General features: G+C 40.1%; 3 protein-coding genes across 3 annotated transcripts; 1 reads left to right on the top strand and 2 right to left on the bottom strand.

The window, feature by feature from the left end:
* The first annotated feature begins 2,782 nt into the window (after positions 1–2,782).
* On the top strand, positions 2,783–29,489 carry RNF20 (ring finger protein 20). The gene is made up of 20 exons (XM_052644702.1): positions 2,783–2,880; positions 3,950–4,104; positions 9,332–9,499; positions 9,619–9,766; positions 9,919–10,101; positions 12,910–13,028; positions 17,551–17,697; positions 17,877–17,954; positions 18,385–18,504; positions 19,629–19,808; positions 20,704–20,839; positions 21,158–21,279; positions 21,404–21,774; positions 23,001–23,118; positions 23,700–23,849; positions 26,164–26,376; positions 26,931–27,056; positions 27,215–27,355; positions 28,055–28,156; positions 28,437–29,489. The coding sequence occupies exons 2-20, from the start codon at positions 3,976–3,978 to the stop codon at positions 28,611–28,613; spliced, it is 2,928 nt and encodes a 975-aa protein (XP_052500662.1). The 5' UTR covers positions 2,783–2,880; positions 3,950–3,975; the 3' UTR covers positions 28,614–29,489.
* Positions 29,490–38,378: 8,889 nt separating this feature from the next.
* On the bottom strand, positions 38,379–236,713 carry GRIN3A (glutamate ionotropic receptor NMDA type subunit 3A). The gene is made up of 9 exons (XM_052644556.1): positions 236,015–236,713; positions 177,110–177,714; positions 157,258–158,305; positions 109,423–109,568; positions 101,166–101,281; positions 83,322–83,473; positions 47,564–47,728; positions 45,282–45,358; positions 38,379–38,718 (listed from the first exon to the last, which is right to left on the bottom strand). The coding sequence occupies exons 1-9, from the start codon at positions 236,711–236,713 to the stop codon at positions 38,379–38,381; spliced, it is 3,348 nt and encodes a 1,115-aa protein (XP_052500516.1).
* Positions 62,609–63,121, bottom strand: PPP3R2 (protein phosphatase 3 regulatory subunit B, beta). Its single transcript, XM_052645191.1, has one exon. The coding sequence runs from the start codon at positions 63,119–63,121 to the stop codon at positions 62,609–62,611; it is 513 nt and encodes a 170-aa protein (XP_052501151.1).
* Positions 236,714–274,374: the final 37,661 nt, after the last annotated feature.

A 274,374-nucleotide genomic window follows, 5' to 3' on the forward strand; every position in this document is an offset into this window, starting at 1 on the left:
CCGCCTCTTTGAATCAGGACAGGCTATTGGGAAGGTGTCAGATGACTGGAGCTCTTGAGAAAGATAGATCTCACCAATAGCTGGAGAATCTGGTTATCTACATGGTAAGAATTAAAAGGTTCTATAAAGGTCTTCTGTCTGCTCAATATCTTCTCCAGCACTCTGAAGTGTGGGTGGAATAGGGGTGTCTTGAGTTGACCTGGCACCATTTCCCTGTTAAAAAAAAAAGAATTAGAGGCCCAAAGTGGAGTTACTTGTGCTAAAAGGAAGACTTAATACTTGACCTTATGGCAGTCACAATCCTCTCCGAGAAGGTAATTCTAACTGGTCAGTGTGAATTTTGCGGTCAGCACCAATGAGGTAAACCTTTCCATCCTTGAAAGGAAGATGAAGTAAACTGGCACAAAGATCCCTTCATCCACTATGGACAGGCTACCTAAGTTTGAAATAATCTTTGTCTTTGACTTCCTGATCTTACCTTTAAAAATCTCTTTCTATAGCCTTTTGGAGCTCCCCTCTACTTGCTAAACAGGATGCTGCCCAATTCATGAATTACTCAATAAAGCTAATTAGATATTTTAACATTTACTCAGTTGGAGCAACATCCCTGAGATTCTTCTAGTTTTCCCATCTCTGTGTTGATTTCATTATCAAGCCTGGTAACAAGAAAGCTCCAACAGTTTCAGGCCTCACAATAAATTCAGAAGATAAGTAAACTGCTTCAGTCCTATTATTCCAAGCAATTCAGCCCAATTAAACTATCCACTGTTAAGAGTAGAACTTTGGGTTTGGGAATGGGACTTACTATTTGAATTAAGACAATCCTTGAAGAGGGAAGTGAAGTCAGCTTCCTTCCAGACATATGGAATGAAGGGGTCTAACTGGATATAAATAATCATATGAATAAAATCCTGGTTGTGTTCTATTCAGGTGAGAGAGGGGAAGTGGATGCTGAGTAGGCAACCAACAACATTCTCTTAGACCAGGAACTGATTTAGCACAATACAACACACACTGATAACACTCAAATGAAATTCAACTATTGTCAGGCAATCAGTAACCAACAGTGGGGATCACAGCAGACAGGAATAAAATAACCACTCAGCTCTAGGCAATGTGGCCATGCAAAAATATAAACCTAGTGTTGCCAGACCTTCAACATTTTCAAGAGAAGTTGGTAATCTCTCTATCTATATATTTTTTGGCCATGCCATGTGACATATGGGAACTTAGTCCCCTGATTAGGGATCGAACACCATATAGCCTGCATTGGAAGCATGGAGTCTTAACCACTGGTCCGCCAGAGAAGTCCTAAAATATCTTAAAAGGCAGTCAATAATGTCCAAAATAAACAAAGCATACTTGTCGGCCAAGTACAGCCTGTGACTTTCAACTTTACAAACTTTGGGCTAGAATCAGTGCATGCCATTCAGTGGTTCTGTGCATGCAAGATTTGCCAAGAGCAAAGAAGTCAAAGGAAGGAGGTCAGAGAGAGTCATTTCATACAATGCTTTCCCTGACAGGTCCCCAAACATGGTTCTCAGGCTTCTGCTTCACCCGAAGAGTTCATTTGGAGCCAGTTGCCTCTACCGCTGGGCAAAGTGTTCTAGTATCAGGAAACATGAACGCTTGTTTCCCACTGTTTACATTCTGACTTTACTGGGTAGTTTTTTATACCTCTGTGAGGCATACAGCTTTTCATCAATAAATTAGTTTGATTACCTTCCTATCATTAAAACACATTCAGTTTAATTGAGTGGAAAATAGCAGTTTGTTATTAACTAAAAAATCAATGCTTAGTTAGCTTAAAATAGACGAGTGTTAAGATCAGAATCAACTTATTGATTTGTTTATCTATTCCCTGGTCAATTTCTTGTTGAAAAGATACACAAAGGTAGTAACTGTCCATCCCGTTTGCACATCAGAATCCAGTGGGGGTGGGGGAGGGTTGGGAAATGTGTTTTTTTTTTTTTTATAAAATGTGGATGCCCAGGCCCTACACAAGAGGGACCCCAAACTCCCCAAGTGATTTTAATGTGTAGACAGAGCTGTCATACATTTCCCTGTAATAGCCACAACCTTCTAAACTCACCGAATCTCTTGGGTTTTCTCCAGAACTTTTCATTTCAGCAAAAAGGGGCTCACAGTAATTTTTCCGAGGTGTCTGAAACTTAGTCCTTTCCCCTGGAGATTGACGGCGCCATTATCCAATCGCCAGTCTGAGCAGAACCAATAATAGGTAACAGAACAATAGGCACTGTAAACAAAAGGTACTCAGTTAAAAAAAAAAAGGAGGGGGGACGCTTAAGGGCTTCCCTGGTGGCTCAGCTGGTAAAGAATCCGCCTGCAGTGCGGGAGACTAACTGGTTCGATGTCCTGGAGAAGGGAACGGCTACCCACTCCAGTATTTTGGCCTGGAGAATTCCATGGACTGTATAGTTCATGGGGTCACAAAGGGTCGAACACGACTGAGCAATTTTCACTATTCATAGTAAAAAAAAAAAATAAAGAAAGAAAAACAGGTCGCAGTAGCAATGGTTAACAAACAGGAAAAAAATCTGGGACGTTTCCTCTGACGTCAGCGAGGCCTCTACAAAGCGGCCGCCGGGTACCCAAGAGCTGCTAGACCGCACTTACTTCCGGAAGCGGGGCGCCCTCGATGCGTGTCACTTCCGCCCGGTTGAGTCTTGTCCTTCTCGCTGTCAGATTGAAGCTACTTCCTCCTTTCTTTCCCTTCTTCCTCCCCTTGGCCCCGCCTCCCGGAAGCTTCGCTGGATCTTCACTTGCGGGTTAGGGGTGAGAGGTGGGAGGGCTACGCGGACCTTGGTGAATAACTGCCCCGCGTTCCACTCCCGGGCGGCGCAAGTTGGAAGAACTCAGGTTAGATCTCGGCCAAGGGCGGGACGGGACTCAGCGGGCAACGGGTATCCCCACCCTCTTCCGCTCCAAGGCCTCCCTCTCCCAGGCCTGTAATTGGCCTCTCCGAAGGCTGGGGTCCTTGGCCCCTCTGGAGTCGGATTGAGGCCATTGTCCTCCTCCTCTCTCTCCAGGCGAGGTCCCACTCAGGTTGCTGCCACCGATACCCTTCTCCTGGAGCTTCAGTTGGAAGCGGAGTTGAGTGTCGTCTCGGTGATGGCAGGGCTGATACCTTCAGTAGCAAAGTGCTTTAGCATCTATTCCGCTTCTTTTGAGCTCCGAAACCTTGGGAGGCGAGTAGGGCAGAGACAGTATGTGGTCACTTGCATTGTGCATATCAAGAATTCCTTTCCAAGGCAGCACGGCTCTCTAAGAGTTAGTACTGGGATTCACACCCAGATCTAGCTTCTCTAGGGTGACACAAATTCGTGGGGAGAGCGTTTAGAAATAGGGAAACTGCAAATATAAAAAGGAGAGTTAGCATTGCTGAGTGCATGCTTCGTGTTCGGCCTTATGCTAAAGTCTTTCTGTACTTATTCATTCCTTATGAGGAGCATAGGAAACATATACTGTTGTTATTTCTGCTTTAGGAAATTGAGGCTCAGAGATGATATATGGCTTGTTCAGTATTAATAAAGTAGACATCTCCCAGGTCTCTTCCAGCTCTCTGATTCTCCCAACACTGTATAATTAACTGATTTTCTATATTTCTAAATTAAACTATATTTTCAGATGTTGGCATTTCAGGAAATGAGATGCCTGAAAATTTTCTAAGTTTCTTCATCCTTTGCCTGTTATCTTGTATTTTAGTAGCATCCTATTTAGAACTTTGTAGTTCTGTAAATTCAGCTGCGACTCTTACTTCACAATTTACTTTTCTCTTTCCAAGAGGAACCTGAGGATCATGTTGCTAAGTGTGAAATTAATGGACCCGGGTTAAAGGATTGACAGGAAAAGTTGCTAGTTTTTACATCATAGATCGACTCTAGTTGCTCTCCTTGCCTATCTTACCTAAGATTTTTTTTCTCTCCAGGAAAACAGCTATCATCTTGTGCCACGATGTCAGGAATTGGAAATAAAAGAGCAGCTGGAGAGCCTGGCACATCTGTGCCTCCAGAGAAGAAGACAGCTGTTGAAGATTCAGGGACCACAGTGGAAACAATTAAACTTGGGGGTGTCTCTTCAACGGTATGTGGAAATAATGCTATGAGAGTGTGCTTTTCTTCTTTCAGTTGCAACCTAGAAGTAATAATTATGGAAGCCTTTTGGAGTAAGGGAAGTTGATTTGAAAAGAAGAGGGAGATAAAACAGCCAAAAGTAGATGAAATGATGTGTTGCTCATTTCTGAAAAAGAAATATAATGACATTTGATCTTTGTTTTTAAAAGTATATTCATATTCTTTGAAGAGTCTGGTGCCAGATTCAGCATTGATTGTAGTTATTTAGCAGTGGGAAGCTATACACTGATTTTTCATTCATTGGGAACTAAGGGGCCAGGTACTAAGAGGCAGTGTAGCAAAATCAATCATTGAGAGAGTGCCTTCTTATTTCCTTGTCTGTAAAATGTAATCATAGTATCTACCTCATTGGGGTTTTGAGAGGAGGAAATGAAAGGGTTCCTGTTAAGGAACGTTACTTTTTAACATGGTAAGTACTCAGTATATGTGCTCTATTAATAGTTTTTATTGGGCCAGATATTGTGTCTATAATGGTGAGTGAAATAGATATCTTCCTTATTGTTATGGAGTTGTCAATTTTTTTAGACAGTTATACACCAAAAACTTATAGCAATGTTATATGTCCATTAGACACCATAATAAACTCACTGTAATAGGTAAGGAGTCTGTATTTTGGAACTTAATCATAGGGATATGGTGTAAAAATGCTTTACATTTGTATAGCCTACAAAACCATATCTACTTTTTGAAATTGAGGATCAGAGAGTAATAGGAACATTCAGAGTAAATTATTGATGAAGCATTGTTTCTGGGTTTGCTGTCTGGGATTCATCAGCCTCCTGTTGCCACCAGGTGATTTTGTCTTGGCACTGTCTCACATCATGCATCCGAGGGACATTTTTTCATTCAATAAACATAAATATTTGTTGAGCATCTGTTATTTGCCAGACACTGTGCTTTACACTAAGGACAGCTCCTGGACTTCAGTTTGTAGGTTGGCACTGAGAAAAGAACAGACTGTTATGATAGAGTGAAAAATGGGCTCTTCCCAGAGATAACTACATATGCTAAGGGATGCACAAAACACGCATCCCAATTAGGACTTTATCCAGAAGGCAGTAAGGAGCCACTGGAAGGTTTTAAGCAGGGAAGTAACATGCTCTGACTTAGGTTTTGAAAACAGATTATAAGGGAGCTAAGTTTATAAGAAGGAGTTCAGTTAACAAAATTGTTCCCTCATTCCTTGTCTTTCTCCTCCCTCCTATTCTTCCTCTCTAAGGGTGGGGAGCTGGGGCAGATATCCACTGATCCTGCCCCAGCTGGTTGACAGTTGCCCTTGAAGGCAATAACTTCTCTTCTGCACTTCAAGGTTTCTGTGGTAAACCAGCTGAGATTGTGGAACAAAAAACTTGGAGACTGCATGGTTTGCTTCAAGTGGGAACACTGGTGGTGTGACTGGAGCTGTCCACCAGAGCTGTGCTGAAGTCTGGCATAGGATGAAAAAGTGTCTGCTGTATGTAGAAGACTGTTGCAATAATCTTGATGAAGGATCACAGTGGCTCAGGCCATTGTGAAGATAGTGTCAACATGATTTGTTCGTGGATTGGATGAAGGGTATGAAAGAAAGGAGGCAAGATGAGCCCAGGATTTTAGAAGTATGGAGTTTTCACAAGCTGAGCTAGGGAGGTATATGAAAGGAGCAGATTTTGGGGAGCTGTGGGGGAGCAGTCATAAGTTTGATATTGGACTATAAGTCTGAAGTATTTATTAGACCTATGAGTGAACAGGTAGTTGGATGAGGTGATCTGCAGCCTGTGGAGAGGTCTCGGCTAAAGCTGAACATTTCTGAAGCATTGTAGATGGAATTTAAATCCATGAGACTATAGGCTCTCCTGTAAGGGACAAGCATAGGTAAAGAAGTCTGAGAACCGGGCCCTGGAGCAGCAACACTTCATGTCAAGGAGATGAGAAGAGGCTGACCAAAGAGGGGCCGCTGAGGTAGGAGGAGAAGAGGGAGGGCGGGATCCCAGAGGCCAAAGGAAGAAAGAGTTTCAAGAAGGAGTTGATCAGGGGCTCCTGATGGGTTGAGAAAGGGGAGGACTGAGACTTTAGATTTAGTAATAGAAATTACACTGGAGACTCGACAAGAACTGCATTGGTGGAATGGTGGCAACGGCAGCCTGATTACAGTGAGCTTAAGAGAATGTGTGAGGGGAAGAATTAGGGGAAAGAGGTAGAGATGTTGCTTTGGAGGAGTGTTGATGTAAAGAACCAAGAAAATGGGACCTCAGCCCGAGGGAAATTGGGGGTTGAGGGAAGTTTTTGTTTTTTGTGTTTTTAAAGTAGGAAATATGGCATTTTTATTTATTGGTGAAATGATTTGATAGGATAAATTTGATCCTGGAGGAGAGCATGGCTGCCTATTCCAGTATTCCTGCCTGGAGAATCCCCATGGACAGACGAGCCTGGTGGGCTACAGTCCATGGAGTCACAAAGAGTCGAACACAACTGAGCAACTAAGCATAAACTTGATGATGTAGGAGAGAGAGAAAGCAGTTACTGGTTCTGTTCTCTCTCTTCAACAGAAGAGAGAATGTAATATAACGCACAAGGCAGGGATGGGGCCTTAACTAGGAGAGGAACACAAGGGATGTGGGTTCAAATATAAGTAGGTCAGTAGTTGGGCTTGTGGGTAATAGATGTGGACATGCTTTTCTGATTGCTTCTGTTTTTTTTCAGTGAAATCAGAAGCAAGACTCATCTGAGAGTGAGGATGGGGGAGAAAGTTTTGGAGGTGTGAAGAGACAGGAGAAGGTACGAAGTAGTCATCTTGAAGAGAGAATGGACTAGAGAGATGGGGTAGAGTTGCTGGACAGCACTGAGAACCCACTTGAGTTTAAACTAAGGCCAGTCAGCATGGTGCTTTATTTATTTATTTATTTTGTTAGTCACATTCAGCTTCATGGATATAGGTGGAGAATTGGACACTACCGAGTTTGGGGTTTTTAGCAGGCACATATAGAATAAGGGAGGAGAAGGTTATAAAACAGTGTGACTAGTCACGGAATTTAAGTTTGATTAAGAAGGAAGCAAGGGAGTAAGAGGAGTGAAGGACATAGGTTTAGGATGAAGGTGTAGGACCATTGGAGTGTAGATCCTGGAGTTGCTGAAGAGTGGATGGAGTCAGAAACCTAGAGAGAGTGAGCTACAAAATTGTGGAGAATGAGGTGTTGGAAATTGAGTTTATAGAGAACATCCAAGTATAGCTAAGTCTAAGACTAAGACTAATTAGGAGTTTGGTGGCCGAGGGAGCTAAAGGACAAGATCTTTGGAGGAGATGAAGTCAGGTTACAGGATCTGAGATTCAAGAAAGATCATCTATATGGGAATTGAAATTAGTAAGAAGTACAGCATGAGTAGGATTGGAGAGAGTGATGACATGTCAGGTGCTAAATCTTCAGGAAATGTGGAGAAGTGACGTGGGCATTTGTAGATGAGTGCAGCAAGGCAGGGTGGTGGGTGGTCCAGACCACTGGCATGATCTGCAAAGCTAGGAGGTTTTAGGGAGCAAATAGATAGCGGCTTAGAAGTGGCAGTGGAGAATAAGGAGGACACCTGCCTGTTTCCAGGCCCAGGGCTTCAAAGGGTGTGGGAGAGAAACAACCACCACTGGAAAAGCCTGTAGGGAAACAATGTTCTCATCCAGGTTTCAGGTGGAGTAAGAAGGGGAAGGTGATATTCAGAAAAGTTAAAGATGTCATTTATTAATAGTATTCATAAGCTGGTACAGTTGGGAAACTGTTGACTATTTTGGTGTATCAAGAATGTTTAATCAAATAGAAAATTAAAGGGAAACGTGAAATTGGTGCTCTAATAAATGATTCTTACTTTAAAATAGTCATTAATTTCTAGTAAAGTAAAAGCATAATCTTTTCAACATGCTGTTTTTTTGCCTGAGGTTCTTCCTACCTACTCGCTACCCCCCCGAACCCCTATCAGTTTCTCCTCAGAGAGAGGTTAAAGGTCCTGAGAGGGGTACACTGTTATTGATCGAGTGACATTTTTGCAGAAACAAAAGAGAGCCTGATCCTGAGCACAAGTTGAGGTTTTAGAGTATGGGCATAGGTTGGCAAACTGTGTGAATGGATCTAGGAGATGGGGAATTGAAGAACTTTCCATCTGATGGCTTCTATTTTCTCTTTAAAATAGGAAGCAAAGTCACCTGCTTAGTGTGATTTGAGAGCAGATAGGGTTTCGTAGTTTGACTTTGCTTCGATGTAGAATAGGAGCTAGTTCACTTGTTAAAGAAAGAAACATTTTTGGACAAATGATGAAATCTGTTCAGGTTAGAACTCACTTTATAAAGGTGCCAGTCTCTCTAGTTAAATGACCTTATCTAGAAGTCTCATCATACTGGGTGTAGGAATGGAGGAGTCCAATACGTGGATTGATTCAGACTGGGGTTTGTGTGCAGAAATAGAACAAAAAGATTAAAGGTCGAGAACTTGAGGAGCCCAGTAAGCTGGAGTGTGAAGGAATATACAATAGGGTATAGTCAAGGTATGGAAGATAGTGGAGACAGAGGAGAAAGGAGAAAACTCAATATTTTGGAGTCCAGATGAAGCCTAATATGTTAGGATAAGGTCATGAGGTATCCAGGAAGATATCAGGGAATGGAAGATTCAGGGAATGGGAAGTTGGAATTAAAGATTTCAGATGTGGCACAGTTCCAGATATGACAGAAGTCTAGGCTATGGCTTTTGAAATGTCTGGCACAGTGATGGAGGTAGTCATTGAAGTTAAGGAATTCAAAATGCTAACAGTCTAGATGCTAGAGGATTAGATGGCTCGTGCACTTGTGGACATGTCCAAATGTATATTGAAGTCACTAGATGTAGTGACAGGGACTGGGATACAGAAGAACTTGGTTGGCAAAGTCTTGGATGAATGAAGAGCAGTCCTTAGGAGACAGATGACTGATTGGGGTAGAGGGTGACCTGGCTGGATGGTGGAGCCTCCCAGTAGCAGTATTCTGTATGTGTACATGTGACTAGCACAGTGAGCTGAGGTCAAGATTCTAGTGTATTTGTGTATGTCATTTTTTCCTCCAATCGTAACAGACATGTATTTATTTCTTCTGCTGTTACTTCTTATCCACTTATTAGCCCTTGTTGAGTTTAACAGCTGATATGTTTAATTTCTTTATGGAGATTAATAAGATTGGTTTCCTGGGGCAGGAGGAGTTAGACATTCGAACACTGCAAACCAAAAATCGCAAACTGGCAGAAATGCTGGATCAACGGCAGGCCATCGAAGATGAACTCCGTGAACATATTGAAAAACTGGAACGAAGACAGGCCACTGATGATGCCTCACTATTGATTGTCAACCGGTACTGGAGTCAGGTAGTAGCTTGTTAATTTACTCCGGTTTTGGTTTGAGCATTGTAGTTCTCCTTAGCCTTCTCTTTATTTCCAAAGTTGCTTCCTTTTGTATCTTCATAACTGTACCCCCTCTGCTCTAGTTTGATGAAAACATCCGTATCATCCTTAAGCGTTATGATCTGGAGCAAGGTTTGGGAGACCTACTCACAGAGAGAAAAGCCCTTGTTGTGCCCGAGCCAGAACCAGACTCTGATAGCAATCAAGAACGGAAAGATGACCGGGAGAGAGGTGAGTGTTCGTGACAAGTTTACCGCTGCATGCTTTCCGGGTGTTTGAAGTAGGGCTTCGCTTTGAGGCTCTCCATCTGAGGGGAAAAAGTAGATTTTGATATTTGCAGTTTTATAATTTTAGGGGCTTCTTTTTTCCCCCTGTGTCCTCAGGGGAAGGGCAAGAGCCAGCTTTCTCTTTCCTTGCTACTTTGGCCAGCAGTTCCAGTGAAGAGATGGAATCTCAGCTGCAGGAGCGCGTGGAGTCCTCCCGCCGAGCGGTGTCCCAGATTGTGACCGTCTATGATAAACTGCAAGAAAAGGTGGAGCTCTTATCACGGAAGCTGAACAGTGGAGGTGAGGCAAAACCCGAGAGATGGGGAGCAGAGGGGGAGGAAGAGGAACTCACTTTTGTGTGTGAGTTTGTAGTTTTCAAACTTACACATTATTATTATTTTCAAACTTATATCTTTACTTTTAATTAAACGTCTTAAAGTCAGTTTTAATCTGTTCTTGTTTTTTTTGTTTTTCTTTTACCTCTTGTTATTTTCAAACAAAGTTGGCTCAGGTTTTAGAATTGTTAGATCTCAATGTTTAAAAAGGTAAAACAAGATACATGAATGGAAAAATGTCTATTTGAAATAAAACTTCTATTTTATGTTACTATTCAGGGTTAATACAGAAACTTACATTTGTATAATGTAGTTAAGTACTTGTGTAGCTAGGTTACATCTTATTAAATGTCCTTTAAATAATAATCATGGTCTAGTTGTAATATTTTAATTTCTCTGATTATCATTAAGATGTTTAACCTTTCATTTCTGAGAGAGATATTTCAAATATAATGGAGGTTGAATCACTGGCTGGGAAAAATAAGAATTTTCTTACTCTGTAATTTTGTTTTTAAAGATACTTAGGCCAAGTTAATCAATAGAATTAGAAGGAGAGGCATATTAAGGACTTGGTAAAATTTTGTGGTCAAAAGTTTTTGTTTTTCTAATAGTGTGTGTGTTTCTGTATTTTATTATTTATAACGGATACTTGTTTTAAGATATGCAAATCAGAAGTCACAAAAGTCCTCCCATCTTACTTTTCCAGAGATAGCCGTTGTAAATAGTATTCTTTGTGTCCTCCCAGACTTTTGTGCTCATATGTTATATCTACCTTGTGTGTTCCCAGCTATGCCTCTTGGTGCCTCACTCTTTGTTTCTCCATTTTCTTGCCCTGTTTCTGGTGTCTAGTTGGAGCTTATATAATGGTGAATGAATGGCTATAAATCTTCCCTGTCATCTAATGTAAGCTGAGTTGTATGTTACTTCTTTCTCCCTTAGCTCTACTTGAATAGTTAGGAGGTATTATTTAACAATATGCACGTGGATATCAGACAGAATGACATATGCAGAGACTGTGTCACTGATAAACTTGATTTTATAAATGAATATCAAGAAAGGAATTACTTTGTTTAAAAAGGAACTGAAAAGAGTAGTGGATTAAATGGTACTTTAAAATTATGCCTTTTGATGGCATGCATTTTAAGGTAGAAGTCAAGGTAAAAAGTAAAAACATTCAGTACAAGTTACAAACTGCTAAGCTGCTATTATTTATAACATGAAAGATGGTTGCCATTGATTAGCTGAATGTTCTAATAGACGAAGATGCGTGAAGTGTGAATTGTAGCATCAACTCTAACTTTTGGCCGTTCATTTTTCCCTCATGTTTATTTGGCGCTTGATTCAATAGAATTACATTTATCAGCTTGTTTATTAAGTCCCTAAATGTTTATTGAGCTCTTATTATATTCTGGGCCCTGTTCTCAATATCTTAGGATATTAAGAGGACTAAAATTCAGCCCCAAGTTCTTACCTTAGGTTTTGAATCAGAATCACTCTTGAGAGTTTTTGGCACATACTGTTTTTTGGCCCTGCCCATGTGTATTCTTATTTAGTAGGTATAGGACGAGTCCTAGGTAAGTATCTAATTTTAAAGGTTCTCCAGGTGATGGTGACAGGTAATCTTGGTTGAAAACCATGAAAACCACCACATGACTGACCTGTGTAACATTTCTAAGAGTGATGCCAGTTTTATTTCCTGATAACTGTCTCTAGGGTCAGTATATCACCTGAGAGTATCAGGTCAGTATCACCTGAGAGGATTTCAGCTATAGTATTTATGACTCTAATTTTAAACATACTAATTTGGTATGTTAAGTTCTATAGGTGTACTTCCTTCTTTGTAAATAACACTATACATTTCAATTCTTGAGTCTCCAGAGTACATCTAGCATAGTATTCCAGAATATGATAAGTAATCCTATGTTCTTGTCTTTATTCTTCATGATTTTATAGATGCCCATTTGAACAGTGAAATTGCTGCTCTCTGCTGTGCCCTTCCCTTCTCTGCCAATAGGGAGAGGCTTCATGTCTCTATTAGTGAATACTAGGAATTTGTGATCGGAGAAGGCGATGGCACCCCACTCCAGTACTCTTGCCTGGAAAATCCCATGGACTGAGGAGCCTGGTAGGCTGCAGTCCATGGGGTCGCTAAGAGTGGGACACGACTGCGCGACTTCACTTTCACTTTTCACTTTCATGCATTGGAGAAGGAAATGGCAACCCACTCCAGTGTTCTTGCCTGGAGAATCCCAGGGACGGTGGGCTGCTGTCTGTGAGGTCGCACAGAGTTGGACATGACTGAAGCGACTTAGCAGCAGCAGCAGCAGGAATTTGTGATAGCCTTAGAAAACAGAATTTTACTACTATTAAGTCTGAGACTGATTAGAGATACTCTGTCTTGTCTACAAGTCTAAAATGCAGTTTTTGGGGGTGACCGTTCCTTATCTGAATAAAGTTATAGGACCCCCTCCATTTTTTTTCACAAGGCATTTTGGTTTCATAGAAAGGGATGGGCGTTATGTGACCTTGCCTCTGTCTACCTCTGCAGAAGCACAAGGTTGACTGATTTTCTTAAGCAAGGGCTTTAATAAGGACTAAGCCCTCTAAGCAAGCCTGGGTACTTAATCTGTCATGGGAAGATCTTAAAAGCCAGCTATTTCTTGAAGTTTCCAGGAAAGTGAAGTGAGCTCGCACGTGAATACTTTGTCGGGATAGACAGTTGTAAAATGTGACACCTTAGCTGCTAAACTAAAGTACAGTTCTTCTCCCTCAGACAATCTGATGGTGGAGGAAGCAGTGCAGGAGCTGAATTCCTTCCTTGCACAAGAGAACACGAGGCTCCAAGAACTGACAGACCTCCTTCAGGAGAAGCATTGCACCATGTCTCAGGAGGTACCTGACCAGAAAGCAGGTGGCGGTTTCCAGTGGGCTGTGCCAGGCGTTGACTCAGAGTACTGAGTGCTTTAAAGGTCACCTTACTCTGGAAAGCCTGCTTTGATATTTTGAAGGGCAGGTTAAAGCAACCAGCTCTGAGAAATCAAAACCCGAGGAAAGGTTTAAGGGAAGGAAGGAATCGAATGTTTCTCCTTGACTTTGTTTAAATAGACATTATAGGATTTTAGTTTTTAGGAAGAATTGCCATCATGAAGTTTTGCAAAACAACACAGCAAACCCTCAAATATTAAATTAGTCCAAAACCCATGTACAATGTTACTGAGGAATGGGTTGGTGGAAATTTATCTGAGAAAGAAAGAGTAAGAAATACTGTATTTATGATGATCTGTGAACTTGAGAAATGTGGGTTTTTAGTCCAAACTTGGACACACATAGTGCCATAAGCAAACTGTGTCAAGATTTGGGTGTTTATTTATGTAAAATGACTGAGACAAAGTGGTGATAAGCCTTGTTTTGAAATTTGACCTACCTTAGTTGGGCCACCCAACTCTTATGCTTATAAATTAATAGTTACCATGTATTTAGTGCCTGGCACTTAGGTAGTTTATGAGTGTTATCTCCCATGGTCAAATAGCTCTCATCTTATGGCTAAGGAAACACTTTCAGAGAAATCGGTGACTGGTCTGAGAGCATACAGCCAGAAAGTGATTGGACTGTGATTCAGATGTCGGTCTGTTTAACTTTAAAGCCCATGTTCTTCATTATACCCTGTTTCTGAAACTCCAGTGCCAAGGTACACGATGGGCTGGTTGCATGGGAATTACCTGGGAAGTTTAATCATACTTCTCATCAGCCTTCAAAGGGGTTGTAGTATCAGTTCAGTTCAGTCACTCAGTCGTGTCCGACTCTTTGTGACCCCATGAATCGCAGCATGCCGGGCCTCCCTGTCCATCACCAACTCCCGGAGTTCACTCAGACTCACATCCATCGAGTCAGTGATGCCATCCAGCCATCTCATTTTCTGTCATCCCCTTCTCCTGCCCCCAGTCCTTCCCAGCATCAGAGTCTTTTCCAATGAGTCAACTCTTCGCATGAGGTGGCCAAAGTACTGGAGCTTCAGCTTTAGCATCTTTCCTTCCAAAGAAATCCCAGGGTTGATCTCCTTCAGAATGGACTGGTTGGATCTCCTTGGAGTCCAAGGAACTCTCAAGAGTCTTCTCCAACACCACAGTTCAAAAGCGTCAATTCTTTGGAGCTCAGCCTTCTTCACAGTCCAACTCTCACATCCATACATGACCACAGGAAAAACCATAGCCTTGACTAGACGGACCTTTGTTGGCAAAGTAATGTCTCTGCTTTTCAAAATGCTGTCTAGATTGGTCATAACTTTTCTTCCAAGGAGTAAGCGTCTTTTAATTTCATGGCTGCAGTCACCATCTGCAGTGATTTTGGAGCCCAAAAAAATAAAGTCTGACACTGTTTCCACTGTTTCCCCATCTTATTTCCCATGAAGTGATGAGACCAGATGCCATGATCTTAGTTTTCTGAATGTTGAGCTTTAAGCCAACTTTTTGACTCTCCATTTTCCCTTTCATCAAGAGGCTTTTTGGTTCCTCTTCACTTTCTGCCATAAGGGTGGTGTCATCTGCATATCTGAGGTTATTGATATTTCTCCCAGCAATCTTGATTCCAGCTTGTGTTTCTTCCAACCAGCGTTTCTCATGATGGACTCTGCATAGAAGTTAAATAAACAGGGTGACAATATACAACCTTGACATACTCCTTTTCCTATTTGGAAACAGTCTGTTGTTCCATGTCCAGTTCTAACTGTTGCTTCCTGACCTGCATACAGATTTCTCAAGAGGCAGGTCAGGTGGTCTGGTATTCCCATTTCTTGAAGAATTTTCCACATTTTGTTGTGATCCACACAGTCACAGGCTTTGGCATAGTCAATAAAGCAGAAATAGATGTTTTTCTGGAACTCTCTTGCTTTTTCAATGATCCAGCGGATGTTGGCAATTTGATCTCTGGTTCCTCTGCCTTTTCTAAAACCAGCTTGAACATCAGGAAGTTCACAGTTCACATATTGCTGAAGCCTGGCTTGGAGAATTTTGAGCATTACTTTACTAGCCTGTGAGATGAGTACAATTGTGGGGTAGTTTGAGCATTCTTTGGCATTGCCTTTCTTTGGGATTGGAATGAAAACTGACCTTTTCCAGTCCTGTGGCCACTGCTGAGTTTTCCAAATTTGCTGGCATATTGAGTGCAGCACTTTCACAGCATCATCTTTCAGGATTTGAAATAGCTCCACTGGAATTCCATCACCTCTGCTAGCTTTGTTCGTAGTGATGCTTTCTAAGGCCCACTTGACTTCACATTCCAGGATGTCTGGCTCTAGGTGAGTGATCACACCATCATGATCATCTTGGTCGTGAAGCTCTTTTTTGTACAGTTCTTCTGTGTATTCTTGCCACCTCTTCTTAATATCTTCTGCTTCCGTTAGGTCCATACCATTTCTGTCCTTTATCAAGCCCATCTTTGCTTGAAATGTTCCCTTGGTATCTCTGATTTTCTTGAAGAGATCTCCAGTCTCTCCCATTCTGTTGTTTGCCTCTATTTCTTTGCATTGATCACTGAGGAAGGCTGTCTTATCTCTTCTTGCTATTCTTTGGAACTCTGCATTCAGATGCTTACATCTTTTCTTTTCTCCTTTGCTTTTCGCTTCTCTTCTTTTCACAGCTATTTGTAAGGCCTCCTCAGACAGCCATTTTACTTTTTTGCATTTCTTTTCCATGGGGATGGTCTTGATCCCTGTCTCCTGTACAATGTCACGAACCTCAGTCCATAGTTCATCAGACACTCTATCTATCAGATCTAGGGCCTCAAATCTATTTCTCATTTCCACTGTATAATCATAAGGGATTTGATTTAGGTCATACCTGAATGGTCTAGTGGTTTTCCCTACTTTCTTCAGTTTAAGTCTGAATTTGGCAATAAGGAGTTCATGATCTGAGCCACAGTCAGCTCCTGGTCTTGTTTTTGTTGAGTGTACAGAGCTTCTCCATCTTTTGCTGCAAAGAATATAATCCATATGATTTTGGTGTTGACCATCTGATGATGTCCATGTGAGAGTCTTCTCTTGTGTTGTTGAAAGAGGGTGTTTGCTATGACCAGTCTATTTTCTTGGCAAAACTCTATTAGTCTTTGCCCTCCTTCATTCCATATTCCAAGGCCAAATTTGCCTGTTACTCCAGGTGTTTCTTGACTTCCTACTTTTGCATTCCAGTCCCCTATAATGAAAAGGACATCTTTTTTGGGTGTGAGTTCTAAAAGGTCTTGGTTGTAGTATAGTGGTGCTTATAAAGAAACTGGATTGTAGTAAAAAAAAAACAATAGTATAACTTTCATGTTTTAAGGTATAAACTAGGTGCTTCCAAGATGAGAAGGTCTTCTTCCTTGACCAGCCCTTCCCTAACCTTAGCGATACTAAGCTGGAGAGGCACAGTGCTTTGCTCAGCTGACCTCTTGTCCATGATGGCTCTCATGGCTGGCTGTTGATACAGCCTGTCAGCTAAGAGCTCTCCTCAGTCGTCCACTGGAGTGTTGCCTCCCCATCATGGCTGTTTCAGGGTAGTTGGACTTCTTATGTGGCAGTTGGCTTCTCCTTAGAGGAAGAGAATTAGTGTTTCCAGAATACCAGGTGGAATCTGCATGGCCTTTCAGACATCTTGAAGTTATGTAGCATCATTTCCACTGGGTCACCAAAATTGACCCAGATTCAACAAGTGGGGACGTTGACCTCACCTGCTGTTGGGAGGACCGTCAAAGAATTTTGGAGCCATATTTTAAAACTAACACAAGGATATGCGTAGATTGATGTGAAAGGTATGAGTTTGGTGTTGAGAGTATTAAACAGCACTAGCTATGTATAGCTCCTAAGTAAGCAGAGAACAACATAAAGTTTTGTATCTTTATAGCATCTAATTCTAGATTGCCCTGGGGTCAGCTTGAAAAAGGGAATGGAAGTTTTCCTTTCATTCTCTTTGGATTGTCATTTGAGGGAATGTGGGGAGGGAAGGTTGAAGGTAAAGATAACTGTCTTTTCTAAATAAATCTTTGAGTTTTTATATCCTAAAATATTTTTCTGGTAAAATGAAGGATGTTCTCTTTTACCTCTTAAAAAACACATATTTTCTGATGGGCTTGTGGTCTGTATAGGGAAATGGTGCTTCTCAGAGGTATAAAAATTACTAAATATTAGGTAGTCTTTTCCTTGTGAGAGTTCTTAGAGACTTCTATAGTTTTCTTGATTGTGACTAATCCAGAACTGTTGAAAGAACCTGTGATTTCAGTTTTATCCTCCTATGTTGGAAAGAAAGGGAAGTATCTCTTACTTAAATGTTTTCTATAATGATACAGTAAACGGTTAATTCTGTGGGATTTGGGATTTAAGGCATTCCTTTTCTAACTTGGTCTTATTTTCGGTATATTTTTCTGAACACCTTTCTTGGGGATGCAGTTTTCCAAGTTGCAGAGTAAAGTGGAGACAGCTGAGTCACGAGTGTCTGTCCTGGAGTCCATGATCGATGACCTGCAGTGGGATATTGACAAAATTCGAAAGCGGGAACAGCGACTTAACCGACACTTAGCAGAAGTCTTAGAACGGGCAAGTGCTGTTTTATTCATAGTTTGAAGACTGGAATCATTTTAAGGAGTCTACTCAGAAGGGATGGGCTTGGATAATATCAATAGTACTTGAGGACAAACAGGCTTGTTTGAAAGTACTTTGCTTATCAGACTAAAATTCTAGGGTCTCTCACTAAAGAATCTTTGTCTTCTCCATAGGTAAATTCAAAAGGTTATAAAGTGTATGGTGCAGGGAGCAGTCTCTATGGTGGCACAATCACAATCAACGCCCGGAAGGTAAAATCAGCGATGCCCTCAGAATGTGTTTTTTTGACCTGGTGTCAGGTATTGCCTTAGGCTTTCCTGCTGTCGCAGTGGTGGGCAATCCGCCTGCAATGCAGGAGATGTGGGTTTGATCCCCGGGTAGGGAAGATTCCCTGGAGAAGGAAGTGGCAACCCACTCCAGCATTCTTGCTTGGGAAATCCCTTGGACAGAGGAACCTAGCAAGCTATACTATAGTCCAAAGGGGTTGAAAAAGTCAGACACTACTTAGCATCTCAACAACAGCAGCAGCAGGTGTTGTTAGGTACTTAGGAGTGTGTTCACAAGTAACAGTGTGGGTTTTTACTAGAAGAGTGGATCAGTGGAGATGGAAGCTTAGGAATGGGAGTGGTTTAGAAATTCCTTTTCTTTAGTCTCATTTTGCTATTTCCTCCTTTTCTCCAGTTTGAGGAAATGAATGCGGAGCTTGAGGAGAACAAAGAGTTGGCTCAGAACCGTCACTGTGAGCTGGAGAAACTTCGGCAAGACTTCGAGGAGGTCACTTCACAAAATGAAAAACTGAAGGTAGGAGACACAGCTCTGAGGGGCAGTAAAATAAAACTTCTTGCTGATAACCTCACATTTATGAAGTGTAACATAGAGCATCATAATTTATGAGGGAAGAGAAAAATAGAAGTTTTGTTGCTGTATCTGTCTATTCAATTATTTAGTTACTTAATATTTATATCCTGCCTTGTTCTGAAAAGGATTTAAAGCAGCCTTCAAAGGTACATTGACTAAATCAAAGTGCTCTAATGTAGGACCTTGGAGAAAAATGAGGAGTAGGGTAAACTAGGGTGATGATCCAAAATGGATTTTTTAAATGGGGCTTGTATACAAGACATATGCAAGAAGCTTATATGTACTTTCTTCTGGCCACTCCCATGTCAGTTCTGCCAGATTGTACCACAGGATTCAGCCCTGCAGTTTCTAACTACCAAAACAGAGAAGGAATTGTGGTCAGTGATTCTGACCACAGGATCAGATGGTCAGTTGATTTTCACACCTGCCCATTAGAATTTTCTCCCATGGTTCTTGGGTGGAAGAAAATGGATTCCTAAAGTCTTCCCACCACTCTTTCAGTCGCAACCACTTGTCTTTTATAATTCGATACGTTTCTAAGTAGATATATGCATAAAGATGTTTGAACTGAAAAAATGAAAAACAGAACACAAACAGCCCGAGTTGAATCTGTCAAAGTGTTAGAATAATTTAACAGTTGCTTAGAAGAAGCATAAGTATTTTTGATACAATATCAAAAGTATTTTTCTCTGTGACTGTCTACAAAGAGAACAGATTAGAGACCAGTGTCCTCAACTATCTTCTTAAAACAGATATCCTGACAAATTTCATAGTGCTCTTCCCTGTCCCTAGATCTGACTGATTTCTTCTAGTGTCCTTGGACACATAGTGTACACCATGTATCAATTAGGACAGTCCTCAGGTGGAAGAATGCAGGCACCAGGTACTACCTCTTGGAGGATCTAAATTGATTTGGGGTGGATTCTATGTAACCAGAGGAATAGGTAGATGTATTTCACAAAGTTTGCCTCAGATGCACAGGACATCAGAGGGTTTAAGAGTTTTGTTTCCCTGGCTAGCATCCTAGATTCTGCTTCTGACTTTTCTTTCCTTCGGGCACTCCTAAGGTGGAATTACGGAGTGCAGTGGAGGAAGTGGTCAAGGAGACTCCAGAATATCGCTGCATGCAGTCACAGTTCTCCGTGCTGTACAATGAGAGTCTACAGTTGAAAGCACACTTGGATGAGGCTCGGACCCTGCTTCATGGCACCAGGGGAACCCACCAACGTCAGGTTGAGCTCATTGAGGTAACAGCCTAGCTTTTCCTTCTGTGTATAAGCTTTCTCCCTCATAAATTTTATAATTTTACTCTTTTTTGCTCAGTTAATTTTTTATTCATTCAGCAAACATTTATAGAGTGGCTGTAGGTCTTTACTCTGGTAGATGGTGGCTATCCTGCCGTCAGGGATCATACAGTCACGTGGGGAGAGTAGTATCCAGTAGAATGCAGTGTGGTGCAATAGAGCATGTCCAAAACAGGAGTGATAAAGGAGTGATAAAGGAGTGACAGCAGTGATAAAGGAGCATCTGATTAGACTGTGGACCTGCCCTGATTCCACTTGCCAAAGTGGAGTGTGAATCTTAAGGATAAATACAAGCTTACTGGTAGATAGAAAAAGGAGAAAGGTTTTAAAAAAATAGTTTAGTGTGGCTGAAGTCTTATGTGCGTGGGGGAGAACCGTGTATAGAAGCTGCATGGCTATGTAAATAATTTTTCTTTAAGGCAGAAACTTTCATTTATGTGTTCACTTCTGCATTTTCCTTAGCCTTTAAGTTTATGTTTCTGGTAGTTGGTCATTTACTATATGTCTGCCAAATGAATTTAATATATCTTACTTGACTATTGATATACTGTTTAATTCTTTAGTTCTCTAACTAAATTGTAATACTGTCAAAGTTAGGAGCCATTTCCTGTATTTCTTGAGTCTCCTGCCAGTTCTCAAATCAGTATTGTGCAGCTCTCTGGTACTCACTAAGTGTTGATTGAATGTATTGATTAAATTGGAATGAATCCCTCTTTTCTTGATATTTTCTTTTTTTCTTCTTAGACCCTTACAGGTCAAATTTAGGAAACGTAGTCCTAGAACATGGTGACATTGCTTCATTTTGATAAGAATGTTTGGTTTCTTTTTCTGTGTGTAGCGAGATGAAGTTAGTCTTCATAAGAAGCTGAGGACGGAAGTGATCCAGCTGGAAGATACACTGGCCCAGGTCCGCAAGGAGTATGAGATGCTGAGGATAGAATTCGAGCAGACCCTTGCTGCCAATGAACAAGCAGGTACCGTTACTCTGGCTCCACCCTGCGGCTCTGCTGCACGTGCCTTCCTTGAAAGACAGCGTGGTCACCAGGATTTTTAGTACTAACTGGAGCTCAGGAGTCCTAAAGAACTTGAATTCTGCATTCATTTTGGTGTTCAGACTGGGTGCTTGTGTTTTAACTCAAGTTGGTCAGCTTTGTTTCCATATTCTGAGAACGAATCTTCCTTTTGACAATTCTTCCTGTTTCTTGGAAGTCCCTCGTGTGTTCTGCACTTTCTTTCCTCGTGCCTTTGTCCTTGTCCCAGTTCTCCCTAACTTTGCTGTTGCTGTATTTAAGGCCCCATAAACCGGGAGATGCGCCACCTCATCAGTAGCCTCCAGAATCACAACCACCAGCTGAAAGGGGAGGTCCTAAGGTATAAGCGGAAACTGAGAGAAGCCCAGTCTGACCTGAACAAGGTAGTAATCAGGAGGAGCAGGATAAGTATTATTTACAGCTAAGTCTGCAAAGCTGTCTTGGGGTGAGGAGAACAGTGTGGTCACCATAAGTGTGTGTGCTGCTTTCCTTCCTCTGCCCTCCCAGACTCGGCTGCGCAGTGGCAGTGCCCTCCTGCAGTCTCAGTCCAGTACTGAGGACCCTAAGGACGAGCCTGCAGAGCCAAAACAGGATCCTGAGGACTTAGCCGCCCAGTCTGCTGCATCGAAGGCATCTCAGGAGGAGGTCAACGAAATTAAGTCCAAACGCGATGAGGAAGAGCGAGAACGGGAAAGGAGGGAGAAAGAGAGGGAGCGAGAAAGAGAGCGGGAGAAGGAGAAGGAGCGAGAACGAGAGAAGCAGAAACTAAAAGAGTCAGAAAAAGAGAGAGAGTCTGCTAAGGATAAAGAGAAAGGGAAACATGATGACGGAAGGAAAAAGGAAGCGGAAATTATCAAACAATTGAAGATTGAACTCAAGTAAGAGCAATGTTTTTAGAGTAACTGTTTCTGACTCTGAAGTGAAGGTTAGGACGTTGTACTTGAATGATGGCATGGCTTATTCAATAATTGTAATATTTTCATTGTAACCAAGTGTACAGTTAATGTGATCTCAGTTCTTGATCAAGTGGACAACTTCAATGGCCTGCATGGCTGTTGTATAGTCCGGTTCAGTGATCAGGTCTCAGTAAACCCTGTTGTTGCAGCCTTATTCCTCATGAATCAAATTAAGGAAAAGGATGTCACAATTGAGATAATACTCATGAGAATTGTTGGACATTAACTACTGCTGTTTACTAGATTTGGGCAAGTTGTTGGCATTCATTATAATTTAAATTATAATAGGTGGAATATGTATGGCTATAACTTGAACAGTATTGATCTCTTTGCCTGATGGTGAAGTAATTTGTGTATATATCAGATCATTTAAAGAGGTTTCTAGGAAGTTTACTGCTGCAGTCAGTGAAACAGTAAGACAGACCTTTGAGTCAAGAAACACTGCCATAACCTCACATATCACCCCCCACTTCCTCCTGCACAACCAGGAACTTTGCTGGTAGAACTGGTTCCTTCTTGCTCTGCATTGGTCATAGTTGAGTCTTTATTGATGTTTGGATTGGAGGGGCTACTGTCCTCAAAACGTTCAAAAAGGACTGTTAAGAGGTTTGAAAGTTTAGTAAGATAAAGTTTTAGTCTTTAACTGATGATTAATCACTCAACTGTCAAATCTAGGATTAGTGGTATATTTTAAACTGAATTTTCTCCTTTTTTTCTTTTTTCCTCTTGCTGTCTTTGAGGCAGAGTTGTTGTTTTTGTTGTTTTTCTCAAGTATGGTATCAGAATCATCTGAGTGATTTACTTAAAGTACATTCTTGGACCGCATCCCAGACTGCAGAACCTCAGTTTCTAAGAGTGGGTCCCCAGAACTTTGCCTGTTTAAGAAGTGCCACAAGTGCTTATCTTATAACTTTATGGTGGTGAATTCGGTCTGAAGAGAGAAATGATTCCTTTATACAACTTACTTTTCTATACTTTGAGTGTGTCCAGAAGTCTCTTAATAGTCTTTGCAAAAGTTTTATCTTTTAGATGTGTTGTATAAAGTGTAAAATAGAACTGTTTAAGATAATTCGCTCAATTCAAAATTCCCTTGATCTGATGCCCTTTGTTTTCTCATTATACCATTCCTCTCCACCACCTCATCCTAGGAAAGCACAGGAGAGCCAAAAGGAGATGAAACTGTTGCTGGATATGTACCGCTCTGCCCCAAAGGAGCAGAGAGACAAGGTTCAGCTGATGGCAGCAGAGAAGAAGTCTAAGGCAGAGGTAACCTGGTCTGACATTAACTGTCATTCTGATCGAAATCTTCATTTGTGGGATTTTCCTTTACACTTCTGAAGGTTGTAGTTTCTTTATCTTTAAAGTTAGTGTTTAAAACTTAGCAGCATTTTCTTCCCTTTAGAAGACCATCTAAAATAGAGATTTCCAGATTTTCCATCAGACAATTATGGGGAATAGGAGTAGCCTTTTCAAACTTTTTGCTCCCCTATTTGCCATATGAATCATGGTAATACTGACTTTCTTCTTCTGATTACTTTTGGAAAGAATGCCTTATGCTTTTAAAATTTGGGAGCCTAGAAAAAAAGGGTGAAATTACTATTTTAAAGGAAAGAACATCTGCAGTTTTCCAGAATGCTGCTTATAGAAGCATGTGATATTGGAATGGAGTGGTAATAAAGCAGGGCTGAGATGTAGCGCACTGATGTATCATTTGCCTCCTTTCACAGTTCTGTAAAGGTTCTTTTGGTGTTTATGGGCCCTCTATCTGTGCACAGATTTAATTGATTTTTGAAATTGTGTGACAGCTTTTTTGTTTTTCTTTTTGTGTGATTCCTTTCCTCCTATAGTTGGAAGATTTAAGACAAAGACTCAAGGATCTGGAGGATAAGGAGAAAAAAGAGAATAAGAAAATGGCTGATGAAGATGCCTTAAGGAAGATCCGGGCAGTAGAGGAGCAGATAGAATACCTCCAGAAGAAGCTGGCCATGGCCAAGCAGGTGGGCGTACTTTCTTTATTTAATGAGCTTTTTAAAGTAAGTTTTGCTTTTTAAGTAAGTAATTGACAGTGAAATTGATCCTGTCATTCCAGTTTGGTTTTTTTTTTTTGGTTAATATTTTTTTCCTCTTATGTATTTGCTTGTTTGTTTTTACATTGAAGTCTTTCATCATTCAGTTACTTTGTTTGGTGTATTTGAGAAGAAGGAAATTTACTCTTATTATCACATGGATAGCCAGTTGTTCAGAAACTGTTTATTGAGGAATCTGTCCTTTTTTTGCTGGAATCAGGGGATATAATGAATATATAAAATTTTATACACATTATGGTTATGTGAAACTAAGAAATACATGTTCCCCCAATAGTTTACAAATAAATGACTCATATGTTAACTGTGGTAGTTTCTGAGTCACAGCACTGTAGAGACTTGTCCCCTTCTCAAAGGAACATATATTTCTTTATTTTTAAGTCCCAATGAATTTACTAACATACCAAAAATGGTTAGAAAAATCATATATCTGCATAAATAGACAGAAGTACACATAGGTGTTTAATATGTGTGAAAAAGTTTTAACTCAACAGAATAAAGGAAGATAATTAAATGTGGTAGGGCAAAAACATAATGGAAAACATATTGGAAAGACAGTGGACATATATTTCAACACTACGTTATTCTAAGATAACTCTCAAATGGAACATATATGTATGTTATATAAATGTATATATATAAACATATATATATGTTATATATTGTGCTAAAGAAATCTATAAAAGAGCCAGAAGAAAACAGATAAGTTTTTTTTTTTTAATTTGACGTGGAGAAGACCTTTTTAACTATTAATAAAAGCTTAAAAAAATGAAAGAGTGATAATTTTGACTTATGGAAAAAAATCACAGAAAACTTATGCTTGGCGGCAAAGCCAAAGGATAAATGACAAACAGGAAAAATATTTCTAACTCTTCACAAAAAGGCTTATCTTTTTAATATACAAAAAATTTCCCCAAAAATGATAGGGAAGGAAACTCAAAAACCCAATAGAATAGGCATAGGATATGATCGGGGCTTCCCTGGTGGCTCAGCAGTAAAGTACCTGCCTGGTAATGCTGGAGATGTGGGGTTGATCCCTGGGTTGGGAAGATTCCCTGCAGAAGGAAATGGCCACCTACTCCAGTATTCTTGCCTGGGAAATCCTGTCGACAGAGGAGCCTGATGCTTATAGTCAGACACAACTTAGCAACTAAACAATAACAACAACAAAGATATGAATAATTCACAGAAAAATAAATGGCTCGTAAATGTATGAAAAGATGCTCATAATTTATAATAAGATAAATGTAGACTAAAACTGTTTTTGTATACTGTTCTGCATCTATCAGATTGTTATGAAACTTAGATGTTTTCAGTATGTTGGAAAGTTTGTAGATTACAGTTAGTATTGTAATTGTGGAAAAGTATGAGAAAATATGAGATTGTATGGTGGAAATTTTCTTACCCAACTCCTACTTGATCAGTTTGCTAGGTAACAGTTTGTATAATTTTTGTCTGCCTCAGCTCCCTTCAGATACAGATGAACTAGTGAGTATCAGGCTAATAATCAGTGCCAGCGGTTTCAGATAACAAGGCTTCTGCTGTATTCCTCAGTTCAGTTCAGTTGCTCAGTTGTGTCCGACTGTGACCCCATGAGCTGCAGCACGCCAGGCCTCCCTGTCCATCACCAACTCCTGCAGTTTACCGAAACTCATGTCCATTGAGTCTGTCATGCCATCCACCCATCTTATCCTCTGTTGTCCCCTTCTCCTCCTGCCCCCAATCTTTCCTAGCATCAGGGTCATTTCAAATGAGTCAGCTTTTCACATCAGTTGGCCAAAGTATTGGAGTTTCAGCTTCAGCATTAGTCCTTCCAGTGCACACCCAGGACTGATCTCCTTTAGGATGGACTGGTTGGATCTCCTTGCAGTCCAAGGGACTCTCAAGAGTCTTCTCCAACACCAAAGCTCAAAAGCATCAATTCTTTTGCGCTCAGCTTTCTTTATAGTCCAACTCTCACCATCCGTACATGACTACTTGAAAAACCATAGCCTTGACTAGACGGACCTTTGTTGACAAAGTAATGTCTCTGCTTTTTAGTATGCTGTCTAGGTTGGTCTGTATTCCTAGGGCTAATCTAGTGACTAAGAACTAAGCTTCTTAAAAACTGTCTCTCCCTGTCACTTGATTATTTCCAGATTAATACTCAGCACGTTTAATTTCCTGTGTGCACGTCTTTGGAGTTAGAAGATTTTATTAAAATGAAGGTTCTTCTTTCTTATTTTAGGAAGAAGAAGCTCTCCTCTCTGAGATGGACGTCACAGGCCAGGCCTTTGAAGATATGCAGGAGCAAAATATCCGTTTGATGCAGCAGCTGAGGGAGAAGGATGATGCAAACTTCAAGCTCATGTCAGAGCGTATCAAGTCCAATCAGATCCATAAGCTGCTGAAAGAAGAGAAGGAGGAGCTGGCAGACCAAGTTTTGACTCTGAAGACTCAGGTAACTAGAATGAATAAAGGTTTCCAGAATCCTGTTGAAATAGAGCATTTTTTACGTGAAAATACATGTAAAAGTATGATTATTGTGGCACTTTTTATATAGTAGGAAAAAAAACCCTAAAAACTAATGTATATGATTAGGGTATTGGTAAATAAATTATACATTCATACAGCGGAGTACAAAGAGCTGTTTAAACAAATGTGAATCTGCCAATATAGAAAATTGTCTAAAATATATCACTAAGGGATTCATTTGTTTATGCATTTTGTGTTAAAAATGTGTATGTCTTTTGTGCGTGTGCCATGTATCTTAAAAACTTCTGGACAGCTGCATGAAAAATGGTAAGAGTGGCTATGTGATTACCTCTGACTGTTAGGATGAGAAATTGCCTTAGTCTTGTATGTAATTCAAAGGGTTCATGGATAGAATTAGTATTAGCTCGAGATTTCTAAAGAGTTTCTTTTATGGACCTGTGGATTAACAGAGCTTGGTCAGTTTTTTTTTTTCTCTCTCTCTTTCCCGTTTGTGTTAAAATGCTCCTTTCTTTTTCTGAGGTTGATGCCCAGTTACAGGTAGTGAGGAAACTGGAGGAGAAGGAGCACCTGTTGCAGAGCAACATCGGCACAGGGGAGAAGGAGCTGGGCCTTAGGACCCAGGCGTTGGAGATGAATAAACGCAAGGTACGATGGGTTACTCTGGGGTCTAATGTGATGGTTAGTCTTCGGACAAACAAATAAGTATGACACTGGTGAAATTGCAGGTTCACTTTATTCCTTGGGCTTGGGTTCATATTTTTTCTCACTCTAATAAGAGGATGTTACTTATACATCCCGCATAGGCAATGGAGGCAGCCCAGCTTGCAGATGACCTCAAAGCACAGTTGGAGATGGCTCAGAAGAAGCTACATGATTTTCAGGATGAGATTGTAGAGAACAGTGTCACCAAAGAAAAAGATATGTTCAATTTCAAACGGGCCCAGGTCAGTTGTTTTTCCTTCCCTTTTTGCCTTTTCGGGGTTTTCTGGACTCTGAAGAGACTTGTTTTTAAGAGTCACTGATCTGTTGTATGTAATTTCCTACTTAACTCCTTGAGTGACAAGACAGAGTCTGTTTTCTTCACTGAAAATTATCCCTAAAGCCTATCATGGTGCCTACCATGTAATGGGTGTGGAATCAGTACTTATTTTTTTAAATGAATGAGTTAGTGAAATCGTAAAGAATTATCAGTAAAAAAATTTAGAGTATTTTAAAGTTCTACAATTTTTCTGTTTTTTGCATATCTACTGTTTCTTAGGATGTCTTAGCTGTAAATCTGTAAATTTCAATCCAGTCTATCTTCTGCTTAAAATTAATTGCCTTCAAATAAAGTGGCCTATCAAGTTTTCATCATTTTCCTTTTTAAAAAAATTTAATCACTCTAAACTCTTTGACTGGATTTTCACAGAACTGAATTGAATACACTTAGATACAACTGAAGTTTGGTGATATGATTATGGTTGCTTGCTCTGAAACTAAAGAAAATAGTTTGTCATTTGTAATTCTCTACATTCTTAGAAGATAATTAGACATGAAAGGACAGAAAGTCCTTTCTTTCTACAGCAGAAGTTCAAGTTGGAGCCTTTAATTTTTCTCACAAATGGCAGGTCTGAGGGAGTAACAGTTATGCTCTCCCATCACAGGAAGACATCTCTAGACTTCGAAGGAAGCTGGAGACCACGAAGAAACCAGACAATGTACCCAAATGTGATGAGATTCTGATGGAGGAGATTAAGGACTACAAGGTTAGAAAAACTGCTTCAGTGATGTGTGTGTCTCTGTGTGTGTCTGTGTCTGTGTGTGTCTGTGTGTGTGTGTGTAGGCCTACTAACAAATTAGGAGAATAAATACTGACCTTCTTTACGTGAAAGTAACCAGACAACGGTTTATCTTGGTAGTGGGGTGGGGGGTGGTGCTATTATTATCTTAGTGCTCTGTGGAGTTTCTTACTGTTTGCTTCTTCATGAGCCATTTGGGTCATAAACCTTTATGGTTGCTCTGACTCAGATTCCTTTTTTTTCCTAGGCACGCCTGACCTGTCCATGTTGCAACATGCGTAAAAAGGATGCTGTCCTTACCAAGTGTTTTCACGTTTTCTGCTTTGAGTGTGTGAAGACCCGCTATGATACCCGCCAGCGCAAATGTCCCAAGTGTAACGCTGCCTTTGGTGCCAACGATTTCCATCGCATCTACATAGGTTGATCCAAGCCAGGAGAAGAAGAGGGGCAGGCTCCACAGGCACTTAGTCATTAACCACCGAGCTGCTACCTCCCCTCGCCTTGACTGTCATCCACAGGGCAGTGCTTCTGTCAACTCCCTTTCCTTCACAGACTGTGTCCAGGTTCTCCTCGCTAATACTTCGATGACTTTGGCTGGGGGAAAGGATTGGTAATGCCAGTCTTGGGTTTTAGAATGAATTAGAAACAAACAACTTTTGTCTTCCCCACCTGCTTTATTTCCTATTTTTAGACTTTTCAACCTCTTCTTCAGGCTCCCTGTGTAACCTTGGATTGTCCATTCCTCCTGAAGAAGTCAAATTGGTGTTTTTGACACCGAGAAAGAAACAAGGAAGAGTGGAGACGTGTGGCTGCTTGCAGTGGGTGGTGATCTTTTAGAAATAAGCTATCTGCAGGTCTGAGCAGTACTCGATCTGGACAGTAAACTTCTTGTAAACTTAGATTATAAAATGGTATCATCATGCTCCTTATTCCTGTTTGAAGCCTTAATGAAATTTATGTCCAGGATGAGTCAGCCCATCTCCTAGCTGAGTTCACTAGCTGAGTAATTTGTTAAGATCAGCTGGCTTCCTTGTTACAGTTATTTAAGTTTTGGATGTTCTGCTCATCAGTGTCTTTAAATTTCTTGAGGCCAGAATGATTTCAAATACTATAGCCCCCTTTCACCTTATAATGAAATCAAGATGGGAGAGGCTGGGGCACAGAGCCCCAGAAGAGATCCAGTGGGTATTCTGGGAACTTGATGCAGAGAGGCCTTGGTGAGCTATGAATTACTCTCATCTGCCTCTCCGCAGGGGTGGTTGTGACTCCTGTTTTCAGAAGATTCTATGTAATATTTCCGTAGGACTTTATACTCCTGCACAAGCTTCAATTAAAGCAGGATTCAGTTTGCTTTTGTGTTCATGTTTTCCTTTGAAATTTTTATATTTGTCATTATTAGTTGATTTTATACCTGCTGTTTTAGAATTAAATTCTTTAGAACAGAAATAATCAACTGAGATTAAAAGACTAGCTGTGTTTAAACTATTTAGTTCTCTGATTAATTGAAGTACTTTTCTCCCGGTTGTTTTATTGGGATTGTTCTGGGGAAGGGTTATGCCTAAAAGATGGTTTATTTGACTATTTAGTTCTCTTCCATAGTTTGTTATGGGAGTAGGAGATTATGATTTGTTTGCCGGAAGGTATCAGGCTGCCTGGCACTTTAGTTTGAGAGTTCTTGAATGACAAGTTTTATGGTAATCAGCAAACCAGAGGTTTTTTTATGTCTCTGGTAAGGGGCTATGTAAAACGGATCCCTTCTCGATCACCACATGTCCTAGAAGATGGGTAAGGGCAAATTCCATGTCCTTTTGGGTCACTACCTGTAATCAACAGGACTTGTGATTAGTTCCAGACTCATGTGGAATGGGTTAAGAAGTGAGCCTGAGGAATTTTACAGCGTCGTCAAAGAGGTCATGGAGCCCCTCAATCTCCCCACGCCCCTCCCGTACACACACACAGAGCCAGAAGGAGGTCCAGCCCTGCTCATGGATACACGGTGCATTTGCATTCATTAATAGGGCACTTTCCCCTTGCTGTTATCTTATAGAGCAAGTGGGAGCATAAGTTTGTTGGAAGGAGAGCAAGATGACTTACTTGGGCAGCTAGCAGTTTGGGTTTGGATATTAACTGTTTATAACTCTTAGCTAGGAAAGCCAGCTGCCCAGCATCCAGGCACCACAGAGCCTATGGAATGTTGTGGAAGAAACTGCTGGTTTCATGGGAAGCCGGATTTAGGGGAAGTTCCTCTAGCTGGAAAGAGCAGGGAGCCCCTCGTCCCAACTAGCTTGATGTCCAGGCAACACAGGAGGAGCTCTTAATGTCAGTTTCAGATAATGATCCGAAACTGGTGATTTGGGGCATTCTGGCTTCTCATTGGGAAAGAAGTCATTGAATGGGCTTCAGGAATACCCACAGATTGTATACCAAATTCTGTTTGTGTTGTGTCTGCCTTTTTCACAGCTTTTTTCAGATCCTTAAAGGATCATAGTCTCTTAAAGGAATTTTGAAACTTAACAAATCCCCAAAAGGCTAAGAATCACTGCTCTATAAGAGTTTTTTATGTCATGACTATAGATGTTAATATCAAAGATTATAGCATAAGTTTGAGAGACCCTCTTTAAAAAAAAACAAAACACATTTCAGGTCTTCTAGAGATGATCTTTTATTCTTTTTTCCTTCAGTTTTTCAACCTTGGAAATTGTCTTGGCAGTTTGGACCAAAATCAGGGTTGATGTGCTCTAGGGCATATGACTGCAAGTCTTGGGAGGGTCCTACCTTCTTACCTCCTCTGAGGATCTTTTTCAAAGGTGTTTGGCTGTTTCTGCTACCGATTGCATTCTTACATGAATTTCCACTGGGATTCCTTGGTTTGTTTGTATTGTCTGGCCAGATCCACAGGCATCTTTGCATGCCACTCGAGTGGTGAGTCTGATTTGATACCACAGGGATTCATGGAAAGATTCCAGACAATCCACAAGTGACCACTGACTTCTTTTAGACCTACTGGGATGGAGATGATGGAAGGAAGCTATCCGCTGCTCTTGTCTATTTCTATAGTCATTGGTGGTGTGGAATGTCTGAATACTCACCCTTAAGATTTTCCCTGAGGACTGTTAATTGATAACCCAAGTATGGATGGCTCTGTTGAAAAGTTCAGACTAGTTCTTATCACAAAGGCAATCTCACTGACATAAGACAGCTACACTGAGAGTATGTAGAAAACTGGTGCGTTGTGTATATGTTGGACTGGGTTTATATGGTAGGAAACCTCTGGCATGGAAATCACTTAAATTTTTCTAGATCTCTAGTTGTTTCACCACAAGAAAGCATTAAGCTTTACTTTCTGGGGATTTCTGCCCAAGTTGGGTCTACTTCTAACATTAGGTATTAATGTCTTATGTATAACATATTTCAGAGTTACTAAAGTTAGGACATGGAAAGGACAGTGTTTTAATAATCATTCCCAATATCCAGCAGAGGACCTGGCACATAACACTCAGTAAAGATTTGCATGATTAAGTTAATTCAGCTCCATGTTTCTGATAACAAATCTCCAGAAGTCTGTTTTATTGGCCTAATGAGTGGATTCAAACATTCCCTTTTTCCATCCGCTTAATAGAAACAACCTCTCCTCATATATTGAAGCAATACTTCAAATCTGAATTACCCTAAAACACATGACTGCATTTTAAATTTCATTTGTGGTAATAACAAAAGGAATTATAGTGAATTCTGATACCTCTGTTGGAGGCAACCCATGATAGCATTCTCTTACTGTAGATTAGCCCTTTTTGAGGGAAATTTTAGACAAAATTAGAACCATAGCATATTCATATTCGTGTAACAGTGATTTGCTCTGAGGGTTCCAGAATGCTGAAATCTATGGAGTGTAATGATCTGAAAGCTGGGGTATGGGAGCTGAAAGGGGACCTCAAACCATGTTCTTAGTTTAGAGATGAGGAAACAGGTCCCATTCTGCTACTCAATTGAGTAGCAGAATCAAAATGTGACAATCAGACTTCCATCCACTTTTTTTTTTTTACCCTAAGTGGAAACCTGTACTACTAGAGTATTTGTGATCAAGGAGATAATAAGTGAAAATACTTTCTGTGTCTTTTTGAAGTCTTTCTGAAGACTTATATAAAGCCAGTGTATTTACCCTTGATAGTTCTAATTTGAATAGGGTCTCTTTGCCACACCCTATTCCCTGGTTCAGTGAGTTCTCATAGCATTTTGTTCTGGAGTAGATTTGAACCAGAAGGATCTTAGATTTCTCCTCGCTCACCTAACCCATTTATGCATTTGTGGAGTGCTTATTGTGATTCCAGGCACTATACCTAATATGACTTGGGTGAGTATGAACCTGCTGCTTAGCAAGTTACTTTAGGTCTCCCTACTTCAGATTTCTTCATCTATAAAACAAATTCAACTTAGCACAGTGATCTTGCCCCTGCTTTTCTCTTTCTGGGCCTGTAGCTTGCCACCTACATTGTGCTTTATGTTTCTGTCTTATTTAACTACTTGATGTTGTTAAATACCTTGATTGTCATAGTTTCCCAGCTCCACAACCGCACATGCTGTTTTTGTTTTTTAACCTGGGATGACTATTACTCTCCACTCAATTTTTCCACTGCACACATGACATGTAGACACATATGGAAAGGTGTTTTCTTTGTTCCCATAGTACCTAATGTGCATTTCACTTTTTTGGCCATGATGGTCAACTTGTGGGATCTTAGTTCCCTGACCAGGGATTGAACCTGGGCCATCAGCAGAGAGAGCACAGAGCCCTAATCACTGGACCACAAGGGAAGTCCCCCAATACGTATTTATTTATCAGTACACACCAGTTGTTTTCCCAGTTTGTGTCTCCCCACCAGACTGAGCTCCTTGGCATCTGAATCTGCTTTCTATCTTTCTGTCTCCAACAGCCAGCCCAGTGCCTGGCTCAGAACAAGCATCCTAAAAAGGAATGAATGAATGATATAAAACAGACTTGAGTAAGTTGGTTGAACTAGGTTATAGTAGGTCTATATTTTTTATAAGATTTGATTTATGTAGCTCAGTTGGTAAAAAAAAAAAAATCCACCTGCAATGCAGGAGACCCAGGTTCGATCCCTGGGTTGGGAGGATCCCCCGGAGAAGGAAATGGCAACCCATTCCAGTATTCTTGTCTGAGAAATCTCATGGACAGGAACCTGGCAGGCTACAGTCCATGGGATTGCAAAGAGTTGGACATGACTTAGTGATTAAAACACAAAAGATAGTGTGTGAAGAATGCATCTACCTAGTTAGCAGACACATGATGGCAAGTTTGCCAGCAGCAAATTGCAAAATACCTGAAACTGCAGGATTGCTGAGTGATCTGGAACTGAATTTGTACCAGTTCTTCGTTGGACTAGAAAAACAAAAAGAAATCCCTGAAACAGTATTTCTGTGAGACTCAAGGGCTGTTGTGTTGAGTTCACTGGACCATAGCAGGTACAGTTACCACAGTAGCTTTCTGTGGAGCTGGGAGTCAGGCTGACGCATGGGCAGGTGGCTGTATGGCTGAAAGACTGTTAGAAGGCGAGGAAGTTGCAGGTGATAGTCAATATTCTGACACTATAGTATGATTGCCCTAGAATTGCTCTGCCTGCATATGAATCTCGCCCTACTTTTATTAGCTGTGGCAACTCACAGAATTCCCTCTTCGTCTTTCCACTTATAGACTAGAAGTCTAGTTTACCTACTCTAGAGTACCAATCTCTTGAGGTTTTAATGAAGATTAAATGAGATCAGTTTCTAAAATAGGTGCTCAATAAATGTCAACTATTATATCAATTTACGGGTTGTGAAAAGGGCAAATGAGAAGGTCTCTGAGGTTAGAGACCATGTCCATCTTACAATTGTGTCTCCAGCACTTGGCACATAAATATAAGTTGTTTAGCAAATGTTTGTTGAATTAGTAAATGAGAGTGGTCAGGCAGTTTTTCAGAGCTCTCTTAGTATGGTGGCTTTCTCTAGGATGTGACTCTCTGACAAAGCTGTTTCAGTTTAACTTCATGGTACCAGGGCTCTGAGTTTGCACAGTATGTTTTGTGCCACTTGGAACTACACCAGAGACAGAGGAGTCACAGCATCACTGGGTCTCCTGTTAGGAAAGGGGCTGGTACCACATCAACATTTGAGTCCCCAGAGACAATGCCAGCAGGACATCTGGAAGTGAAGTTTCTATCTGAACATTTATTCCACAGTCATAGAAACTGAAGACGGAAAAGTCCTGAGGACATCTAGTCCATCCATGTGATTGTACAAGAAAAGTGGCTGGAGCAAAACAGCCAATTCACTTCATGCTCACAAGACAGCATTTCTGTCCTTCCTGGAGTGGAGCGATTGCACACACATTAAAGTGAAGACACAAAGCAAACACTCTTTACAAACCTTAAGAAAATACTTATAGGTACGTTATTTTCAGAAAACAAGAACTAAAAGCATAGGGGCATCCTGGATTAGATGGACATGGGTGGGTGAAGAATAAGTGCTGCAGAATGAAGTGGTTTTGATGACTAGAAAGCTGTCCCTTCTGAGGACTGGATGAATTTTCTGGTTTGCCTATCAAAAATATGAGTGGGGAGGAAGAGAGGCTCTGTCATTTTTTTCCCCCTTCAGTCTTTATCCATATCAAGGAAGGGCTCACTAGCCACAAGGCTTTAACAGACCCAGCATCAGCACTGAGAAGTCTGTTGCCCAGATGGCATAGCTCTGTCCTGCTTGGCAGCTGCTCCACTTACCACTTATCTGGTGGGCATGGAAGCAGCAACTCCCAAATAAGGTTTATGCAACAAGATCCGTGGATAATGGAGAGTCGCCCCCAGACTTCACCCGATTGTGTCCCTGGCTGCCTCACTTGTCTGGCCCAGACATTTCTTCCAATATGTCTTCAATTGTTAAAGGCATCCTCCTGCTCCTCCACCTTGGGCATCCAAACTCTAGAGCCCTTGTTTTCATTATTTACATGAACCAGTAGCCCCGTCTGTCCCAACTCACCCAGTCCTATTCATTATAAGCTTCGTGGGCCAGGAATTCACCCTTGTAAACAGGGTCGGGTGTGTGACAGTGGGCCTGTCATGTTCCTGGTTTCCCAACAGCAGACCTTGGAAAAAGTAGATCTGACCTCATGAAACATTACCCACAGTAGGAGGCAAGTTAGAATTCCCTGCCTCTTTCTTCTTCACCAGAAAACTACCCTCCACCTGAAAACTTCTGATCTTTGTGTTTCTTGAGCCTGAGGGCAGCTGAGAGAACAGAGGTGGAGCAGAACAAGGAAGGATTTCAGAGGACCCACCGTTTCATGAAATCTTTTTACAAAATACAACACACTTTCACAAATTGCAAAACACTGTTCAATTACTACTGATAAAAATAATCATTGCTACTTAACATGAAGACTGCTTCATTTCACCACAAGCAACTATTCTTTGTTTTTCTTTGTCCAGAACATGGAGGCAATTCAAGCAATGCTGACAACAGTAAGCCTGCTTTCAGCCCCTGCAGCTTCTGGCTGCATCCTGGCTGCAGTTTTGGCCACATAGTTCATCAGGAGATATTTGAGAAGCCATGCCCTGGTCATCTACTTTGTGGATGGGCAGGGTGGTCTGGCATGTTATCACCACTGCTCAGAATGCCTCAGGAGAGAAGCTTAAGGTAAACCTGATATACAAAAATCCAAACTTACAAAACAGATACATTAAGGGATAATTAATTGCATTACAAAAGGATTCTTTACAAAAGAATTCACCTCTGGGTTCCTTTAAGTAGCCAGCTTCTCAAGTAGTCAGAATCTGAGCTGAGTTATAAAAGTGTCCACGTACAACATTAGGAGCATGGCTGTTACATGAGTTGAGGTACACCTGTACGTCAGCCTTCTGGGCTTCGTAGAGGTTAGCAGTGCAGAGCATGGTGGTAGAGTCTTGAGAGCATCCTTAGCTGTTGCAGGTGGGATTGGATGGCTAAGGGCATAGTCTTTCAAAGGCAGCTGCAAACCTGTTTCTGGGTCTGGGGTGAGAACATGGGAGGATGCGCATTTCAAAACAGAGTTGTCCTTTCTGTTTCCAGGGCTCACTGTCCCCTCATTGTTGAATGGTTTCATCTGTGTGGTTGATGAAGTCTAACATTAGAAGAACCCTCCCTCATCAGACTCTCTAAGCTTATATCCACCCCAGGGGTTTCTCAGACAACTAAATAATTGCTTAAGAGTTATCTTACTTGCAGCTTGAAGTGTTCTCTTTCTCTGGGGGCACTGGGCAGCTCTTGGTGGGAATTCAGGGATTGCATCCAAAAGTAGGGGAAGAAATTTTGCATTTAAGGAGGTTTTGCAATGATCTGCAACTTACAGAACATAGTGCTTGGCACAGTGCTAAGTCATTGTAGGCTTCAAATTGATTGGGATGGAGCAAAGATGATAAGCAACTGAGAAAATAAAGCAAATAATTGATAGACAAGGAAGTCTAGTCTGACACGGTGCCCTGGGGTGAGAATGGCTGTATAGACAGTGAATCAGCAGGTGTGTGCTGAAGACTTTTGAGAAAAGCCCATAAAAGTTTCTTTTCAATTCTCATGCTTGGAACAGCCAAACTTCTAGAACAGTGTTTCTTGAAGAGTCATTTTTAGACCACTTGTCAGTTACGTGGGGGTGCCAGTAACAGGAGGTTTCTGAGCCCACATCCACCCCCTTTCCCACCCCATCCTTTGGGGATGAGCCCTGGCAGTCAGCACCCTGATGAGGTGCTAGGGGGTTGAGGATTGTTCTACAGTGTCCATACTCCTTTCCTGTTCTGTATGTCCAAGCCTTTGTACACTGGGAAAGGGATGCCTAGGCACAGGGGAAACGGCTTACTCATAATCAACCATTAGATAGGGTTTGGGAGAGAATCAGAGGGACCAATGCCTGTTCACAGTTTGTTACAGATGAGGGGGTATGAGGCTGCAAGACTGACTTGGTAGGGATCCATACAGATATGAAAAGCACAGGGCACATTCCTGAATGCTTAAGCTTGTGATGTACACAGGCTTGAGGTACTCTGGGAGTCCTACAGCTAAGACATAGGTGACTGCTGATCTGAGAACAGCCTCATACATAGTTTGCAAAACATCTCCATTAACCCACAGTACCAGCTCACATGTCCTGTGCAGGCAGTTAGCAGGAATATCCCAGTCTCATCCTAAGGTCACATCCTTGCATTGCTTTTCTCTCTCATTTTGCTTTATAAAAGGCACACACTATAGTGTAGATGCTTAGTTAGAAGTAAAGCCCTATTCATTCCTTAGCAAACTTTCTTTTTTGTTGTTCAAAAAGCATGGTGTACATTTTAATGCCTCTTCTGTCCGTCCTCTTCCTGCTCACTGCATCTCTGTCCCCTTTCACAGTGGCATGTAAACATGTTCCTACCCAATGTTAGGATGGTGTCAGAGATCCAGGACCCTTTTAAAACCATGGCTCTTGCCTAATCCAATCAGTCATCAGCCTGCTGTGTGATATGAGTGAGTTCAGCCGACTTTTCTAAGTACCCACCTCCCCATCCCAAGTGTCTCTTCCCTGGCTCCCTATTCAGACTGTGGGGACACATCTAGACTGGGGAGCTGTAGCAAAAGTCACAGCCCGGAATAACCCTGCTCTATACTAAGATTTGGAGAAGGGAAAGGCTACCCACTCCAGTATTCTGGCCTAGAGAATTCCATGGACTGTATAGTCCATGGGGTTGCAAAGAGTTGGACACGACTGAACGGCTTTCACTTTCATATACTAAGATTAAAACCAACAACCCAAGAAGACACAGATATGGTTAACACTTTTATCTCTTATAGTTGATAGTGCACAGAAAGGGCTAAAAACCAGAATTAGTAATGTGGCACCTGGTGAAAAGGTTAACAGGAGCTGGGGTTGTCTGGTTTTTCACAGATCCCTCACATGGCGTTACTCCTGACTAAGATTCCTGCTCTGAAAAACACACCTACCCAGGAGACCTAGGAATGAGCTTGAGAAGACTGGCCACTGCTTTGCAGGTTGGAGGAGAGCACACTTGACCTCTAAGAAGACCCAAACCTCAGCGTCCCCCCACCTTGGTCAGTAGTTACAAAAGAGCATTACAAAGTGTCTCAAGGGCTCAGAGGAAGGCCAGGAAGTGAGAGAGGGGAGCAGCGTGGCCACTCAGAGCTCACAAGTTCGATTTGTCCTTTGATACTCTTCCAGCTCCGTTTTCCTGCTCACAGCCAGCTGCAGCTCCTGGCGTATCACCTGAATCTGCCTCTCCAGCTCTGAGAGCTCTTGCATCACTGAGTTCCGAGCCCCGCTGTGGGAGTCTGCTTTCCCATTGGTGGTCAGCGAGGCAGGGAGCTCTCTTCTCCTTGGCGGGAGAGGAATGTCCTGGTGGATCCGGATGCCCAGCTGGTTTGGTCCACCCTCATCATTAAAGATGTACTTTCGTCGATTGTCATGACTCAGATTGGAAGTATTCCACACGGTGAGGTGACGGGGCCCCACACTAGACCTAGGAAACCAAGAGACACTTTAGATGAACTTCTTTAGATTTACTTTAGCTCTGCCCATCTTTCAGCCACTTCCTTGTGAATAATACAGAGCTGGATATGCAGATAGAGCTGGAGTCACAAAGCCTTTGACAGACTACCTGCTGGAGCATCAAGGGGACAAAAGGAGTCCTTTTCAACTGAAGTTCAGCTTCTCAACAAGTCTCATGCTGCCCTGATGCTGGAATGGGTGTATCACCTGGGGGGCTGACAAACCAGGGTATGGCACGTTCTTTTATGAAGAACCTTAGATGCTTTTCTATTCTTTTCCTGCCAGTGAAGCTCAGAAAGCCACACTGCATTGCAACAGTCTATGACTATAAAGATGATGCTTTGGTAGATGTGAAATTCTGTTTATTCAGCTGTTGGACTCTAAGCATGGTCCTGCTAGTCGACACTCTAATATGATTCATCCTTAGTCCCATAGGACAACCCTGATGTTTACTACTTGAGTTTAAGGAGAATAAAAGCATACAAGCTGCAGGTTTCAGCAAAAAGTGTCCCATTATAGAGATGACATTGTGAGCTGAGAATGACAGCTGAGATTTGAAGCTTAATAAAAAAAAAAAAAATATATATATATATATATCCAAGAAATCCTCAAATTCTTGCTGGGATAATGAAAGTCAAAGAGAAATACATTTGCAGTCCTCTTTCAGGCTCCTCTTAAACCAACTACCACCACCCCTGAGATGGCTGTAGACAGCAAAAGAGCTATTGATGGCTAGGTTCAGGAGGAAGGGGCCTGGTTTCTGAAATACACTGACAGCCAGATGGAGTGAGAAGAGTTTCTTGTTACAAGAACAGATTAGAGCCTTAAGCACATGACTGCTGATTTCTTCCAGCCTTGTTGAAGGAGGCGAAGGAGGAGGATTATGATCACTTTTGCAATCTACCACAGGGCAAAATAAAACAGAAACACTGTATTAAGTCCTTGTGTGTGTGTTCTCATCCATTGTAACTGAATCAAGACTTTATTCCTGGGCTCTTACTAATGAGAAGGAGAAGGGGAGGACCTGCAGTGGAAGGGGAAAAGGGAGAGATCAACGTTGATTCAGTTACATGGACAAGAACAAAAACACAAGGACTTACCAGGGCGATCCTGTTTCATTTTGCCCTGTGGAAGATCGTGAAATTAGTCATAATCCTTTGTTCTTCCTTTCATCCATATCCCTCTGTAATGTAACTTCACAGCTCATCCTTATCAAGGAGGGTTCAAGGGGAAAGTCTGTTTTCTCTTCCCCTTGAATTTGGCCTGGTCTTATAGCTTGTCCTGGCCAATAGAAAGTGGCAGAAGTGGCAGGTGGCGGTTCTAAGCTTTGCAAACTTCCACTGCCTCTCTCAGAACCCTGCTGCTCCAGTGGAACCAGTCCAGACTGGTCTGCTGGGTGAAAACAGACCATCAGAGAGAGTCCCCAGACTCCCTGGTTGACGAGCTGAGGCCACCCTAGACCAGCCAGCTCTGTTTCTCCCTCCTTCCCTCCAAGCTGGCTGTAGGCAAAGGAGCAAGTGTGGCCACGATTAGCCAAGTTTGGCCCAGACTGCACAGACTGCACAGCTGACCCACAGATTCATAAGCAACTCATTGTTGTTTAAACCATTATAAATTGAGATAATTTCTCTCACAGCAAAAATTGGTGATACATGCCCCCAGCCATTAAAACACACAAACACCTTCTAAGTCAATCTGTAGTTCTTTAATATTTCTCATGTTTTACGTCTCATATATATAGACAGGGGGCACCGTAACACAGTTTTCCCGTGTCCTGGGCTGGGTACAATTTTTATAATGAGCCCACTTACAGCTCCATTGACTTTATACCAGGTCAGAGGAATGGTTATAATTTTCCTCCTAGCCTTACGTTTCCCTTTCTTTCTTCAATTTTTTTTTTCCTATTGAATTTGAATAATTTCAAAACAATCTTGTTTGTGGTATGTGTTATTGTATATATGGTTTATGATTTGTATCTTGAGGTGAGAGGAAAGAGAAAAGAGGAGGTATATTGGAAATCCAGTAGAGTGAAGGACAGACCAAAATTTACAGAAAATCATATGCTGAATAAACTAAGGACTGTGTGTGTCTCTCTCTCTTTCTTTCTCTCTCTCTCTCTCTATATATATATATAGTCTTTTGCAGTATCTACCTTTTTCTTCTGCTTTAAGTAAAAAAGGAGCAATATCTATTCATGCCATGGCCCGCAAATTTCTCCAGGCCTTTCCTCAAACCCATGTGCTAGTCATTCATTCATTTATCTATTACTGTATTTACTCAATCAATGTGGAACATAGAGGAGGAATGTAAAGTTGTACCAGATAAAGATATTTGCACAGATACTCTTGCAGAAAAAAAAGAGAGAGAGAAAGTTTTTGAGCCAAGAGACCTAACTCTAGGATCATGGGATGATTCATAGTGGGGAAAAACCTAGGAGTTATGGATCAACATATTTTCCTAGAATGTCAGGCAACCTCAGAAATCAAGGAAATAGAAATAGCCAGTCTGGTTTTCTCCAGAGCTTTGTGTATATATCTGGGAACATAATATAGAGTAATAAGCAAAAACTGGCCTCCATGATAGGTGATAGGTGGAAGCATCATTAGTGCTCTGATTACTGACACGTGGCTCTGAGCCATTTATGAATGCAAGGTGGTAGATACTGAATGCCAGGTGTGGTGTCTAACTAGAAATGAATGTGTTATATTGTTAGCCTCTACAGTGTTTCAATTGTAGTCTGTAAGCTTTCCTGAGCGTTAGAGTGTAAAGTGACTAGTGAGTTGAGTGAATTTAACACTAAAAAGTTTTCACTGGGCAATTTTATACCTTTGAGGTTCAATGGTCCACTAGACCATTCAGAAGAGACGTGACTTCAGTGGGCCCCCAAACACTCACTGCGTTTGAAAGGTTACAAGTGGGTGTTTGGTTGTAGGGAGGTGGCATAGGAAATAAGGGCCCAATAAACCATAAGGGTGTATTATCTTAGCTCCTTCTCAAAATAAGGGATTTCAGAAGGGAATCTGCCAAAAAAAAAAAAATGGATACGTTGAGTGAAAGACACATTTGGTTCTGAATTTAGGTAAGAGAGATGTGACTAGGAGTCATATCACAGTTGGAAATGGGATCACGAGTAGCTTCCTGTTTCTATTAGGCCAGAGAACAAATGCTTTGTTATTGTGAGATGGTGTCTTTGCTGCTATGTCTTCTTGTGTTCCTCTCTGGTTAAACATTTATGTTAAAAATAATTATAAAAAAAATATACACAGCACGTAGAAAAAATATATACATCACACGACATAGAACAGCTATGACCTGATTAGCCTACAGTTTGTTGCTGACAGGGCCACAATGTGATACAGGAAGACCACAGACCATGCTGGGGGGAGCGTGTGCTCACTGCCTGGAAAGAGAGGCCGTAGAGATAGCTGAAACGATTCTGACAAGCTCGATGCAAATTGCAGAGACGGGGACTCCAGCAGCCCCTGAGGTGATACAGATAATGAAAGAGAATCATGTTTTCCACTCCCTTTTCCTTGTCCATTGCAAATGAGAAGCGTGAGTGTCAGATTTCAAAATTACCCAGAAAGCTAAGGTAATCCTCAGCTTGGAGCTGAAGATCTGCTGTAGATGACAAAGAGTTGCTTGGAGGTAATGCTGTGAACAGAGCCTGTGGACATAAGAAAAGACCAAGAGGCTGCCTTAGGCAGCAAGAAACAGAGGCCAGCCAGGTACCAGACCCAAATACTTCTGACATCTCTAACCACCATGAATAAGGCAACAGTTTTCCACAGGCTGGATGTGGGGAAGGTGTAGAGTTTCAATTTCCACATGTCAATTATGCATTTAATGCCTGTTACTTCCTATTAATGAGATGCTCTTTTCTAGGGAGCTTGCAGTAACAGTGCCAGGAAATGGATTAAGCAGAACATGTCTGTTGTATATTTCGAATATTCCTGGGAGTGCTGGAAAGGAGTCGGGAGTGGAAACATGCCAAAGGGGCAATATTGCATGAAATTAATTGCCTATGGTACTTATGAATTTAGCCTTATGTGTATTTGGTACACAGTAAAATAGCTAAAGTAGCTTTTTTTGGGGGGGCTTTAGATGTATTATTTAATTTTTAGAGTCTCTAGAAAGTAGGTACTCTCTCTCATTTTCACAGATGAGGAAGTTGGGGTACAGAGAGGTTAAATAAATGACTTGCCCAGGACCACACATATTATTAAGTGTAGGAGTCAGGATTTGGAGCCGGATACTAGACCCTAGGGGGCTTCCCGGGTGGCGCTAGTGGTAAAGAACCCACTTGCCAATGCAGGAGACGTAAGAGACTCAGGTTCGATCCCTGGGTCGGGAAGGTTCCCTGGAGGAGGGCATGGCAACCCACTCCAGTATTTTTGCCTGGAGAATCCCATGGACAGAGAAACCTGGTGGCCTACAGTTCTAGGGCACACAGAGTCAGACATGACTGGAAGACTTAGCATGCATGCACACTTGTGCCTAGAGATTACGCTGGCACTTTTCCCACAACATCTATTGCCTCTACTGCATTTCAGTGTCCATCTATGTACAGATGTATATATATTTTTGGTCTGTTCTATTTCTAGAGGAAAGCAATAGAATGGGAAAGACTAGAGATCTCTTTGAGAAAATTAGAGATACCAAGGGAGCATTTCATGCAAAGATGGGCACAATAAAGGACAGAAATGGTATGGACCTAACAGAAGCAGAAGATATTGAGAAGAGGTGGTAAGAATACACAGAAGAACTATACAAAAAAGATCTTCATGACCCATATAAGCACGATGGTGCAATCACTCACCTAGAGCCAGACATCCTGGAATGTGAAGTCAAGTGGGTCTTAGGAAGCATCACTATGAACAAAGCTAGTGGAGGTGATGGAATTCCAGTTGAGCTATTTCAAATCCTAAAAGATGATGCTGTGAAAGTGCTGCACTCAATATGCCAGTAAATTTGGAAAACTCAGCAGTGGCCACAGGACTGGAAAAGGTCAGTTTTCATTCCAATCCCAAAGAAAGGCAATGCCAAAGAATGCTCAAGCTACTGCACAATTGCACTCATCTCACATGCTAGCAAAGTAATGCTCAAAATTCTCCAAGCCAGGCTTCAGCAATACGTGAACTGTGAACTTCCAGATGTTCAAGCTGGATTTAGAAAAGGCAGAAGAACCAGAGATTAAATTGCGAAAATCCATTGGATCATCACAAAGCAAGAGAGTTCCAGAAAAACATATATTTCTGCTTTATTGACTGTGCCAAAGCCTTTGACTGTGTGGATTACAACAAACTGTGGAAAATTCTGAAAGATGGGAATACCAGATCACCTGACCTGCCTCCTGAGAAATCTGTATGCAGGTCAAGAAATGACAGTTAGTACTGGATATGGAACAACAAACTGGTTCCAAATCGGGAAAGGAGTAGGTCAAAGCTGTTTATTGCCACCCTGCTTATTTAACTTATATGCAGAGTACATCATGAGAAATGCTGGATCGGATGAAGCACAAGCTGGAATCAAGACTGCTGGGAGAAATATCTATAACCTCAGATATGCAGATGACACCACCCTTATGGCAGAAAGAGAAGAAAAATTAAAGAGCCTCTTGAAAGTGAAAGAGGAGAGTGAAAAAGTTGGCTTCAAGCTCAATGTTCAGAAAACTAAGATAATGGCATCTGGTCCCATCACTTCATGGCAAATAATGGAAACAGTGACAGACTTTATTTTGGGGGGGCTCCAAAATCACTGCTGATGGTGACTGCAGCCATGAAATTAAAAGACGCTTGCTCCTTGGAAGAAAAGTTATGACCAACCTAGACAGCATATTAAAAAGCAGAGACATTACTTTGCCAACAAAGGCTCATCTAGTCAAGGCTATGGTTTTTCCAGTAGTCATGTATGGATATGAGAGCTGGACTATAAAGAAAGCTGAGCACTGAAGAGCTGATGCTCTTGAACTGTGGTATTGGAGAAGAAGCTTAAGAGTCTCTTGGACAGCAAGGAGAGCCAACTAGTCAATCCTAAAGGAAATCAGTCCTGAATATTCACTGGAAGAACTGATGCTGAAGCTGAAACTCCAATACTTTGGCCACCTGATGTGAAGAACTGACTCATTGGAAAAGACCCTGATCCTGGGAAAGATTGAAGTTGGGAGGAGAAGGGGATGACAGAGGATGAAATGGTTGGATGGCATCACCAACTCAATGGACATGAGTCTGAGTAAACTCTGGGAGTTGGTGATGGACAGGAAGGCCTGGCGTGCTGCAGTCCATGGGGTTGCAAAGAGTTGGCCAAGACTGAGCGACTGAACTGAACTGAACTGAACTGATTTCTATTTGAAACAATATATTTTTTACTTCAAACAACAATTTTTTAGAAACAACATATATGTTGTTTCTCAACAACTTAGTCCTGATTTGATTTGAATTATTGTACATAATTTCCCTCTTGAGCATGGAGTCTTAGTTGCATCTTTATGCTTTTAACAAACATAAATGATACCTGGAACTGGCCTCTTCTTACCTCCTTTCCACACGTTTAGTCTTGAAACGCTGTTGCTTTTCCTCTACAAATGATGTGTTTAGTGCTCTGTGTAATCTCTGATGGAAAGAACAGATTCACACATAGAGATCGTTAGAAACACAGAACTAGGGCACAAAGCACCCCCTGAGATTTAATCTCTTTGCTACTAACCTTGGCTTTTTTAAACCAATTACCATTGATGGCAGAAAAAAAGATCAATATTCAGTCCCAAATCTCAAGAGAAAATGAATTCTAAGATAGTATTTTACCTGGAAGAAAATAATTTGATGGGAAACTTAGAAATACTCTGAGTTGTAAAAAGGTCTGTGATATAAAGAAAAGTTGGGACTTCCCTGGTGTGTCAGTGCCTATGACTCCTCACTTCCAATGCAGGGGATCTGGGTTCGATCCCTGGTCAGGGAACTAGATCCTGTATGCTGCAACTAAGAGATCACATACTGCCACTTAAGATTCAGTGCAGCCAAATAAATAAATAAAAGAAGAGTTATCATAACTGGGCTTCCCTGGTGGCTCAGACGGTAAAGAATCTTCCTGCAATGAGGGAGACCTGGGTTCGATCCCTGGGTCAGGAAGATTCCCCGAAGAAGGGAATGGCTACCCACTCCACTATTCTTGCCTGGAGAGTCCCAAGAACAGAGGAGCCTGGTGGGATCGCAAAGTGACTAATACACTATCATAACTAACATGTGGCAAAGGACTTAGAACAACTGCTAAAGGTCAGTCAAAACAAAGAAGGTGATAACTCCTTAGAATTAAACTAATCATGCTAATTTATAATGGAGAGGATCAACTGTCTGCAGAGTCTTCCTTAGGAGACCAAATACGTCCTAGGATCAAAGTAGAAGAACAGGGTTCACATGTAACCAAACCATTAACAGTGACCTATATAGAAAAAAAGTGCTGTGTTAAAGAAGAGAGCAGCATAACAGATGCAGGGGGCAGAGGTGGCAGAACTGGCAGCCTCACTGCTGGGAGGCAGCGGGGAGCCTGTCTGGGAGGTCGGGTTGGCTGCTCCGGCCTTGCCCCTCCCTGCATTCAGGGGGAATCTGCTGTCTTTGCTAGAGCCCCTTCATCAGTTCTTCCCCAGAAGCTCGGCTGGTAAAGAATCCGCCTGCAAAACAGGAGACCCCGGTTCAATTCCTGAGTTAGGAAGATCCACTGGAGAAGGGATAGGCTACCCAATCCAGTATTCTTAGGCTTCCCTGGTGGCTCAGCTGGAACAAAATTAGCCTGCAATGCATGAGACCTGGGTTCCATCCCTGGGTTGGGAAGATCCCCTAGAGAAGGCAAAGGCTACCCATTCTAGTGTTCTGGCCTGTAGAATTCCATGGACTGTATAGTCTATGGGGTCACAAAGAGTTGGACACGCCTGAGTGACTTTCACTTTCACTTCATCAGTAAGAAGCCTTCTGAGTATGTTTCAGCTCTCAATGCCTGTTTCCATCAGGTGAGATGTACAAAGGAGTGAGCTTGAATGACTGTCTGCCTGACAGTTTTAGTTCTTCCTGTTGGTGAGTGCATAGGTGTCTGGATAACACGAAGGAACTTTGATCTAGAGCTTGGCCATGACATCAGTGGACTTCTAAGCTCTGGACCATTGAAATGCAGCAAGAGCAGGGACCCGAGCATTCATCTGAAGGGAAACAGGAGACTTCAAGATCATTTAATGGGTTTCAGTTTTGGCAAGAAAGACTAAAGGAAACAAATCTTTCACACCATCTCTTCAGACTGTCACTAAGTGAAATCATCTTAAAAACATGTCATTGCAATCTCAAAACCACGTGCATCTAAACACTTCCTATGTTTTCCTGTGACAAGCTAAGAGAAATAATGGGTATTGTTACTAAGGCATTTACAGTCTATTTAGCCTATTCTATTAGATCCTACTGGACACAGTTTGAAAATGGATTTAACAGTTTTATTTTAAAAAGCCAATATTTCCAAAATGCTGGAAATTATATTTCTTGCAACTAACTACTTACAAGAAAACATTTAAACAACAACAACAAGGCTGTTGCTTCCACTCTGAGCAACAGTGGAGGGTTATATGGAAGGAAAGGGCATTATGGGACAGCTTAATTTAAGGGGCAAGTGCATTAATGGGATAGAGAGAGTTCCATCTTGTATACTAAGAGTGTCTACACCACCTGGTTCTCTTGATAACCTGTCATTTGTCACTCTGACTTGAGGTCCTGGATTCTCCCATTATTGGGAATTCTGATGCTTAAGAATACTAGAGGGAGATGCCTGGTGGCACTCACCTGACTGGTGTGGAGCCAGTATTGTAGCCTAGATTTGTTCCTGATGCGTGGCAGCACCAGCCTGTACACCATGTGCTCACCAATGGTGGTCAGGATGGACAGACCAAATCCGATGCACAGCAGCATGAAGAGTCCAGAGAAGTGTTTGATGCCCATCTGCAACGTCTGTGGCAGAACAGGAAAGGAAAGGTCATGAATGGGGGGCTGCACCTGGTCCCATGCCTGTCCACTCTGAGATACACATCGTTTTTTGCTGGACCCAAGGAAAGCTGGAGACCGTTTCTCTGTGCGCTCTGCAGATGTCACTATACTACACCGTGAAGGGGATCCAGGACCGAGGGCTGCTGCAGGGCACAATTCCTGGGGGTGCTACTCACATACAGTGCTATTGTTTGGTTCCTGGAGTCATGAAGAGGCCCTGTGTCTAGACCACGCTATGGTGTCAAAAGGGACACTGAGAGATAGAGAGTGAAAATTAAAACAATTTAGTATATTAAAACATCGAGAAGTTATCAAGGAAAGAATCTCTCCCAGGGACAGAGAGTGAGTTAGATTTAAGGGGAAAAGATGATGAGCGCAATAAAAATTTTCATTTAGATCTGACAGGGAACATGGATAGGATATCATCTAGTTCAATGTCCTCATTTTAAAGATGAGGAACTTGGGACCAGAAAAGTGAAGGAAGTTGAGCCAGGTCACAAAATTAGACAGCCACAGAGGAGAAAAAGAAGGGATCTACTTGTTGATTGCTTACTATTTTTTCTTTTTTGTGTGCTTAGATAGCTATTATAACTACAATTTATAGTTGCAGAAACTGAAGTTCTTGCAGTTTTTAAGTGACAAAGCTGGCCTATAAGTCAATGTTTGTTTAGCTCCAAAGTTCAGGTTCTTTTTACTCTACAACAAGAGAGCAACAGCAACTATAAAAAAAATCACTTTAACACCTGTGACCGGCTAATGGCTTTACAGGCGGTCTCTACAAAATATGCATTCAGTCACTGACATCGATGACCAATCAATCCAGGAGAAAGACATTTGATTCGTTGAGTGCCTACTATGTGCCAGGTAGTCTCCCAAGTACCAGGGGTGGAGATAGGAGGGTTATGTCCCTACCTTCAATCAGCTCAAGTCTAGGGAGAAAGCAAACATTTATACCGCATGATACATTGATTCACACTTCCCAGGTTTTGCAGAGAAGCTGGCTCATGAGATAAGACTTAAAGTGAGACAGGTAGAATGTGGAGGCTGGGTGGGAAAGTAGCACTCCAAGCTGAGGGCAGCAGAAACAAAGAATGTGACAGAGACACGAACCTCCAGCACACTGATCTGTGAGCTTGTGAGACAGATGGCTGTGCTCAGAGGTGGGGTGCAGAGGCCCTGCATCCTGAGGGAGGAACAGGCCAGCCCTAGGCAAGGCTAGATTAAGAACCGTACCCAAGATCATACAAGCCAATGCTAAGGACCCCAAGCATCATCCCTTTGCTGGAGGCTTTTGGTCATTATCATCATTGATAATTATTTAGCATTTAACACGTGGAAGGCGCAGTTCTGAGCACTTTATCAATATAGCAACTTGCTTAATTTTCCCAACGACCTATGAGGGAGGTACTGTCTCCATTTTGCAAGTGAGGAAACTTAGGAATGAGAATTAAATGACTCATCCAAGGTCACATAGCTAGTAAAGGTCCGGGGGGTTCACACCCAGGCAGGCAGGCTAACTCCAGAGCCTACACTCTTAACCACATCATTTAACTGATATGAGTGATCCACCTATCCCCTTGAAGGAGTTTTCCTTTCTTTCATTCTCCTCTCCTCTACCCCCAGTCCTGGAGAAGCAGGCAGTCAGGATGGCTCAGGCATGGCTAGACTCCTGGTACTCCAGGAAGTTTATGTGGGGGAGCAGGCTCAGAGGCAGAGCTTGGAGATTTCAAGCTTTGGGGGAGGCTGGGCCATGGAATCTCTTTTCCTCAATGATACTACTTTTGGCAATGGCTCTGGACCAAAGATGTGTGTTAGGATCCCTGGAGAAGGAAAGACTAAGGGTGAGCAGGGGCACAGAGCATGCCCCAGGTCCCCGAGACTGGGGCACCTGAGAGTGAAAGAAGCCCAGCCTGAAGGAACAAGGAATGCTAGTGTAGGAAAGGTGAGCAGTTTATCAGGCCCTGAGGGGTACTCAGTTACTAGGGCTTTTCCTGGGACATCTCTGTACATGTGATGACCAACCTGACCTCCAGAAAGTATATACAAATGTGTCTGAAAATAGCCCTTAGCCTGGACCTGTAGTAATGTGTACAGGATACAGCTATTATAGAAGGATTCAATGAGTTACTACTGCTGTGGATGAAGAACACACTGGGCAAATTCACTTGGGACTTAAACAGCATTGAACACTCAGCAAAAGACTAAACAGACTGGTGCGGCTTTTTATAAAGTGCTGCCAAGATGAAGAAGAAAAATGTAACTTACAGTGAATCATCCTGCTTTTAAACCCTGGTGTTCCCCTCTGTTATCTTGTGCATAACAATAATTAGTCCCATTTTCCTCTTATTATCTCAATAACAAAGAGGCTGTATTCAGTTTATTTTACACACTTCTTTCTTTAAATTTCCATTGTTTACACCCACATACTAATAGAATTATAGAAGTAGTTGCTGTTTTTTTTTTTTAAATTAGACATCTGTGTGCCAGACACCATACATGCATATTATGATCTGATAATAGTATTATAAGTTAAATAGAACTGGACATGGCACAACAGACTGGTTCCAAATAGGAAAAGGAGTACGTCAAGGCTGTATATTGTCACCTGGCTTATTTAATTTATGTGCAGAGTACATCATGAGAAACGCTGGGCTGGAAGAAGCACAAGCTGGAATCAAGGTTGCCGGGAGAAATATCAATAACCTCAGATATGCAGATGACACCACCCTTATGGCAGAAAGTGAAGAGGAACTCAAAAGCCTCTTGATGAAAGTGAAAGAGGAGAGTGAAAAAGTTGGCTTAAAGCTCAACATTCAGAGAACGAAGATCATGGCATCTGGTCCCATCACTTCATGGCAAATAGATGGGGAAACTGTGGAAACAGTGTCAGACTTTATTTTTTTGGCCTCCAAAATCACTGCAGATGGTGATTGCAGCAATGAAATTAAAAGATGCTTACTCCTTGGAAGAAAATTATGACCAACCTAGATAGCATATTTAAAAGCAGAAATATTACTTTGCCAACAAAGGTCCGACTAGTCAAGACTATGGTTTTTCCAGTAGTCATGCATGGATGTGAGAGTTGGACTGTGAAGAAAGCTGAGCACTGACGAATTGATGCTTTTGAACTGTAGTGTTGGAGAAGACTCTTGAGCATCCCTTGGACTGCAAGGAGATCCAACCAGTCTATTCTAAAGGAGATCAGTCCTGGGTGTTCTTGGAAGGACTGATGCTGAAGCTGAAACTCCAGTACTTTGGCCACCTCATGTGAAGAGTTGACTCATTGGAAAAGACTTTGATGCTGGGAGGAACTGGGGGCAGGAAGAGAAGGGGACGACAGAGGATGAGATGGCTGGATGGCATCACTGACTCGATGGACATGAATTTGGGTAAACTCCGGGAGTTGGTGATGGACAGGGAGGCCTGGCATGCTGCGATTCATGAGGTCACAAAGAGTCAGACACGACTGAGTGACTGAACTGAACTGAACTGAAGTTAAGTATTATTATCCCCATTTCACATTCAAGGAAACTGAGGTTCATTAACTACTATACCCAATGTCATACAAGCTAAAAAATAGGAGGCCAGGCTATGGATCCAGGATTGTATGATGCTAAAGCCTGAACTACCATAAAGCAAATACCCTTCAGAGGCATCTCTTGCTGTCTATTCCCTGTTACGACTTGCAAAAAATTTTATTCAAAACTCACCCTCTGGATTGCAAATCCCCTATAATCTGCCTTTGGGCACCAGTGAAAAATGCTTGAAGTGTGTCTGAGTCTGACTGATAAAATGTACTGCTGCTGTTGTAATTCAGCTGTTCTTCTCCTAGGACCACACTGCTTCAATGTGCTATGCATTCAATATATGCATTTGTCCCACATTAACAAGTGAAATCTTTTTGTCTGATAGAGTGGAACTTGCTCAACTTGACATTTATCATTGGTCAGAGGAAGAAGAAGAGGAGCAATGAATATTCAATGTCAAATCTTTAAATTTAAGTGATGCAGACAAAATAATGATTACTGTTGCAAGTGACATGGATAGAAGCATCATATTCAGAAATGCAATTACAGCCCGGTCTCACGTTGTCAAGAGCTGTATAAGTGAAAGGAAAGAAATGTGAGTGGAATTTTTTTTCTTTATCCCATTGCTTCATCTGCAGCTTCATTTGATAGCTCACAGCCACACACTTCTGGAGTCTCAAGAGCCAAGGAGAGAAGAGTGTCTCAGGATTTAGCCATGGGCAAATGTCAGGCATTTATGGCTTCACTCAGTCCTTCACAGGCTCGTTCCAGCCCATCCAGTCTCTCTCAGTTACCTCCTTAATCAATAAGTATCTACTCAAAAAATCGCCTTCCTTGCTTATTTTATTTTGCTAAATGTTATTTATAGTATTATATTTCCTTAACATTTTATTTTATTGTTCATTTACATTAACATATTCATTGCATTGTGGAGGGCAAGCATACTCTGTATTACGCACGCATGAATACCCACTGATTAAGCATTAAAGAACTGGTGTTTTAAATGGTTCCTATTATGTAGAAATCATTGGTGGATTGTCATATATAGCAATTCATGCATTGTACATTAGATATTAAACGCTAACAAATGTCTAGGTATGTTTTAAAGAAATTTAGGGAAACTGGTTGGGCTTTTTGGAAAAGGTGGGAATGTTTTATTTATTTGTTTTGTCTCATACAAGATAATGGAAAAGACTCTCACCATCTGGAAATCTACCAGCCAACGTATTTCTAGGTACAGACTAGATTCAGATAAAGGGTGATGCCTGTACTATCAAAGATTCTGAGTGGTCTCTGTTTAGATCATTAGTGCTTCCGGTGACATAAAGAGGCCAAGACCACCAATTCTGTTGCTGCTAAACCCTCCTCTGCCTCTTGCTCGGTTGTGGGCCCTTGAAACATCTGACAGATGGTTAGATGACTGACCAGGTTCTGAAAACTCCAGCAAGAAATGCAGATAAACTATTTGAGTCATCATTTGCCTCAGATGTTACTGGTTAAATCCTATAATCTAAGCCTCCCTAGCCCCCAGTCCATGTCTTCCAGCATACAGCAGCTACCCAATTTCTCTGGTCCTTTAAAGAGTCTGTACTCATTGTTTTTAATTCCTCTCCTCCCATTCTCTTTTGGACCCACTCCAATCAGGCTTTCAATCCCTGGCTTAGGATCCTGTCAAAACCAGCAATGGCCATCAAATCCAAGAGTCAGTTTTCAACTTATTCATGTATCAGCTTGGAAACTTATTTCATCCTCTTTGATGTATTTTCTTCACTGTTTTGGGGAATCCTTTCTCCTTGTTCTATGTCAGTCTTGTCTGCTGGTTCCTCCCCATCCTTCTGACCTTAAACATTAGCATAACTTCAGTTCTTTAGTTACATTCACTTTCTTATCCAGACCATGTCTTTAAATACCATCTATTTACCAATGACTTCCAAATTTATATCATTCCCAACTCCTGACTCAGCCTATCTACTTGGATATCTAATAGAATCTCAAAATGACACATCAAAATAAACTTCTAATTTTCCTTCTGAAATCTTCTCTTCACACAGTCTGTCCCTTCTTAATAAATCTCCATCCTTGCAATTTCTCAGGCCAAATAGCATAGATTCCTCCCTTTCTCTAGCATCCTGTACTTAGCATGTCTGCAAATATGGTGGATGCTGTCTGCAAAGTATGTCCAGAATCTGATGACTTCTTACCACTTCCAGCAACCAGCCTGGTCCAAGTCACCATCATCTCTCACCTAGACTACAGAAATAGCTTCCAAATTGTTCCCTGGTCCCTTCAGTCTGTCTTCTGTAAGGCAGCCAGGATAAGTCAAAATATGTTACTCCTGTGCTCAGTGCTCAGTGATGATGTTTGGCCTCAACCAGAGTACCTGTCAGAGCCCTTACAAAGGCCCACAGGACCTAACATGACTTGGTTGCACACCTCTTGCTTCATATTCTTCTTCTCACACTTGTTCACTCTGCTCAGCAGCTTGGGCTTCCTCACTTCTCTTAAAACCATCCAGCTGTTCCTGCTTGAGGCTCTTCATTTTCTATTCTCTCTGCCTTGTAAATTCTTCCACCAGGAATCAGCAACGGTCCTTCACTTGCTCTCTGTGGGTCTCTGCTCAAACATTACTTATCACTGAACTCTACTTTAACTACTGTGGTTAAAAAGGCAATCTTTCTATGGCTGAAAAATATTGCATTGTATGTACACACCACATTTAGCTTATCCATTCATCTGCTTATAATCAGTAGATTAGAGTTCATCAGGAGCTGGGGCTAGAGGAAAATGGGGAGTTATGCTCAGCAGTTACAGAGTTTCTCTTTGGGATGATGAAATAAATTTTGGAAACATGTACTGGTGATGATTGCACAACAGTGTAAATTTAATTAATGCCATTGAACTGTACACTTAAAAATGGTTAAAATGGCAAATTGTTTTTACCATGATTTAAACAATTAAAAAGTAAAAAAAAAAAAAAAAAAAAGGCAAATCCTACCCTCTCCCTCTTATCCTGTGAAAGTCGTTCATTTGTGTCTGATGCTTTGCGACCCCATGGACTGTATAGTCCATGGAATTCTCCAGGGCAGAATACTGGAGTGGGTAGACCATCCCTCTCCAGCAGATCTTCCCAACCCAGGAGTCGATCTGGGGTCTCCTGCATTACAAGTGGATTCTTTACTGGCTGAGCTATCAGAGAAGCTGGACTCTTCTTCTCATGGACTCAATCTCTTCCCCTTATCTTGTTTTATTTTGCCCCTGACACAACACATATTTACTATTTCCCTCCTCAAGGAGAATGTAAGCTCCAAGAAACCAAGAATTTTGCTCATTTGTCCAGTGCATATCCTGATTGCCTAGAACACTGCCTAACACTTATTAGGTTCTCAAAAAGTGTTTTTTGGAATGAGTGGATGAAAGCATGTGAAACCTAGAATCTTTATATAATATAAACTGATGTATATATTTCTACCCCCCAAAACTCTTATAGATCTCAAGAGATTTTTGGAATAATTCTGTGATGGAGAAAGAGATTGATATTCTTAATTGATAGATGAGAAAGAGGCTCAGAGAACTTGGAAAACTTGCCATCCTGACTTTCTAATGCCACTGTTCATCAATCTGGGGGCCTATTATGGGAATTGGGAGGAAAAGCATATTAACAATTAATAAAGTAAAAAATTGGAGATTTTTTACACTAATATTACAACTGGCTTCTGCAGGAAATGTGTTGGCTTTATTTGCTTAGGATCCTTTCCTTGGGGAATGGCCCTCCCCTACTTCACCGGGTTTTGGTGTGTCTACCAATCACAGACTCCCCACTCCTTGCTAACAGGAGGCCAAGCACAGGACCCAAGGTAAGCTAGTTTACATCTCAAGCAGAGGCACTTGGCTTGGAAAGTAGTGGAAGCCATCATTTCCAGTGTCTTCAGCATCATAAAGTTCCTCTAGCTCTGAGGTGTCAATATAACTTCTTTTGAGAGAGACTTTATTTCTCTTGCAGAACGCTGAGATGGATGGGTGAGCCCATTCTAGGAAAATTTCTCTGACAGGGTACAGCTCTGCCTTTCTTTGCATGTCTCTAGAGGCTTGGTATACAGTAAGTGCTAATAAACGTTTAATAAAGGAAGTACATACCTGAAAAATAACTTAGTTACAGTTACTCTCAAGGATTCCCGTACTTAATAAGTACTTTCCCCCAGAGCACTAGGGCTAAAAGAACCAGGAGAAATCATTTTCTTTTTCAGTGATCTGGTGTGTTAAAACTTTGTATATACAAATTTGCTCTCTGAGTCTGTAAAGTCAAATCCTGGTTTGAGAATAATTTTTTAAAATTCAATTAGAGAGCTGAAATAGGGAAAGAACAACATTTTAGTGAGAGGTAAAGCTCCAGTACTTTGCCTACCTGATGAGAAGAGCTGACTCATTGGAAAAAACCCTGATGCTGGGAAAGATTGGGGGCAAAAGAAGGAGGATGAAGTGGTTGGATGACATCCCTGACTCAATGGATGTGAGTCTGAGCAAACTCCAGAAGATGGTGAAGGATAGGGAAGCCCGGCGTGCTGCAGTCCATGGGGTCGCAAAGAGCTGGACATGACTTAGTGACTGAATAACAACAACAAAGAAAAAAAGAAAGGCAGGTTGTGGAGCCTATAAAATATGGCTAACTCCTAAATTCTTGGAAGCAGGATGGGGAGGAAGCAAATGCTGTTTCTAATTTTGAAGACCTGATTTCCTTTTCGTTTTTTTTTTTTTTTTTTTGCCATCCTGATATTTTGCCCAGAAGAGCAGTAGCTCAATAAAATTTGGCAGACTAATTGTGTCTATACATACAGCCCTTTATCCAGGCAGGAGGGGGGACAGAAGACGGAGGCCTGCATCTGCATGAGGTGAGGGCTCCAGAGGCAACAAGCAGAGCTACCAGGGGAAAGAGTTTCCCTGGGTGAAGACAATGGGGCAAGACAGGGCGATGTAATAATTGGGGATTTCTAAAAAACTTGTAACAACAATCATGAAAAGGTAGAAAGAAGGTATTCACTCATACAATCTGCAACTTTCTCATCAATGAAGACAGATTGAAAGATCACTTAACACGAAACAAAACAGGAGATGATTTGCAAAATCCAGGGAGATGCTGCCTGAGTGAAGTTATTAATAACAGTGCTCACACATATGGATGAGAAAATAATCTAGATGGACAGTAAAATCAGGGTCTGCAGGAACTTCTCACTGTGTCCCTTGTCCTGGGGGATGTGGCACTTCTAGCCCTCTAACCTGGAATCTGCTTAATGACTCCTCAGCATGGCACTGCCCAGGTTGCTGAGGACACGTCCCCTTTCTGTCCTTGGTACTCCCAGACCTCTGGCCCTTTCTAGGTTTGGGCAACCATCTTTTACCCTTGGACCTGGTGCTCAGTGTGCTAAATTAGCTCCACTGTGCAGTCTTTTGAAAAGTCTTAATGTTAATAAAACAACTCAGAAAAATATTTCCAAAAATTAAATTTGAGGCAATCAACATTATCATTTTCCTATATAAACAATTATCTTCAGTTCTTCATTGTCTCTTCTAAACTATGACCATATGCATATATATTTTCCAGAGCTATAAACTCTGTTATATGTTAATAATTATGCTTTTTAAAAAGCTTAATCTGAAAATGTATTGATTTATAGTTATTTATTAACTTTAATGGCTTTATATTAGCAACTATTATTTTATCATAATTCACTTTATTCCCAAACTGTCAAATATTTAATATTGCTTCTTATGTATACATGTATACAAATATTGCTGCAATAAAAACACCTTTTGCATAGAGCACTTTAAAAATAATTTTTGATTCTTTCTTTGAGATATATATTGCAATGGATGGGATTACCAGGTTAGATGATGGAACTGTTCTGATGCCTTGTGTTGTATGAAATAGTTCTTAAGAGTGTGAAAACCATTCCCAGTGATTCCCAAGATGCCCTGGTGCACAGGATGTTAACATCCTTGCCAACTCTGTTTTACAACTAAGCATTTTTTTTCCTATTTTGTTTATTCCAGTTTGTATGTGTTCAATTTTTGAGGTTATTTTTCGAAGTTTGTTTTTTTCCTATCTCCATGTGTATACATTCTATATTTATATCATTTGCTCAATTATACATTTCAGAAAAAGTGAGAATTTTTACTGAAGAAAACTAATAAGCCCTTTCCTAATACATTACATATGTTTCTTCATTTAAAATTTTCCTGTTAGCTTTGTTTTGTTAGATTTTATTATACAGATGTTTGAACTCTATATGACTCCATTTGTTTTGATTATTGGAAACTCTATTGTTCAGTTAGAAACAGTTGTTAGAAAATAGTCATTGGGAAGTTTTATGCCCAATTGCTTTATTTTTAAAAAATCATTTATTTTTCAGCTGTGCTAGGTCTTCGTTGCTGGGTGAGGGCTTTCTCTAGTTGCAGTGAGCGGGGGCTGTTCTTCGTTGGGGAGCTCCAGCTTCTTCCTGAAGTGGTTTCTGGTGAGGGAGTACAGGCTCTGGGAGTGCACGCTTCAGCAGTTGCTGGGAGCACAGGCTCAGTAGTTGAGGAGCACTGGCTCAGTCACCCCACAGCATGTGGAAACTCCCTGCACCAGAAATCAAACCCGTGTTTCCTGCATTGGCAGGTGGATTCTTAACAACTGGACCACCAGGCAAGTCCCCAATTGCTTTGTTTTTGAAAAATAATGAAGATTTCATCCATCTCGCCTTTTTTTTTTTTTTTTTAACTAAGAGTGGACTTTCTCTTCACTGAGACAATTTCAGCTCCACGCTGCAGAAGTACCTTAGCCAGTAAAAGGCCACACCCATTCTGGGGTGGGCTGCATTCCTTTATGCTGATTTTGATTTCTACTTAAAATCCTATTAAAAAAATATTGGTAACATACACATACACACAAATATACACAAAACCTTGTGAGAACAAACACCATGCAAAATAACAAAATTTACTTGTGGGTCAGCTTTAGTCTAAGAACTGCCAGGCTGTATCTTTACTCTACACAGCTTTTACTACTCTGGTGTCCTTTCAGTGTTGTGGTTTTTCATTATGACTCAGCGGATGCTTTAAAGCGGACACATAGTTTGTTGCTGTTCACACAATCACCAGCCAGTGGGACAGCTATAGCAGCCAATACAAAAGGAGAGGCATCCAGTTCTGATTCTGTCTAGCGACCTCTTTTTAAAAATGTTTTTGGCTGTGCTGTGTGGCATGCGGGATCTTAGTTCACTGACCAGGGATAGAAATGTTCCCTGCACTGGAAGTGTGGAGTCTTAACCACTGGACTATCAGGAAAGTCCCAACCTGACTCCTTTTTCACCATGCCACCTTGTCTTACAAACAGCCAAGCCTCCTCCTTTTCAAAGCATGGGAAATAGATAAAACACAATAGCCAGATTCACGACACACTTTAAATCCTAACAGAGAAAATCAATAGCATAAGTGAAGAATGGGATTTGTAATAATAATAAAAAAAAATTCCTGAAGATTTTTCCTTGAAGATTCCTTTACAGCAATATAGAGAATAAATCAACTATGTTAAGGACATATTTTGCCCCCTACATTTCAAAAAAAATTGTCTAGTTGATTTGGGGATTGCAACATATGGTAGAGAGCAGACACAATCCATTAATATAGGATTCACAACAACATATTGTTACTGATGTTTGCAGCATCAAAGCATATTGGTTGCTGTTACTAGTTTAATCTAAATGCTGTCACTGATTTCTCAAGATGAGATGAAGGTGGAAGATGATCTAAGATTGTCTTGCCTAATATTTTTAATTTTTTGCAATGCATAGGACCAAGGAGGTAAGAGCTCCTTTCTCCTTAATAAACAATTATCTTTTTGTAAAAATTGAAGCTTGGTTTGATTACCTTAGCGAGGCTTTTAGGAATAATTTGATGCAGGTAAATACAGAAGCCTCAAAAATAGGAGGCAGTGCAGGGAGCTCACCATTTGTGGTCAGAGAGCATGGTTCAAGTCCTTGCTTTGCCACTTACCAGCTGGATACCTTGGGGTAGCTTCTAGATCGCTCTATAGCATCATCTGTAAAACTGAGATGAAGGCACCCACCCCACAGTGTTGTTACAATGATTAAATGGTATAACAAATGTAATAGGGCCTAGAACAGCTGTTCAATAAGCATCAACTACTATTATCACTCCAAGGAACTGTACAGAATGAGATTTGTTGGCAACTTGGCAATTAGCAGAGAAGAATCAAAGCATTCTAATATGGAAGTAAATGTGATCTTTTTTCCCAAATATTCATATAATCAGATCTTTCCAGTTGCTGAGGCTAGAAACAGGTGCACAGTTTAAGGTCACTGCCACAGAGCCTTGGGTAACTATAGGGTTGTTCAAAAAGTTCCTTCTGGTTTTTCCTAAGACATTAGTGGGAAAAACCCAAACAAACATTTTGGCCAACCCAATACATTAGGTAGACTGATTGAGCAATTAGCTTGTGAATTCCAGCCACTCCAGAAGCTGAAATGTTTTTTCCTCTTGTTAAATTTGAATATGTAATCCAACATGTTTCAAACCCTAGGTCCTAATTTTAAACTGTATTTTAGTGTGCACGTTGCAGAACATACAAATAGTGTCTCTCTTTCAGAAGTCCTCTTGGCTGGCATTACACAAGCTCACTTTTCTCATGAAAGGTTTCTTCCACAAAGTCAAATAGGTTGGGCTAGAATGAGTCCTCCTTTCTCTTTTAAATTCTCAGTCAAGAAGTCTGTTGCTAGGGACTTCCCTGGTGGTCCAGTGGTTAAGAATCTGCCTTGCAATGTAAGGGACACAGGTTTGATCCCTGGTCAGGGAACTAAGATCCCACATACCACGGAAGAAACTAAGCTGTCATGCCCCAACTAAGACCTGATAAAGTCAACTAAATAAATGAAAGTTAAAGAAGAAGAAGAAGATGCAGCCTGTAGGGTGCAGAGGACCTTGACATTGTTTCCTTTCTGGATTAGGAATACACAAATGTCCTGCTAATCTGAGAGCAGGTGTGGCTAAGTACCAAGTAAGGGTTCAGAAGGAACCCAGAGGCCTCCTTTTCCCTTATATTCTGATTGAGTAAAAGAGGACGAAAGGACATGGAGAGTGAACGTGTTGTGCACTAGCACTTAACATGTTTTATCTTTTGGAATTCTCAGAGTAACCTGGGGATGGAGCCTCATTTTAACCAGGAGAAATGACAGAGAGAGGCTAAGAAAGAGCTCGGGCTTGCACAGCTGGTAACAAGTGACTGTGATAAAAACCCAGTTGTAACTGAATCCAAACTCAGGTGTGTCTGAATCTTTGCACTGTCACCCTGAAATTGGCGTAGGACTCGTATAACTACAGGATCGGGAACATTTACTGATTGTTAATACATTTATTTTTAGGACTACACAGGAATTTAAGTGGCAGGCACATCTATTCTTTGTGGCTCATAAGTAATTTATAAAATAAAAAGTATGGCATAGTGCCAATAATGAAATTTGGGGGTTTATTTGTCCTACTTTTGGTGGAAGCAAGACTAGCTACCAGCCTTTTCAAAATATAAGGATAATAAATCTAGAAATGGATCTTCCTTGTCCTGAAAAAAGAAAATCACCTAGGGTTTGTACCTTGGCTAAGTGCATGTAGGGAGAGTATGTCTTATTGTCCTGCGAACTGGCAGTAGTAAGCGGGACATAGAGAGCTGGTAAAATCTAGGGTACGAGAACAGTGTACTTACTCTGGCTCTCCCAAACAAGCACAACAAAAACAACTACAACTTTTTGCTCTTTTCCATGAGTTCTTACTACTCCCACAATGGCTGGTCTGAAGCTATTGACATGACATCACTGGACATGGAACTGGGGAGGGAAGTGCACACTTTTGTTCTCAGTCAGTAAGAACAGCTCCAGCACATCTTGGCTGCAGGTTTATTAGGGTGTGAGGGACACTGGGCTGACTGTTACATTAGAGACAAGGCTTCCCCCAATGAGAGAACTCTCAACTTCCCTGCCAGGTCCAGGTCAGACTTAAAAAAAAAAGTTTTGTCTGTGTAGACAGCATCCACTCCTGCTGCAGAGGTGTACCTGTTCATCTCTGCATCTTTTGAATGCCAGGAGCAATACCACCTCCACACCCTGGGGAGAGTCCACTGCAGCTGGAATTACCACCACTTCTGCCTGTGGGAAGGACTCTGAGTGTGGCCCATTCTCTCCCATTGGGTACTGCAGGTGAGAGAGCTTCCCAGGAAGGGCTTCCCTGGTGGCTCAACAGTAAAGAATCTGCCTGCAATACAAGAGACCCAGGAGATGTGGGTTCAATCCCTCACTCAGGAAGATCCCCTGGAATAGGACATGGCAACCCACTCCAGTATTCTTGCCTGGAGAATCCCATGGATGGAGGAGCCTGGTGGGCTACAGTCTATAGGGTGTCAAAGGGACGGACAGGACTGAAGCAACTGAGCACGCATGCATGCGTGAGCTTCCCAGGCAGTTCTCTGTCCTGTTTGTGTGGAAGCCCCATTAACTGAACTTAATACTGGGGCGGGCAGTCAAGCCTGAAAAGCCACCTCCTCTGAGACTGATAGACTGGGGATTTTGTCTTAGCCTTTCTTACAAGGCCTCTGAATTTCTGCCCGAACAGAAACTGTAAAGGAACTGGAGCAATGAGACAGGAGGAACCCAGCTGGATTCCTAGCCCATAGGACTTGCTCCAGGATTTCTGGATGTACTGTGAGGAGTGGTCTGAGGCTTTCAAAAGGGAAAGATGGGCTTTTGTTGCCCAGAGAGAGGTGATTAAAAGATGCTCAGCCAAGAGAAATAGATTCATCCCTCTTGCTACAATAAGTAATTAATTATCTGTTAAAAGATGCTTGAACACCACAAGTAAATGAAAATAGTTCACCTAGCACCTTTTGGGAATTTTTCCCCCGTATATAAAACCATGAGAAGTAAAGGAGAAGATGTATATTTTCTTATTTTTGTACTTTAAAAGTTCTCTCCATTCTTTGTAGTTTGGTTTCTGAATCAAAACAAAGAAAAAAAAATACATTCATAAAAGCTGTTTCCTTTTCTTTTCCCTCCATGCTCCTTCATCATATTCTCCCCAACTCAAGGCATTAGCCTGAATCATTGAGAGCAGAAGAGTTAGTAACACTGAGGTAGGTGGTCAAGAGGCTGGAAGATCTTGCTTCAGTAAGAGAGACACTTTCCAGCAGGTCAGAGATGGCAGTTACTGGGCCTCTTGGGCAGATCTTTAAAGAGATAGAGAAGAAAGAAAAAGTTGTTGTTGAGTGGCGACCTTATAAAACTCACACAATGGTCACCAAGTGCTTGTGGACCTCCAGGCTTCTGACCACAGCACTGAATTCCTGGAAGGAGATTTTCCCGTCCCCGTCTTTGTCCAGGAGGATGATGGTTTTGTCCACCAGCTGCTGTAACTGCCAGTCTTTCAGATTGTCCCCCACCATCATCTTCAGCACCTGGAAGAGCTCCCCGTTGGAAATGTAGCCGTCTTTGTCCATGTCGTAGATGCTGAAAGCAAACCTCAGCTTCTGCTCCTCTCCTCCCCGGACGCTGAACTGGGAGGTCCCCAGGATGAATTCCTGGAAGTCCACCTGTCCGTCGCCGTCGGTGTCGAAGACGTCGATCACCCGCTGCACCAGCGGGTTCTTCTGCAGCTCCGGTATGGACGTGAACTCTTTGACGCTCAGAGCGCTGGAACCGTCCAAGTCCAGCTTCTTAAACCGCTTGCGCAGCCTTTTAATTTCATCTTCGTCAAAGTGCGAGCATATCTCCTCCGGGTAACTGGCCTCATTTCCCATTCTGGAGCCAGTCTGTTGCTCATAGGGTCGGCGGAGGGAGCAGGGGCGGTGAGCGCACACGCGGCTAAAGAGAGACCGTTGTGCCCGCAGGTGGAGGGCCAGGTGGAGCAGGCTCGCGGGGACATCTCTTCCCCCCGCGCCTGCCCCCATCCCCTTCGCACCCCCCCCCCCTCCCCCTGCTTCGGGCAACCAGTTGAGAAAATAGGAGGTGCTGGGAGCCAGGTGGAGGAGTGGGTGAGAGAAGAGGAGAGAAGAAGGAAGAGAAGAGGAGGAGAAGAAGGGGTGGGAGAGGGAAGCTTGCAGGGGGTAAGATAGGAAAAGTAGGCGAGAGGGGAGCTGGGGGAGAAGTCCCCTTTCTGAATCCTTCTTTCAGCACCTTAACCTTTATCTCTCTTGCTATTTTTAAAATCTTCTCACGTCTTTACTTTTCCTTCTTCTCTTGGAAAGTGAACTCCAAGGGGGTGGGGCCGCCTCTGTATTAATCGCTTCAGTATCCCCAGCACAGTGCCTGAAATGCGGTAAGTGTTTAACATATGTTGAATGACTGCGTGAACTGCAAGCAGGGGCTCCTGATGCTTATTTGCAGACCTCCTCTAAGGACTAAATGAGATAATACATCAAAGCGTTGGTGTCATATATGCATCAACAGTTGATCCTTGAACAACATGGGTTTCAACCATGTGGGTCCACTTATATGCAGATATTTTTCGATAGTAAATACTACAGTACTGCTGGGTTGGCGTTGGTTGAATACTCTGACACAGAACCATGGATACTGAGAAAGGAGACCCAGGGCTGACTATAAAATTGAAGATTTTCCACTGAACAGATGGTTGGCACCCCTAAACCCCCTGGCACTGTTCAAGGCTCAAGTGTTTTTTTTTTTTTTTTTTTAATTCTCTGGGAGGGAAAGCCAGGATTGACATCTTTCTGATGCAGTGACCACTGACCTTTTTTAGAACATTGGGTTCAGGGTCTTTGTAAGAGACTGTCCAGATATCGCACTAAATTTCTCATATGGATCATCTACAGGCAGTAACATATTCCTGAGGAATACACACAATGCTGAATTCAGGGCACTTTTCGGGAAGATACAGGTCCCAAGACCTTAGGTCCCAAGACCTCTGTCAGCTTATTATTTCAAATACATCATCTCAAACCCACTCCTTACTTTTTGCTGGGCTAGTGCCTGATGACTGTCCTGAAGATCACTTTGGGGAATGGCTGCAATGTACCCTGAAGAAGCTTTTGCTGTGTTTTCAGAGTATAAGAGGCCCTTAGGCTGTCTCACTCTCTCCCACCTTGCTTCAGCTGGATTTGTTCCTATTTTGTTGATGATGAATCTCACCGCCATTCCCCAGATTCCTTCTTCCTTTAGGAACACATCAGTTCCTCCAAGTGCATACAAAGTATTAATACATTTGGTTCAAGAACATTCATTTTAAAGGGACTTGGGAGACTCCTAGGACCCTAAATCAAACTGGAAGAGGCAAACACTCCCTCATTTTAAAAAAGGTTGGCACCTTTTTTGTGCTTTAGTTCAGCCAAAATATCAGCCTGAAGGTAGTCATGCTGAAACTGGCGCAACACAGCCATGGAATACCTTACCATTGGGTCTACACAGTTTAAAAGAAAAGGAGGGACTTCTCTGGTGGTCCAGTGGCTAAGACTCCATGCTCCCAAAGCAGGGGGCCAAGGCTGGATCCCAACCTGGCGTGCTGCAGTCAATGAGTGCCAACAGTCAGACATGACTTAGTGACTGATCTACAGTAACAACTCTGCCCAGGAGCGTTCATCTAGCGCTCAGTCTGGGTCCTCCTTCCAGTGCCCAGGCCTGGCTAAAGAGTCAGGTCTCAGCTGGCAGTGCCCACAGGGCCAGGTCCCCAGACCCTGCCTCCTCACTGAGGGAGCTAGATCCTACATGCTGTAACTAAAGATCCTGCATGATGCAAGGAAGATTGAAGATCCTGCCTGCCCCAACTATGACCCAGTGCGGCCAAATAAATAAAATAATAGTAATAAGAAAGAAAAGTAAAGGTCTAGAGGCTAAAATATTTGATGACTGAATTATTATCTGGACTGAATTAACTAGATCTGAAAGAAGCATGGTCGAGTGGAAGGAATTTAGAGTAGTGTGTTAGGGGTGGGGCAGGCACACAGCTGGGTGTTAGCGTGAGATCACGACCTTCAGCGCAGGACCTTTAACCAGAGACCATTAGCGCCTCAGCGGTGGTGGTGGGAGATCCAGCCTGGCCAATAGTCAGCTGGACCGAGGTCCTTGTGCCTGTGAGCGTGGTGAGAGGCAGATTGTGGCCTTCTCCCACGGGCACTCCAGGCCTTCTGGTGTCAGGCCGGCAAGTGAGCTGGGGGCCCGGGGACAGGCAGGCTGAGCACTGTGCCCTGCAGAGCTCTTGCTATGGCTGCCCACTGGGTGGGTCCAGGCCTTGAAGTGGTGGTGAACCTCTGCTCCACCCCCTGCGACCTAATGGCAGCAGCAGTCATCCTGGCTCACAGTGCTTGAGACCAGTCCTCGTCTGGGGAGTCTGAGCAGCCTGAGGCCTGGCTGGGTCCTGGGTGCCTGGCTCCCTCAGTGATGACAGCTGGGCAGGGTCTGGGGACCTGGCCCTGAGAGCACCACCAGGTGAGACCTGCCTCTTCAGCGGGGCCTGGGCACTGGAGGGAGGACCTGGACTGCGTGAATCAAATGCTTCTGGGCAGCGTTGTTGTTCCATCACCAAACTGTGCTCCACTCTTTGTGACCCCATGGACTAAGCATGCCAGGCTGGGCAGGGTCCTGGTCTGAAAATGGACTTAGCCAAAGGGCTGGACCCTGAAGGATGAAAGTCAAGCCTTGGGATCTTGAACAAGTAAAATAAGGGGTAACAATGTTACTTTGCCTGCAGCATTTAAGTGTTCAAAGCCACAAGCAGGCAAGGAGACAGAATTGAATGCTTCCCCTGCCCTTTCTTGTCAGAACAGAGAGTAACATGTGCTTTTGTGGAAGTTTACAGGAACATCGTGACCTGAAGAACAAAGGATCTGACCCCAAGAAGTTTGCAACAACTAATCACGTCCCTCCTTCACTTTTCCTATGAGAGGGCTTTGCTGTAAACTTTCAGGGAGTTTGGGGGTTTTTAGGCATGAGTCACCTGTCTCCTTGCATGGTCTTGCAGTTACCCTTTCTCTGCTCCAAACTCTGAACTTTTGGTATTGTTTGGCCTCACTCTGCATGGGGCACACAGACTTGTGTTTGGTAAAACAGGACAATTGAATCTTAACTGTCCACTTAATAGCTGTAAGTAGCTTGGACGAGTTGTTTAATGTCAGTTTTCCCAATCATAAAATGAAGCTAATAATGTATTTCATACAGTTGTATGAGGATTAAAGCTGTTACTAGCCAATAAGATAAATAATCATTATTATTACTAATTTTGTTATTGTTTACTCTGCTGGTGGAGATGAAGGCTTAAAGAAAGAATACTTGGAAGCCTGAGCACTTAAGTGTATGTATGTCCATTTGATGAACACTCCTTGTATACCGTGTACAATATGCCACTTGCTACTCTCAGTATTTTGCCAGGATTAACTTCAGATGTTCCAGGGCAGTGTTCTTTGGTGGCTGATGGCAAATTTTCCATTGCAGGCAAGCCGTGATGAATCTCACTCATACTTCTACGGAGTCCTCACAACTTTTTCCTGAGTAATGTTCTGACGGTCATTCTTTAGGAAGGAGTCATTAGCGTGGAAACTCTTAAGTATCTTCCTCTATGTGGTGTATTTTTAGGAGGTAGTGAGGTGCGGTGGTGAGAGCATAGGAATTAAATAGACCAGGTTCCAGTCCCTGCTCTGCCTCATTAGCTGTGAGCTATTAGAGGAGCTGTTATTGTCCTAGCCTCACTGTCCTCATCTGTAAAGTGGTGATAATCGTCATCGGCTTTATCTACTCTCTGTGGCTCAGATGGCAAAGAATCTGCTCACAATGCTGGAGACCTGGGTTCGATCCCTGGGTTGGGAAGATCCCCTGGAGAAGAGAAAGGCTATCCACTTCAGTATTCTGGCCTGGAGAATTCCATGGACTGTATAGTTCATGGAGTCACAAAGATTTGGACATGACTGAACGACTTTCACGTTCACATTCACTTATCTATTTTAAGAGTGAGAAGAGGGAATGCATATAGAAATGTTATGTAGAAGGAGAAATATTGTCCCCAGAGTTAACTAATTTAATGGTCAAACAGACAATACCAGGAAGATGGTACCACTTTATTGAAATAATTCAGTGAGCAGTTGGAACTGCTTTACTGCCTTGTAGAGGAGATAATGTGATGTTGGATCTGAAATTTTAGTCAATGTAAAGTTGAGTTTCCCATTGTTCCACATTTCATAAACTCTGTGGTTCAGCATTATTATGCGACTTAGTGTTATTGTTTCAGTATTCTCCAGCCATTATTCTTAGTCATTTTGATGAAAAATGCTATTTGTCACTCTCTTTATCACTGCGAAGGGATGTGGCTTGCTGGACATTCACTACAGTGAGCATGTTAAAAGGATTGACTGGTTGTTCTGGAAGAAATTAGGATCCTGACACCATTTCCATTTTCAATAAGCCATTTTCTTGTCCTCAACAGTTTTCAAAAAAAGAAAAAAGGACTGTGAAGGGTTATGTGCAAATATAGCTGACGTTGGAAAATAGAAACAGAAGTAATGAGAATTGAGAATCAGGTAAAACTTCATCTTCCAAGTTAGTCAGGAGAACAGGCTTCATGAGTAATTCACATAGTTACTCTGCAAGCTTTACAGGTGGAAGCCCTCATGTTTCTGTGATTTCACTGGTCAGCATTTTTAACATCTATTTGTATTGAGGTGGCCACCATGTAGAATGTGGAACAATATAGCTCTAAGTTTAAAACCTTTCATGAAGGACTTTCATGGTGGTCAAGTGGTTAAGACTTTGTCTTCCAATGCAGGGGGTGTGAGTTCAGTCCCTGGTTGGGGAACTAAGATTCCTCATGACCAGAAAAAAAAAACAAACAACAAAACAGATTACAGACAACAGAAATAATGTTGTAACAAATTCAATAAAGACTTTAAAAATGGTCCCCATTAAAAAAAAAAAAACTTAAAAAAATGTTAAAACCTTTCATGAGCATCAGAGTTCTCACCTGCAACTTATAAATAATATAGTGGTGGTGTTATTATAGGTCTAAGTGGGATAACATCTACCTTTTTTAAAAGCACCACAAATAGCACATCAGAACACATTAAGGATTCAAAAGGACCCTGAGCCCCTAATTTTGTACCCTGTCTCCTTATTCTTCCCTTTCCTACTCCTTTATTTGCTTCCTCAAAGCAGAATTTTGATGCTGGATTTATCAGTTTTATCATTCTTTGATGTGACAAACCTTGTTTGAAGTTTAAATCCATTTAATAAATGTTGCAGTAACATGGATGGACCTGGAGGGTGTGTTATGCTAAGTGAAATAAGTCAGAGAAAGACAAATACTGTATGTTTTCACTTATATGTGGAATCTGAAAAATAAGACGAATGAATATTATAATACAGAAATCAACTCACAGAGAACAAACTAGTGGTTCTGACTGAGGAAAGTTGTGGTGGGAGGCACACGAGAGGGGGTGGGTGATTAAGAGGTATGAAGGACTGGGTATAAAATGAATAAGATATAAGGATGTAATGTATAGCACAGGGAAAATATGACCAATATTCTATAATATCTTTATATGGAGTATAAGCTATAAAAATAGTGAATCCCTATGTTGTAAACCTGAAAGTAATATCATAAGTCAACTCTGTGCTTGCTTAGTTGTTCAGTTGTGTCTGACTCTTTGCGACCCCATGGGCTGTAGCCCACCAGGCTACTCCACCCATGGGGATTCTCCAGGAAAGAATACTGGAGTGGGTTGCCATGCCCTCCTCCAGGGGATCTTCCCAACCTGGGATCAAATCCAGGTCTCCTACACTGAAGGCAGATTCTTTACCATCTGAGCCACCAGGGAAGCCCAAGAATACTGGAGTGGGTAGCCTATCCCTTCTCCAGATCTTCCCGACCCAGGAATCGAACTGGGTCTCCTGCACTGCAGGTGGATTCTTTACCAGCTGAGCTACCAACTCTACTTCAAAAAAAAAAAAATATCCATTTAATACATATATGTTGAGCACCTACTATGTGCCAGGAGATGGCGTTTTCTGTGAACAAGAAACAGTCCCCTGAGAAATCTACTCTTTAGTAAGTGTTTCGGCTTTAAGGATGTAGCACTATTTGCTCAGCCTTTTATGTTCATCATGTATAGTCAAAAGGATCAAGAGTACTATGTTGATTTTCTTCTGTAATTCTGGGATGGTATTTAAAATGAGCTTTGGAATATATGGCTTTTTAATCATAATTTTGCTATTTAACAACTGTGTGATCTTGGGTTGAGTTCCTTGTCTGAAGCACTGTTTGCTCATCTGTAAAACAAGGATACAATTGCTAACTTATAGCATCATTTTCAGGATTAAATGAGATAGAATGCATAAAGTATTAGACTCTGTGCCTAGCATATAGTAGATACAAATATGGTAGATATTATAATTATTGCCTACTGATACTAGCTTGGAAAACTCTAATTCTAATAGACTATTTGCATATATAGACATGCAGATACACTCAGCTACTCCTTTGTTTTCTGCACAAATATTTATTGAGCTTCTGAAATATGAAAGGCACACGGTAGTGACCTAAGGCAAATACTTTCCCACCTGTCTCTGTCCTTATGGAGATTACTATTCATAGGGAAGATGCCTATTAACCAAATTATCATGCCCATAAATGTACAGGTGAACCCGTGGTGAGCATCACAGATGAGAGGTCACACAATAGGAACTTGATTTAGTCAGAAAGATGAACAAAACCCCTGTTGTAGAAGTGATGATTGAGCTGAAATCTCAGGGAGAAGTTAACTGGATATTTGAGCAGGGATATGTATTCCAGGAAGAAAGACCTCTGGGTGCAGACTGGGGCAGAGGAGCACATCAGGTAAGACAAACTTAAAGGCCACTTTGGCCAGAGCAGGGAGGTCAAGGGAGAGCATGGCATTAGATGAAGTGAACAGATGGTCTGACCATGCCCTAGACGTTGAAGAAAGGGCAATATTTATTCAATCATTCCTTTACAGGGCATCATTTATCCAGTTATGTTTTGACATATACAACATTGGGGGCATGTAGAGATGGTCCCTACTCATAAAATCTACTGATTACTGAGTGAATTGAAGCATTAAAGACTGTGATTACTTACAGCACAAGATGGAAAAAGAAAGATATCATCCGAGAGGTAAGGGCCAAAAGCTGTAAGAATTCAGAGAACTGAGAAATTGTTGAGACCTTCCTAGAATTCTTGCTGGAAACGAATGAGATTCCCCCATCCGCCCCAAGAAGTACTGTTTGATTCTGATGAAAACAAGGGGGACGAAATCCATGATCACAGAAGTGGGAAAGGGAGCAGTGACAGATACCAGTGACTAGTTTAATGTGGCTGAAATACTTGAGCGAAATAACGGAAGGTGAGCTGGAAGGAACCAGATCAAGAAGAGTTTTGAATGTTTGGCTGAAGACATTTGGTTTTTATATGACAGGGAAAGCCAGATGAGTGACCGAATCAGAATCATAATCTAAAAAGATCAACCTGGCGTTGTGAAGGGTGAGCTGAACAGGGGGAGAGCCTGACACTTGGGTGAGCAGCCAGCAAACAATGAAAACTATGCCTGTTTGCCTGGAGTATGAGAGCTGAGCAAGGATGAAAGAGGCGCAAGAGGAGAAAGGTGAAGTGTGTTCATTTGCTGGGCTTCCCTGACAAGTACCACAAACTGGGTGGTGTTTTCAAAAGAAATGTATTATCTCCCGGTTCTGAAAACTAGACATTTGAAATCAGGATGTCAGCAGGACCACATTCCTTCAAACCTGTAAGATCCTTCCTTGTTTATTCCTAGCTCCTGACAGTTTGCTGGCCAGCTCTGCTGTTCTCTGGCCTCAAGCCGCCATAAATCCACCCTCTGCCTTCGTGGTCACGTGTTCTCCCCGTGTCTCAGTCTCTGCAAGCTAGTTGTCTCCATACAGGGACGGCAGTCATGTTGGATTAGGGACCCTCTCCACTGCAGTATGACTGTTTAATCTCCTCTTCAATGACCATATTTCCAAACCAGGCCCTCTTCTGAGGTATCAGGGGGAGGACTTCAACCTATCTTTGCTAGTGGATTGTGGAGGGGGGGGGGGCGCACAATGCAACGCATAAAACTAGGCTTGAAGTCTTACTGGATAGAAAGACAGAGGGGGCAGGCAAAGATGAAACTCCAAATGTGACTGCACTGACTTCCCTGGCTGACCTGCCCTGTGCTTGGATGTCGCAGGAAGCTACCTTTACTGTGTGATGAGATGAGGATCCTGTAAGGGCTCCAGGGCTCCTTGCCCCGCACCCCTGACAGTGCTGGCTTCTCATCCAACTCCCACAGCTATGGGAGGAAGTGTTTTCAGAGGAAATGTTGGGGCAAGTTTTCACATTACTGCTGCTGCTGCTGCTGCTAAGTCGCTTCAGTCGTGTTCGACTCTGTGCGACCCCATAGACGGCAGCCCACCAGGCTCCCCTGTCCCTGGGATTCTCCAGGCAAGAACACTGGAGTGGGTTGCCATTTCCTTCTCCAATGCTGGAAAGTGAAAAGTAAAAGTGAAGTTGCTCAGTTGTGTCCGACTCTTCGCGGCCTCATGGACTGCAGCCTACCAGGCTCCCCTGTCCATGGGATTTTCCAGGCAAGAGTACTGGAGTGGGGTGCCATTGCCTTCACATTACGAGACTTGGTTAATACTGTCTGAGAAATAAAAAGCATGGTTTTCTGATATTTTGTAAAACTTTATACTATAACCACTAGATGGCAATCTTCACACATTTTCACGTTTTTTCTTTTTTTCCCCCAGAAGCAGGAAACTTCAGAACCTGGAGGCAACTATTTAGCACTTGGAATAATTACGGAGGAGTCCTGTTTCATGTGATTCCCCCACAGATTTAAGTGTATGGAAATCTGAAAAAGTGAAAGGAAGACTGTCTCTCATAATAGTCCTAATCAGCTTGAGCACTATTCACACCTTTTAGTCACACAGTAAATAACATTTATAAATATTCATGAGCTCGTTGAATTCAACCAGAGGGAAAACAAGGACTATTAACAGTAGGCGGTGATATAACTGATGCCCAAGCATCTCTGGTATATCAAAGAGGAGACTCTTATGCCGTGTTATCCGGTTACTTGCTCATTAGTAAGGGTTGGGTGCGGGGTGGGAACTTGCTGGAATGTTTTCACTGTATCAGAATTCAAGCTTCTGTCATTTATATTAACCAGAGAGCCATAGAGAAGCAGCTCTAGCTTTGTGAAAACAAGCTGCAGAAACAAAACTAGAGAAGTGTAGATCTCCAGGCTGTGTACCCAGCAACCCGACTTGGAATGCTGTTTAAAGAAAATAGTTATTGTTTCTTTAAAGATTTGTTTTACGTCGAGGCTAATGGTTTGTGTAAGCCATCTTCATGTTTTCTCACTGAAATCTAGAAGCTGAGTTGGACAAAAGGCATAACATAAAATTGTAGGTGCTCATTAATAAGGCATACTGCAAAACAGAAAATTCCAGAATCTTATATTTCTCAAGTTTTCCCCCAAAGTCTTCAGTTCTATAATATGTAAGCATTATATGAAAGAACATTTATGTTGGAATTATAAGATGCTTCTGCTTTTTTGGAGATGGGTCCAAAAAATAAGCATGTACTTATTATTTATTAAGTATTTTTTTCTTCTGTGTGCATAGTCTGTACTCAGGCAAGGAGGAGGAAACATTTGTTCAGCTAGGTGAATTTGTTCTGGTAAGAGAAGGTGAGGCCTTTCTGAGGCTGGCCTCCCTTTCTTCATGTACAATTCCACCACATTATAAAAGGACACACGTACAGCTTTGTGTTTCCTTAGGTTTTCAGAAAGCGCTACCTGGATAGGTTCCATCTGACCTTATGCTTGGCTTAAATATTAAGCTTAATTACTTAGGCTATTTCAAGGGAAGCACTCAGCTGTCAAGGTGGTTCTTGACTTACACAGGTTTTCAATTTAAAGCAATCTACAGTCATTAACTCTCCCTGCCTCACCATAACTTTCATCAGGTTGAAAAGCAGACAGTGACATTTTAAATTGGAAAAGGAAGGGGCAGGGATGAGAGAGGTGCAGGAGGCTGTTGCGATGTGACCTAGTTGTTAACAGCAAAAGAGACTGAGTTAAAACTCACTGCTCCTCCACTCCTGTACTATTCCGTTTGGGTCTTTAAAGATAAACTGCAAAGAAAATTGACAGGCACTGAAGCTCCTTGATGTGACTTTTGTGATCTCTTTGGCTTTCAACGTATAAATGACTAACCCATTCCTCATCCCCACAAAAAATTAAGAGGGAAGAATGGGTCTGCTATGAGAAAGCTCCACTTTCTCAGTGAACAAATATTACTAGGTTTCACACTAGATGCTTGTTTTGGTGGTCAGGGATGGAGAGCCCATCAGTTCATCGTCCTCCTCAGGGTCTCAGGAGCCAGATCTTCAGCTAGTTAGGTTAGGATTCCTCTAAATGTGCCTGCCTGAGAACCACAGCATTCTCAAAGCAGGACATGCTGCATGGCTCAATCTTAAGGGCAATAAACAGGCTTCAGAGAAATTAAGTGATGTGCTGAAAGTCACTCAGTTGGTTCATGAGAGAGTCAGGACAACTACCATCCTGACTACCATATGATATGATAACTACCATCCATTCAGTACGTACCACATGTCAGACAGTTTTATGAACATTATCTCTGTTCCTTACACCAAGCCAAATCATTAAATCTTCTCTCCAGTTAGTAGAGGAGGAAACTCAGAGAGGTTAAGCAATTTGTGTTCATGATGTCTTGATGTACATTTTACATGGGGATATTTTGACACAGAGGTTGTTTTTATATTTGCACCTCTACAGTGCTCTTAAACCATTTACACTTCAGCTTAAAATATCACCTAATAATGAGCTTCACAAACATCCTCACTCCACCCCTGCTCATCCTTACTGGATGAGGTTCAGGATTGGGGGTTGCCAATGATGGATAAGATCAAGAATGAATTAAAGGTTGGGTTGGGGTTAGGAGCCAGGAATGGGGTGAGGGCAAGGATTGAGTAAATTCAGGGATGGGGTGAGGGTCAAATTGAAGGTGAGATCATGGATGGAATGGGGCAAAGTTTCCTAATGTGCACTTTCTTTAATATTAATTTTTCAAAAAACCACTGAAAAGTGTAATTTACTTTTAGACTGTCTCAAAATTTATTTTTCCTTTTCCCTACTTTCCATGATTGAGGTTTCTGGATTTCTGAAGTAGAGCTCCCTTCACTGCAATGTTCCACCTCGTGCTTAGCATGTTACTTGTTTCCCTAAACCTCCAACAACAATACAAGGAGACCCATGGATTCAGAGGCAGAAAGCCTTGTAAAACCCCAACAAGCTATGGCTTCAACTGAGGCTCACAGAGATTCAGTAACTTCCCCAAGGATGTGAAATTATCTCCTCAGAGTAATGAGAGAGCAAGGGTGGTCTGCCTCCTAAGACCGAGGTCATTCCAGTCCCGGTTGCCCTACCTCCTCCTCTGTAATCCATGCAAGGAACAATCTCCCTCCCTGCAGGCTAGACCTTGGTCTGCACATTCTAGGTGGTCAGGCTGCGGTGCTTTCTTTTAGCTGGCCCCTTCCCCACCTTCACTTGCCATGAGTGGCTGTTCTAGACAGTTTTTACCTCCCAGACCCACTCTCCACCTCTCCCCATCCCAGTCTGTGTCATGAGGAGGCTTATGGACTACAGTGACTGGTTTCCTTGGCTTAAGACAGTGGTAGAAGAGGCTGGGGTTGGGGGAGTGGAGAGGAGACTAAGGTCAGGTATTTACTTCCTGGCCCTCTCTCAGCCAGGTCACTGTGGCATGTATATGCCCCTAACCAAAGGCTCCAGCTCCTATTTTAATACCCTCCCCTGAAGTGAAAGGCAAAGGAAAAAAGGAAAAATATACACATCTGAATGCAGAATTCCAAAGAATAAAAAGGAGAGATAAGAAAGTCTTCTTAAGTGAACAATGCAAAAATGTAGTTGAAAACAACAGAATGGGAAAGACTAGAGATCTCTTCAAGAAAATCAGAGATATCAGTGGAACATTTCATGCAAAGATGGGCACAATAAAGGACACAAATGGTATGGACCTAACAGAAGCAGAAGATATATTAAGAAGAGGTGGCAAGAATACACAGAAGAACTATACAAAAAAGATCTTAGTGACCTGGATAGCCATGATGGTGTGATCAGTCACCTAGAGCCATACATCCTGAAAGTCTGGAGTGTGAAGTCAAGTAGACCTTAGGAAGCATCACTACAAACAAAGCTAGTGTAGGTGATGGAATTCTAACTAAACTATTTCAAATCCTAAAAGACAGTGCTGTGAAAGTGCTGCACTCAATATGCCAGCAAATTTGGAAAACTCAGCAGTGGCCACAGGACTGGAAAAGATCAGTTTTCATTCCAATCCCAAAGAAAGGCAATGCCAAATAATGTTCAGACTACTTCACAGTTGCACTCATTTCACTAACAAGGTCATGCTCAAAATCTTTCAAACTAGGCTTCAACACTACATGATCCAAGAACTTCCAGATGTACAAGCTGGTTATAGAAAAGGCAGAGGAACCAAAGATCAAATTGCCAACATCTGTTGGATCATCAAAAAAGCAACAGAGTTCCATAAAAACATCTACTTCTGCTTCATTGACTATGCTAAAGACTTTGACTGTGTAGATCACAACAAACTATGGAAAATTCTTAAAGAGATGGGAATACCAGACCGTCTTACCTGCCTGCCTTCTGAGAAACCTGTATGCAGGTCAAAACGCAATAGTTAGAACCAGACGTGGAACAACAGACTGGTTCCAAATTGGGAAAGGAGTATGTCAAAGCTATATATTTTCATCCTGCTTACTTACCTTATATGCTGAATATATCATGTGAAATGCTGGGCTGGATGAATCACAAGCTGGAATCAAGATTGTCAGGAGAAATATCAATAACCTCAGCTGTGCAGATGACACCACCCTTATGGCAGAAATCAAAGAGGAAGTAAAGATCCTCTTGATGAAGGTGAAAGAGGAGAGTTAAAAAGCTGGCTTAAAACTCAACACTCAATAAATGAAGATCATTGCATCCAGTCTCATCCCGTCATGGCAAATAGACAGGGAAACAATGGAAACAGTGAACGACTTTTGTTTTTTCCTTGAGCTCCAAAATCAGTGTGGATGGTGACTATAGGCATGAAATTAAAAGATGCTTACTCTTTGGAAGAAAAGCTATGACAAACCTAGACAGCATATAAAAAACAGAGACATTACTTTTCTGACAAAGGTCCATATAGTCAAAGCTATGGTTTGTCCAGTAGCCATGTACGGCTGTAAAGAAGATTGAGCACTGAAGAACTTGTGCCTTTGACCTGTGCTGTTGGAGAGGACTCTTGAGAATCCCTTGGACTGCAAGGAGATCAAACCAGTCAATCCTAAAGGAAGTCAGTCCTGAATATTCATTGGAAGGAGTGATGCTGAAGCTTGAAGCACAAATACTTTGGCCACCTGATATGAAGAACTGACTCATTGGAAAAGACCCTGTTGCTGGGAAAGACTGAAGACAGGAGGAGAAGGGGATGGCAGAGGATGAGATAGTTGGATGGCATCACCGACTCAATGGACATGAGCTTGAGCAAGCTCCGGGAGATGATGAAGGACAGGGAAACCTAACGTGCTACAGTCCATGGGGTTGCAAAGGGTCAGACATAACTGGGTGACTGGACAACAAAGGCAGTAGTGGAAGATGCCAAGGCAGAAGGAGACTAAGGTCAGGTATTTACTTCCTTGCCCTCTCTCAACCAGGTCACCATGGCATGTTTACATCCCTAACCAAAGGCTCCAGCTCCTATTTGAATGCCTTTTCCTGTGCCTCCCTGGGTTCTAGGAGTGGTTCTCTCCGTGTTTCCCTTTGAGCTAAGGTGTGCTTCCTTAGCGTAGGTAATGTCTCCTTCACTTTACCTGCCCTGAGATAGTGCAATATTTCTGTTGCTCCCTTAGATCACACCTCTGTAAAGAGTTTCTTGAAAATTCTCCTCAGGCTGTTTGAGTGTGCTATCCATTCTCTGCCCAAACTGTCTCCTCTTTCTTTTTAACTATAACCAGGTGGTTAAAAGGCATATTATTCAACCCAATATTTAAAGGAGACTTATATAAAAGGAGGTACCATCATAAATCTTAATAATGTCTTGAAAGGTTTTGGGAGTTTGCTAAGCTGTGACCTGCTACTGTCCTTTTCCTCGTTTGTAAATAACAGATTTCATAAATCCTGGAACCCTTAAATTCAGTGGCTCAAAAAAAATTTACATTTTTGGGGGGCTGAGTCAGAGTAAAATGAAGGAAATTTTATACTTCCATACTTTTTTCCTGTGGAATTGATTGACAATGAGTCTACTGTGGGCAGAGGCACAGCTGTGCTAGGAGGACCATGAAGGAACATCTGAGGTCAATTTAAAATTCTTCTCTGAAAATTGCTGGAGTTTGGTCTGCAGAATTGAACCTGCAATTTTCTAGGTGACTCTGGGGAGCAGATAAAGCCCTAGAATTAAAAACAAAAAACAAAAAACAACAATTTATTCTCCAGAGAGATTGCCGCTAGACAGCTCTAGGATTGCCAAGAGATAAAGGGTGAATAGATCAAGGTTCTCACAGGGGATCAAGTATTAATGTCCAACTGTGAGAAATAGGTGGAAGAGAGCACGCTAGGAGACCATATATTGCTAGTATTCATTTGCCAAATGAGGATTTTTTTTTCAGAGTGAAATTGTTTAATGACTTTGTGGTAACAGACGTGGACTAGGACTGTACCTGGAAAATGGGAGGTCAGAGGAATGTCCTTCTTAAGAGCACCTGTTGGGAGAGGTCCTCTCCAGAACATTCCTGCTTCTGCTGTGCTGTGCTCTGCACCCCTCCCCCTGGGGGAGTGAAGGAAGAGGGATGTGTTCATTAAACCAGGAGTCCCCAACCTCTGGGATTTAGTGCCTGATGATCTGAGGTGGAGCTGATGTAATAATAATAGGAATAAAGTGCACAATAAATGTAATGCCCTTGAATCATCCCCAAACCATCCCCCTACCCAGGGCCATGGAAAAATTGTCTCCCATGAAATAGGTCCCTGGTGCCAAAAAGGTTGGGAACCGCCGCATTAAACTACTACTTTATCAACTCCTTACAAAAAGTTACTGAAGAGATGAAGAAGCTGAGACTGAGGTGGGTTCGTGATTTTTCCAAGGCAGATAGATGGTACAGGCAGGCTTCAAATATGGTCTGTCTGATTTCCAATCCAGTCCTACTTTCTTCACACTAATAGCCCAGACTGTATGATATTTGAGGCAAAAGGGATGGCGAGGAAAGTGCTAACAAGCATGCTTCCTTCTTCCGACCTTTTCTAGAGAAAGCGAACCCCTTCCCCACCTCAAAACAGCAGGTGGAGACCCAAGGATTGAGTGAAAGAATATACAGCAGGCAGAGGGCCTTCACAGAGGAGACCAAGCTCAGCCAATGAGCTGAACATGGATTTCATTGAATTACACTGTACCTTTAGGTTCTGTGAGGGTGACATCCTGAAATTCTGTCCTAGGTTCTTCAAGACAAACATGCCAGTCAGTGCCCAGGGATATGCTCTGCTGTTTAAATGCACACAGGTGAGCATCCCTGCACAGCAGTGTGTTACTGAACAGACCAGAATAGGCCTTACTTCAGACCACCATCTTGAGAAAGAAGTGCTCCCTGTGTGTCCTTAACATTCCCCGAGGCTGGAGGTGGCCCCCCTAACTCTACACCCACATGGATGTTATCAGAATCTTCCTTTATTTCTGTCTCTGAAGTTCCAATTAAGGGTACACTTCTCTTCCATTCTCCTCATTCCTACCCCTCATCTACTTCAAATTCAGCTGACCTGGAAAGCCCGCCCAGGGTTGTCTTAATAACCATAACTTGATCCTGACATCAGCCTCTTATCCAATTGCTTCCAGCTCACTACATCTAGAGTTTCCCAAATGCCTCTCCCCTGAATTTGTTCCATTAAAAAACCATGGTTGAAAATTGATGTGGTATATTTTGCATGCATCATCTGAACAGGTCATGGCTTTTCTGATTTTTTGTTTTTCAAAACCTGTCTTCTTTTTTGCCCACACTTAATTTTGGTTTTGTTTGAAATTTCTGATAAATCCATAAAGCCCTGGAACAGTTATGATGAAATCTCATCATCCTTAAGGATGTAAGTTACTTTGTGGTTATCACATTTGGGTATAGGCTCACTATTTTACATGCGTTGTCTGCCCTAATTTTCACCACAGTCCTATGAAGTAGACATTTTCACCCCAATTTGCAAAAGCTGAGGCTAGGAATGGACAAGTAACATGTTTAATATCACTTAGATGGTAGTTTTCAAACCTAGAACTGTCTCCAAAGCCCATGCTTTCAACCATTATGCGTTATGGTAAATATATTAAGCATTCTCATCTCCGGATGACATTAAGAAAGACCATGATCACTATATCAAAGCTGGGAGGGTACTTGCAGATGATTATATCCAAATACCTCATTGTACTGATGACTAGAAGCAGGTAGGATTGGGAGAAGGTGTAAAACAGGTGGTTGGTTGTCTACTTAGCATCCATTCTCCTGAATCATTCTTCCTAAGGGAACCCTGCTTTCATTTAGGTCTTCTCTATGGGACTATGTATTGCCAGGGAAGCTGCCCCCTTACTAGTCCTAAGGGATGAGTCATGGCTGGCTAATCTATCATGGTAATCTCATTCTCCTCACCATTGATTGCTTAAACATGGACAGATGACACAATTTTTGGCCAATGAATTTGAAGAAATCTACTGGAGAGTTTCTGGGAAGGTTTCCCCACTTCTAGAAAGAGCTATAGGAATCTAAAGATATCTATGAATCCCAGGAAATGCTCCTGATGGAAGGAGAGGAAGTATTAATACTTCTATTAACTATGCCAAGTTTTTTTCCCTAGGTCTTTCCATAAATGTTCTCTTATTCTCGAAACAAAATGACAAGTTATGTTTTATTGACTTCCCTGGTGGCTCAGACGGTAAAGCGTCTGCCTACAATGTGGGGGACCCAGGTTCAATCCCTGAGTCAGAAAGATCTGCTGGAGAAGGAAATGACTACCCACTCCAGTATTCTTGCCTGGAAAATCCCATGGACAGAGGAACCTGGTAGGCTACAGTTCATGGGCTCGCAAGAGCCAAACATGACTTAGGGACTTGACTTTCACTTCACTTTCATATCCATTCATGAATGAAGAAACTCAGGCCTAGGAATAGTTAAGTCACTCAGTGATTAATTGGTAGAGCCAGTATGCAAGTCCTAAAGTGTATGGCTTCAAATCTATTACGTTTTGTGTTAGATATTTTACACTGGAATTAGATTTATGTTAGTGCTTATGAGTCTATGTATGTTTCCCTCTATGTGTCCAAGTGGAGTTAGGTTCTGAGTCTGAAGAGCCCTGTACCCTGAGAGGCTCGTCCTGGGAGCCAGATTGTCCATCCAGATGATGTCTTGGTCTCATGGTCCTCTGAAATGGCACAACCTAGAGATGTGCTTGTGATCAGAGAGGTGCAAATCATTCCATGTTGCTGGCTTTGGGGACATGATGGGGAGGCTCCCTTCATCTTATCTAATGTCTTGCTGTCAGCTTTGATCACTTGGAGATTTTGGCTTGAATTAGCCCTGGTCACAGCAAGTGGTAGGAAATGCCAAATGATTGTTGCTTTACATAATTTAAGTGATCAGCTTGTTTATTTTCTTGGTTGAATTAATTCAGCTGACCAAACCAAGTTTTATTTCTTTTAGCTTTTTCTAAAGTGAAAATGACAGGGAGGCCTGGCATGCTGCAATTCATGGGGTTGCAAAGAGTCAGACATGACTGAGTGACTGAACTGAACTGAACTGAAAGTGAAAATATCTCCAAATAAATATAAAAATTCTTGCCTTACAGGGTTGTAGTGAGAACCAATGAGTTAACGTCCCAAATACAGTTTTTGTCACATGGTAAGAAACAGAGCATGCTAGTTTTCTAATTCCTTAGTTTCCTGCTTCCTTCCTTTAAATCTTTACTCAGTGACTGTCTTCTCAATAAGCTGCTGCTGCTGCTAAGTCGCTTCAGTAATGTCCGACCCTGTGCGACCCCATAGATGGCAGCCCACCAGGCTCCCCCATCCCTGGGATTCTCCAGGCAAAAACACTGGAGTGGGTTGCCATTTCCTTCTCCAGTGCATGAAAGTGAAAAGTGAAAGTGAAGTCACTCAGTTGTGTCTGACTCTTAGCGACCCCATGGACTGCAGCCTACCAGGCTCCTCCGTCCATGGGATTTTCCAGGCAAGAGTGCTGGAGTGGGGTGCCATTGCCTTCTCCGTCTCAATAAGCTATGCGATCATAAAGAGAGATAGAAGAGGGCAGCAGAGGATGAGATAGATAGCATCACTGACTCAATGGACATAAATTTGAGCAAACTCCGGGAAATAATAAAGGACAGAGAAGCCTAGTGTGCTGCAGTCCATGGGGTCACAAACAGTCAGACACAACTTAGTGGCTGAACAACAACAATGATTCGGATTGCATCAGGGATTGTGGGAAGGCTCTGAAGAAGGGGGATTTCAGCTGAGAGTTTATAATGAGAAGGCACTTAGCAGGGTTAATGTTGGGAGGGTGGGGGGAGGAATAGTAATTAGGAAGAAGGATGCAACAGCATGTGCTAACACCTTAAGGCAGGAAAGCCACTGATGTATCTCCATCTGAAATGACCATCTTGGTGGGGCTGTAATGAGCCAGAAGGAAAGTGGCATGAATGAGGCTGAGGAAATAGGCAGGGTCAAGTCTCTCAGGGCATTGCAGGGCATGTTCAGCATTTCAGATGGTTCCTTAATTAACACGGAAGCCACTGCAGGCTTAAGTAGGAACGGATCTGCCTTGTGGAAAACACACTGGAGAAAGGCAGGCATGAAAACAGAGAGACTAGTGAGGAGACTTTTGCAGTGGTCCAGGTGAGGTGTCAAACAGGAAGGTAGATACATGGTTCTAGAGCTCAGAAGAAGAGTTGTTGTTTAAATACAAATTCGAGAGTTGTTGGTGAAGAGAGGCTCTTGGGAGTCATTATTATCAGCTTTAGATTTTTTTTAAATGTCAGGCTGACCTTGTACTGTTTTATTTGCCTTCTCTTTTAAATACTGGAGTCTGGCTCTTATTACGCTCTTTTAGTCTCCTATCTTAATTATCCAATCTCTGACTCACTTTGCAGTTTTCTTTCTAATTATATCATAAAGGCAGAGTGTTATGATAGAAAGATGTATTTTCTGGTTATTTGTGTGCCTTGGGCAAATCACTTAGGATCTCTGCATATTAGCTTCCTATACATGAAAAAAGTGAGTTGATTGTTTTCAGTTGAAAAATATCTAGGATTATCTGAGAATTACCTGGTTATATCTGTTTCTCTAAGGAGGATCCATCACTGGACCCCTGGAAAATTAGATCTTGAGGATATTTTGCGATCCACATCATGACCAGCAATTAACAGTTAAACAAAACACTGTTAATGTCAGTCTCAGATACTATTACTGTAATGCAGAATAGCATTTCTTCTGCATTTGTGGATATAATATGTAGGGAAAAGATAGAAATTCAGACATTTACTCATCAAAGTAGCATCACAGTAAAATCCAAGACAAATTTGTTTTACTGAAAATTCCTATTAGATAGTCATTCTTCACGTGAAATTAGGAGTAATCTAAATATCATGGTCCCTGGAAAAGGAAATGACAGCCCACCTAGTATTCTTGCCTGGGAAATCCCATGGACACAGGAACCTGGTGGGCTATGGTCCATAGAGTTGCAAAGAGTTGTACACAACTTAGCGACTAAACAGCAGCTGCAAATATCATGGTGAATCCTAGAAGATGTAATAGCCTAGATTATTGGCCACTGACACATATGACAGCATTTTCTAATATTCTTCAAGGTAAAGCTATACAAAGCATCAACATTATCAGCAGTTTCCCCCTTACCTCAGTGACAGCAAAACTTCTCTTGCCACAGGGAACCACCTTATACCACTTGTCATGGAGCACATCCATAAACCCGTGTGATTTGTATTGACTGATTAGCTCGGATATATTGGAGGTAAAAGGAGAGTTGGGAGGGAGACCAATGCCGTACCCTAGAAGAAAATACAATCTCAGATGAGTGTTTCACTTAAGAATTTCCTGAGTTGTTGCCACCACACCTGATATTGCTGTCAGACCTGGTAACAAGGACATAGTAAGCTTTCACCATCTTTCCCTCAAAGGACTCAGAAATGTCCTAGGTATGATTACCTTAGATCTGCTACTTCTCTGAGTAAAAGAGATGAGTCCAGAAAGGAGAGAAATGATTTGTGTACTGTGTAGCAGGGGCACATTGTATTCCAAGGCTTTCTGCCCTCCCCTTCAAGGTATTTTTCAGAAGCCATCTTTCAGGTCTTTACTAGGGCTAGGATTCCCTATTTACTTCTCCCAGAAACCCTCATCTGGACCTTAAATACACAAAATTAGTTAAATAACAATTCCTGGTCTATGAAATACTCTCATCATTGGTCATGCATAACCCTCTTTTACTTTTATTTTTAATAATAGAATGAGGCCTTGTGAATGTACAGTATAGCATAAGTACTAAAATATCAACAAAAACTTGTCAAAAAAAGGAGTCTGGTAAAAACAAGTGTTGAAGCAAATGAAGATCAGTAAGATCACTTATTCATTGCTTGTGGGAATGCAAACTGATGTACTCACTTTGGAAAGTTGTTTGCTTTCGCTTTATATAGCTGAAGATTTATATGCTTTAAGACAAACAACTGTAAGTACATTCCTAAAGAACTCCTCCACAACTAGACCAGGAGATATGTTTAAGGATGTTCTTAGAGGCATTTTTTATAACAGCAAAAATTGGAAATAACCTAAATGTTAACAAGAGAATGGGTAAATAAATGTGAAATATTTATACAATGAAATGTTGTATAGTGTGAAACATATGAATGGTATGGAATAATATGGATGACTCTTAGCAACACTAAGTAAAAAGATCAGTCTCAGAAGATTGCAGCATGAATCCATTGTGTAAATGCAAAGACATTAAAAACAAACCAGTATACTTTTAGGAATTCATATATATGTGATAGAAGTATATTTAGAAAAAATCAAGAAAATGATAAACCAAATATCTGGGACAACAGTTATTCAAGGCAAGAGAGTCAGGGGAAAGGATGAAGGAGGAGCTTGAAGAAGATGTAATTTGTTGTCAGAGTTAATTAATTGGCTTTGACTCTGTATCTTCACTTGGTCTGGGTCTTTACTTGGTTTCCAAACTGTTAGTTCACTGTTAATCTCATTGACAAGCCATGTGAAAGAGCTAATTACCTACATTTTGTCTTTAGCTATTGGATTGTATAGTCAAAAAAAGATGTATTGCTGTCAAGATGATTGAGGGAGACAAACTGAAAATATAGCTAGCTCTCTTTTTCACATGCAAAGACAAAAGACTGTCAAGAATATAGATATGTACAGCAGAAACTAACACATTGTAAAGCAGTGATACTCCAATAAAAATTAATAAAATAATTTAAAAATGAAGGCAAAGAAACCAAGAGACAAAAAACATATGCACATAACTTTATATAAATAGATAGTCGGCAAGGACCTACTGTTTAGCATAGGGAACTCTACTCAATACTCTGTAATAACCTAGATGGGAAAAGAATCTGAAAAATAATAGATATATTTATCCATATAACTAAATCACTTTGCTATATACTTGAAATTAACACAACATTGTAAATCAACTATAATATAAAATAAAATTTTTTAAATGTTAAAGACATCCAAAGATACTTCATGGAAACAAATGTTTGCTATGATGTTTCCATCTTACAATTTATTTCCAAAGACATTAGTTTTTGTTCTTTTTTAAAATTGTAGATACACAAGCCCTTTTTAAAAATTGATTTATTTTTCATTGAAGGATAATTGCTTTACAGAATTTTGTTGTTTTCTGTCAAAACTCAACATGAATCAGCCATAGGTATACATATATCCCCTCCCTTTTGAAACTCCGTCCCATATCCCTCCCCATCCCACCCCTCAATGCTGATACAGAGCCCCTGTTTGAGTTTCCTAAGTCATACAACAAATTCCTGTTGGCTATCTATTTTACATATGGTAATATAAGCTCCCATGCTACTCTTTCCATACATCTCGCTCTCTCCTCCCCTCTCCCCATGTCCATAAGTCTATTCTCTATGTCTGTTTCTCTATTGCTTCCCTGTAAATAAATTATTCAGTACCATTTTTCTAGATTCTGTATATATGTGTTAGAATAAAATGTTTATCTTTCTCTTTCTGACTTACTTCACTCTCTATAATAGGTTCTAGGTTCACCCACCTCACCAGAACTGATGCAAATGCATTCTTTTTCATCGCTGAGTAATATTCCATTGTGTATATGTACCACAACTTCTTTATCCATTCATCTGTCCTTGGATATCTAGGATGCTTCAGTGTTCTAGCTATTGTAAATAGTGCTGCAGTGAACAATGAGATACTTGTGTCTCTTTCAATTTTGGTGTCCTCAGGGTATATGCCTAGGAGTGGGATTGTTGGGTCATATGATGGTTTTGAGGAAGCTCCTCACCGTCTTAGTTTTTTGAGAAATCTCCATACCGTCTTCCACAGTGGCTGTCAGTTCAGTTCAGTTCAGTTGCTCAGTCGTGTCTGACTCTTTGCGACCCCATGAATTGCAGCACGCCAGGCCTCCCTGTCCATCACCAACTCCCCGAGTTCACTCAGACTCATGTCCATTGAGTCAGTGATGCCATCCAGCCATCTCATCCTCTGTCGTCCCGTTCTCCTCCTGCCCCCAATCCCTCCCAGCATCAGAGTCTTTTCCAATGAGTCAACTCTTCGCATGAGGTGGCCAAAGTACTGGAGTTTCAGCTTTAGCATCATTCCTTCCAAAGAAATCCCAGGGTTGATCTCCTTCAGAATGGACTGGTTGGATCTCCTTGCAGTCCATGGGACTCTCAAGAGTCTACTCCAACACCACAGTTCAAAAGCATCAGTTCTTCAGTGCTCAGCTTTCTTCACAGTCCAACTCTCACATCCATACATGACCACAGGAAAAACCATAGCCTTGACTAGACGGACCTTAGTTGGCAAAGTAATGTCTCTGCTTTTGAATATACTATCTAGGTTGGTCATAACTTTTCTTCCAAGGAGTAAGCGTCTTTTAATTTCATGGCTGCAGTCACCATCTGCAGTGATTCTGGAGCCCCCAAAATAAAGTCTGACATTGTTTCCACTGTTTCTCCTTCTATTTCCCATGAAGTGATGGGACTGGATGCCATGATCTTCATTTTCTGAATGTTGAGCTTTAGGCCAACTTTTTCACTCTCCACTTTCATTAAGAGGCTTTTTAGCTCCTCTTCACTTTCTGCCATAAGGGTGGTGTCATCTGCATATCTGAGGTTATTAATATTTCTCCTGGCAATCGTGATTCCAGCTTGTGTTTCTTCCAGTCCATCGTTTCTCATGATGTACTCTGCATAGAAGTTAAATAAGCAGGGTGACAATATACAGCCTTGACGTACTCCTTGTCCTATTTGGAACCAGTCTGTTGTTCCATGTCCAGTTCTAACTGCTGCTTCCTGACCGGCATATAGGTTTCTCAAGAGACAGGTCAGGTGGTCTGTTATTCCCATCCCTTTCAGAATTTTCCACAGTTTACTGTGATCCACACAGTCAAAGGCTTTGGCATAGTGGCTGTATCAGTTTACATTCCCACCAATAGTGCAAGAGTGTTCCCTTTTCTCCACACCCTCTCTAGCATTTATTGTTTGTAGACTTTTTGATGAGGGCCATTCTGACTTGTGTGAGGTGATATCTCATTGTAGTTTTGATTTGCATTTCTCCAATAATGAGTGATGTTGAACAACTTTTCATGTGTTTGTTAGCTAACTGTATGTCTTCTTTGGAGAAATGTCTGTTTAGGTCTTTCCCCAGTTTTTGACTGGGTAGTTTGTTTTTCTGGTATTGAGTTCTATGAGCTGCTTGTATATTTTGGAAATTAATCCTTTGTCAGTCATTTCATTTGGTATTATTTTCCCTCATTCTGAGGGTTGTCTTTTCACCTTGCTTATAGTTTCCTTTGCTGTGAAAAACTTTTAAGTTTAATCAGGTCCCACTTATTTACTTTTGTTTTTATTTCCATTATTCTACGATGAGAATCATAGAGGATCTTGCTTCAATTTATGTCATCGAGTGTTCTGCCTATGTTTTCCTCTAAGAGTTTTATAATCCATTTTGAGTTTATCTTTGAGTATGGCATTCTAATTTCATTCTTTTACATGTATCTGTCCAGTTTTCCCAGCACCATTTATGGAAGAGGCTGTCTTTGCCCCATTGTATATTCTTGCCTCCTTTGTCAAAATTAAGATACCCATAGGTGCATGGGTGTATTTCTGGGCTTTCTATCTTGTTCCATTGGTTTATATTTCTGTTTTTGTGCCAGTGCCATATTGTCTTGATGACTGTAGCTTTGTACTATAATCTGAAGTCAGGAAGGTTGATTCCTCCAGCTCCATTCTACTTTCTCAAGACTTTCTTGGCTATTTGGGGTCTTTTGTGTTTCCATATGAATTGTGAATTTTTTGTTCTAGTTCTGTGAAAAATGCCTTGGTAATTTGATAGGGATTGCATTAAATCTGCAGATTACCTTTTGTACTACAGTCATTTTCACAATATTGATTCTTCCTACCCAGGAACATGGCATATCTCTTTATCTGTTTATGTCATCTTTGATTTCTTTCATCAGTGTCTTATAATTTTCTGTGTACAGTTCTTTTGTCTCCTTAGGTAAGTTTACTCCTAGATATTTAATTATTTTTGTTTCAATGGTGAATGGGATTGATTTCTTAATTTCTCTTTCTGATTATTCATTGTTAGTACATAGAAATGCAAGTGATTTCTGTGTATTGATTTTGTATCCTGCAACTTTGCTAAATTCACTGATTAGCTCTAGTAATTTTCTGACAGTATCCTTAGGGTTTTCTATGAATACCAGATCACCTGACCTGCCTCTTGAGAAACCTGTATGCAGGTCAGGAAGCAGCAGTTAGAACTGGACATGGAACAACAGACTGGTTCCAAATAGGAAAAGGAGTACGTCAAGGCTGTATATTGTCACCCTGCTTACTTAACTTATATGCAGAGTACATCATGAGAAACACTGGGCTGGAGGAAGCGCAAGCTGGAATCAAGATTGCCAGAAGAAATATCAATAACCTCAGATATGCAGATGACACCACCCTTATGGCAGAAAGTGAGGAGGAACTAAAAAGCCTCTTGATGAAAGTGAAAGAGGAGAGTGAAAAAGTTGGCCTAAAGCTCAACATTCAGAAAATGAAGATCATGGCATCTGGTCCCATCACTTCATGGGAAATAGATGGGGAAACAGTGGAAACAGTGGCTGACTTTATTTTTTGGGGGGGAGGGGAGTTTCAGAATCACTGCAAATGGTGATTGCAGCCATGAAATTAAAAGACGCTTACTCCTTGGAAGGAAAGTTATGACCAACCTAGACAGCATATTAAAAAGCAGAGACATTACTTTGCCAACAAAGGTCCGTCTAGTCAAGGCTATGGTTTTTCCAGTGGTCGTTTATGGATGTGAGAGTTGGACTGTGAAGAAAGCTGAGTGCTGAAGAATTGATGCTTTTGAACTGTGGTGTTGGAGAAGACTTGAGAGTCCCATGGACTGCAAAGAGATCCAACCAGTCCATCCTAAAGTAGATCAGTCCTGGGTGTTCATTGTAAGGACTGATGTTGAAGCTGAAACTCCAATACTTTGGCCACCTGATGCGAAGAGCTGACTCATTTGAAAAGACCCTGATGCTAGGAAAGATTGAGGGCAGGAGGGGAAGGGGATGACAGAGGATGAAATGGCTGGATGGCATCACCGACTCAATGGATATGGGTATGGGTAGACTCCAGCAATTGGTGACAGACAGGGAGGCCTGGCATGCTGTGGTTCATGGGGTCGCAAAGAGCCGGACACGACTGAGCGACTGAACTGAACTGAACTGATGTACAGTATTATGTCATCTGCAGACAGTGAGAGCTTTACTTCTTTTCTGATCTGGATTCGTTTTATTTCTTTTTCTTCTCTGATTGCTGAATCTAGGACTTCCAGAACTGTGTTGAATAATAGTGGTGAAAGGGGGCAATCTTGCCTTGTTCCTGATCTTAGGGGGAATGTTTTCAGTTTTTCACCATTGAGAATAATGTTTTTTGTTCAGTTCAGTTAAGTCACTCAGTCATGTCCGACTCTGCAACTCCATGAATCGCAGTACGCCAGGCCTCCCTGTCCATCACCAACTCCTGGAGTTCAGTCTAACTCATGTCCATCGAGTCAATGATGCCATCCAGCCATCTCATCCTCTGTTGTCCTCTTCTCCTCTTGCCCCCAATTCCTCCCAGCATCAGGGTCTTTTCCAATGAGTCAACTCTTTGCATGAGGTAGCCAAAGTATTGGAGTTTCAGCTTCATATATGGCCTTTACTATGTTTAGTTAGGTTCCTTCTAGGCACAGTTTTTGAAGAGTTTTAGTAATAAATGGGTACTGAATTTTTTCAAAGGCTCTTTCTGCATCTATTGAGATGATCAAATGATTTTTATCTTTCAGTTTGTTAATATGGTGTATCACATTGATTGATTTGTGTATATATTGAAGAATCCTGGCATTCCTGGAATAAATCCAACTTGATCGTGGTGTATGAGCTTTTTGATGTGTTGCTGAATTCTGTTTGCTAAAATTTTTTGAGTATTTTTGCATCTATTGGCCTGTAGTTTCCTTTTTTGTGTTGTTTTTGTCTGGTTTTGGTATCAGGGTAATGGTGGCCTCATAGAATGAACTTGGAAGTGTTCCTTCCTCTGCAAGTTTTTGAAAGAGTTTTAGAAGGATAGGCATTAGCTCTTCTCTAAACATTTGATAGGAGAAGGCAATGGCACCCCACTCCAGCACTCTTGCCTGGAAAATCCCATGGATGGAGGAACCTGGTAGGCTGAAGTCCATGGTGTTGTGAAGAGTCAGACACGACTGAGTGACTTCACTTTCACTTTTCACTTTCACGCATTGGAGGAGGAAATGGCAACCCACTCCAGTGTTCTTTCCTGGAGAATCCCAGGGATGGGGGAGCTTGGTGGGCTGCCATCTATGGGGTTGCAAGGAGTCAGACAACTGAAGTGAGTTAGCAGCAGCAGCAGCAAATGTTTGTTAGACTTCTCCTGTGAAGCCATCTTCTCCTGGGCTTTTGTTTTTTGGGGGATTTTTGATCACAGCTTCCATTTCAGTGCTTGTAATAATTTCTATTGCTTCCTGGTTCAGTCGTGGAAGATTGAACTTTCCTAAGAATCTCTCCATTTCTTCCAGGTTATCTATTTTATTGCCATATAGTTGTTCATAATCTCTCTTATAATCCTTTGTATTTGTGCATTGTCTGTTGGAATCTCTCCTTTTTCATTTCTAATTTTGTTGATTTGATTCTTCTCTCTTATCTTCTTAATGAGTCTTGCTAAAGGTTTGTCAATTTTGTTAATCTTCTCAAAGAACCATCTTCTAGTTTTATTAATCTTTACTATTGTTTCTTTCATTTCTTTTTCATTTATTTCTGCTCGGATCTTTATGATTTCTTTCCTTCTACTAATTTTTTTGTTTGGTTTTTAAATTTTGTTCTTCTTTTTCCAGTTGTTTTAGGTGTAAAGTTAGGTTGTCTATTCAATGTTTTTCTTGTTTCTTGAGGTGGGATTGTATTGCTATAAACTCCTCTCTTAGAACTGCTTTTGCTGCTTCCCATAGGTTTTGAGTTGTGGTGTTTTCATTGTCATTTGTTTCTAGAAATGTTTCGATTTCCCTTTTGATTTTTTCAGTAACCTGTTGGTTATTTAGAAACAGATTGCTTCATCTCCATGTGTTCGTGTTTCTTACAGTTTTTTCTTGTAATTGATATCTAGTCTCATAGCATTGTGGTTGGAGAAGATGATGCTTGATACAATTTCAATTTTCTTAAATTTACTGAGGTTTCTTTTGTGACCCAAGATATGATCTATCCTGGAGAATGTTCCATGTGCACTTGAGAAGAAGGTATATTCTTCTGCTTTTGGATGGAATGTCTTGAAGTTATCAATGAGATCCATCTCATCTAATGTATCATTTAAGACTTGATTTCCTTATTAATTTTGTATTATGATGATCTGTCCATTGGTGTGAGTGAGGTGTTTAAGTCTCCTACCATTATTGTGTTACTGTCAATTTCTCCTTTTATGTCTGTTAGTGTTTGTCTTATGTATTGAAGTGCTTCTATGTTGGGTGCATAGATATTTCCAATTGTTATGTCTTCCTCTTGGATTGATCCCTTGATCATTATGTAGTATCCTTCCTTATCTCTTGTAATTTCACTAATTTTAAGGTCTATTTTGTCTGATACGAGGATTGCTACTCCAGCTTTCTTTTGCTTCCCATTTACATGGAATATATTTTTCCATCCTCTCACTTTCAGTCCCTATGTGTCTTGAGGTCTTAAGTGGGTTTCTTGTAGACAGCATATATATGGGTCTTGTTTTGTATCCATTCAGCCAGTCTGTGTCTTTTCATTGGAGCATTTAATCCATTTACATTTAAAGTAATTATTGATTATATATATATATATATATATATATATATATATATATATATATATGTTCCTTTTGCCATTTTCTTAATTTTTTGGGGTTGATTTTGTAGATCTTTTTTCTTCTCTTGTATTTCTTGACTATATAAGTCCCTTTAACATTTGCTGTAAAGCTGGTTTGATAGTACTGAATTCTCTTAACGTTTGCTTCTCTGAAAAGCTTTTTATTTCTCCATCAATTTTGAATGAGATCCTTGCTGGTTACAGTAATCTTGGTTGTAGATTTTTCTCTTTCAGTACTTTAAATATATCCTGCCTTTCCTTTCTGGCCTGCAGAGTTTCTGCTGAAAGATCAGCTATTAAGCATATGGGGTTTCCCTTGTATATTACTTGTTGCTTCTCCCTTGCTGCTTTTAGTATTCTTTGTGTTTCGTCTTTGTTAGTTTGATTAGTGTGTCTTGGAGTGCTTCTTCTTGGGTTTATCCTGTATGGGACTCTTTGTGCCTCTTGGACTTGATTGACTATTTCCTTTTCCATATTGGGGAAATTTTCAACTATAATCTCGTCAAAAATTTTCTTATACCCTTTATTTTTCTCTTCTTCTTCTGGGACCTCTATAATTCAAATGTTGATGCTTTTGATATTGTCCCAGAGGTCTCTGGGACTGTCCTTGGTTCTTTTCATTCTTTTACTTTATTCTGCTCTTCAGAAGTTATTTCCACCATTTTATCTTCTAGCTCACTGATTCGTTCTGCTTCAGATATTCTGCTATTGATTCCTTCTAGAGTATTTTTAATTTCAGTAATTGTGTTGTTTGTCTCTGTAAGTTTATTCTTTAATTCTTCTAAGTCTATGTTAATTGATTCTTATATTTTCTCCATTTTGTTTTCAAGGTTTTTGATAATCTTTACTATCATTTTTATGAATTCTTTTTCAGGTAGTTTGCCTATTTCCTGTTCATTTATTTGGACTTTGTGTTTCTAGTTTGTTTCTTCATTTGTGTAGTATTTCTCTGCCTTTTCATTATTTTTTTTTTCTTTTAACTTATTGTGTTTGAGGTCTCCTTTTCCCAGGCTTCAAGAAAAGTTGAATTCTTTCCTTGAAGAAGGTCAAATTCTTTCTTCCTTTTGGTTTCTGCCCTCCTGAGATTGGTCCAGTGTTTTGTGTAAGCTTCATCTAGGGTGAGATTTGTGCTGAGATTTTGTTTGTTTGTTTTTCCTCTGATGGGCAAGCTGAGTGAGGTGGTAATCCTGTCTGATGTTGACTGGCTTTGTATTTTTGTTTTGTTTGTTGTTTAGATGAGGAGTCCTGCACAAAGTGTTACTGGTGGTTGGGTGATGTTGGATCTTGTATTCAAGTGGTTTCCTTTGTGTGAGCTCTCCCTATTTGATACTCTCTAGGGCAACCCACTCTAGTACTCTTGCCTGGAAAATCCCATAGGTGGAGGATCCTGGTAGGCTGCAGTCCATGGGGTCGTGAAGAGTTGGACATGACTGAGCGACTTCACTTTTACTTTTCACTTTCATGCATTGGAGGAGGAAATGGCAACCCACTCCAGTGTTCTTGCCTAGAGAATCCCAGGGACAGCGGAGCCTTGTGGGCTGCTGTCTATGGGGTTTCACAGAGTCGGACATGATTGAAATGACTTAGCAGCAGTAGCAGTAGCAGCAGGGTTAGTTCTCTGGTAGTCTAGGGTCTTGGAATCAGTGCTCCCACTCTAAAGGCTCAGGGCTTGATTTCTGTTGCTCCTGGTAACAGTGTTAGGCTTTTTAGGGACCACCTAGGAAGGCAGCAGTCAAACAGGGGTGGTCTTCCTGGGGTGAGGAGTCCGTCTCCAGCTCAGGACAGGGCAGTGACTTGGGTCTCTGGGCACATTGTGTCACTTCACTCGGGAAAACTTTGGTGCAGCTTTTCTGGTCACAGCTCAGGTTTTGTGATCTTAGCACACGAGAGTCCAGAGCTTCTCTTTCTGGGCTCTGGTCATGTAATTCACTGCAGGAAAGTCAAGGCCATGTGTTCACTAGTCCATCTCCTCCTCTGATTACACCAGTCCTTTTTAAAAAAATATATGAGGCTTGAGATTTGTGTATAACTAATAAAAGAGAAGAAATAAATAATACAGAAAAAAGTTTGCATTTTAAAGAGCTGTTTGCTTTTTCCCCTTGGTAGATTTGTTTGTTCCTTAACAATGGAGAGTCAAGGAAATGATGACAATGTCAAGAGCATGATTAGAATTTTCCATTCAAAGAGCTATTTTGAGTGCCTATTTTGTGCATAGTAGTTCTGGTTTGAAAGGCAAGACTGACAATAAAAGACTTTACCCGGGCAGTCTGTCCTTCAGCTGATGTTATCATAAAACAACAATTAAAAAAAAAAAAGTAATGGGTAACTATAAGGAAGTAACAAAGTTTCTTTAGAAATGTTTATTATAATGAATGCTATTGACAATTCAGTTGCACATTCATTCACTACCTATTTACATGTCAGGCACAATACTAGTCATGTGTATAATAATATTCACTGACATTCACACATTTATTCATTCACTCATTCATCCATTCAATGAATATTTACTGAGTGAATAGGCACTGTGTTAAGTGGTTGGGATTTAGCAGTAAGTAAGGTAAATATAGTCCCTGCTGTCATGGCACATATCCTCTTAGGGAGGCAGATACTAAACAATGTACTGCATAATGATTATTTCATTACAACTGAGACATCTAAGGTTGTACCAGCTTGTGGGAGAAGGACGGAGACTTATACAAACAAGTAAGGACTTGGAACTATCTGGTGAGTGTGGTCAGATTAGGCCAGGTTTGCTGAATAATTTGTATTTTTTCCTCCTGAGGCAATAACTTAAATAACAACAATTTCTAATACTATAGAGGGCTAACTATTTGCCAAGTACTGCTCAGTAATGGAAGGGCTTCCCTGGTGGCTCAGACAGTAGTGTCTGCCTGCAATGCGGGAGACCTGCGTTCGATTCCTGGGTTGGGAAGATCCCCTTACATGCCTTACTCCAGTTTATAGATCACACAATAGTTTAAGACTGCATACTAGATTGTGGCATACAGGTCAGTTAAATCCTTCTGGGGCTCTAATAATGAGAACCTGAACATACTGAGCCCTACTGTGTGCCAGATACCACCCATGTAGGATATGTATTACTTAGTTCAGGTCAGTTGCTCAGTCGTGTCTGACTCTGCAACCCCATGGACTGCAGCAATCCAGGCTTCCTTGTCCATCACCAACTTCTGGAGCTTGCTCAAACTCATGTCCATTGAGTCAGTGATGCCATCCAACAATCTCGCCCTCTGTTGTCCCTTTCTCCTCCTGCCCTCAATCTTTCCCAGCATCAGGGTCTTTTCCAATGAGTCAGTTCTTCACATCAGGTGGCCAAAGTATTGGAGTTTCAGCTTCAGCATCAGTCCTTCCAATGAATATTCAGGGCTGTTTTCCTTTAAGATTGACTGGTTGGATCCCCCTGTAGTCCAGGGTACTCTTAAGAGTCTTCTGCAACACCACCACAGTTCAAAAGCATCAATTCTTTGGTGCTCAGCTTTCTTTATAGTCCAACTCACTTATCCATACATGACTACTGGAAAAACCATAGCTTTGACTAGATGGACCTTGTTGGCAAAGTAATGTCTCTGCTTTTTAATATGCTATCTATGTTGGCCATAGCTTTTCTTCCAAGGAGCAGAGACTTAAAGACTGAGTAAATAAATGGCCTAATGTCACAAAGATCACAGTTGGCAAAGCTAGCATTTGAAATTGGGTCTGCTTGAGTATAAAAAGCAGTGCTTCTTCCAATGTATCCATTATAGCATGAGACCAAGGCAAAGGAATATTTGACATATTCCTCCCCTTCAAAGAGCCTCTATCACTACAATCCTATTGCTATAATATCCCCAAGCCAGGCAATACAGTAAAAACATACAATCATCTAACTGGTGGTTTGTTTGTTCTTCTTCCTCTAGTTGTTTTAGATATAAGGTTAGATTGTTTAATGAGATTTTTCTTGAGGTAAGAGTGTATTGCTATAAACTTTCATCTTAGAACTACTTTTGTTGTATCCCATAGGTTTTGGACCATTGTGCTTTTGCTTTGTTTTAATTTTTTTTAACTTCCTCTTTGATTTCTTCAGTGTGAACTGGTGGCTTGAATTCAGCAGATACAAATATATATATTTTTCATGGGCAGATTTTGTTGTAAACTTTTCATAAATTGTGTAAATACAGCATAAGTACAGCCCCAACTGGTATATGATTGTACATAAATGAGAAAATTAACTAGCAAGGATCCTTCCTGATTATATTGCTTCTCCTAAAAATCCTCTTAAAGTCAGTAATTCCAGTCCAAGTTGATGTAATCATTGCAGAATTGTTTTTGTTTTTCACTCGATCACCATTTTTTGGACACCTATTCATCACTTTCACAAGTAGAGGCTGAATGCTATTCTGTCTCAGACACTCAGCCAAGTGCTATAGAGTTTGCAGTGTAGCAGTGTTGGTTGCTCAGTTATGTCCAACTCTTTGCAACCCCATGGATACAAAGAAAGTTTCAAATTTTTTTAACTTTAAGAAATCTTTAAGAAGAATCTTTATGAAAGTTGAAAAATCTAAAATTAATAGTTATGATATACATTTACATATTTTAAGAATAGAATTTTGGCATTACAACAGAAGTATAAAAATTACCTTAAGGGAAAATGTTATGTTGAAATTGCAGAGGCATTTAGAAAAAATTGCTACATAGGAAATAATTAATATTCAATCACTCTACTTCATCATGTTAAGGTTAATATGTAATTGAGTGCTAAAAATAGATTACCATTCTTTTAAAATTTTAATTTTAATACATATATTAAGCATTAATATTTTAATAATTATTGGCATTAATAACAATTATTATTAGCTAATTAAAACTATGCATATGAAATATAGGGAAAAACAGGAAAAATAGTTATGTGGCAATTAGAAGAGGTATGTGTTAAAAGACATAAAAATCAATTTTATTCAGAAACATAAAATAGTAAAACCTTGAAGATTTTATTTCTGTCCTCTTTGTCAGCTGTTTTTCAAATTTGATTGTGTTCATTGGTCAAATAATTCTTATCTTTAAATTGCTGACTCAACTTAGCAGCCTGAATTGCTTTCATTATCATTAGAAATTTGGCTTTGCAATAAAGATGAGGCTGACTATTTTGTGGTTGATGGATGAAGCAAAATGGAATCCTTCAACCCTAGAGATGAAGGCTTCAGGCACCCTGGAAATTGGATACAGCTTAATAGCCCAAGAGAACAATTTTCAGAATAGAATTCTGATATTTTCCCCATGGATAAATCAGCTTTACTAAGCTAAGAGTGGTAGAAATGTATTTGGGCTAGCAAGTGTATAGTTAGAAATTCGTAGACTACAAAAATCTTCCTGAAATGTGGTTGGAAAATAGATATTTTGAAAATAAGATCTTAGTGTTAAAAACACCTCTGGAAGAAAGATCAATTCAGTTTTACAGTCTGTCCTAGGAATACAATAATTAGCTACTCCAGGGCAATGGCTGAGCATATTTTGGAATAGTTCTAAACTTAAAGGAGACTTTAAAAATGGGTTTCCCTTATCCTCAGCACATCAAAGTGGAGACAGAGTGTGTGGAAGAAGCTAAGATATATGAAGGCGATCTATCTCTGGATAATTTTATAGTAAATTGGTCTCAATCTTTTAATTCAATATATTGAATAGTAGCCTAGTGGCTCCGATGGAAAAGAATCTACCTGCAATACAGGAGAACTGGGTTTGATCCCTGGGTCAGGAAAATCCTTTGGAGAAGGAAATTGCAACCCACTCTAGTATTCTTGCCTTGAAAATGCTATGGATGAGAAGCCTGGTGGTCTACAGTCCAAGGGGTCACAAGGAGTCGGACACTAGTGAGCCATTAACACTCTCACTGTCACTTTCACTATGTGCTTGAACATGCTTTACATGTATTATTTTACTTAATCATCACAGCAACTCTGTCCTAGATGTACTATTCACAAACCCATTATGCAGATGAGGAAGCTGAAGAACAGATTGTGACTTGCCCAACTAACACAGTTATTTGGGAACAGCAACTCTATTCTAACCTAAGCACTCAAGACCCCAGAGCTAGTGCTTCAAGTGCTGTACTAAATAATTAGTGGAAAGCAAGTAAAAGAACAAACTCAAAAACAAGCAAAGGTCTTTGGCAGAAAGGTCACAAATCATTACTGTGCAGTTCCATTACTCTTTCTTCTCATTTGACCTTTACTGTCGGTTTACTCCAATGCATAAATTTGGGACATGTATTCAATTATCTCAACACTTTCTTTTTTCAGAGCACACAATATATCTTTGTGTCCCTGGTATACAGTTTTTAATAAGACCAGAGACTTTCCACATGTTCTTGAATTTTTAATAATTTTGGTTTGCTGCACTGAAGACTCACGGAATGGTTTCAAAGTCAATGTGGACTGTTGTCTCTCATTTGCCGCGCATTGACCTTTAGGTGTTAAATAAATGCAGAATGGTGAAGTTGGGAAGGGTATTTAGTAGTCACGCTGAGTTGATATAATGCCATTACTACCAAGAGTGATGGCATAACTGACTCAATGGGCATGAGTTTGAGTAAACTCTGGGAGTTGGTGATGGACAGGGAGGCTTGGCGTGCTGCAGTCTCTGGGGTCACAAAGAGTTGGACATGACTGAGTGACTGAAGTGAACAGAGAGTGAATGTACCTTCAGCATGAAGGAATCAATGGATTCCATCTTCCCTCCTAAGTTCCCAAAATCATTTAAACACTTTGGAAAGTATATGCAGACTTTTCAGGATACTTTTGATTACCTACATAAGGAAGTGATTAGGTACTTAGTCTAATACAACCTAATGAGTTATATAATAGGGTAATAAATCATTTATTACATAACTGTTATATGCCTTGCATTGTACTAGATCCTGTGAGAGAATACAGACATATGGGACATTCCTGTAAGCTAAATAGGTAAAAATTGTTCATAAATGGCTTTTGTGATATTTTATGCCTATAAAGTCTAGCTAGTTAATAATAAAGTACACATTTTCATAAATTCAAAAAAACTAAATGTTGTTAATGAAAAGCATATAATATTTTTTTTGTATTTTCTCCAGCATTATGAAAATATAATTTTTAAAAATAATTTCATGAAGAGAGAAATATTCCATTAAAAGCTATTAGATTCACTTTTTCTTTAAAGCCACAGTCAAGAGTTTTATTAGTATCTCTATCACATTGTTTTCTGTAACTTATAAGTATCCTTACTTTGTGTTTTACCAAGTTCTGCTTTTAGATTGTAAACTTGTTCACAGAGGCTGTATTGAATTAAAATTTCTGATTTGCACATCACCCAGAAAAAAAAGCAGTGGCTTTTTAAAGAATAAACCAACAATGATGAGAATATTCTATGTTTTCCAGTCTATGGTCTTTCTGCTGTCTTGCAGAGAGAGTGTTTCCCTGTGCCATTTTGTATTTATTCCCTTGGAAAACAATGTGGTGTCTGGAGATGATGGAGACTGTAAGACACCAAGTCTCATGAGCACAGATGGAAATGTAAACAGGAAACCAGTGGGGAATTGATTGTGTGGCATCTGGCACTGGGGTCTAGCAGAGGCAAACAAGCCATTTCACCACTGCCTTTTGACAAGATAGACTTGCCCCCTGAAAACAAAGGTGGAAGACAAGGGTCCCTCATTTTTTTTACCCACTACAAATGATTAATTGTTAACAGCTGCTAATGGCAAAAGGGACTTCAATTACCCAGTGTATCTAGGAGAGAAAAAGGAAATAATATCCTTTCCATTTACTCAGATGCCACACAAATGGGAAATTTTCCACTGTTACATCGAAATGTGGTTATATAATCAATGTTCTTTTGGTTTTCTAGTTTTTCTTTGGTTTCTCTTTTTGTGCCCTGCTACACAATTATGTTTCTGTCACTGTTGTCTCAACAGAAGACCCCTATTGCTAAATGTCTCTCTTCCTGTGTTCTATTCCAGGCTAAGGTGGAGGTCACTTTGCCTGGCGAGGGGATTGATTTTTCTTAGGAGAAGGTTCAAAGAAACAGCATCAGCTGTTACATTCTCACAAAAATGAAGATGAAAAAAAAACCTGCTGATGTGTTTAGGAGAGACAGAGACCAATTGTAGTTGGGCAACTGGAATCTGAATAGTCTTGATATGCTAGTTAACATACAAGAAAGTATAATTTCCTGGAAATAGGACTTGAGCATCCCTATGGGATTATTTCTAGCCAAAATGCTTTCTGACAAGTGAGTATGGCTGTTCTGGGAGCCAGTGTGTACTGTCAGAGGAGGGAAGCTGGGAAATGGAGATGTGAAATTTGCTGGTTCCAACTACCTGCTCCATATATCAACCGTTGTCCACAATGAAAGGAGCTACTGACAACGCAATCTTTCTTTGGTCCTGAAGTTTGATTGATTGGCTGACCAAGTTGAAAGCAAAAATTTGCTGCCAGTGGGGAGAACGACAAACCTGAGGTCCCAAACAAAGTTTTGTTTAGGACACCTAGAGGTTACTAAATTACAGAGGTTGATTTTTTCTACTTATTTTTCACCTAGTGGAAACATTTATTTAAGGACTATGAGATTTATATTCTAATTTCAGTATTATCATCTAATTGTGTGATTATGAAAAAATAATATATTGTCTCTGAACTTTCTTGTGGATAAAACTGAGCAGCTTGGATTAAATCAACACTGGGGTCCTTCTAGTTGTAACACGATCATTCTAGTTTTAGTATCAGATTCATTATAGGATTTGGCCATGAGAAAATACCGATTAAATTAAAACTGGGCTCCCTGTTTACTACACTGTGTCAACACTCCCAGATATCTGAAGCAACACCGTTTGCATAACAATGATATTTTGGTTGTTGTTTTTCTAACAATTGGATAAAAGTATGTTGGTGGAATAGGTAGAAAATAAATACCTAACTTCAGCAACTTAATAGCTGAGTGCTTAAGGGCTGAAAATGAAAACAAGGGATGAATAGCTCTTTGCCTCTGACACTGGCATTTGTGACTTGCTAGATTGGCAAACTGAGCACATCCCGAGTAGAAGTGCATCAAGAATGATTGATTAATACCTTCTATGGCAAATGGCTTCCCCACAGTTAGAAGTTTGCAGTCAGCATCTACTGACACTTCATAATCCAGGAGGGCTTTGTCCATGATGAAGGCATCTAGTTTCTCTGGATCATTCCTATGTTTAAGACCAAAAGAAGAAAAGCAGAAAATAATTTATTAATAGACAAGAAACACTAAGCCTGACAGCTAGCTTTTGTTTGCTGCTGCTGCTAAGTCACTTCAGTCATGTCTGACTCTGCGACCCCATAGATGGCAGCCCACCAGTCTCCCCCGTCCCTGGGATTCTCCAGGCAAGAACACTGGAGTGGGTTGCCATTTCCTTCTCCAATGCGTGAAAGTGAAAAGTGAAGTGCAGTCTCTCAGTCGTGTCCGACTCTTCACGACCCCATGGACCGCAGCCCACCAGGCTCCTCCGTCCATGGGATTTTCCAGGCAAGAGTACTGGAGTAGGGTGCCATTTGTTTAGGTAGCAGAAATCTGGACAGTAGGGGTAGTCCAAGCTGGGCAGCTGCTGGCCCTGCTTTGGTGACATCTCACTGACCTGCAGAGAACAGACCAGGGGAAACAGACACTCTTAACAGAGAGCATGACACCTTTCCAGGGGTTAAATTGACCAACAAAACCAGAGCGACTCTGAATTGAGTGCAAAGATAAATGGTCAAGGTTCATTTTCCATACATTAACTGAATGACCTTTTTTTTTTTGGTTGTGCTACATGTAGGATCTCAGTTCCCCAAACAGGGATCAAACTCTCCCTGTAGCGGAAGTGCAGAGTCTTAACCACTGGACCACCGAATGAAGTCCTCCAAATGACTTCTTCGTGTAGGCATTATATTTATTGTTCTCCATACCCTATATAATCACCCTGAAGAGGGAGGCGGGCTTCCCTGGTGGCTCAGATGGTAAAGAATCTGCCTGTAATGCAGGAGACCCAGGTTCGATCCCTGAGTTGGGAAGGTCCCCTGGAGAAGGAAATGACAACCCACTCCAGTATTCTTGCCTGGGAAATCCCATGTCCATGGGGTTGCAAAGAGTTGGACATGACTGAACGACTATCACTTTCATTTTCACTTGAAGAGGGTGGTAGTTTCCTATTTTAACAAATGAAGGAATTGAAGGTTCAGAGAGTTGAAATAAGTTGATCTAGTTCACAAGCCAGTAAGTGTTGGAGCTAGGCGATCTCATTAATCAGTATGTGAAAATTCTTCATTCTTTCCGTCATGATCACTATCATATTCTCCAGAGATCAGGCATTATTTCACACTCGGGAGTACATAATAAAGAAGTGCAAATAAGAGGTCCAGCACTCTAGGGGAAAAAAGAGTTGAGGTCTCTTTAAAGTCTATAGCTGGTGTTTAATAAATGGAATAGGAAGCATATGTAAATCAGGTCTTTGTGGTCTGATTTATTAATATAACTCCAGAGACTCATGTTTCACTCCCATCCCAGGAGACAGTTCAGGCAAAAATCATTTAAAGGCAAGTATTTCTGGACTGGATCAGTGAATTGGCTGGGCTCAAGATAGCAACAGACACTTTGTGCATCCTTCTTGTATTCTCTCCCATTTTTTAACATAGGCACAGAAATGGTCCCCAGGAAGGTGGTCAGTACCAGTTGAGTTCCACTTAGAAGGGAGGCAAGGGATAATGAGTTTCTCAGGGAACTGTTTAAGGTGTATGCAAATGACTCTTTGTTTTCAGCTGTCTCAAAATTTTTTGGAAAGGTAGTGAGTGAGTGAGTGAAGTCGCTCAGTTGTGTCCGATTCTTTGCGACCCCATGGACTGTAGCCTACCAAGCTCCTCTGTCCATGGGATTTTCCAGGCAATAGTACTGGGGTGGATTGCCATTTCCTTCCCCAGGGTTTCTTCCCAACCCAGGGAATGAACCCAGGTCTCCCACATTGTAGACAGGCGCTTTACCATCAGAGCCACAGAACAATTAATAAAGTCTTTTTGACCCCCCGGGTGGTCCAATGAACTTGGTAAAGAGAACAACTCTTCTCTGTTCCATCTGGGTCCAGTCTTTCCTCTCTTAGAACCAAAAATGAGGCCATTGGAATTCAGTACAGAGGAGTAGATTCTAAACTCAGAGGAGAATATGGGGCCATCAAAATTCTAAAAGAGAAGGACACCACTAAACACCTCAAAGATTCATCACTGAGCAGCAAGTACCTTTATGATGGGTTTGTCTGAGTCACACACTGACATATATTAAGTAGGTCAGCTTCCCTTCTTGGTGGCAATGACTATCGCTTCATCTTTATACTCTTCCAGAAAGTGAAATAGTCACTTCAAAATAAATAATCTAAAAAAAAATCTGAAAAAATGAATAATCTTTCTGGGGTATTGTATTTGAGTTACAATGAGGCCTATGTTACAGTTCAGTCACCCACGGACTGCAGCATGCCAGGCTTCCCTGTCCATCACCAACTCCAGGAGTTTACTCAGACTCATGTCCATTGAGTCGGTAATGCCATCTAACCATCTCATCCTCTGTCATCCCCTTCTCCTCCTGCCTTCAATCTTTCCCAGCATCAGGGTGTTTTCCAATGAGTCAGTTCTTTGCATCATGTGGCCAAAGTATTGGAGTTTCAGCTTCAGCATCAGTCCTTCTAATGAATATTCAGGACTGATTTCCTTTAGGATGGACTGGTTGGATCTCCTTGCTGTCCAAAGGACTCTCAAGAATCTTCTCCAACACCACAGTGCAAAAGCATCAATTCTTTGGTGCTCAGCTTTCTTTATAGTCCAACTCTCATATCCATACATGACTAATGGAAAACCGTAGCTTTGACTAGATGGACCTTTGTAGGCAAAGTAGTCTTTGCTTTTTAACATGCTGTCTAGGTCTATGTTGGTCATAACTTTTCTTCCAAGGAGCAAGCGTCTTTTAATTTCATGGCCGCAGGGACCATCTGCAGCGACTTTGGAGCCCAGAGAAGTAGTCTGCTACTGTTTCCATTGTTTCCCCATCTATTGGCCATGAAGTGATGGGACTAGATGCTGTGATTTTAGTTTTCTGAATGTCGAGTTTTAAGCCACTTTTTCACTCTCCTTTTTCACTTTCATCAAGAGACTCTTTAGTTCTTTTTCACTTTCTGCCATAAGAGTGGTGTCATCTGCGTATCTGAGGTTATTGATTTTTCTCATAGCAATCTTGATTCCAGCTTGTGCTTCATCCAGCCCAGCATTTCTCATGATGTACTCTGCATAGAAATTAAATAAGCAGGGTGACAATATACAGCCTTAACCTACTCCTTTCCTGATTTGGAACCAGTCTGTTGTTCCACATCCAGTTCTAACTGTTGCTTCTTGACCTGCATATAGATTTCTCAAGAGGCAGGTCAAATGGTCTGGTATTCCCATTTCTTGAAGAATTTTCCACAGCTTGTGGTGATCCACACAGTCAAAGGCTTTGGCCTAGGCAATACAGCAGAAATAGATGTTTTTCTGGAACTCCCTTGCTTTCTCAATAATCCAGTGGATGTTGGCAATTTGATATCTGGTTCCTCTGCCTTTTCTAAAACTGCTTGAACAACTGGAAATTCATGGTTCATGTATTGTTGAAGCCTGGCTTGGAGAATTTTGAGCATTACTTTACTAGCGTGTGAGATGAGTGCAATTGTGTGGTAGTTTGACCATTCTTTGGCATTGCTTTTCTTTGGGGTTGGAATGAAAACTGGCCTTTTCCAGTCCTGTGGCTTCCAAATTTGCTGGCATATTGAGTGCAGTACTTTCACAGCATCATATTTTAGGATTTGAAATAGCTCAACTGGAATTCCATCACCTCCACTAGCTTTGTTCATAGTGATGTTTCCTAAGGTCCAATTGACTTCATATTCCTGGATATCTGGCTTTAGTCCAGTGAGCACATCATCATGATTATCTGGGTTATGAAGATCTTTTTTGTATAGTTCTTCTGTGTTCTTGCCACCTCTTCTTAATATCTTCTGCTTCTATTAAGTCCCTACCATTTCTGTCCTTTATTGTGCCCATCTTTTCATGAAATGTTCTCTTGGTATCTCTAATTCTCTTGAAGAGATCTCTAGTCTTTCCCATTCTATTGTTTCCTCTGTTTCTTTGAACTGATCACTGAGGAAGGCTTTCTTTTCTCTCCTTGCTATTTCTTTGGAACTCTGCATTCAAATGGGTATATCTTTCCTTTTCTCCTTTGCCTTTCACTTCTCTTTTCACAGCTATTTGTAAGTTATCCTCAGACAATCATTTTGTCTCTTTCGATTTTTTTCTCGGGGATGTTCTTGATTACTGCTTCCTGTACAATGTCACGAACCTTCGTCCATAGTTCTTCAGGCACTCTATCAGATCTAATCCCTTGAATCTATTTCTTACTTCCACTGTGTAATCTTAAGGGATTTGATTTAGGTCATATCTGAATTGTCTAGTGGTTTTCCCTACTTTCTTCAATTTAAGTCTGAACTTGGCAATAAGGAGTTCATGATCTGAGCCATAGTCAGCTCCTGGTCTTGTTTTTGCTGACTGTATCGAGCTTCTCCATCTTTGGCTGCAAAGAATATAATCCATCTGATTTCGATATTGATCATCTGGTGATGTCCATGTGTAGAGTCTTCTCTTGTGTTGCTGGAAGAGGCTGTTTGCTATGACCAGTGTGTTCTTATGGCAAAGCTCTATTATTAGCCTTTGCCCTGCTTCATTCTGTACTCCAAGGCCAAGTTTTCCTGTTACTCCAGGTATCTCTTGATTTTCTACTTTTGCATTCCAGTTCCCTATAACAAAATGGACATTTTTTGGGGGGTGTTAGTTCCTGAAGGTCTTGTAGATCTTCATAGAACTGTTCAACTTCAGCTTCTTCAGCATTACTGGTCAGGGATTAGTTTTGGGTTACTGTGATATTGAATGTTTTGCCTTGGAAATGAACAGAGATCATTCTGTCAGTTTTGAGACTGCATCCAAGTACTGCCTTTTGGACTCTTTTGTTGACTATGATGGCTACTCCATTTCTTCTAAGGGATTCTTGCCAATAGTAGTAGGTATAATGGTCATCTGAGTTAAATTCACCCATTCCAGTCCATTTTAGTTTACTCATTTCTAAAACGTCGATGGTCACTCTTGCCATCTCCTGTTTGACCACTTCCAATTTACCTTGATTCATGGACCTAACATTCCTGTTTCCTATGCAATATTGCTCTTTACAGCATTGGACTTTACTTCCATCACCAGTCACACCCACAACTGGGTGTTGTTTTTGCTTTGGCTCCGTCTCTTCATCCTTTCTGGAATTATTTCTCCACTGATCTCCAGTAGCATATTGGGCACCTATTGACCTGTGGAGTTCATCTTTCAGTGTGCTATTTTTTTGCCTTTTCATACTCTTCATGGGGTTCTCAAGGCAAGAATACTGAAGTGGTTTGCCATTCCCTTCTCCAATGGAACACGTTTTGTCAGAACCCTCCCCCATGACCCATCCGTCTTGGATGGCCCTATATGGCATGACTCATAGTTTCACTGAGTTAGACAAGGCTGTGGTCCATGTGATCAGATTGGTTAGTTTTCTGTGATTGTGGTTTTCAGTCTGTCTGCCCTCTGATGAAGAAGGATAAGAGGCTTATGGAAAATTGCTGATGGGAGAGACTGACTGAAGGGGAGACTGGATCTTGTTCTGATGGGCAGGGCCATGCTCATGAATCTTTTTTACTATGTTTAACTTCAACCAAAATGAAAAACATCTCTCAGCTTCAGAACTGCAGGAAACTTCAGAAAGGGCTTGGTATATGAACTGTATCCTGGAAGCTGAGGATCAGAAACCTTAATGGAATCCTGGCAGTAAAATAAAAATCAAGCTGAAAGGTACTTCTCTAATGAAAGCTTTATTCTCACAGTACCAAAATGTACCTTGAGAGCAACACAGGACCAAGTTATCACTTACTAATGCTCTGTAATAATTTGTGGCAGCAATAAGAGTATAAAGAGTTAGGGCTCAGTTTTCTAACAAGTAATTCCTGCGGTCCATCTGAGTGGTATCTCTAAATAACTCCTCATGATTTTGAATTGCAAAGTGAAGTTATTTATGGCACGCCTCTATTACATAGGAAGGCAAGAAGCAATTAGCTCACAGACTCCCATGGGGCCCTGAGTCACTGGTGAGGAAGTGGCAGGGTTTGATACAGGTATAAGGAGCTTCTAGACTGGCTGAATCATCCTTACAGTTGGCAGGGCCTACACTTGTGTTTCTCCCATTATAAAATCATGCTGTCTTTTTGAACATTCATTTCATAACACATATACCACAAAGCTACTTATATATAGACATATAAAAATAAAGTAATTATTAATTTAATGGGGATTCATTTATTGGAATATTGTCACTTCAAAAAGAAGGGTCCTAAGTGAGTTAGGATGAAGCTCAGGGAATCTGATGGGAGAGGGGAGGGACAGCTTTAACACAGGAACCTCTCTTTACAGATGACTCCAGGGGTAGTGCCCTGTAGGTCATGGCACTGGTATGTCAGAGGGTAACTTGGGAACCTTGGTTTTTTGGAATAGTGAATAGGAGCATAGGCTCTCACTGGGCCAAAAGTGGAGAGAGAAGCTCAGAGGGAAGAAGGCAGAGGGCATTAATGATAACCTTTGTTCCAAAGTTACCTCAATCTGTAACTCACCTGGGGAGCTTGTTAAAATGCAGATTCTGTGATGGGACCTGAGAGCACATGCTCCCAGGTGCTACCTGCTACCTGCTGCATGGATGTTGCTGGAATATGGACTGTACCTTGAACATCAAGGACCTGCTTTCCAGTTATAGTTCTCAGGCTAGCCTGCAGCAGTGGCTACAGTCCAAAGTCTTGGTTCTGATCCTGACTGCCACTTGCTAGCTGTATTTCCATGGACAAGTTGATTCTTTCAGGCCTCAACTCCTTCGTCGGTGCCTGTTTTGCTAACAATTTCTTCTCTCCAGCTAGAGTATGGCCAACTGAGCTCTGGGGCCTTGGAGGTGAATCCTCCAGAATAAACGAATACCCAGAGTGGAGTGGAACTGCTCCACTGCAGCAGGAGCTTTGCTCAGCCTTTCACACTGACAGAAGGGCCCAATTTGTCACCCATTACTATTTAGTGGGGAGCCATCACTTTCTTCCTGACATCTTATTCTTTTTCTCAGCCACGGATTTCCCTGATGGAGAGGATAAAGAGGAATTGTTGGGGGGCGGGGCAAAGAAGCACTAAACTGTGTCAGAGAGGGACTCTAATGTTTTAAAGTTCTTACAAAATGGAAAGTGCCACTTCATAGTGTTTCATACTATATATACCTGTGCAAATCTGAGAACACGAAGTTTCCTTTCTAGACTCTAGTTTAGTCCATAAAATTGTTTTTAGGGCTGATTACTAGAATTTTTGAGAAATACAGAGCCATTATGTCCCATAAAATTATTTGCTTCCCTTCTTTCTTAAAAAAGAATTTGAGTTGCTAAGTCCTGCTGTCATTGGGGTGATAATTGTATTTGATGATAGAGAAACCAGTTTTCTGGTACTGCATGATTGTAGGGATTGGAGTTTGAATGTATGTTATTGTCCCGAGACCATCAGGCAGGAGGGGGAGGACTGCTTGCTCGCATGCTGTGGCACTTATCAGGAGCCATTCATCCCCTTCTCCCAGGCAGACTAGTTGAGCAGACCCAGAGATGCACCATCCTCCTTTGCATTCAGCTTCTCTGAATTATAGCTCTGATAATCTGCCATGGCAATGTGATTGCTCTTGATTGCTTCTCATAAATTCTGATGAGAAGGATGCAGGCATGGGAATCATTGCCTTTTATCTTATTTCTTTTCTACAGGAAATCTCTAAGCTAAATCCCACTTCCTTGTGGCAAGAGGAGACAGTCCACAGGCTTAGAGATTCACTGTGAAGGAAAGGGTTGATTTGGGACACTTTATCCTCTGGCCACATTCCCTGAGTGTTTGATCATTTCAGCACCATTATTTTCCCAAGTGATGTCAAGCCAATGTTTACTTCCCCTACCATCTGCTACACTACTGACCCTACTGGCACTTTGATCAAAGCTACTGCCAGCTTGGGACTGTGGAGGTAACTAGAAAACTAGGTCACATAATTAAATGCACATTTATTCCATACTGTCCCCTGGATCTCACATGGTGTGTGGTATTATGGAACACACAATGGGTATATTTAGATAACATTAAAAAAAAAAAACCCAACAAACATTGCATCAGTAGCAAGGCTTCTTTTTCATTGAGACCTTTTTGGACTGAGGAGGTTGACACTCACTTTAGATATGCCACTCCATCCAGGGTGGCTGGTACATTGTACCTTCTCATATACTCATGCATCTCTGGGAAGCTTTGCCTCACATAGTCTTCAGCACTGCTCTCCCGGACAGTTCCAAAACGGAAGCCTTGAGAGGGATGATGTAGCTATGAGGCAGAAAAAGAAATGTCTTGAATATAAATTATTCCTAGAGTTGTTTTCAAAATTTTCTTTTTCTATCATTATTTGGAGTCTGATAATGACCTTGCATTTTTCAAACACACACAGTCATAGACATAAATTTCCATGTACCAACATAGGTACATGCTCTTTCATACCAGCTTTCACATAAATAAATTTTCTATCCTCTCATAAGTAACTAGTTTCTCTCCAGATGCAAACAGATGAAAACAAGAAATAGAAAATATAAAACAGCTTTCTTCTGTATATTGAGAGCCTGTCAGAATTCTTTAGAAATGATAAAATGACCTATGAAATCAAACTTGGTAATCATATTACAAATTGCTTATTAGGCAAAGCATAAAGTTAAGATAATAAATGAAAGATTGTGCCCTTCCTTGGTTAGAACTACGCAAAGGCCAAGTTAAAATCCTGTAACCTGAGATCAAAATATACATGACCCCAAACCATGAATTCACCTCCATTATGTTTATTAGTTTTTATGCTGTAGTATATTTGAAGTTCATTAAATTTATTTTTGGTGTAATTATGAAATGATCTCTTTCCCTTAGATAACTCTGTCACCCAGTGCTGAGTCATGTATATTTTCTCAAATGGAATGGTATGTAAGACAGTTAGGAGCAACAGAGGAGGCGGCTAGCAGGAGTAGATCCAATAATGTCATGGTTCTCCAGGATGTAAGACCTCACAGTGAGGGGAGGCAGTGCACTTGGAGTCATGCAGAAGCTTTCTGTCACTAAGTATTAAAGATACAGTACATGAGACAGTATAATTCATGGAAGTTGTACAGAAGTATTAACACAGGATCTAGAGTTATTTCAAAGAGAAGAATCAACTTGGGGTTTTTTCTTTTTCTTTTTCTTCTTTTCAAGTTGTTTACACACGTACAGATTAAGAAATCACTGAATTTGGTAATAATTTATATCTGAAGATTAATTAGTTTTGACACACAGCAAAGGGTCTAACAATATGGCAACAGTTAAATTATTTGCCACCTCCTTATAGAATGTTATTTAATGTATAAATCATGTTTGTAAAGCATATTTAATAAAACAAAGCAAATGCTCATATGACAAATGGAGAAAAGGCTCGTGTATGGTCTGATCAGAGTTAAATATGTATATAGTTATTTTAAGGGCTTCCCAGGTGGTGTAGTGGTAAAGAATCTGCCTGCCAATGCAGGAGATGCGGGTTTGATCCCTGAGTCAGGAAGATCCCTTGGAGAAGGAAATGGCAACCCACTCCAGCATTCTTGCCTGGAGAATTCCATGAGCAGAGGTGCCTGGTGGATTACAGTCCGTGGGATTGCAAAGAGTTGGACACAACTGAGCATGCATGCATTCATAGTTATTTTAATTACTGTAGCTCCCTCATGTATATCATATATACACATGTATACACACATACACACACACACACACACACACACACACACACACACACCCCTGGGAAGAAAATATATCAAGATATTAACAATGGTTGTTCCATATGTTTATTTATAGATTGGCTACAGAAACATGCCTCATGTTTGTAAGTTAAAAAACTACATTCAGTGAAGTAAGTCATTAATTTATGTCAATATGTTTTTGCAGGGCAGCTTTGCATAATTTTCAGAGTTACTGGGCCCACAAAGTTAAATACCTACAATCATTGCCACAAAGTGACTTACCACTTGCTTTGTGATATTTCTTTGGATATCTCAGTGTTGAACAGGCTGTATGGCATATACTTTTGTTCAACTGTTCACACACTGGATAAATTCTGTTTTATGCCAGCATAACCTTAATAAGGCATCAATAATAATAGCTAACATTTATTGATTTTTATGTGCTAACTGATGTTTATCTGCATTATCTTGATTAATCCTCATAAAAACCTGATTAATCCTTATAAAAACCTCACAAAAAGGACTCTAGTAATACTTCTTTTTAAAGGATTAATCAACTAGGAGCTCAGTGAAATGTAGCAAGAAATAGTAAGTAATAAAAGTAGTAAGATCACACAGCTAGAAGTAGTAGGGATTGGATTAGAACCTATGGCTGTTTCACTTCAGAGTCCACACTATTAGTGACCACATCAGCCTGTCTTCCAGGTCATGGCAACAAATGGAGAGAAGATGTTTATTAGAATAAACTCACTAGTCTTTTAAAATATTCTCCTTAAGCCTTAGGCCTAGGCTGTTCTTACAGTAGCAGATTGTAACCTTATGGCTTGAGCAAGGGAAACATCAGCATTCTGTTTATCCAACAGCTGTTCATTTTTTAAAGCCTAGATCAAGACTCTGTCTGAAGTCTTTGGCCTTATTGAATTTCACCCTCTTATCCAGGAAGAACAAAAATAAAAATAATTTACTGCCTATTTATCTGTACTGAGAGAGCACCTTGTACTTACATAACACATAGGCTAGGTACTTAGCTATCTTTCACACTTCTCATATATTTCTCCTTTGATTCTCCCCAAAAACTTATGAGGTATTTCTATTATGGTCCTTTTATAAATAAAGGAACTGAAGATTAGAAAGTTTGTTATTTGCCCAAGACCACAGAGCTAGTAAACGTTGGATGTGGAATATGAACCCAGATAGTCTGATGGAAACGAACAGAGATTGTTCTGTCATTTTTGAGATTACATGCAAGTACTACATTTCAGACTCTTTTGTTGACTATGATGGCTACTCCATTTCTCCTAAGGGATTCTTGCCAACAGTAGTAGGTATAATGGTCATCTGAGTTAAACTCACCCATTCCAGTCCAGCTTAGTTCACTCATTTCTAAAGTGTCGATGGTCACTCTTGCCATCTCCTGTTTGACCATTTCCAATTTACCTTGATTCATGGACCTAACATTCCTGTTTCCTATGCAATATTGCTCTTTATAGCATTGGACTTTACTTCCATCACCAGTCACATCCACAACTGGGTGTTGTTTTTGCTTTGCCCCATCTCTTCATCCTTTCTGGAGTATTTCTCCAGTAGCATATTGGGCACCTATTGACCTGGGGAGTTCATCTTTCAGTGTGCTATCTTTTTGCGTTTTCATACTCTTCATGGGGTTCTCAAGGCAAGAATACTGAAGTGGTTTGCCATTCCCTTCTCCAATGGAACACGTTTTGTCAGAACTCTCCCCCATGACCCATCCGTCTTGGATGGCCCTATATGGCATGACTCATAGTTTCATTGAGTTAGACAAGGCTGTGGTCCATGTGATCAGATTGGTTAGTTTTCTGTGATTGTGGTTTTCAGTCTGTCTGCCCTCTGATGAAGAAGGATAAGAGGGTTATGGAAGCTTCCTGATGGGAGAAACTTACTGAGGGGGAAACTGGGTCTTATTCTGATGGATGGGGCCATGCTCAGTAAATCTTTAATTCAATTTTCTGTTGATGGGTTCCCTCCCTGCTATTTACCTGGGGCCAACTCTTGAGAAATCTGTATGCAGGTCAGGAAGCAACAGTTAGAACTGGACATGGAACAACAGACTGGTTCCAAATAGGAAAAGGAGTACGTCAAGGCTGTATATTGTCACCCTGCTTATTTAACTTATATGCAGAGTACATCATGAGAAACGCTGGACTGGAAGAAACACAAGCTGGAATCAAGATTGCCGGGAGAAATATCAATCACCTCAGACATTCAGATGACACCACCCTTATGGCAGAAAGTGAAAAGGAGCTAAAAAGCCTCTTGATGAAAGTGAAAGAGGAGAGTGAAAGAGTTAGCTTAAAGCTCAACATTCAGAAAATGAAGATCATGGCATCTGGTCCCATCACTTCATGGGAAATAGATGGGGAAACAGTGGAAACAGTGTCAGACTTTATTTTTTTGGGCTCCAGAATCACTGCAGATGGTGACTGCAGCCATGAAATTAAAGACACTTACTCCTTGGAAGGAAAGTTATGACCAATCTAGATAGCATATTCAAAAGCAGAGACATTACTTTGCCGACTAAGGTCCGTCTAGTCAAGGCTATGGTTTTTCCTGTGGTCATGTATGGATGTGAGAGTTGGACTGTGAAGAAGGCTGAGCGCCGAAGAATTGATGCTTTTGAACTGTGGTGTTGGAGAAGACTCTTGAGAGTCCCTTGGACTGCAAGGAGATCCAACAAGTCCATTCTGAAGATCAGCCCTGGGATTTCTTTGGAAGGAATGATGCTAAAGCTGAAGCTCCAGTATTTTGGCCACCTCATGCGAAGAGTTGACTCATTGGAAAAGAGTCTGATGCTGGGAGGGATTGGGGGCAGGAGGAGAAGGGGACGACCGAGGATGAGATGGCTGGATGGCATCACTGACTCGATCGACGTGAGTCTGAGTGAACTCCGGGAGATGGTGATAGACAGGGAGGCCTGGAGTGCTGCGATTTATGGGGCTGCAAAGAGTCAGACATGACTGAGTGACTGAACTGAACTGAAACTATGGTGGAGGTAATGAAGATAATGGCGACCTCCTTCAAAAGGTCCCATGCTGGCACTGCTGCACTCACTGCCCCCAACCCTGCAACAGGCCACCACTGACCCATGCCTCCACTGGAGACTCCTGGACACTCACAGGCAAGTCTGGGTCAGTCTCTTGTGGGGTCACTGCTCATTTCTCCTGGGTCCTAGTGCACACAAGGTTCTGTTTGTGCCCTCCAAGAGTCTATTTCCTAGTCCTGTGTAAGTTCTGGCAGCTCTATGGTGGGGTCAATGGTGACCACCTCCAAGAGGGCTTATGCCATACCCAAGTCTGCTGCACCCAAAGCCCCTGTCCCTGTGGCAGTCCACTGCTGACCTGTACCTCCACAGAGACACTCAAACATAGTTCTATCTCAGTCTCTGTGGGGTCCCTGGGTCCTGGTGTGCATAAGGTTTGTTTGAGCCCTCTCAGTGTCTCTGGTGGGACTGAGGTTTGGTTCTAAAGGCTAATTCACCCCTCCTACCATCTTGCTGGGGCTTCTCTGTTGCCCTTGGGACTGGGGCTTCTCTTCACAGCCACTCCAGGACCTACTGTCTAACTGGGGTTTCTCTGACCTTGGATGTGGGGTATCTCCACACAGCTGCTCCAGCGAAGTGCAGCCACAGCTCCTGACCTTGGATGTGGGGTATTGCTTCATTCAGTATCATGGTAATTCAAGTCTATGCCCTGACCAGTAAAGCTGAAAAAGCTGAAGTCGAACAGTTCTATGAAGACCTACAAGACCTTCTAGAACTAACACCAAAAAAAGATGTCCTTTTCATCATAGGGGACTGGAATGCAAAAGTAGGAAGTTGAGAGATACCTGGAGTAACAGGAAAACAGCCTTGGAGTACAGAATGAAGTGGGGCAATAGCTAACAGAATTTTGCCAAGAGAATGCACTGGTCATAGCAAACACCCTCTTCCAGCAACACAAGAGAAGACTCTACACATGGATATCATCAGATGGTAAATACCGAAATCAGATGGATTATATTCTTTGCAGCCAAAGATGGAGAAGCTCTATACAGTCAGCAAAAACAAGAGAGGGAGCTGACTGTGGCTCAGATCATGAACTCCTTATTGCCAATCAGACTTAAATTGAAGAAAGTAAGGAAAAGGTCAGGAAGATCCCCTGGAGAAGGAAATGGTAACCCACTCCAGTGTTCTTGCCATGGACCGAGAAGCCCGGTAGGCTTACTGTCCATGGGGTTGCAAAGAGTCAGACACAACTGAGCGACTTCACTTTCGCTATTCAAGTATGACCTAGATCTGATAGAGTGCCTGAAGAACTATGGACGAAGGTTCATGACATTGTACAGGAAGCAGTGATCAAGCCCATCCCCATGAAGAAAATGCAAAAAGGCGAAATGATTGTCTGAGGATAACTTACAAATAGCTGTGAAAGGAAAAGTAGTGAAAGGCAAAGGAGAAAAGGAAAGATATACCCATTTGAATGCAGAGTTCCAAAGAAATAGCAAGGAGAGAAAAGAAAGCCTTCCTCAGTGATCAGTTCAAAGAAACAGAGGAAAACAATAGAATGGGAAAGACTAGAGATCTCTTCAAGAAAATTAGAGATACCAAGGGAACACTTCATGCAAAGATGGGCACAATAAAGGACAGAAATGGTAGGGACCTAAGAAAAGCAGAAGATATTAAGAAGAGGTGGCAAGAATACACAGAAGAACTATACAAAAAAGATCTTCATGACCCAGGTAACCACAATGGTGAGAGGGTAACAGGCAGGAAGGCCAGGGGTCTCCAAATGGAGGAAATAGCCTGCAAGTGTCAGACATTTTTATCTCTCTTAAGCGGCAAGAGGAAACAAACTAGCGGTATTTTTTTCCTTTGTACAAATTTAAAAGGAGGTTTCTCTTAAAATTCTGTGTTGCCATAATGACACCTGGTTTCACTTGAAGTTAACCAATGCCTTTTTCTTATGGAAATGTTTATCTTAAGCTATGCTAATGTACTATGCATTTACCCCAAACTCTGTCTTCAAGTCGGTTCAGCCTTTTGGGCTCAGAACCTACTTGATAAACCAGTATGTTATACTCCGATATTGTTCCTCTAATCTATGTAAATGACACTATTTATATGGTGCTCTGCCCTTCTTCAAGATTCAAGTTAATCCTTTTATGGTCCAAGATAAATCATTTGGAGCCAAGATTATCCCAAAATACATCTTATGGGTGAGGGGCCGGTGCCATTCTAAGTTTTGAGACATTTCTTTCTTTCATTAACAGACTGCTGGTGACTATATAACATCCAGCTAAAGACTAGCAGGGGGGTACTCTTTCTGCCCCCTTCTGATGCCTGTGTCAGAAGCTTTCTCTATCTACTTTATACTTTAATAAAACTTTGTTACACAAAAGCTCTGAGCGATCAAGCCTTGTCTCTGGCCCCAGATTAAATTCTTCTCCTCCGGGGACCAAAAATCCCGGCGTCATAATTCAACAACAACCTTTCAATGGTATGATCACTCACCTAAAGCCAGATGTCCTGGAATGTGAAGTCAAGTGGTCCTTAGGAAGCATCACTATGAACAAAACTAGAGGAGGTGATGGAATTCCAGTTGAGCTATTTCAAATCCTAAAAGATGATGCTGTGAAAGTACTGCACTCAATATGCCAGCAAATTTGGCAAACTCAGCAGTGGCCACAGGACTGGAAAAGATCAGTTTTCATTCCAATTCCTAAGGAAGGCAGTGCCAAAGAATGTCAAACTACCGCACAATTGCACTCATCTCACACATTAGCAAAGTAATGCTCAAAATTCTCCAAGCCAGGCTTCAGCAATGTGAGCCATGAACTTCCAGTTGTTCAAGCAGTTTTAGAAAAGGCAGAGGAACCAGATATCAAATTGCCAACATCTGTTGGATTATTGAAAAAGCAAAAGAGACTTCCAGAAAAACATCTATTTCTGCTTTACTGACTAGGCCAAAGCCTTTGACTGTGTGGATCACAACAAACTGTGGAAAATTCTCCAAGAGATTGGAATACCAGACCATCTGACCTGCCCCTGAGAAATCTGTATGCAGGTCAGGAAGCAACAGTTAGAACTGGACATGGAACAACACACTGGTTCCAAATCGGGAAAGGAGTACGTCAAAGCAGTATATTGTCACCCTGCTTATTTAACTTATATTCAGAGTACATCATGAGAAACGCTGGGCTGGAGGAAGCACAAGCTGGAATCCAGATTGCTGGGAGAAATATTAATAAACTCAGATAAGCAGATGACACCACCCTTATGGCAGAAAGTGAAGAAGAACTCAGTAGCCTCTTGATGAAAGTGAAAGAGGAGAGTGAAAAAGTTGGCTTAAAGCTCAACATTCAGAAAACTAAGATCATGGCATCTGGTCCCATCACTTCATGGCCAATAGATGGGGAAAGAGTGGAAACAGTTGCAGACTTTGTTTTTTAGGCTCCAAAATCACTGCCTATGGTGACTGCAGCCATGAAATTAAAAGACACTCGCTCCTGGAAGGAAAGCTATGACCAACCTAGACAGCATATTCAAAAGCAGAGACATTACTTTGCCAACAAAGGTCTGTCTAGTCAAGGCTGTCATTTTTCCAGTAGTCATGTATGGTTGCGAGAGTTGGACTATAAAGAAAACTGAGCACCAAAGAATTGATGCTTTTGAACTGTGGTGTTGAATAATACTCTTGAGAGTCCCTTGGACTGCAAGGAGATCCAAGCAGTCAATCCTAAAGGAAATCAGTCCTGAATACTCATTGGAAGGACTGACGCTGAAGCTGAAACTCTGATACTTTGGCTACCTGATGTGAAGAACTGACTCATTGGAAAAGACCCTGATGCTGGGAAAGATTGAAGGCAGGAGGAGAAGGGGTCTACAGAGGATGAGATGGTTGGATGGTATCACTAACTCAATGGATAGGAATTTGAGTAAACTCCCATAGTTGGTGATGGACAGGGAGGCCTAGGGTGCTTCAGTCCATGGCATCACAAAGAGTTGGACATGACTGAGTGACTGAACTGAATTGAACTGAGTTTTATGGACAATAGTTAGCTCTGAACACCATGAACAGATCTTCTGACACTATGTCATGATGACTCTGGACATGGTCATTACAAAACTTGATACTTACAGGTCAGGCAGTGAGCTAAGTGGTTTGTACATTTTGAATTCTGCAAAATAGATGTCATTTTCATATTTTACAGATTAAGATGCTGAGGTTTGGGAAAACTAATAATCAAATTCTGATAGCTAGTCATTAGCAAAATTCAGCCCTTGTTCTTCTCCCTAACATGCAACCAGGTTTCATTCACGTGCGGACCACAGTTACCTATTATGACACTTGGTACCTGAAGAGGGCTCTATACATGTGTGTCAAGTCAATTAATTTTACCACTATTCTTCTATTCTCTCTTTACCCATTTAACTTGTATTCATCCTTCTATTTTCAGCCATCACTTCCCTAACTAGCTGACTAGGTCAGAGGCTCCTTTCCTAAGCCCTCATAGTACACATACTTTTCTTTTGTAGAACTTATCAGAGTTGCACTTTAAAAATTTAACTTTGAATAGTTTAGTGTCTAGCCTTTCATCTTCTCACTGGACTGGAAGCTCTATGTAAAACATTTAATTAATTGTTGTATTCCAGTGCCTTTCATCATGTAGTTGCTCAGTAATATGCTTGATGAATGTTCTTTGAATCCAGAGGGAGATGAGAACTTTGCCATCCCACTTAGCACAGATTGGGCTAACAATAGAGCTCACAACTCAGGCTTTTGAAATGAAGTCTCCTTTTAAGGTAAAAGGATCTTAGGTCAGTAATTAGAATACCTTTGCTTATATAGTCCTTTTTAGAAATAATCTAAATAATAATCTTAAAATAATCCTTTTTAGAAGTCCATTTTCTCACATTGTACTGTGCAGTATTTTTATGGCCTATGAACTATTTCTAGGCAAACTCTGCACTTCTTTTCTTTTTTGAGTACATCAATACAGCACTGCTTCCCAAGACACCGAAGGGAGTTGGGAACCAGCAGATCCAGGCTTGGAATTCGAGAGGAGGATGAGTGAGCCCTTGCGTCGTTGCCTTTCTATGTTTTCCTGCTGCCTTTCATTCACACTTCTTCGTGGCATGGCTCTCATGCCTGTGAAGGGAGCAGTTTTGAGAATGGAAAGTTCCTTCAACATTAACATAAATAACCAAGGTCTATGGGAGGAAGCATTCTGTTAGCCTGACGGGGACCCTACTCTAACCTGGAGAGGTATTACAAACACTGCCGTTTCTCCAGTCTAAGCCACCATCATTCCTGCCCTCTGCACATTCCCTGTTTTACCCTCCGATCCAGTCAGAGTAATCTTCCTAGAGCCCCAAACTGGTCATGTTACCCACTTGATTCACAGCTACCAGTGGCTCCTCATTGCTCTGGGATGAAGCTGAAACTCTGGCCTGAGCATGATCCAGCTCCCACCACCTTCTTTCCACTCTCATCTTCCCACTCTCCCCTGGACCCCGAAGCTTTAGCCAGTTTTCTCAGTTCTTCCAACGTATACCTTTTGCTTGATCAGGTCTCTTTCCCATAGCCTTCACTCTACCTGGGATGCTTCCCTTTGTGTAGATAATTCTAAAATGTCACATCCTCAGAGAAGCCTTTGCAGACCCCTAGACTAGATTCCAGTGGTCATGTAGGGATGTGAGAGTTGGACTATGAAGAAAGCTGAGTGATGAAGAATTGATGCTTTTGAACTGTGGTGTTGGAGAAGTCTCTTGAGAGTCCCTTGGACTGCAAGGAGATCCAACCAGTCCATTCTGGGTTTTTTTTTTTTTTTTTTTTATGTATTATTATCTTTTTTATTTTACTTTTCAATACTGTATTGGTTTTGCCATACATTGACATGAATCCACCATGGGTGTACATGAGTTCCGAGATCAGCCCTGGGATTTCTTTGGAAGGAATGATGCTAAAGCTGAAACTCCAGTACTTTGGCCACTTCGTGCGAAGAGTTGACTCATTGGAAAAGACTCTGATGCTGGGAGGGATTGGGGGCAGGAGGAGAAGGGGACAACAGAGGATGAGATGGCTGGATGGCATCACTGACTCGATGGACATGAGTCTGAGTGAACTCTGAGAGTTGGTGATGGACAGGGAGGCCTGGCGTGCTGCGATTCATGGGGTCGCAAAGAGTTGGACACGACTGAGCGACTGAACTGAACTGAAGTGAAACTAGATTAGGCCACCTGCAACACCCTCCCATTGTACCCTGCAATTTCATGTCACATTAGTAATACTTGGGATTATTTGTTCGGTGTTTACTTTTCCTGCCTGCTTTTACATTTCCATGAGTGTTGGGCCTAAGCCTGTCTCATTTGTGAAATTATAAGTCCTCAGCAAGTGTTAGCTGCTATCATTCTCATCATCATTAGCATCATGAAGTAAATACAGTGCTTGGTATATAGAGCAGATCCCTGATAAGTATTGGTGTAATAAGTCATCATTATTAAAACAAAATTCTCTTAGGTTAGATACATTAAAAATAGACACTTGTGTCACACTTCATGTTGTCTTCCTTTCAAACATTAATTTTTTTCCTTTAATTCTTATCTTAATTCTTTCAAAATCATATGTTCTTTTTTATCTCTATATGTGAGATTCTAACAACAACAAAAAAAAGGATGAGCTACTAGGCAGTCACAGAATAATAGAATCAGAAAAGGGATCTAAGAAGCTATTGATGCAACTGGATAGACTAGCATAGTTCGCCCTTTGTGTCCATGTGGTGTGTAATTCAAACATCCAGGGATATCAGAAAGCCTGCATCCAGGAGGGAGGATAAAAGCATACAAAGAGCTAAAGTAGTTCAGCTGCATTACAACCATCACCAGGAAGCCCCAGAGAGAGAAAAATTTCTTTAAAGTTTCAGCTAAATATTTTACCAGCTCTTCCAATTCTGTTTATATTTGTGTCAGCCTCTTCAGGCCTTGGGGAAATATCTAAGGTTAAACTACCCATTTGTATGTGAATTGTTCAGTATTAATGGAATACTGAACTCTACCCAGAGCACCTGTGTGGAGAATAATCAGACATTTTGAAGAAAGCAAAGTGGCTCAAAACAAAATGGAAGCAAACTCAAGAAACAATCAAGCTTCTCTGTCTATGGTAGATGTAATGAATGTGAAAGTGTTAGTCACTTAGCCATATCCGACTCTTTGTGACCCCATGGACTGTAGCCTGCCAGGCTCCTCTGTTCATGGAATTCTCCAGGCAAGAATACTGCAGTGGGTAGCCAATCCCTTCTCCAGAGGATCTTCATGGCCCAGGGGTTGAAATTGGGTCAGATTCTTTACCATCTGAGCCACCAGGGAAGCCCTGTAGATGTGATGATTTTGATTAAAAAACAATCTTAATGTTGGGTATTTTTACTTGGGGTCTATATTTGTACTTATCTGAGATTGTTACTTAAATGGGTGGAATGTAATCACTAGGCCTGGTAAAATGTCCTGTGGAGGTGGGTGGAAAAGGCCATTTTTAACTTTACCAATGGAATAGTATATACTAGGTATTGGGACTTTAGTTCCTCCTCATGCCAGTGTATTACCCACTTAAAACTTGTGGACTCTATAAATGGGGTGGTCTAAGAGTTCAGAGAGCTTTAAAAGTCATCTGCCGTATCCACTGATGGCTGAGTCCTTGATAGCAAAGCTAAATCTATTATTGCTTGGAGTTTCTTCAAAATGTAGATCCTGACTCTTTAGGTCTAGGTTAGAGTCTGTGAATCTACATTTTAACAGGTTTCCTATCGATGCTGATAACTTGGTTCATGGATCAAACTTTAAGTAGCAAAACTTTATTTATAACATCACTACTATATTTCAGTTAAGTCTCTGCTTGGATGTCTCCAGCGACAAGGAAATCACTTTTCTTGAAGCATATCTTCTGTATAGGAAGGATATCTTTGTGTCCCACCCAGCAAATCTATTTGAATATGTAATAATAATAAAATAACAGCTAATATTTACAAATATTTACCATATGCTAACAGTGAAATCTAATGATATTGCTGCTTTTATTATTTACTGCTATATATGAGAATTGAGATTCATGGAGATTTCAGCACATTGTCTTAGGCCAGCAGGAAGAGATAAATTAAGATCTGAATCTGACTCTGTCTGACTTGAAGCCCTTAGCCTTTTCTAGCACTACATTCTGCCTTTATAGACTTGCGTTATTGTCCAAGTTTTGGTGATGACTTTAAATAATACAAATCTGTCTGTGCTATAAATTCAAAATCATTTTGGTTGTTATAGATGTGACTGTATGATTCATATTGCAAACTAGGACATTTCTTTAAAAGGGGACAGTATTGATTATTACAGAGACAGCAGACACACTAGAATTATCCCCAACAAACAGGGATGTGTGTTCACTGAGTCATTACTCACTTTCTGAACATTGTTGTTGTTCAGTCGCTCAGTCGTGTCTGACTCTTTGCTACCCCATGGACGGCATGAACATTAGAAAACAGAAAAATGAGGCTGAAAATAATGTTACCCAGTGTTTCTGTAATGTGAATTACTGAGTAAATTTTATATCACAGTATTTTTCCATGTTATTCCCATTTTGTTTTTAAAAATTTTTTTATTTTTATTGAAGGATAATTGCTTTACAGAATTTTGCTGTTTTCTGTCAAACCTCAACATGAATCAGCCATAGGTATATATATATCCCCTCCCTTTTGAAACTCCCTCCCATCTCCCTCCCCATCCCACCCCTCTAGATTGAAACAGAGCCCCTGCTTGAGTTTCCTGAGCCATAGAGCAAATTCCTGTTGGCTATCTGTTTTACATATGGTAATGTAAGTCTCCATGTTACTCTTTCCATATATCTCACCCTCTCCTCCCCTCTCCCCATGTCCATAAGTCTATTCTCTATGTCTGTTTATCCATTGTTGCCCTGTAAATAAATTCTTCAGTACCATTTCTCTAGATTCTGTATATATGCATTAGAATATGGTATTTATCTTTCTCTTTCTGACTCGCTTCACTCTGTATAATAGGGTCTAGGTTCATCCACCTAATTAGATGCATTCCTTTTTATGGCTGAGTAATATTACGGAGGCAAGGTTCTCCTTTATTTGCATTTAAATATCTTTATTGAAGTATAGTAGATGTATAATATTATATAAATTATATGTGTAAAATATAATGATTCACAATTTTTACTGCATTTTTTCTTTTCAGTCTGTAATCTCTAGTCAACAACATTCTTTGACATTACCTTTGATTTATATGAGCTGTAGCCCAGGTTCGTCTGGCAACAAGAGTCATTGCATCAAATCCCTTGTACAGACTAAGGGTTAGCAAACTATGCCCCATGGGCCAAAGCCAGCCTGCCACTTGCTTTTGTAAATCACGTTTTATTGAAACCTAGCCAGGCCCCATCATTTGTATTGTCTACTGCTTTTGAACTACAAAGGTAAGAGCTGGGACTATATGGTTTCACAAAGCCTAAACTATTTACTATGAGGCTCAAACAGAAAATGTTTGCTGGTCCCTGGTATGGACATTAATTGATCTGACTATCTGTTTGACTCTTCTAGTCTAAAATCCAAACAGTTGCTTAAGTGGTGCCACCTTTGGAGGTGAATAAACAGGTGCATGCATGCTCAGTCATTTCAGTCATGCCCAACTCTTTGTGACCCCATGAACTATAGCCCCCCAGACTCCTCTGAACATGGGATTCTTCAGGTAAGAATACCAGAGTGGGTTGCTGTGACTTCCTGCAGAGGATCTTCCCAACCCAGGATCAAACCTGCATCTCTTGTCTCCTACATTGTCAGGTGGGTTCTTTTCTTTACCACTAGTACCACCTGGGAAGCCCGAATAAACAGAGCTAGATTTGGTCAATCTCAGTAGATTTCTTCAGTTCAGTTCAGTCCATTTGCTCAGTCATGTCCAACCCTTTGTGACCCCATGGACTGCAGCATACCAGGTCTCCCTGTCTATCACCAACTCTTGGAGTTTACCCAAACTCATGTGCATTGAGTCAGTGATGCCATCCAACCATCGCAACCTCTGTCGTCCCCTTCTCCTGCCTTCAATCTTTCCCAGCATCAGGGTCTTTTCAAATGAGTCAGCTCTTTGCATCAGGTGGCCAAAGTATTGGAGTTTCAGCTTGAGCATCAGTCCTTCCAATGAATATTCAGGACTGATTTCCTTTAGGATAGACTGGTTGGATCTCCTTGCAGCACAAGGACTCTCAAGAGTCTTCTCCAACACCACAGTTCAAAAGCATCAATTCTTTGGTGCTCAGCTTTCTTTATAGTCCAACACTCACATCCATACATGACTACTGAAAAACCTACAGCCTTGATTAGACGGACCTTTGTTGGCAAAGTAATGTCTCTGCTTTTTAATATGCTGTCTAGGTTGGTCATAACTGTCTTTTCGAGAAGCAAGCGTCTTTTAATTTCATGGCTGTAGTCACCATCTGCAGTGATTTTGCAGCCCCCCAAAATGAAGTCTGCCACTATTTCCATTGTTTCCCTCTCTATTTGCCATGAAGTGATGGGACCAGATGACATAATTTTTCTTTTCTGAATGTTGAGTTTTAAGTCACCTTTTTTCACTCTCTCACTTTCATCAAGAGGCTCTTCAATTCTTCACTTTTTGACGTAGGGGCAGTGTCATCTGCTTATCTGAGGATATTGATATTTCTCCTGGCAATCTTGATTTCAGCTTGTGCTTCCTCCAGGCCAGCATTTCTCATGAGGTACTCTGCATATAAGTTAAATAAGTAGGGTGACAATATACAGCCTCGATGTACTCCTTTTCCTATTTGGAACCTGTCTGTTGTTCCATGTCTAATTCTAACTGTTCTAACTTCCTGACCTGCATACAGATTTCTCAAGAGACAGGTCAGCTGCTCTGGTATTCCCATCTCTTTCAGAATTTTCCACAGTTTGTGGTGATCCACACAGTCAAAGGCTTTGGCCTAGTCAGTGAAGCAGAAATAGATGTTTTTCTGGAACTCTCTTGCTTTTTCCATGATCCAGCAGATGTTGGCAATTTGATATCTGGTTCCCCTGCCTTTTCTAAAACCAGCTTGAACACCTGGAAGTTCACGATTCATGTATTGCTGAAGCCTGGCTTGGAGAATTTTGAGCATTACTTTGCTAGCATGTGAGATGAGTGCAATTGTGCGGTAGTTTGAGCATTCTTTGGCATTGGAATGAAAACTGACCTTCTCCAGTCCTGTGGCCACTGCTGAGTTTTCCAAATTTGCTGGCATATTGAGTGCAGCACTTTCACAGCATCATCTTTCAGGATTTGAAACAGCTCAACTGGAATTCCATCACCTCCACTAGCTTTGTTCATAGTGATGCTTCCTAAGGCCCACTTGACTTCACATTCCAGGATGTCTGGCTCTAGGTGAGTGATCACACCATCGTGATTATCTGGGTCATGAAGATCTTTTTTGTACAGTTCTTCTGTGTATTCTTGCTACCTCTTCTTAATATTTTCTGCTTCTGTTAGATCCATACCATTTCTGTCTTTTATCGAGCCCATCTTTGCATGAAATGTTCCCTTGGTATCTCTAATTTTCTTGAAGAGATCTCTAGTCTTTCCCATTCTATTGTTTTGCTCTGTTTCTTTGCACTGATCACTGAGAAAGACTTTCTTATCTCTCCTTGTTATTCTTTGGAAATCTGTATTCACATGGGTATATCTTTCCTTTTCTCCTTTGCTTTTCACTTCTCTTCTTTTCACAGCTATTTGTAAGGCCTCCTCAGACAGCCATTTTGCTTTTTTGTATTTCTTTTTCTTGGGGATGGTATTGATCCCTGTCTCCTATACAGTGTCATGAACCTCCATCCATAGTTCATCAGGCACTCTGTGTATCAGATCTAGCACCTTAAATCTATTTCTCACTTCCACTGTATAACCATAAGGCATATGGTTTAGGTCATACCTGAATGGTCTAGTGGTTTTCCCCACTTTCTTCAATTTAAGTCTGAACTTGGCAATAAGGAGTTCATGATCTGAGCCACAGTCAGCTCCTGGTCTTGTTTTTGCTGACTGTATAGAGCTTCTCCATCTTTGGCTGTAAAGAATATAATCAATTTGATTTCCATGTTGGCCATCTGGTGATGTCCATGTGTAGAGTCTTCTCTTGTGTTGTTGGACAAGGGTGTTTGCTATGACCAGTGCGTTCTTTTGGCAAAACTCTATTAGCCTTTGCTCTGCTTCATTCTGTACCCCAAGGGCAAATTTGCCTGTTACTCCAGGTGTTTCTTGACTTCCTACTTTTGCATTCCAGTCCCCTATAATGAAAAGGACATCTTCTTTGGGTGTTAGTTCTAAAATATCTTGTAGGTCTTCATAGAACCATTCAACTTCAGCTTCTTCAGTGTTACTGGTTAGGGCATAGACTTGCATTACCACTTCTTGGCGCTGCCTAAATTTAGGCCTTAGCAATGATGATACATCTCATTTCTAGCTGCATGGAATATCAACACCCAGCAGGAGGTCCAGACTACTAAAGCCCTTTGTTTCTTTCTAGGACCAGTGGCAGGAAGGCTCTGGTCACACAATTTCAAATAGAAGCATTTGTATGATGTTGGACTAATTTTGAATTTAATCTTAAATCCTAGTGGCAAGTGCTATTGGATCAGCCTCCACAGGCCCAAAGTTATGACAACTGGCCAGTGACACATATATTCACTTTAGCTAAGTTATTTCTTCATTTTATGCTCTTATTTGCCATTTCCTCCACTTCTCATCCTTTTGATGCAGATTTTGTATATCTGCCATCTTATCAAAGCTAGAGTTAATCATTATTTCTATATTGTTTCTTCCATTGTTTTAATAATGGTAATAGCTAACCCTTACTTGATGTCTCCTTTATTCCAGGCACTGTGTCAAGATCTTAAATTAATCCTCATAGCATCCTTTTGGGGTATATATAATCATTATCCCCATTTCAAAGATGAGATGAGGGGTAGGGATTGAATCTGCAAGTGGTTATGCAAGTTGCCCAAGCTGCATAACCAGAAAGTGGCAAATCAAGGAGGTGGATCCAGAAACCTGAGAACCTATACTATTAATCTTTCATGTATCCTGCCTTCAGGAAAGATTCTTCTTCTGTAAACTATAGCTAACATAGACATTTCTCATGCCTAATGGTCAATTTAATCCAAACTAGCGCGGGTTTAAAAAAGAAGACAAAAAGCCCATTCCCTCTGGGTTTTTAAACAATGTGTTTACCACAGTTATAGCAAAGCAGCAAAAACAGCAACATTTGAACTGTGCTATTTAAAAAACTCATTCATGCACATTATTCTATTCACAAGGCACAAGGAGTCTGATAGGTTTCTGTGTTCTATTCATACAAGGTTAAAAGAAGCTAGATGGATAACAGAGTCCCTAAAACAAGCACATTCATCCTTGAACCCCTGGGGGTCAAACCCATGTGTTTAAAACCTAGCAGTCTTGGGAGTGGCTGTAGGAGAACTGAGCCCTCCCTGCTTGGTTCTCCCTGGCCAGCATCACTACAACTTCATACACATATTTGCTGTCACACTGGCCATCTATCTGCTTCTTTTTTCCACTCTACTTAGGTTACAAGTGGGGATGAGGGACTGACACTGAAGAGACATGTCAAAGTCAGGGAGGCTATAAAAATAAGGAGTCCAAGAGGACTTCCCTGGTGGTCCAGTGGTTAAAAATTTGTCTTCCAGTGCAGGGGATGTGGGTTCAGTCCTTGTTCGAGGAACTTAGTTGCCCACATACTGGGGACAAGTAAGCCCGTGCACTGCAATGAAAGATCCCGAGTGTCATAATGAAGACCTGATGCAGTCAAATAGACAAATAAATATTTTAAAAATAAGTCCAGGCTACAGGAAAGAGCATCTGGAGGAGACGCCAGAGATCATTTTGTCCATTCATACGTATGTATGTAGCTTACATTTATTAAGAACTCACCATGTGCTGAGCATGTGGTAGAACCTTAAGTAGATTGTATATTTTAAGCCTCATAGCAACCCTACAAGGTATTCATTTTCATCTCCAACTTTCACACAAGAAATAAGGTTTATGTTTAAATAACTTGTCTGAGGTGAATCAGCCAATATAGGAAGGCTCTGAACTTAGTCAGACTGCAGAGACTTTGTATGTAAACATTCTGATCTATATGATAAGGAGAGTTATGCTCTAATGAAAAAGGTGAAGAAAGGTCTTGCTGCAGGTCACAAAAAATAAAGCAAAAGTGAGCTTAAAAACCCTGAACTCAGGCTCAAATACAATCTTGTTGAATGTATAATTCCCTCCTCAAACGACTGGCTGACAAAAATAATTGTTCTTTATTTCTGCTTTATAGTAAGCTATGCTCAACAACACGTTCCCATCTCCTATTTATGAAACCATGAGTTTATAGTCTTTATGTTCTTCTCTAAAAATTAATTTCCTGAATTTAACTTTCCCAGCAACATCCATGAAATGGCACTGTGGTACTCATTGTCTAGGCCTCTAGAAGTCCTTGGGGTCCCTCTGTCTCATGTATAGTCATACAAGGGTAGGGGCTATTATCATGGGTCTTTGTAGTCTAAAGGCTAGATGTTATAGGATTTCTAGAGGGGGATTATTACTATTTTGCTACAAATGTGCTATCTTCTTTGTTGACTGTTCCCTTTCTTTGATGCAAGTCATTTTATTTTGCTTCTCTGATCCTGGCCTAATGCTTTATTCTGTTCACCTGGAGCAGGCTATCCTTTTCAGTTCACTGAAACCATTCCAATTGTCTTATTGAAAATCTCCTTTGAATCCCATTTTATGTCATGTGATCTTGTGGAGCTAGGGCCATTTCTCCCTTATATGTCAGACTAATCATTTCGATACTGGTACTATAACACTACTGGTATTTCCAAGTACAGAGGCATGGAAGAATAACAATCATGGTAGTGGTGACGATGATGTAGCTCACTGTGTGCCAGGCATTGTTTAAATGCTTTGGACAGAGTAACTTTTATAATCACTATGACAATCCTATGAGGTTGATTCCATCATCATATCAATTTTACAGGTAAGCAATCTGAGGCACAGAGTAACTAACTTGTTTGAGCTTACAGAGCCAATAAATGAGAGAACTGGGCAGCCTGTGTGGCTCCATTATTTATGCTCTTGACTATCATTATATACAGCACAAAAGTTTTTGGCTTTACCAGCTACTCCCTTAACTGCTGTGAGACTCAGTTTCCTTATATGCAAAACTGCCAACTGAAAGTTCAGCCATTGTACATGTAGCCCAACAGCTAACTGGGAGAGCTTAACTAGTCCCTAAAAATTTCTTAATACTAGTGGCTATCTATTGTGTTGATTACATGCATGACCCTCCACACTCGTCATCTCATTTCAGCCTTCCTATATCCTTATGAGGTAGGTTCTGTTAATAGCTCTAGTTCACGACTGGGGGAAATGAAGCTCAGAGACTTGAGATAACTTCCTCCAGGCTCTTCAGCCCATGCTGTTGCTATACCCACCTATCAGTTGACTCTAGAACCCAACTGCAGGTAAAATATTGTCTTAATGGGATTTTCAGAGATAATTATGATCACAATACGGTTACTTTACAATGATAATTCCTCTAAAGATGTAATTTCACTGTAAGTGACAGAACTGAAGTTTGAACCAGGTCAGCTGAGGCCAGAACCAACACCTTTTATGGAAATGGGAGGACTCCTTTTACCTCATGGCATCGGAACAACATTGTCTTTTTGTTTATATAATTGACTTGCTATCCAGCCAAACTTCAAGGTGAAAAATGACCTGCAGACTGTGGAACTCAAACTTCTCACTTGAGTCATTGCACATCACCAGCAGTCCTATACCCTGAAAACTGAACAGGCAATAAGGTTCTTGCGGAACCTAGACTCAGCAAGTCTGGGTTGATTAAATGCAAATGAATGAAAACAGCTATAAATTTACCTGCAGTTTGGTGATGTAAGCCTTTTGGCACAGCTCTACCCAAATCCTTAAGGAACAGTGACTTGTTTTAATGTCAGTTTTTATTTAATTATATAACAGTAGAATTAAATATTAAAGTAAGCCCAATTTTGCCTTAATGCAGGGTGGGCTGGATGCAAAAGTACAGTAGGAGGTTTAGCCTAAAGGTCAGTAATTCCGTAGCACCGACCCCAGGAAACAAACCTCTTAGAGATCCGCTAAAGAAAAACATCACAAGCAAAAAGACAGACAAGCTACAGGATAACAGAAAGAAGAGAGATACTTTCCTCTTGCTTTACTTTTTGCTTAGGCTGGCCCTTGATACTTGAGCTGTTTCTAGTCATTTTGTTTGCCATGGTTGAATAGTCAATCTGTCTTTGCTCTAGAGAACTCAGGGAATCAGTGGTTGAGTCATTATACTGGAGGGACCCTCAAAGAATTCAAGCATCTAGTCTGAATAAATGCACCTGAGAGAAGAAGATGCCTCCTTTCCCCGCCTCCTCCAGGGCAGCCTGCCTGCACCTTGCTGCCAGCTTTTCCATTTGAGACCATCTTCCAGTTTATGTCTGAGCTGGTATTTGCTTATCTTTCTCTTCTGTTCAGCACATTTGCTCTTGTTAAATGAATCACAAGAGCAGCACAACTAAAGCAGCATTTTTGCTTTGTGAGCCAAGCATCAGAAAGTAGCAGTCAGCTGAGTTAAAGAGGCATTCCCTCTCTCCTTTTTTTTGCAAATTTCAGAATTTTTTCATGCACAAATAAAAAAGGCATGCAATGATTCACAAAGTTTGCAGTTGAGAAAAATGAGGATCAGCAAGATTAAGCAATGTGACCAAGATTAGACAGCTAAATGGAACTATGTCAAATACACATTCAACAGATTGAACTTGTGTGCTGCCACTGGAATTTAACCTGAATGTAGTTCTAATTCTGCCATCTCAAGTAATTCTCCAAACAAACTAGGAGCATGAATTGAGGAATTTGCAACTTACATGCAGAAATCAGCTTGATGCAAACTGGAAAACAAGTCTAGGAACTTTCTCTAGTGTCTAGATAGTAGTAGTAAATTCTTTGAAAGTTTGTGATGAATGAATATACCCAGAACGTAAATAAAAAACAAGTTTTCTCAGAACCTAAAAATTCATGGTGTTAATTAATCTATACTGAGTTTAAGAAGATAAGTTAAATGTATCTCACCAGTTTAGAAAAGTATTAATAATTATAAGTGGAAGCTACTTGATTGTTTTAAGATCATCTGTTACCCTAGTATACATTAAAAAGTAGTAAAATATTTTTAACAAAAATATTGATTAAAAAATTTGGTCACTTATAAACTCTGAGTTAACCCTTCCTCTTTTGAGTTCATATTCTGAAGGACAATTTTCAGACAAGTAGGCTCATTTGCAAATAGATAATTTCTTCCAAGAACTATAGAATATTAGAACTATGTTGATCTGATGTGCTAAGTTGTTCCAGCTGTGTCAGACTCTTGCCACCCTATGGACTTTAGCTCTCCAGTCTCCTCTGTTTTTGGGATTCTCCAGGCAAGGATACTGGAATGGGCTGCCATGTCCTCCTACAGGGGATTTTCCTGACCCAGGAATTAAACTCTCATCTCTTAGTCTCTTTACTGGCAGGTCGATTCTTTACCACTAGTGAACTGTTTAATTCATAATCCTTAGCTTTCAGATGAAGACCAGTGTTAAATGACTTGCCCAAGGTCTAAGACTTAATTATGACAAAGTTGGGACCAGAACCTAGTTTCTTGGACTTTTGAGATTACATGAGTCATACAAACGAAATAAAGTGTGATTGCAGTGTGCGCGTGTGCTCAGTCATGGCCAGTCCTTTGTGACCCTATGGACTGTAGCCCACCAGGCTCCTCTGCCCATGGAGTTTTCCAGGCACGAATACTGGAGTGTGTTGTCATTTCCTACTTCAGGGGATTCTCCTGTCCCAGGGACTGAACCTGCGTCCCTTGTGTCTCCTGCACTGACAGGTGGATTCTTTACCACCGCATCACCTGGGAAAGTGTGACTATATGGGTGATATTTAAGGATGAAAATTGGACAGAAACAACCTTGAATAGTCAGATCAATTTTTTTACCTTACTCCTCCAGGGGACTGAATTTGGTATTCAGATGTCCTTTTTTTAAAATTTTATTATAACCTGGAAAATGTTCTAACCTTGTTTGAGACTACAGTTCTAAAGAACATGAACTAGGACTTTAAGCTTAAATATGTAGTTAGCTGGTGTTCAAACCACAAAGTGACACTAATTCCTTAGATTTCCATAGTAAGTTTTCTCTATTTTTTTATATTTGTCTATTCATTTTCAGCTACAGAACTTAAAAAACCTTTCGTACATTTCCTCCTATCAACCTGGGGTGTCAGGACAAAGAAACTGTTGTGTTCTCCATTTACAGACTAGGAAACCAAATTCTGGAGAGATTAAGTGGGTGCAGTCTATTGATTATTTTAATGGCGCCAGTTCTTCTCCCCTCTAGGATTCACTTCCTTTGCCATGTGACCCTGAGCGAGCCTCCCTCTTTGACTCTGATTCAGGCAGGTGACTTACTTTGGTCATTAGAATGTTAGCAGACATATGTTAGGACAGTCTTGGAAAAGTGCTTGAACATTTTTGCTCATGCTCTGCATGAGAAGGACATGCCTGCTGGACAATGAGGCATGTGGGATAGAGCCAGGTCACTCTAGCAAATATTGAAGCCACCCAGATCAGCCAACAGCCAGCTGCTTCCTAAATACATAAGTGAGCCCATACTAGGTCAGGTAAACCTGGCAAACTTGCGAGCTATATAAATTTTGTTTTGTTGTATGCCACTGATTTTTTGTGGCTGTTTGTTATGTGGCATTACTGTAGTAACAGGTAACTGATAAGAGTGATTATAACTATAAATGAGGATTCAGAAATTTAACTAAGACCCATGTCAGTGTCTAAGCTGGTAAAGAAGCTGCCTGCAATGTGGGAGACCTGGGTTCGATCACTGTGTTGGGAAGATCCCCTGGAGAAGGGAAAGGCTACCCACTCCAGTATTCTGGCTTGGAGAATTCCATGGACTGTATAGTCCACGGGGTCACAAGGAGTTGGACACAACTGAGTGACTTTCACTCTCATGTCATTTAGAGGCATAAAGAACTGGGTTAGATGATAAAGAACCTGTCTGCAATGCAGAAGACCTGGATTTGATTCCTGGGTTGGGAAGATCCCCTGGAGAAGGGAATGGCTACCCACTCCAGTATTCTTGCCTGGAGAATTCCCGGACAGAAGAGCCTGGCAAGCTACAGTCCATGGGATCACAATGAGTCAGACATGACTAAGTGACTAACACTTTCACTTTCATGGCATTTGGCTAAGTATTGCCTTTTTACATTCGAATATGCCACTATCAGTTCAGTTCAGTTACTCAGTCGTGTCCGACTCTTTGCGACCCCATGAATCGCAGCACGCCAGGCCTCCCTGTCCATCACCAACTCCTGGAGTTCACTCAAACTCACGTCCATCGAGTCAATGATGCCATCCAGCCATCTCATCCTCTGTCGTCCCCTTCTCCTCCTTTCCCCAATCCCTCCCAGCATCAGAGTCTTTTCCAATGAGTCAACTCTTCGCATGAGGTGGCCAAAGTACTGGAGTTTCAGCTTTAGCATCATTCTTTCCAAAGAAATCCCAGGGCTGATCTCCTTCAGAATGGACTGGTTGGATCTCCTTGCAGTCCAAGGGACTCTCAAGAGTCTTCTGCAGCACCACAGTTCAAAAGCATCAATTCTTCGGTGCTCAGCCTTCTTCACAGTCCAACTCTCACATCCATACATGACTACTGGAAAAACCATAGCCTTGACTAGACGGACCTTAGTTGGCAAAGTAATGTCTCTGCTTTTCAATATGCTATCTAGGTTGATCATAACTTTTCTTCCAAAGAGTAAGCGTCTTTTAATTTCATGGCTGCAATCACCATCTGCAGTGATTTTGGAGATATTCCCCCAAAATAAAGTCTGATACTGTTTCCACTGTTTCACCATCTATTTCCCATGAAGTGATGGGACCAGATGCCATGATCTTTGTTTTCTGAATGTTGAGCTTTAGGCCAACTTTTTCACTCTCCTCTTTTACTTTCATCAAGAGGCTTTTTAGTCTCTCTTCACTTTCTGCCATAAGGGTGGTGTCATCTGCATATCTGAGGTTATTGATATTTCTCCTGGCAGTCTTGATTCCAGCTTGTGCTTCTTCCAGCCCAGCATTTCTCATGATGTACTCTGCATATAAGTTAAATAAGCAGGGTGACAATACACAGCCTTGACGTACTCCTTTTCCTATTTGGAACCAGTCTGTTGTTCCATGTCCAGTTCTCACTGTTGCTTCCTAACCTGCATATAGGTTGGAATTCCTATTTCCATTCCTCTTATTCTTCCTTTCAAATCCATATTAGGTACCACCTCCTTTAAGAAGTCTTCTTTGATCTTCCCAAGAAAGAGTTAACTATCCTTGTGGGTGCCAACTTTCCCTTTTGCATATTTTTATTATTTCATGAATCATGTGCTTGATATCTTAGTGGCTTCAGTCATGTCTGGCTCTTTGTAACACTATGGACTGCAGCCTGCAGGCCTTTCTGTCCATGGGATTCTCCAGGCAAGAATACTGGAGTGGGTTGCCATGCCCTCCTCCAGGGGATCTTCCCTACCCAGGAACTGAACCTGTATCTGCATTGCAGGCAGATTCTTTACCACTGAGCCTGTGGGGAAAACTTCATTAATCACATTATAGTGCAATTAGTTGTTTAGCTGAATGTATTTCTGAAGAGACTATGAGTTTTTTTGAACTCTTCCAGAAATCATCACAGAACTTCTTAATATATTTGAAATTATATTAATTGATGGAAAGAAAACCATGAAAGAAGAAGGGAATAATTTCTTGCTGAATGATTTCAATAGTATTTTTGTTGTGATTTTGCCTGCCATCTAAGTTAGGATCCCTAGGTTAGGTGAAAGTTCAAGAATAAAGAATCCATTAATGCATTGTATATGTGTGTGTTAGTTGCTCAGTTGTGTCTGACTCTATGTGACCCAATGGTCCATAGCCTGCTAGGCTCCTTTGTCCATGGTATTCTCCAGGCAAGAATACTGAGACGGGTTGCCATTGCCTTCTCCAGGGGATTGTCCAAATCCAGGGATGGAACCCAGGTCTGCCACATTGCAGGCAGACTCTTTACCATCTGATCCACCAGGGAAGTATTAATGTATTATTTCAGCACATATGTACTATATACAGTGTGCACCATCACCATAAATAACATAGAAAAGGTCCCTACTCCAATGGAGAAAAATGATAAATAAAAGGCAAACTAGATACATTAAAGAGAGTAAGAGAAAAAAATGGCATGATGAGATAGAAACTCAGGTGAGGTGGTCAGGGATATTGACTCCTCACTGGGTACTTATTGGTGATTTACTTCCTTTCCTAGTTGTACTACAGGGTTTAATCTTGTTATACATTTTCTGAGAACAAAAGATTGGATGTATTGTTCTTTACATCTTACAGACTCTAGGGACAGAGAATAGCTTGCTAGTTGATTTTACTAAATTCATTGTGTGTGTGTGTGTGTGTGTGTGTGCACATGGTGTTTTCCCTTCAGATTTTTAAATTTATGCTCCTTGTTTGGAGGGTTATTATAAGCCTGTAAATTCTACAAATAAAATTCATATTGCTTGGTAATACTTCTGGGCTTCTTCTGCGATTTCCCATTTGGAAATGGCCATAGGCTTTATTTTGAAGATGTATGTCAAAGCATAAATCCTGAAAGCCAGTGACTGTTGGTTGTAATTCTTCCTGGCGAAGTCAAGGATGCAGTTGTTCTTGGCCTAATGTTAGAAGTATTAGAAAAATAACTATAGTGGATCTTCAGCCCTTATGTTACATATAATCTGCTCTTCTTCATTCATCTAGTTATCTGGGATTGTGGTCATCTACAATTCTGGAGAATGCAGATTTAACAAGTAATTACAGAGCATTGACACTGGCTGGCCACTGTGTTCAGATAGCTTATACACATTATCTCATAATTGTATAAAGACAGTGCTATGAGTAAGTATTATTTTCAAGTTTATTTCTTAGGGATAACATCTGAAGCTTGGAGTCTAAGTACCTTGCCCAGGATCACAAAACCCAGTTATGTCCTAGAGACAAGATTTAAATACAAGTTTTCTGTCCTGAAATAGGATTTAAAGATCTTTCCTTTTTTGACAGCAAATGTTTATCAAGTACAAGGCTCTGTACTGGGTTCTGGAAATCTAGAAATTATCAAAATGGTATGAGGCAATTTTCATAAGATGCTTTCATGTCACCCTATAAACCTTTGACATTACTTTGCCAACAGAGGTCCGTCTAGTCAAGGCTATGGTTTTTCCAGTGGTCATGTATGGCTGTGAGAGTTGGACTATAAAGAAAGCTGAGTGCCGAAGAATTGATGCTTTTGAACTGTGGTGTTGCAGAAGACTCTTGAGAGTCCCTTGGACTGCAAGGAGATCCAACCAGTCCATCATAAAGGAGATCAGTCCTGAGTGTTCATTGGAAGGATTGATACTGAAGCTGAAGCTCCAATACTTTGGCCACCTGATGTGAAGAGCTGACTCATTTGAAAAGACCCTGATGCTGGGAAAGATTGAGGGCAGGAGGAGAAGGGGACAACAGAGGATGAGATGGCTGGATGGCATCACCGGCTCAATGGACTTGAGTTTGGGTAAACTCTGGGAATTGGTGATGGACAGGGAGGCCTGGTGTGCTGCGGCCCATAGGGTCACAAAGAGTTGGACACGACTGAGTGACTGAACTGAACTGAACTGAATAAACCTTTGAATAAGAGAAGAAGAAAAGGAAAGGGTGTGTTTGAGAAACTCTTTGTAGTAGTTTGTCAACTACTAGCAGGGCAACTTTTGTATTGAATTCCCTAGAGAGCCAGTAGTTCCCAATATTCTGTTTCCACTGAAGACACTGTCCCCTAGGGATAGAATTGACTGCCATGGGTTGATCAGGGGTCCCAGGCAATAAGCCCTGTGCTATGCCCTGCAACTGTGGTTTACATGCTTTCCACAACCTTCTTGGACTAGGGACACCTGGGACAAGCTGGCTTTCATGTTTTTCTTCAAAGCAAACTGGTCGAGTACACTTTTCTTTTTTGAGACTTAGTTTTCTATCAGCATTTAGTTTTTATGTATTCAAACTTTCCTCTAATATGCATAATTGCTGAAAGAAAAAGGCTGTAGAACAGCTATGAATTATGGCTTTTAGGGGAATGAACATTGTAGTTAATGTTGCAAGACAGCTTCCATTATAATCCTGTTTTCACATCCTTATGATTTTTTAGGGGGATGAAGGGGAGGTAGAATTTCCTTTGAGCTAAAATTTTCCCTGGTTTGACTCAGCCCAAGGTGATTTTCAAAAATGAAACATTTGCACAAATGTCTCCATTTATTTTTTGAGTTATTGTATTTGGAAAATGCTGCTCATTTTTACTTGAAGTATTAATGCATAAAATATTCCAAGTATAAATGGCTATTAAAACTTCAGTCATCACATGTCACTTGCTTCAGGAATGACATCTGAATAAGATTGTAAAAGAATTATAGTTCCCAAAGGCTAGATTCTCTATATAACTATATTGCAGCATTTAGTGCAAAAATAGTTAAAATATTTCATTATTTTCAGAGTTTCATTGTAATGCTTGGTTAGTACACAGCTTTTCACAGTGGAAATAAATATTTAGGTTACTTTTATTACTTACAAATTTATAATGAACTCTAAAGTGATGAAATATATTAAAAATAATTTTTATACTTTTTGAACTATGTTAGTCGTGGTTTTAATTGTTTAGCTTAGGTCTGTTTTAAGTGTGTCTTGTAAATCACACATTATTGAGGAAAAAATGAAACCAAGTTTCAGGGATCATAATTACTAATAATTCTTCCCATATCTGAGGTTCTTTATTTAGAACTTGGGGCACATATGTAGAAAGTGTTTTGTTCTACTGGTTTGTGTCTTTAATTTGTTTTTCCTTTCCACCTATTATTGATATTGTTTGATATTCTGAATCATAATCTTTTTTGTGGCTATGTATTATTCTATGTGTATGACTAGATAATCTATTTACACTTAACTTACGCTAGAATGGAGAAGGCAATGGCAACCCACTCCAGTACTCTTGCCTGGAAAATCCCTTGGACTGTCAATGTACCTAGTCACTAAGTTGAGAAGATGTTATGTATATTGTAAAGTTTGATACAAATGAAAATTGTATTATCATTTAAAATATTAATATAATTAATTGAAATGATACTGAAATACAATTGAGAAATGACTTGTGTGGTCAGTAACTCTTTCTCGGCTTTTCCACTTGGTGGCGATATTTACATTCTTCTCCAAAATGAATGACATCTTCATTTGGTAAATGTTTCACATTGAATAACCTCTTGGTCTCTTTTAGAATCCTGTACCCTTCATTCTATTCAATACAATATTTTGTGAGCTTATCATTCTAATTAGTTACCCTTTGAATATTATCTCCATAGTCTTTAATAGCTTATTCTTCTCTTTTGTGATTGGAGATCAAGCATTTTATAGAAAATGGCTAGTTCTCTCAAGGCAAATTCTGTTCTGGTACCTACACATGCACATATATACATGCACACACACATATATATAAAATATACATATATTATAGACTGTGCTATATACCTATTATGTTTCTCATTATATACACATGTATATTACATGCAAATATTACACTCAGTATATTATGACATATATCATATAAGATATAATACATTTTATAAATGTATTTTATAACAAGACATACATACCATATATTGACATATGAAATACACATATACATAAGAAATATGTATATACATTTATGATATATGCCATATTATGTATGTAATATACATGCATATTTCTTGCTAATGTCTAGGCTACATTATTTTCTGGTTCTTTCCCCCTTTTTCCTGTAGTATATCCATACAGCTGTTCTCATTATCTGGAAAGAGGTTAAATTTCTGTGTTCTCCATTCAAGGTCTCTTTTTTCTCTCTCACTTTTATTATCTGCTTAAGAATGAGCTCTGCTGCTGCTGCTGTCAGTCGTGTCCGACTCTGTGTGACCCCATAGATGGAAGAATGAGCTCTACTCTCCTCTTATCCTTCCTATTTCTGATTCATCATTCAGATTTCATTCAGCTCTGTGTTTACTTCCTCAAGGAGACCTTCTTTGATTGTGTCTCACCCTGTCCCCCCATCGCCCCCAAGTTAGTGTGCTTCTTGTTAATATACTGGCATAGCACTTTGTCCATCATCAGAACACTTACCTTATAATCATAGTCATTTAATGTCTGATTCCCATGCTAGAATGAAAGTTCTCCAGAGAGAGAGACTTTGGGATTTGACTTGTCTGTTGTTGTAACCCCAGGCCTTATCTTAGTGGCAGACCTAGGGTGGACTTATAAATATTTATGGAATGGATGGATGAATGAATTACCAGCCTGCCTTTCTCATTTTAAAAAATAATTTCTATATTTGAAATCATTAGTCAACGTGACTAGGTCTTTAATATAGTTTTTCCTATAATTACTATAGAGCACAGGCTAGTTATGGTACTCAATTGCTGAAAGCATTTCAACAACTTTTGCCCATGGGGAGCTATAATTCCACCTTATGATATCATAAACCACTCAAGGATTTCATGTAGTTATCAGAACCTTGGGCTAAAATTATAACCCCGAAAGCCCTTGCTGCCTATTAGTCATTTGGTACATGACATAAAGCAAAATATATTCTGCATTCTTGGACTTTAGTTTGGCTCTTAGTATATAAGCTGCTTGATTTTTATATTTGATCTGCAAAATATTCAGCTCCCTGAAAGCATAATCCATCTAAAAATCTAAGGTAATTCACAAGTACTAGATGAAACTTGGGTAGTAATTGTGAACATTTTATGAATTTCTTATTTGTTCTGATAATTATTTTTCTCAAATTACATTCCTGAAATGCTGAGCTTTGGGAGCTGTGAGTATTCCTACCCTTGTATGCTTAAAAAGTTTTTGAACATAGTTTAATATGAGGGGGACATTTTGTTGAAAATTGGGTGGATTTGAAATGAGGAAACTTGAGTTCAAGTGACAGCTTGAACTTTTGAAAAATCACTTATGTCTCTGAGTCCAAGTCTTCTTCTCTATTAAATGTCTTTTCTGCCTCACAAAGACAAGGGATAAACCGAGGTGCTGGAGAGAAAGTATTTGGGAAGCAATGAAGAGCTTTATAAATAATTTGTGCCGTTATTATTTGTCATAGTAGTGAAGCAAAATAGTCATCTTCTAAAAGCATGTAAAAATGAAAAGAAAATCGCTGGATTAGGCTAAAAGCTTGTATGTCCTATATGTAATACTTTCTCTCCCTTTAGCACCAAGTTATAGACAAGAACAAGAGTTATAGACAGGACAGTAATGATGGCAACATTATGGTGAGTGCAGGAACACCAATGTTTCCTGCAGGAAAACAATGTTGTCAACTGATTTACAAGATGTGAGGAGCAGGGTGAGAAATGGGTTAATAATGGTTCAAAGAAGAAGCTGATAAGATGGTTGTTTTCTCCACAGAGGACAGGACCAGACTAAAAAGGCTCACAAAGCAACACAATGAAGAATTTCTTTGCAGTGAGGGTTGACCACTGACAAAGACTAGGAGTTCTTTTCTGAAACTCTTTAGAGGATGGACTGGTGTGCTGCTAGTTTAGCCAAAAGCTGCAGAAGTGGCATAGGTCAGTTTGATAGTGGGGAAAGGAGGATTCTGGGTGGACCATGAACAAAACTGTCATAGGTCCATTATCCAAGATGCCTGCCAGCTGGGATAAAACTAAGGTTAGGAGGGTGGGGCTCTGAGTCAAAGCATTGCCCAGTGCTGAGAGAGGACCAGAGCTAAGCTGCATGGCTGTATTAAAGTAACTGAAATCTTAGACTTGTTAATAGGGCATGATACCACTTATAAGATGGAGGTAAAGTGTTATTTTATATACATACTTCATATAATCTACTTTTTGGACAATATGTAGCTCATTTTTTCCTTAACAGCAACCCTGTGTACCAGTGAAGGGATGTGCATTACTTTAATTAATCTCTCCTTAATGACTATGGATTATTTCTAGCCTTTCAATGGCATAAACAATAACCTGATGAACAGACACTGACTTAGTCTTGGTCTTCTTTGAACAAAATTTATATGAGCTGAGCAGTGCTGAAAGCAGAGTGGAGTACCAGTTTGAGGGACTTAATGGGGGAAGATTAATTAGCACTAGAATTCATACGCAGACACTACAGATTCATTTGGAGCTTTCTGACCACAGGCTAAGAGAAGAAGTTAAGCAAGTATTTCACAGGGAGCAGAAGCAGGGGAGCAGGGCAGCATCCGAGACAGTGATGTATACCACTGTGGTGGTGGATGGAAGACACTCTGCATATACATAGCTCCTCTTTAGTGTATGAGGTACCCAGGAGGGTACAGTCTTGCTGCAACACTTCCCTGGGTAGGGTAGTGATGATGCTGATGGTGAGGGTGGGATGGAATTAATCCTTCTTGCATCCGTGTCTCTCTTACTTAGTTATCACATACTGAAACATATACTATACTGTGTAGGGACAGATTCAAATGTCACAGTCTCAGAGCTGTCTGTGCCCTTGAATCATCTTTGCATGTGAACAGCTTTCCCAGACTAAGTCCAGGGGTGGGGATAAGGCTGTATGGAATAAATCAGGTTGGGGAGGACGTTCTTACTGCATGTATAAATGACACTGAATGGGAATGATTCACAGTTGGATTTGTTGGAAATGAATCCTGCCTCTACTATTTATAAGCTTGAATGTAGCCACTTGGGGCTTCCCTTGTGGCTCATACAGTAAAGAATCTGCCTGCAATGCAGGAGACCTTGATTTGATCCCTGGGTCAGGAAGATACCCTGGAGAAGGGAATGGAAATCCACTCCAGTATTCTTGTCCATAGAGAAGTCCATGGACAAGGAGCCTGGCAGGCTACTACAGTCCATGAGGTTGCAAAGAATTGGACATGATTGAGTGGCTAACATATTCACTTTCAGCCTTGAATAATTTACCTAATTTCTTTCAGCCTTGTTTCTTCATCTGTATGCATGCAGTTAAGTTTAAATGAGAAAAATCCATGTGACACAATTAGCATAGTTCCCGGAACAAAACAGGTGTCTAATAAACATTATTAATTATTTATTGATGATAGTTTCAGTATCTATTCCTGAAGTTACATCTATGGTCTTGTTACAAAGCTAAGTAGTTCATGTATGACCCTCAGGATGCTGATTGACCATCACACTGAACATGTAGGCCGCAGGAAATGCACATACTTACATATCTACCTTTGTTTACATACTTATTTGCGGTAAGATTCACTTCCATTAATTCTATGTCTTCAGATCATGCATGAGAAAAAGCCTAGATAAAATATAACTTCAATAAAGGCTGACAGGGTGTTTTGGTTGGGGTTGTTAAAAATGTATTGTTATTTGGCATTTTTTAGGCAACAGTTTTCTGATAAAATTCTATGGTAAGGGCACTTTCAGGTTTGAAAAGTATTAATGAATTCTGACAAAGCATCTTTTCTAAACTTCAGCTATGCACAATATCATCTCTCTCTATATATAATATTTGTAATTCAATTGAATATATATGTATATATAGTGCAGCTTGGGAGTTTCCCAGGTGGTACTAATGGTAAAGAACCTGCCTGCCAATGCAGGAGATGTACAAGATGCGGTTTGGATGCCTGGGTTGGTAAGATCCCTTGGAGGAGGGCACACCAACCTACTCCAGTATTCTTGCCTGGAGAATCCCATGGACAGAAGAGTCTGGCGGGCTATGGTCCATAGGGTCGCAAAGAGTCGGACGTAATTGAAGCAACTTAGCATGAATGCATGCACAGTGCAGGTGAATTGGCTGGAGCAAGCTTGTATGCAGTTACAATTGGGAAAACTGAGCCCCAACTGGGTGAATTTCCCAGACTGAGTTTATAATGGAAGAGAACTCACAGTTAAGCCTCCAGACTTGCCACTGGATACACTCATGGTTAGATCACATAGCTTCTGATCTGATTTAGGGCCAAAATGTCAAGTTGAGACTAAATTATAAAAATACAACACTCACCTTAATTCACACTGTTAATGGAGCTAACATATATATTTTAGACATAAAACTTTTTGGGGATTGCCTACGAAGTCATCAAACACGTATAGATATTTACTGAGCATGAAAATGAGACTCTTCTCAGGGCAAACCGTCAAACTCAGTTTCAAACATCTATATGTCTAATATCAGGACTTTGCCTTTTGTATCACAGTACCTCACTGCCTACCAGGGCTCTCCGTCTATCCATCCCATAACATTGAGTATGGAATGATCTGAATACTTTGAATAATTATGAGACCAAACAGTGAGGTGTGGCCGAGTCCAGTAGGACAGACAGAGGGTGGGAGCATCTCTTACCTGCAGTTGAAAGTTGTAGCCAGGTGATTTCCATATTATGTCCAGGAGTGACCTGGAGTAATAGTTCTTCCTAATTATAATGTGTGTGTCCATTTAACCTGTTTTAATTTTTACATAAGTGTATGTGTGTGGACATACAGTCCATAGAAATGTATATGGATTGTTTATAACTACATAATACATATGTGAATGTTCAATCCCTGGGTCGGGAAAATCTCCTGGAGAAGGAAATGGCAACCCATTCCAGTATTCTTTCCTGGAAAATCCCATGGACAGAGGAGCCTGGTGGGCTACACAGTCCTTGGGGGTCACAAAAGAGTCAGACATGACTTAGTGACTAAAACAACAACAACATATATGCGAATATTTACAGATGTCCTATGACATATTCATTGATATGAAAGTATCTATGTATAAACTGTGCTTTGTAAGGAGATTAATAATGTAAACAAAACTATAGGCCAATTTTCCCCTAATTTAAGGGAAGTGTTTGCAAAAATTTGGCACATTTTCTGTTTGTATTCAAATGAAAGAAGTGATCTTAGATAGTCATTAAAGGAAACCCAGCAGGATGTCTAATTGAAAACATTTTGCTGCAGTTAGTATGAATTACTATATCTATTTGAAAATAATAAAGCTTCAGTTATTTAAAAAAATTATATAAAGATGTCTCCTCAAAATTATTTTGGAAGTAGGTGACAAAATAAACAGGTTGCATGCTCATTTGTTCAGTTTTCCATTTATCAGTCCAAAATAGCAAGTCTTTTTTTTTTTTTTAAGTTCCTTGAATTAAAGTACATTTAGGAAAGGAAGGGAAATATCCATTTTTTAAAAAAACTCCTACTAAGTGTAATGTGTACCTGATCCTTGTTGTTGTTCAGTTGCCAAGTCATGTCTGACTCTGACCCCATGGACTGCTGCATGCCAGGCTTCTCTGTCCTTCACTATTTCCCAAAGTTTGCTCAAATTCATGTCCATTGAGTTGGTGATGCTGTCTAACCATTTTATCCTCTATTACCCTCTTCTCCTTTTGCCTTCAATCTTTGCCAGCATCAGGGTCTTTTCCAGTGAGTTGGCTCTTCGCATCAGGTGTTCACAGTATTGGAGCTTCAGCTCCAGCATCAATCCTTCCAATGGATATTCAGAGTTGATTCCCCTTAGGATTGACTGGTATGATCTTCTTGCAGTACAAAGGACTCTCAAGAGTCTTCTCCAACACCACAATTCAAAAGCATCAATTCTTTAGCACTCAGCCTTCTTTATGGTTCAACTCTCCTTCAGTTCAGTTCAATCGTTCAGCCATGTCCAACTCTTTGTGACCCCATGGACTGCAGCATGCCAGGCCTCCCTGTCCACCAACTCCTGGAGTTTACTCAAACTCAAGTCCATAGATTTGGTGATGCTATCCAACCATGTCATCCTCTGTCGTCCCCTTCCCTCCCACCTTCAATCTTTTCCAGCGTCAGGGTCTTTTCCAATGAGTCAATTCTTCTCATTGGGTGGCCAAAGTATTGGAGTTTCAGCTTCAGCATCCATCCTTCCAATGAATAATCAGGACTGACTTCCTTTAGGATGGACTGGTTGGATATCCTTGCTGTCCAGGGGACTCTCAAGAGTCTTTTGCAACACCACAGTTCAAAAGCATCAGTTCTTTGGTGCTCAGCTTTCTTTATGGTTCAAGTCTCACATCCATACATGACTACTGGAAAAACTATAGCTTTGACTAGATGGACCTTTGTTGGCAGAGTAATGTCTCTGCTTTTTAATATGCTGTCTAGGTTGGTCGTAACTTCTCTTCCAAGGAGCAAGCATCTTTTAATTTCATGGCTGCAGTCACCATCTGCCGGAGAGCGCAATGGCACCCCACTCTGGTACTCTTGCCTGGAAAATGCTATGGATGGAGGAGCCTGGTAGGCTGTTGTCCATGGAGTCGCTAAGAGTCGGGCATGACAGAGTGACTTCACTTTCACTCTTCACTTTCATGCACTGGAGAAGGAAATGGCAATCACTCCAGTGTTTTTGCCTGGAGAATCCCAGGGATAGTGGAGCTTGGTGGGCTGCCGTCTATGGGGTCGCACAGAATCAGACAAGACTGAAGCAACTTAGCAGCAGCAGCAGCAGCAGTCACCATCTGCAGTGATTTTGGAGCCAAAAAAAAAAAAAAAAGAAAAGCCTGTCACTGTTTCCATTGTTTCCCCATCTATTTTCCATGAAGTGATGGGACTGGATGCCCAACTCTCCTTACTAGACCTCTAAATGTTTCTGACCTCACTCCATCATCTGCTGCTGAGGACCTAAAACCACCTAGGCTGTGGTAGCATTATCAATCTCACGTTCCCATTCAAGGATCACATGTCTCTTACCCTTGCCTCCACTATGGGCATCATAGTCTTAGATTTTCTTTGTTTCGATAATCTGTTTATATCAATCTCATGGCTCAAATGCTATGGGTCACTCTTGGATATAATCTGAAATTCGCTTGGGTATACTCTTCAGTTGCAAGTGACAGGTGCTCCTGCCCTCTGCCTCTTTCCTACTGGATACATACTGGTCATTTCTGCTTGGCCTCATGGCCAAGTGCATTATTTACTCAATACTTATCTGAATGAATGGTTGACATATGCTTAGGCTCTAGGAATACAGATGCACAAGATAGATCTAATTTATAAACTCTCCTCTCTTGGAGTTTACAATCTAGTGGTGGATGGAATCAGAACTTTGGATAGATATTTTACATCCATTATATCCTGTAATCCTCTCAAATGAAGACACAGAGGTCATGGCAAGCAGACTGTCAAACTCCACACAAACATACATCAAACTTTAGATTTGTCCAACATGATGACTTTGCTCTTTGTTTCACTGTACATTGTCCCTTACTGGGAGGTTTTCCTTCAATTCATTTTACAGAATCTAGTATGAGAATGTTTGTATGGTCTTATCTAAAGCATTTGCTTGATTGATCAATTTCAAAGTAATCCCTGCATAATGCAATAGCCCTATTCCAATGATGCTGTCATTTTTCATTCACTCATTAACTGAAAAACATTTGTAAACTATTTATTGTTCCTCCAACACTCTGAGGATTCAGTGATGAGCAAGACACAGAGGGACAATTAACTGAAATAGATAACATGACAATTTCAGATTGGATTAAGTCCTATGAAGGGAATACACAGGATGGGAATGAAAATATGCTTCTAAAAGTCTCTTTGGAAAGCACAGTATCTCAAAGATGTAAAGATTTTTCTATGGAAGTGCTACTCATTGTGGAACTCACTCTATTTGGACTTGAAAGGCTGCAGACAGAAGGGGTGCACGTGTAGCAAATAGTGCTATTGTGACTATTGTCTTGTGTCTGAATTATTCCTATTCTTATTTGGCTTATTATGTGCTTTACAATAACATAAATAATATATGAGCATTGTATAAAATATGAAGAAAAGCTATGACCAGCCTGGACAACATATTAAAAAGCAGAGACATCACTTTTCTGACAAAGGTTCACCTAGTCAAGCTATGGTTTTTCCAGTAATCATGTATGGATGTGAGATTTGGACCATAAAGAAAGCTGAGCACTGAAGAATTGATGCTTTTGAACTGTGGTGTTGGAGAAGACTCTTGAGAGTCCTTTGGACTGCAAGATCAAACCATTCAATCCTAAAGGAAATCAGTCCTGAATATTCACTGGAAGGACTGATGTTGAAGCTGAAACTCAAATACTTTGGCCACCTGATGGGAAGAGCTGGCTCATTGTAAAAGACCCTGATGCTGGGAAAGATTGAAGGTGGGAGGAAAAGGGGATGACAGAGGTTGAGATGGTTGGATGGCATCACTGACTCAATGGACATGAGTTTGAGGAAGCTCCGGGAGTTGGGGATAGACAGGGAAGCCTGGTGTGCAGCAGTCCATGGGGTTGCAAAGAGTTGGACACCACTGAGAGACTGGAACTGTAGAAAATATGAATAGAAATAAAACAAATATTTTCTGTAATTACACTGCTTAGATACCAGTGCTGTTAACACTATTATATTTTCTTCTAGTTACTTCTCTTTATAGCCTGTACAAATGCATATTATAAAATTGGAAATATATTGCTTTATTTCCCAACTTCTTACTTAACATTATGTTTTGATTTTTTGACACTTTAAAAGCTCTTTAAAATTATCTCTACTGGATGCATTTTTATAGCACATAGTAACACTGTAATGCATTAATTGTGCTGTTGCTGGACATTTATGTGATTTCCAGGTTTTTGATGTTTTGAGAAAGGCTGCAGTGGATCTTTGCAATAAATTGATGTTTATATATTAAGTTATTTTCTTTGGACAGATTCCTAGGAGTGAAGTCAAGGATGAAAGGGCATGAACCCTTTTAAAGCTTTTGATATAAATGGCCAATTCGATTTATGAACATGTTGTAACAACTTACAATAGCAGTGTATGTTGGTGTTAGTCTTAACGTGCTTCCATCAAGATCGAGAACTATCAATAAAATACTCCTATTTTGTTAGGTAAGTATGTCATTTCATTACTGTTTCAATTAGACTTTCTTTGACTACAAGTAAGAGTTAACATTTAAAAAATTATTGGTCAATTTTATTTCTTTTTTGAATTGCTGTTAATATCCTTTATCTATTATTTGATTTTAACATTATTTCATGTATACCTTGCTCTCTTCCTGAAAAGACTTGAGGCAGCTTAAAGGTCACATAAAATACAAGACAGCATAAATTAAAATAGCTTGAAGTAGAAAAACTTCCTCAAGCCAGAAATGATGCTTAAAAGGCATAACATAAGACAATAAATCTGCTATTAGTGCACAAGAATTTTGCCTCCAAGCTCTCTAGAACTGAGCTCAAAAGGAGAATCTTTCCATTCATCCAATTCACAGTGACAGTGCGTGTGTGAGAGAGGACACTAATTGTTCAAGATATAATTAATGATGATATTAAAATCTGACAATCTAGTAAATTCTGTTTTTTGTGTGTGTGACCCCTTGTTGTCATACACTATGCTAGTGGCTTTACTTGGATTATTTTAATTTCTATGAATATTCAGTGGGGGGCAGTTACCTTATTACTGCCATTTACGGCAGTGCTTGGCATATGGGACTAGTTTTTAGCTTTTTCTGTTATTATTACTAATATTAAGTATTTCAATATTTAGAACAAGTCACTTGAATATTTTTTAAATAATATATATAAATAAAAATTTCTTAGAAGTTTCAGCAACAGTCAAACAAACCAATAAAAAAATCCTTTGGGAGTTTCACAGGAATTGCTTTACATGTGTACACTAATAAAAGACAATTCTGACATCTTTAAATAATTAGCCTTCCAGTTTGGTAATATGGCAGTTTGTTTGCTTGCTTGGGATTTACTAAAGTAGCTTTATTAAGATATAATTCACATGCCATACAATCCACTCATTTATGATTCATTGGGTTGAGTATATTCATAAGATATGTGCAACATTAGCACATTCAATTTTCCATCCAAATCATCTTTTACGCTTAGTACATTAAAAATTGTTTTCTTTTAATGCACTTCTTATAGAGGACACTTCCCCGATCTATCATGAATTTTTGTTGCCAAAGTGACTGGGATGTTTCTCCTCTTATGTTTTCTATCTAGAAGTACATGGAGCCCAGGGGAAAAGCCACTCCACCGAAACTACAGCATTACTTAGATTTTTCTTCTTTTAAGAAATTTTCTCTCTAGAATGTCTGGCAATAAAACCTCTGTAGTTTCTGTCTTGTCCTCTTTTTCTTTCCCTTTTTCTGGCTTTCCGATCTTGTAGCTCATGATCGAGCATCAGGACTGCACCCTCTCCCTCCAGTCGTGGGCTTCTGTTCGTTCTGCATGTCACCCTGAGATGCTGTCACCTCGCCCAGCTCCTCTTTTGCTCATTTGCCTCCTTCAGGTCTCATCCTTCAGAACTCAGCGAGCATTTCCCTCTTCAGGGTGAGGGGAGGGAGGGGTTTCTCAGAGTCTCCATTCAGATCAGGTCTCCCCCAAGGTTCTCAGATTCTGTCGTATTTGCTTTCACAGCAGCTAATCACAGTTTAAATCATTACCTGACTTACGTGTTCCCTTGATTAACATCTTTCTTCCCTAATAAATCTCATGTTGCAAGGACAGTGTCTGTTTTGCTGACTACTAAATTCCTAGCCACCTAGCATGGTGCCTAGAACAAAAGTTGCTGTTATTGGATGAATTAAAGGAAAAACAAATAAATGGTTTGGTGTAGTTCAGTTTGCTTTCCTCTCACCTCAAACTCCATTTTCAACGTCTTGTTTGCCCTAGAGTTCTGGCACTCCCGCCTTCTTCAAGGCCAGCTTTTATTACATGAATTCGTATGTTTTATTGGGCAGCCACATGGTGTTATATGAAGATCAGTGAAGGTGGTTTTTATTATCTTGGGAGATGCTTATCATTTCCTACTAAGGCTATGTGAGTGTACTTTACTTTAATATTTCTGATTAAAGTTTGCTTTTGTCTTCACAGGCAGGACTTTTAAATTCTTAATATTTACTTGAATGTTCACCAGGACTGTTTTTGTAAAATAACACCATCATTTGCCTGTACAAAAAAAAAAAAAAATGACACTAGTCTCCTAATCCCTCTAAGGAGGCAACTTTTATAATATACATTAGAGACACATGGCTAAAGGGGGCATTTTATAAGAGAAGCTGGAAAAGAACTAGAAAGTGTATTAAAATCAGCAAATAGTTCATTTTGACTGCTCACATATCCTTTCAACTGTTAATTCAGCTCTATGAGGGGAGGCAGGGCTTTATTTTCCAGTGTACCTTATGACTTATGAAGTGATCTCATCTCTTATACCTCAGCAGACTGAATGTCAATGGCTAGAATGTTTTAAGAATGCCCTGGTCTATTCCTTTGACCATAGATCCAGATGAAGACCTCACTGGATAAAAATAATACTGCATTTTTTTCACCTGTCAATCATCTCAAAAGGCTAAGAGCAAAGGACTTTTGATGATGAGGCAATAAGCACTTGCTTCCATCTGTCTACACTATTTTCTGCACTGCCTATAATGGATGGTGCTAGTTTTATGATGGAGAAATACCCATATAAGGTCTATTAAGTATATTACTCATAAATTCTTGCTTTCATGGTCTCATGCTTCAAGAGCCCACCTGCTTTGAAGCATGGAGCTTGCTTCCCAAAAGAGTTGGTGGGAGAGAGTGAGAAGCTACATATATAACTTTTAGTGTAAAGTAAATTATTCCGGCAAAACTAGTTTCACTAAGTGAGGATAGAACTATTCTCTAGAATTTCATTTGCACAGCAGGCCAGTCCCTCTCCCTTGGGGTTATCTGTAGGAGCAGCCAGCAACAAGATTATTTCTTCCCTATGACCCCCTGTCAGAAAAAAAAAAAAAAAAAAAGCACTCTAACCTGCCTTGGCTGCTGTAACTCATAGTGTATCATAAATTGGTCTGTCCTGCACAGCATTTTGCATTTAATTTTACTTCTGATTCAAAGTGGTTGGTTGAAGCCAGTGAATCTCTGCTCTGAAATGGTGATAAAATGTTCACATTCTTAATACTTAACAGTTTATTACCTGTTAAATGTATAGCCAGCATGCTAAACAGTTATGACCAAGGAGAAAAATGGAGCTATTTCAGTCATTGTAAGTTATCTAATATCATGGTTACAGATGCTTATGCAGCCAGGACTCAGTTTGCTGATGGATTGAGTATAAATACAGATCATAAATCTTACTTTTTAAGTCAATAGATTTTCATCCAAACACATTTCCCATAGGACTATTTTATAAGTTATTGTTTAGAATACAAGACTGATACATTATAAAAAACCATAGCCAATTTTGGGGACTAGAAATAGATACTATTTACACAAAAATAAGAAAATGCTATTTCTATAATTTAAAATATTTTATATAACAGAAAAGTTGTTTTTAGGAAACGGTAGATGGAACTGTTAGGAATTGCTTGTTTAGACTGGGATTGCTTAGATGGCCTCCAAGAACTGAGGACATAATTTCCTAGGAACATATTTCTTAATAAAATGCTTCTAGGGAAGTCTGGGCGGAGAAGGCACTGGCAACCCACTCCAGTACTCTTGCCTAGAAACTCCCATGGACGGAGGAGCCTGGTGGGCTGCAGTCCGTGGGGTCGCTAAAAGTCGGACACAACTAAGCGACTTCCCTTTCACTTTAAACTTTCATGCATTGGAGAAGGAAATGGCAACCCACTCCAGTGTTCTTGCCTGGAGAATCCCAGGGACAGAGGAGCCTGATGGGCTGCCGTCTATGGGGTCACACAGAGTCGGACATGACTGAAGCGACTTAGCAGCAGCAGCAGCAGCAGCAGGGAAGTCTGGGAGTTGTTATTCTCAAAGTTTTCATGCATACAAATATAGAGGAGACATGGGGAGGTTATCCCAAGATAATTAAAGAAGAGTTAGAGAATGGAAGGAGGCAGGTGTTCAAGAGCATTAATGTGGAGGCACCAGGAAATTTGCCTGAGGTGAATTAAATGAGCTGTGGGAAAACGGGATAAAAATGGCAGCATAGTACAATGAGAATTGTTCTGATACCCAGTAGGTGACAGAGATGAAAATTTATGAGAAGAAATGAGACAGACCATGAGTAAGGGGTGGAAGAAACCTCAGAGTGTGAACAACACTCCATATAAATCACCTCTCATTCAGTATTAGGAGAGTTTCACATTACAATGGAAAAACAAATATCCCAGGAGAACAACAGGAGATCTGTGGCTTCCATGTGAAGGATACATTTTCACTCCTCAGAAATAAATGCTACGAAAATGGAAGTTTGAAAAATATTAGAAAAAAGCAAACCACATAAACCCAGTTTCATCAAACATTAAAATACACATATACATGCTAATTCTCATGGTTTGGACTGGACACTGATCTTTGTCCTCTCTATAATGACCTTAGTAGATGGGATAATATTAATCTTCATCTCAAGGAGTTAAAATTCAGTCTACCGAGAGGCATTCAAGAGCCTACATGATTTTGCTTCAAGTTACTTTTATCTCCTCAACTTCCAGCTCGTCTCTCGGCAAAACCATATGCCAACTTTATGCCTGCTACTTCTCGAATGACAATTTTTCTCCCTAGTGCCTTCTTCCTTGGGGATCTCATACTCCCCACAGTGCTTTAATACACAATGTCACCTCTCTGCTCCAGATTCCCACCAGAGTCAATGTCACTCCTGAAATCTGGCTCCATATTTCCCAGTGCCTGCTGGATTTCACCTGGATGCCCAACACAGATTTTAAAATGCAAAGTATGAAACTGAACTGATCAGCATAATTTCCAGTTTATAAACTGCCTTTTCTGCTTCCCTGAATGGTACCATCATTTTATACACTCAGGCCTGCAGCTTTGCACGTGTGACTCTGTTGACTCTCACATCCAGTTAATTGCCAAGTCCTGAATGGAACTGAATAGATAACTACTGATTCTGGCTGGGCTTCCCGGGTGGCTCAGTTGTAAAGACTCTGCCTGCCAATGCAGGAGACACGGGTTTGATCCCTGAGTTAGAAAGATCCCCTGGAGAAGGAAATGGCAACCTACTTCAGTATTCTTGCCTGGAAAATCCCATGGACAGAGGAGCCTGGTGGGCTACATCCATGGGGTTGCAAAAGAGTCAGATATGACCTAGCAACTAAACAACAACAATAACTGATCTGGTCACTACAATGTTTCTTGACTGTTCTATCAGTGACAATATCCATAACTCCAACTCTTTCTCTAGCTCCAGTACTGTCTTTCTCTTCTAATTGTGTTTGATTGCTGCTGTTGAAACAACCATTCTAAATGGATTCTGCTTCTCTGTGCTATTCCACTGTTCAAAAATGTCACTGTATCTCTAGCCCAATGTCAAAGATCCTCTGATATCTCAACCAAATTTACTTTTCAGACTTAGATCTTCTCCTTCCTTTCATGCTGTGGCTAAAGTGAACTCTTCAAGATATCCTGACTATGTCTCATATGTTCTACCTCCAAGTAGTTTGTTCTGTTCTTTTTCTTGGAATGTCCATTCTTTCTTCCTTGATGCAGATATTCAAATTCCAAGTCTTTTTCAAGAATAAGAACACAGTCTATCTTATTAACTAGTCAGACAGTTCAGTCACTTAGTTGTGTCCGACTCTTTGCAAACCCATGGACTGCAGCACACTAGGTCTCCCTGTCCATCACCAACTCCTGGAGTTTACTCAAACTCATGTCCATTGACATGATGGTTGGTGATGCCATCCAACCATCTCATCCTCTGTCATCCCCTTCTCCTCCTACCTCCAAGCTTTCCCAGCATCAGGGTCTTTTCAAATGAGTCAGTTCTTCTCATTGCATGGCCAAAGTATTGGGAGTTTCAGCTTCAGCATCTGTTCTTCCAATGAATATTCAGGACTGATTTCCTTAAGGATGGACTGGTTGGATCTCCTTGCAGTCCAAGGGCTCTCAAGAGTCTTCTCCAACACCACAGTTCAAAAGCATCAGTTCTTTGGCGCTCAACTTTCTTTATGGTCCAACTCTCACATCCATACATGACTACTAGAAAACACTATAGCTTTGACTAGATGGACCTTTGCTGGCAAATTAATGTCTCTGCTCTTTAATATGCTTTCTAGGTAGGTCATAACTTTTCTTCCAAGCAGCAAATGTCTTAATTTCATGGCTGCAATCACCATCTGCAGTGATTTTGGAGCCCCCCAAAATAAAGTCTGTCACTGTTTCCCCATCTATTTGCCATGAAGTGATGGGACCAGATGCTATGATCTTATTAAGCCTTCCATTGAAGGCAATTACCCTTTCTTTGAAATTTGATGTGTTTCATTTGTTTCTAAACTTTGGCATGCTTATACCTTTTTCTTTGTTAGTTCAACTTTTAGTGTTTTGAGGACCTTCTGACTATTTTCAATAGTGGCTGTACCAATTTTCAATCCTACCAGCACTTATAAATTTCTAAGTTGTTTTTCCTTGTGTTTTAAACTTTTTTTTTTAGTCTTTTCTCTTCTACTTTTCTGCTTCTGCATTTTCCGCATCGTTTAGTGTAAAAGAGAAAAAAGATAAAATCACTCAAAGAATTGAGCATTGGCAGGAGAGAAAAGAGCTCATGTGAGTGAGTAGAATATATTTAAGAATGAATGCTGAGTGACTGAAAGGTATGGAAAATTTTTTGATTATGCCTGTCATTGGGAAGATGAGGTCATTATGTTTTCTGCATAATACCGCACATTTGGATGAAAACTGAACAATTCTGTCACCAACTTTATTCACCAAAAGTTCAGATGTTGGGTATTTCTTAATCAAATAATCTAGGTGTTTTTATATGGAAAAGAAGTGAGAGACTTTAAACATTAGGAAAGAGACATATATTTTTGGGAACCTTAGTGAAAATTCATTTATTATCTAAAATTGAAAATGTTTTAGATTTAGGTTTGTCCACTTCATTAGGACCTTAGTAAATGTAACACAAAGTTGACATTGTCCATTTCCTCTCACAGCATGTTAAACCCAGACAACATATTAAAAAGGAGGATGAGATGGTTGGATGGCATCACCGACTTGATGGATATGAGTTTGAGCAGGCTCTGGGAGTTGATGATGGACAGGGAAGCCTGATGTGCTACACTCCATGGAGTCTCAAACAGTTGGACATGACTGAGTGATTAAAATGAACTGATTTCCTCTCACTTTGTCTGGAGGGCTGGGTTAGGTTTATAAAAATGTGACCTTTTTATTGGGAATGGAATGAGTGCTTCTTTTTGCTTAAAAAAAAAAACTGTTTTACTGCTGTGTATGGTTTATTGTTATGCTTTTCCTTTTAATCCTTAAAATAATAATTGCTTCAGGTTTCTCATGCATAACATCCATGAAAATTTTGATAATCTTTGTTTCTGATTAATAAAACTCTAGTCAGTATTATGTTCACCTTTTTACATATGATAATGGTCCAGAATTTTCACAACAACCAGCATATATATTGTCTCTTATACTAGATTGGATTGATGGGTTTCCAAGTTGAATTTGTAATTTAAGAATCACATTGCAAGATTACTGCAAAAAAAAAAAAAATTGGGTAAGCCTCTATTAAGATGGCAAACTTTTGGGAGATCCACAGACCTCTTGGGGCAAAGAATAAACAGAGGCTGATAATAGCAGTACAATATGAAAGCTGAAGCATCACCAAATCTCTCGTTAGGGTAACACATATATTTATACTATGGAACTTACTTGTGTTCACTAAATCCAGATGACAACCTAAAGTCCTGACCGCACATTAAGAAGCAAATATAATTCATTGCCCAGTCAATGATCCACTGTTTGCTGAATCTTTTCATGAGGTTCACATGTATTAAGCAGGTTTTCAATATATGGGTCAAATTTCTCATATTCGTTTGTTTGCAGAACAGACCATATATCCTAATCCAAACTATTTATGAGAATTCTCTAAAGCTGCCAGGAGCCCTCTGGGCCACCTTATCATTTAACAAAAATAGTAAATGTCCTATCTGTTCATTCTCTGTGCAATTAATTTTAAATGTTGGATAAAAATATATGGTAAAGGGTTCAATATTATGATATTTGATGTGAAAAGGGATATTTGAAAAGTCATGGTGATGTTTCACAGTTTGAAATGCTCAGCTTAGCTCAAGATGCTTTAACACAGTGTGTCCTGGGTATGTTCCTTGAATTGCAGCTTTCTCCAGTCTCTTGTAGATGGGTTTTACAGATTGGAATACATGTCTGCTCTAGATCTTCATTCTGTTCCCCACTGGGACTGTAGTACTCCCTTGATTCCTTTTCTTATTGCTTTGAGCCCTGACAACCCCCTCCTCTCCATTCCCACTAGGTTGGCCAAGTTCGCCGTACTTGTAGTCACTGAAAGAGGTCTTGTCACTAAACAGACATGGCTATTTACTCAAGTATCACCACTGCTTTACCTGCTTACCTGAATCCTACCCTCCTCCTTTCTTCATAGGGTCAGATGTCTAGAATATCAAAGGCAGCCTAGAATAGAGATGATTTTCTTGAATATTCTTGGACATTGTAATGTGACTGTTGACATCCTCCTCCAGCCCTAAGGTGATCAGCCTTTTTTACCCAAAAGGACATTCTCTTCCTAGTTAATCTTGCCAGCTCAGTTGGCTTAGTACTCCTTGGCTATATGCATTGAATTTTCCAGCTTTCTGACTTTGAGTGCTTATGATAAAATGTTAGTTCTTTCCATTTTACAATTTTTCATGATGAAAAAGGATTCTTTACTATTTAAATTTGGACCTTATTATTTATTTCCATTAATTCCAAGGAGAGGTAATTAATCAGTTTTTGAAGTTTTACTTTGGGTGAAAATACTTTGTAAGACTATTCCCTGATAGCCATTCTGCCAGATGGTTAACTAACTCAAGGAAAAAACTGCACTAATAGATGTTTCTATGAGACTTTCTTTGGAACAAAATCTCCTAAAGACATCCCTCACTCTTTTTGTTTCATTTAATAAAGCAATGAAATATTTAGTGCAATTAGGCAACAGACTTTTTGGACTAATCTCTACAGATGGTTCAGAGAATATGCTGTGTTAGATGAAAGCATATAAACTACTACAGCGTAAGACACAATATACAGTTAAAATGGACAATAAGGAAATCAAGAGTAAAAAGAAGTATTACCTTAGGGTCATGTATTCCAGAAAGCTCTTCATAGATCTTCTCACCTACCATGACGGCAGCCAAATTCGCCGTGTATGTTGAAAGGCAAAACATACAGAAAATGGCCCAAAGGTTCATCAGAAACCTTCCAGTCCAGCATTTTGGAGGTTTGATAGCTGCTGTTCTACCAAACAAGAGAGCATAACAGACATTCAAGGCTGAAGAGAAGGAGAAAACTTTACTTCTATTCCGCCCCTTGGGAGTCATGCCAAAGGGGCTTTTCCATTCATAGAGAGTGAGGAAAATGGCAGTGATGTGCAGCGTCACAAAAATCCCCAGCCACATTGTCCAGTGGAGTGGCCACATGAAGGCTCCGATGGGAGCTGCTGTGTCTCGTGTCCTCACTAAGATGCCCAAGCTGGTGGAGAAGAAAGGGCTGGTGAAATCTATCACCTGGCTTCGTGCAGTATTGATGCTGAAGGAAGTGACTGCCAAGTGGGCTGACCCACTCAGGAGATCACCCACCAGCCCAGTCCAGTGCCCATTTTTCCAGGCTCCATATTTGCCATCTCCAACAATATAGAGATCAAAGTCAAAGTTCATGTCTTCTGCTAGTTTTTCCAGGAGATCAATGCAATATCCATAGCAGCACTTCTTCAATTTTATGGGCACTGTATCATTACTGCTATGGAGGCTGCTAAAAAGGCTGTCCAACATGGAAGAATCATTAGTCATGGGGTCTAGACAGAGTTGGCCAGCAGGGCACAAGCCTTCATCATCAACCTCCCTTGTGAAGACAAATGGATGCTCTATCAGCGTAACCACTCGCAAGTGTAGCTTACTTGGGTGCTGAAAGTGGGTTTTGTGCCTCTGGGCTTGCTCTGGCCATATTCCATAGTCCATGACAATCTTCCCCCTCTGCCAGCTGCCCAAGCGTGTCCACATTGGCTTTCCCATGGGGTCATTTTGCAGATTCCAGATGAAAAAGTTGTTTTCTGAGCTGATGATAGTGGAACCTTTCACTTTGATGGAACCACTGAGGCCTCTGAAAGTGGTGTTGGCTAGAAACCTGGCAAAGAGGAGTAAAGGCAGAAAGTAAGGAAGAGGGGTGAGGGCAAAGTCAGGAAGTAGTGCCCATCTTTGCTTCTCTGTCTTGATAAAAAGACCTATTTTTAAAAAGGCATTGCCTATAATTACTTTAGGAATTAATAAGCTGAAATATTTCTAGAAGAAGAGTCCTATTTCATTGAACAAATGAAATCTTATCCCCATGTTCTAATACCTGGACTGAGTGTTTGACTTATGGTCTTACTCCAAATCTTTATTCCTAGTTAAGGGGTCTGTTAATTAATTTGTTATAAATGGTTAATTATATAGTCTCACAAGTTTCCAAGCTATGGAAGTTCTCAGCATCTTTAACATATCTCATTTCTACTGTTCACCACATTCAACTGTAAATAAATCAGCTCAATAAATATCTTTGGTGCAAGGAATAAGTTTTAATAAGTATGCATATACTTTAATAATTGCTTAACATTATATTCATAATTCTAGAAAATAGCCAAATCTTATTATTGGTGTTTCTCCTTTTAGAGTGAAAATAATCACCATGTCTGTTCCCATGAGGCCAAAGCTGCATGTTGGATACCATCCATAGAATAAAGAAAAAGATGATAAACAGACTTGCAGTTCCCAGGACAGCCTCAGGCTAACCTCCTTCTAAGTCATTAGAGAAAAACAATTGGCTCTGGCTCTAGAGAGAGCTCCTGCCAGAAGTCAAAGAAAGGAAAATTACCAGCTGAATGATATACTGATTCCTAACCCTGTGAACCAAGGCACTGTCAGTACACGTTCTGCTATGGAAAAGGCAGGAAAATGCTTGGTCAAAGTCTCTGTCTTTCTTGAGTTTTGGAAGAAGAGACAAAAGAGGTAACATACAGGCTGTGGTATCTCCGTACTCTTAATTATGGCCTTATGTCAGAATGAAAGGCCACAGTTTGACATCAGACACACCTGTGTTAGAATATTAGTCCACCCACCTTCTAGCATTGTCCTTGGACACGGATTTACTGAACTCTAAGCTTCAGTTTTGTCATCAGCAAAATAGGGGAAATAATTACATTTTTATTTGTAAATTACTTCCACTGTAAGGGTTAGAAATAATTCATATGAAGTATATACTATACCTTTAGACATAGAACAAATGTTCCAGATATGGTAATTTAATGTCTTTTAAATTTTTTCAATCAAGGCCATCCCCAATCACTTTTCCTAGTCTTTTAATAGAACTTTTGCAGTTGGAGACACAAAGTATTGCATTATGATAAACTCATAGAGGGTACTCAAGACACATTTCAAATTAAAAGAAATTAAATTGAAATGTGGACTGTAACATAGAAGATTTTTGTGAAGAGTTGGTTGATACAAGTCTAGGTCCTTAGCAAAATACATTAATCTATTGATCACCACAAATTACTCTGTAATTTACAAATGCAAATACCAGTAGTAGGAAGTTACATTGCCACAGAAGAAACATAGAGAAATCAGAAAGTGTGAAGAATGTACTAATTTTCATTAAAGATATAAATGTAAATCACATTTGAAGATCCTTCCATTGCTAAATGCCATATAACTGCTCATTTTGGTAGATTGTGTATAATAGTAATTATTCACATTAGCACTCCCTTGTGGGACTCTACCACTTAAAATGAATTCTATTTTGCAACAAGTAAAAGTCTCCATTATCTTAGATTTTAAAAGTTTTCTGCTTCTTTAGGGAAGTAGAGAACCAAATCATTAAAATATACAGATTAATCAATCGATAATTACCTAGGTAGTAGAACAGAAGAATGACTATAATTGTGTTTCTGATGAGCAATCTACTATTAGATTTGTTATCACACGCACACACATACACACACACATGGATATAGCCTAGGGAATAAAATAGTTATTAGTAAATAGGTTAATTTTACTTGGTCAATTTAGTGATCAGAAAAGCAAAGTTGTAGAAAAAGAAACTCTTTATCATTTTAAGAATATATGGGGCTTAATGATTATAGACTTTTAATTGGATGGACCTACGAAGCACTGCTGCTGCTGCTGCTGCTAAGTCGCTTCAGTTGTGTCCGACTCTGTGCGACCCCAGAGATGGCAGCCCACCAGGCTTCCCCATCCCTGGGATTCTCCAGGCAAGAACACTGGAGTGGGTTGCCATTTCCTTTTCCAATGCGTGAAAGTGAAAAGTGAAAGTGAAGTTGCTCAGTCGTGTCCGACTCTTCGCGACCCCATGGACTGCAGCCCATCAGGCTCCTCCATCTGCGGGATTTTCCAGGCAAGAGTACTGGAGTGGGGTGCCATTGCCTTCTCCGTACCAAGGGCTACCACTGAATAAATATATACTTAAATTATCTCAGAAAAGAGGGTTTCGGGAATCTTTCAGAGATTAACTCCATCATTCCAGTAAAACTTATTCCTCATTGTCGATGTAAAATAACATTCAACATGGCCACGACTAAAGAACAGTGCTCAGCTGTCTCTGAGGCATTCATCTGTCACTGAAAGACATATCAGTCAGGATCTAAATGTCTTCCATTCCCAAGACTGGAAAATTCCAGTGTTTGTTTCACTATGGAATGGGCACCAAGAAGTTGGGTCTCAGAGAATCCCCGTTTATGATGGATTATTTCTATTTTATTTTCAGTTTTACAGAAAAAGTAAAATAATCTCATTAATAGCCTTAGTTATTATCACATTCACCATGTATTCTTTATAATGGAATGGCAATGTGTAGCAAAGTTTGAATACTCATCTATTAGTTAAAAGATTACAATGTTGAAATCTTGCTTTGGCATACTTATTTCTAACATGTTCCTTTTTATCTTGCCCTGGACTCTTCTTGGATGAACAAGAAAAAGGAAAATCAGGAATAACAACTTTATTGGCAAGGTAAACTGATACAAATATATACCAGGTACTGTTCTTAGTATGAGTTTTAAAGATGAAAGATACACTCATTATTCTTAAGGAACTCAAAGTCTCACAATGGGGAGAGAGAAAAGCAAACAGGCAATTCTAAACCAGTGTAATGAGCACCCTGATAGAAGCAGAACTGGGGGGCATTTGGAGAAGACTCTTGAGAGTCCCTTGGACTGCAAGGAGATCCAACCAGTCCATCCTAAAGGAGATCAGTCCTGGCTGTTCATTGGAGGGACTGAAGCTGGAACTGAAGCTTCAGACTGAAGTTGAAGACTGAAGCTGAAACTCCAATACTTTGGCCACCTGATACGAAGAACTGACTTACTGGAAAAGACCCTGATGCTGGGAAAGACTGAAGCAGGAGGAGAAGGGGAAGACAGAGGATGAGGTGGTTGGACGGCATCACTGACTCTATGGACATGAGTTTGAGTAAGCTCTGGGAGTTGGTGATGGCCAGGGAAGCCTCATGTGCTGCAGGCCATGGGGTCGCAAAGAGTTGGACATGACTGAGCGACTGAACTGACTGGAACAGAAAGCAAGGGCACCTGCAAATTCCTCTATAGGGGTGACAAGAAAGGCGTCTCAGAGGAGGAGGTATGAGAGCTGAGTCTTTTTTTGTGGGGGAGGGGGATTGTAAGAAATTTTACTTCCTGAGGCAAAAGTCCCTGAAGATAAGAATCTCACGTGAAGTGAAGTGTTAAGTTGCTCAGTCATGTCTAACTCTTTGTGACCCCCATGGACTGTAGCCTACAAGGCTCCTCCATCCATGGGACTCTCCAGGCAAGAATACTGGAGTGGGTTGCCATTTCCTTCTCCATGGGATCTTCCAAACCCAGGGATTGAACCCAAGTCTTCCACATTGCAGGTAGATTCTTCTACCACCAAGCCACCAGGGAAGCCCTAGGAATCTCATATGCACACTAAATACACTGAAGACAAACTTTGTCTAATCAACAGTATTGACTCAGGACAGTTCTACCATTTGCTATATAATTCTCACCAATAATCACTACTTTGGAGTTCAGTGCAATTCCATAGCATATAGGAAACCAAACTTATTAAAACAAATGCTTTACCTTGAAAAGCCACATAACCAAATAGTAACATTTGCCGAGAGACAAGCAAAGATGTAAGTATAGAAAGGGTATACTTTTAAACTCATCGTCACTAAGCTGCAGATCACATTAACAATGATTTGCCCTTCTGCTCCAGGCTCTCCTTTTCTTGAAATATCAAATGTAAATGCATGTTAAATGATATTTTAAAAGAAAAATAGGAGCAATCATTGGAACAATCATATGATTTTGACATTGTATGTATTTTTTCATGTGTAAGGAAATTTTATTTAGAATTTGATTTGGGAAAGTTGTCAAAAATATTAAAAGGTTTGAATATTTAACTAAATAGGATGATAGGTCATTGTGAGACAATGCTTATCAATTTAACTGAAGTAATAATGAGAGATTTCAAAGGCAAATATGAGATAAAATGAAGGAAATCTTAGAGAGCTGAATCTTGAAGAAGGAATTATAGTTAAGCAGGAAGAGAAGCTAGGGACTGATGCTGTCAGCCCAGGGAGATTTGTGTGCAAAAGCCAGAGACAGAGAGAGCAAGCTGCTTGATGATGAGTGCTGAGAAATAAGACTGGAGGTGAGGGTGGGAAATGAAGTACAAAAGGACTAAGATCATGATGAATATAATAGTCATTGAGAGAATTTTTCTGGGGAGGGACAGGATCATCAGATTTGATTTTAGAAAGATCTTGTTTTCTTGTTAGCTAAGTGGGAAACAGGTTGGAAGGAGAAGCAGGCTGAGAACAGTTTCAGATGTGAGGATTAATGCTTCTCCTTCCCTCCCCTGGCTTCCTCTCTCTCTGCTTATTTCACAAGGGGCTTAAGGTGACAAGGGCTAAGTAATAACAGAAGTGGAGAAAATGGCATAATCAGGAGATATAATAGTTTCCAAAAGAAAAGTAGTGATTTTAAGAGGGTCAAATGTACAGGGTTGCATTTAATTCACAAACTATACTAAGGGTGTATAAAACTTGGCTTGTTGGAAGGTCATATAAATAAGACCTGGAGTATTTGCTTGCGTATCAGATAAATGTAAGCCCATAGAGCACTGTGGGGGATAAAGAGAAATGTAGTATCAAATTCCTCTAATAGTAATTTAGAACCTGGATCAGAGGTATCAATAATACCACTACATTCTGTGCTGATCATACTACCCCTCCAGTCTAGCTATGAATTCTCAATAGATCTTCCAGTTCAAGTATTATGAGGGAAGGTAAGGAGGTGGGAAATTTAACAAGAATGGTAACTATAACAATCTTATAGGAGAGCAGAATAGAAACATATTCAGGTTGCAACTGGACTCTAGATGTTTCGCATGTCCATTTTATGGACTGGATTTTATTTAACAGGAAAAGGGGAGCCATGAAGGTATCGAAGTAGAGCAATGATATAACCATAAGTCTGCACTGATGATTCTCCTCGGCAAGTGGGCACAATGTATACACAGGAAGGAAGAGATAATGATCAGGAGACCACTTAGAAGATTAATACAATATCTTTGCCATTGGTATGACAAGAGTCTTGATCTCACTCCATGAGTGAGAATCTGGCGCATACTGAGTGTTTAACAAAGCATTTCAGGTATATGTGTATATTTATCAGCAGATCTCTCAAGATATCATTCTGCTTGAAAGAACAAAGCTCATTGGTTAACTGGAGGTAACTTGTTACTTCAGCAAAAGTTCCCACCTACGTCACTAATTAAGAACATGTGTTTATTTGAGTAGGAGCTGAGATAAAATCTGAACTCTTCAAAGTATGTAAAAAATGTTTTTGAGACAGTTCACAAATATAAGCAAGATCAGTGTTTAATGTATTTAAGATCTTTTAGAAGCCACATTTGTATACAAAACTTGGCCTACTAATTAAAAGATTTTCTTATTAAAACAAATGAACAAAGATGCTAACAAAATAACACATCAGCAAATCAATCATTTATTCACTCAACAGTACTCATTTGCCAGGCACTGCTGTAAGTTCTAAGAGATACAGTAGTGAACAAAGGAATAAAGATCTATGTAGCTTCTATCCTATTGAGGGGACAGAATAAATGTTATAAATGGGGAATATGAATGGGATATTAGTGCTAAGTGCAGAAGCAAAAAAATAGAGAAAAGATGTAAGATGTATCAGGGCTGGTGGTGGTAGTGTGGAATTTTAGGTTAGGGAAGCCAGGAGAAGGTGATATTTGTGTAAAGGGCTGAAGAAGGGGAAGGAGCTGACCAAGAGGCTCTCTGGGTAAAGAACATTCCTATATAGGGAGCTAGGAGTCCAATGTCCTTGAGAGGGACGGTGTCTGGTATGTTTGAGGAACGGCTAAGGGACTGAGTAAGAGGGGAGCTAAAGATGAGGTCCGAGGAAACTTGTGGGGGGGGGGGGGAATAGGATTTTGAGGGTCACTGTAAGGACTTTGTTTCTTCTTTATGTGAGATGGAAAGCCACTGGTGGGTTTCGAGCAGAGAAGTGATATGATATGACCTGCGTTTTAACAGGCTTGTCACAGTGTTGTGTTGAGAATGGACTACGGAGAGACAAAGGCAGAAGTAGAGAAAGCAGTTAGGGAGCTGTTTCAAATATCAGACAAAAGTTGATGATGGTTTAAGCTGAGGTAGCAGCAGTAGAGGTGAGAAAAATTAGTTGGATCATGATAAATTGTGAAGCTACAACTGACAGGATTTGCCGAAGGCTCAGACATAGTTGCTAGGAAAAGGAAGCGTAAGAATGACACCAAGGTTTTTGCTCTGATAAACTGGAATGATAGAGTTGCCATCAATTGTAATAAAGAAAACTGTAGAAGAGTTGGGTTGTGAGGTGGGTGAGAACCACCAGGAGTTTGGTCGCTAATGTTAAGTTTGAGATCACTGACATCCAAATGGAGTTGCTAAGTAGGTAGGTGGAGAATTCTGGAGTTTAGGAAGGAGGTTTGAACTGGATATACAGTGTGGGAGCCAAAACTCCATATATAGTATTTGAGATCACAACGGTCATTGTAGGTGAGAAGTCCAACGAGTAAGTCCAGGGCTTCTGGAGGTGGTGCAGGGGAGAAAGAACTAGCAAGAGGTAACCAGAGATGTAGAGCAGGCTGTGTTGTGTTCTAGAAGTCAAGTAAAAGAGAGATTTTAATCAGGGGACACTGATCATCTGTGTCAAATGCTTCTAACAGCTCAAATGCAGTGAGGCCTAAGAACTGACTATTGGCTTTAGAAACACGTAGGTCACCAGTGACTTCATGAGAGTAATTTCAGTGGCGTGTTGGAGCCTACTGCTTCAAGGGAAAATGGAAAAAGAGAAACTGGAGATAAGTCTTTAGAGAGTCATGCTATAAAGAGGGGAAAAATGGAATAGGGGTGGAGAGGAAAAATTAAGCAAATATCTAAATACTATGAGCTTCCTCTGTGGCTCAATGGTAAAGAATCTGCCTGCAATGCAGGAGCCACAGGAGAAGCATGTTCGATCCCTGGGTTGGGAAGATCCCCTGGAGGAGGGCATGGCAACCCACTCCAGTATTCTTGCCTGGAGAATCCCAGGGACAGAGGAGCTTGGTGGGCTACAGTCCAGAGGGCTGCAGAGTCAGACACAACTGAAGCGACCTAGCAAGCATACATGCAAAAATATTATATATATATGTATATATATATATACATGTATGTGTGTGCGTGCAGGATTTTAAGCTGATGACAGGGATCTAGTAAAAATAGAAAAATTGGGGCTTCCCTGGTGGCTCAGTGGTAAAGAATCTTTGATGAAGATTGGTAAAGAGTCTGATTCCTGATCTAGGCAGAGCCCACATGCCACAGAACAACTAAGCCCACGTGCCATAACAGTCGAGCATGTGCTCTAGAGCCCAGGAGCCACAGCTACTGAGGTTGCACAGCAATGAAGACCCAGCACAGCCAAAAATGAATGAAGAAAGAGTTAATTTAAAAAATAGAAAAATTGTTGATGTAGGATAGAAGAGAGAGAATTCCTGGGACAGTTCCCTTGAGGGCCAAAAAAGATTGTACTCTCAGGTGCAAGAGGGGGTGATGCTCTTTGCTGTGATAAGAAAGGAGCATGGACATGGGAGAAGGCAGAGAAAATACAGAGCCCTGAGGCAAGTAGGTGGGTGGATGAGGAGTCTGTGGAAGTTCTCTCTTGATTGCTTTAACTTATTTAAAAAGTAAATTATAGAACTCATTATACTCTCCCCCTTACAATTCATTTGAGAGAAGTTTTATTGTATTACTTTCAAAATGAGACCAGAGGTACTCTTAAAAAATGCAGAAAGCAAATAACTTTCATAAGAAATGTATTCGATCAATTTCAAATAAAATGTTTAGTGTTTTGTTTTCCCACTTGAGTTTGCAAGAGTGAGTTGTGAAACTATCTGGACCTGGCACTTTCTAAAAAAACTGCAATTTTTCAATCATTTTTTTAGTCTCTTCTATTAAGCGTTTCTCTGGGTTCATTTTGGTAAATGATGTTTTCCTAGGAATTTGTTGCTACAGAACTGCATAGAACGTCATTTATACTAATCTTAAGATTTTTCCTCAATTAGCTTGGGTTTTTGTTTTGTTAATTCCTTCTTTCTAAATCTCCTCCCACCTCTCTTTTTTCTAGTTTTTTGGATGAGGAAATATTTATGTTCATATATTCTTTAATAATAGAATATTAACTGCAGTATTTATCAATTTATTGAATTAACTAAACATTCATGCATTATTTTTTACTTTTTAAAAACTTGGTCTAAAACTTACTAAAGATAAATAAAAATCTCCCACTACAAATAATGTTGCCATTATTGTTGTTCCTAAAGATTTTAGGACCTGTTGCCCCTGATTTTTCTTCTGTCTTATTCAGCATATAAAGTTTCCTTGGCCACCTGATGTGCAGAACTGACTCATTTGAAAAGACCCTGATGCTGGGAAAGATTGAAGGCAGGAGGAGAAGGGGACGACAGAGGATGAGGTGGTTGGATGGCATCACCAACTCAATGGTCATGCGTTTGAGTAAACTCCGGGAGTGGTGATGGACAGAGAAGCCTCATGTGCTGCAGTCCATGGGGTCACAAAGATTTGGACATGACTGAGTGACTGAATGGAACTGAAAATTTCCTTAATCTTTTGTTTTTATATTCATTATAAATTTGTAACTTTTCTGTCTTGAACTAGTTCTATCAAATATCCTGCTGTCTCCAGCCTTCATTTTGAAGACGTACAAAAATATCTTCATGTTGCCTGAATGTATCATCATCCTTATATGTCATCTTCCATGCTCAGTTGAATATAAGTCATATGTTTATTCCTACTTTGATCTTTTCTTCACACATCAGTTCGTCTCTTTGCATGTCTGTGTCTCATTTGTTTTTCATTTCCTTTAAAATTGCCCGCTTATCTTTGTTTATCCCCCCATTATAGTTGCCTTCCATTAATCATGTCTGTATCTAGGAATATCTGTTTTGCTCTGTAAAGCCTTAAAATTTATTTTTCCCTTTGGGAACTTTGTATCATTAGAATCTCTATATCCTCTTATTTTCTTATATCTTTAAAAATGAGCTACATTTCTTTTCCCATGATCATCTCATCATGTTTAATATTTTCTCCCAGAGGAATGAGAGATTTGTTTGTCCTCCATAAAATGCTATCAAATTTTTTAGTCTATAAGAACATAATTTTGATATTTTGCTTTGCCTGATTAGAAATATTTGGCTATGTTATTGCTAGTGACATTCTCCCCAGCTCCCTTTGCATTAGCACCACCTAATTCTTATCAGGTTTACTTGCTCTTATGCACGAATCTAAATATGTATTTCTTGATTATTTTAAATTTAGTTCCAGATTTATTGAGCATAGCAGAAAAACTCAATAAAGCTCTTTTAGAATGAGACAAAGGAATATTTTTAAAGTTTCCCTTTCTTCTTTTTCTGGAAGGAGTGGAGAAGAGTTGGGAAGAGATCCATTGATGTTCAGAAATCCCATCTTTTCTTATGTTAGTCTTATCTACACTCATGCAATGAATCTTCCAATCAAAAAATCATCCTAAATCCCACAGTTTTGCACTTGTCACTTGTTCACAATTAATATAGTTTTCCCCCTGCTCTTAATCATTGAAGAGCCCCTGAAGTATATGCTCTTTGGATAGTCTTATGTCTTTTAAAAAACTGATTTTTCCTACAACCTCTGTAGACCTCATGTATGAATTATTAGCTACACATAGTCTATTTGTACTTTAATCCACGTGTGTAGTTTTTCTTAATTCTTAGACTTTTTCATAATGCCTTTTATTCCCTAAATTACTCTCATTGTGCCTCTCTTCTGCAGCTTCTGATTATTTCCCTTTCCCCCAGTATTCTTATAGTTTCCAGTATGTGGGTTTATGTATGGTTCTCTCCTTTTCCTTTAATGTTCATTCTCTACTTTATTTTTCTGAACTTTGTCTTCCCCTCTCTTTATCTTCTTCACCTCTCTCTTCCTTTTGGTGGACTTTGTATGAAGGAAATATCAATATTCCATCCTGTTAGGAAAGAGATCATGTCTTTAATCAGCTCTTGACAACCCCTAGTTAATTTAACTGTTTTTGTTGTTGTTGTTGCCATCTAGGCTCCCTCCCACCCCTGAAACCTATCTATTTACTTCCCTTTACTTTTCAACATCACTTTTACCATCTCTTCCTTATTTTTAATTGCTCTTGAGAATCTTTGTCAATGTGTATTGCCAGCTACTAAGTTCAGCTTTTACTTTGTGGCCTCTTTCACTGAATGAGACCTCTGTGCTATCTGTCTCTGCCTCTATGTTACAATAACATGAATTTACCGTGTTAGCCACGGAGCTTACCCTTGGTCCAATTCTGTCAGAGCATATCACTTTGCTTTTATTCTCTATATGTGGGGCATTAAACATTAAATGTAGATGATTTTTTGAGCTACTTATAAAATGACTCCTTAACTTTCCCCTGAAATCCTCCTTAATATCCTAATGTATGAATATTTAGCAGCTGATTAACTGCATCTTTGAGGTTTTTTGACTGTAAGATCCTTGAAGGCATGGATTTTGACATTCTCCACATTCTGAGAGCAGTCTCTTCCATACGGTTGCTGTGGGAAATGGACAAATCCTCCCTTTCCCACTGCTCTGCTTCATGACACTGCAGGCTGTTCAGCTGAAAGAGACTTCAGTGTTCATCTAACAGTCTGTCACACTGAGTCATCTTTGGATCTTGGCCACGACACATTGCCTGGCCAGAGTAAGTGTTCAGTGATGTTTGTGGGGCAAATGCAATTAAACACATGTCTTCTGCTCAGGTCAGACATGTGTCTCTTCAAGAGCACTTCTTCACTTTGCCAGAAGAATGGGGCTCAATCAGCCAGGAAGTATTTATATTTGTAGTGTATAGATTATTCAGAACATTGAAATTCCAATACATTTCCCCCTGAACAATGGAGAGTATCAAAAATAGAAATAAATTCTATGAGAAACCTCTCTGATAATAAGAAGTTTAATAGGAATTGGAAATTACTAAATTTCAATATCTAAAGCAGAGGGCCCCACATACTATAATCATTGATTACATTCTTATTTAAAACAGCTTACAAAACTCATCTTTTAAAATAGATTTCCATCAGCTAATGAAAATGGCAATTTAATAACATACTAAATCTACATACACATAAGTACATACATAAACCACTGGGGTCTGGTTTTCCAATAAGCGAAACCTTAGAGGAGAAGTAAAGCCCTTGTCCTTCTTGACTTTTTTTCCCAAGAGGAGGAAAATGCTAATCTATGTTTGAGTTATGTTTTAATATATCTCTTGGGCTATGTTTGTGTGTGATGTGATGGTATCACTATGTCAAAAAATTAGGCACATAGACATAGTGCCTTGTTTTCCTGCTTTCATGTGGCACAACTGGCAAGCTGGTACTTTTTTTTTCTGTTTTTCTCCTACGTGGAAGTTAGATCTGTTCCATACTCTTAGGCTGTTTTCCTTTCCCTTCATTTTTTGATATAAACCTTGACTCTTCTCCATAATTATGGTCTGTGCCCAACCCTTGGATGGCTCCTCGTTGCTTCGTGTAATATCCCATCTTAATTCCTTCCAGTGCTCTAGATCTGGCTCTGGCATTAGGCCATGTGCTGATATCCCTTCCCTTAGCGTAGCCCTGGCAATGTGACACTACACAGTATTTGTTGGTCGAGAATCCATCCAAAAGGTCAGAGGGACTAGAGTTTGAAGTTGCCCTGGTAAAGATCTGGAATTCAGAGTACACCTGCAATGCGAGTGTGTTCAGTTGCTTTTGTGTCCAACTCTTTGTGACCCCGTGGACTATATAGCCTGCCAGGCTCCTCTGTCCATGGAATTTTCCAGGCAAGAATGCTGGAATGGGTTGCCATTTCCTACTCCAGAGGATCTTTCTGATCCAGGGATCGAACCTGTTTCTCCTGCATTTTCTGCAATGGCAGGCGGATTCTTTACCACTGAGACACCTGGGAAGCCCTGCAATACTGCTCTCTATTTTTGTGTGTGTGTGTGTGTGATATTTCCAAATTTTATAGTAGATGCATACAAAGTAAGAAGTCAACAAAGAATATGATCACAATTCCCACTCAGGCAAATAAAAGCTTGGAAGCTCGCCTAATTTGGGAAATTTCCAGTTTAAAACCTGTGGGAAGCTAGATTAAGCAAATTTAAGCTGCATTCTTCAAAACAGGGTCTTGAGGAAATACACATCTTTCACTGTACCTTATATTTGAGGCCCTCATGACTTAGAGAAAATTTTAGACTCAGCTCTTGCCATGACTTAAGTGACACAGAGGGAGGGCAAATTCAACGGCTTTAGCCAAATTAGTTCAGTGACAGGAGTTCCTACTGGAAACATCTGGAAACACAGACCTCAACTGTTTGTCCTCAGGATTCACCAAAGCACATGTTTTCTAGAAGTACTGACTCCCTGTTAGTCTTGCAGAGGCAGTCAACTTGTGAGTAACAGCTGGACACAGCAAGTCACCTCACAGCAATGGGTTCTCCTTGGGGACCCAAGGAACCAGTGTTAACATCATCCAGCCCCTGGCTTCCAGGTTCAATGCAACTGCATTTCTTTTGAGTACAAATACACAGGCTAACTAGTTTGAGTCTATCGAGGTCCTCAGGACAGGAACATTTATACATGGGTAACCATACCACCTGATTTATACAGCTTTTGTCTGAAAGAATATGAATTATAAGGTAATGGGATCACAATTAAGGAAAGTTAATATTAATTATGAAAAAGCCTGGAACTTAGATCTAGACAGTTTAAATCTTCCCCTATAAAGTACTAACTGAATGACCTTAGGCATACCACTTAACATTTCAATGTAGGAATTCCTTATAATTAAGGAAGTCAAAATTTCCAGAGATTAAATAGCTTTGCCAGGGTCATAATGCCAGTAAACTATTATAAAGGTGAATAGGAATACCCTAAATTAGAATTATATCATGCTACCTCCAGGTTTTCTGGAACCCTTCTAGTATCCAGTAATGAGATGGGGACCATCATCAATTTATACCTTGGGAATTTTGAATGGGTATTTTGTTTTAGTCTTCTTTTCTGAAGCTTCCTAGTGCCTTGTAATACCTAACACATAATACAATCTGATTAATACATGCAGAATCAATCAATAAATCAACATTTACAATTAGTGAAAGGCCAGTGAATCTTGGTATTGCTTGACCATATAAGAATAAAGATGAGCATAGCCTGGGAGGGGAAGGAGTCTCTTTAGCACACAGAACCATTTTTCATGGTCAACTGAGGAGGGTATAACAATGCCAGATAATATCAGAAGATAATCACTAGTAGAATGAGTGTGGTTTCAGTGGGGAATGATAACTAAATAGCTGGCTTCCCTGGTGGCTCTGTGGTAAAGAACCCCCTGGTGGCTTTGTGGTAAAGAATTATTCAGTAGTGAAGTCATGTCCAATTCTTTGCAACCACATAGACTGCAGCATGCCAGCCTTCCCTGTCCTTCACTGTCTCCTGGAGTTTGCTCAAACTCATATCCATTCAGTCAGTGATGCCAATCAGGGGATGTGGGTTCAATCCCTGGGTCAGAAAGATCCCCTGGAGAAGGAAATGGTAACCCACTCCAGTATTCTTGCCTGGGAAATCCCATGGATGGAGGAGCCTGGCAGGCTGTAGTCCACGGAGTTGCAAAAGAGTTGGACATGACTTAGTGACTAAACAACAATAACAACAACCAAACAGCTAGGTCAAAAAAAAAAAAAAAAAAAAAGGATAAAAAACATGGATAAGTGGAGGAGCATATTGTCTCTTGGCAAAAGAACAAAAGAAGGGGGTCATAAGCTTCCTGGAAGCAGGGCCCCTATTTTCTATTCTTTGTGTCTCCAGCATTAGCCAATGTCCTAGCCTAATATTTGCAAGCTTCAACATATGCTTGAGGATGAACAAATGAATTAATCACTTGATACAGAACTGAACTGCAGAAGCTATTCAAAGAAGAAAGATAAGATTCCACAGCCTGCTGAGAAGTTAGAATATCTATCAGGACAATTAATTAACTAAAGAGTCAGGGACGTCTTATGCCACGGGGAACAAGGTATCAATCCATGTCTAGGCTCTTGGAATTATTAAAGGAAGGCTAACTCCCTTTGACCAGGTTATGAGTGACTCAAGGGGTTCTTTCTCCAGGAAGATAGATTCATTACCACCCAGGGCCTTCAGATAAGCATGGGCAAATCCTAATTCTAGGAACAGCAGGCAAGTCCTTCAACTCCTCTTCATTTTCATGAGACTGGTGTTTAGAATGAGATAAGGGAGTACATGTAGGCAAAGCTAAAACCAATTTTGAGAAATAAAAGCAATTTTTATATCTTTATGGTTTTTAAAAAATTACTTGTAAGGCTTTTGTGCTATAATACTTTATTTGGTTAATTTGTTACAAGATAATGATTTTATAAATATGTCATGGCTAATGTTCTGGCTTTCAAATGATATCCAGTATGCGTATAAAATGCAAACTCCTTAGCATAAAAGTCCTGTGTGGCATGCTATCAATTTAACAACTTTTCCAGAATCATGTCAGATTCTTCTCATAGGCAATGGATGTGCCAACTGTACTAAATTTCTTCAGATCCTGATGAATTTGCAATGCCATTTCCTGTGCCTGTGAGTCTGCTGCAAACCAGAATACTTCTATTCTTTTATCAAGATCCAATTCCAGTATTTCTTCCTCATCATCAACTCTCTGAGAAGAGTGTATTATTTCCTCCCTGTGTATCTGAATATGTTTCTATTTTTAAGAATCACAGATCCCTTTGTTTTCTACATTTACTTACTTTACAACCTCATGCACTGGGCTGTACACTCCAAAATGGCAGGATGCAGCCCTTTATTTTGTCTGCCTCACCCTAGCTCAACAAATAATCACTGACTTCCCTGGTGGCTCAGACAGTAAAGCATCTGCGTACAATGCAGGAGACCCGGGTTCAATTCCTGGGTTGGGAAGATCTCCTGGAGAAGGAAATGGCAACCCATTCCATTATTCTTGCCTGGATAATCCCATGGACAGAGGAACCTGGTAGGCTACAGTCCATGGGGTCGCAAAGAGATGGACACGACTGAATGACATCAATTTCACACATGTATTGCATATGTATTGATGAAGTTATTGCCAAACAATATATCAGATATCATTGCTTCAAAATGATTTACATTTAATAAAAACAACTTGAAATAAATTGCTAAAGATCACAGTATGAACTTGGTCCCCAAGTGGTTTTTGTCTACATTTAGTGATGGTGGATGTTTGCTCTGGCATGTGGGGACCTGGAAAGGATCAAATCCCTTTCACCTGTAATTATGTTGATGTAGTCTGCCATGAGAAATGATTTTTTCCTAGTCTAAAGGCCTATGCTGAAAAAGTCATGTTTTTGGTGATTTCATTAGCATTTGAAAATGTTAACAATTCTGTCAGCCTAAACTGAAAATGACTGTGTGAGAAATGAAAGCTTGCATAACTCTGGCACTTGCTATTCATGGCTCATTATGCTCATGACTTTCATTATGCAGTGAGGAAGTAGGGTCAGCCTCACAAAATTTAGGAACAATTAAGAAAATTACTGTATGCAGATGTGACTTATGGACTGAGAATAACGAACTTTCTAAAAGACTATATTCAACAAAATAAATCAGGATGATGAAAAATCCACAGATATTTTATAGCTTAAGGCAGCTTTTCAGTTATTCATTATAAAGACTCCTTCCAGGGCTTTGTCCACTTCCCTTGACCCTTTCCTGAGCATTTTGAAACTTTTTCTTTGACTCTATTCCTCATGGAGTTTAAGACGTCCTAAGGATATTTCCCGAAGTTCTTTGAGTTCATTCTCAAACACATCCATGGAGATGAAAATATTGTTGCTGACCCATGTGCACTGTGAATTGCTACCAAGCTCCCTAACCTCACAGTCTTTTACAGTTTGCAAAGTCTGTGGAATAAACATGTGGAAATAGCCACAGGTCAGAGGGTATTCACTAACCTAACATTCTATTAAAAAAAAAAAAAGGAAAAGAAAAAAACCAGATGGTACCTAGGTAAGTTTAAAAACTCTGTTTTTAATTTAGACAAAATTTTATTTATCTATTAACCACTCATTATTCTTCTAGAGCAACGGATCATGTAGGGTGTAAATATAAAATCTCCATTTCTTCTTCTATGTTAGTTTCAGTAAATGTCTATTAGGTAGCCTCTATACACTAGGCATTAAACTAGATTGAATAATAGTGTCTCCATTTAATAGAATTTATATTTTAGTTCAGAAATCAGACACATAGACAAATAATGCTGATGGAATGGGCTAAGTACCATCACATAATTTCATGTACAAAGTGCCATTGGATAAACTAAAATTTGAGGAGCCAGAAAGATCAATTTTATCTTGATAAAATGAACCCCTGATATGCATACAACTGAAGTTAACAAATATTTCTCTCTGTAGCTTCTAAACATTTTTAGGTTCCAAACAGAATTGTTTTTCTTGTGCTCTCCATTTTATATGAGACAGAAAGACATTAAATAACTTAATATAGTTTTCACAAGTGGATTTTCTGTCTACTGTTTAAGATTGTCCTTCCAAAATAATGACTATTTGAAATTATAGCTAAAGACTTTGCTTGTGTTTTTGTTATGAAGGAGGATGTTTCTTATCCAAGATAAAATCTTGAGTCTCAATTACATGCTAGTTCCAAAACAGTAGATTAAATCTGGATAGTGGCTATAAAATAAAACACGCATAGACTTTAATCTTGAGGCAATTCAAATACATTATAGGAAAAGTGGAAAGTTCAGATGATGATAGAACATTTAGTTTATCATTAATAGATTCCTAATAAGTGAATTTTAAATTATTTTATTTTCTTAACAACCTTCTTTAGGGTGAAAGTGTTAGTCACTCAGTCGTGTCTGACTCTTTGTGACCCCGTGGACTGTAGCCCACCAGGCTCCTCTGTCCATAGGATTCTCCAGGCCAGAATGCTGGATTGGGTTGCCAATTCCTTCTCCAGGGGATCTTCTCAACCCAGGGACTGAACCCAAGTCTCCCACATTGCAGGCAGACTCTTTGCTGACTGAGCCACCAGGGAAGCTAGGCTGTGCTTAAACTATGCCACATATATGAGAGACATTTAGTATGTTGCTTTGCACATAGTAGATGCCTAATGTGAAATGAAATGTAAAATGACTGGGACCTTCTGACCTTTCCTCAAATGTTCCTGTCTTTTAAAAGGCAAGACTGAGATTGCCTTGTACTCTTCAACATAGTTAGTTGATCCTATTGCAAGACTTCCTGAAAATAGGATCAGACTATAGCTAAGCCTTCACCTCTGGAACAGCAATAATTCTCTGATTTGACCTCTCTGACCATAGTTGGTCTTTTTCTGAAAAAATTCTAGGCCCTTGCAAAATACCCTTTAAGGACTTCTTTTTCTGGGGATCATGAAAACCATGTCTATAGGGTGGATTATTTTTTAACTTAAACAGGCTTTTTCATTCCAGCTTCTGAACCAGACTGAGGAACTGGAAAGAAAGGTGGCTAATTTTAAAAAGTGTGTATATATATACACACACATATATAACATATATACACATATATATAACATAAAATTATATATGCACAGACTTTACTCTTGTAGAACTTAGTTCTGTCTATCTATCTTTTTACTTATTATCAACTATCTATCCACCACAACTCCTCCGTGGCTAGTAGGATCTATTATTATATCCTTTTTACATCAGTGGGTATAGGACATAGAAAACTAAGGCTCAGAGAAGTTAAACCACTTGACCGAGTCATGCAAATAGTAGGTCACAGAGCTAAAATTAAAGCTCAGAGAGTCTGGCTCCAGGGTCTTTGTCTTTAACCACTTCTCTTTCCTCTCTAATGCATCATAACCTGGGAGTAGAGAGAAAAGTCTATCTCCTCCTTGACTAAATTTTTTTTTTTCTCTGAAAAGATTTAGATTTTTCCAAGTCTGTTGGTACAGGAAAGAGTGGGCAGGGAGGGAAATATTTGTTGTGCATTTACTATGAGCTGAGCGCAGTGTTAGGAATTTCTTGTATATAATTTTGTGGTCTCTTTATCACATTAAGCTACATTCAATATTATCTTAGTTTACTAATTAGAAAACAGAGACTCAGAGTTTTTTTAAAAAAGCCTTGCCAAGAACACACAGCTAGTATGGGACTAAGCCACGGATTTAAAAACAGGATTGAGTGTTCCCCACTACAGGAATATTTTACTTCCTATCACAGTCCTATGAATGGGGATATAACCCAGGCCTTGCATCCTACCTTGATAAATATTGTCCTGATGTGAGATTTGCAGTTTCCACATCCATGCAGTTCATTGTGCTGGGAATGAGAGCAAGTTCTGGCTGGATCATGGTGGCTGTGGCTACAGCTCTTGCAACCAGTTCCATGGCATCTTGTACATAGTACTCAAAGACAGACTGTGTTGTTTTTCCATGAGCAATCAGCCCTAAGGGCAGACCTTCTGTCCTCAGTTTCTCAACATTCTGGGAATCCCCCAGTACCCAACGAAGTTCAGGGAGCATTACCCCAAACTGGGTGGTAATTTCGAAAATCCGCCGGATACTTTCCATGTCGCAGCCAAACATCACCATTGTGGGTGTACTGTTCTTAATGCTCTCCAGCTGGACCTGCAGGAAGCTCAAGAGGTCCTCAGTGGAGGAGAGGTTGATGGTGATGTTGATGATAGAGCCCAGGTGGAACTTGGAATTATTCTGGGTAAGGAGGAGGAAGTCGGTGATGTTCCAGTCTTCCTGGCACAGCAACAAGCTAAAATTGTACCAGTTGTTCATGGTCAGGATTGAGACAGTGACATCAGCATCAGAACTTAATGAATTTTCTAAACTCAGTTGGAGGTGAAGGGGATTCTGTATTTAAAGATATGAAAAAGAAGAATTAGAACGTATTGGCCAAAGGTTATAACATAGGGTACTTTTACTTTCTTGTGAGGCTTAATCTTTTATTTTTCCCTGTGATATTCAAGTGCCTCTGGGATAAAATTCACATAATTTGGAAAGCTGTGTTTCCTGTCTAATGGAATTGATTTCTTGCAACTGATTTCCTTATAATTTACGCTTAAAGTACTAGAGGCCGATGGTTCTTGGTGTAAATGTCAGGGGTAACATGACTACACTTTTAGTCTTAAATTTTTATCAGGCTTGCCTGCTTCCTTACAGACAGTTCCCTTTAGGCACCCCATTTCTAACTATCCCTGTTCGCAATTCATTCATTTGTTAAATTTTCCTGTCAGGTGAAATAATTGAAAGAAATTACTTTTGCTTTCCTTTAAAACTACTAGCAGAAAAATCTTAAAACAGTGCAGATACTTGTACAAGGATGGTGTGGAAAAAGGATGCACTAGGAGATAAACCCTGGGATTTCTTTGGAAGGACTGATGCTAAAGCTGAAACTCCAGTACTTTGGCCACCTCATGCGAAGAGTTGACTTATTGGAAAAGACTGATGCTGGGAGGGATTGGGGGCAGGAGGAGAAGGGGACAACAGAGGATGAGATGGCTGGATGGCATCACTGACTCAATGGATGTGAGTTTGAGTGAACTCCGGGAGTTGGTGATGGACAGGGAGGCCTGGTGTGCTGCGATTCATGGGGTCGCAAAGAGTCGGACACGACTGAGCGACTGAAATGAACTGAACTGAACTGATAGTTTCCCAAACTTTTAGCTGCTGAGGAAGGCAATTGTTCTAATATATGTGGTACCATGGCCTGAATGTTTATGTTTCCCTCCAATATTTATGTTGACATCCTAATCCCTGATGTGATGGTATTAGGTGGTGGGACCTTTGGGATGCAATAAGTGCAGAACCCCTCACAAATGCGATTATGAGATTCATGCCCAAGAGGTTCAAGAGAATTCCCTTACTCCTTCGATCACATGAAAACAGTGAGAAGCTGGCAGCCTGCAACCTGGAAGAGGATCCCAACAATGCTGGGACCCTGGTCTTGAACTTCCCCCCTGCAGGACTGTGAGAAATAAAATTCTGTTGTTTACAAGCTACCCAGTCTGTGGTATAGCGGTCTAAACACACTAATGTGTGTGTGCTTAGTTGCTCAGCCATATCTGACTCTTTGTAACCCCAGTGACTGTAGCCTGCCAGGCTCTTCCATCCATGGGATTCTCCAGGCAAGAATATTGGAGTGGGTTGTCATTTCCTCCTCCAGGGGATCTTCCTGACCCAAGGATCAAACCTATATCTCCTGTGTCTTCTGCATTGCAGGCAGATTCTTTACCACTAAGCCACTGGGGAAGCACCCCAAATACACTTAAGACATATGGAATAATTAACAATATACTCAATCAAAATTAAATACATAGTCTAACATTGAAGATTAGATTGCATTTCTATATCTAATGAGACTGGATTCTTGCCGTGAAAGGTGGAATGTGTGCCATTTAAACACACGTATATAACTTTCATCACAATTTCATCTACTTATAGAACTCAACAACTCAATGAAAGGAGAGAATCTTATTTGAAAAATCACAAATTACTAATCATATAGGTGAAGTGGAAATAGTCCTCTAATGAGAAAATCTGTTCTCAAGAGCAGGCATTTGACATATTTATCTAACATTGACATCCTTAGAATGGTTAACATAATCCTTTATACAAGGTAGGTGTACAATAGATATGGGTCCAATTGAACTAAATACATTCACATTTTCGAGTTATCAGACTGTTGAACTATTTTTGAGAGCTTGCCAAACATTCAGGTTAATAATATACGTAGAAAAATGAGGACTTTCACAGTGAAGTTTCATACACTGGTACAAAACTAAAGTGTAGCTTTTCCTTACCCACCAAAAAGAGTGTAAAAAAATAGTTTGAGCTGAACTTTGAATAATTTGAAGGGTTAAAAGGATTCTGATAAGTGTAGAGGAAGGAGTGAGGATTCCAAAGGAATTTATGGGAGAAAAACTATGACCAAAGGCAGGAAATGAGAGTAACCATATGGTAAGTAGGCACTGCAGGCAGACGCTTTAATCTCTGAGCCACCAGGGAAGCCCTAAGTAGGAGGGAGTCTTAAAATTTATTTTGAGAATTTGACTTTCGTCCTTCCAAATTAAGCTGTGAGCAGGACTTCTAATGATAAAAGCAGAGCTTTTGGAGGATTGTCTATGAGCTGCATTCGAAAAGGAGAGGGAAAATAAGACTTTCAGGATTTCATTTAGGTGCTAATGGTTTTAACTGGAAACCAGTGTTGGTAATGATAGCTGCCACTGCTACTGCTAAGTCACTTCAGTCGTGTCCAACTCTGTGCGACCCCATAGATGGCAGCCCACCAGGCTCCCCCGTCCCTGGGATTCTCCAGGCAAGAACACTGGAGTGGGTTGCCATTTCCTTCTCCAATGCATGAAAGTGAAAAGTGAAAGTGAATTTGCTCAGTTGTGTTCAACCCTCAGCGACCCCATGGACTGCAGCCTTCCAGGCTCCTCCGTCCATGGGATTTTCCAGACAAGAATACTGGAATGATAGCTAGAATGATAAAAAATGTTTCTCTTCAAATTAAAATTTAGGGACTTCCCTGGTGGTGCAGTGGCTAAGACTCCCACTTCCAATGCAGGCGGGCCAGGTTCAATCCCTGGTTAAGGAACCAGATCCCACATGCTGCATCTAAGAATTTTTGCATGCTGTGAGTAAAGAGCCTACATGCTGAAACTAAGACCCAGCACAGCCAAGTAAATAGAAAAAGAAAAAAAAAGTTAAAATTTATCGACAAGATCAGATATAAGAGACAGATAAAGAAAGGTGTCAGAAAACCAGGAGACATTATCCAGTAGGTAGTTCCTGTTTCCCGGCTTGGGATGCCCTAGAGCGTATAAGATAAAGGAATAGAAGCTTCATTTCCTCACTCCTACTATTGACGAATATAACCTGCTCCAGAGAGTTCTCTCTGTCCTCCCTTTTTAACTTTTTTATTTTCCTTCTTTCTTTTTACTTCCTCTTCTGCCTTAACCTTATTCCAGAATCAATGAACAATGGAAGGCAAGTTTAACATTTAGCTGGCAGGAACAAATTATGCCCAACTGTTTTCTTGGCCTTAGTCCCTATTCTGTTGCCAGTTTTCATTCTAAAACATAAATATGACCATACCATTCTTCTGCACCTCTGAATCACCCATAAGACAAATATTAAAATCAACAGTATGGCTTAGGAGGCCATTCTTAGTCTTTAACTTCACCTCCAACACTCCAAGCCTGTACCCCAAAACAAGTCATAGTGGTAAATTTATTTTTCTTGGATCAGACTGAGCATTTTCACATATAAACAAATTTGAAATGCTGAATTCTCCACTTGGGAATGTATTTACCTGTATTCATATTCATTTTTCAGAACTCAGCTCTTCCATCAGATTTCTAGAAACTAGTTTATGTTCCATTTACTACTGTTTCTGCTGCTGATCTTTTTTTTTCTCACAATATTTTTGCCCTTTTATTTCCTGCAGTGGTGAACTGGATTTTTGTTTATTTGATTGCTCCTCTGACTGCTGCCCAAGCAGAATTAATCATCTCATGTGTGTGTCAGGTTGTCATTTTGTTCATCACTCTATTACAGTTCTCTTCACACGTACGTTAGTTATTTGGTTACGTGTGAGACCCCCAGATTCAATTCCTGGGTCAGGAAGATCCGCTGGAGAAGGGATAGGCTACCCACTCTAGTATTATTGGGCTTCCCTTGTGGCTCAGCTGGTAAAGAATCTGCCTGCAATGTGGGAGACCTGGGTTCGATCGCTGGGTTGGGAAGATCCCCTGGAGAAGGGAAAGGCTACCCACTCCAGTATTCTGGCCTGGAGAATTCCATGGCCTATACAGTCCATGGGGTCACAAAGAGTCTGACACGACTGAGGACTCTCACTTTCACTTTACCTCTCACAACAAAATGGAAGCTTCTTTAGGTTGAGAACCATATCTCAACCATCTCTTCTAGTACAGTTCTTAGTTAACCAGTGATACTGTTTATCAATTGGAATTTTCTCTTGTTCATCTCAAGTACTGAGCTATGATCATAATCTTGTCACTGGAAGACTGAGAAGACCATTTCCAGCAGAGCTTCAAAACCCAATATTTTGCCCCCAGTTGGAACAAAGGCCCATCCATGCACTTCCTACAGAAGGATTCATTAAGTTGGTATATGAGGATCAGGTTCTAATGGAGGCAGAATTGAAAATGTTCTCCTCTTGCTAAATAGGAAAGTAACAGTAGCTAATCACACTGAGCATTCAGTGTGCCAGGAAACATATGCATTTGGCATGAGAGAGTGACAGAGGAATAAAATGAAGACACTCCCCCTTGATGGATAATGATTAATCCATATAATAGCTATCCCTACTAAGCTATCCCTACTAAGCTATCCATATAGCTATCCCTACTAAGAATTCTATTAAGAAAGTACAGATGTGGAAGTTCATCCTTACACAAACTTAAGGAACACAACTCTTCAAATAAATACTTATTAAATAATATAGAAACATCTAGTAATATTGTATTTATTCAACAGCCTCAGATGCATCATCTCCTAATTTCTCTCCATAGAATAATAAAGGGAAAGGCATGTGTGTGTGTGAGTACACATATGACACAGATATGAAAACTTATAACAAAAAATTCAAGCCTTATAGGAAAACTTTTAGCAAAATCTGGAACAAAAATTAAACAAGATCTATCAAATGAAACTGAGACTCAAAATCTATGTCTTACATATAGTTTTCTATTTTGCAAAAGAATAACCCATGGTCTGAAAGAAGGTATAATAATAATAAAAAAAATAAAAGTCCACATTGTTTATTTCCTCAATCAGAGGTCCAATAACAAAAAACCCCCAAGAATCAGGAAGCCTCTCACAACCATGTTGATAGTTACAGAAAACTGCCTTGTAAGTACATTAAATTTATATAAATTAAAATATACAGGCTCAGTAGAATGTTAGGGGGAGAGAAAAAATGAAATTAACCAGTACTGATAATTCTAACTATCCTGAGTGTATTCATTATTATATATGACTATTATATACATGGATTATTATATAGTGTAATAAATGTTATTATACATAGTTATATATACAAAATTTCAAATAGGTAATTTTAAAAACTGAAGTATGGTTTATGTATGTTATATTAATTTCAGATATGCAAATTTATTATGAAATGATCACCATGATAAATCCAACAACCATCTATCACCATTCAAAGTTCAGTTGAGTTCAGTTCAGTTCAGTTGCTCAGTCGTGTCTGACTCTTTGTGATCCCATGAATCGCGGCACGCTAGGCCTCCCTGTCCATCACCATCTCCCAGAGTTCACTCAGACTCACATCCATCGAGTCGATGATGCCATCCAGCCATCTCATCCTCTGTTGTCCCCTTTTTCTCCTGCCCCCAATCCCTCCCAGCATCAGAGTCTTTTCCAATGAGTCAACTCTTCACATGAGGTGGCCAAAGTACTGGAGTTTCAGCTTTAGCATCATTCCTTCCAAAGAACACCCAGGTTGATCTCCTTTAGAATGGACTGGTTGGATCTCCTTGCAGTCCAAGGGACTATTGACTACTTTATTCCTTAAGCTATCATAACTTATTTATTTTATACTAGTAGTTTGTATCTTTTAACTTCACCTCTTTCATCCAACACTCTTCACCTCTGGTAACCACCAGTTTTTTCTCTTTATAAATATGTTTCTGCTTTATTTTATTTGTTGGTTTTGTTTCTCAGATTCCACATATAAGTGAAATCATATGGTATTTGTCTTTCACTGTCTGACTTATTTCACTTAACATAATACCCTCTAGATCCATCTATATTGTCACACATGGCAAGATTTCTTTTTTTTTTTTTTGTGGCTGGGTTATATTTCATTGTGTGTGTGCATATGTGTTTATCACATGTCTGGTTTATCCATTTATTTTTTAAAAAATTTATTTTATATCAGAGTATAGTTGATGTTGTGTTGGCTTTGTGAAACTTTGAAAAGATACATACATCTCAAAGTTCACTGCAGTACTATTTACAATAGCCAAGACATGAAAGCAACCTAGATGTTCATTGACAGAGAAATGGATAGAGAAGATATGGTGTATATATACATCTATCTATTCATCTTTCAATGGACATTTAGATTGTTTCTGCGTGTGTGTGCACTAAGTTGCTTCAGGCACGTCCAACTTTTTCAACCCTATGGATCATAGCCCACCAGGCTCCTCCATCCATGGGATTCTCTAGGCAAGGATACTGGAATGGGTTGCCATGCCATCCTTCAGGGGATCTTCCCAACACAATGATGGAAACTGTGTCTCTTAGTCTCCTGCATTGGCAGGCAGGTTCTTTATCATTAGTGCCACTTGGGAAGCCCTTAGATTGTTTCTGTATCTTGGCTAATTTAAGACATTTTCAAATGTACTTTCCTTATTCTTTGGATTGAATCTTTATTACTACAGAAAATGACATGCCACTCTACCCCACTGATTTTTAGATTTTTATTCCCATTATAATCCATTTCTACATGATTTTGGAAGCTGAAATCCCTTAAAGTATAGGACAAGAAGTGTGGATGGGGAATGGCCATGTTGAAATGTACTCATGGAATGAAATCTCACCAAGACAAGTGCAGAGCAGGAGGGAGAGAGGAATTTCTGAGATGGCAATGCAGTTGCCAGTGTCAGAGAATTGCAAAAATGTCAGAGATTTATTCAGTGGTGTAAGGGAAGATTGGTTCAACTGCGATGGGTCACAGTGGATTTACTACTAGTAAAAGATTTGTTGTTGTTCAGTTGTGTCCAACTCTTTGTGACCCCATGGACTTCAGCATGCCAGGCTTCCCTGTCCTTCACTATCTCTCAGAGTTTGCTCAAATTTATGTCTATTGAATTGGTGATGCTGTCTAACCATCTCATCCTCTGTCATCCTCTTTGCTTTTTGCCTTCAATTTTTCCTAGCATCGAGTATGAGTAATGAGTAAATGTGCTCAGTTATGTCTGACTCTTTGCTAACCTATGGACTGTTGCCTTCCAGGCTCCTCTATCCATGGGATTTTCCAGGCCAGAATACTTGTAGGGGTTACCATTTCCTTTTCCAGGGGATCTTCCTGATCCAGGGATTGTACCCATGTCTCCTGCATTGCAGGCGGATTCTTTGCCCACTTGAGCCATTGGGGAAGCCTCTTTGCTGCATCAGGGGCTTTTTCAATGAGTGGGCTCTTTCCATCAGGTGGTCAAAGTATTGGAGCTTCAGCTTCAGCATCAGTCCTTCCAATGAATATTCAGAGTTGATTTCCATTAGGATTGACAAGCTTGGTCTCCTTGTAGTCCAAGGGACTCTCAAATGTCTTCTCCAACACCACACTGTGCTCAGCCTCCTTTATGGTCCAACTCTCACATCCATACATGACTACTGGAAAAACCATACCTTTGACTATATGGACCTTTGTTGGCAAAGTGGTGTCTTTGCTTCTTAGTATGCTGTCTAGGTTTGTAATGGAGAAGGCAATGGCACTCCACTCCAGTATTCTTGCCTGGAAAATCCCATGGATGGAGGAGCCTGGTAGGCTGCAGTCCATGGGGTCGTGAAGAGTCGGACATGACTGACCGATTTCACTTTCACTTTTCAGTCTCATGCACTGGAGAAGGAAATGGCAATCCACTCCAGTGTTCTTGCCTGGAGAATCCCAGGGATGGTGGAGCCTGTTGGGCTACCATCTATGGGGTCGCACAGAGTCGGACACGACTGAAGTGACTTAGCAGCAGCAGCAGCAGCAGGTTTGTAATAGCTTTCCTTCCAAGGAGCAAGTGTCTTTTATTTTCATGATTACAGTCACCATCCACAGCAAGTTTGGAGCCCAAGAAAATTAAATTGGTCACTGCTTCCACTTTTCCCCCATCTATTTGCCATGAAGTGATGGGACTGGATGCCATGATCTTAGTTTTTCAATGCTGTGTGTTAAGCCAGCTTTTTCACTCTACACTTTCACTCTCATCAAGAGGCTCTTTAGTTACTCTTCACTTTCTGCCATTAAAGAGATATCATATGCATCCGTGAGGTTGTTGATATTGACAATCTTGATTCCAGCTTGTGATTCACTCAGCCAGCCATTTCCCATGATGTACTCTGCATATAAGTTAAATAAGCAGGGTGACAATATACAGCCTTGTTGTATATACAAGTTTCCCAATTTTGAACCATACATGTTTCCCAATTTTGAAGCAGTCAGTTGTTCCATATCCAGTTCTGTTGCTTCTTGACATGGATACAGGTTTCTTAGGAGACAGGAAAAATGATCTGTTATTTGCATCTCTTGGAGAAGACTCTTGCGAGTCCCTTGGACTGCAAGGAGATCCAACCAGTCCATTCTGAAGGAGATCAGCCCTGGGATTTCTTTGGAAGGAATGATGCTAAAGCTGAAACTCCAGTACTTTGGCCACCTCATGTGAAGAGTTGACTCATTGGAAAAGACTTTGATGCTGGGAGGGATTGGGGGCAGGAGGAGAAGGGGACAACAGAGGATGAGATGGCTGGATGGCATCACTGACTCGATGGACACGAGTCTGAGTGAACTCTGGGAGTTGGTGATGGACAGGGAGGCCTGGCGTGCTGTGATTCATGGGGTCGCGAAGAGTCAGACATGGCTGAGCGACTGAACTGAACTGAACTGAAGGACTTCCCTTGTGGCTCAGCTGGTAAAGAATCACCTGCAGTGTGAGAGACCTGGGTTTGATCCCTGGGTTGGGAAGATCCCCTGGAGAAGGGAAAGGCTACTCACTCCAGGATTCTGGCCTGGAGAATTAGTCCATGGGGTCACAAAGAGTCAGACATAACTGACCAACTTTCACATTCACTTTCCAAGACTTTTTCACAGTTTGTTGTGATCCACACAGTCAACAGCTTTAGCATAGACAATGAAGCAGAAGTAGATGTTTTTCTGTAATTTCTTTGCTTTCTCTATGATCCAACGAATGTTGGCAATTTGATTTCTGGTTCCTCTGCCTTTTCTAAATCCAGCTTGTCCCCCTGGAAGTTCTCAGTTCACATATTGCCAAAACCCAGCTTGAAGGATTTTGAGCACAACCTTACTAGCATGTGAAATGGATGCAATTGTGTGATAGTCTGAACATTTTTGGCACCTCCCTTCTTTGGGATTGGAATGAAAACCAACTTTTTCCAGTCCTGTGCCCACTGCTGAATTTTCCAAATTTGCTGATCTATAGAGTGCAGCACTTTTACAGCATCATCTTTTAGGATTTGAAATAGCTCAGCCAGAATTCCATCTCTTCCACTAACTTTCTTTGTTGTAATGCTTCCTAAGGCCCACTTGACTTCACACTCCAGGATGTCTGGCTCTAGATGAGTGAACACACCATCACAGTTATTCCAAAAAGGTCATTAAGACCTTTTTTGTATAGTTCTGTATATTCTTGCCATCTCATCTGCTTCTGATAGGTCCTTACCATTTCTGTTCTTTATTGTGCCCAGCCTTACTTGAAATTTTCCCTTGATATCTCCAGTTTTCTTGAAGACATATCTAGTCTTTCCCATTATATTGTTTTCCTTATTTCTTTGCATTGTTCATTTAAAAAGGCCTTCTTATCTCTCATTGCCTTTCTCTGGAACTCAACATTCAGTTGGGCACATCTTTCTCTTTCTCCCTTGCCTTTCACTTCTCTTCTTTCCTCAATTTGTTAAGCCTTCTCAGAAAACCACTTTGTCTTCTTGTATTTTTCTTTAGGATGGCTTTGGTCAAAGATTCCTATACAGTGTTAGGTATCTCTGTCCATAGTTCAGGCACTCTGTGCCTTCTTGTATTTTTCTTTGGGATGGCTTTGGTCAAAGATTCCTATACAGTGTTAGGTATCTCTGTCCATAGTTCAGGCACTCTGTGCCTTCTTGTATTTTTCTTTGGGATGGCTTTGGTCAAAGATTCCTATACAGTGTTAGGTATCTCTGTCCATAGTCCAGACACTCTGTCTACCAGATCTAATTCCCTGAATCTATTCATCACCTCCACTGTATATCCCTTATGTATAATCATAGGGATTTAAGTGATAACTGAAAGGTCTAGTGGTTTTCCCCACTTTATTCAATGTAAGCCTGAATTTTGCAATAAGGAGCTGATAATCTGAGCCACAGCCAGTTCACCATTCTGCAGAGAATATAATCAATCTGATTTTGGTATTGACCATTTAGCTATGTCCATGTGTAGTGTCATCTCCATGTGGACAGTCATCTCTGTCCATGTGTTGTTGGAAGAGGGTATTTGCTATGACCAGTGTGTTCTCTTGACAAAAGTCTGTTAGTCTTTGTTCTGCTTCATTTTGTACCCCAAGTCCATACTTGCCTGTTACTCCAGGTATATGTTGACTTCCTACTTTTGCATTCCAATCCCCTATGATGAAAAGGACATCTTTTTTTTTTTTTTTTTTTTTTTTTTTTGGTGTTAGTTCTAGAAGTTCTTGTAAGTCTTCATAGAACCGTTCAACTTCACCTTCTTTGGCATCAGTGGTTGGGGCACAGACTTAGATTACTGTGATGTTGAATGGTTTACCTTGGAAATGAACCGAGATCGTTCTGTCTTTTTTGAGACTGCATCGAAGTACTGCATTTTGGACTCTCTTGTTGACTATGAGATTATTAGTTTAATGGCATAACCAAAAAACAAAGAAACAACCAACCAACCAACCAACCAACCATTTCTTCTAAAGGATTCTTGCCCACAGAATTAGGTATAATGGTCATCTGAATTAAATTTGCCTATTCCAGTCCATTTCAGTTCACTGATTCCTAAGATGCCAATGTTCACTCTTGCCATCTTCTGCTTGACCATGTCCATTTTATCTTGATTCAGGGACCTAACATTCCAGGTTCCTATGCAATATTGTTCTTTACAGCATTAGACTTTCACCACTGGACCCATCCACAACTGAGTGTCATTTTCCTTTGGCCCAGCTTCTTCATTTCTTTCTGAAGCTATTAGTAATTGTCCTCCACTCTTCCCCAGTAGCATATTGGACACCTTCCAACCTGTGGGGCTTATCTTCTGGTGTCATATCTTTTTGCCTTTTCATACTGTTCATGGGGTTCTCACAGCAAAAATACTGGAGTGGTTTGCTAATCACCCTTCAGTGGACAGTATTTTGTCCGAACCCTTCACTATGACCCATCAGTCTTGGGTGGCCTGGCCTGGCATGGCTCATAGCTTCACTGATTTATGCTAGTCCTTTTGCCATGACAAGGCTGTGATCCATGAAGCTGAGAAAAAGATTAAAATTCCACACACACACACACACACACACACACACACACACACACAAAACCCAGGCAAGAATGGTAACAAAATTTGGAAAAATAAAAATAATAGAGGAGCCATGCCTTAAGAGATATTAGAGTATATCAGAAAATGCAATTTTTATATAACCATAATAATTAAAACAGGTAAGTACTAGCAAAAGGATTAACAGGTAATAGAACAAACATTATTGTATATTGAGGTACACAGATTTAATATTCTAGTTTAATATACTTCTTTTGAAAGTTATAAGGGCATACTGAAGAAATACACATGAAGTGAATTGAGAAAATAGATTATTTGGGAAAATAAGCACCATTTAAATCCTAATTTTATGACATGTTAAAAATAAATTCCAGGCCATTTAAGAGTTAAAAGTACAATGTCAAATCATTTAAAGATGGAGCAAAGAGGTATGTCTCAGAAATCATAATGATAAAGAGAAATACATTAATACTACAATGTACTTTATTTGTAGCATTAAACAGCTCTCATAAACAAAAAATAAAGGAAAGTAAGAGACAAGATAATTTTTGCAGCAAATCCAACAAAGAGTTAATGTTCACAAAAAACATCAAGATTTACTAAACAAACAGTAAATAGAACCCTTGACTGAACATTCATTCAATATAGAAAATTAATTTTAAGCTTCAACTGTGAGCCATATTCTCTGTAAAAAATTTCCTGTTGTCTGTACAGAAGGTGAGAGAGAGACAATATACGGATAAGTAGAGAAGTAAACATAGTATAAGTATGCATTATGGAAATTACTGTAAATGAAACAAATAGGTGCAGTGAGTCTAGCAAAGGGGAAAAAGTGTACTAATTATGATCAATAAGGTAGATGGATGCCAGTATTCACACTGTATGCACACTCTCTAACTGGGACTTTAGGAAAAAATGAGGGATGTATATAAAAATGATTTATCACTATATACAGGTGATATATATAATTATATATATATATATATAATGATTTTAAAAAATACACATATAACTAAAAATGTGGTCCAATTTTGACCATCCATTCTTCTTTGACTAGGTACTATGTAGTCCCAGATAAATGGATGGAGCTACTACCTACTTCTATATGCCTTTGACTCTTCACTCACCTCTTTTGTAGTATCTACAGTGTTGTTTCTCAGATCCTAAACTATCCTGCTGGCTAGGTCTTCCTCAGTCAGTTCAGCTTTTCTCTCCTTCTCTGGGAGAGTAAATCTAATGGTTAGGGCTTAGTAGTCCCTACAACCTAGCTTTAACACCTGGCTTCACTGTTTACCAGCTGTGTGGCCTTCTACAAGTCACTTAGGATCTCTGAGAGATAAATTTCTCATCTCTAAAACAAGGAAAACATTACCTCCTACGTTATGGGTTCATTTTGGGAATCAAATGTGAAAATCTGATAATGCACGGGTTCTGATAACTGGCCCAGAGTGAGGGCCCAGTAAGGGACAGTTATTACAGTTTTCTTGGAGTTAAGTCATTGTGTTGGACATGCTTGGTAAAGTGACTGCAATACAATTTTTTCTTTTGCTGTTGCTCTTTTTCCTTTCACTTTTCTATTTTCACCCAATAGCCCCTGCAATAGATATTTCTTACAAATACCAATTATACGAACTCCTCAGTAGAAAAAGAGCAACTCCACTCCAGGATGGGAGCAGCTATTTATTTGGAAGACAACATATTCACAGCAGAGGACCCTCCTCACACAGCACCACCCCTCCCCGCCCCCCAAAAAAAGAAAAAAATCAACCCAAAACAAAAAACTTCTTTGGTAACTAGCTCCAGTGTCACTTCACCTGTTAAGGAATCTGAGGCAACAGTTGCTGCAGATCCCCTATCAATCTTTGTTCTTCCCAAGAGCACAGAATCACCTATTTTGCAGATCAGTAAAAGTTTCAAAAGTAGGATTGTCTGCAGGAAAGAGCTTGCCAGACACTTTGAGATATTCTCTGACAGAAGAGGTAATGAAACTGGGTTTGCCTTTCAGTTCAGTTGCTTGATTGTGTCTGACTCTTTGTGACTCCATGAACTGTAGCACGCCAGGCCTCCCTGTCCATCACCAACTCCCGGAGTCTACCCAAACCCATGTCCATCAAGTTGATGATCCCATCCAACCATCTCATCCTCTGTTGTCCCCTTCTCCTACCCTCAATCTTTCCCAGCATCAGGGTCTTTTCAAATGAGTCAGCTCTTCGCATCAGGTGGCCAAAGTATTGGAGTTTCAGCTTCAACATCAATCCTTCCAATGAACACCTAGGACTGATCTCCTTTAGAATGGACTGGTTGGATCTCCTTGCAGTCCAAGGGACTCTCAAGAGTCTTCTCCAACACCACAGTTCAAAAGCATCAATTCCTCAGTGCTCAGCTTTCTTTATGGTCCAACTCTCACATCCATACATGACCACTGGAAATACCATAGCCTTGACTAGGCAGACCTTTGTTGGCAAAGTAATGTCTCTGCTTTTTAATATGCTGTCTAGGTTGGTCATAACTTTCCTTCCAAGGAGTAAGCGTCTTTTAATTTCATGGCTGCAATCACCATCTGCAGTGATTTTGGAGCCCAGAAAAATAGTCAGCCATTGTTTCCAATGTTTCCCCATCTGTTTGCCATGAAGTGATGGGACCAGATGCCATGATCTTAGTTTCTGAATGTTGAGCTTTAAGTCAACTTTTTCACTCTCCTCTTTCACTTTCATCAAGAGGCTCTTTAGCTCTTCTTCAGTTTCTGCCATAAAGGTTTGCCTTAAGAGTGGAGAAAAGATAGAAATTCTCTCAACTCTTTCCTGGGCAAGCAAATCCATTTAATTTTGACTTCTAGGCCAAAGCTCAGAAAGTTCAAATGAGCATAATATTCCGCTCCTTTTAAGAGATGAAACTCCCTTCTATTCCTAAGTCTGCTGATCGCTAAAGTTGTTCAAGGGGCCCAGAACCACTTTCTACACTGCTATCGCTTCACCTCAAAGAGGTCACAGGAGGCTAGCTGTGTCTCATTACTTCACACCTCATTTGATCTATATTATATATAAGTTTCTTCCTTTCTGGAAATTAAATGTTAGTCCTTTAGAAGCCCAGGCTTTTAAATAAATTGTTTTTTTTTTTTTTTTTTAATGGTTTCATTAGGGATTTGGGCAAACAAAAGGCACAGTCCCTGCCCAGAAACTGTAATCTAATAATAACAATTCAAATGAAAAGCAAATACCTACCAATGGCCCTAGTACTTTTTGCATATTATTTTATCCTCACAATGACCCCATGAGGTGATTACAATGATAAGCCTTCTTTAAGAGATGACAAAATTGAGGCTCAGAAAAGAGTGGGTAATTTTCCCAAGGGTGCACTGCTACTAAGAAATAGAGCCTGGGTACAAAATACAAGTTTGTAAGACTTGAAAGACCAGACTTTTGGCCAGTATGTCATACTGCTTCCTCCACTTGGTAAGAACAAAATGTGCAGTAGAGCTCTAACGTTTGTATATTTAAAATTTATAGCTTCACTTACTTGCAAGTAATCCTAAAGGCTCATGGAATCAAGTCATTTTTAAGATGTGTCATGGTGCAAGTTAAAATGACACCCTGTGAACTGGCACATGGAAGCCAGCAAGGCGGTCAAGTCTGTCGCCCAGTGTAAACACAACTTAGACATTTTCTTCACTCATCCTCCCATTTGTAGCAACTCTTGTAAAATAAAACTTTTATTTATTTATTTTTTAAATTTCTGGCCTCACCCCGTGACATGTGGGATGTTCCCTGCCAGGGATCAAACTCACTTCCCTTGCGTTGGAAGGTAGAGTCTTAACCACTGGACCACTGCAGACGTCCCAAGACTTGTGTTTCTTCATTAACAACAATTTAACAATGAAAGCCAGTGGTGTAATTAATGCCATCAGTTTTGTGTTTAGTAAAATAAATTTTGGAAAAGGTCACTTAAATTTTTCTTTTAGAGTCTACTGAATTTCATGGACAAAATTATAACCTAAAATGTGCACGACTCTGTAACCCTGCAGACTATAGCCCACCAGGCTTCTCTGTCCAGGGGATTTTCCAGGCAAGAATACTGGAGTGGATTGCCATTTCCTTCTCCAGGGGATCTTCCTGACCCTGGGATTGAACCCATGTCTCTCGCATCTCCTACATTGGCAGACAGATTCTTTACCCGTAGTGCCACCTGTGAAGCCCCGTAATCCACAGTGATGTTCAACTATTATGTATGAGAGTGTCAACAAAGATCTTAGGATATATCTCTCAGGATTTTTGAATGATATATGAAACCATATGTAAGAGAGTACTAGAATACAATATATGCTACAGAAGGCAGGATTATGGATACATGCCACAGGTGGCATAATGCTGCCAGTTATGCTTGGTGTGGTCTATTTCACTGCAGCAGTTTGAGGAAAGCTGATCTTCTTTCATGGAAATAGAGAAGACACTGGTAGTTTTAGGAAGAAATGTTGGCACAAATACACTATCGTCAAAAACAACTGGCTAATTTATCCATCCAACAAAGCAAGTGTTGAAAGGTTATTATATGTCAGGCCACGGTTACAGAAATGCATGTCTTCAGGCAGAGGAAAACGCAGACACATGCATGCAGTGGGTACTCTTTGAACCAACTCAACCCTCTGCACCCTAGGCCAGTTTCCAAAAAGAGACGTCAGGGCATAGCAGGTCAACTTGTGGCAATCACTCAAGCTTCCTGTGTTGGGCTTTTGATCATTTTTTTTCCATTTTAGTTCCATCTAATCATTGATACTCAACTCTTTCATCTATGTTCCACCCATTTCTACCTTTTGTTGTGGATGGTTGTACTTTGTTTCTTTCACCTGACCTCTGGTAATTTTGAAAGCCTTTGGCCGTCACTCACTCTCTGATCTCTGTCCTCCCAGCCCGTGCATTCCAGATACACTCTGACTAGCTGCAATTTCCAGGGCTTAAAACTGTCACAGGTATACCTGGGGGGAGGAAGGACTTTGGTTAAAAGAATGTGTCTGTCTAGGGAGACTCGGGTTCCATCCCTGGGTCGGGAAGATTCCTTGGAGAAGGAAATGGCAATCCACTCCAGTACTATTGCCTGAAAAATCCCGTGAACAGAGGAGCCTGGTAGGCTACAGTCTATGGGGTCGCAAGGAGTCGGACACAACTTAGCAACTTCACGTTTTTACAGAAGATGTGTAGACATACAGTGTTTGAGAGAGCAATCAGTTCCAGCAAAATAGCCCAGTATAGAAATATTGGCCCAGGTGGACCAGCAACAATTAGTCATTGGAAATGTGGGCATTTAACATTGGGAAAGACTAGTAGCAGGCAACAAGATCCCTGGTCTGGGATTTAGAAGGTCACTGCAACTACCTGGGGAGCCTAGAGGAGAGGACACAGTGGCTCTGTCTGGAGTAATTCTGATCTTTGTTTGAAGTGGAGCTCTGCCATTTACTTGTGAGATAGACCCTGAAAATCATTTATCTTTGCAGAGTTTCATTTTACTTTTCTATGCACTGAAAATGATACCACCTACCTTTCAAGGTTTGTGAGTATAAAATAACATAATATACATAAAGCATCAGTACACAGTAAATGGTAAGTGGTAGCTTATAATGCTGCTGCTGTTGCTGAGATTAGGAATACTATACTAAGAGAGATGAAATATAAGGGCTAGACTGGTGTTACATTCAGTTTATTTAATGAACAGTTGAGTATCTGTTTTGTGCCAGTCATTGAATACTTAATAGTGGAACTACAGTGGTGAATAAGACCAATGTTACCTTTTCTTTTATGGACTTTAAAGTCTAGAGGGTACTATTATCAGCACCAAGACACAAGTCAAGGAGTAATTTAGACACAAAGCAGCAGACCAGTGACAAGAAATAGGGCCCAAAGTTTGAGTCAGGCTAAAAGGAATGGTGATTTGGTTTTTCAGTTTTAGTGAAAATGAAAAAGAAAGTCGCTCAGTCGTGTCTGACTCTTTGCATTCCCGTGGACTAGACAGTCCTGGAATTTTCCAGGCCAGAATACTGGAGTGGGTAGCTGTTCCCTTCTCCAGGGGATCTTCCCAACCCAGGGGTGGAACCCAGGTCTCCCGTATTGCAGCCAGATTCTTTACCAGCTGAACCACAAGGGAAGCCCAAGAATACTGGAATGAGTATCCTATGCCTTTTCCAGCAGATCTTCCTGACCCAGGAATCAAACTGAATCTCCTGCATTGAAGCCAGATTCTTTATCAGCTGAGCTATGAGGGAAGTTTTAGATCATGAGGCAAATACCTTCATATCCGTCTTTCCTGCATTTCAGACCAGCTCGGGGCACTGGGACAAGACCAAGTTTACAGGTGATGATCATGGATGACTTAGAAGGGAGGGAAGGCTAGAAGAAGGCAGAATCTGACAATTAGGGAGGGCCTCCGTACATACTCAACATGTAGTAACTATTTGTTAAAAGTTAGCCTTATTATTATCATTGGTATTGTTAGCAAAATTAGTCCTCTTCCTTTTACTGGCATAATTGATCCTTCTCTCATGACTCAGAGCATTCTGGTATCAACACCAGTGACTGTGCCTGACTGGGGGACCATGATGTGATCAGGGGCCATAGAGCCAGCTGGCTTCCATGTTGACTGAACCATGTAGGCTGGAGCTCTTGAGCCTCTCTAGAAAGTGTGTTTTTTTCTCTTCTCTGCCACTGAGTCAGGTTACCTACTATCCCTTTTTGTTCTGTCAGTGTGCCTACTTTCATGGACTCCTTGAAGCTTTTTAAAAATATACTTTTGAGCTAGAAAAACAACATAACTCTCATGTCACAATTAAAATACTACCAAGACCATCTTATAAGTAAATATTGAGGAGGCCGTCAACTGGATTTGTTATGAGGACTGTTCTTGGGAACTTGACTTCCATTTCTTTAGCTGTGATAAGAGGATAATAATTAATAGTCAACCACCTACCTCTGAACAATGTGGAGATCACATGATGATAGGCATGTGAAAGTGATTTATGAAGTAGAAAGCATTATAATAGGGAACTTGATGTATTTGCACATCTGTTTTCTAGACAGTAGGGAACAGGCAGGATGCATAAGCTGGATGGAGGTAAAGGAGGCATTTCTGGAGTGGGATAGTCAAGTGAAATAACATTTTCAAATTCTATGCCAACTTTTCCATCTTCATATTACAGAGGACAAGGCTATTTGTCACATTTCAAGAACTTTTGGAATAAAGATGTTGGTTTAAGAGTGATTTGTTTTCCACACTCAGGTTTTAGTCAAATTAAGCAGTGTTTGAATGAACCTGCACATTTATATATATCAGAGGCAGATAATTTATAAGATGGTTAAAATTCATCCAAGTATTCAAGCTACTGTTATAGACACTCTCTTCTGGGGACAAACTACAGCATATTTTCTTATAATGGGAACTATTGAAATGTGTGCCACATAATTAAACCGTCTAGCAAGCAAGTTAAATTTTCTATGGAAATTTGATTATTTTATGTCAGTGTAGCTTGAAACTATTATTAAGAGATGGCTTATGTCACATGCTAATTTGCTTTTTTGTCCTAAGAATGAAAAGTCAGCTAAATGTTGATTATTTCTATTTTAAAATACCCTCCAGAACTGACACTACAGTTGACATAACCTTTTTTCTCAATTCCATAAGCCATTTTAAAATTGATACAAGTACATGTTTTGTACATTTAAACTATGGTTTGACTAATTGTGATATAACATAGCTTTCATACATTCTGGTTTAATATTCCAGATTAATTTTCATAATACCATAAAATTTATACAATCAATTCAGTGGCATAATGGCTTCTTGTTTCATTTGAAAATTTTGAAAAATTGGATGGATTCATATTTATTTCTTGCTACCTGACACTGACCAGCTTAATACTAGAAATAGTATTGTTCTTGTTTAGTCACTAAGTCATGTCTGACTCTTTTTTGACGTCGAGGACTGTAGCCTGCCAGGCTCCTCTGTTCATGGGCTTCTCCAGGTAAGAATATTGGAGTGGGTTGCCATTTCCTTTTCCAGGGGATCTTCCCAACCTAGTGATTGAACCTCCTTCTCCTTCATTGGGGGGCAGATTCTGTACCACTGAGCCACATGGGAAGCCCAGAAATAGTATTAGCAAGGCCTTAAATAGTATCTAATTAAATTTCCATTTTAGCACATTATTTCAAAACTTGTGATTTATTCATTATAATTAAGGTTTGCTGCAATAAATTTTATTTCACTTGTATTAATAAGCACATATTAGCATAATTAATTCTTTTTACCTTTCAAATCCTGTTTCAAAGTAAGAAGGCATTAGAAATATTGAATTTAGTTTCAAAGTCTCTGGTCACAGAGGGAGTACTTTCTCGTGAATTAATAATCATGCTCTTACAAGCAGGTCTGGTGATTTCAGGTCCAAAATGATGAATTCTGAATGAACAGGCCTGTGTTGACTCAGGATGGTCTGTGTGAGCATTGCCGCTTATTGTGAAATGATCTATTTGGTTAGTTTTCAAATTTAAGATTTAGATTGTATCTGGCCCTGTTGTGAACTCACTTGTCAAATCATTGCCTACATCCACTCAAGGTCAGTAATAACCAAATAAGGCAGAAACATTAAGTTTGAATGTCCACCAAAAGTCAGTTATTGCTCTTATGATTTTATCATTTGGTTAGTAAGGGACCTTAAAGCTCACTTAATTCAAACTCCTGTACAATTTACAGAATGCCATGTATTAAGGGGCAAGAGTGAGTTAAAGGTCCTTTTCTTTCTATTTGCAAAGCTAATCATTTGTTTAATTGATGTGGTCTGTCTTCCTTAGAGTCTTTTGTGAATATGACTAGATTTTAATATTCATGAATATCTACTTGTGTTTAATTTTATTTTAAAGGAATGATTCAGGCTCAGCCCAAACTTGCACACTCTAATGTCTCTCTGTAGTCTTTAAGTCACAAAATAATTGCCCTTTATGAGAGAGGTATAAAGAGTACACTGATTTATGAATTCACTAATTTTTCTTCTCCACTGTGACAAACATAAACAAGCATATCGTGTCTTGAAACAGAAACATTAATTACTAACACATCTAGTGCTAAAAAGAATTAAATCAAATAAAATGGATTTTCTGGTTTTCCACCCAACTTACTATATGCCCTGGAATATAGTATAGGGATATCTTTCTGGAATTACTGTCCATATATATTCATTCTGTTAGCATTAGTTAGTCTCTGTTGGCATTATTTTCTTTAAACTCTTGCATATCACACCAAAAGCCTTTAGGCTTTAAAATGAGAAGAACCATCAAAAATCATCATTGTTTTCTAAGTCAGTCCCAGAAGCATAGACCCAGAAAGAGGTCAGGGACATTGAGAGGTCTTTATTTTTTCCAGAATAAAAGAGAATTGATAACCCACCCCAGCATCTCAAAGTGTTAAATTCACAATGTTGATGATTTTCTCTCTCCTTCTGCCTGTGTCCTGGATGATCCTGGAGAGTCCTGACATCCTGTCTCTTGCCATCCTTTCCAGATTATGCAAGATCCATCAGAGCTGACTGTTACCTCTTTGTTTTCTAGCCATCATCCTTATCTCCCTCGAGGCACAACAGTGGTGTCATCTTGTCCTGTATATTCAATTGCCTAAATATATCTTAGTTTCCTTTGATCTTGGAAGCCAACTCAGAAACCTTGGAATTCCCTAAGTGCTTCACCTCTCTTGCCACTACATCCATGGGTCATTTTCTTTGCCCAGAACATTTACCTCTCTTTTTGCATCACTAACTCCCCATCAGCTTCTAAGACTGTGCTCAGGTTTCTTTTCCCCAGTTAAACATTCTTATTTGCCTCACCCTCAAGCTGCAGTACTTGCCTCTTTTATCTGTGCCCCACCATACTCTGGGGTTCCCTGGTGGCTCAGAGGGTAAAGTGTCTGCCTGCAATGCAGGAGATCTGGGTTTGATCCCTGGGTCAGGAAGATTCCCTGGAGAAGGAAATGGCAACCCACTCCAGTATTCTTGCCTGGAGAATCCCATGGACAGAGGAGCCTGGTGGGCTACAGTCCACAGGGTCACAAAGAGTCGGACACGACTGAGTAACTTCACTTTCACTTTTCACCATACTCTGTACATCTGCCTCTCTTTATTACAAGGTGTGATCATTAATTTATTCATCTCTCTCTTTCCCTGGACTATTTGGGGGCTAGAGATGTCCCCCTTTATAGGGAAATCCTGAGTAATGTTGCCCAGAAGATAGACTCACAGAGAAGAACTGTTGGTTGAATGAATAAATGGTGATGTGTGGTTTAGATTTAGACAGAGAGGTCTGACCTTTACCTGAGATGGATGTCTATTTTTTATGAGTCATTTTCCTTCCTGTTTGACTAATATGGTGTCTCTCTAGAGCCAAGAATGATTATTATCTGCTTTTCCATAAAATCTTATCCATCCAGATGACACAAATCTTTGCTGATGTCAATCAGAAGAGTGGCACCTGAATGCCAAGAGGATTGACAGAATCACTCAAGTGCATATATGCCCCAGGCACTGTTTAGAAATACAGGTGAATCCGTATATGCACAAACTCGGTGTGTGTCAGTCAACTTCTTTACACTAAAGATGGTTGTGGGGAAATATTTATCGTGCCTTATAAATTATTTACAATTGAATTTGTTTAAATGTTCAACAGTGATGCATTTAAAACATGACTCAATAGACAAAAGTATCAATACTGAGGCAACCTTTCCATTATCTAGAGTGATAAAAGTATCTGTTATCTAAGTGTGGTGCCTTTACAGAACTGGAGAAATGACCTTGAAATCGCCATGACCAACCTAATATGGGATTCTAACAAAGTAACTGGAAATGGCAATAAATAAAGACTATGTTAAGGTAAGGAAGAGGACATTGGAAGATGACAGAAGTCTTACTAGGATTTTAAACCTTAAGATAACACACCTATTATTACTACACATAACAGAAAGTATCTTGGCATTTTGCATGAAGGAGAAAGTAATTAAATTTCTGTTTACTTGAGTTTAGAGACAAAACTTGGCTTGGAGGATGCTGGAGGGGAACAAAGACATCTGAACACTTTCCCCACTCCTTGCCCTGCATTAGTCTAGTTTGCCTCTTAATGTAGATGGTGGAAGCATGAAAATGCTTACCCTTCCTCAAGGAAATAGAGTGCAGATTGCTATGAGTTGAAGTAAGGTTGATTCAGGATTGGTACCTGGCAATTGTACCTGAAGTGTCTGGCAATTTCCAATTAGAGAAAGGATGAGGGAGTTTCTTCTTTCCTCTCTCTCACCTCCCTAATGACCTTGTTTTGGAATTTGCTTCAGCAGTTTCTCTCTCCCTTGGGGTCTCCTATAGACTTACAAATGCCCTTAGTATCTCATTCACTTTCCTCTTCCAGCTACCATTTCGGCTTCTATTCTTTTTCTGCAGCACAAGTGTAAAGACATATCAGTATCTCAATATTCTTTCCTCATTTTCCATTTTTCTCACCCAATAAGGCTTTTGAATTCACCACCACAACTTTTTTAAAAAAGTATTTATATATTTATTTGGCTGCACCAGATCTCAGTTGCAGCATGCGGAATCTTTGATCTTCATTGTGGCATGAAGGTTCTTTAATTGGGACATGTGGGATCTTTTTAGTTGTGGCATCCAAACTTTTAGTTGTGGCATGTGGGATCTAGTTCCCTGACCAGGAATTGAACCCAGGCCCCCTACATTGGGAGTGTGGAGTCTTAGCCACTGCATTGGGAGTGTGGAATCTTAGCCACTGGACCATCACAGAAGTCCCAACCACAACTTTGCTGAAGCAGATAGTGAACAAATACTGCTGAAATGAAAGGTTGATTTTCATTCTCCAGGTGACTCACCTCTAAATACCATTCACCACAGTTGTTCACTCCCTCTTGAAACACTTTGTCCTCTAGGCTTCTCAATTCCATAGATAGGATTTGTTTTCTTATCTCACTGATTTATTAGTCTATCACTTTTCTAGATTCGGTACCCCTGGTTCTGTCCTTGCCTCTTGTTTTCTTATCTACACGCTAGTGTACAAAATTTAAGTACTACGTGCCTGCTAAGGTGCTTCAGTCGCATCTGACTCTTTGCAACTCTTTGGACTGTCGCCCGCCAGGCTCCTCTGTCCATAGGATTCTCCAGGCAAGAATATTGGAGTGGGTTGCTGGGCCCCCTCCAGGGGATCTTCCTGATCCAGGAATTGAGCATGTATCTCTTATTTTTCCTGCATTGGCAGTCCAGTTCTTTACCACTAGTGCTACCTGGGAAGCCCTTAAGTATCATGTATACACTTTATTCGCTAACCTGGGCCTTGTGTATTTGACTGCCTTCTTGATAGCTCTTTTTGGATTCCTGTTGGGCATTGAAAAACCTAACAAATCCAAAGAGGTTCATTGCATTCTTTCCTCTTACCCCCACTCCACCCCCACCCCTGCCAAACCTACTTCTCTGAGTCACCAGGATTGCACCATCATGAACACCAACTGCTAAGACCAAAAACTAAGAAATCTTCACATCACTCATTAATCCGTCAGCAAGCCTCATTCACTCCAAAACATATCTCATGTTCAATCACTATCATCATCTCACTGTTTCTAGAGCAAGCCTCCCTCTGTCTCCTAGGCTAAAGTGATAGCCTCCTTGGTCAGTCTCCCTGCCTCTATCAGTGTTGGTCCCTTCATCAGTTAGCAGCAATCATAGCAGGTGAAGAGATCTTTTGGACGTGTGCTCAGTCATGTCTGACTCTTTTTGACCCCAAGGACTGTAGCCCTCCAGGCTTCTCTGTCCTTGGGATTGTCCCACCAAGAATACTGGAGTGGGTTGCCATTTCCTTCTTCAGGGGATCTTCATGACTCAAGGATCAAACTCGGGTCTCATGTGTCTACTGCATTGCAGGTGGTTTCTTTACTGCTGAGTCACCAAAAAAAATCTAAATTCACAACATTCCTTTGCTTAAAACATTTAAGTAATTTTCCACTGCACCTAAAGAAAAATGTAAGCTCTTTACCCATGCCTTAAATGATCTGGCTCAGACTACTCTTCTAAACTCCCCACTTTGCCTTTTTGGTCTCAAAGCCCTTATGCTCAAACCTTGGTTTTGGTGTTCCTTTTTTTCTTTATGCAAAGTGGGAACACTATCCATCCACTTGGATTATTCTTTCTCAACATTCAGGCCTCAGCTCAAATTTTTAGGCTATCTACAGGAACAGCCTCCCCACTGCATCACTCACCTGTCATTTTCTTCATAGAACATGGTTTTATAATCTTCAGAGTGCTGGTTGGTAACAGAAATGATCTTTTTCATTTGGTGATAAACTTGTTGAATACATTCTCACTACTAAAATGAAAGTGTCTAGAGGGTTCAGACATTGGATCCTCACTGCCTCCTCAGTGCCTAGAATATGGTTGAATGGTACTTATTGGCTGACTGACTCAGGATACCTCTCTATCACATGTTAAAACTGAACTTTCTACCAAAAACTTCAAAAGTTCATTTTTTTGAGCAATAAAACATATCCTAGAAATTGTCCTGGTAGAATCATTTTGGGGTGGTTGACCTGTAGAAATTTGTCTTCTTTGCTACCTGTTTCCATCCACACTTCCAAGTTCCTCTCTTTGCCTCTATTTCTGTCTCTGTCTCCATCTTGATCTTAATCTCTATATTGGTCTCTAAATTTCTTTAAACATATGCTTCCTTTGTGGCCCTGTAGCTAGCTTTCTCTCTTGTTTAAACACAAGGCAAAGGGCTTTCTTTAAAGGAACATAATAATGGCAAGTGACTGTATTTACTGAGCATTAGAAACCATTATCATCATATTCAACAGCTTGCTGTTTTGGCTATTGTCTTTAAAAGATGAGATATTTTAGCTATTATGTAAAAACCTCATTATGGAACAGCTCTTTACTGCAAAATTGGTTATCTGTGGATCAAATCATGTTTCCTAAAATATCCTAATACAGTATTTCTTGATAGAATAGGGCTAGTTCATTGAATATCTTAAGGTAATGTTACAGAGGCTCAATTTAATTCTTTGGTGTTTGAAATCAAATTCACTTTCAGAGTAACTCATGTTTAGGAAATACACTTTCAGTTCAATTCAGTTCAGTCACTCAGTCGTGTCTGACTTTTTGCGACCCCATGAATCGCAGCACGCTAGGCCTCCCTGTCCATCACCAACTCCCAGAGTTCACTCAAACTCATGTCCACTGAGTCAGTGATGCCATCCAGCCATCTCATCCTCTGTCATCCCCTTTTCCTCTTGCCCCCAATCCCTCCCAGCATCAGAGTCCTTTCCAATGAGTCAACTCTTCGCATGAGTTGGCCAGTGTACTGGAGTTTCAGCTTTAGCATCATTCCTTCCAAAGAACACCCAGGACTGATCTCCTTCAGAATGGACTGGTTGGATCTCCTTGCAGTCCAAGGGACTCTCAAGAGTCTTCTCCAATTCCACAATTCAAAAGCATCAATTCTGTGGTGCTCAGATTTCTTCACAGTCCAACTCTCATATCCATACATGACCACAGGAAAAACCATAGCCTTGACTAGATGGAACTTTGTTGGCAAAGTAATGTCTCTGCTTTTGAATATGCTATCTAGGTTGGTCATAACTTTCCTTCCAAGGAGTAAGCGTCTTTTAATTTCATGGCTGCAATCACCATCTGCAGTGATTTTGGAGCCCCCAAAAACAAAGTCTGACACTTTTTCCACTGTTTCCCCATCTATTTGCCATAAAGTGATGGGACCAGATGCCATGATCTTAGTTTTCTGAATGTTGAGCTTTAAGCCAACTTTTTCACTCTCCACCTTCACTTTCATCAAGAGACTTTTAAGTTCCTCTTCACTTTCTAGTTTATTCAGAAAATATTTTTTGAATTCCTACTACATGCAAGGCACTGTAGTATATATTGGAAATGTGATGGGAATGAATGTTCTCTCATCTGTCTTTATGGAGCTTAGAGACTTAAAGGGGAGGCAGATATTAATAAAATAATAGTAGTAGGTACTTTTTGGATGAGTGTTTACTGTGTGCCAGGAAGCGTTTTCAGTGTTTTGCAACCAGTAATGGACTTGTAAGACCTGGTGGCTCAGTGGTACAGAATCCGTCTGCATTGCAGGAGATGAGGGTTCAATCCCTGGGTTGAGAAGATCCCCTAGAGGAGGAAATGGTAACTCACTCCAGTATTCTCACCTGTGGAATCCCATGAACAGAGGAGTCTGGTGGGCTACAGTCCATGGCGTCATGCAGAGCATGGGGTTGAGCTCCCTGTGTCCATACAGCAGCTCCCACTGGCTATTTTGCATGTCAATGTAACTCTGAATTCCTCCCATCCTTTCCTTCCCTCCACTGTGTCCAAAGTCTGTTCTCTGTCTGCTTCTCTATTCCTGCCCTGCAATTAGGTTAATCAGTACCATTTTTCTAGATTCTTTATATATACATTAATATACAAAAATTTGTTTTTCTCTTTCTGACTTACTTCATTCTCTGTAACAGGCTCTAGATTCATCCAGCTCACTAGAACTGACTCAAATTTATACCTTTTTATGACTGAGTAATATTCCAATGTATATACGCACCACAACTTTATCCATGCATCTGCTGATGGATATCTAGGTTGCTTCCATGTTCTAGCTATTGTTAATAGTGCTGCTATGGGGCATGTATGTCAGGCTATCTGCCCAGTAGTGGGATTGCTGGGTCATATGGTAGTTTTATTTCTAGTTTTTCAAGGAATCTCCATATTGTTCTCCATAGTGACTGTATTGGGAAACCCTGGTGGCTCAGATGGTAAAGCGTCTGCCTGCAATGCGGGAGACCTGGGTTGGATCCCAGGGTCCGAAAGATCCCTTGGAGAAGGAAACGGCAACCCACTCCAGTATTCTTGCATGGAAAATCCCATGGATGGATGAGCCTGGTAGGCTACAGTGCATGGGGTTGCAAAGAGTAGGACACGACTGAGCAACTTCTCTTTCTCTCTTTCTCTAGTGACTGTATTAGTTTATATTCCCACCAACAAGCAAGAGGGTCCCCTTTTCTCCACACCCTCTCTAGCATTTATTGTTTGTAGATTTTTTGATGATGGCCATCCTGACCGGTGTGAGGTGATACCTCATTGTAGTTTTGATTTGCATTTCTCTAATAATGAGTGATGATGAGCATCTTTACATGTATTTGTTGGCCATTTGTATGTTAGAAGCCATACTTGTAATCACTACGTTTTACTGCCTGGTAAGACGTTGGAATTAGAGAAGGCAATGGCAACCCACTCCAGTATTCTTGCCTGGAAAATCCCATGGACGGAGGAGCCTGGTAGGCTGCAGTCCATGGGGTCGCTAAGAGTTGGGCACGACTGAGCGACTTCACTTTCACTTTTCACTTTCACGCATTGGAGAAGGAAATGGCAACCCACTCCAGTGTTCTTGCCTGGAGAATCCCAGGGATGGCGGAGCCTGGTGGGCTGCCATCTATGGGGTTGAACAAAGTTGGACACCACTGAAGCAACTTAGTAAGACATTGAAATAAATGAAAGGCAAGAATCATTCCAAGTAAATTCATAATTACAACGGTATGAACTTAAATTGAAGACTCTAAAGAGAATTCAGTCCAGAGTAACCTAGTGTGTGGAATCAGGGAAAATTTTCTGATGTAAGAGATGCTGCTGCTGCTGCTAAGTCACTTCAGTCGTGTCCGACTCTGTGCGACTGATGGGAAGGGTTTAATTAATTAATTTATATTTCATTCCCTCCAGCCCTATTCTGTTCTATTTAATACCATGAGAACCTTCTTTTCACAGGAATAGAGAAGCTCCTCACTGACGATTTGGCAGTTAATTCATTCTCTGACCTTTCCACTTCCTGCACTATAATCAGTCTCTGCTGTTGCTTAACATAGTGCAAAGTCAGAACAAATGAACATAGGTCAGATACATGTAAAAACTCCCTGGGTGGCCATGGTCTGTCTCAGGATGAACGTGGAACCTTCAATGATAACCCTAACAAGTGAACAACATTAACTCCAATTCTTTTGTGACCCATTCTAGCCACTTGTAGATAAAGCTATAATTCAGAAAGGAATTATTAAGAGAATCATAATCAGATTATGCAATTAGGTCTTGGTAGGACTGACACGACTGCATTTAATTTATGATACACAATATAGTAAATCAACTCAGGGAAATGGCACCTTTCCTTTTAATGCAGGTCATTAGGAAAACATTCCTCACTGTCCATGGGACAGAGCACTAGAATGTACTGCCAGAGGAGGTCATCGTAGGTTCTTTTTAAGCAACAGCTCATTTAATTCCCACATAGGCCAGGATATTTCAATTTGTTCTTTGGATACAGATTTTATTCTTCACCCCAGCACTTAGCTAAAAATGTTCAATACTGCACACAAGGGAGACCAAGAGGAAGAATGAAAATGAATGTGTTGCCAAATGACAAATTTTATAGTCTCTTAAATCCAAGAGGATTGATTTCTCTCTCTCTCTCTTTTTTTTTTCTCACTTGCAGATGAAACATACAGATTTCCGAAAAGAAATCACAGATGCGTAATGAGGTGGTGAGACTAAATCAGCAAATGAGAAGCAGGAAACATCCCAACGGCAATTACTCAACAGCCACTGAAATTTGCAAAAGATGCCAATATCTCCCAGGAGAGTAAACAATCATGATGTAGAAATGTCAGCTGTGGAAATACTGTGTTAAATATGTAGTGCAAAACTTTCCAGCACTATATTTTGTCATATGAAGGTAGCCTTATGCACAATAGTCCATAAGTAGTCCCCGGGTTGTGGCTACATCAGCAGAAACCTCTTTACTTCTCTGTGCATGGTAGTCACTAGTGAACTCAACTGGGGACACACTGGCTAGCTTAATTTATTATCACCAATAATTGTTTACATCTAGTAAGATTAAACAAGGAAATTCAAACCCATATCCTATATACACCCATTTGGCTGCTCTTATTGATGACTGGTTAATTGTGTGATCCTGTATCTCCTAGGCACAGTCAAGAAACTCCCTTTTGGATATCTTGGTGATGCTTTCCTCTTATGTCTTGTAAAATATCCCAAATGGGCAGCTCCTCAGAAATTAGAAATAGATATAGATGAGAGTCATATTACTTAAAAAGTAAACAAGCTATTAATATACTTATTCTCTGGTTTTAGTAATCATTGATTTTGTTTGATTTAACTTTTTACAATTGCTCCCCAATACTAATAGAATATTTCTAACACTATGTAACAAGCCTATAGTTTTCAGGTAATATCAAGGCAATTGTTATTCTTTTTAAAAATTTTTTTATTTATTTATTTGGCTGGCTGCTCTGTGTATTAGTTGTGGCATGTGGGATCTTTAGTTGCAGCAAGTGGGATCTAGTTCCCTGACCAGGGATCAAACCTGGGCTTCCTTCATCGGGAATACAGTCTTAGCTACTGGACCGCCAGGGAAGTCCCTGTGTGGCAGACAACCCATCCTAAGAATTTGGGATTAGTAGTTAATGAATTTTGACTCCCTTTTGGAATACTAGGGTAATGGTCTGCTTGTTTTTATGCTTAATGTTTCTGGCAAAGAGGAGAGTAAAAAGGAGCATGAAGTCAGAGGTTACTTACTATGATTTTGATGGTTCTTTGGTAAGTCTTTCCCCTTAATTTTAACCAAATGCATCTTGCTGGTTGTTAGGTGAAGAAAAGTTGGAGTCTCAGTGAAAAACATTGGGGTCAGGGCGGTGCTCAGAGGTAATGAATGTGAATAGAAGCAGACAGGAAGAGAATCTTCCTAATATTCGGAAGGCTAAAATGAATTAGCTGGTGAGAGTAAAATGTTTGTCATTCTAAAGGGTCCTGAAGTCATGTCAGTGATTGAGTGCTAATGATAGTGGAAAGATCACTAAGTGACTAATGCAGTCCCATTTTAGGACTTGAATAGTTAATTGGATTTAATGATTTTCAGGGATTTAGCATTATTTATTACAAGCAATGGGTTGTCTAGTCGTTGGAAGACCAGCATCATATGCCTTTTAAATACCTTTCCAAACAAGATAATGTGATTTTTGTGATGGCTTTATACATAGAAGCAATTAAAGCGTTCTAGTGTTCCGGTAGCACTAGAGGACAATGTGATAGTATTGTTGTTAAAGTGGGAGTAGAATGCTGTACATGAAAGGAGAGATGGGGTACTGTATTAACGTGGCCTGGGAATTCTAGGATCCTATTTCTATGATTATAATTAACAATGAAGCAGTCATTTTTCTTTAGAGATCTAGAATTTACTTTATCATCTGTTCAAGGAATATATCTTTAGAAATAGCGGGATGATGATTTGCCTTATGCATTTCTATGGCTAGCCTGACATTTTTATATCAGAGCAGTAAGCACGCAGATGCAAAGTTATAAGGTCTACACTAATGTCTCCCAGATGTTTATTAAAAGTCTTCAAAGTAACTTTGCAAACTTTAAATTCCTTAATATATGCATATGTCATAGGACATATTTTATGAATTTCACATAATAGAAGAAAGTTCAGAATCAACTTTTTTACCTGTTATATTCTCAAAAAGCTTTGAAAGGATTAAAAAATTATAACATACAGGCAATTTCAAAATGCTTCAGTGACCCTTGGCAATGGACTAACTCTTTTAACAGCATATTCATATGTTCCCAGCCATAACGTGTATCATGATTCTTTAATCTTTTTTCTCTTTTGAAATTGATTTTTCCTAGGAAGATGGGTTGGAGAAGGCAATAGCACCCCACTCCAGTACTCTTGCCTGGAAAATCTCATGGACGTAGGAGCCTGGTAGGCTGTAGTCCATGGGGTCACTAAGAGTCAGGCATGACTGAGTGACTTCACTTTCACTTTTCACTTTCATGCATTGGAGGAGGAAATGGCAACCCACTCCAGTATTCTTGCTTGGAGAATCCCAGAGACAGAGGAGCCTAGTGGGCTGCCATCTATGGGGTCGCACAGAGTCAGACATGACAAGCGACTTAGCAGCAGCAGCAGCAGCAGGAAGATGGGTTGCTTAAGATTTCTAGAAGTTGGACATGAATAAAGAAAGTTAATGGTAAGTATGTTAATATGTATTCAAGGTCAGATAGGTCTCAGAAAATTCAAACAATCTTTTCCAGAAAGAAACAAGAGTCATTATTTGTCCCTCTCAGCAGCTTCCAATGATAATAAATTACATTTTCAGGTGCCAGAGGGGTCATCTAAAGTCAGTTTTAAATAATATACCATTTATTGAAATAGAGTGCAGCTCTGCTTATGGGATCTTTTGTAGAATATCCTCAGTTTCTTGAGGCAGCAGAACCTGGTGATTAAAGTCTCAAGAGAGGAGCCAAGACCCTTGGATTGTAAAGTTGGTGCCAGAGTGGCTCATATATTATCTAAACTCTTAGAAGAAGAATCTCTGAATATGTAGAGATTTAGAAAATGAGGACTTAACTTAAGATCAGAAAAATTCATTTTAATACTTGCTTGGCAAAATAGTCCACCTAAGCCTCAGTTTCTTTACAAACGCATTTGAAGTTTGATGGATTAATATCTTCCACTTAGAACTGAAGGGTGTTATGTGAGGTTATGTGAAGTAAAATTATTTTGTGAATTGTAAAATCCTCATCAAATGAGAGTGACTGTTTTTATTATACAGATATAAACGAAAGCTCATGCCTTGAAACCCAAGACCTAAAGGGAATGAGACACTCTCTCATAAGTTCACACTGTACTTATTCCTTATTCAGTTATAAAAGTCTGTTGAAGAATGTAGTTATGGTATTTTTACGATCTATTAATATGATGGTGTAAAAGGCTTTTCAAAAAGTGTTGTTTGGGTATGGCAAACACATAGTATAACCTGCCTCTTTTATTTACTATACTGCTTCTAAATTCTTTTTTCATGGAAGTCATTTGTTTTAGAAAATTCTTGAGTAAACCTCTAATTTGGAAGGCTAGAAGAAGGAGCTAAAGTAACAGTTGAGAATTATTTATAGGTAAGTGACAATTGAGAGTCTGGCCAGAGTAGGGGTGTGTGAGTGGAAACTAGAGAGATAAGATAACTAAGGATCTAAGTCTCAACTATAAAAATTCTCAAATGACAGATAAAAGTGATTTTGTACTGAATCAAATTGTCTATGTCAGAGAATTCTTATTTTTTTTTTGAGCATCAAGTATAAATACAAATTAAGACAAAAATTCATTTACTGTTGTATGGAGAATGCCAAAATATGTGCAAATATTTGTAATCTTTTGCAGCTATCAGTGGATATATTAAGTCTTGGTGGATGAGTGATGTCCCAAGTCTATTCTCAACAGTAATAATTTATTACATAAAAGAAGTATCTATTAGTCTAGAGATCTGCAGTAGGCTGATACTTTCCACTGTCTACATGTGTACATGCTCATTCACTCAGTTGTGTCTGACCCTTTGTGACCCCAGATTCCTCTGTCCATGGAATTTTTCAGAGAAAAATACTGGGATTTCCTACTCCAGGGGATCTTCCCGACCTGGGGATTGAACCCATGTCTCCTGTGTCTCCTGCATTGGCAGGTGGATTCTTTAGCACTGTGGCACCTGGGAAGCCCTTCCACTGTTTACCTTGCTCCATAAATCCATACTGTAACTCAGAGATTTCTACTTATGGCAAAATTGTATAGTCAGTTTAATCAAGTTGCTTTCCTAATGTAGAAGCTACTAAAAAGAGTCAACCTCTGGTGATGAGGTACCCAAGGGAGGAATTTTGCCAAACAATTACAGTGACGTTATGTGGCATCAAGTCAACTGGCACCAAGGTTTTGTTCCAGGCAATCTGAAAGACAAAGTAGATGGCCAAGACAAATACTTCACATTAATGTATTGTTTCCTTAAACTTCATACTGTCTGATTCAACTATCTGTTTAGTTCAAATGAATTGGAAAATTGCTGTCTCCACAGCTCTCAGCACTTAGATACACATGCCTATCATACTATGATAAATGTTGTAAAATAATAATTTTATTGAGAATAAAACAGCATCAAACAATGTTGAGCAAGGAGACTAATTACTCACAAACACATCTCAGAATCAGAAGAAATCATAGCAGCAATGGCATCCACCATAGGCCCAGGTAGAGAAGTGTAGACGTTTTGGAGCAAAGACTGAATATGATTCCTGACTGTCTCTTATTAGATGGATGACCATAAGCAAGTAAAGTCCTTAAGTAAGTGCCCTTAAGTAAGTACCCTCTAATCTCTTTGCCAATAATATAAGGAGAAAAACATTACCTATTTGAGAAGATTTGGTGAGAGTTAAATATGATAATGCATGATGCCCAGTACATAGTAATGGTATACTGAATGCTACTAACCATTACTACTACTTTGAAATTTGAGTGACTCACTAGGTCTATTGTCTCTTAGCTCCAAATCCACCTTCCTCTTCTCTGCCTTGGGATGCTGGAGCTTGTGCACTACAAATCACATTTCTGCTTTGCTACGGAGCCCAGGTAGGGTAGGCTCTGCAATAGAGGCTACTTGAGGGAGATTGCAGGGCTAGAGGAAATGAAGGGAGTTGCTTCTTCCTGTGGGTTTTCTGCCTGTTACAGGTTTCATTAAGCATTGCTTCATTCTTTCAACAGTTCCTTTCCAGGGTAGAACCTAAATCTGGTGTAGCTTTTACAACAGTTGCACTTTATCCTGCACACCGATGATGCCAACATCAACCAGGCAGTTAAAGGTCTGGATCTGAGCTCTGATGGGCCTTCCTTAGAGCTCAGACTCACCAACTGGGCAGCACCCTTTTTTCTTAGATGTCTGAGTTTCAGCTTCATAATGCTCTCCCTCTAAACTTCAAAGTGTTGGTATATCTTCTGCTAAGACACTTCAGTCATGTCTGACTCTGTGTGACCCCCATAGATGGCAGCCCACCAGGCTTCCCCGTCCCTAGGATTCTCCAGTCAAGAACACTGGAGTGGGTTGCCATTTCCTTCTCCAATGCATGAAAGTGAAAAGTGAAAGTGAAGTCACTCAGTTGTGTCTGACCCTCAGTGACCCCATGGACTGCAGCCTACCAGGCTCCTTCGTCCATGGGATTTTCCAGGCAAGAGTACTGGTGTGGGGTGCCATCGCCTTTTCCGGTTGGTGTATCTAGCCTCTTCCTATTGTTTCCTCAGCTCCAGGGATAGTAGCTCCTTTAATGATTTGCTATCTTCACACCATAGAGTTCTCTCATTATCCTTCTAGTCACCAGACTGACAACTCTGTACCTAGTTGATTATTCATTATAGTAAATTTCCTCTCTTCAAACAAGTGGTATGGTTTCTATTTCTTGAGTAGCTCTTACTGATACACTTAATATCTGATGGTTTATTAAATCATTTGGACTGTTTAGAAAGATCTTGGTTTTGAGATGGGGGCCTTTTGAACCATATAAAACAACTTTCTGATTTTCACCAGTTTATCTGGTATTGACATGTTTAAAACAAAGTTAACCACTCCAGAGTAACAGAACTAGGTGGAAGTTATGACACAGACAAGGCAGCCAGAAGGAAATAGCATAAAGGCATGGATAGAAATGAAATGATTGATTGCTTGCTCAAACCAAAACTACAGTGATGGATCACCATTCTAGAATTTATCCATAAAATTCCAATAAAATTCAGGAAATAGTCTGATGTAACATTTCTCAACTTCCTATTAAAATATTAAATAAGGCATAAAAATATGAAAGCTCACAACTTTGAAAACTTTTATTAACAATCAACTTATTGCTAGAATGGAAAGATGTTGCACAAATTGTAAACTAGGGGAACCAGAAGAAAAGGATATGAAATTACTATTGTATCTGAAAATAATAATAGCTAACTTTTCTTGAATACTTAATATATACTTAATATATGTATCTCTTAATACTTTTAATAAATTATTTCATTTAATCTTCCTTAAAACTCAGTGAGGTAGATCTTATTATCTCTATCTTATAGATGGAGAAATTAAGGCATAGAGAGGTTAAGTGATTTACCTAGTTACCTTTCACTAGTCAATGGCAGCGATAGGATTAAGACTCAGGCAATCTGGGTCCTCTGGCTTTTAACTCCTATAATGATTATCATCTCTTTCTTTCTATTACTTAGTTCCATTAGAAGAGTCACCATGGCCTCTCCATTGCATGAGTTCTGCTTTTTGAGGTAGTCAGAATGACATTCAGTTACATTCCTCCTTGGATTAGTATTTTTAATTCCTAAATTTAATAAAAGAGATATTGCATCTCCAAGAGGAATATGGGAGAAGTTTAATTCCCACAAGCAAAGTACCACAGAACTTAGCAGGATCAATACTCTAGCAGACATGCAAAACCTACTGCTATAGTTTTATTTATTCATTTATTTTTTCATGTATGTCATTGCTTCAGATCAATGATTCTCAACCAAGAGGGCACATCAGAAACACCTGGGAAATTTTTTACACACGAGCCTATATCTCAAGATTTTGAGCCAAGAGGTCTAGAATGGAGCCACGTATGTATTTTGAAATTCTGATGTATTTTGAAAAGGTTGCCTAGGTTGAGGAACTAATTAAGAGTCACTGGTTCATATTATCAGAAAGTGACTCAGCACATTGACTAATTCAGAGAAGCAGATTCCAGCTTGCTTCAGCAGAGTCACACCACACGCTTGATGATTGTTAAAAGACTGAGCTTTGGTTTAGGCAAGGGGCACAGCAACTTCCTGTCTAGCTTTATTTATAAGAAAAGGATTCAATCAGAATAAAAGTGAATTCAAAGTAAGGCAACCAGTAGTCTTTGTTGGCAGACAGATTGATTTCCTATTGTTCTAGAATAACAATACCTCCTCCCACCCAAGAAAACAAGGGCCCTATAGAGATGCTGCAGAACAAAGAAAAGACATATTTCGAAAATATTTTGTTTTAGAAGCCAAAGTAAAATTATAAAAAAGAAGAAAACCCACAAAACCCTGACATTTAAACATTAAGAAGGATAACATGACTTTATGAAAAATAAGTAATTCACAAGAGGAGAAATACTGAGATTAACAATAAATGGGATGAAAAAGAATAGTGTAAATGGAAAGAAACAGGGAATTAAAAATCCAACAATAGATTTTAAATATGTTTTGGAAGCCTAAAAGGCATGAGAGCTATTTCAAAGCTTCAAATTACTGATGTGTCTGTGTTCATTTGCTCAGTTGTGTCTAACTCTGCGACCCTATGGTCTGTAGCCTGCCACGCTCCTCTGTCCAAGGGATTCTTCAGGCAGGAATACTGGAGTAAGTTGCCATCTCCTACTCCAGGGGATCTTCTGAACCCAGGGATCAAACCCACATCTCTTGTGTTTCCTGCACAGGCAGGCAGATTCTTTACCACTGTGCCACCTGGGGGTTCCTTGAATTACTGACATGGAAGACAAAATTTAGAAAAACTTTCAGGATACAGAACAAATGGAATCCTTTTCCATTATTACAAGAGCTGTAAATAATGGTAAAGGATGGGGAAGGACTGTGCATCTAAGTTTGTACTCATTCAGTTCCTGTTTATGCCAATTGTCCTATGTCATTATTAACCATTCCCTCCTTTTTCATTTTTAAAACTGTCCTGGTGTGAATATAAACTATTTGGTCACCTTGCTATGAGCAACAAACCTCAGAAATATGGTGTACCTAAGACAGAAGAAGCCTTAGAAACAAGAACAGAACATGTACAGAATAGGAACATGTACACAGGAACAGAAGGACTATTCAAAGACATATCTGCAGAAAAAGTTTTGTTTTTGGTTTTTGAATTTTATTTTATGGACCAACTTCATTCTTCACAAAATCAATAAAAAGCAACCTGTGCCTAGACATATCTGCAAAAATATTTTAATAAAACTGTCAAACATTCAGGAAGAAAGGAAAGAAAAAAAGGGAAAGAAATAGATTTCTCACTACTGCTATGTTAGATGCACAAAGACAATACAGTGATACCTAACTGTATTTGTTTGGGAAATAATTTTATGCCTTGTCAGTTGTCTTTTATCTGTTAAAAAATAAACAAAGCCAAACTAGGATATATAAGGGTGTAGAAAATAAAAATAGGCCATCCATATACCCCATGTGAAAAAGATCACTGGAAAGACTCCAACTAACTAGCGCTTATTTTCCCTTTCCAAGAATCTATGCTGTTGCTAATCTACAAAATGGACAAAGATTCTGTGAACAAAGATTTTCATTGCAGAGCATTTTATTCCACAATAATTGTTTTTTTTTGACAAAAATTGTAAGAAAAACTTAAATGTCAACATTCTAGGCATATCCAACATTCTAGGCTTGGGATAATATGCAGCTAATAAAATAATGATGACAGTGAGTTTCCCATGACTTGGAAAACACTAGCAATATCACATAAAATAAAAGAATCTGAATAGAAATTCTCCACATTAAAAGTTCTATATAACAAACACTAGGAGAAATACCTCAAGATATTTGAGATAACTAGCAAGAATGAATGTTTCTGATAGTGAAATTAAGACCTTTTTTCTACACTCATATTTTCTTATTTTATAATTAGAGGTAAATAAAACAGAGAAATATGAGTTGTTTGAAGTCTGTGGTGACTTGTAAAAGATTCATGACATGAGGCAAGTGAGTAAAGCAGAATACAAAACTGTACATTTACAATTTCAGAAATTCATCCGTTCATCCCTTAAAAAATATCTGAGTGACCACTATGTGCAAAGCACTATAATAGATCCTTGGATTATAATAGCAAGTAAAACAGAAAACACTAACTTTAGAGAGACAGAAACATGTATACAAGAGGACAAACACTAAAAGGAAAAGTATGTTAAAATGGTGAGATTATTTCTTTTCTAAGCTCTAAATACAGTGTCCAATATTACCATTGCATTGTTTCTCATACAAACATGATAAAAGTCAATGAATAACAAACTACAGTTAATAAAGTAAATAAATGTGTACATATGTATGTACAAATGTATATGTATGTATGAATATATATATGATTATATAACTACATAAGGAATATGTACATATTACATACATATATTATGTAAACATATGTGTATTTACAGAAATACTACCTAAATATAAGTAAATATGTATATATAATAAAATAAAGTAAAAGCAACCTTCCTAGATCACTCTGGCCCAGAATTCTATCAGGTTTTTGGGAATCATCTACAAGAACTCTGCAGACCATTTGCTTAACAGCTTTCGTTTCACAGTATTTAGAATCACTGAACCCACAGTAGAGGAAAGAACGCCAGTGATGAAATACAAGGACATTTTTGTATTTTGAAATGACATTTCTTACGTGTCCCTCTTATAAAGTACTTCAATCACTTTGTCAACACTATCTCATTAATTGTCTCATTATAGAAAAGTTTTCAGTTTTCTTAAAAAAAACACAAAATCAAGGGAGTTGTCAGAGTTTTGCCATAACCTTGCTTTTCTATAGTGCCTGTTAAATTTTAATGTAAGAGAACAGAGGCTTAGGAAGATAGAAAACAATGAAACTAGCATATTTAAAAAAATGAATACCTACTATATGTCATATGATATTGCTAATCTATTTGAGAGCAATTATTCTACTTAATCAGTACCTCTAACACTAGGAGTAGTTATTATCATCTCATTATCTCTATTTTATGAGTAAGGTTTCTAAGATTCATTTATGGGTACACCTGGAATGGATTACATTCATTATCTTTTAATACCTATTTTCCCTCTTGTTCTCTTGCTTCAGATGAAGGTGGCCACCTCTTCTGTATAATAGGCACATATTCTAGTTTTTCCAAACTGCACCTTTAAGCTGCTGTACCTGTTATGGTTACAGGCCTATGTCACTTCCTCTTGCTTATCCAGTCATTGAGGCATTTCTAGTTAATACTTGCCTACTCAAATGTATTAACATTTCTAATCCAGAATGATGATCCTGAAGCTCTAGCAAGCCTGCAGATTATTATTATTTTTTTAAAAATAAGCTGATTTCCTAAAAAAAAATCAGCTACTTAATTCACTTGATATATAGATATATATCAAATCATCACATTCTGTGCTTTAACTATCTTACAATTTTATATCAATCATACCTCAGTAAAGTTAAACAAAAATGAATTAGTTATCAACATTTAAGGACAATTTTGGGCTTCCCTGGTGGCTCAGACTGTAAAGAATCTGCGTGCAATGCAGGATACCCAGGTTCAATCCTTGGGTCAGCCAGATCCCTGGAGAAGGGAATGGCAACCTATTCCAGTATTCTTGCCTGGAGAATTCTATGGACAGAGGAGCCTGGCTGGCTATAATCTACTGAGTTGCAAAGAGCTGGACATGACTGAGCAGATAAAACACACACAAGGACAATTTTACATTAAAAAAAACCAGTCTGGCTTCCTTTGAAAAAACAGAATATTTGGCAACATCCCATGAGTAACAGCTTGTTGGAGGTGAGTGGTCGCTGACTACCTCCCTCAGAAAGGTTAGGCTCTATCCAGTTATCTACAATTTTTACTACTCCTGATCATATTATTTGGGGGCTTCCTAGGTGGTGCTAGCGGTAAAGAATCCACCTGCCAAAGTAGGAGACATAAGAGATTAGGTTCAATCCCTGGGCTGAGAAGATCCCCTGGAGGAGGGCATGGCCACCGACTCCCATGGACAGAGGAGCCTGGTGGACTGCCATCCATAGGGTCCCATAGAGTCAGACACAAGTGACTTAGCACAAGTGCACCGTATTATTTGGGACTGGTTTTTCACATTTCCGTTAACTTCCTGGCTCCTATATGAAATCTGAATTTGATACCTTGCCCCAGGTCATTGAGTCTCTAACTGTGCTGTGCATACATAAAATTCACCTGGGGGAGATTCTTCAAAAAAAGAAAAAAAAAAAAAAAGCTGGCATCAGGTCACAATGCACAATTTAGTGGAATTCGATGAGTCTAGAATCTAGACTTTAAAACTACCACCTACATGTGATTTTGTTTCAGGTGGTACCCAGTCAAGGTTTGAAAATCACATTAGGGAAGACTCTTAGGATAAGTGGTTCCCAAATATAATACTCAGAATCACCTGTGGACATAATCACCTGTGAAGTTGTTTGGTTTTTGGATAGATTTGTATGCTCCAAATCCAGGGATTCTGATTTGATAAGTCTGAGAATCTTTATTTTGCAAAGCTATCTGGGTGTTGCTAACACCCAGGTGGCCACCACTCTGGGGGCTGAAAGTCTAGGGAATTACACTTAATGACAGAAAAAACAGTGAGTACAATGGGAAGCTAGGAATTTTGCTGTTGTTCAGTCACTAAGTCCTGTCTGACTCTTTGCGACCCCATGGACTGCAGCATGCCAGGCTTCCCTGTCCTTCACTATCTCCTGGAGTTTGCTCAGATTTATGTCCATTGAGATGGTGGTGGTGCCATCCCACCATCTCATCCTCTGTCATCCCTTCTTCCTATTGCCTTCAATCTTTCCCAGCATCAGGGTCTTTTCCAGTGAGTTGGCTGTTAGAATCAGGTGGCCAAAGTATTAGAGTTTCAGCTTCAGCATCAGTGCTTCCAGTAAATATTCAGTGTTGATTTCCTTTAGTATTGACTGGTTTGATCTTCTTGGAGTCCAAGGGACTCTCAAGAGTCTTCTCCAGCATCACAATTTAAAAGCATCAGTTCTTTGGTGCTCAGCCTTCTTTATGGTCCAACTCTCATCTATACATGGCTACTCGACAAACTATAGCTTTGACTATGTGGACATTTGTCAGCAAAGTTATGTCTCTGCTTTTTAATATGCTGTCTAGGTTTTCATAGGTTTTCTTCCAAGGAGCAAGTGTCTTTTAATTTCATGGCTGCAGTCACCATCTGCAGTGACCTTAGCCAGATCTGAACTTTTGTCTGATTCCCTGATATTTCGCTTGATAAGAGATAACAGAATAAAATATAATTCCAGGCGTTCTCTCTTTTTCATTAATGATTATTTCAAGTAGCTTTATTTTTCATTAGTTCTGGACAGGGGCATAAAAATAGATATTTCTAGCAAGTTCCTCAGAGAAGGCAATGGTAACCCAATCCTGTACTCTTGCCTGGAAAATCCCATGGGCAGAGGAGCCTGGTAGGCTGCAGTCCATGGGGTCGCTAAGAGTTGAACACAACTGAGCGACTACAATTTCACTTTATTTTTCATTAACTCTGAATTTTTCTAATTTTACAGGTAAGTCAGAACTCTTGGCTACACAATATAGAGACATTGGCTGGGGAACAGGGGTGAGAATTTGAGAAAGCAGTGACCCAAAGCCACAAGAACAACATCACTTTTCTGGCCTCTGTGGTCTCCAGAAAACTTAAAACCTATTTGGGGAAAATGAAGGACATGAAAAGTTTAATAGGGTGAAGAAATACTTTATCTATTTCTTATGAAATCAATTTCCTCAAGGTCTTACTCTTCCAGCTTTGTTCTACATAACAGAGTAAATTCTAGGTGGTCATGAACTCTATCTACTTAGTGAATGAGAATTCTTTTTCATAAAGTGGGACACTTCTTAGTTCACATCATCCACACTTTGACAGGTGGAGAATTTTCCACCAGTGTTACTTAGTTGTGTTGCACTGGAAAGGATGGAAATGGACCATTGATTCAGTTTGATCAACAGTCACTGAGCACCTATTATGAGCCACTCACTGTGCTAGGAGTTTAGGGTTCAATTTAGTGGAGGAGAGAGACACATATATTAACAAATAATTATTAGGCTATGCAACAGATCTAGAAAAGAAGAGTGTTCAAGGTAGAAAAGTGATGTAAAAGGGAAAGTAACAAACTGCAGTGGGAGAGGACAGTGCACAGGTGATATTTAAGCAAAGTTTTGAAGGCTAAACGGGCTTCCCTGGTGTCTCAGATGGTAAAGAATCTGCCTGCAATGCAGACGACCCCTTGCAGAAGGGAATGGCTACCCACTCCAGTATTCTTGCCTGGAGAATTCTATGGACAGAGGAGGGCTATAGTTAGTCCATGGAGTTGCAAAGAGTCGAACACGACTGAGCAACTAACGCTCACTTTTGAAGGCTAATAGGAGTTTTAGGCAGACACAAGGGGAAAGGGATTCCAAGCAGTGGGAGCAGTATATATCAAGGTTTGGAACAGCACTGTGCAGAGTGCTTGGGGTAGGGGGTGCTTAGTATCTAGAAGAAATGAGGTGCTAATCTAGAAGAAATGAGGAGAATAAGCCAGGCTTGGATGATGACAGGTCTTGAGTGTCACATGAAAGCTGCTTAGAATTCATCCTATAGGTTAGAGCTTGGCTGTGTGGGTGGCTACTGAGAGGATTTTAGGTGGCTTGGGGGGCTCGACATTAAAAAACTCTGAATCACATAGTGAGAAAGTTAATCCCTTTTCAATTAAATGTTTAATCCTTCTGCTAAATCAAGGAGAAAGCCTCGGTTTGGCTTTAGTATGTGTTTAACACTTCTCTAACACCTGGAAAATTTCCCTTTTACAAAAAGGCTCAGGCAATTCTACCTGGCTGGAATTGCTTTGTTTTCATTGTATACTTAATTTTACAATTAACTTCTCTTTATGGCAAGGGATACTGGTTTTTCATTAGTGTCTTGATAAAAGATCTTTAAATATAAATTTAAAGAAAGTTAATTTTCAAAACAGCAATAGGTGATCACAGATATAGCAGAGACTATGAGGGCAATACATGAATGCATAAAGTTTGGAAATAATGATATTTTTGGGAAGTAGGGAAAGTGTTCAAGCAGTGAGTGAACCACTTCTCTTCTGACAGCACCTTGGAGAATATATTGGAGAAGCCAAGAGTGGAGGTAGAGAAGTCAAGAATGGGGATCACAGAACTACTCTAGGCACAGGTGGTATAGGCCAGGGTTAGCCTGTTGGTTTATTCCTGATCTTTCCTAGGGTTACATCATCACAGGAGGGGGATCCTAAGCATTTCCTGGCCTGAGCTGCAGCTATTTCTTGATGAAGATCTTCAAGTGGCTGCTGCCCAGCAAGTGTTAAAGGCAGACTTGAAATGAAGGTCAGAATGAGATTTAATTATCTTCCAGTTTTCTAACCCATGATGGAATATTATTAGGAAACCGATGTGATCTAAAAACTTTTAACTAATGGATTTTTATGAATATAAATAGCAGGCAATTTTAGCTTTAATATTTTATTTCCAAAGTGTCTCATTCTAATCTGTGTCCTGGGTGTGGGTCTCCTATCCTGTTAGTTCATCAAAATCTCTCCTTCCCCCTCTAGTCTAAGATAGGCAGCAGAACTATGCAAGCAGTTAGGATGTTTTTAGTCCCTGTTTGGAAGATAGGAAACCCTCCTCTTTCCTCCCTCTCCAGCTGCTGCTGACCATTTAGGAGTCACAATACGACCACACTGGGAAGATGCCCTGGAGGAGAGTATGGCAACCCACTCCAGTATTCTTGCCTGGAGAAACCAAATGGATAGAGGAGCCTCACAGGCTCCAATCCATGGGGTTGCAAAGAGTCAGATGCGACTGAGGTGAGTTAGCATGCACAAACGATCAGGCTAATTCAATGCCGGGTGATAGAACATGTGTGGGCTGTTCCCACTGCCAAGAGTACCTGAAAAGATATGTCTTGGCTTTTTCAAACTGGATTAGAATCATTTTCTCAAAGAAAAAGATGTTTCAATAAAAATGCTTCTCATCTGTTTTTAAAATTTGAATGTACAAAGTATTTTTATGTATATTAACTCACTGAAACCCCTATCAATTCTTTAAAATAGCATGGGAGGCCCTCCATAAATACCTGTTTAATGAGTACTATTGATAATTTATAATGGAAGAAACTGAGGTTCAGGGAGGTTACCAAAGCCGTTTTCAGATGCTTCTGGAGCTATAATTTGAAGACAGGTCTTCTGGTTCTCCTCCTCACTCCACATCCCCTTCATCTCAAACAAAAGAGCCTGTTACAGATAGTGTTTGGTGCCTATAGAACTACCAAAATCAGAATTCTGCGCTATTATGATCAAACAGGGTTTTGTGGTCTGGCCTGAGGTCTTAAGAGCCACAGATAACATTGCTTCAGTGGAAAAATCAATTCTGAATTGGAGATTAATTCACCTGCAAATCGCGACAACTTGGTGTATATCTGTCTTTCTATATAGATATATAATAGATAAGTGCTTTTTAATATGATGATTTACATTTATTGATTTCTAAAAAAATACCACATTTTAATTCCTAGAGATCTTATATTTTCTGGGCATGTGTATCTCAACAGAATGTCACAGGCCAGAAAGAATTATCTTCACCTGCTTGTGGAAGCCCTTGAGGACCAGGTTTTGTAAGATTGGTGATGGTAACTGATCTGTGTTTTTCTGGTTTTAGGGAAGGCATGTCAGAATCTTGGGGGTGGGGGATGGAATACTTTTTGAACAATATCCACAAAAACTAGAGAATCTGATATATTCCTTTAAGGCTGGTAGATCCTGTTCCAATTTTGTGAATCAGTCCTGTAGCAATTGTTATTAAGGTGTGAGTTTCATCCATTAGGAGTGTTGAGGCGTGAAAAAAGAATTATACTATTGCCATAATAAAGTGTCTTTTGAGCAGTGGAGAGGCATTAGACTCAGTGCAGTGTACCTTATGTTTGCTGAATGAATGAAAGAATGAATAAACGAGTGAAAGTTGCTTTGCTTTAAGAAGATTTATCTAGAAGCAGTGTGCAGAATGGTTTGGAGGAAAGGAAGTAGAGATGTTAGGGGGCTATTCAAGAGTACTGGCAAGAGCAGCTAGTATCTTGTGAAAATCAGAAGGAAGAATAAGGTAAGGACATGCAAAGCATACTGAGGAAGGCAACAGAATGAGATACCAAGAAAAGGGAGAAGCTAAAGATGTTATGAGAAATATTGTTATAGGTGAGAGAAAGTACCATCTGAGGATATCTTTCCATATTTTGAGTTTAAGGTAAGAATATAAAGAGAGAGATAACTGGAAATTCCAGTTAGAAATTCTTGCTGTCACCACATGCAAAAAGAAAAATTCAGGAGTCTAAATCTTGAGAATGTAAATCTGGTTATTGCCTCACTATTTATACTTTCTTCTTTGAAACCGTGAATTTGTTAGCAAATAGTGTTATAGATGGTAATAATGATGATCCATTTATTCAGCAAATAATTATTGCTATGCTCATTCCTACCTCAAGGCCTTTGCACTTCTGCTCTCTTTGCTTGTAATGCCTTCCCCTCAGAAATTTGCATGGCTGATTCTTTACTTCTATCAGTGGTACAATGTTACCTCTTCAGGCAAGCCTTTGTGACTAACCATTGTCATTCTCTAGTCTTTTACCCTGAGTTATTTTTCTCCCTTGTACTTGCCTTTACTTAATAATACTATATTATATATTTATTTGTTCGTGTGTCTTATTGTCTGCCCCCCTCACTAGAATATAAGTTCTTTTGAAACAGTGGCTTTGCTATTCTATTTCCTGCTGTATTCCAAGGTTGTGTTGAGAACTTCACTTGGGAGGCTGGTCACTGCTCTTTGGAGTAAGGAAGGTTGGAGGGGAAACCATTCTATGTGGGTTGAGACAACTAGACATCTGGAGAATGTGGGCTAAGGGGGGTATAAGGAACACAGTCCGATGATTTGATCAGAGTGATAAAGTCACAGAGAGTTCAGGCTAAGTCCTGTCATGCGAAATCAGAACCATGTTCAGGCAGAAGTTATAGCAGGGCAGAGGAAGACACTGCTCTCCAGAGAGGAGGATGGAGCAGATGTGAAGTGAGAGCCTGAGAAGAGCTTCTGGGCCCTAGAGAAAGTGAAGAAGAGAGTAGCTGCCCAGTACCTTCCCAGTGATGCAGCCCAGCTCCCCTTAAGCAGTTCTATTCCTTGTCATCTTCCTGTAGTTTTTCAGCATAAACCCATTATTTTCAAGCCCATGGAGTGAGTTTTCTGTTGCTTAAAACCCCAAGCCCTAGAGAGCAATAGAAGTGTCCAACAGAACTTGTCCAACAGAACTTGTGTGAAGATGGAAAATGTTGTATATCTGTGCTGCCAAATATAGGAACCATTACCCACATGTGGCCACTGAGCGTTTGAAATGGTTTTAGAGTGCCTGAGAAACTGACCTGTAAATTTTGTATTATTTTCACTAAACTTAAATGAATATAGGGTTAGTAGCTATCGATTGGACAGCACAATAAAAATAGAAATATAGATCAATGGAATAAATAGAAAGCCTAGAGATAAACCCACATACATATAAGCACCTTATGTTTGACAGAGGAGGCAAGGGTAATACAATGCAGAAAAGACGGCCTCTTCAGTAAGAGGTGCTGGGAAAACTGGACAGATACATATAAAAGAATGAAATTAGAACACTTCTTAACACAATTCACAAAAATAAACTCAAAATGGATTAAAGACTTAAATATAAGGCCAGAAACTACAAAGCTCTTAGAGGAAAACATAGGCAGTTACTCTCTTTGACTTAAATCATAGCAAGATCCTCTCTGACCCACCTCCTAGATTAATTGAAATAAATACAAAAATACACAAATGAGACCTATTAACTTAAAAGCTTTTGCATAGCAAAGGAAACTATAAACAAGTTGAAAAGACAGTCTTCAGAACAGGAGAAAATAATTACAAACAAAGCAACTGACAAAGGGTTAATCTCCAAAATACAGAAGCAGTTCATACCAGAAAAACAAACAACCCAGTCAAAAAATGGGCAGATCTAAACGGACATTTCTCCAGAGAAGACATACAGATCGTCAATAAAGGCATGAAAAGATGCTCAACATCGCTCATTATTGGAGAAATGCAATTCAAAACTACAATGAGGTATTACCTCACACCAGTCAGAATGGCCGTCATCAAAATATCTACAAACAATAAATGCTTGAGAGGATGTGGAGAAAAGGGAATCCTCCTGCACTATTGATAAGAATATAAACTGATATAGCCATTATGGAAAACAGTATGGAGATTCCTTAAACTAGGAATAAATCTACCATATGACCCAGCAATTCCACTACTGGGCATATACCCTGAGAAAACCACAACTCTAAAAGACACATGTACCCCAATGATCATTGCATCAGTATTTATAATAGACAGGACATGGAAGCAACCTAGATGTCCATCAATAGATGAATGGATAAAGAAGTTGTGGTACATACATACAATGGACTATTTATTACTCAGCCATAAAAACAAACGGATTTAAGTCAGTTGTAGTGAGGTGGATGAACTTAGAGCCTCTTATGCAAAGTGAAATAAGTCAGAAAGAGAAAAAGAAGTATTGTATGTTAACGCATATATATGGAATCTAGAAAAATGGTACTGATGAAACTAGTAGAGATGGACTTGTGGACACAGCATGGGAAGGTGAAGGTGGGACAAATTGAGAAAGTAGCTGACATATATACAGTATCATGTGTAAAATAGATGGTTAGTGGACACAGGGAGCCAGCCTGGCACTCTCTGATGACGGGGCAGGATGGCAGGGGGAGGAGAAGGAGGCTCAGGAGGGAAGGGATATGTATATAATTATGACTGACTCTCATCATTGTACAGCAGAAAGCAACACAAAATTGTAAAGCAATTTTCCACCAACTAAAAAATTTTTAAAAATTGGACAGCATAGCACTATGGTTATTACTACAAGGGGTCAAATACAAGAAGCACAATCACTGAAAGGCAACGAAGGGACTAGAAAAAATGAAATAAAGAAAACCATGATGCTGTCACAGAACTCAAGCAGAGGGTGTCCCACAGCACCAAATCTGTAAGAATGTTGAGGAGGATGAAAGTAAAGTCCCATTAGTAGCACTGTCATTTATCCTTTCATGGTAAAAACTTAGTCCAAATAACAGGGGTTGGTTAAACAAATCAGGAAACAGCTCATTCAAAGGCAAACTATCAAGCCATTAAAAAATAGAAAAAACATTGATGATATGGAAAGATGTTTATAATATATGTTAAATAATTTCATAAAATGACATGATCCCAATTTTATAACACATACATATGTCTAGAATTCTGGGCTGTGGGTTTATGAGCAATTTTTATTTTATTCTTTGGCATTTTATTAACTTTCAGAATTATCCACAAATAACAATTTTTTTATAATGAGAATAAAGGAACAAATGATATGCTTAACACAATAAAACGGCTACATCTTTTCAAGCTGCATTATAAAACAAAGTGATAGTAAATACAGCTACTAAAAATAATTAACCATCCTACATTTCTAAAGTTATTCACATTTTTCTCCCAACTCCTCTAGATACACACTGTGAGGTGTGTATACTTTAAGGTCAGTTCAGTTCAGTTCAGTCACTCAGTCGTGTCCGACTCTTTGCATATGACTGCAATTATGGTGGCAGAACAGCAGAGATTGTTGGGAATTCTTAGAAGGCAAAAGATCTTTTCTTAGCTGGACTAACCTAGATGTCCCATGGTCAAAAGACCAGGAAGAGGACTAAAAGCTTCTTGGAGTCCTTTTCTTGCCTTGAGAGGTGGGAGTCTTGACAGGGAGGCCTGGCGTGCTGCAGTTCATGGGGTCGCAGAGTCGGACACGACTGAGCGACTGAACTGAACTGAACTGATACTCTAATGACCACTAGATGGCGCCCTGTACTTTCAACCAGGCGAAGGTACATTGGCTTAATTTAGGCCTGGATTTGCCATTCATTTTCAGGCGTACATGGAAGCATTTCCTTCTGTGTATAACACACTGTATGACATGACTCAAATTAATTCCTCGTATAGCATCAAAACAATAACAGCCCTCTATCTGAACCTATTAAATTCACAACACATAGAAGCAAATTTTTTGTTAAATGGAATCCCTGTTTAAGTACCTCTGGCTGGGACTGAACAAATAGAATTTCACAACTGAGCCAGATAGTAATTCTATTAGATAAAGGCATGCTGAGCATCCAACTTCATTTATGGAAATAAAAATTTTTATTTTTTACCTGGAGAGTATTCATTCAGCTTTTGTTTGGGTTGAGTTGAGGCTTTCAATAGAAAAAAAACACAACAGATTCTATGCAGCCAAAGCCTTGGTACTGAAAGTTCAGCTAATGACCATCCCCTAACTGAGGGGACAGTAGTGACAACCCATGTCTAAGTCATTCCTAAGAATGCTACTGAAAGATCCAGACAGAGCTATTGTTTGGAACTGTACAGGCTCAGCGTTTGCAGAGCCTTGAAAATACAAAGCTAGGCTCAAATATAAAGGAAAATACCGCCCTTTAATACAGAAATTCCACCAACTCAGAATGTCCATGCTTTGAAAGCCATGTCAACTCTGACTTTTCAGAAAAATTTTTTTTAAAAGGTGAATTCTTTTTTTCTGTTCTTTGATTCCAGTGTACAATTGGAGTGACAATAAGGCTTTCTTTACTTGTATCCAAGTGTTTCTAAAAATTCTAAAGCATTATCCTTGAGAGAATAAAATACATTAAAAAAAAATGTTACTCAAGGATATGTCAGGACACCCATGGGGCAGCAGCACATATGCATTACTTTTATAATCAGAAAAGTGACGCACATTTTAAAAGTCCCTGAAAGCTGTAAATGCATCAAACAATTTGATACAGTCAGGATTCAATCAAACACAGAGTTTGATCTATAGATATCTTTGGTAATCCTTAGTATATAACAGAGCTGTGTGTGTATGTGTGTGTTAGTCACTCAGTCGTGTCTGATTCTGTGTGACCCCATGGACTGCAGCCCACCAGGCTCCTCTGTCCATGGGATTCTGCGGACTAGGATACTGGAGTGGGTTTACGTGCCCTCCTCCAGGGAATATTCCTGATCAGGGATTAAATCTTCTTCTGTTATGTCTTCTGCATTGGTAGGTGGGTTCTTTATCATTAGCACCACCTGGGAAGCCCATGTAACAATGCTGCTGTGCCTAAACTTGGATCTAATACATGCCACAAGTTAGGTCCATTAGTATGGATATAAAGCCTGCATGAAAAAAGGGAAACTTGTGAACCTTAAATCCACATCCAGTTGAGGCTCTCCCCTTTCTAAAAACCCTCTTCTCCCTCTTTCCCCCAAGAAGCCAAAACTGTCAACTGTGTCATGCTTCTACTGTTCCTTAAGTTTAGTTCCTGGGAGCCTGTGAGAAATTAGGGTAGTAGGTAAGGCAAGACTTGTGAATTCCTCACTAATATCAACGAATAGAAATAGAACATTATTTTTCACCTCTGTAACTGCTCCAAAGATCCAGTCATTCAGAATCCATACCAAAAAAGCAACTGGTCATCATTCACCTCATTGATGACCAAATGTACACATACCTAACCTGAGGGTGCACCTCAGTGAGTTGGAACTCTACATGGGGTTTCAAAACAGCAGCATCTGTTTGTTTCTTAAGCTTGGCCCACTGGAATCAGATCTCGTAAGTTTAAATATCATCTGCATACTGAAAATGCATTTAGAAGTACTCCAGAGAGAGCAAGCTAGAATATCTAAGCTTTCATTCTGATTGTTTTAGTTTTCTATTAAGTTATACCAACACTATGTGCTAAAAGAATGATCATTAGAATAAAAATACACTGTGGTGTGCCTAGAACTTTGCATACATGATATGCAAACTTTACCATATACAATCTTCATCGTAACTTTATGAGACAGTCATATTTTGTGGATCAAAAATTGAGGCATGGAGACATCAGGCATGTTTCTCAAGGTATGATATCTAGAAAGCTATAGAGCTAAGATTCCAACATAGGTCTGTGTATCTCAAAAACCTATTCTCTTCACCTCTAGCTTGCATTTCCTCCATTTATATGTTATCATCGTCTGATTTGTAAAATAAACACTAACTGTACTGCTCATTTCTCAAAATAATTGTGAGGATAAAATTGAAAATATGGATGTAAAAGATAAATTTAAACATATTCTACAATTATTACTGAAATCTTTATTTTCATATTGAAGTATTGAAAGCAGTGGTGAGGAAATGTGAAGACTTGTCTTTTTTCTCTTATTATTATTTTTTTAAAAAAATATTTATTAATTTGGCTGCACCAGGCCTCAGTTGTGGTACATGGGATCTTTAGTTGTGGCATAAGAGCTTTTTAAACAAAATTTTATTTATTTATTTGGTCACACCATCATGTGGGATCTTAGTTCCCTGACCAGGGCTTGAACCCATGCCCCCTGTATTGGGAGCATGGAGTCTCAGCCATGGACCACTGGGGATGTCCCTCTCTTATTTTTAATTGTATAGGCAATACATACTTATTTTTAGAAAAAAAAAAAAGCATGCATGGGGAAAATCTGGACTTCTACCATTCACTTACAATCATATTTAACTTTTTAATAAAGTTCTAGACTTTATATTTTATAGAAGGTCACTGCTGCTGCTGCTGCTGGTAAGTCGCTTCAGTCGTGTCCGACTTTGTGCAACCCCATAGATGGCAGTCCACCAGGCTCCCCCATCCCTGGGATTCTCCGGGCAAGAACACTGGAGTGGGTTGCCATTTCCTTCTCCAATGCATAAAAGTGAAAAGTGAAGTGAAGTCGCTCAGCTGTGTCCAACCCTCAGCGACCCCATGGACTGCAGCCTTCCAGGCTCCTCCGTCCATGGGATTTTCCAGGCAAGAGTACTGGAGTGGGGTGCCATTGCCTTCTCTGATAGAAGGTCACACTTTACATAAAACATATACATTTTTTATTCTGTGTCAATAAATATATCTTCATTTTGAAAGGGTACATAGCACTATATTGTAAAGTTATACTATGATTCATTTAATTAAACTATATTGGGTAGTTAGTGTAAAATATGCTTTTAACCATCAAACCTAGAAGTAGATGTCACTCTATTTTATCTTTTTTTCCTGCAATAATTAAAAAGCAGTGATGGATTCTCAGATTATAGGCTGACAAATATACTAAATTAATAGGGAGGTTTTAGTATTTTTTTCTCTTGGTGACCTCTCACTTTCTGTAATGTATAGCTCTTCCTGTCCTTTTATGTTGTCTATACATTGTTATTTTCCTCACAAGACTGTTAAAGGGATGTTATGAGCACATTTGTGAAGGAACCTTGAAAAGCAAAAATTTTATGTAAATATATATGACTGGATTTTTTCCTAAATCTATGTCTCAAATGAATAACAATGAGGCATAATTCACCCTCACCAAAAGAAAAGTCATCCTGCTTAATTTTTTACCACTTGAATCCTTGAAGTTTTATCTCTACAGACAGACCATCCCTGGCCATCCAGATGCTAGCTTTTCATGGTCAGTTTCCTCCAACTGACACAATACCAGCCGAGGTCAGTATGATCATCCCGTTCCCTCAATGGGGGAGAAACACCGTCTCCCCTGAAAGTGTCTGAACCTTTTATATTCTGGAGAGCTGCAAGTCTAGCTGATGTAATAGGTTTAGGGGAAGATGCCTGGCTTACTCCTTGTTTACCTTTTCTCCAATACTTTCCCATCATCCCCCATAGGAAAGATCTGAGAAAGAAATAGTGGCTTAAAGATTTCCATTAGTTTGTTATTCATGCATTGACTCAAGAAGCCATGTGACAGACGCTGAGATGTTCTTTTCTTCCTTCCTGCCTAGTTAGAGATTTTGCATCCCATTTTTAGTGCTGTGCTGTTTCTTTACTCTTTTGTGTATGTGAGTAGCAGCAGCTAGACTAGGCAGGAGAAAAGAGAAAGAAGTCATCTCTACATTGTGTGGCGCCACTAAAGTGTGCAATACCTTGCTATGAGAGCTCCACAGTGTTGCTTAGGGCAATGATACTCAAAGCAGCTAGTCTGCCAACTGTTGCCTATCCAAGATGAGCTAAGGAGCTTGTGCCAGTATGAAGCAACACACTGCTTTGTCAAGAAAGACTTCCCAGGAAAATAATTTCAGATGAGCCAAACTGTGCGCTTAGTGGTGTGGCAGGAGAAGTTGGGGTAGAGAGATTAGACCCTGTGGCCATAGTCTCGTGAGCAATCTACTATAAGTTCTCCTATAGGAGATATATGAGAGGCCAACACTTCTGGAAAATGTTATTGGGCATCTTATTGAAGCTTCTATGGTAATAACTAAGGCTCTAGAAACTGCATTGACGATGTGCATTTATAAAAATTTGCCATTGGTATAGAAATGGTACCTTTGGCATGTCTTCTAATTCCAGGCAAGGGGGTAAACTATTCAGGAACACAGTTGTTTGGCAGCAGGTGGGTGCTAAACCCACTTACTTTTAAGAGAAATAAAATGAGGGATTGGGTATAGAGTAAGGTGGAAGATGAAGACACATTACACTGTGAATCAAATCTTATTTTGATTAATAACAAGTAATGGAGAATTAGTGGTGAATTAGGACTGGGATGATTCTTATCAGATCAAAACTAACACCTCTCTACTGGTTATTTAGCTAACACTATAAATTTTTTTTCACAGTGCATCACTTTCTTTATTTGATTCACACAGCAACTCTGTCAGACTGGTAAAGTCAACCTTCTTTTGACTGACAAGCCTAGATGCTCAGAGACCAGAGGCACTTCCCTAAAATTCCATGGCCAGTAAGAGGCAGGGGTAGACTGAATCTTCTGAGTACTATTTAATATACCTTCCAGTAACTGTGCTCATTTAACCAAACTGATTGGTTGAGTGGTGGCTCAGATGGTAAGGAATCTGCCTGCAATACAGAAGACATGGGTTTGATCCCTGGATTGGAAAGATCCGCTGGAGAAGGGAATGGCTACCCATTCCAATATTCTTGTCTGGAGAACCCCATGGACACAGGAGCCTGGCGGGCTACAGTCCATGGGGTTGGAAAGAATAGGACATGACTGAGTGACTAAGACTTGCTACTTGCTATTCATGAAATACAAGCTAATGGCACAAAATCCAAGGTGACTTCTGCCACACCAGAAGATAAAACAGGAAGGAATTAGACACCAAAATTGGTCTTCAGTTGATTCAATCGTAAGTTAACTCCAAGATGTAACAGCCAAGGAGGTCAAGACCCAAGATTCTCTATAGACTCTTCTATGGCAGTCACAAAGGAAAGGGGGCAAGACAGATTAACTGCCCAATGAACGGTGTTTGCTAGTGTCTTCTGCTCTATTTATCTAGAAAAATAAGTGCTATAAAAATTTGCCAGATTAAAAATAAAAACTTCCAAATTAGTTCTAGGTTTATTTTTCAAGAGGAGTCTATACTGCTAAGAAAAGTTTTGCATCACTTGACGTTTAATTTGAAATCATTTATCTTCAAGTTAGCAATAATTAGGTGCTACTATCAGCCATTCATCATGAATTGTAGAAGAATATGTTTCCCCCAAGAGAGAGGACAGTGCCTATGTGCAGAAAGTCAAGAAAAACTACCACAATTGAGAGCAGATGTTTTAAAAAGAAATGTCCTTCATTTGTCCCCTCACGAGGCAGGTAAGTTATGTTGTGATATCATTGCTTTTTCCCCTGTACCATACACAAGTGGCACCATGCTAGTCAAATTCTAATAAACAGAATTTAGTACTTATCCCTGTATTATAAAAATGGACCATCCAAAACACTTACATTCCCATGGGAATAAACATATAGTAATTAGTTGGCATATATAGTTCATGATACACATTGTGGATGGTACATTCAGTGAGAGATGAAAATAGCAGTGTAGTCTCTTTTTAATTGCATGGGTTTGAATCTAAGCCAATTATATTACTCCATTAATTCTGCCTAATGAAACCAATATGGAATTAACATGAGATACATTTTAGAAAGAAATGTGTATCTGTCACTACCTCAGCAAGTAAATTTTGAGGTGTTAACTTTGGAGAAACTATACAAAACTCTCCGAAGAAAAAGTAGTAGGGGGTGTGAAGAGAAAGAAAGAACTGTAGGAACTTACAGTAACAAACTTAAAGTAACTTAAATGTAACTGGATCCATGTGCAGCATCATTATTTGAAGGTCATAGGAACAGAATTCGGTTGGTCTCAAGTGGAGATTTGGGTGTAATAAAGTCAGAATTTGGGGGATGGAAAGTTACTTTGGGTCAAAAGTTACTTTGACCTTATCCTATGTGTAATATTGTATTAAGCTTTTACTATGTACTGATATTACACATATGATTTCCAAAGCAGTATAGCTAACAATCTTATTTTTAACAGATTTCCATGCTTGAAGGAAGTTTGTTCCATTCAAGCTGATGGACCTAGGTGTTTATGTTCTGAATGAATAGTATATTGAAATAAATGACTATTTTCAGGGGGTGATCATTTCAGTGGTATCTCCATTCAGGAGTTGTGGCAGGATGTGATCCAAACCATTATTTATTAATTAGGTTTCATATAAAAATATCAGTAGCCCAAAAGAAAGTGGGAGAAAACATGTTGCTGCTCCTGCTCTGAAAGCAATTTTGATTTGCATGATTGTGTGGACAAGTCCACCCTCTTCTAGAATCCTTTATTGAGGCACTGGCACAGTCAACAAACTAGGTCACTGGGCAGGAGAGTCTAATAAGGACAGTGGCTAATTTAAGCCAAATTTATTTAATGTGTAAAATGACTTCAGCATGCTTTTATATTTAGAAAGGTTTTTTTAAAAAATCCCATCATTGTATTAGATAAAATTCCACTTTTCAGGAGAAGCCAGAAAAAGATCAGTTTTTATTTTTGCTGAAAGCAGATGATGGTCATATCCTAAAATTACATATTACAGTGACTTGGCATTGAGCTGGACATTTTTAATATAGAACATTATAGAAAGACATTTAAATTATATACTAAAAGTAAGACAGGTTAGATATGTTTGAAGTTAAAATACAAAGATAAATGAAAGAAAATGTCCTCAGTTGGCCAAACTAGATTTGAGTCAAAAACAATAATTCCCCCCTTTCAAGATGTGTGCCATGAAAGTTACAATGACAATAATGATTTTAAGTACACTTCTGAATTGAAATACAGAAGCAAATGTGCTTGACACAGTATTTATTTTATTGTCAGCTTGCAAGGGTTGTCCCTGGAGGACTCTCTGCCCTCCAATGGTCCTAAAGCTTTGAAATTGACTGATTCTAGATGCTACTTCACAGTTTCTCTGGTCTTCTTATTGAATTGTGCTGCATACCACAAAAATTCATCAAGGAGCAGAGACAATTTCACTTCTAACTAAGGAACACTAATTTGGGGGGAAATTCTTGCTATTTAAGACTCCTGGCAAACAATCTACAAATGGAAAGGAGTCTGGAGACTGTGAACAACACGGTTAGCATGTATGAAGTATTAGGTAATAAGGAAGCAATGATGAGAAGCAAGTTATGCTGACTCTTGCATTTGTTATGTCTGATTCTGCATATATATTAATAATGATACACCCCTATGGATGCAATTTCATGTTTATAACACTCTGGCTATCGGCAGCATTGTGCATCTGTGTTTCCCAAGCCTTCCCATCTGCTGCCTATAGTCATTCAGATTCAGGTGACAGAAATATATTTTAGCTTAAAGTTAATTAGTCTGCACTCTGCAGATCAAATCTCTACAGTTCAACATTAAATAGGAATCTTCTGGGCAACTGCAGAAAGCAGCCTGAACCCACCTTTCCTAAGATTAAAAATGTTAAGATTCATTTTTCTAGAAAAAGAAACCTTTAGTACTCTCTTCATATATTATGCATAGATTTGATCAAACTTTTCATATGTATTTGCTCTTACTCATTTTATTTCTTATCTCTGTATATATATCAAAGTGGAAGAAGAGAGATTAGAAATATTTTTTCCAGCTACAGTGACAGAGTGAAAATGATATAGAGAGAAATTCTCCCAAGTCTGGACTCTTTTACTAATATACCAACCAATGTGGATCAAGCCTCTGAACTTTCCTCAGTTTCTCAGTCTTTAAAATGGGACCAAAGACAATTAACTATTTGTTTCATAAATACTTTGTGCAATGCTTAGTAATGCTTAATATCTTACTAAAAAATAATGTACAAAATGCAGAAAGCTCCCATTGCTAAGAGGACCCTGCCTTTAAAAAATATATTTATCTTATTATTAATTGTCAACAGTTAAGTTCACAAATAGCTTCCTCTATTGAAACCACACACACACATTTAACCCATAGGAAACGAAATCATTAGTCTTCTTTATTTCTAGACAATTGGTGCAGAAATGGGCTGAGAACACAACTAAATATAGCCAGTTTCTGAACCCACATCACATAGAGAGAGGGTAGGGACAAAGACACAGTCCCAGATGAGTCCTCCCATCCATTTTTCCGGTATCAGATTATGTTTTTAATGCCTTTCAATATCCAAGACTAATTACCAGACTACCTATTGCTTCTGTTCTAATTGCAGATTTCATGTTTACGCACAGGAATTTAGAGGGAGGTGTTTTCTTTACACCATGGCCTAAAGCTCAGGGAAGTCGTCCAAAGTCACAGAGGGCAGGTGCTCTTTCTGACAGTTGCTTTCATATTTCTTCCGGGGACTGAACGACTCTGGCAATCCCGGCTCTTCTATGCCCATCCCCCACGCTAATCATTAGAACCTCGATAGCTCTCTACGCTCCTGAACTTGGGACTTCAACTTCCATCGGGTAACCACTAGGTTTCTCCCAGCTGGTCAAAACGTGAAGACTTTTTCGCTTATTCTCCCACTTTCTTCCTTCCATCTTGCTACCTTTACCTCTCTTTTTATTTCCATCTGAGTTTGAATATGTTTTATTTTACTTCTACTGAGATCCTCCTACCTATAACCTACGGATATGGTCCGATCCTCAAACAGTATCAAAGTTGTAAAGCCCCACGTCCCTAAGGTCTTTACCCGGGTTTTCCCCCTCCGCCCGCCACCCATCCTCCCCACCCCAGCCCCCGCTACCGTCCCGGCCCCTAGTGGCGTCCATCTCCACTCCAAGCGTCAGACTCCTCTCACCTGACTCTCCCGTGGAAACTCGTAGCGCACGATGCTGATAACTGGAATGTGCAGGACGGAGCTGACCAAGTCGAGCTCCATCATCTCCCCCAGGCTCTGAGGGAAGGCAAGCAGCGCAGATACCCCTTGCACCACCACAGTGTGACACACGCTCTGCAGAAAGGAGAAAGGGTCACTGCTCCACGGCGAGCTAGGGGAGGAGAAGGGCAAGAGGGGCAGATCGCCCAGGCCCGCCTCGATGGCCATCACTACTTCCAAAGACAGGTTGTAGGGCAGCAGTCCTTCTACTCGATTCAGGTTGTCCACGGCGAAGAGGAGGGCGTCCCGAGGCCAAAGGGTCTCGGCCCTGGCGCCCTCCCCCGGCTTCCGTGCGCCCAGCGGCCCCCGGCCATGCAGGGCGCTCCCCAACCAGCGTGCGCCTGGCGAGGGCGCCGGGGGCAGCCAAGTCCCTGGCTCAGGTTCATCTCGCGGGGCGCCTGTCCGGCTGCCGTCCGGGGTGCGGCTGGCCGCGCGGGGGGCCGTGGTCCAGGGCTGCAAGTGCACCGCGCCCACCCTCACCGCGTGTCCGATGCGCTTGAGGATCTGGCAGGGCTGCGGGTGCGAGGAGGAGCCAGGCACCCCGGCCAGCACCAGTGCGCAGGGCGGCGGCAGCAGCAGACAGACCCTGCTCAGCAGCCACCACAAACTCAGTCTCCTCATTACTGAGACCCGCAGGGAGAAAGCGCGCCCCCTCCTGCGCCCGGCTCACCCCGCTGCAGCAGCCGCCGCCTAAGGTCTCCGCCCCCAGGTCCCGCGCGCCGCTCACTCGGCTTGGCGAAGCGGTGCCGGGTGCTGGAGCGGACTCTGGGCCATCCAAATGGGAGGCTAGCGCGCCCTCGGCAGTCTCAGAACCCGCTCCCAAGTCCCTCCGCCTCGCATCCTCTGCCCGCCCGGTCCCTGCGCGGAGCGGGGCGGGCGGCGCTGGTCACCCGCGGCTTGGGCGCCCGTTCCCTGCCCGCCCCATCCGCAGGGCGGCTCGGGCACTGCGTCCGGTCCCGCGGGGAGGCTGGGCTGAGAAGCCGAGGGGATTTCTAGGGGGCTGCGGTGAGCGAGGAGGCAAGAAGCTCACTTGGGTTCTTGACTCTTCTTTTTCCGCCCAGACGAGACCCACTTAGTTCCTTGGCCTCGCGCAGGAGAAGGGGGTTCACACCTGGGGTGCGAGAAAGCAGCCAAATCCTCCTAGCTCCGTCGTCGGCCGCCCTCTCGCGGGCTCCCCCAGAGCTGGCTTCATTTTTCTTCTTCCCTCGCTACTTCCTCCCTTTCTTTCTTTCGTCCTCTTTCCGCCCAGTCGCCGCTGCCGCCGGCTTCCTCAGAGGAGCGACGCGACTGGCCAGCAAAGGGTGGTTCTGCTCGGAGCGCAAAGTTCTCCCCGCCTCAGCGGGCGCCTCCCTGTTGCTGAGCCAGGCGCCGGCCTGTCGCTTGGCTGCGCTAAACGCTCGCTGATGGTGGAGAGTCGCGGGTGGCCCTTCCCGCGCCCCTGACAAGTTCTCGCCCCTCCAAGGCCAGGAGTCGTAGTTGGCGATATTTCTTGCGCCCTAAGACGAATTCTGAATTCGGAGTTGCGCCTGAGGAATCTGAAATCCAGTGGTTCCCTGGGATAGGCTGAAAGAGGCAGTGACTTTAAGAAGCTCTTCTTCGATGTCTTTTTAAAGGTTTTTCTAGCTAAAGGTATTAAAACAAGAACCACATATATATACGTTTAATCTCCTCAGCTTCCTGCTTTTTGGCACGTGGACGTTTGACTTTTTTTTTTTTTTTTTGAGGATCCCAATGTTTTCTGGTTCTCAGAATTATAACAAAATTTGAAGCAATTATGTGACCAAGAGATTTAAAATATCAATACTTGGAAAGCACACTCAACAGCAGATTCTGGTTTAGACCAAGAGTCCTTCAGATTATTGCTACTAGTAAGCGCTCTCATTTGTGTGGTATTGAATACTAGGAGGTCAGTGGATTACGATTTGACCTTTTCCTCCATGACCTGACCAATCTGGAGTTGGAAGGAGGAGGTTAAGGGTAGCGCACTGGTTTCCACACACACAGCAGATTTATTTTATTTCATGCCACAGTATCATTTATGAGGGGACTTCCCCGGTGGCTCAGATGGTAAAGAATCTGTTGCAGTGCAGGAGACCTGGGTTCAGTTCCTGGGTGGGGAAGATGCCCTGGAGGAGGGCGTAGCAACCCACTTCAGTATTCTTGCCTGGAGAATCTCATAGACAGAGGAGCCTGGTGGGCTACAGTCTATGGGGTTGCAAAGAGACACAACTGAAGCGACTTAGCATGCATTCATCATTTATGAGGAGAGTAGATGAGATATCCATGGGGCAGAACAAACACCTGGCATCAGGAGTTCTGAATTTCAATAACACTCTCAGAGAACCATGACCTTGGCAATTTATTTTACCTAACCTTGCCCTGCTATTTGGATCTGGTAAATTGTTATGCAAATACAGCTAGCTTTTAGCTCTGGAGAGTTGTTTTGATTCATGAGCTACAGTTTCCATCTTGCTTTAACTCCTTGGGATGAAGAGGCTCTAGCTAAATAAAATTTTCAAGAAGCTTGCAAAGTGAATGCTGTTTTGTTCAGCACAGATCTTGAAAGCCATCTCAGCACTAACCTTACCTGACATTCTAATTAGCTCTTGCAAGACTGGGGTGCTAGAGAAAAGACTCCCATGAGGCCAAAGTGGCACTCATACTAGAGTCTGAACCAGAAAGGAAAGATTCTTCCTGAAGCCCTAGAGAGGCTCTGGTGTATGGATGCTGGAACTTTCCTTTTGCTCCAAATGATTCCACTGATTAGGATCTGAAAAAGAAAATTATAGAATTTTGTGGTCCTTGCATTCCAAGAAGACTGGGAATTGATTGTGTAGTAAGGAGGTGTGCTTGTCTGTCTGTGTGTGAATATGTGTGTGTGGAGGAGTATGACATTCCAGATTATGACCATGCCCTAGAGTGATTATCGTGATGCTTGGCATCACATGTGCTCAGACCAGGTTCCCAAGAAAATAGGTGATGATGAAGAACAGTTGGATCTAATCTGTTAATGGCATCCAAGAGCTACTGTGTTACTTTCCCTTTCCAGTTGTGCCCTAACAAAGGTCCTACTGCCCAGTGTCCTTGGAGCCAATAGAATAGACCAAGTTTAGATGAAAAGTTGTTTTTTTTTTTTTTTTTCTGTCATCAGATGATGGAGAGGCGCAAGCATGGACCCTACGGAACAGGTTTCCTCCGACAGGCCGAAGATGGGGCTGCTTTATAGGAATCTCATCGGTAGGGAGGGGCAGAGTCCCTGGGAAGGCAGGCACAGCTGTGCACCTCACACCAGACAGCATGTAGTGAAGATTCCACGTGGAGTCTCTGCACGCGGCCCATCAGCTGCCATCTTGAATCGAGCGTTGTGTGCTGCTTCCAGTCGTGGCCCTAAGCTGCGGTGTCAGCCATTTCTCAATAGGAATTCGAGGCTGAGGTGCCTGGTGTGAGACCTCTGCCTGCCCCTAAGAACAAGTGAAAATGAAGTAAGCGTGCCGGAAAAAAAGGTTAGATTTTATTTTATAACCCGGGTTCTATATTTGCTTCCTAGGAATTGTTAACAGGCTTTCCCAGTGGTAGCGGTGTGTTCTTTCCATCTCTCACGAGTCAAGAACCACTTGGGGGAATGCCTGAACTGTTTATTCATAGAATAAATGATTATTCCCATGGTTTTGAGGAAATTGCTGCCCTGGCTTTCGATAAAACTGTAACTAAATCTTGTGAATATTGTTTGAATAGTGAAGAACAACCCTTCCTTCTTATGCTTCCTTTTGTTTCTTTCCTAGGTTTTTCAGTTATGTGACCCTGATTCCTTTCTGTTTTCTCATGCTGCTTGGTTCTCTTTTTCCATATCACTGCACTCTAAGCATCTCTGACATGCTTCTCTTCAGTCCTTTCCCCACATTTTCCTCCTCTCCCACCACTTCTTGTTCATGCTTCAGTGGTCATAATTTTGAAAGTTTCTAAAAGATTCAATTATCAATTCAGTGCCCATTAATTAAATTCTTACTATGTGCTGGCATTGCTGTAGGACTATACTGGGGAATAGATGAATAAACTCTGGTTCAGAGGAGTGGAGAATATATTTCCCCCCCACAAAGTCACATAGTTAATGTGTGAACAAAATGCTAATATTGAGCTTATATTTTAGTGAGAGAGACAGACAATAAAACATAGAAGTAAGTAAATTTGGATATGTTAGTTGCTACTAAGGAGAAAAATAAAACAGCAGAAAAGAAGTATTATGGAGGAGATTGGTTAGTAATTTTAGATGGGGGAACTGGGGTAAACCCTTTGAGAAGATTACTTTTGAATAAAGATCTAAAGGGAGGTGAGGGAGCGATTCATATGAGTACTTAAAAGAATTTCCAAGCAGAGAAACAGCAAATGCCAAGGCTCTGAGGTGGGAGTGTTTCCACTATGTTTGAAGAGTAGTAAAGAGGTCAAGTTGCTGGCACAATTGATCCAGTATGAGAGTGGTGGATGGTGAGGTCAGAGCAGCAATGAGGAGGTACAGATAATGTAAGCCAATCATTAACTTTGACTTCTACTCCAAAAGGGATAAGAAGGCACTGGGAAGGGGAGAGATAAGTAGAAGAATGACTTGTGAACTTGTGTTTTACCACTCTAGCTGCTCTGCTGATGGAAGAGGAAAGGTGGGCTGGGATGAAGTCAGGAGATCAGGAGTTATGCTGTTGCAGTAATCCATGAGAGATACCATTGCTGTGAAATCATAAGGCAACTTTATCACATTAGTGTTATTATTCCCATTCTACAGAATAGAAAATTGTATCTGAGGAAAGTTAAGTTATTTGCACAAAGTCATCACATAGTGAGTGGCAGAGTGGGTTCAAAATTTTAAGTTCATCCCAGATGCACTGTTGGTAGCAAGAATCAGCCAAATTTCAAAATTGGCTCACTCAGAGAAGATGAAGCACTCTTTATTACCAGATTTGAAATGAGAACTACTAATCTAAGAACCCACGTTCGAGAGTCAAATAAACAAAAACAAATCCAAATTCTCACAATTTAAAATGTGCTTTTGTGTACATCTGTGTTTTCTGGTACCAGGAATGTGAAGGCTGAAAGTTGAGATTTTTTGGAGGTAGCCCAGGAATGGCTGGAGTGAAGAATACTATGTGAGTCAGGAACTTGGATGCTATTCTCATCTCTGTTTCCCTCTGGATGTGACATTTAACCCCCTAGAGCTCAAACTTTCACCTTTGTACTGGGACTGTGGAGACAGCTCTTGGCAGTTGTCTGTGTGGCAGGACATGGACCCCGTGAACCCTTTCTAGTTCCATGGGCAGAAGAAGCTTCTTGTAGGTTATCGGTTCTGTCATATACATATTAAGGTTTGCAAAACTATCTTTTTTTGCCTATACCTTGAGATATTTCAAGTTTTCCACATGTCTAGCTTTGTTTTGTAGATGACAACAATATTAAATGGCATATTTCTGTCTCTGGGTCAGCATTTTATGCAGTAGTAGCAATGTAGCTATTTTAAACCAATATTCAGATGAAAAGTGTGCTCACCTTTAACTAATAACACCTAGGAGCCCAACTATGCCCTCTCCCACAGCAGCTTCTTTGTCTCTATTGCTGGAGACCCTACTGTTATAAGAAGCTTTCTGGGTAAAAATGAATAAAAAAATATGTGGAGTTGATACAGAAACTGTGGTAGCATAATTTGAGGAGGGCAGAAATCTAGAACATCTGGAAAAAAAAAATCAAGTCAGTTTACAGAAGCAGACCCTGTGAGTTCATCTATATAAAACTTAATTATTCTTTTCTTGTTCCCCCAATTAAAAAAAAAACAGTCCTATGTTGATTTGACACCCTGTAACATTGTCCTGCGATGCATGGTAAGTTGCTTCAGTTGTGTACAACTCTTTGTGGCCCTTTGGACTGTAGCCTGTCAGGTTCCTCTGTCCATGGGATTCTCCAAGCGAGAACACTAGAGTGGGTTGCCGTGCCCTCCTCCAGGGGATCTTCCAGACCCAGGGATTGAACCCACGTCTTTTATGTCTCCTGCCTTGGCAGATGGGTTCTTTACCACTAGCACTGCCTGGGAAGTACCTAGCATTGTCCTATATTTTACTAAATAGGCATTAATTTTGGCATAGTCATCCTCTTGTAAAAATATGTATAACTTTCATGATTATGGGAGTGTCCATCACACATTAGTATAAATTATTTTACCCTGATTGTTGTAAAATTAGTATACTGCTGGTAATTTTTTTTGTAAGCCCTCCCCAATAGCCATTTTGCTTGTTTGCGTTTCTTTTCCATGGGGATGGTCTTGATCCCTGTCTCCTGTACAATGTCATGAACCTCCGTCCGTAGTTCATCAGGCACTCTATCTATCAGATCTATTTCCTTAAATCTATTTGTCACTTCCACTGTATAATCATAAGGGATTTGATTTAGGTCATACCTGAATGGTGTAGCGGTTTTCCCTACTTTCTTCAATTTGAGTCTGAATTTGGCAATAAGGAGTTCATGATCTGAGCCACAGTCAGCTCCCGGTCTTGTTTTTACTGAGTGTATAGTGCTTCTCCATCTTTGGCTACAAAGAATATAATCAATCTGATTTTGGTGTTGACCGTCTGGTGATGTCCATGTGTAGAGTCTTGTGTTGTTGGAAGAAGGTGTTTGCTATGACCAGTGTGTTCTCTTGGAAAACTCTATTAGCCTTTGCCCTGCTTCATTCCATATTCCAAGGCCAAATTTGCCTGTTACTTCAGGTGTTTCTTGACTTCCTACTTTTGCATTCCAGTCCCCTATAATGAAAAGGACATCTTTTTTGGGTGTTAGTTCTAAAAGGTCTTGTAGGTCTTCATAGAACCGTTCAACTTCAGCTTCTTCAGCGTTACTGGTTGGGGCTTAGACTTGGATTACTGTGATATTGAATGGTTTGCCTTGGAAACGAACAGAGACCATTCTGTCGTTTTTGAGATTGCATCTAAGTACTGCATTTCAGACTCTTTCGTTGACCATGATGGCTACTCTAGTTCTTCTAAGGAATTCCTGCCCACAGTAGTAGATACAATGGTCATCTGAGTTAAATTCACCCATTCCAGTCCTCCATTTTAGTTCGCTGATTCCTAGAATGTTGATGTTCACTCTTGCCATCTCCTGTTTGACCGCTTCCAATTTGCCTTGATTCATGGACTTAACATTCCAGGTTCCTATGCAATATTGCTCTTTACAGCATTGGACCTTGCTTTTATCACCAGTCACATCCACAATTGGGTATTGTTTTTGCTTCAGCTCCATCCCTTTATTCTTTCTGGAGTTATTTCTCCACTGATCTCCAGTAGCATATTGGGCACCTACTGACCAGGGGAGTTCCTCTTTCAGCATCCTATCATTTTGCCTTTTCATATTGTTCATGGGGTTCTCAAGGCAAGAATACTGAAGCGGTTGGTTCATGAACCCCATGAACAGTAGGAAATACTGAAGTGGTTTGCCACATTCTTGTCTGGGGAGGCCTTACAATAGCCGTGAAAAGAGGAGAAGTGAAAAGCAAAGGAGAAAAGGAAAGATATAAGCATCTGAATGAAGAGTTCCAAAGAATAGCAAGGAGAGATAAGAAAGCCTTCCTCAGCGATCAGTGCAAAGAAATAGAGGAAAACATCAGAATGGAAAGACTAGAGATCTCTTCAAGAAAATTAGAGATACCAAGGGAACATTTCAGGCAAAGATGGCCTCAATAAAGGACAGAAATGGTATGGACCTAACCGAAGCAGAAGCTATTAAGAAGAGGAGGCAAGAATACACAGACGAACTGTACAAAAAAGATCTTCATGACCAAGATAATCACGATGGTGTGATCACTCACCTAGAGCCAGACATCCTGGAATGTGAAGTCAAGTGGGCCTTAGAAAGCACCACTACGAACAAAGCTAGTGGAAGAGATGGAATTCCAGTTGAGCTATTTCAAATCCTGAAAGATGATGCTGTGAAAGTGCTACACTCAATATGCCAGCAAATTTGGAAAACTCAGCAGTGGCCACAGGACTGGAAAAGGTGTTTTCATTCCAGTGCCAAAGAATGCTCAAACTACCGCACAGTTGCACTCATCGCACATGCTAGTAAAGTAATGCTCAAAATTCTCCAAGCCAGGCTTCAGCAATACGTGAACCATGACCTTCCTAATGTTCAAGCTGGTTTTAGAAAAGGCAGAGGAACCAGAGATCAAATTGCCAACATCCGCTGGATCATGGAAAAAGCAAGAGAGTTCCAGAAAAACATCTATTTCTGCTTTATTGACTATGCCAAAGCCTTTGACTGTGTGGATCCCAATAAACTGTGGAAAATTCTGAAAGAGATGGTAATACCAGACCACCTGACCTGCCTCTTGAGAAACCTTATGCAGGTCAGGAAGCAACAGTTAGAACTGGACATGGAACAACAGACTGGTTCTAAATAGGAAAAGGAGTACATCAAGGCTGTATATTGTCACCCTGCTTATTTCACTTATATGCAGAGTACATCATGAGAAACGCTGGGCTGGAAAAAGCACAAGCTGGAATCAAGATTTCTGGGAGAAATATCAATAACCTCAGATATGCAGATGACACCACTCTGATGGTAGAAAGTGAAGAGGAACTAAAAAGCCTCCTGATGAAAGTGAAAGAGGAGAGCGAAAAAGTTGGCTTAAAGTTCAACATTCAGAAAACGAAGATCATGGCATCTGGTCCCATCAGTTCATGGGAAATAGATGGGGAAATAGTGAAACAGTATCAGACTTTATTTTGGGGGGCTCCAAAATAACTGCAGATGGTGACTGCAGCCATGAAATTAAAAGACGCTTACTCCTTGGAAGGAAAGGTATGAGCAACTTAGATAGCATATTGAAGAGCAGAGACATTACTTTGCCAACAGAGGTCCATCTAGTCAAGGCTATGGTTTTTCCTGTGGTCATGTATGGATGTGAGAGTTGGACTGTGAAGAAAGCTGAAAACTGAAGAATTGATGCGATTGAACTGTGGTGTTGGAGAAGACTCTTGAGAGTCCCTTGAACTCTCTGCAAGGAGATCCATCCAGTCCATTCTAAAGAAGATCAGTCCTGGGTGTTCTTTGGAAGGACTGATGATAAAGCTGAAACTCCAATACTTTGGCCACCTCATGCGAAGAGTTGACTCATTGGAAAAGACTCTGATACTAGGAGGGATTGAGGGCAGGAGGAAAAGGGGACGACAGAGGATGAGATGGCTGGATGGCATCACTGACTTGATGGACATGAGTTTGAGTGAACTCCGGGAGTTGATGATGGACAGGGAGGCCTGGGGTGCTGTGATTCATGGGTTCGCAAAGAGTCGGACATGACTGAGTAACTGAACTAAACTGAATTTTTTTTGCGGAGGAAAGGAATTCATTTATATTATAGGGAAATTAGGATATAGAAAATAACCAGTGGGATTTCACTAAAGAAGTTTTCTGCAATCTAGGGACTGGAAACAGAAGAAAAGGGATATTAGGAACTAAGAAAATGGGGTAATGAAAAGAAAACAAAGAATTATTAATCTGTTGAGTATTTCAGTGCTTAAGTTTTGCCCTTATGCTGGAAACATAAAAAGAACTGGCTTCTCTTTTGTATCACATGATCACCTACACCCAGGAAACCAAATTCAGCACAAGGCTATTACTGATCTATACATTAGGAACTGCCAATAGTCATTTGTCTTTCAGCTATGAAAAAGAACACCGTCGTGTCCTCAGACTAGTTGTTGTCAGGGGAGTAAGTTATCAGTTGTGACAAGTGCGTGGCCTTTTCAGCATCCACCAGGATTATTAGCTGAGTGGTTGGATCTCCCGATTCTTGTCCTAAACCACGCACCACAGGGAATGCAATTAGGAATTGGAGAGGCCAATATGGCAGTCTCTCTCCATCTCTCTTATACTCATCATTCCAATTTAGTATTTATCCAAATGAGTTATAGAATAAAGCTTGGCCCATCACAGACTGCAACATTTTTAAAGAACTTTTCCTTGCCCAGTTTGTAGAATGAATTTTGTTAACTGTAGCCAAAAGAATTTGGGAATTGTCTAAAGACTATTTGCCATCATACATCCTATGCCTTATATCTGTGAAAGCATTTTGTTTGTTTTAAAAAAGTTTTTGTCTCTTTAGAAAGAGATTTTAAAGGAGGTTTTCAGAGGATGCACAAGCATTATTAAATCCTCATTATTCTAGAGCTTATTATCTTGAGTGACTTTTGTATGTCAGGCACTTTGTGTACATGATCTCCTAATATTTTATAGATGATTAACCTGATACTTGGTGAGGTTAAGTCATTTGCTAAGAACTGGGAGGTAAACACACAATTGATTCTCTGACTCCAAAGTCCATGCTCTTTTAATTTCCACTTCATGCCTGGCTATTTATTGAACTAATGTACAAGGATGAACATAAACACAAAGTTAAACATAAACACAGTTATTTGGCAATCACTTGTCAGAGTATATAAATGAATGGTTTTCTCACAGTTTAATAATGCACATAAATAGGCATGAATCATAATTTCCTGTTCTCATATTGAGCCACAAAATATCCAGCAGATATCTTATATCTTATCTGTTTCAGTTGTGAAATGACTTCTACCTTAGCTACATTTGGAATATCATTGGGAATATCTTATCCTCCTTAGGATCTCTGTTCAGAAGTCACATACTCAGGATATCAAGACCAATTTTAATGTGCACAAATTTAGGTGATTTAGGGATGGTGCTTCTGGAATATTCTTGATGGGAAAAGTTCAGTTCAAGGAAAACCTTTATTCTCCATAAGGAAGTCCAGAGTCTTCTCTTCATATACTGTAATTGACAAGACTTCTATCTTGATCTAAAGATTGAAGAGTTTGCATGGTATAAGCTAGCTCACTCTAAAATGAGTTTGGATATACTTTATAATGTGATGTGAGTTTTGGCTGAGCAGAGTTATCCTCTGTGCCATTTCTAAGTGCTACAATTGATGCAGGCAGAAAGGGAAAAAAATTCTCATGATTATGCTGAAGGATGACCTTCTGGGAACTGAGCCTCTCTTTGAAATGAGTTAGTCATCTATAAATTGTTAGTGAAAGAGCAATGAATGACCTCTTCATGAATTTGAAATCCCCTTAAAAACGGTACCTTTTTATTTTGGGATATCATCATTGGGTTAAAAAAATCAATTGCTCCCCTTCCCAACAGTTTTCTCATTGCGGTATGCACTATGGAAAGCAGACTGAGAAAGACTGAGACGGTAGCAACAGTGATTAGCCTATGATCACATGGAGTTCTCCCAAGAGCTCAATGGGAAAATTTCATCCATTAAAAATGCCAGTATAATGGGACTGATTAGGGTGAAGCAGGATGAAAATAATAACTACTGTATTCTGAAATGGGATGACACCTCTTTTTTTTTTTTTTTGAAGAGCTTAATGCATTTTTGTAAAATTAAAAAAAATTCTAAAGAGGGTAGATATATTAATATATTTATGTAGCTTTAAATCAATTATAAATTGCTGATGCCTACAGCAGAGAGTCAATAAATGAATAGCTCAAGGTTCCACAGCAGAATCAAAAGCCCATTTCTTTTATAGTAGTAAAAAATGGGAGGCAGCATTTACTCCTGTGACCACAGATGGGGGAGCTAGTGCTGTGCAGGCTGGTGTTTCTTCTCTGATCTGCTCTCAAGCAAAGGGGACTCTATTTGGTTCTGATATTTGATGCCATTAAGGTGAAGGCTGAACTTTTCTGATAATGAAAACATTTGTAGCCCATTTGTTTATAATGGCCATATCGACTTTAATCTTCATTTACGCCTTTTAACTGGAGAGATTTATAATTTCCTCTAGCCTTAGTATGGCTTCTTCCTGAAGTCCTTCATCTGGTTGGTGGCACAGTCATGTTTCTGTGGAGTTTTGAAAATGGTCTTCAGCAAAAGCAATCTTCCTTTTCTATTGTACCAGCTATTCAATCTTCCTCCTTAAGGCTTCCTACTAGCTCCCTGCTGCTTTCTAAATCAAGCTGTGATTTTCCTGGTTTATCAGCTTCTCCATCATGGGGTTTAAATTTGCTATTACAGATTTTTTTTTAATAGTATCTTCTCCAGTGCCCAAATACATCATGTTCACTTCAGAAGGGTGGCCTGGCAGAGTCCACAGTTGGCGGTGCATGCATCTGCATGAGCATGGCGTGGGTAGGGGAGATTGTCTATAGCTTTTTTGCTTCTGCATCCATGATTGTCAAGTGACTACAGTGTCTGTAAGTTGCCTGGATATTACTTTGTTCTGAGTCTGTTGTGCCAGCAAGTCTTTGTCTACACAGAGGTTATGGTTTTAAGAAATGAAACAAGCCAATGCAGTCTTTGACTATATTTTTCACAAGATCAGAAAATATGATAATGAAATTACACTGAATCCTATGAGTATATTAGGAAAGGCTTTAGTAATATATGTATGAAAAGTGAAAATGGATGTGTTAGTTGCTCAGTCGTGTCTGACTCTTTGAGACCCTGTGGACTGTAGCCTGCCAGGTTCCCCTGTCCATGGGATTCTCCAGGCAAGAATATTCCCTTCTTCAGTAGATCTTCCTGATCCAGGGATCGAACCTGCATCTCCCTCACTGCAGGCAGATTCTTTACCATCTGAGCCCCCAGAGAAGCCAATATGTATATGTCAGTCAGCCAGTTCAGTCGCTCAGTCGTGTCCAACTTTGCGACCCCATGAATCGCAGCATGCCAGGCCTCCCTGTCCATTACCAACTCCCGGAGTTCACTCAAACTCACGTCCATATATGTAGTTTAATATAAAATTGATATGTATATTATAAAAAAAATTAGCAGTAGGTATAAGTTGAGTTATTAATCTCAGATCTCTATCCCCCTGTGTTAGTAATCTGGCTTCATGCCAGGTGAAGTATTTAACCCTAGTCCTTGATCTGGGGCTTGGGAAACAGTTTGCTTTGACCAGTGGGATTTTAGTGGACATGATGCAAACAAAGGCTTGACATGAACTTGCACAATTGGACTTATTTACTTGAGCTCCCACTTTCACCCAGAGAAGAACATTCTTTGGACAGCTGCTGATCCAATGACCATGAAGTGAAGTGAAGTGAAGTCACTCAGTCATGTCCGACTCTTTGCAACCCCATGGACTGTAACGTGCCAGGCTCCTCTGTCCATGGGATTTTCCAGGCAAGAAAACGAGTGGGTTGCCATTTCCTTCTCCAGGGGACCTTCCCAACCCAGGGATCAAACCCGGGTCTCCTGCATTGTAGGCAGAGGCTTTTACTGTCTGAGCCACCAGGGAAGTCTACCCAATGACCATGGGAGGCATGTAAAACAAACCTGGATCCAGCTTCCCCTTAGAGTCAAGTCCAAATGACATCAGCCTGGATCAGATGAATTCCAGTGAACAACAGTCTGGTGAATGAGAAATAAATGCTATGCTTTACACTGCTAAGATTTTTTTTTAATCTATGAAGCAGCAAAGTAACTGATATACATGTAAAAATCTGTGGGAAAAATTAGAAGCATCTTGTACACTTTCAGGAGAAGCATGCCTGGTAGCTCAGGTGGTAAAGAGTCTGCCTGCAATGTGGGAGATCTGAGTTTGATCCGGAAGAGCAAACCTGGTTTGGTCTGGAAGAACCCCTGGAGAAGGAAATGACAACCCACTTCAGTATTCTTGCCTGGAAAATCCCACGGACAGAGGAGCCTGGCGGGCTATAGCCCATAGGGTCGCAGAGTTGGACATGACTGAGTGACTTTACTCACTCACTCATGCCAAAGATAAACCAATTTTTTCTTTGAGTTAAGGAAAAACTCTCAAACATCTCCATAGTATACCCTGGGGTTAGCCTACATTCAGTCCAAGCTCTTATATTTACTTCTATAATTTCACACAGTGGGTATTCAGATTCTTGTCATGACCCAACACAATGAAGGTATTAAACCATCACGAAATTAAACTTATTCAGCATGTATATGAAAAACAATTATATAAATTCATATAGTGCCTAGAATAACTGATATCAAGGTTAAAGTGAATACATCCAGCCACAAAACAATCTTAAAATAACAAAATTTATTTGTGCTTTTCAAATAGCCCGAAGAGAGATACATACAGTGTAGTAATATTTCAAAAAAAATTTAAACTTTCCCATTCATTTCCTTTATTTGTTGCAACTCTTCCATATTTCTTTCATTCTAAATTGTTCTTAAAATCTCCTGTTCTGAGGGAAATTCAGGAGGAGGGGAAAAAAAAAAAGGAAAAAACCTCCTTTTCCTTGTTTAAAGATTTTTCTCAGCCATAGCCTGTTCTCTCCCAGTGTTTTTCTGCCTCTAGCTTTCTTCCTGGTTCTGTGTAACAAACCCTGAGAGAACTGAGTCCAATCCAGCTGTCAGGAGACTGAGGATTTCAAGCCAGACTCTTCTGTAGTGGCCAGAATTAGGATAAATGCTGGGAACACTCATAATTTAATAACTGTTGACACATCACTTGTGGAAATGAAATCAGCTCTGTGTTAGGGGCATGATAGATGTTTGGTGTAGAATGTAGACAAGATGAAAAGTTCCCTGCTTTGGTGTTAGAAAATTTTGTTATTCCAACAAAGCATTTAAAAGATTGGAGAAATAAAGCTTGAAATGGATAATACTTTCTGACTTGCAATTGAGTTCTTTTAAAGGATATCAAGCATAAAGAAATCAACAGAAAAATGTTAGACAACAGAAAATATATTCCAGAAGTCAGACTGTGGGACTAATAGGATAAAATAAAAGCTAAATATATTATTAACATATGTATATGCATATAATTTTAAAAAATTTGACTTAGTGAAAATAAGGGTTTCCAAATTTTATGGTCTCCAAATCAGTGGCATTGTAGGTTGTAAAAATGCCGCTTTGCTTTCTATAGTTAAAATTTAATATAGGTTTCATGCAGTATTGTAAAGTAAAATAAAGTAAAAATAAAAATTAAAAAAAATTTAATATAGGTTTCAAATTTCCATTTCCCCTGATGATGGAAAAAAAATAGGCCAGTTTAAGAAAATTGCATCTGTTTGGATTTAACACAATTCCTTAGGGTTCTTTCTCTTCCATTCTCCTTATTCCCTTTCCTGGGGCAAAAGTAGGCTTACGAATTGTCCTGGTGTTAGATGAGGGGAGTTAGTTTTGTGAACACCTCTGTCTCTACTCTGGCTTCCACTGGCATCTCCTGATGGGGACTGCATCTTCTTTTGAAGCCTTAAGCAGCATGCCTTGTGAATCCTCATGTTCTAACTCCAGTATTCTTTGAGCCATTGACTTTTTGCTTCTGCCCCTCTCTTGAGCCGCTAGAGAATTTTCTCATATTTGTCCATATAACACTGAGGAGTGTGGAATATGGGAAGGCTACCCTCAGGCCTGTATCTAGGTACTCCCTCTCAGTTACTGTTCAAATGCTTAAGGGCTTCTCTACAAGGCTTCCAATGTCATAAATTATGCTCTGAGTTCCTAGAGAATCTTTCTTTGTGGGATTCTCTTAACCTATTTGGGGTCTATATAATCCATCTTTTTCCCCTTTAAAGATTTAAACCCTGCATTGGTTTTCTCTTGATGGTAATAACAAATCACCACATATTTAGCTGCTTAACGCACATATTATCTCACAGTTTTTGTGGATCAGGAATCTAGGCACAGCTTAGCTGGGTTCTCCTATGGTTGCTCCAGGCTGCAAGCAAGGTGTTGGCCATGCTGAGTTCTCATCTGAAGGTTCAACTGGGGAAGACTTTCCTTCCAATTCATTCAGTTTTTGGCAAAATTCAGTTCCTCGGTGTTGTAGGACTGAAAGTCCTGGCATTTGACTGGCTATTGGCTATACTCAGATCCTAGAGACCACCAGTAATTCCTAGAAGCTGCTTGCAGTTTCTTTCTATTTGGGCTTCACCAACTTGTCAGCTTATTTCATCAAGCTCCAAGGAAGAGACTCTGCTAAGATAATCTTATATAAACATAATCAAAGGAGTGACATCCCAGTACCTTTACCATAATACATAACCTAACCATGGGAGTGACATCCTATTGTCGTTGTTCAGTTGCTAAGTTGTGTCTGACTCTTTACAACCCCATGAACTGTAGCATTCCAGGCTTCCCTGTCCTTCACTATCTTGTTTAATTTGCTAAAACTCATGTGCATTGAGTCAGTGATGCTGTCCAACCATCTCATCCTCTGTTACCCCCTTATCCTCCTGTTTGCATTCTGTCCCAGCACCAGAGTCTTTTCCAATGAGCCAGCTCTTCTCATCAGGTTGCCAAAGTATTGGAGATTTCAGCATCAGTCCTTCCAATGAATATTCAGGGTTTATTGCCTTTAGGATTGACTGGTTTGTTCTCCTTGCAGTCCAGGGGACTCTCAAGAGTATTTTTCAGCACCACAGTTTGAAAGCATCAATCCTTTCGTGCTTAGCCTTCTTTATGGTCCAACTCTCACATCCATATCTGACTGCAAGAAAAACCATAGCTTTAATTAGACAGTCATTTGTGGGAAAAGTGATGTCTCTGCTTTTTAATATGCTGTCTAGGTTTGTCATAGCTTTCCTTCCAAGATTGTTGTTGGTCAGCTGCTCAGTCATGCCTGATGCTTTGCAACCCCTTGGACTGCAGCATGCCAGGCTTCCCTGTCCTTCCCCATCTCCTGGAGCTTACTCAAACTCATGTCCATTGAATTGGAGATGCCATCCAACCATCTTGTAATCTGTTGTTCTCTTCTCCTCCTGCCTTCAATCTTTCCCAGAATCAGGGTCTTTTTCAGTGAGTCAGCTCTTCACATCAGGTGGCCAAAGTACTGGAGTTTCAGCTTCAACATCAGTCCTTCCAGTGAATATTCAGGGTTTCTTGCCTGTAGAATTGACTAGTTGGATCTCTTTGCTGTCCAGGGAACTCTCAAGAGTCTTCTCCAACACCACAGTTCAAAAGCACCAATTCTTTGGTGCTCAGCTTTCTTTACGGTCCAATTTTCACATTCATACATGACTACTGGAAAAATCAAAGCTTGACTATATGGACCTTTGTCGGAAAAGTGATGTCTCTGCTTTTTAACATGCTGTCTGTGTTTGTCATAACTTTTCTTCCAAGGAGCAAGTGACTTTTCATTTCACGGCTACAGTCATCATCTGCAGTGATTTTGGAGCCCAAGAAAATAAAATCTGTCACTGTTTCCATCTATTTGCCATGAAGTGATGGGATCAGATGCCATGATCTTAGTTTTCTGAATGTTGAGTTTTAAGCCAACTTTTTCACTCTCCTCTTTCACTTTTATCAAGAGGCTCTTTAATTCTTCACTTTCTGCTACAAGGGTGGTGTCATCTGCATATCTGAGGTTATTGATATTTCTCCCAGCAACCTTGATTCCAGCAGTGCTTCATCCAGCCCGGCTTTTCACATGATGTACTCTGCATATAAGTGAAATACGCACAGTGACAATATACAGCTTTGTCTTTTCCAATTTTGAGCCAGTCTGTTGTTACATGTCCGGTTCTTACTGTTGGTTTTTGTCCTGCATACAGATTTCTCAGGAGAAAGGTAAGGTGGTTTGGTATTCCCATCTCTTTAAGAATTTTCTATAGTTGTGATCCACAAAATCAACAAGCATAGATTTTTTTTTTTTTTAATTCCTCTGCCTTTTCTTTGATTCTGCAAATGTTGGCAGTTTTTCTGATAACTCTGCCTTTGCCAACTCCAGCTTGTACACCTGGAACTTCTCAGTTAACATACTACTGAAGCCTAGCTTGAAGGATTTTGAGCATAATCTTGCTAGCATGTGAAATGAGTCCAATTGTATGGTAATTTGTACATTATTTGGCATTGCCTTTTTTGGGATTGGAGTGAAAACTGATTTTTTCCAGTCCTGTGGCCACTGCTGAGTTTTCCATATTTGCTGGCATATTGAATGCAGCATGTTCACAGCATCATTTAGGATTTGAAATAGCTCAACTGGAATTCCATCACCTCCACTAGTTTTTTCATAGTGATGCTTCCTAAGGCCCACTTGACTTCTCCCTCCAGGATGTCTAGCTCTAGGTGAGTGATCACACCATCATGATTATCTGGGTCATGAAGATCTTTTTTTGTTTAGTTCTTCTGTGTATTGTCTGGTGACTCAGATGGTAAAGCATCTGTCTACAATGTGTGAGACCCGGGTTCAGTCCCTGAGTTGAGAAGATCCTCTGGAGAAGGAAATGGCAATCCACTCCAGTACTATTGCCTGGAAAATCCCATGGACAGAGGAGCTTGGTAGGCTACAGTCCATGGGGTCTCAAAGAGTTGGAGACGACTTCACTTTCACTTCTCTGTATTCTTGCCACCTTTTCTTAGTATCTTCTGCTTCTGTTAGATCCATATCATTTCTGTCCTTTATTGTGTCCATCTCTGCATGAAATGTTCCCTTGGTATCTCTAATTTTCTTGAAGAGATCTCTAGTCTTTCCTATTCTATTTTCCACTATTTCTTTGCATTGTTCACTTAAGAAGGTTTTCTTATCTCTCCTTCCCATTCTCTGGAACTCTGCATTCAAATGGGTATATCTTTCTCTTTCTCCTTTGCCTTTCACTTCTTTTCTCTGCTTTTTGTAAGGCCCCCTCAGATAATCACTTTGCCTTTTTGCATTTCTTTTTCTTGGGGATGGTTTTGATCACCACCTCCTGTATGATGTTATGAGCCTCCATCCATAATTCTTCAGGCACACTATCTACCAAATATAATTCCTTGAATTTATTTGTCACCTCCACTGTATAGTCAGAAGTGCCATATTCTATTGGTTAGAATCAAGTCACAGGCCTTTATTTACTCCAGGGTAGAGATTATTTAAGGCTATGGACACAAGGTGGTGGGGATTATGGGTGCCACTCTGAGGTCTGTTCATCAGAGACCTCAAAATGAGGAGAGAACTGGGCATCATAAGAGGCCCACTGCCAAAAAACTGTAGTTACATCTCCTTTATTTCTTCTTTTCCTGTCAGCTGGTAACATTTGTATTTTCTCAACTCTTACATCATCATGTACACTTTTCCAACCAATCTATGTATAAAATTTATGACTGAAGTTTGGTCTCTATATCTTTAAAGTTTTTAGAATTCCAAAACAAAGACAAATTTTCTGAAATCTGGATCTTGAAAATGTAGCCTTTAAGAATGATCCTCTGTGTTATTTTGCATCTACTCAGGAGCTGTAAAGCCAAAATGTGATTCTATCTTTTTTCTTTCTCCCTTAAATTATACAATAAACCTGTTTTTCCCTGTCTGGCTTTAATGCTGAAATAGATGCAAAATTAAAAAATATAAAGAAGGAAAAATAGATCTGGTGATATTTATTTATTTTTATTTTTTTACATTTCAAAATGCAATTCTTATCAATAGACATAAAACAGTGGGAAATGCTGTTATTAAATGGCTACTTCTTAAAAGCTTGCATATTAACAGGAAAAAAACCCCTCACATATTCCGAATGTAATTCAATTGGATTAAAGAACTAAGTGGTGGCTTGGACAGTAAAGAATCTACTTGTAATGCAGGGGACCTGGGATCAATCCCTGGGTTGGGAAGATCTCCTGGAGAAGGAAATGGCAACCCACTCCAGTATTCTTGCCTGGAAAATTCCGTGGACAGAAGAGCCTTTTGGTCTACAGTCCATGGGGTTGCAAAGAGTCAGACATGACTGAGCAATTAATGCTTTGACTTTCAAAATCACATAGAAAAGTTAAAGTACAAAGATCAAAATACCTAAGACAGCATTGTCAATGCTTTGAAGAAACAGGAATATTCCTATGGTTATTATAAAATCAAGCTATCAACATATATGGAGGGCCTCACAGATTATTTGATAAAATGATCTGCTACATGGAAATTAGCTTCCCTGGTGGCTCAGAGGTTAAAGCATCTGCCTGCAATGCGGGAGACCTGGGTTCGATCCCTGGGTCAGGAAGATCCTCTGGAAAAGGAAATGGCAACCCACTCCAGTATTCTTGCCTGGAGAATCCCATGGACGGAGGAGCCTGGTGGGCTACAGTCCATGGGGTTGCAAAGAGTGGGACACGACTGAGCAAATTCACTTTCACATGGAAATTAATACCAAAATACAAAGAAGAAAAATAAGGAGGGAAGGATAAAGGAAGAAAAGCTAAAATCTGTAAATAGAAAATTTTCAGCACAATGGAAATATTGTAGAAACCTGAAAAGCAAAATAAATATTTAGCAATAGAAGAATGATTAAGTTTTTTGTGGTGTATTAATTATATATTATTCAGTCAGTAAAAATGATGAGGGCTGAGCGCCGAAGAATTGATGCTTTTGAACTGTGGTGTTGGAGAAGACTCTTGAGAGTCCCTTGGACTGCAAGGAGATCCAACCAGTCCATTCTGAAGGAGATCAGCTCTGGGATTTCTTTGGAAGGAATGATGCTAAAGCTGAAACTCCAGTACTTTGGCCACCTCATGCGAAGAGCTGACTCATTGGAAAAGACTCTGATGCTGGGAGGGATTGGGGGCAGGAGAAGAAAGGGGCGACAGAGGATGAGATGGCTGGATGGCATCACTGACTCTATGGATGCAAGTCTGAGTGAACTCCGGGAGTTGGTGATGGACAGGGAGGCCTGGCGTGCTGTGATTCATGGGGTCACAAAGAGTTGGACACGACTGAGCGACTGAACTGAACTGAACTGACTAGATGGACGTTTGCCGGCAAAGTAATGTCTCTGCTTTTTAACGTGCTGTCTAGGTTGGTTATAACTTTTCTTCTGAGGAGTAAGTGTCTTTTAATTTCATGGCTGCAATCACCATCTGCAGTGATTTTGGAGCTCCCCAAAATAAAAGTCAGCCACTGTTTCCACTGTTTCCCCATCTATTTGCTATGAAGTGATGGGACCAGATGCCACGATCTTAGTTTTCTGAATGTTGAGTTTTAGCCCAACTTTTTCACTCTCATCTTTTACTTTCATCAAGAGGCTCTTTCATTCTTCGCTTTCTGCCATAAGGGTGGTGTCATCTGCGTGTCTGAGGTTATTGACATTTCTCCCAGCAATCTTGATTCCAGCTGTGCTTCATTCATCCCAATGTTTCTCATGATGTACTCTTCATATAACTTAAATAAGCAGGGTGACAATATACAGCCTTGATGTACTTACTCCTTTCTCGATTTGGAACCAGTCTGTTGTTTCATGTCCAGTTCTAACTGTTGCTTCTTGACCTTCATACAGGTTTCTCAGGAGGCAGGTAATATAAAATAGTGGTTATTATTTCTTTTAAATTAATAGTGCCTCACAGGCAAGTTAAAGTTATAACTAATTTAGTAAGTGATTACCCAGTTACCTCTGATATTTGAAACATATTTAGGAATCGGAAAAGAAGCAAAAACATATACTAATGAGCCAAAAAAAAAAAAAAAATTAGAGTGCTGATGCTCTGAAGTTCACATTTTTAGAAAAACAATTTCAGCTGTTAGAGCATTCAAACCAGCCTCATTCTTGTATCATAGCAAGTTTGAAGTGATAATCGGAAGCCAGGGAACAAAAAATTAATGATAGAAAATTAATGGTAATAATGGAATAATGAAATCCACAGTATCTTATGCTGTTTATAAAATGCATCCATTGTTTTATTTGATTCATACAAAACTTTTGAGATATTATTTTTAGAGTGTGTCCATTTTATGGAAGATGACATTGAGACTTAAGTAATTAGTGGTGCTTGCTCAAGATGGTGAAACATGGTGTCTGTCTTTCACCTTTTCAGTGTAATGTGTTCCAGATCAGTCAGATTTGTTTTCATCTCCTGGCTTATCAGCTTTGTGACAATTCTCAGCCTCAATGAGGAAAACATTTATAGGGCTGTTTTGATAATTAAATGAGAATATGCACGTAAAGTGCTTGGCATAGAGTCTAGCTAGTAATATGGAAAGTTTTAAATGCCTGTAAACATGTCTTCAGGTTAAAACAGAACTTGAAATAAACTTGAAAGACAGAGTGCTATCTATTCACTTTGGAATTTGATATTGTTTTAAGGCAAAATAGCTTCATTGGCCACATTTTTGTAGACGTTGGTTTCTTTTCTTTAGAATATCCTTGTCTGAATTTTCACAGTTCTCCTAGATTCCATCGTTTTCACACTAATCATGAAATAGAAAAGTTAGGAACACTGTGCTTTTTTAAATGCAGGTGACAATTTTCATCCTTGAACATCTTAATGACTGGAAATATGTAGAATTATACTTGATGCTGCTTTAAGATTGTAGAATTTTAGAAGGAAGACAAAATCCTGAAAAAAATGGATATTGAAAACTTCCATAGTGGGAAAAGATTTCTGTGATCTATGGAAACCGAGTCAATGGTATTCTTTTGAAATTAGCTTGAGGCATCATGCTATTCATTCTCATGCTGTCTTTTGGCTTCATGAAGTACTTAATATTTTTTAAAGTCCTTCTGACCAGATTATTTGGTATTTTCTAGATTACCATGCACCCATAAGAGGGCCGATCTTGAAAATAGTTTTGGTGCTGGTAATTTTTTCAAGCACACACACAAGCACATAAACACACCTGCCACACATCCTTGGCCTTGACTGTCTTGAATACACTGCATTGAATTTCTGTCATGTCTTTGTTTTATTTTTTTTCTTTTTTGGATTAATTTTTATTTTTTAAATTATGAAAGCATGATAACACACTTATAGGAGAGACTTGGCTAATACAGAACAAGGTTACATATAATTTCACTATATTATGATATATTATAATTATTTTTAAGTAGAAAAATTAATATTTTTAGTTGGAGTTTCAATACCAGACTCTCAAAAGTTAGTAGAATGAACATACAGACAAGTAGAAGGATATAGTAGACCTGAGAAACACTGTGAACCAATTCAACATAATTAAGATTTATACAATTTTCACACAATCAGTTCAGTTCAGTCACTCAGTCATGTCCAACTCTTTGCGACCCCAGGCACTGCAGCATGCCAGGCTTCCCTGTCCATCACCAACTCCCAGTGCTTGCTCAAACTCGTGTTCATCGAGTCAGTGATGCCATCAAGCCATCTCATCCTCTGTTGTCCCCTTCTCCTCCTGCCTTCAGTCTTTCCCAGCATCAGGGTCTTTTCCAATGAGTCAGTTCTTCCCATCAGGTGGCCAACATATTAGAATTTCAGCTTCAGCATCAGTCCTTCCAGTGAATATTCAGGACTGATTTCTTTAGAATTGACTGGTTTGATCTCCTTGCAGTCCAAGGGACTCTCAAAAGTCTTCTCCAACACCACAGTTCAAAAGCATCAGTTCTTTGCTGCTCAGCTTTCTGTATGGTCCAACTCTCACATCCATACATGACTACTAGATAAACCATAGCTTTGACTAGATGGACTTTTGATGGCAAAGTAATATCTCCGCTTTTTAATATGCTGTCTAGATTGATCATAGCTTTTCTTCCAAGGAACAAGTATCTCTTAATTTCATGGCTGCAGTCACCATCTGAAGTGATTTTGGAGCCCAAGGAAATAAAGACTGTCACTGTTTCCATTGCTTCCCCATCTAATGCTAAGTCACTTCAGTCATATCCAATTCTGTGAGACCCCATAGACGGCAGCCCACCATGCTCCCCCATCCCTGGGATTCTCCAGGCAAGAACACTGAAGTGGGTTGCCATTTCCTTCTCCAAAGCATGAAAGTGAAAAGTGAGAGTGAAGTCGCTCAGTCTTGTCCATCTCTTAGCAACCCCATGGACTGCAACCCACCAGGCTCCTCCATCCATGGGATTTTCCAGGCAAGAGTACTGGAGTGGGGTGCCATTGCCTTCTCCGCATGTCTTTGTTTTAATAGGTAAACCTTTGGACCCAGGGAAACAAGCCCACTTGTGTGTATAAAAAGATAATGGGATCCACTCTTTCTTGGATGATATATATGCACTTAACTCTTTGGTACTTCTCCAAACTTGCTTACAGTACCAAATAGATGTGCAGTAACTCCAGCAGACCAGGTACTAGCTGAATTAACCATACTTTATTAATACTTGGCCCTAGCCTTCAGAAGAATAGATGTAACACACACTTGGACTGATGAATGGTTAAGTGGCAGGGGCCGCTGGAGGTTTCAGCTCTGGCCTTCCTTCCCACCCTCCACCTGTGGTCTGCAAGTATATAAAAGTGATTCATGAACACATTTGAAAAATAAAACAACAATAAAATGACAACAGAATAAAAATTTTCATTCAGAAGCAAATAAGACAGAGAAGCACCTGGTAGAAGCTACTAGGATTAGGGCCTACAGATGGAGATAATCTTTCCAAAATGCCCGTCTGTGTCTTTCTATTTATGATACATTGGAGTTTATGACTGTGGCCAAGTAGACTAAGCCACAGCTGGGACCTAATCTTAGACTGAAATGTTCTAGTACATGTTTCTTTGTGTTTAGGTGAAAAGCGATGGGGAGTATTACTGGTGATTTTGGAATATTTTCATAAAGAGAAAGTTAACCAAGTGGTATCTGGAGGGAAAGGAATGGATTGAATATCAAGAGGAACTAGCATCTGAATAGGAAAGACGGCTCAGTTTTTTTTTTTTTAATTGGAGGATAATTGCATTATAATATTGTGTTGGTTTCTGCCTTACAACAATGGGAATAGGCCATAAGTATTCATATGTCCTCTCCCTCTTGAGCTTCCCTCCCACTCACCCCTCTAGGTCATCACAGAGCACCAGGCTGAGTTCCTTGTGTGATACAACAACTTCCCACTAGCCATCTGTATTGTATATTAACACATATATATGGGATCTAGAAAAATTGTACTGATGAACCTATTTGTTGGGCAGGACTAGAGATGCAGAAGTAGAGAATGGACTTGTGGACACAGAGGGGAAAGGTGAGGGTGGGACAAGTTGAGAGAGTAGTGCTGAAATATATATTACCATGTGTAAAATAGCTAGTGAAAACGCTCAGATTTTTAATGGAGAAAGCTTCCTAAACTTCAAATTGTCACATTGGCACATAATGGCACTCAATATTAACTGATTATTACTGACTGAAAACAAACTTGACATACCATAAAAAACCTAACAAAAACAACTTTGAAAAGCATAGAGTTTTAGTACTTGGACAAGCTGTATTACTTAGTTTTTAAGAGCATCTCTGCATTTTAGTAGAGTGCAGTAGCCAGCAGTTTATTCTCTTTTAACTAAGTTGAATCATCACAAATCTGTACACTTGGATTGCATTAGTTTATTCCTTTGAAGAACTGCACATAATGAATTTAATATTATGTGCTTGTCTTTCAATTGCTATATGATAAGATTTCCTAAAGCATTTTTTTGGGGGGGGAAATAAGGTTGAAGATTTTCTCTACTGCCTAACTTAGTTGTGTTTATATAAAATTCTCTAATTCTTTTATAAATAATCTATAGATCAAGTTTGTTTCCCCTCTAAGAACTGTGATACTCCTTCCTTTCTAGAAATGAGAAATATGATATGTTCTAATTATCTTTTTCACTGTCTTTACCAGGAACCTCTATAGTACCAACTTAGAAATTTAGATAAAGCAAATATATTGACATTTTTTGGCTTTTTAAAATATTTGGTGTTTCATACATTTATGTTCTAGTGTTACATTTCATGCTCATTTTTGTTAACCTGTTGTCTCAAATCCTTTGTGAAAAATAATAGGTCAAAATTTAACTATGAAATAGATCAGTTCCACCAAGCTTTGTGTATTTTGTTTGAATTAAGAGAAAAGTGTGTAAATGACACATTTTAAAATGACACATTATGCATTTATTTAAATTTATTAAATTTGACAAAGGAACTATTCAACCAAAATGCAAACAAAGGGCTTCTAGATGTTAGACCCTTAGGACTGAAAGGACTTTGGTGGTCACTAAGAAAATCTTTTGGAGAAAGCAATGGCAATCCACTCCAGTACTCTTGCCTGGAAAATCCCATGGACGGAGGAGCCTGGTAGGCTGCAGTCCATGGGGTCGCTAAGAGTCGGATACAACCGAATGTCTTCACTTTCACTTTTCAGTATCATGCATTGGAGAAGGAAATGGCAACCCACTCCAGTATTCTTGCCTGGAGAATCCCAGGGACGGGGGAGCCTGGTGGGCTGCCGTCTCGCACAGAGTTGGACACGACTGAAGCGACATAGCAAGCAAGCGAAAGAATCTTTAATGTCTTAGATTTTGCATTCCCACTGACATCATTTTCTGAAAATTTTGTAAAGTTTGGTGTACAATTCTTCCAGTTTTAAATCTGGTGACAAGCTTTTAAAAAATAGTCACTTAAATTAAGGTAGGTTTGCTCGATAATAATGTACATCACAATATCAAATAATTTTAACTAAAAGTGAAAGTATTTTGATCCCTTTAATTTTTCTCATAATTTGCACATTTATAAATATCCTAAGTCTCATTCAAACCACTTGTTTCTGAGTTATTTACATTCATCTAAATGCTAGTAGGTAAGAGTTACCTTATATCTAAAAATAACATCTAATTTGTGCCTTTTTAAACATTTCTAAGCTTGAAAAAAAGCAATTTGTTTCATTATTATTTAAATTTGGACGTGAGCTCAAAATGAATTGTTTTAAAAACTTAGTAAGGAGTTAATTGCAAACACAGGGGCTTGTATACCTTTAGCTGTAAAGGATAAGAAAAAAGTAAATTATAGTTTCAGTCAGTAACCTACATCCCACCTCACCCAACACTCTGCCAAGTTGGAGATAATATGGAAAGATTGTTTAGGGACCCTGGAACATCTAACTGAGGAACTGGGGACATCTGAATCATAAAAGCAGCTGCCAACAAAAATAAAACTGCTGCTATGATTGGTTCTGTGTAGGAGAGGGCAGTCATCGCAGCTGGGGTTGCTGGACTGTGTTGAGAGAAGAGGTTCCCACTAGTTGTGATAGCATCCTACCCATAGCCTCATCCACTTTTCTGATCAAGTGGGCCTCTTCAGATGCTTTGTTTTGTGGAAACATTTCCCTCTAAAAATCTCGAGTCATGTGCAGACAGTTGAGACATTCCCTTTCCCTGAAAAGGAAAAGTAGAAAAGATTTCCTTATTTACTTGGGTTGATTTAGGTGCCTAGAGAAGATATCTTTATTTATTTATTTTTTAAAAATATAAATTTATTTATTTTAATTGGAGGCTAAATACTTTACAGTGTTGTATTGGTTTTGCCTTAGATCAACATGAATCCACCATGAGTATACACGTGTTCCCCATCCTGAACACCCCTCCTACCTCCCTCCCCATACCATCCCTTTGGGTCATCCCAGTGCACCAGCCCCAAGCATCCTGTATCATGCATCAAACTTGGACTGGCGATTCGTTTCACATATGATATTATACATGTTTCAATGCCATTGTCCCAAATCATCCTATCTTCACCCTCTCCCACAGAGTCCAAAAGACTGTTCTTTACATCTGTGTCTCTTTTGCTCTCTCGCATACAGGGTTATCGTTACCATCTTTCTAAATTCCATATATATGCATTAGTATACTGTATTGGTGTTTTTCTTTCTGGCTTACTTCACTCTGTATAATAGGCTCTAGTTTCATCCACCTCATTAGAAATGATTCAAATGCATTCTTTTTAATGGCTGAGTAATACTCCATTGTGTATATGTACCACAGCTTTCTTGTCCATTCATCTGCTGATGGACATCTAGGTTGCTTCCATGTCCTGGCTATTATAAACAGTGGTGCGATGAACATTGGGGTTCACGTGTCTCTTTCAGTTTTGGTTTCCTCAGAATGTGTGTATGCCCAGCAGTGGGATTGCTGGGTCATATGGCAGTCTATTTCCAGTTTTTTTAAGGAATCTCCACACTGTTCTCCATAGTGGCTGTACTAGCTTGCATTCCCACCAACAGTGTAAGAGGGTTCCCTTTTCTCCACACCCTCTCCAGCATTTATTGCTTGTAGACTTTTGGATCGCAACCATTCTGACTGGCATGAAATGGCACCTCATTGTGGTTTTGATGTGCATTTCTCTGATAATGAGTGATGTTGAGCATCTTTTCATGTGTTTGTTAGCCATTTGTATGTCTTCTTTGAAGAAATGTCTGTTTAGGTCTTTGGCCCATTTTTTGATTAGGTCGTTTATTTTTCTGGAATTGAGCTGCATAAGTTGCTTCTATATTTTTGAGATTAGTTGTTTGTCAGTTGCTTCATTTGCTATTATTTTCTCCCATTCTAAAGGCTGTCTTTTCCCCTTGCTTATAGTTTCCTTTGTTGTGCAGAAGCTTTTAATTTTAATTAGGTCCTATTTGTTTATTTTTGCTTTTATTTCCAGTATTCTGGAAGGTGGGTCATAGAGGATCCTGCTATGATTTATGTCGGATATTGTTTTGCCTATGTTCTCCTCTAGGAGTTTTATAGTTTCTGGTCTTATGTTTAGATCTTTAATCCATTTTGAGTTTATTCTTGTGTATGGTGTTAGAAAGTGTTCTTGCTTTATTCTTTTACAAGTGGTTGACCAGTTTTCCCAGCACCACTTGTTAAAGAGATTGTCTTTTCTCCATTGTATATTCTTGCCTCCTTTGTCAAAGATAAGGTGTCCATAGGTGAGTGGATATATCTCTGGGCTTTCTATTTTGTTCCATTGATCTATATTTCTGTCTTTGTGCCAGTACCATACTGTCTTGATGACTATGGCTTTGTAGTAGAGCCTGAAGTCAGGCAGGTTGATTCCTCCAGTTCTATTCTTCTTTCTCAAGATTGCTTTGGCTATTGGAGGTTTTTTGTATTTCCATACAAATTGTGAAATTATTTATTCTAGCTTTGTGAAAAATACCATTGGTAGCTTGATAGCTGCTTTGAACCTATAGATTGCTTTGGGTAATATACTCATTTTCACTATATTGATTCTTCTGATCCATGAACACGGTATATTTCTCCATCAGTTAGTGTCCTCTTTGATTTCTTTCACCAGTGTTTTATAGTTTTCTCTATATAGGTCTTTTGTTTCTTTAGGTAGATATATTCCTAAGTATTTTATTCTTTTCATTGCAATGGTGAATGGAATTGTTTCCTTAATTTCTCTATTTTCTTATTATTAGTTTATAGGAATGCAAGGGATTTTTGTGTGTTGATTTAATATCCTGCAACTTTACTATAGTCATTGATTAGCTCTAGTAATTTTCTTGTGGAGTCTTTAGGGTTTTCTATGTAGAGGATCATGTCATCTGCAAATAGTGAGAGTTTTACTTCTTCTTTTCTAATTTGGATTCCTTTTATTTCTTTTTCTGCTCTGATTGCTGTGGCCAAAACTTCCAAAACTACATTGAATAGTAGTGGTGAAAGTGGGCACCCTCATCTTGTTCCTGACTTTAGGGGAAATGCTTTTAATTTTTCACCATTGGGGATAATGTTTACTGTGGGTTTGTCATATATAGCTTTTATTATGTTGAGGTATGTTCCTTCTATTCCTGCTTTCTGGAGAGTTTCTATCATAAATGGATGTTGCATTTTGTCAAAGGCTTTCTCTGCATCTATTGAGATAATCATATGGCTTTTATTTTTCAATTTGTTAATGTGGTGTATTACATTGATTGATTTGTGGATATTAAAGAATCCTTGCATCCCTGGAATAAAGCCCCCTTGGTCATGATTTATGATCTTTTTAATGTGTTTTTGGTTTCTGATTGCTAGAATTTTGTTGAGGATTTTTGCATCTATGTTCATCAGTGATATTGGCCTGTAGTTTTCTTTTTTCATGGCATCTTTGTCAGGTTTTGGTATTAGGGTGATGGTGGCCTCTTAGAATGAGTTTGGAACTTTACCTTCCTCGGCAGGTTTCTGGAAGAGTTTGAGTAGGATAGGTGTTAGCTCTTCTCTAAATTTTTGGTAGAATTCAGCTGTGAAGCTGTCTGGACCTGGGCTTTTGTTTGCTGGAAGATTTCTGATTACAGTTTCAATGTCCGTGCTTGTGATGGGTCTGTTAAGATTTTCTATTTCTTTCTGGTTCAGTTTTGGAAAGTTGTGTTTTTCTAAGAACTTGTCCATTTCCTCCAATTTGTCCATTTTATTGGCATATAATTGTTGATGGTAGTCTCTTATGATCCTTTGTATTTCTGTGTTGTCTGTTGTGATCTCTCCATTTTAATTTCTAATTTTATTGATTTGATTTTTCTCTCTTTGCTTCTTGATGAGTCTGGCTAATGGTTTGTCAATTTTATTTATCCTTTCAAAGAACCAGCTTTTGGCTTTGTTGATTTTTGCTATGGTCTCTTTTGTTTCTTTTGCATTTATTTTTGCCTTAATTTTTAAGATTTCTTTCCTTCTACTAACCCTGGGGTTCTTCATTTCTTCCTTTTCTAGTTGCTTTAGGTATAGAGTTAGGTTATTTATTTGAGCTTTTTCTTGTTTCTTGAGGTATGCCTGTATTGCTATGAACCTTGCCTTTAGCACTGCTTTTACAGTGTCCCCCAGGTTTTGGGTTGTTGTGTTTTCATTTTCGTTTGTTTGGTTCTATGCATATTTTGATTTCTCTGATTTCTTCTGTGATGTTGGTTATTCAGCAGGGTGTTGTTCAGCCTCCATATGTTGAAAGTTTTAATAGTTTTTCTCCTGTAACTGAGATCTAATCTTACTGCATTGTGGTCAGAAAAGATGCTTGGAATGCTTTCAATTTTTTTGAATTTACCAAGGCTAGATTTATGGCCCAGGATGTGATCTATCCTGGAGATGGTTCCGTGTGCTCTTGAGAAAAAGGTGAAATTCATTGTTTTGGGGTGAAATGTCCTATAGATATCAATTAGGTCTAACTTGTCTATTGTATCATTTAAAGTTTGTCTTTCCTTGTTAATTTTCTGTTTAGTTGATCTATCCATAGGTGTGAGTGGGGTATTAAAGTCTCCCACTATTATTGTGTAACTGTTAATTTCCCCTTTCATACTTGTTAGCATTTGTCTTACATATTGTGATGCTCCTATATTGGGTGCATATATATTTATAATTGTTATATATCTTCTTCTTGGATTGATCCTTTGATCATTATGTAGTGTCTTTCTTTGTCTCTTTTCACAGCCTTTGTTTTAAAGTCTATTTTATCTGTTGTGAGTATTGCTACTCCTGCTTTCTTTTGATCTCTATTTGCATGGAATATCTTTTTCCAGCCCTTCACTTTCAGTCTTTACGTGTCCCTTGTTTTGAGGTGGGTCTCTTGTAGACGACATATATAGGGGTCTTGTTTTTGTATTCATTCAGCCAGTCTTTCTTCTTTGGTTGGGGCATTCAACCCATTTACTTTTAAGGTAATTATTAAGTAAGTAATAATGGTAAGTATGATCCCGTTGCCATTTACTTTATTGTTTTGTGTTTGAGTTTATACACGCTTTTTGTGTTTCCTGTCTAGAGAAGATCTTTTAGCATTTGTTGGAGAGCTGGTTTGGTGGTGCTGAATTCTCTCGGCTTTTGCTTGTTTGTAAAGCTTTTGATTTCTCCTTCATATTTGAATGAGATCCTTACTGGGTACAGTAATCTGTGCTGTAGGTTATTTTCTTTCATCACTTTAAGTATGTCCTGCCATTCCCTCCTGGCCTGAAGAGTTTCTATTGAAAGATCAACTGTTATCCATATGGGCATCTCCTTGTGTGTTATTTGTTGTTTTTCCCTTGCTGCTTTTAATATTTGTTCTTTGTATTTGATCTTTGTTAATTTGATTAATATGCGTCTTGGAATGTTTCGCCTCAGGTTTATTCTGTTTGGGACTCTCTGGGTTTCTTGGAGTTGGGTGATTATTTCCTTCTCCATTTTAGGGAAGTTTTCAACTATTATCTCCTCAAGGATTTTCTCATGGTCTTTCTTTTTGTCTTCTTCTTCTGGGATTCCTATAATTCGAATGTTGGGGCGTTTAACATTGTCCTGGTGGTCTTTGAGATTGTCCTCATTTCTTTTAATTCGTTTTTCTATTTTCCTCTCTGATTCATTTATTTCTACCATTCTATCTTCTACCTCACTAATCCTATCTTCTGCCTCCATTATTCTACTATTTGTTCCCTCCAGAGTGTTTTTGATATCATTTATTGCATTGTTCCTTATATATTGACTCTTTTTTATTTCTTCTAGGTCCTTGTTAAACCTTTCTTGCATCTTCTCAGTCCTTGTCTCCAGGCTATTTATCTGTGATTCGATTTTGTTTTCAAGTTTTTGGATCATTTTCGCTATCATTATTTGGAATTCTTTATCAGGTAGATTCCCTATCTCTTCCTTGTGTTTGGTTTGGTGGGCATTTCTCCTGTTCCTTTACCTGCTGGGTATTCCTGTCTCTTCATCTTGTTTATATTGCTGTGTTTGGGGTGGCCTTCTGTATTCTGCCAGTTTGTGGAGTTCTCTTTATTGTGGAGTTTCCTCGCTGTGGGTGGGGTTGTACGGGTGGCTTGTTAAGGTTTCCTGGTTAGGGAAGCTTGTGTCAGTGTTCTGGTGGGTGGAGCTGGATTTCTTCTCTCTGGAGTGCAATGAAATGTCCAGTAATGAGTTGTGAGATATCAGTGGGTTTGGAGTGACTTTGGGCAGCCTGTGTATTGAAGCTCAGGGCTATGTTCTGTGTTGCTGGAGAATTTGCGTGGTATGTCTTGCTCTGGAACTTGTTGGCCCTTAGGTGGTGCTTGGTTTCAGTGTAGGTATGGAGGCGTTTGATGAGTTACTGTCAATTAATATTCCCTGGAGTCAGGAGTTCTATGCTGTTTTCAGAATTTGGACTTAAGCCTCCTGCTTCTGCTTTTCAGTCTTATTTTTACAGTAGCCTCAAGACTTCTCCATCTATACAGCACCATTGATAAAACATCTAGGTTAAAGATGAAAAGTTTCTCCACAGTGAGGGACACCCAGAGAGGTTCACAGAGTTACATGCAGAAGAGAAGAGGGAGGAGGGAGATAGAGGTGACCCGGATGAAATGAGGTGGAATCAAAAGAGGGGAGAGCAATCTAGCCAGTAATCACTTCCATATGTGCACTCCACAGTCTGGACCGCTCAGAGATGTTCACAGAGTTATACAGAGAAGAGAAGAGGGAGGAAGGAGACAGAGGTGGCCAGGAAGATAAAGGGAGGAATCAAAAGGAGAGAGACAGATCCAGCCAGTAATCAGTTCCCTAAGTGTTCTCCATAGCCTGGAACACACAAAGAGATTCGCAGGATTGGCTAGAGAAGAGAAGGGGGAGGGAGGAGATAGAGGTGACCTGGTGGAGGAAAAAAGAGAGTCCAAAGGGGGAGAGAGCAGTCAAGCCAGTAATCTCACTCCCAAGTAAAAATGGGTACTGAAGATTGCGTTCTTAAAGGTACAAAATTGTTAACGAATACCAAAAAGCAAAGATTAAAAATCTAGAGTAGAGGTTGGATATTCAAAAATACAATATTAAAGAAAAAAAACTAAACAAAGTCACAAAAATTATAAAATATATATATATATGAAGTTTGCTTTAAAAAATAGGGTCTCTCTCTTTTTTTTTTTTACAAAGTAATAGTAGGTTATAAAAATGAAAATTAAAGGAGTAATAGATGACTTAAAAATAAAAAAAATTAAAAAAAATTAATGATAGTAAAAATAGTAAAAATATATCTAGGACTTTCTCTGGTGTTCTTGTGTGCAGTGTAGGGTCAGTTCATTTTTGGATAGTTTCTTGATTCTGCTTATATTTCTCAAGATCTATAGGCCCCTTCCTATGTAGTTGGCACTAACTACAGGGTTTTAATCTACTACACCTGTCACTTCCAAGGAGGTTCCCTCTGATTTGGCTTCTTCTGTTTGCTGGTCTCTTCAGTGTCTAATTTCTGCTCTGACACAAGGGGGCGGTGGTGGACACTCTTTTAGGCTCACTTGTTCAGTCTTGCTGCGGGGAGGGAGGGACGCACGCTGCAAACAAATACCACTGGCGTGTGCTTGCAGTGTCTCGGCCACACTGGGTTTGCCCCAACTCACAGCGTGTGTGCTTTCCCTGTCTACACTGCTTAGGCTTTAGGTTGCTCTGGCGGGAACTGTCTGAGGCCGGCCCTGGGTTGTATGCACTTCCCAGGTCTAAGCTGCTCAGGTTCAGGTACTCAGGTAGTCCTCAGAGGCACAGACTCAGTTGGGCCTGCTTTTTGTGCCCTTCCCAGGTCCGAGCAGCTCAGGTGATCAGGTGTTTGGTGAGCGCAGTTGCTGCGACTTATTGCCTCCCCTGTCCCTGCTGCTCAGTTTTCTGGGTGTACAACTGGTACACCTTCTCAGGTGGATGTTGACCATCCAGAATCCCAAGAAGCCTTAGTTAGCAGCGAAGCCTGCTTGCAGTTTGGTAGGTAATGCCTCTCTGGGGCCGTGATTGCCCCCTTCCGGCTCTGGCTGCCCTCACCTGCCTGTCACCGGAGGGGTTGTCTGGTCTGCAGCCAGCTAGCTCTGCTCAGTCCTTTGTTCTGTGAGCAGGCCTGGCAGTGTCTTAGGTTAGGGCTTTTCGCGTGGTAGCTATCCCACAGTCTGGTCTGCTATCCCAAGTTAGTTTGGCCTGATTGCCCTCAGGGCATTCAGGCCCGTTCCTTACTCTAAGCCATGTAGCCCGCGCCTCCCTGCCCAGCCCCTGCTTGCTAGTGGTGGATGCAGGTGTCTGCGCTGCTTCTCCGCTGGGGGAGTTACCGTTGGGCACGTAATCTGTGGGTTTTAATTATTTATTTATTTTTTCTCCCGGTTATGTTGCCCTCTGTGGTTCCAAGGCTTGCTACAGACTCAGCAGTGAGAGTGTTTCCTGGTGTTTGGAAACTTCTCTCTTTTTTAAGACTCCCTTCCTGGGAAGGAGCTCTGTCCCTGCCTCTTTTGCCTCTCTCTTTATCTTTTATAGTTTTTCCTACCTCCTTTCGAAGACAATGGGCTGCTTTTCTGGGTGCCTGATGTCCTCTTGCCAGCATTCAGAAGTTATTTTGTGGAATTTACTCAGCATTCAGATGTTCTTTTGATGAATTTGTGGGGGAGAAAGTGGTCTCCCTGTCATATTCCTCCGCCATCTTAGGACCACTGAGAAGATATCTTTAGATGTGAGAATCCTATTTAGTGTGTTCAGGCTGCTCATAACAAAAGGTTACCACAGGCTAGGTAGCTTACAAATGACAGAAATTTATTTCTCACAGTTTCATACTGGAAGCGTGATTTCAGGGTGCCAGCTTGTTTCTCTGGGTTGCATACTTTTCCTTGTATCCTCACATGGCAGCAGGGGCTAGGGAGCTCTGTGGGGTCTCTTTTATAAGAGCACAAATCCCATTTATGAGGGTTTCACCTTCATGACCTAATAATTTCCCCAAGGTCCTTCCTAGTGATACCATGACTTTTGGGGCTTATGATTTCAGCATATGAACTTTGGGCGGGGACACACTCAGACTATAGCAAACCTTTTGTAAAATGGAAAAGGAACCTTATTTCCTTTGGTTTAACTTTATACCAGTACCAAAAATAGGCTGAGGGCTTTCCAAATGGAAGACCCTGGTCATTTCTTTATGGGCAAATTCCACATTTCCTTTGAGGATTGCAGTCTTGGGATGACAGCTTGTGTTGGCTCTTTTCTTTCTTTGATGTTTGTGCTTTGTTAGTATCACTTCACTATATCTCATGTTCAGTTGGCCAATTACTATAAAATTAGTGTCATATGTGAAAGTGTTTGGCTATAGATAAAAACACACAGACTTTTTATTTTCAAAATAATGGCAATAAAATGTCGCTCAAATATTAATATTCTAACCAGACTTGATCAACTGTCAGGTGAGATGGTACCATGTGCCAGAGCATGAAAGTGACCCACATAATTCTTCTGCTAGAATTAAGTGTGGATCAATGATGTTTTTGAAAATTCATGAACATCTGTTTTTCTTTTTTCTTTCCTGATTAATTCTATTAACCTATACATAATTCTTTGCATGGAGAAGCTCTGGTCAGAAAAGCTCATTTCAGGCAATGAGGATATATAAAAGTGCAGCTCACTTAGGTTCCATCAAGGAGTAATCTGAAATGGAGATTTTGTTTTTATGGTAAAATTTAGGGAAGTTGTAAGATTATTACCAATTTTCTGTTAATGACTTGAATTTTTAAGTTACAAACGTGACAGCTGATGTTTGTGCATAAGTCAAGTCAAGATTACATTGAGGGTGATGCTTCAATTTAGGCACTAAAATTAAGAAACAGATGTTAGGACATATTAAATTGGATACAATTTTGTATTTCCTGGGAAACTCTAATTTTGGCATTATTTAAGGCTTTTATTTACTTGCATTATGCTTGAGGAATCAACCCCATACTTGTTAGGTAATATTATATATTTTTTATCATTGGTTTTTCAATGAAAAATGACTTTTCTGGTGGCTGAGATGGTAAAGCATCTGCCTACAATGCAGGAGACCCAGGTTAAATCCCTGGGTTGGGAAAATCTCCTGGAGATGGAAATGGTAACCCACTCCAGTATTCTTGCCTGGAAAATCCCATGGATGGAGGAGCCTGGTAGGATACAGTCCATGGGGTCGCAAAGAGTCAGACATGACTGAGCGACTTCACTTTCTTTCACTTTTTCAATGAAAAAGCTATGACAAATATAATATGGAAACAAACTCTGAGAGAGGAAGCGATGTATTAGGAAAGGTGTTTGCACTGTTACATTTAAAATGGATAACCAACAAGGGCCTACTGTATAGCACATGGAACTCTGTTCAGTGTTATGCGGCAGCCTGGATGACGGGGGAGTTTGAGGGAGAATGAATACATGTCTATGTATAGCTGAGTATCTTTCCTGTTCACTTGAAACTGTCACAACACTGTTAATTGTCTAAAACCCAACACAAAAAAGAATATATTAAAGAAAAGAAAGGTGTTTTAGTAGGAATGTAACTGTCAAGAAAAATGATGCCAGAAATTGAGTGGGCCCATCATGGGTAAGTCCCACACTTCATGGTCTGTTAGAAATCTAGAATACAGTTCTCTGTGGAACTGTGAGAACTGTACTGGGTTCTCCGAAGCACTTGTAGAGCACCTTGTGGCTTCAGGTGTCTGTGAGGCATTGTGGCATCTTCTCTTGAGATCTTAGGCTAGGTTCTCCAGAAACATGAAGAGTTGCATGTAGGAAGTTTATTGGAGAATGTGCTTGGCAACAGCACCCAAGGAAGGGAGGAGTGAGGAACTGGAAAGAGAGAGAAGGTGATGTAGACCCACAGGGAGGCCTGGAGCAGAGCTGACTTCTCAGAGCTGTCTCAAGTTGAGGCAAGGGGACAAGGCCTATGTTGTGTCTCCTCCGATCTTCCCTTACCATCCAGACATTGGGAAAGGGCTGCCTCAAGAGGGTATGAATCTTGGGTGAGGTTGCTGCCCTTATTACTGGGCATTTGCCAAAGACTATCTTGGCTGTGAGTTACCAGCTATCAATACTCCCGGTAGCTGGGCTCATGAGGTCTCTGTTCTGAAGGGGGATAATGGTGACCTGACCACAGCATTCTTTGTGACTACCAGGCCCTGTTGGATGTAGAGCAATGATTATATTACTGCTATTATTATTAATGATCAAAACTAGCATTTACTGAGACCTCTTCATGCTGGGCACTGTGCCAATGCTTTGTGAGGCTGATCACTTTAAGCATGACCTTGCTGTGAGGCAATATAGAGCACTGGTTACAAACACAAGCTTTGGGATCAAAGGGTTTGGGCAAAATGCCAGCTTGGCTTTCCACTTTTACCTATGCAACCCAGAACAAGGTAAACTTTTAGATGGTATCTCCTAGAGCACCTTGAAATATTCAAAGAACTTAATTGTATAAAACATTTAGAATAGCACCATCATATATTTTATACCCAAGAAATGTTAGTGATAATATCCATTTTACAGATGAGGAAACTGAGGCTTGGAGAGGTGAGGTAACTGCTAAGGCACATGAACTCAGGCAACTTGACCCACTGAGTCCATTCTCTTAACCTTTATTGAACATTTTTCTGTAATAAAGTAATATGTGATAGGTCCAAGAAAATAAAATAAAATGTTTTCCATGCCTTTTGGATAAGAGGGCCAAACTGTGAAGATTAACTGCATAAAATAATATGGGTTTTTGTGATGTTGCAACAAGAGTATAACTTTAAAGAGAAAATAATCTTTTATTTGTTTATTTATTCATTATTCAACAGATTTTTTTTTTTTTTTGAGTTGGGCCATTTTGTCCCAGCTATTCTGTTGGACTCTGTGGTTAAAGTGGTTAGCAAGACTGTCATTCTTCTTCCCCTTCAGGACTTATGATCAAATAAGAAGTATGCTAATTTTATACAAGGTAAGTATAAGTTAATGTGGATATGAG

This window comes from Budorcas taxicolor, chromosome 8 (assembly GCF_023091745.1).
Source record: "Budorcas taxicolor isolate Tak-1 chromosome 8, Takin1.1, whole genome shotgun sequence".
Classification (NCBI taxonomy): Eukaryota; Metazoa; Chordata; class Mammalia; order Artiodactyla; family Bovidae; genus Budorcas; species Budorcas taxicolor.

Bases quoted from the DNA above. Each gene is read 5' to 3' on its own strand.
- RNF20 (XM_052644702.1), top strand. From the start codon at position 3,976: ATGTCAGGAATTGGAAATAAAAGAGCAGCTGGAGAGCCTGGCACATCT. The intron at 18,505-19,628 runs GTAGGAGACACA...GGCACTCCTAAG, and splicing joins CACAAAATGAAAAACTGAAG to GTGGAATTACGGAGTGCAGT. The intron at 26,377-26,930 runs GTAACTAGAATG...TCTTTTTCTGAG, and splicing joins TTTTGACTCTGAAGACTCAG to GTTGATGCCCAGTTACAGGT.
- PPP3R2 (XM_052645191.1), bottom strand. From the start codon at position 63,121: ATGGGAAATGAGGCCAGTTACCCGGAGGAGATATGCTCGCACTTTGAC.
- GRIN3A (XM_052644556.1), bottom strand. From the start codon at position 236,713: ATGAGGAGACTGAGTTTGTGGTGGCTGCTGAGCAGGGTCTGTCTGCTG. The intron at 177,715-236,014 runs GTGAGAGGAGTC...CTTTAAATACAG, and splicing joins AGTTTCCACGGGAGAGTCAG to AATCCCCTTCACCTCCAACT. The intron at 38,719-45,281 runs GTAAGAAGAGGC...TTGGTTTCCTAG, and splicing joins ACTAAACGTGTGGAAAGGAG to GTCTAGTGTGGGGCCCCGTC.